This window comes from Zalophus californianus, chromosome 10, assembly GCF_009762305.2.
Source record: "Zalophus californianus isolate mZalCal1 chromosome 10, mZalCal1.pri.v2, whole genome shotgun sequence".
In the NCBI taxonomy this organism is placed as follows: Eukaryota; Metazoa; Chordata; class Mammalia; order Carnivora; family Otariidae; genus Zalophus; species Zalophus californianus.
The window spans coordinates 41,233,103-41,521,460 of record NC_045604.1 but is presented as its reverse complement, the minus strand read 5'-3'; the positions used below and the strand labels follow the sequence as shown (position 1 = coordinate 41,521,460).

The following is a 288,358-nucleotide window of genomic DNA, read 5'->3' as shown; positions in this document are numbered from 1 at the left end:
GATATCCAGGGTGGGGGATCCTCTGTAAATTGGCTTAGGATTTTTGCTAAAACTGGGGGATGCAGTCTTGACAAGGACAGACACTGAAGCCCAAGGTCAAAGCCTAGTGGAGAAGAAACCTTAGGAGACTGACCAGAGTTTGGTCAAGGAGACAGTCTTCACATGCAAATTTTTGACTGTTTCCCGGGGAACCTGACCGATGACACTAACATAGAATCATCAATCAACTCTATTTTTCTGGGCAAGCACACGTGCATACTCTCTCTCTCTCTTTCTCTCTCTCTCTCTCACACACACACACACACACACTCTTCTATTCTTCTTAGCATTTTATTATTTTTTAAAAGATCATTTAATTCCCACAAAGAAAGAAGCATAGACTCAGAATTAAAAATGCTTTGAATTAAGCAAGTTTAGTTAAATTAAGAAACAAAACCCCTAGTTAGACAAAGATTTCTTAGGACACGAAAAGCATGAACCATAAGAGAAAAAAATTGGTGGACTAGACTTCATCAAAATTTGAAACTCTGCTTTTTAAATGCCACTAAAAGACAGGCACAGATTAGGAGAAAATATTTGCCAAAAACATATCTAACATATCTAAAGGGACTTGTTTCCAGAAACTCTCCCAACGCAATAAGAGCACAAACAACTCAATTTTTAATATGGATAAAAGCTCTCCTAATTAAAGAAAGAGAGATAGATGGCAAATAAGCCCATGAAGATACTCAACATCATTATCAGGGAAATATAAAGTAAAACCATAATGAAATATCACTATACACCCATTAGAATGGCAAGAACAAGCAAACAAACAAACCAAAAAAACAAACCCTAATAATACCAGGTACTGACAAAGAGTGTTGAGTAACTTGAACTCTCATACCTTGCTGGTAAGAATGCAAAATGGTGCAGCCATTTTGGAAAACAGTGTGGCAGTTTTTCATAAAGTTAAACATACATTTATCATATGACCCAGCAATCTTCCTCCTAGATACTTGCCCAAGAGACATAAAAACACATGTTCTCACAAAGACCTATATACAAATGTTTACAGCAGCTTATTCATAATTATCAAAAATGGAAAACAATCTCTGTGTCCATCAACTGAGAAGTGGGTAAACAAATTATGGTACCACCATAAAATGGAATACTACTTAGCTATTAAAAGGATGAACTAATGAAACACACAATAACATGAATGAATCTCAAAATAATTATACCAAGTGAAAGAAGGCAGACACAAAAGGCTAAGTATGTATGATTCCATTTATATAACATTCTGGAAAAGAAAATTATAGGGATAGAAGTTAGATCAGTCTTTGTCAGGTCCTAGGGGAAAGTTTTGGGGTTGATAAATACTCTATTTTGACTATCATGGTAGCTTCACAACTGTTTATATTACTCAATATTCATAGAACTGTGTATGTGAAAAGGGTAAATTTTGCTGTATTAAATTTAACCTCAAGGGGCGCCTGGGTGGCTCAGTTTTAGGTTAAGTGGTGACTCTTGGTTTCAGCTCAGGTCATGATCCCAGAGTCCTGGGATTGAGCCCCACATCAGGCTCCCTGCTCAGCGGAGAGTCTGCTTCTCCCTCTGCCTCTGCCCCTTCCCCTGCTTACATTCTGCATTCTCTCTCACTCTCTCAAATAAATAAATAAACCTTTTAAATTGTACCTCCATAAACCTAACTGAACACAAAACCTCACTGAATTATTCTTATTACTACTGTTTTTGTTTGTTTTGCCACAGACTAATGAAAACTTTGTCACCTACCAACACTGACCTGTGGTTATGAAGAGAAGCAGGGACAGGAGGAATTGGCTATAGAATCAAAAAAGAGTTTTTCTAGACAAGTGGAATCTGGAGCATGTGTATAGATTGAGGGAAAGAGTTCGTTTTGAGGGGGAGAGACCAAAGTTACTAGAGGGGGGAGTGAGCTGATGGTTGGAGTAAGAAGACTAATCAGAATTCTTAAGGGCAAACAACAGCAACCCAATTCAAGCAACCTTAAGCAAAAAGAAAAGATTTGGCTCTCATAACTGAAAATTCCAAAAATTTAAAAACAATGTTGCCAGTACTTATCTTAGCTCAGGCTGCTATAACAAAATACCATAATCTGGGTGGCTTAAACAACAGACACTTATTTCTCACTGTTCTGGAGGCTGAGAAATCTGAGATCAGGATACCAGCCTGGTCATGTTCTGGTGAGAACTCTCTTCCTGGCTTGCAGATGGTCCCTTCTTGCTATAACCTTACATGTCAGGGACAGAGAGCAGGCTCTCTGGTCTCTTCATAGAAGGCATTAATTCCAGCATGAAAACCTTCCCTTCATGAGCTCGTCTAAACTTAATTACCTCCCTAAGGTTACACCTCCAATTACTATCATCACATAGGGGTTAGGGCTTTATCACATGAATTTGGGGGTTGGGGACACAAACATTCAGTCCATAACAGTACTCAAGCTCTGTATTTCTTGGCGCCTTTTGCCTCTCCTCAGCCTTGTTCTTGGGCAGGCTCACTCTATGTAACATGGCCAGGCTTACGCTGGTCTTATAACTGGCAATCCCAGAGAAAAGAATGCAACTAAATAGCCTCCAGCGCCTCTATCCATCCTTGAAACAGACTCCAAATGGCCTTATTTGGGTCATGGGCCCACCTTGTGCTAGGGAAAGCCAGAGTCCCATTATTGACAGCCTAAAGCACATGGAAAGAGAAGGGGAGTTAAAGAAGGAAGGAATGCAGGGCAGACAGAAAAACACCATGGAAGATGGTTATCATGGACTCACATATTTGGGACGGGATGGAATTCACAAGACAAATGAAGAAGTCATTTTGCTAGGGGATTCCTTCCTTTGAGACAGCTGGGAATGAAATGTGGATGAAATGTAGAAAGGGTGGGTGGTTTTTATTGGGGAGAGGGAAATGTGGTCAGGAAAATAAAGTCACTCATAGCTGTCAGCGCCTCTTTTGAGCCCGCTTGAGAAAAAGGCTAAGCAGAGGCAAACAATGGCAGGAAATTCAAAGCTAGACTCTTGTCAGTGTTTGAACGTTTGAATGCCCCCCTGCGAGCCCTAAACTCCAATGAGATAGTATTTAGAGGTGGGGCCTTTGAGAGGTAATTAAGTGTAGATGAGCTCATGATGGTAGGGTCCTTATGATGAAGTTAGTGCCCATATAAGAAGAGACCAGAGAGCTTACTCATTCTTTCTTTTTCTGTCTCCGTCTTTCTTACTGTTGCATGAAGTAAGAAGTGAGGTCCTTTGCTGAGAGTGAATGAGTGGAGGAGTAGAGGTAGAGGACTTGAGAAGAGTGGTAAAAGGTTTGGAAGAACTGCTAGGGGCATTGGGGGCCATATAAAGACAAACACAGCATTGCTAGATGGCACGGAGGTTGGAAAGAAACAGTCCTACCCATTCCACAAGGCTTGGTTAAAATAGGTTCTCCATAAAATCATGCCCCCGTTGGAAGGTATCTCACACTCCTCCAAGCTTCATGGCACTCAGGGCCATTCTTAGAGTCCTTTTCTTGTTTACACAGTACTAAGTCTTCTGCCAGCCACCTCCATCAGGCTCCTGAGTCTGGAGACTGGCAGTTTGGATGCTGGGTTCAGATACCAATTACCTGAGGCTCTTCAGTTTGGGTAAGTGAGGAGTAAAAGTTTGGATGGGGATGAGTTTATTTAAAAACATATCTGAGGGACGCCTGGGTGGATCAGTCGTTAAGTGTCTACCTTCGGCTCAGGTCATGACCCCAGAGTCCTGGGATCGAGCCCAGCATCCGGCTCCCTGCTCAGCGGGAAGCCTGCTTCTCCCTCTCCCACCCCCCCTGCTTGCGTTCCCTCTCTCCTGAGTCTCTGTCAAATAAATAAATAACATCTTTAAAAAATAAATAAAAAATAAAATAAAATGTATCTGAATCTATTCAGTTTTTGAATTTGGATAGCAAAAGTTCCAAAAAAGAGTTTGAATAGTGAGGCCAATACAGTTTGCGCGTGCGTGCGTGTGCGTGCACGCATGAGTGCACGTGCGCGTGCGTGTGTGCATGTGTGCGTGCGTGCCTGTTAACTCGCCTACTGTACTGTACTCTCTTGAAGGCAGAACTCCTGTGTGAGGAATTTTCATGTTTCTGCAGGTCCTCATGTGGCGGGTGCTCAATATTTGTTAAGTTAATAAATAAAAACTCCCAGCTTTCCTTTCGATTTTCTTTGTTCCTAGGAAAACTTACTGCTCCATTAAGATATTTTAAGGTGAATCTAAAGGAACTACTTTAAAGAACTGCTCTTGTGATTGGGACTGCTTCCAACTGCAATTAGAAGCACGTGCCTGTCTCTTTCTTTAACCCCACCCCCCATCAGACAAAACCTGAATCAATTTCAGGAGATGGATTTTTGCTGCTTGTGTGAAATTTTCTGGCTTCTAGTCAAATGGACATTGCAGGAGTATGTAAAAATGGCTTTGTTCTCCACACAAATGAATTCATTTAAGCAGCACACAGTTTCGATTTCTTATTACCTTTCGGAAGGGTAAAGCATTAGGGAATTTTAAGGTATCATTATTGTCTGAAACTGCTGAATAAGGAATACCTGTGTGGTAAACAACTCGCTGAACCGCCTTAATGCTTCTGAGATAAGGGAGCACATTGTTTATTGTGCCAGAAACCTGTTTCCAATACAAGGATTGTACAAGCCTTGGTTAAGGAGGAACAATAATGACATGTAACCTTGAACATAGAGTACAGCTCTGCTGCTTGTTCTTCATTTGTAACTGTATCCTTAGATAAGGCTGAATCTCGGAGACTCCCAACAAAGAGATGAAAAGATTCTGATAATAGTTGAAACATCTTTGTTTCTGTATGTTCGTGTGAATGAGGCTAGCATCAACACAGAGTTGGCGTTTAATAAATATTCATCGAAGGAGGGGATGAGTAAAGAAACACAGACTCCATTGCTAGAGATCAAAGCTTTATAAAGGCATTTCCCCAGGAGAAGACAAAAGAAACAAAGTACCTAGGGTGCCTGGGTGGCTCAGATGGTTAAGCGTCTGCCTTCGGCTCAGGTCATGATCCCGGGGTCCTGGGATCGAGTCCCTCATCGGGCTCCCTGCTCCTTGGGAGCCTGCTTCTCCCTCTGCTTCTCTCTCTCTCTCTCCCTGTCTCTCATGAATAAATAAATAAAATCTTTAAAAAAAAAAAAGAAACAAAGTACCTATACTATGTTTTGTAAGTACCCTAGAACTGTGCTTAGGGACTAGGGAATGTGAGGAAAGAGAAGGAGTACATGTTTCTGATGGTGGACTCGGGATAGAGGTTAACTAACCAACACCAAAGTGGGTGCATATATCAATTCATAACAGCCACAAATGCTATTTGTCTAAATAGGAGCAAACAGGGAGGCACAAGGGTGGATTTTATTTCCATCTGCCCTTCTAACTAATACTGTGGCCTTTGACAAGTCATACAATTCTCCTGTGCCTCAGTTTCCCTATTTTTTAAAAAAGATTGTATTTATTTATTTGACAGAGAGAGACACAGCGAGAGAGGGAACACAAGCAGGGGGAGTGGGAGAGGGAGAAGCAGGCTCCCCACTGAGCGGGGAGCCTGATGCAGGACTCGATCCCAGGACCCTGGGATCATGACCTGAGCCGAAGGCAGATGCTTAACCGACTGAGCCACCCAGGCGTCCCTCAGTTTCCCTATTTGTAAAACGGATATAGCTCATGTTGGTTTATGGGAATAGAATACTATATATAAACATGTGTAAGATTGAGCCTGGCATATTTATTCACTCAACAACTATTTATGTGCCAGGCACTAGGGACGTGAAGGCAAAAAAGACAAGATCTCATCCCTTGAAGAGATTTTAGTCTTGTGGGCAAGATAAACAAATAAACAAGTATTGAGATCATGACAGATGATGCACGGTGGAAGCAAGAAGAAGAATGTCTAAATCAGATTGGGGAAAGTAGGAACACCTCCTGGGGCGGCAGTGCTGGAGCTGAGTTTTGAAGAAGTAGGAGTTACACAGACAAAAATGAGAAGGTCATTCCACACAGAGTGGGTAGCATGTGCAAAAGCTGAGTGGCATGAAACTCCTGAAAGTTTAGGGAACTACAGATAGTTCAGTACAACTGGAGCAAAGGGGGTGGGGTCGGGGCAGGCAGCAGATGGGGTGAGAGAGGCAGGCCAAGTCCAGATCATGAAGAGCCGTGGGCGTCATGCTTAAAGAGAGTGAACTTTGCCACCAAAAATACGGTCAACCACTGCAAAATTTTATGGAGAGGTGAATCAAAACTAGGTTTATGTTTAGAAAGAGCACACTGGGTATAACGTGGGGAAAGAATTGTAGAGACACAGCCTGGAGGCAGTGGGTTCCATTTGAGATCCCTATAGTAATCCGGACTAGAGAAAAATGAGAGTCTGAAGTAAGGGAATGAGGAGGGGGAGGAGGTGGATACAAGAGCCATTTAGGAGGTAGAGCTTGCAGGGTGGGATAGAGGGCAGGCAGTAAAGGAAATGAAACACTCTAAGATGATTCCCAACCAGGTAGGTAGGTGACAGTGCCTTCCATTGGGATGGAGAACACAGGAGAAGATGCAGGTTATAGATGGGAGTTGAGTGGGTAAACATGATGCCTTTTGTGTAGGATACATTCAGTCTTACTGTCTGTGATTCATCTCAGTAGAGATGTCCAGGAGACAGTTGAATATATGGATCTGGATTATAAATACAAATTGGAAAGAATGACCAAGACTACTAGTTATTCTCCAATATTTATTGCCTCTTATTCTTTGGTACTAGAATTCCCTCCCCCCTCTTTTTAGCTGAGTAGGTGGACACCTAGAATAAAAGCTACATTTCCCAACTTCTTTTGCAACTGCGTATGGTCATAGGACTAAGATCTTGACGATGAAATGTAAGTGAAATGTCATGTGAGAAGTTCTTGAAAACCTTACCTCAGATTCAGCCCATATATACCCTGTGTCCTCCTTTTGCCCCTGTCCCTTCCTCCATTTTCCTGCCTAGAAAAAAAATGTCGCCACCCCGGACAAAAAGGTTGAGACCACTTAAAGGAGAACAACAAGAGAGAGGGATCCTGGGCCGGGGCCATCCCCTTGTGCTACTCCACAAGAGATCATTCATGCTGTACATGTGAATAACACTCTCTGGAGTTGCACAGTGCACAGCCTGTGCAAATGGAGCCCCAGAGCCTGGGTCCCTGACATCATGGAGCCTCATAACAGCTCTGGGCTATTTACTCAGACTTTTATGTGAGAAGGAAAAAACTCCAGAACTTCTCTTTCGTTCAAGTGTATAAACTAGCCTTATTTTACTTTTCTTTCAGTTGCCGCAAAATCTAATCCTAAATCGCACAAGGAGTCACCCACCCTGGGAGAGAGTTGAAGATACAGATATGGATCCAGTCACCCGGGGACTGTGTGTGGAGTGAGAGGAGCTGAGGACAACCCCAGGGCCTGGGAGGCAGGAGCTTGAGGTGCCCCTCACACCCTTTCCTCCATTCCTTCTAAAACGACCTTCACCCCTTCACCGTTTCTTCTCCCCCCCCACCCCCCGCCTCCGGGATGCGCTTGCGTCTTCTCTACTCACGCAGCACCCTTCTGTCACAGGTGTCCTGCTCCAACCAGGTGGCACGAGGAAAGCAGCAGCAGCGACTGTAACAGCTTTATTGAGATACAATTTACATGCCACATAATTCAGCCATTTAAAGTGTACAGTTGGGTGTTTTTGTACTGTTTTCACAGGGTTAGTCGGCCATCGCCACCATTTAATTTGAGGATGTTTCTCTGCCACAGAAAGAAATGGGGTGCAGTGTCCATTAGCAGCTGCTCCCAATTCCACAGCGATGATTTCTGACTGTGTCCTCGGTGATCCCCTTTAAAGCTGACGCCAACCCCGTGGTGAGAGCAATGCCTTAGGCAGAGAAAGGCAGAGAACGAGAACGCGGAGGACACGGAGGGGCAGAGGGGTTGTTACCTGCGCAAGGGGACCCAGACAGCGGCAGAACCAGGTCTTCGGCTTTCCGGCCAGTGGCCTTTCACTTCCCTGAAAAATGCGGTAAGCATTCCGTAAGGACTCTGAATCGAGTGATAAGGTACCATGAAAGAATAATGACCTTTCTTTTCTCTAGAAATCATTTCAAACTTACAAAAATGTTGTAAGAATACCGCAAAGAATTCCCATAGGCCCTTCACCCAAATTCCTCAATTGCTAACATTTCCCACACGTGTCTTCCATTCTCTCTGCCTGTTTACGGACTGTTTTTTTCTGAACAATTTGAGAGAAAGTTGCAGACCTAGTGCCTCATTAGCCCTTAATACTTTGTTATGCCTTTCCTAAAAACAAGGACAACTACAGTGCACACTGATACAATGTTACCATCTAATCCACAAACAACTTTCGAATTTTACCATCTGTCCCGATGATATCCTTTAGGGGTCTCGAATCCAATCAAGGATTATGCGTTGCATTTTTTTGTCAGATCTCTTTGGTCTCCTTTAGTTTGGACGAATTCCTCAGCCTTTCCTTGTCCTACATGTTGTTGACATTTGCAGAGAGTACAGCCAGTCATTTTGTAGAATATTCCTCAGTTTGATTTTGTCTGATATTTTCTCCTGATTAACTTTAGGTCATGCACTCTTGGCAGGGCTACCACAGAGTAATGCTTTGTTCTTTTCAGTGTATTAGGAATACATGATGTCTGTTTACCCAATTACTGGCACGGTTAAATTTGGTCACTTTGTTAAGCCCGTTTTTGCCAAATTTCTCTAATAGTTAAGTTCATTAATAAGTATTTTGTACTAAAACAGACTCTTAAATACAGAGAACAAACTGGTGGTTGCCAGAGGGGAGGTGGTGGGGGGATGGGTGAAAGAGGTAAAGGGGATTAAGAATATACTTACCATGATGAGGACTGAGTAGTGTATAGAATTGTTGAATCACTATATTGTACACCTGAAACTAATATAACAGTGCATGTTAGCTATACTTCATTTTAGAAAGTTTTCTCAAAAAATAAGTATTTTGTACTTATTTTTTTCTTTTTTTTTTAAAGATTTTATTTATTTATTTGACAGAGACTCACAGAGAGAGGGAACACAAGCAGGGGGAGTGGGAGAGGGAGAAGCAGGCTCCCTGCTGAGCAGGTAGCCCTATGCAGGGCTCGATCCCAGGACCCCGAGATCATGACCTGAGCCGAAGGGAGACGCTTAACGACTGAGCCACCCAGGCGCCCCTATTTTTTATTTTTCTAAAGATTTTATTTATTTATTTGACAGAGAGAGAGAGTGAGAGAGCACAAACAGGGGGAGAGGCAGAGGGAGAAGCAAGCTCCCTGCTGAGCAGAGAGCCTGACATGGGGCTCGATTCCACGACCCTGGGATCATGACCTGAACCGAAGGCAGACACTCACTGACTGAGCCACCCAGGCGCCCTACATTTTGTATTTATTAATAAGGGATTAATAAATATTTTATTGGAAGATCCTATGAGATGATATAAATGTTCTCTTTCTCATCAAATTTTCATTCACTAGTTTTATTTTAGTTTTGTTCATCCACTTGTTTTAGTATCCACTGATGCTTCTTGCCTAAATCCATTTTTATTATGAGGGTTGCCAAACGATGATTTCCTAATTCCATCATTCTTTCTATATTTATTAGTTGGCATTGCACTGTGAGGTAGAGTTTTCTTTCACTTATTTATTTACACAATTTTAGACTCACGAACTCCTATTTTATTTATAATAGATTAATATATTTGGCTTGATATTTATTTTTATTCTCAATTTTTATTTATTTTGATTCATAATTGTCCTCAAGTTGGCCAATGGGAGACCCTTCAAACTGGGTCCTCACCATTCCTGAGCATTACCTTGCTTTCCGGCACAAGATGTTCTGGGTTCCTCTCATACATTCACTGTCCTAGTGCCCATATTAGTTCCTATGACAGCTGTAACAAATTATCTATAACAAATTGGGGCTTAAAAGAACAGAAATTTATTCTCTCACAAGTTTGGAAGCTGAAAGTCTGAAATCAGTATCACTGGGCTAAAATCTAAATATCAGCAGGGCCATGCTCCCTCGGAGGCTCTAGGAAAGAATCCATCCCTTGTCTCCTCCATAACTTCCAGTGGCTGCCAGCATCCCTTGACTCTTGGCCACATCACTCTAGTCTCTGCCCCTTTGGTGACATCGTTTCCTCCTCTTCTGCCTGTAATCTCTTTCTGCCTCTCTCTCATAAGTACGCTTGTATTGGCATTTAGGGCCCATCCGGATAATACAGGGATAATCTCATTTTGAAGAGAAACTCAATCACATCTGCAAGATCCTTTTTCCAAATAAGATAACATTTACAGGTTTCAGGGATTAGGATGTGCATGGATAGTACTCGGTGGACTATTTTTCAGCTTACCATGCCCTGGAATCTGTCATTTCTCGAAGATACACTGGTTCCTTTTTTTTTTTTTCCTTAAGATTTTATTTATTTATTTGACAGAGACTCACAGAGAGAGGGAACACAAGCAGGGGGAGTGGGAGAGGGAGAAGCAGGCTCCCTGCGCTGAGCAGGGAGCCTGATGCAGGGCTCCATCCCAGGACCCTGGGATCATGACCTGAGCTGAAGGCAGACGCTTAACGACTGAGCCACCTAGACGCCCCACACTGGTTCCTTTTAACAGATCTGATATCTTCTAATGATATTTAGAAGCTAAGACGTGGGTGCCAGGTATGCTCATTGCTATTTGAATGGTTTTTTTTTTTTTTAAGAGTTTATTTATTTGGTTGACAGAGAGAGAGAGAACACAAGCAGGGGGAGTGGCAGAGGGAGAGGGAGAGGGAGAAGCAGATTCCCTGCCGAGAAGGGAGCCTGATGCGGGGCTCGATCCCAGGACCCCAGGACCATGACCTGAGCTGAAGGCAGATGCTTAACCAACTAAGCCACCCAGGCGCCCCACTACTTGGATGTTTTCCTTCCAGACACTGTGCAGAGAGAGATAGGAAATTACACAAACAGACAAAAAAAAAAATAGAATAGGATAGAATAAAATAGAATAGACTAATAGGTCAGGATATATGTCTATATATATGTATGACGATGGAAGTATATATCTACACATACACACACATAAATACACATAAATCTAATTGTCTATTTACATTAAAAACCAGGAGTTCACACAGATACCTTCAATTCCAATCCAGCACCACAGAGTTTACTCTAGCCTTCTTCCTTTCTATATTTGTAACTCAGATACAGAGCTGTCCAAGAGTGAGAGACCTGGCTCCCATTATCCTCAGTATGCTGACTTATTTGCTCAGTTCCCCTGTAACCAATCTCCTGACCATGCCGGCTACATCTATACAACCCTTTTGTTGTCAACCACACTGACTCCGGGGGACGAATCCCATCAGCCCTAGAGAAGGGGATGGGTAGATAGGACCATCTAATGAAAAGAGGCAAGAGAAGTGGAATTGTATATGTCAAACATACATCTCCCACTGGGGTCAAAGCACCTTATTTGTGATCTTGCATTTGTTATGCTCAAAGAGATGTCTTCAAGTTCCAGAAATGAGAGAATGATTTTTACAATCTGACACTCTCAAGAGCTTCCATCCTAAAAGCTTCAAGATGACAGCGAAGGGTTCAGAAGTTCCCCTACACAGCATACATATTCACATTTAGTGCTGCATTTTCTCATCCTTTAAAAGAAAATGTGAATTGCCAGACATGCTGAATCTTAAATTGCTTACAGACATAACATTTTTTTTTCAGTTGGATGAACACCTTCGTATTTAAAAAAACCCCAGAAGGCCCTGGGGAAAACAATTTTAAAATCCACTCAGAGACACTAATAGATGATTTTGCCCCTCACTAACTCGCTTTCTGATGTTGTTAATGGGAGGAAGGGTGGTGTTCAGCAGGGCCATTTCCATTCCACACAAACATCGGATTTATAGTTCTATTGTGTAATATCATTGTCTAACACCTAAAGAGGCTTTCCTATCAGGAAATAGAGATTGGGTGGTGGTGGGTGGCAATAAGAGGGAAATTAGTGGATTATAATGCATTTGGATGATTCTTCCAAAGTTCTTCAGGCATAATTTTGCTCTTTGCTCTCTGGATTTAAAAAAAAAAAGAAAGAAAGAAAGAAAAAAAAGTGCATGCGTGCATGTGTGAGAGAGAGAGAGAGAGAGACTATTTTAGTTGTCTCAATCCCTGGGCTGCTTATGCATTAATAACATTCCAAAAATGCAACAGATTTTGTTTTTTCTGCTATCCCGTATGCCAGGCATCTGGGGTGAGACAAGGAAAATGGAAACCTGAAAGCCTCCTGAAACTGTGGAGTGACAGTAGCTTTGATAGCAGGAGCTTGGGTCTAATTTTCCTTTTCAGTCACAAAGCTTCAGAAATTAAAGGGAGAACATTTAAAAGCGGGGGGGGGGGGCGGACTCTGGTTACTACACATCACAGTTTAAAAAAAGGAAGATATATGTCAGGACATAGAGGAAATGACAAGGCAGATCTGCAATAATTAAGGCTTTTTTACAGGGTCTAGCTATGTGGTGTGACTATAAAGCAAAGAGAATTTCTTTAACACCGTGCAACTTACTCGGACGTTCAAATGAGTTGTATCCGCTTCAAAATGGCCACCCAGGGAGACCGCGCACAATTCTGAGGAGAGTGTGTGGTCTTGCCAAACATTTTGGAAACATCTTTTGGAGTTGACTTCAAAGCCACTTAAAGAACAACATAAAATTTTAGGCTCCTGACTATAATAGCAAATATGTTTTTCCCACCAAAACTAGAATTTCCAGCCATTTATTACTCGTTTTTGTATTTCTAAATTGACTTTAAAGACTTGGAATTTTCCAGAAAATCACTGGGAAGGGTGTTTTAATACAATTCAAAAGAACATGTCATTAGTGATAATTATGATGTTAATAACTACTTATTGGGCTACGTACATTTTTTGCGCCCTTTTTCTCATCATACCAATGAGGAAACTGAGACTCTAAGAGAGGTTAAGCAACTTGATCAAGGTCAGAGTTCAAAAGTGGCAGAACTTGATTTGCTGCCAAGTCACCTGCCTCCAAAGCTCCTGCTTTTTGCCCTGTGCCATACCAAAATGAGCACAGCACAGATCTTCGGAGCAGTGGCATTAGCTCTAAAAACATGTTGACCTCCAAGGTGGCTATTTCAAAAGCACAATGCTCATTGGGGTGTATACATTCCTACTGACTTGTTGAAAGCCTGTCTCATTATTTTATCGGCGACATCTCCTATTTTATGTCACAGAGAAAATGTACAGCTGAACAGGGTAATGGGACGTTACCCTCAAATGAAGACGGAAAATGTTATATTACCATTTAGAACAATGAGTCTTCGGAACTGGAGGGAGGAGGAGGGAGTTCAGACTCCCACGTGCTGCCCACCCGAATCTGGAGGGGGCTTGGTTTGGAAACAAAGCAGTGCTTTGTTCCAGTGCTTTTGTTCCTCTCGAGATTTATGTTGAATTTCAGAAAATGAAAGAAGAGCATGTGATGTTTTAAAGTTTATCAAAAGGGGTTTTAAAGTGCAAGTGTTCTAAATAAGTGTGGAAAATATTGTCAAAAAGAAAACAGTCTGCTTCCATGTTACAAATATCTGCGCCTCGGTACCAGAGAACACTGCCTGGTAGAAGCCAGGGGTAAGGAGGTCAAAGAAAACACGTTTTCGATGCCTATTGTTTAATAATTCAATGCAAACCCTCCTTATTATGCCTCTAAAATCATTGCTGTTCCTCAGAAGGGAGCTGGGGAGAGGAGCAGGACCTTCTGGGCACAGACAAAGACAGGAGCATGTCAAGTTCCAGGAGCTGCAGACATTCAAACCCCCTCCCTCCTCCTCCTCTTGACTGAAAGGCTCTTGAGCATCTGTTGAGCAGACAGCTGTGAATGGTGGGGATTCTTTTTCCACAAATTTGTAGTGGCTGTGTAAATAGTTGGGTCTAAGATATAGCTCCCTTCACCCTAGCCTATTGTTTGATTAAGGAATTTGAGTGTGTGGCCTTGAACCTCCAAGGAGGTCAGGGCGGCGTGGTTGTCCCCTGCGTGAGGGGCTGCATTGAAAAAGCACTGTGTGTGTGCATCTCTGTCTTTCTGCTCCACTATTTCCCTACTAGTTTTCCCCCATGCTCTTCAGATTTTCAAGTATTTGTAACTAGATGGTAAGAGTCATAGGCTCCAGGTACCATAACTGTTTTATTTACCAGTATACACTCAGCGTATAGCAGAGTATTTGGCACACAGTAGGTACTCAATAAATAATCCAAAGCTCCTGCTGTATCCTGCTCAGGGCTTTGGGCTGGTCACTGCCCCAAGCTCATTTGACTTCATTGGGTCAAATTTCAAAGAAAGCAGGAGAGTCAATTTTCAAGGATGCCTAGGCAGAATGCATTGCCAGGCTTTTCCTGCTATCATTATTTTTTAAGATTTTATTTATTTATTTATTTATTTATTTATTTATTTATTTATTTATTTATTTATTTGGCAGAGAGAGAGAGTGCACACAAGTAGGCAGAGCGGCAGGCAGAGGGAGAGGGAGAAGCAGGCTCCTCGCTGAGCAGGGAGCCCGATGCAGGGCTCGATCCCAGGACACTGGGATCATGACCTGAGCTGAAGGCAGACGCTTAACTGACTAAGGCACCCAGGTGCCCCTCTGCTATCATTTGGAAAGCAAACCACCGCTTACCTGGCCAGCCTGTCAGAAGGAAATTGGCACTTTGACACACCACCCTTGTGGGGTCCACCAATCCCTGTTCTGGAATGCACAGTCCAGATTTTCTCTATCCTGTAAGCCTGAGGGTTGCTCCCCCAACCAGGAGGCAGAAACCAGGGAGGGGTGGAGCCCTGAACAGCAATCAGTCATCATGGCCTGCAGGGACTGTTTTCCAGAGGGGGTCCTTGGCAAGGCAAAGAGGCCAGCCATTGGATGGGCCGGAGAAGGGGAGACCAGCTGCAAACTGGGAATCGATGTGTTGTGAGCAGAGAAGAATGAGACAGGGGAGGCCAAAGCTGAAGAGAGGCAGAAGCAGGTGGGAGGCCTGGACAGCGCCAGGAGTCAGCCCAAGACAAGGTACCACAAGGACAAGAAACCCTTCTGGTCAATCCCACCTGTGCCACCATTCTGACATGGAACATGGGTTCTAGTCATGTCTTCTGGCCTCCAAATTAGCCAATACTACCAAGACAGTATTCAAAGGAGGGAAATCAAATAACCGTAACAGGAGGCCATGGGCTTCAGAGTGAGGACATAGGACAATGGTTCTCATTAGAACATTAAAATCACCTGGGGAGGGCGCCTGGGTGGCTCAGTTGGTTAAACGACTGCCTTCAGCTCAGGTCATGATCCTGGAGTCCCGGGATCGAGTCCCACATCGGGCTTCCTGCTCAGCGGGGAGTCTGCTTCTCCCTCTGACCCTCTTCCCTCTCGTGCTTTCTATCTCTCGTTCTCTCTCTCTCTCAAATAAATAAATAAAAATCTTAAAAAATAAAATAAATAAAATCACCTGGGGAGCTTTTGAAGTCCATGGAAGCCGGGCCCTACCCCTAGAGATGGAGAAGTGATCGGAAGTTGGGCCCAGACATTACTGGGTTTTTAAAGCTCCCGAAGTGATTCTAACGTATGTGAGCCTAGATTAAGCAAAAGTGAGCAGAAAGCAGGGCAAATGTGCTGATCCCCTCAGCTTCTTGTCCCCCAGCTGGCCCAGTTCACCTCAGGGAACTCGACCGAGTCCCAGACTATTCCTGGTCCAGGGAAATTTTTTTTTTAAGATTTTATTTATTTATTTGAGAGAGAGAGAATGAGAGATAGGGAGCATGAGAGGGAAGAGGGTCAGAGGGAGAAGCAGACTCCCTGCTGAGCAGGGAGCCCGACTCGGGGCTCGATCCCAGGACTCCAGGATCATGACCTAAGTTAAAGTCAGTCTCTTAATGGACTGAGCCACCCAGGCGCCCCTGGCATTCCCACTTTAGACTCTAATCCTACTTTGACTTCAAGAGCATGACTAGCTTTTAATAGTAAAATTGAAAGGACCGGGTCACCGTGTATATGTTGAGTAGGTATAGGCCTCGATGAGCTGGAGATGTCCAGCAGAAGTAATAGGCCCCCTTTCACTCTTAAAGGTGTCCAATTGGAATGATAAATTATGTGGTCATCCCATGCATGGTGACCCAGGCTGAGAATGTCTGGCCATACTCAGTAACATGAGGATTGTACCTGGTTAGTTCCATAAAAGAGATGGTCTCTGGTTTTCTTTCTGGTGGCCTGGGGTAATACAGCATGAACTCTCTCCGTGCTGCTCCTGGGAAAGCTGTGTACCTTGCTGTCTCCCTGTGGCCCTCCTCTGACTGGGGGAGGTGGACCCAGGCTGTCTGGGGGCCTGCAGGAGGCTGGGATGGCAAATCCCCTCTGCCGCCAGCATGCTCCGCACCTTGCCAGGAGGGGCAAGAGCCGCAAACCGCACTCTCCCCTGCGCTGGGGGTCTCGTCATACTTGCCCACCAGATCTGGAGGCTGAGAGGTAGCAGTAAGCCACTTTTGTATTTACCTTTAGTTGGTGTCTTTATCTGCCTTTAAAAACCGCTTGTCAGAAGAAAAAGCACATGTTCTCAGTTTCACCTTTGGAACTAGGAAATTAGTCTTTAACCAGATGAAAACAGCACTGACGGACTGCTGTTTGTTCTGTTCTGTTCCTCTGTCTGCGTCTCTCTAACTATAGTGGCCTGAGCTGACATCACTCTTCAGGCAGCTCCACAGGACCAGCCCCGGGCCATGGCCCTGATTCAGATACTCGTCAGCCTGCCTCCCTACATGGGCACCCCATCCCTTACTGAATAGCACGGAGTCCCAGAGTGCCGCAGCCTCATGCTCAGGGCCCGGCCGTTGGCCTCAGGTTTGCCTCCTGGCTTTGATCGCCAAACTCGCCTCTCGGGTTTGTCAGACTTGCCCCTCCCTCCATCTGTCCGCCTGCTTGACTTAAGGCTTTATAGATCCCTGAATTAAAGCATTCTTAAAGCTGGAAGACGTAGGGGTGCCTGGGTGGTTAAACGTTGGTTAAACGTCCGACTTAATTTTGGCTCAGATGGTGGGATCTCAGGGTCGTGGGATCGAGCCCTGTGTGGAGCCCTGTGATGAGTGTGGAGCCTGCGTAGGATTCTCCCTCTCCTGCTCCCTCTGCCCCTCCCCCACTTCTCTCTCTCTAAAAACAGAGGGGAAAAATGCATAAGAGATACACCTTCTTTCATCTTTGGTCTCATGGGACCCCTCAGGAGATTACACCTGAGCCCCTCAAATAACCTAATCCCTACCCGTCGTCTAATGGCGAGAGCAACGTTCTGTCTGGGTGATAGCATTCACAGCACACACATACCACTCCTTGTTGCAGACAAGACCTTACCGGCCTGGGCCAACCACATACAGTCATTTTTTCTCACCTGGAATAGCAACCAGCTTTGTCTTTTCTCCACTTCCTCTACCTCTCCCCAAATATTGCCCAAAATGTCTGGATTGCTTTCCAGGTGCATGCATCAGCCTCCTTATAGCTGCCTCCTGAAAATAAAGGATTCTGATGAATCCTTGCTAGCCAAACTCCACACCCACTGAACTGCTCGGACAGCCTTGCCACAGTGGCTAATGTGGATGGCTGGTCTCCCTGCGGACACCTGGACAGGCTAAGAGGGCCAAAGGGAAAAAAAGAACCCTAACTTAAAAAATCATTTTAATTATTCAGTTCCTACTTAGTTGCTGATCTTTGACTTGCTGAACCAACTTGATGTGGTATTACCCTCCCACGGAGCTGTTATGGGCACTTACATTTTCTCACAGATCAGGATAGACAATGACAGGGAAAGTCCTCCCAGGCAAACCCCAGTCCTGGCTGAGTACCCAACTATTTCATATGGCCCCAGGCAAAGCGCCTGCTCCGGGCTGCCAGGCGACCCAATGCTGAGAGCGTCTGCACGTCTGGATATCCATGGATCTCATGTTCCCCAAATCCCTGCTGTGTACTCCACCCACCTCCGCAATGCCACCTGTTAGCCCAGCTGGATTGTCCTGACGGCTAATGCCTGGTACCCTGTGCGCAGCTCACCCTCTGTGCTCATGGAGATTCCCCTGCTTGGCCCCACTTCTTGCCATACACGTAGCTTGGCTGCCACTAAGCACCTGGTCACTACTGTGGTTTAGATTTGGCCTTTCCAAATAACCTTCAGCCAAGTAGGTTGGCTGTAGCTCAAAATGCCAAGTATCTCTAAATGTAACTTCTAGAGTATCTTTTGTTATTAAGACATCTTAGGAGGAATATCTTCTCACATGAGCAATATGCTTCCATTCCAATAGCATGGCGGGGGGAGCGGTAAAAAAGGCAGATGGAAAAGAGGAGAATGCTCAGGCAAGAGCAACCACTGAAGAGGTGCCAGGGGAGTGCAGAGCAGGCAGATGAGATAACCCGGCTTCCTGATAACCTTTCTGTGCCTTTCTCCCATATCTCTAATTCATTGGGGCTGGAACGTGGTGACTCAAACCCAATGGTGGAACTGAAAATAGAAAGGCTAGTACAGATGTTTCCCTACCCTAAGATGACTTGTAATATGAAGCCTTAAAAAAATTTAAGCATAGTGTGTGCCTGGGTGGCTCAGATGGTTAGGCGTCTGCCTTCGGCTCAGGTCATGATCCCAGGGTCCTGGGATCGAGTCCCGCTTTGGGCTCCCTGTTCAGTGGGGAGTCTGCTTCTCCCTCTGCCTCTCTCTCTCTGTCTCTTATGAATAAATAAATAAAATCTTTTAAAAAATTTAAACATAGTGTTCTTTGATATTCCTAAAGAATCAATCAGTTGGATTAAGCAGATATTTAAGACACAATTTAATTTACCAAAAACTTTAATTTATACACTTTTTAAAAAAGAGCTTGACTTCCGTGTAAGGCTGTATACTAACCTAACTCGTTGAAGGGCAAATTTACAACTTTTTTTATCTAAAGATTTATTTATTTATTTGAGAGAGAGAGAGAGAGAGAGAGCGTGCAGGGCGGGGTGGGACAGAGGAGAAGAAGGGAGAAAATTAAGCAGACTCCACACCTAGCATGGAGCCTGACTCGGGACTCGATCTCACGACCCTGAGATCACCTGAGCCAAAACCAAGAGTTGGACACCTAACTGACTACGCCACCCAGGCACCCCTGACAACTTCTTGTAAAGTAAGTAAATGCTACTGAACACTTAGCAACAGGAATGTTCTTTGCGTTAACTTAGCCAGCAAAGGCATAGGTTATACAAAGTCATTTCTGATGTATATCGACCATGTAGAATTATAACAGAAAACAGTTCAGTAATTGTTGGACCAGAGAAGAAACATTTCTTTATTTTTTAGGGATTCTAAGATGTAGCTCAAAATGCCAGGTATCTCTAAATGTAACTTCTAGAGTGTCTTTTGTTATTAAGACATCTTAGGAGGAATATCTTCTCACATGAGCAATACGGTAATGTCACACTGCTCCATGTGCACTCTGGACTTGTCTAAAACAGGTTCTATGACCTATGACTTTAGATTCTACCTTAGCTCCTGCCTGGCACAGTGTTTCCCAGGAACTGCTCCTGACCTGGTAAGATTCCCATAGTTCTTACATGTCTAGTGCTTGTGAACTCCATTTCCTGAGTCACCTGCTTCATCTCTCTACCCCATTCCATTCTTTTGATCTCTTTTACATCTAGCTTGGCTGCCCTTATATTATTGTGTTTTGCTCCTTCAGTTCACCTCTTAAAGAGACAAAACAGCATTGTGATTCCAAGTCTGCCACTTACTAATTCTTGGTAACTTGCTCAACCCTCACATTTCTCATCTGTAAAATAATAATGAACTTTCTGAGATGGTTACTATGAAGTTCAAAGCATGGAAAGTGCTTGGAAAAGTGCCTTGCACATAGTAAGAATTCAATAAATGTTAGCTATTCTTTTTTTTTTAAGATTTTATTTATTTATTTGAGAGAGAGAATGAGATAGAGAGAGAGCATGGGGGGGGAGGGTCCAAGGGAGAAGCAGACTCCCCACTGAGCAGGGAGTCCGATGCAGGACTCGATCCTGGGACTCCAGGATCATGACCTGAGCCGAAGGCAGTCACTTAACCAACTGAGCCACTCAGGCACCCAAATGTTAGCTATTCTTATTACCATTTAGCTTTCCCGGGATGGCCATGGTCTCAGCCATTCATTACGTCTCTTTTGTTTGCCTGGACACATTTATGGATTGCTTTGATAGAATCCTCTCCAGGGCAACCTAGCAACTTCCATACCTTTTTATACCCCGTCTTTGTAGGTGAGGCCAGACACAGGGTTCTTTATAGTAACAGGAGCAACCAGAACATGTTCTTGTAAGTTCTCATCTACATGTGGAAGGAAGCAGTAGAGGGCAATCTAACAAAATCATCTTGTTATCACAAATGCCAGATTTTATTAAAGCAAGAAGCACATTTTGAGGGGTGCCTGGTTGCCTCAGTCAGAAGAGCACGCAACTCTTTATCTCGGGGTTGAGTTCAAGTCCCATGTTGGGTGTAGAAATTACTTAAAAAAAAGCACATTTTATTTATTTATTTATTTTTAAGATTTTATTTATTTTATTTGAGAGAGAGAATGAGAGAGAGAGAGCACATGGGGGGGGGATCAGAGGGAGAAGCAGACTCCCTGCCGAGCAGGGAGCCCGATGCGGGACTCGATTCCGGAACTCCAGGATCATGACCTGAGCCGAAGGCAGTCGCCCAACCAACTGAGCCACCCAGGCACCCAAGAAGCACATTTTAAGAACTTTTTATCATAAGTGTCAAACTCAAGATGATCTAATCTTGATCTTACCAAGAATATCATCTAAGACATTCTCAAAATGGGTGCACTGAAACACTTTTCTTCCTTTCTTTTTTTTTTTAGAGAGGGATGGGGGAGAGGCAGAGGGAGAGGGAGAGGGAGAGAGAGAATCTTAAGCACCTGATGCAGGGCTCGATCTCACAACCCTGAGTCATGACCTGAGCCAAAATCAAGAGTTGGACGCTTAACTGACTGAGCCACCCAGGCGCCCCTGAAACACTTTTGTGGGCAGTTATCTTCATTCCATTTATGAAATTTAAATCTGAATAATAACCCATAGAACTGGAGAGAGGTATGCTTTCTATAATCCTTCATGGTAGTTGGGAGAAAGCTTATAATGACTTGGGTCTGAGTATCACAACTTTTCTCTTTGGAAACTAGCCTCCAGAACTCCAAGGGGCAGAACCAAAAGTCATACTTCCTTCTTTTTGGCAGGGGATGCAAGATGCAGGAATTTACATTTTACTCTTGATTTCACTGACTTTAACTATTCTTTTCCTGCTTCCTCCATAATAGAAAAGGTCTAATGTAATTAATCTGCTACCAGATGGCCAGGTGGCTGGAAGGTCCAGGTGGCTGGCGGGTCCAGGTAGCTGGTGTGTCCCCCTGCCCCCTGCCCAGGAACTCTGTGTAGGTTTTTACTGTTGGCAGGTTAGGCTCTCAACAGTGGCAGTGGCCATACCAACCTCAGTGGGAGGAAGTCTATATTGTCGATCCCATGAGTTGCTTCTATCCCTGTTGCCATGACTACTTTGAAGCTTTATTTTTTTAAGATTTTATTTATTTATTATTTGAGAGAGAGAGAATGAGAGATAGAGAGCATGAGAGGGAAGAGGGTCAGATGGAGAAGCAGACTCCCTGCTGAGCAGGGAGCCCGATGTGGGACTCGATCCTGGGACTCCAGGATCATGACCTGGAGTCTGAAGGCAGTCGCTTAACCAACTGAGCCACCCAGGCGCCCGCCATGACTACTTTGGATATGAATTCATTAAGCACTGGAGTGTCTGGCTGAGATCCACAGAATAGGTCAACTTATCATCTTGAGTTTTTTTTTTTTTTTTAAACCAGACGTTTATTATGTGACTAATCGTTGACATCCTTAAGATGAACTGGATGCTGCAACAGCTGCCCTCTTGGGCTTAGGTGTTGTTCCTTCATGGAATCCATGCCTGAATCTGCGGTGTACAGTTTTTAGGTGCCTCATTCGACCAGTCCCAGTGGTGTTTCGTCTGTTAGCCTTGGCACTCCAGTTATACTTTCTCTTGCGCTTGGCAGGATAGCCTCATTTGCCACAGGTGGACTTCTGAAGGTGGTAGGCCTTCGAGCCACAGCGGCGGCACAACGTGTGCGTCTTATTGTGACACTTTCCAAACGATGACGTCCCCTTCGTCATCTTGTTTCCACGGCAGACCCCAAAGACTCGTCTTGAGTTTTTGATAGCCTTCTGTGCAGTGAGCCTATACAAGCAAAACAGATATCTTTACTGTGTGCCCACTTCAAGACATCCATCTTTATACCATTTCCAGTTCTTCTGTCACCAATCTTCCCTTCCTGTCCTTTCCAGTTCCCTGACCATCCATCCACTGTCCATTAATCAGTGCCTATTTTTAGTCCTGACAGAGTGGATGATCAAATGTACTTCTTTCGTTTTGCCCATTGGAAGGATTTCCCTTCACTACCGTCTTAACATGCTTCTGATTGGGGTTATTATGCTGCAGCCCGCCACTGGTTAATAGCATGTGGAACCACTTATAACCTGATCTGAGTTTTTCCTCCTCAGTCAGCTGATCATAATGAACTCTTGCTGACATCATAGGTATATATTGAGGGAGAGGGGGCATAGGAATAGGTGCTGTGGGAGTCTAAGGCATTGCTTATGCAAATTACTTGTGTCTTTAGAATCTTCTTGAGTCCTATGTCTTATATATTATTTTTACTTGATGATCAATTGTTGGTGAGCATACTCTCAACTTGTAAGTTGCTGGACCAGATATCACCTGGTTCATGATGAGCAGCTCAATTTGTATTGTCACTTGATGTCCCAGATGTTTCTGTCAGCACCCTGTTGCCCTGTTTCTTTAAGAAAAAAAAAGAATTATTATCTGAAGGAGAGAGCATAGCTTTGTCCCCAAACACCAGGGGTATGCATTATGATTCTCCTATTAGAACTTGCCAGAAATTAGCATCCCTCTTTGCCACTGATACTTTGAATATGGCTGGATCTGTTGGGTCATATAGCCAAAAATTGCTGTAGAACCTTCTCTTGCTTTGGGCACTATTCAAAATTGGCAGCTTTGGGATTATTCAGTAGATGGGTTGTAGTAGCATGTCAAAATTGGTGATATTGCTTCTAAGACCAAAAAAGCCCCTGCATTTCCTTAAGGTTTATCTCATACTCTGTGGCATGCATGTGTGTAAGTAAGGTATCCGTGGTGCTTGCTACTTTCTGCTCCTCAGGTCCAATTAGCATGCTATCAATTAATGGAGCATCATAATTTATGTGGAATGTTAAGATGACCTAAGATATCTTTAGCCTAGATTATGGCAGAAAGCAAGAAAGTTGATGCAGCCCTAAGGCAAACCCTTGCCAGTTGAAAGCAAATGGCTGCTGGTGGGTCTTGTAAATTGATATAGAGAAAAAAGCATTTACTGGATCAATAGCTGTAGATTAAGAGTCAGGGTCTGAGACGATTTGCTCCAATATATATACCAAATTGGAAAAACTACTTCAAAAAGTGCCTGACCTGATTAATGATAATCTAGAATCATTCTCCAAAGTTTACCTACCTTCCTCACAGTCCAAAAAGGTGTGTTAAATGACAGTGTGAAAGGAATCACTGCCTTGGGATCTTTTGAGTCTGTGATGGTGTCACTAGAGTTGACAATTCCCCTGAGGATGCAATATTGGTTTTCGTTTACTATTCTCATTAGGACAGGAAGCTCCAGGAGGCTTTACTTAGCTATTCCTGCTGTAACGGCCATCACTCCATGGGCCCTGAAGGCAATGTACTGATTGTGTCAGTTGTCTAGCACACCTATTCCTATTATACACTCAGGAACTTGGGTAATAACCACATAATGGGTCCATGGAACTGTTGGGCTCACTATGGGGTGGACTTGGGCCCAAACCGTCATATTTCCTGTCCTCTATACACCCCTGGTAGCCTGGTGGACTACAGTGAGTTTGGGAGTTCTCAGGAATTAGCATCAGGTTAGAAGGCTGTGTTAGTTTCCTACACATGCCATAATAAATTATCACAAACGTGGTGTCTTCAAACAACAGAAATGTATTCTCTCATAGTTCTGGAGACCAGAAGTCAGAAATTAAGGTGTTGGTAGGGCTAATGTCCCTCTGAAGGCTCTAGGGGAGGATCTTTCCTCATCTCTTCGAGGTTCTGGTGGCTCCCATTGGCTCCATGCGTCTTTTGGCTTGTGGCTCATAACTCCAATCTCTGCTTCTATCTTAACATGACCTACTTTCCCATGTCTCTGTCTCTTGTAAGGTCATTTTAATTGGATTTAGGGGCCCATTTGAGCCTAGTATGATCCCTATAATTACATCTGCAAAGACACTATTTCCAAATAAGATCACATTCTGAGGTTCCAGGTGAACATGAATTTTAGGGGTCATTATTCAACCCACTACAGAGCCAGCATCTAGTAATTCCATAAAAGTATACAGGTTTTTCCCTTTTCTCTGTATACATCTAGTATAGCAAATGAATGCTATATTAGATATGGGAACTGGCTGATAAAGCATATCAAATTAATTCTGGGTGTACCAAACACTACATTACTACTGCCTACATCTAAATCCCTTTCCCTGAAGGAATTTATTTATTTATTTATTTATTTATTTATTTATTTTTAAAGATTTTATTTATTTATTCGACAGAGAGAGAGACAGCACAAGCAGGCAGAGTGGCAGACAGAGGGAGAGGGAGAAGCAGGCTCTCCGCCGAGCAGGGAGACAGACGTGGGGCTCGATCCCAGGACCCTGGGATCATGACCTGAGCCGCAGGCAGCCGCTTAACCGACTGAGCCACCCAGGCGCCCCTGAAGGAATTTTTTTAAAAACTAACATTAGGTTGCAGAATTTTCCAGTAGACTTAACAGTGGTCATGTAACTGGCTATTTTGATACTTAAAGGTTATAGCCAAAAAAGGAGTTTCTTAGTTAAAAAACATAATTAAACAATGACAAAAAGCAATGAAAAACAACAGAAACAGAAAATAAGGCAATAGCTCATAGTCTACCAGGCTTTATGATACTCTACCACCCTGAGCTTCTAATTACTTATTCTTTTATCCCGATCAAAATCTGGATTAAGGAGTATGCCAGCTGAGTAGATGTCCAGGGCACCAATTAATAAGTAAGCAGTAAAAAAAAAAAAATCAATGGAATACATTGGCTAAATGGTGTAAATTAATACAGATCTTCACAGGAGAATTTTTATATAACTGGTGAAAATGTAATTTGGTCATACTCTCACCAAACTAGACATTAATCTCAAATGGAATTTTAAAAATATTTCTGTCCCAGGAAAGAAATATTGAACAAATATCCAAAGAGTATTGGCTTGAAGAGGGGCTAAATCATTAGACTTCCTGAGAGAGCCATTCTGAAGAGCCAGCTATTCTGCCTTTATATTTGTCTTTGTCCACATCATAGTCTATTCCATGTCTCAGATGTGACCCAAACTCCTCTGAGTTAACCTCTTTTCCATTTGGTGTCTCTTCCAGTTCATAAATAATCTCAGAGAATTTAAAATAGCAACTCTTAAAATGTGGAATGACTGAACTGAATTTGCTAGTTTTCCCTCTTTCTCCAGGGGAAGGTGGCAACCCTTTCAGAAGGTAACATTTGGTTAAATTAAAGAAGCACTGGTTAAATTATTCCCCATTGTCTTATGGGACTCAGGCAATATGCGTATGAAGAGGAGAAGTTTAGAAAAAGATAACAGGTGGGGTTGTGGGTATGGTGGCTTTCCCGAAGCTTTCAGTGATGTCTTAAAAGAAGCAAACTTCTTTATACAGTGGAATACTATTCAGTCATAAAATACTAATACTAGTCAGCCATTTAGGAAGGAAAGAGGGAAATCCTGCCATTTTTGATAACAAGGATGAAACTTGAGGCATTTGCTAAGTGAAATAAATCAGAGAATGACAACTACTGTATGATTTCACTTATATGTGGAATCTAAAAAAAAAAAAAAAACACAAAAAACCCAAAACAAAACTCATAGAAAAAGAGATCGGATTTGTGGTTACCAGAGGGTCACAAGTAGGGGGTAAGGGAATTGGATGAAGGTGGTCAAAATGTACAAACTTCCAGTTATAAGGTAAGTAAGAACTAGGGATGTAATGTACACCATGATGACTATCGTTAACATGCTATATGGTATATTTGAAACTTGCTGAGAGAGTAGATCCTAAAAGTTCTCATCACAAGGGAAAAAAAAATTTTTGTAACTATATGAGGTAATGGATATTAGCTAAAACTTATTGTGGTAATGATTTCACAATATCTGTGTGTCAAGTTATTGTGCCATATACCTTAAACCTATACAGTGCTATATGCCAATTATATCTTAATAAAACGAAAAAAAAATTTTTCTATTTTACCTGGCCCATCTGAAAAAAAGAGGGAAGTAAAAAATAGCTTTAGTAAAGAGAGGTCCTTTCTCTTAAAAAAAAGATTTTATTTATTTATTTGAGAGAGAGAGAGAGAGAGAGAGAGAGAAAGAGAGAGCAGGAACAGGGGGGAGGGGCAGAAGGAGAGGGAGAAGCAGGCTCCCAGGACCTGGGATCATGACCTGAGCTGAAGGCAGAGACTTCACCGACTGAGCCACCCAGGTACCCCAAATAGAGGCCTTTTCTGAAAGGCCAAAAAATCATGTATCTTGCAGAATTGTCAAAGCGCAATTTCCTGATCCAATCTACCTTTCCCAGAGGAAAGGTAAGACTAAGGCCTGGGTGCAGCCAGAGTAATGAGAGGAGCATTGTCCCCAGGCCACTACTAGATAGACATGAGCAACTATGTAACATTGTGCCCAGGCTGTGTTAAAACATATGGTAGGGTGGTGGAAGCAGCTCACCCCAGGTGCAGACAATAAAGGGGTGCATTGTCTGTAGAGAATTTAAAACATTGTACTGGTTGGGCACCAGGAGCTCATTCTGCTGAAATTCACATTTTTAACCCTGTGGAACTACATATTCCTGCCTTTAAAAAGTGCATTTTGGGGCACCTGGGTGGCTCAGCCGTTTAGCGTCTGCCTTCATCTCAGGGCATGATCCTAGGGTCCTGGGAACAAGCCCCACATCGGGCTCCCTGCTCGCCGGGAAGCCTGCTTCTCCCTCTCCCACTCGCCCTGCTTGTCTTCCCTCTCTCGCTATGTCCCTCTGTCATATAAATAAATAAAATCTTAAAAAACAATAAAAAAATGAAAAGTGGATTTGAATAGTGATCGCACAAGTCAAAGAAAAAGAACTTGAGTTACTCCAATTCAATTATTCTATGTGATAGAATAAATATAATCTTTTCTTTTTTTAAGATTTTATTTATTTGACAGCGAGAGACACAGCGAGAGAGGGAACACAAGCAAGGGGAGTGGGAGAGGGAGAAGCAGGCTTCCCGCGGAGCAGAGAGCCTGACGATGTGGGGTTCGATCCTTGGATGCTGGGGTCATGACCTGAGCCGAAGGCAGTCGCTTAACAACTGAGCCACTCAGGTGCCGTTATTTTCCTTTCTTGATTGTTATTTTATTTTTTTAAAAGATTTTATTTATTTGACAGAGAGAGAGAGACAGCAAGAGAGGGAACACAAGCAGGGGGAATGGGAGAGGGAGAAGCAGGCTTCCCGCTGAGCAGGGAGCTGGATACGGGGCTCGATCCCAGGATTCTGGGATCATGACCCCAGCAGAAGGCAGACTTTTAACGACTGAGCCACCCAGGCGCCCCTTGATTGTTATTTTAAAACTGAAGAATGGATCAAGAAAATACAATACTACGTTTGTGTTATGTTTTAAAGGTTGCCTAAATGGAACCTTTTATAAACATTTCCATTTTATTAATATTCACTTATTAGTTACCGGACAATTATGTATACAAAATATTATTATATCAGACTGTATCCAAAGGATCGAAGTTCAGACTGCTAAGTAGATATAAACACTATTGAATAAATATTATGCCTTTTTCTTTTTTAGTACTGTATTATTTATGTTATTTTTATTTTATCGTTTCTGCTGCCATGATTATGTGATTATGAAGTTCAGTAAAAGAAAATTCACTGCCTGCAATTCTGGCCATTATTGTTATTTGCTTCATTTCATAAATATTGTCAAAAATAATTTTGTTGTTTAAAGGAGCAAGGTGTTTAAAATGATCTCTTCTCAGCATCAAATGAGTTGATAATATGGAAACTCAGTGATGACTACATGGGGGTTGAGTATACTATCTCCTCTCTCTGTCTCTGTCTCTTTCTGTCTTTCTCTGTCTCTCTATCCCCACCTATCCATCTGTATTAAGTGTTCCATAATAAAAGTTAAAAAAATTATGGGATCCAAATGCAAATTGTCAAGGGTTGTATCTGGAGGGATTAGAGGGTCAAGGTTATAAAGGTAACCATTGTGGGATGAAACAGTAAATGGAAATTGGACCTGAGTAATTCCTGGCATCATTCAATGTGCCTGCTTAAGTATAAAGGTAGCTATATTCAAAGGTTCAGGAAGGCAACAGACTCAGATTCAAATTCTGTACTCAGATTCAAATTCATGATTGCCACAACTTTTAAAATGACAAAAGTAATCTTTAAAAAATAGGGGGTGTGCCTGGGTGGCTCAGTCGGTTAAGTGTCCAACTCTTGATTTTGGATCAGGCCGTGATCTCAGGGTCGTGAGATGGAGCCCCACATCCGGCTGGGTGCTCAGCGGGGAATCTGCTTGAGATTCTCTCTCTCCCTCTCCCTCTGCCTCTCTCTCCAAAATAAATAAATAAATCTTCAAAAAATACAATAAAATGACAAAATAGGGCACCTGGGTGGCTCAGCTGGTTAAGCAGCTGCCTTCGGCTCAGGTCATGATCTCAGGGTCCTGGGATCGAGTTCCGCATGGGGCTCCCTGCTCAGCGGGGAGCCTGCTTCTCCCTCTGCTTCTACTGCCCCCCCTGCCTGTGCTCTCTCATTCTCTCTGTCAAATAAATAAATAAAATCTTTAAAAAAAAAATGACAAAAATAGCTCTCAGATTTTTGTTACTATTGTGCATATTCCTCGGGATTCTGGGGACCCCAGAATGAAAGAATCTAGGTTAGATAATATATTCTTATTTTCCTTTGTGGTCTGAACCCAAGAAGTAGCAAGAATTTGGGTACCCAAATTCAAGTACCCAAGAATTTGGGTAAATGCAGTAGCAGTAATTGAGGCTCACCAGTGAAATAACATCAGGAACTAAAGAGTGCTGGTGGTAAATGATACTCCTCTGGAGCCTGCTTCCATTAATAAGATCCCTAATAATCACAGAGGTTATCAGATCCCAGTGAAGTAGAATTCTTGGAGCCCTAAAATGAGGAACAATAGACCCAGGACTGTAGAGCCCGAAGTGGAAGCCAGTGTAAGTGACAGGGATGATTTCTGCTTCCTTGTCTCCTCCCCACGCAGCCATGCCACGTGTTATAACTTCCATGAACTTGCATGTGTAGGGCTGTTCGCTAATTCAGGGTTTCCCAAGGGTTTCCCACTGAGATCTGTACAAGTGCAGTTGTTCCATTGTGTTGAGAAAATGAGTTATTTGTAAATGGAGTTCAGTTTAATGGATTTCTGGATTGCTTTTTTAGAATCAACTTTTTAATGTTCCCCTTTTATGTTCCGTTCATGACTTCGTGGTAGACTTTCCTCTGTATCACCCCTGGCTGTTGAGTATCACTTTGACTGGAAGTGAGGGTGATGATGCGGGAGAAGTGAAATCCCATCATAGTCCAGCAAACTCCTTCGAACGGAATGGCAGCTATTTGTTTTGTTTTGTTTTAAGATTTTATTTATTTATTTGTCAGAGAGAGCGAGAGAGAGCACAAGCTGGGGGAGCGGCGGCAGGCAGAGGGAGAAGCAGGCTCCCTGGTGAGCAAGGAGCCGGATGTGGGACTTGATCCCAGAACCCTGGGATCATGACCTGAGTCCAAGGCGGATGCTTAACTGACTGAGCCACCAGGTGCCCCCAGGTGTTTGTGTTATCAGGGTGGTTGGTCAGCCCTTCTCATGAGGCTCTGGTCCTGGCCACCTTTTCTCTACAGGACACTGGCTTCCACCACAGTGCCTCCTTTGCCCTGCATCTCTTTATCTTTTCCCTCTTTCCTGTATTCCCCACCACTTAGCCCTCGTGCACTGAATCAGAAAACTTCTGAGGCTAGCAGAGCTCTACCGCTAATTGAATCCAACCCTCTTATTGAACAGACGAGGAAACGGAAGTCCCAGAGGTTGGGCAATTTGCCTGTGATATCTCAGCCAGGCTAGGGCAGAGCTTCACCTAAAAATGAGGTTTGCCTTCTCATCTAGGACTCTAAACTCCAAATGACGCTGTTGCCATGGTTCTGAAGCTAGAAAGTCAGACAATTTGAGGTACTTATGGATGGATGAATGCACGGCATCAAACAATAGCTCTCTCGATAAAAAGAAAACCTGGCTGGTAATTGAAACCTCTGAACCACAAGCCGAGAAAGAAGGAAAAGGCTCTGCAGCCTGCTGCCCTGCCTGAGGGCGGGCCGGTGCAGGAGATGTGGAGAGTGGGTAGGCAGAGACTTGGGTGAGGCCCTGGCTCCACTGTGTCCCAGATGGATCCGGCGGGAAGCCCTTCGGTTGCATGACACTGTTGTAGGCACCCCGTGGATTTTACATCACCCAAAGCTATAAATGGTTTTGCATTAAAAAAAAAAAAATTACAGGTCTCCCACAGCCCACAAAAATATGCTCCACCCAAAAAGAAGCCCATAATTTGGCTGCATCCAGCTGGTTAAATAAAATCGGAGCCAAGGTTGCTCTGTATTGTCCTGAGAGGCGGCCTAGCATTAGCAGGAATGAAAAAAATGTAAAATTACTCACAATGGGCTAGATTTTTCCCCATAAGGAAAGCTCTAATAGTTACTCAGCAAGACCTTGGCGTCAGCCAGGTAAGGTCTACTAGCTGCATGAAAATCACTTCCAAGCTATTATTTATAATTTCATAGCATCTCACATTTGCAAATTGCCTAGTGATGAATCGAGGCAATTTCTTTTAACAATCCTGAGTGGGAGGTTGAGGATTTTAACTCTTCTTTTACTAAGACACAAAGATATTGAGACAAATATATGCATCAACCACAAAAATACCTGGACAGTATATTTCTTTTGGCCATGGCCTGTGGTCTGTGACTTGACCCACTTTAGGATGAACAAATGTTCCAGTCTGCCTGGGATGGAGAGGTTTCCTGGGATGTGGGACTTTCAGTGCTAAAACTGGGACAGCCGTGGGCAAACCAAGACAGTTGGTCACTCTATCCTACCGAATGGGGTTGTCTGTTCATGGTGCTAATGCCTGGCCATTTCATTCTGCGTATCTTAAATGAATAGGGCTCTATTTCTTTTTAATCCTAATCTGCTTTACTTGCTGTAAATAAATAAAAATAATCTTGGGGCTTCTGGGTGCTCAGTCGGTTAAGTGGCTGCCTTCGACCTGGGTCACAATCCCAGGGTCCTGGGATTGAGCCAGCAAGTCAGGCTCCCTGATCGGAGGGGAGTTTGCTTCTCCCTCTGCCCGCCCCCCCCGTCCCCTGCTCGTGTTCTCTCTCTCTCTCTTTTTTTCTCTCTCTCTCGCTCTCTCTCAAATAAATAAAAATAAAATCTTAAAAAAAAAACTAAGTGATCTGACTTGGACACCATTCTCTGTCTCCTTACACACAAAGGTCACACTTTACACCTGGGATATTTTCTTTGACAGGAGAATATTTGAACTTCTAAAATTCAGACGGCCACCGGGATAGATATAAAGAAACAGTTCACCTCTGGCTAAGGAACACTCGAGTCAAAATCAGTCCCAACTAGAATCACAGACTATTTCATCACTGGTCAAGAGGATAAGGGCCATGTATGCCAACATCTTTATTAGTAGGATGTCATAAATTGGATAAAGCTTTCATTAGCATTACAAGATTAAAAATCCAGAAAGGTCTAAGTGAGGCAATATAACCACTGGCAGGGCTTATTGTAGTGAGGCCTCAGGAGACAGGTCAGAGGGGAAGCAGGCCCCGAACAAATTGCAACTAAGAGTCACAACTGCAGATGAGCCTTTCTCTGCAGAGTTCTGTTACTAATACATTCCACTGCCCCTTGGTGGAAGCCAGCACGACCTATTTAAAGAAGGTTGGGGAAGCATAGAGGATGCAGAGAAGGAATCACGCAGATTCAGAACTGGATTGAGGGTCAGGCCAGACAGACGGCCGCCTTAGGTGCCAATTTCTAAAGAGTACTTTCAAAAATAAAGTAGAAATGTGGTGCCAAATAAGCTCGACACAAGACTCCGCATATAACCGGTAAAATGTCAAAGTGGCCTCACGTCAGCACAGTAGACCATGTCTTCCAGTGAAAATAAAATGGCACTCTTCCCCCTTGTCACTCCCTCACCACCACTCAGTCAATTTGAAAGGCACTCGGTTCTTAACCCATCTGGGATTCCTATTTCTTGGTCTGCCCTCGAGAAAAGCCTATTTTTCATGCCAACTACCGCTGGACCAGGTTGTTTCTGGAGAAACTATTCTTCTCTGAAGCATGCAGGTGCAAATGGTAGGGATTAACACTGTGGAACTGAAGGTAGGTACTTTAAAAAGTGATGACAGCCTATCCTCTGTCTAGAGGTGACCTCAGATCACCTTGAGGCATCTTTTGTCTTTCTTGCATGGGTCCTGCCTGATTAGCCAAGAGTAGATGTGTGCAGGCATCCATTACCTTGGGGAAAAGGGTAAATTGGGTCTTTTTGGGATCTGCCAAAGCCCATCAAGATGCTACCTAGCTTTAAGGATCTTTAGGTCTTGGCACAGAGCCCAGAACATCAGCCCCAAATCCTCCTTTTGTTTTGGTGAGTTTCCCTTTTGGGACACGGTGTCCTTAGGCGAATTGGTTCATCCTTACCTCAGCAGCTCCAAAAGTATTGTCTGAAGTCTGGTTTTGACACACCACAGGAGCTTCCATTGCCTTGGAAACTTGACTATGCTTTAGTTAGCATATGACCCAGGCCGAAAGGCCCTCAGGTTTTAGCTACTCTGGCTGGGTCCTGAGAGTATGAACTGACCTCAGAGCCAGGGATCCACTGTACCAGCGATCCAAACTAGCAAGGACATGAGTGAAGAGTAGACCAGCTCTGTTGCCTGTTTGGCCCACTTGGGTTATTTGCCTACCTCTAAATTAATGACAATGGTTGGAATGATGATCTACCTGGACTGGTCAACTTGGTTGGGCGTATTCTCCAGTGAAGCTGGAAGAGGGATGGGGCACTGTGATGGACAGCCTCACTAGGACTTGATGGGGTAGGGAGGCATAAGCCCCCAAAGAAATAAAGAACTATGTTATAAAGACAAAAGGAGAACTGCCATTTTTGGGCGAAGTTCTTTTTTTTTCAATATTCTCTCATGGCTTACATAGTACCAGTGTTTTACCAAGATTCCTACTTTTGGCAGGGAATGGAAGATTGACAAAGAGATTATCTCTCTCTCCTTGCTCCAGGTAAAAGTTTAACATGATTTTACTACGACCCACTTCAAACATTATTAAACTGCAGGTGGGAATACAACCCAGCTTTTCTTTAAAAATGTAGTTGAGTCAGAAAATAATATAATGAACTAAAATAGAAAGGACACTAAATTCCTCTATACTTCTCCAAATCAGGCGATTTAATGGAAAAGACCTCTGAACAAAATGGTGGCATTCCCTCACATGCAAAACTTTCTCCAGGGGGCCAGGTGCAGGTGCCACGTCTTTAATTCTTATCGAACCTCAGAGTGGGAAGAAGCAAATAGGGAAGTATGGTATCCTCTCCCTCTCTCCCTGTCTCTCCATTTCAGAAATTCAAGAACCAAGACTTGAAAAGAAAAGGGATTAGGCCGGGGTGGCATGCAAGGAGTGTTCTTGGTAGCTGTGGATCTTCTTGGCATCTGACATTTTTTCTGAACGGAGCCCGGGAGAGAAGGGACTCCACTGATGCCTGAGTCATGAATGGAAGCCTAGATTCTCTTGCACCGTCTCCTTTAGCCTCCATTGGAGTGTTTTCTGAGAGTGGGCCTGGGCCGCACACTCCATCCACTTCCGTTTGTCCAGGGGATTTAAGTAAACGGTGCTCAGCAACATTGTAAAGCCTGCAGTTGAAGTTTGTCTTCATTCTCCCAGTGACCGGGGCTGCTGCAGTCTGCAGCTTTTCACCAGCAAGGGAGGGAAGGATGTGATCTTGGTCCTCTTGCAGTAGGGTGAATGAGCTGTAGTCATAACCAAAGAATGAGTGTGCTGCAAACCCGGCTCTAAATAAGAAAGACCTTGCCCCTTTAAATTAGAATTTTAGGAAAAGAGAAACAGAGACAGCCTTCCCCAGCCTCCCAGAATTACACCATGACTGTTGCTGCAAGATTGTTAATAGATTCTTGACATTTGGGGGCATGTGGGTGCTGAGGAAAGTGGTAATTTTTTTCTTTTCTTTCTTTCTTTCTTTCTTTTTTTTTTTTCACTCCCTACAAGTTTTCTGTGTCTAGTAGAAAGAATAGCCAGGGACCACTTTAATCTTGCTGTGTTGGATATAGGCTGTCTTGTTCCAAGGAGGGGCTGGGAGCAAAAGGGCCTGGAAGCCACCGCACAAACAGAGGTGGTGCCCTGCAGTCACTCTGTTGGAACTCTCTCCTCTTTTCCCAGTCCTCACCACAGGTCTCACCTTACTATGCTTCTTTCTCCCAAGGCTCCCGGGGCCCAGAATCAAGCTCACCCAAATCTCTGACCACTCCCCACTCCTACTCCCCCAACCCCCCAACCCCCCGCTCCCAGGACTTTCCCCTCTGGTCCAGGTTTCAACCCTCCCTCATTGCAGCCATTACAATCAGCTGTTTGATCGGTGGTTATTTGCTGAAGTACTTTTTAATTAATTAATTAATTTTTATTTATTTATTTATTTGACAGAGAGAGACACAGCGAGAGAGGGAACACAAGCAGGGGGAGTGGGAGAGGGAGAAGCAGGCTTCCTGCCCAGCAGGGAGCCCGATGCGGGGCTCGATCCCAGGACCCTGGGATCATGACCTGAGCCAAAGGCAGACGCTTAATGACTGAGCCACCCAGTCACCCCTAATTTATTTATTTTTAATTAATCTCTATACCCAACATGGGGCTTAAACTCACCACCCCAAGATCAAGAGTCACATGCTCTGCTGACTGAGCCAGCCAGGTGCCTCTATTTGTCAAAGTACTTTAAAGCAAATACCAGACATCATATTATTTCACCTCTGGATCTCTCAAAATATTGACTTAAAAAAAACCAAAACAAAACACCATAACCACAATGCCATTCTCACACCTACCAAAATTAACAACACTACTTCGGTATCATGCCTACCCGGTCTGTAATTAAGGTTCCCTTATTGTCTCCAGTGTCTTTTTACAGCCGGTTTATTTGAATCAGGACCTAAACAAGGTCTCCATATTACATTGGCTTATCATTTCAGCATTTAAAATTAATTTCCACATCCCTGAGTAGTTTTGTTTTGAGCTTATTTTTAAGAAGCCACCGAAATAGCACACCTTGGCCTGTCTAATTATAATGCTTAGGGTTGTTTTTTTTTGCTATTGTTGTTTGGTTTCTTTGTTTTCAGGGAGATGAGACCTGGCATATGCATGGTGGGGGCCTTGGGGTGGGGGGCGTTAAGATACTGGCATCTGAAGAGGCAAATGGCACAGGATGCATCTGCAGACCAGAGACAAAAATAGTAATTAGAGCGAGCACATATTCAATGCCTACTCTGCGTCAGCCATTGTTCAAAGTGCTTTACATGTAGTGATCTCATTTTAAAAAGATACGCCCATTAGGCGATTTTGAGGTGCTGGTGACACAGGAAGAGAGCGCTGCCTTGCTTGGTGGGGGGACGCTTATCTCAGTGCCTCACGGAGCTTGTGAGTGTGTCAGGTGAGGGAGTGTAGGTGGGTGCAGAATACTCTAAAGAAGCTGAGTGTTCTTCTCTGCCTCCAAATATAAAATCATGTCAAAGGAAAGTTTCTGCAGCCACAAACATCTTAGGGGGTCTCAGGAGGGGAGTAGAGTACTCATGACCCTTCAGTCCCTGGTCCTGGATGGGTCCATTTCTTTCTCTCTCCCATCCCCATCCTGTGTCTTAAGTCATAGCGCATGGTCACCAAATGCTACATCCCTGGCGGCAGCCTCCGCAACTGATCACCAGTAATGGTGGCAGATCACCTTACAGTAAGGCCGGCTGGGATTACTCAGCCCAGGGAGGCTTTCCCAATGCTCCTGTGAGCGAGTGGCACTAGTATTCATTGTCTGTAACAATTTTCGTTCTTATTCCTGAAATGGGACCACAGGCCATATTGCAAAACTTAGAGGGCCCTGTGTTGTTAAAGACTCCTTTCTACACTTCAGGAACTCCAGAGTCTGACTTTGAAAAAATGAGGATAAAGTGTAGGTAGAGCTGCTCCTAAGAACTCTGGGTAGAAACACCATGGGAGGGCCTCAGCAGAGAGAAACCTCTGGGCTTGAGGTGCGTCAGGGTCAGGGAGTCACAAGGGACACTGTGAAGATGAACTCAGGGGCAGGCCAAGTTTGGTGCTAGACACTAGAATCTAGTCCATGAAACCAAAGTAGAGATGAGGCAGTCCAAGTGGGTCCCTGCTTAGATGAGAATCCCAGGGTCTATTTGAAAATGAAGCTGGCAGATGTTAAGGCCTAAAACCAGGGTGGCACCCATCAACACAGGATAATTCCTCTGAGTAGAATTCTCTTCCATCGGGTCCTCGGTGGAAGGCCAGAGGACCTGATGCCAACAGCAGGCCTATGTCTGCCATTCAAAGCACCGTTCTCTGAACCTCGTGTTTTCCCCATAGGACAGCCTCGTGGGCAGGCAATCCTGGCCCTTTCCCAGCCCACCACCTCTTGCCGTAAGCGTCCACATAGAGCTGAACATTGCTTTGTGGCAGGTGGGTAAATAAAAGGGAAGAATTGCTTCTCTTGGGCAGTCCCTGGTCATTTTTATGAACTGGAAAATGAAGCAAGGAGTCATTTTGGCAAAATATTTGGGTGTAATTTCCACCGTGTATTGCAGCCCTAGTCACTCTATCCATGTGAACCTTTGAGAAAATACATGTTTAAGACCCATAAATGTCATTATCTCATTTTCTGCCTTAGGGACACAAATCTATATAGAGATCCACAACCAAAATAAATAGGAATTTAAATCAAATGGGCTTGCACACCTAATGACCCCCTTCAGTGGTGAAAATGTTTAATGATAGTTTAGTTTATGGAAACCCCAGCAACCAGGTTCCAAACAGTCTCAGCTGGGAAACCCAAGTCTTTTTCTTTTGGAAATTCTCAATGATATGTTTTCAAAGCAGCTGATAAAACAGTTAATTATAGTGAGGTGTTTATAACATACACTTTCTCCTAGTCTATGATTGGAGCTTCTGGTCATGTACCCTGAGCTAATGCTACCATATATTTTTTTCCCTTGGGGGGAGAACCTCTCTAAATTACCACATAGGTCGGACTTCAGATAAAAAGACAAAATCTAGCATGAGGACATTCCATTGATTTTCACCAAAAGTCCGGAGACCTAAGTACCCCACTGCCTCCATTTCTCCAAAACCAGGACCTTCTTTCTGTGGCGGAAGTCTCTGGAACTGAGCCCAGAGAGCTTTCAGCTGGTTGAGAAAAGAAATCTCTCTTTGGGATATGTGGACTATAAAGAAATAAGTAGTAAAAAGACTAAGAACTCTGACATCACTCTGGATTTGAAATGAGCAGAATCAGTTCCTCATGGTGTTGGTGGAAATTGGTTCTTCACATAACTCAGCATGATGACAAGTTGATTCAATTCAATGCCAGCTCATATATCCAACTACGCACTCAACATCTCCTTTTGGAGGTTGAATGGACAGCTCAGACATGTCCCAAACTGAATTTCTTATTCCACCCCACCTCCCTACTTCTCATCACACACCTGCTTTCCCTGCACCTTCCCCCATCTCATTGATGGCAACTCAACTTTCCAGTGGCTCAGGCCAGGCACATCTCCAATATCTTTCTCTCTTTTTCATTCCCTATAGCCACTCTGTCAGAAAATCCCTTGACTCTACCTTCAAAATATATTCAGACTCCCCTTCTTCTCCCCGTCTTTACTACTACCATCTTAATCCAATCCACCATTCGTTCTCTTTTGCCTGCATTCCTGGGAAACATTCTTCCACATTCGCCCCTCTACAATCTATTCTTAACAGGAGTCAGAATGATACTTTCAAAACAGACTGTGTCACGGCTAGTCATAGTCCTGAAATGTCTCCACATTTCACTCAGAGTGAAAACCCAAGTCCTTACAATGGCTAACAAGACTTCACAAGCTCTCTCCCGTTCTTTTTTTTTTTTTAAGATTTTATTTATTCATTCATTTGAGAAAGAGCAGGAGTGGGGGAGGGAGGGGCAGAGGGAGAGGGAGAAGTAGACTCCCCCGCTGAGCAGGGAGCCCGATGCGGGGCTCGATCCCAGGACCCTGGGACCATGACCTGAGCGGAAGGCAGACGCTTACCCGACTGAGCCACCCCGGTGCCCCGGGATCTCTCCCGTTCTGACCCCCACCTCACCGCGCTGTTCTCTCTCCAGACATCACCTGCTATTTACTTCTCTCTCCCTCTTTCTCACTCCGCTCTAGCCATGCTGGCCTGGCACAAGACTGGCACAAGCTTGGCACAAGCCCACTAGACCTTGATTCTATAACTCAGTGACTCTCAAATTTTAGGGAACATCAGAGTCCCCTGGAGGGTGGATTGCTGGGCTGCACCAGAGTTTCCGATGGGGCCTGAAAATGTGTGTTTTTAGTAAGTTCCCAGATAATGTTAATGTTTGTGACACGGGTGGGGACCACGCTCTGAGAACCACTGCTGTAACAGTTAACTGCTTCTTCTGCCGGAAGCTCTTTCCCCCTGTATCTCCTTGACTTAACTCCACCTCCTTCAAGCCTGTGCTCAAGCATTACCTTCTCCATGAACCCTAGTCTGATCACTCTACTTTCTGCTGCTACCCACGACCTCACCCCTGTCACTCTTGATCCCCCACCCCCCCACTGCTCCGCTCTGGTTTTTCTGTCATGCTCATCAATTAACATTCTGTATAATTTATTTATTTATTTTATTTATTCTGTCTCACCCACTAGAATATCAGCTCCTCAAGGGAGTTACCTTTTAATTTGTTCGCTGCTGTATCCCCAACACTTAGAAAAATGCCTGGCACATAACAGGTGCTCAAGAAATATTTGCTGCATGAATGATTCAATACTTAATATTCTTATTAGTTTAATAAATCTTAATAAATCTTAAGCTTAATTAATCTTTTTTTTTTTAAGTTTTTATTTATTTGACAGAGAGAGACACAGCGAGAGAGGGAACATAAGCAGGGGGATTGGGAGAGGGAGAAGCAGGCTTCCTGCCGAGCAGGGAGCCCGATGCGGGGCTCAATCCCAGGACCCTGGGATCATGACCTGAGCCGAAGGCAGACGCCTAACGACTGAGCCACTCAGGCCCCCCAAGCTTAATAAATCTTAAGAGCTTAATAAATCTTAGGCTTTCTGAGGGCGCCTGGCTGGCTTAGTTTGGTAGAACATGCAACTCTTGATCTTGGGGTTGTGAATTTGAGATCCACATTGGGTGTAGAGAGTACTTAAAAATAAAATCTTAAAAAAAAATCTTAAGCTTTATGTCCCTAAATCTTAAACTACAATCCGGTGATATATTGTTTATTCCCATTTACTGATGAAGTAACAGACCCTGAAAGTTTAAGTAACTTGCACAAAGTTTCACAGCTAGCAAGTGATGGAGCTTGAATTTGAAATCAGCTCCCAAATCATGATTTTCCCACTCGGGTAGAGCATGGTGTCTCTTTGATGGCTTGGAACTCAGGTCTTTTGACTCAGAGTTCAGGGTTCTTGTGTGTATACCAAACACTAATTGTTATGCTGCCCTGTACTAATTGTTAAACTGTTAATTTTAACTAAATTTTATAAACTTCTGGATAAAAATTAAATTCTACAAAAAATATTTTTAAATAAATATTAATACAGATTCTCTTGATTCAACTACAGGGCAGTGAATCTTAATGACTCATGCCTTTTTTTTTTTTTTTTTCCTTTGGGTTTTACATAGAAAGTTAAAGTTGGAAAGGACCTTAGAAATCATGGGTCTTCCTCTTTTGGTTTGCAAATATGAAAACCAAGTCTTGCCCCAAATCAAAGATAGGGACCAAGTGAAACCAAGGTGTGTTTTGCTCTGTGCAGAACTTTCTTTGGTAGAGAGCCTTTTTGGAGGCTTTTGTGACAAGCCGAAGGGACATGTGGGGGCCGGTTTGTACATAAGGCTGTGGCCGACAATGCTGGTGTAGCCTTGAGGCAACTGAGGCACTCTTGAGAGGCTTGCCCTCCTTTAGTGGCAGCTCCCGCTTCTTCAGTCTCCTGCTATCATCCTTGCATGCTGGCAGGTAGAGCCAGATCGGCATCACGTGGCAGAATTCATTTGTGGAAAAATGATAGAAACAGTGCAGCAGTGCAGTACCTAGCTCGGAGGACCAGGAGGAACAGGGGATAACCTGAACACCAGCTGAGTGCCTGACCAGCTCCTGTCTGCAAGAAGAGGCTGATGTTCTACTATTGGTGTGTGCAGAATGTGAGATCACAGGCACAAGCCTTCAGTCTCCAAAAGACATTTTCACAGAAGGGAGATCCTAAGACCTTTTAAAATGTGCATGAAGGGATTGCTGCTGCCTTTTGCCGAGAGCGGACAGGGACAAGGAATCCACAGCCACAGTGCTGAGATCATTTCTGTTAAGCAGGTCACACCATGCTATGTTTGAAGCCCATATTTGTAGAGACATGGAAATGCAGGTAGTGGGAGGCCTCTCTGAACACGTGCTGGTTCTGGGAACAGGGCCGATGCCTGACTGGCCTAAAGTCTGAGATGGGCCTTTGCCCCTTCTGCCCACTCCTTAAAAAAAAAAAAAAATCCTGGAAAGGCTTCCAGCAAATTCTTTGAAATGTTTTCTAGTTGATTCAAATTTTTCACATGACCACAATCTGGAGGTAATTATAAAAGTAATCTTCTTCTGCACTTCTGTACAATATTGACCATGCCAATGAAATGGGCTTCAAAACCTGGTTCTTTGCACAGTAACGTATCAATATACACCCCCACTGCACAGAGTACAAACTCAATATATTTGTTATATAACTTCTTGAAAAGCTATATCCACATCTGAACAGAAAGCTTATCAAAGGCATGGACTTTTTTTTTTTTTTAATATACCTTTTAAAAGTTGGTCTCCTGGGTTCACTTACGCAAAACTCTTTGCCCAGGGCTGAGCAAGCAATAGATATTGAGTACACGTTGGATGGCTAGAGGAAGGGATTAGAGGAGCAGAGAAGCAAGAATGATTTACCGCTTGGTTCTCTGGGTTTCTCTCTATTCCCTTGCTGTGTCCTCCCCTTCCCCCAGCCCCTCAGGACCTCGCACCATCACCCACACAGTCAACGCCCACCCTCTGCCATCCACCCTGGCCCTGGTGCCAGAGAGGGCCACCTGAGCACTTTTCTATGCGGATCGACGAGGCTAGAGCCCTGCCAAACAATTACTTTCCAGGAAACCATACGACTCTCTTCTGCTTCTGTCATGCAGCCAGAGTGGTGTGCCAACGAACTGTGCAAGGATGGATCGTTCATGCTACTCTATCAGAAAAATCCACCATTGGGCTGTTTGCCCATTAATTAAATTGCCTCGTGTGGATGGAAGGGTGGGGAAAGGAGCTGGGCAAGCTGTCTACTCTGTGTTTAAATGAATTTATACTCAACTTTGAAAAGGGATTGCAATTTTCTTTTTTTCTTCCTTGAGATTGAAATCATCTTACAAGTAAATACTGGAAAAGAAATGTGATTATATGATTTTCTTTTTCTATTGTATTATTCTTATTATTGTTTATTGTTTTGATGTCTTCATTAAAAGATGATTTCTGGGGCGCCTGGGTGGCTCAGTCCTTAAGCGTCTGCCTTTGGCTCGGGTCGTGATCCCAGGGTCCTGGGATCGAGCCCCGCATCGGGCTCCCTGCTCAGCGGGAGGCCTGCTTCTCCCTCTCTCACTCCCCCTGCTTGTGTTCCCTCTCTCACTGTGTCTCTCTGTCAAATAAATAAATAAAATCTTTAAATAAATAAATAAAGCTTAAAAAAAGATGATCTTCCTTTTTTTTTTAAGATTTTATTTATTTATTTGAGAGAGAGAGAATGAGAGATAGAGAGCATGAGAGGGAAGAGGGTCAGAGGGAGAAGCAGACTCCCCGCCGAGCAGGGAGCCCGACGCGGGACCCGATCCCGGGACTCCAGGATCATGACCTGAGCCGAAGGCAGTTGCCCAACCAACTGAGCCACCCAGGCGCCCAAAGATGATCTTCCTTCAAAATAAGGCTGGATCTTAGGTCAGAAGGATTGCAGGAAAGAGCCTTGGCCAAGGAATCAGAGAACCTGCTGCTTCAGAACCACTCAAGGTTTAACATGGACTCCACCTCTGTAAGCCAAGGCGTTGGTTCTAAAGGAACAGATTAATATCTGCCCTGCCTATCTGAGGAGATTCTTTTGCAGGATAGTCCTCCTAAATAAATGCTCCTTGAAAAACTACATAATGTGTTATTTTTCAATATATTAAGAATGTGGTCCTTTGTTTCTTTTTAAGAAACTGCTGGGGTTGGTAATGATCATTATGTTAGAAGAGGCCCTAGAAACAGGGTTAACCCTGTGGAAAGAAGGGGTGGGCAATGGCCATGGGAAGGGAAGGAGGCGGTAGAGAGCCCCCACATGGCAACTTGGGCGTGAGGCTGGGGAGGCGGTGGGAGGGGCGGACCCTTCCAGTGTGACCTGTGGTAAAAAAGGAAACAGTCCTAGAAGTCAGCCTCATCTCTCATAGGAACATTTGAATACCATAAAAAAAAAAAAGAAAAATAATGTATTTCATGCAAATTGTGCTCCAAGTCACTGGCCTCCCTTTTAGGGTCTGCTGCCACTTTACATTCAATTCGCTGCTCTGGTGAACACAATGAAGTGTTTAGATTCCATTAAGAAAACTTAAAAAAAAAAACCAACCTTGGGCCTTTTGAGTTATCAGGAAAGCTCTTTAAAAGCTTCTCACAAGCTATTATTTGTGCATTCAGAAAACCATTAGTACTTCCTCCTTTGGAAATCTGTGTGATTTTTTTTTTAGCTTCTGATTTTAAACATCAGTATTTTCTTACCTTGACCCTTATCCTGATAGTACAATGAATTTCTGAGCTTCTTGGATGCGGACTGGGTTTATAACAGTAAAGTGACCTTTCTGAGGGGAAGAAGATTGGAATTAGAAGGAGTTGGAGGAGTGGAAAAGTGGGTGCATAAGCATCCTGAACACTTGGAAATGCTGTGGGATTCACGGGGGGTTCTGGGCAAGCCTCCTGCCTAAGAAGGATACTTTCCGGTTGGTGATGGAGAAACCAGGGGACCAGACTGAATCACAGTAGAAAACATCTCCTCTTCCCTCCTGATGCTCTCAAGAAATGGGGACTAAGACAGACACCCTGAGAGGCATCCTGCAGTAGCTGACAGAAGTGTACAAACTCTGGGGCAAGCTCTTAGCCTGAATCCCCAGCTCTGTCACTAGCTGCTGAGCTTGGGCAGTCAGAGATGTCTTCAGTAGCCCTGAGAGCAACATCCCAAGTAATTCATATTAAATTCCACAACCTTCCATTTAACAAGACCAATATGCCCTTCTCTACGCAGCAAACCCAGTTTCACCAAATAATGAATTGGAAGGGCCTTCCCAGTTCTTGCAAAGGAGAAAGTAAGAATGTATGTGTAGATATAAAGAGCGTAGGCTTTGAAGCCACATTGCCAGGATTCAGATATTGGCCCCTCCACCTACTAGCTAGGTGGCCTCTTATTGTCTCATTCAGCCTCAGTTTCTTCATCTGTAAACTGGGAATAATAATTTCCATCTCAGAAGGTAGTTGTGAGGATTAAATGCAACCATACATGTAAATTTCTTAACACACTGCTGGACACAGAGTGAGCACTCAGTAAATAGTAACTATAGTAATAATATTTTTCATCTTTGATATTTGAGACATGATATTACAGTGCCTGGTCAAGTTGAGGAATTGGAATGTCAAAGACATCGCCTGTGTAAAGGTTTAAGTCCTTTAAATACATCAGTGAACTAATATTTTTATTTTATCTGACCATAAAAGCTTTATTCTCAGTAATATTTTCCCATGTTACTTCCCTTGTGGTCTTGGTCAGATGACCTAGGAAGCAGAGGAATTAGTTAGCTTAAGAAACTAATTTTAGAAGAGGCAGTCAGTGGTGTCCAGGTTATATTTATAGAAAGCAACCTTTGAAACTTTCAATAAACATCATCAATGAACTCCTTCCTCCCCTTCAAGCTTTACCAGAGGCTGGCTCATCAAATACAGGGACCCACTGACACGAGGCGAGATGCAGCAATAGGTCATAATCTCACTCATATCCCATTGTTAGACAAAATCCCAGTCACGGGGCGCCTGGGTGGCTCAGGTGATGAAGCATCTGCCTTCGGCTCAGGTCATGATCTCGGGGTCCTGGGATCAAGCCCTGCATCAGGCTCCCTGCTCAGCGGGAAGTCTGCTTCTCCCTCTCCCACTCCCCTGCTTGTGTTCCTTCTCTTGCTGTGTCTCTCTGTCAAATAAATAAAATAAAAATCTTAAAAAAAAAAATCCCAGTCACATAAAAACTTCCTTCTCCACTGCCTAATAGGATCTGTCTCAGCTATCACTGAGGTCACTAGCAGTGACAAAGAACCAGGACTGGGGACGGGTGGCGGACAGGAGACCCCAGTGGCTGGACACGAGAGAGGGTGATGGGTAGAGAAGGTGGCGCTTGGGTAAAACACTCTCCTCCTGGTTCTACCTTGCCACGTGGCATTTCCTTCACGAAACCGGGTGGGGAGGGAATTCCTGGGGTTACAGTACCCAGGCCCATCAGGAGGGCAGCGAATGAGCCCCCATCTCTATGTGAGGAGGCACCGAGGGCTCCTATAGGCCATGGGCAGGGCTGCTTGAACTTGCATTTCCTGCAGGTGGATAAAGGCAACTGTTCAGTGTAGAGGCCGTGTTTAGACAACAGGTTTGAGCAATGGAAACTCGATCAAGGCAGAAGGGCCCAAAGTGGCCCCAACCCCCTGGCTGAACTCAGACAGGCCCAACAGGTGACCCACCCCAAAATATCCATAGCCCCTAACTAACCAATACTTATGACCAGGCACAGTTACCAAAAAAGGGAAATTCTATATGTTGCCATACCTCCTTACCTTCCCTCTTTATTTTTTTTTTAAGAGTTTATTTATTTATTTGAGAGACAAAGCAAGAGAGAGCATGGGGGGGGTAGAGGGAGAGGGAGAAGCTGGCTCCCCACTGAGCAGGGAGCCCGATGCAGGGCTCGATCCCAGGACCAGGACCTAGGGATCATGATCTGAGCTGAAGGCAGATGCCCAGCTGACTGACCCAGGTACCCCTCACCTTCCTTCTTTACAAACAGCCTCCACGCACTGCCTGGCTGCAGATAGCTTCTCGTCTGCTCTCCTGCCCGCAGCTCCCTTGTGGGGGGTTCAGTAAACTTCTATCTCCTTTGTTCTGCCTTGGGTGAATCCTTTCACACCCGAGCCACCGGCTTCAAGCTGACCATTGTCCCACATTTGTGGGACTCCATCTGATTGGACAGACACCACATTAAGTAATATTGAAAAATAGTTGAGAAATGATGTGCCCTTTTGTAAGGGTGGGGTCACCTTTGCCAGTGTATTAGGATCACTTCCCCTGATAATTTTACCTCAGATGAAAATGAGGGAGGAGTCAAGTTCTTTGGGGATAAGATCTAAGTGGGGACAGTGATCAGGCTTCAGGCAGCAAAACCAGTCATTGGGAGACTGGTGTATGACTTTGCCTGGACGGGCTCTCTCTTTTCTTGAAAGACAGATCATGGTCCTCTTAGAAAAGTGCTCTGCCATGTTCTTGCTGATCAGCTTTCAGAAAACAGAGCAGTGGGGAAGACAGGAGGGGCCAGCTGAAGCCCAGACAGCTTGACAGGCAGATGGGGACTTGCTGAAATGCTCCCTTCATTCAGGAGCCGTCTCGTTTATGGAATCTCAATGCTGAAGATCTCCTGCATGGTTGCCTGATACTTCTCCTGGTCGGCTCTCCTCAATATTCTTTTCTCCTCCTTCTTTTACACTTTCCACCCAACACCTCCCTCCATATGACTTGCTGGAACACCCTCCATTTCCTTACTTCATTTGAAAAAAATGTATTATATTGTCAAATAAATCACTGTTCAACTGGTGTACTTGATAATAGTGGAAAAAGTCTTTTGTCTCTGGACAGAAGACACTTAGAAAAATCTCACCCCATTATCCTCCAGGTAATGGAAGAAAATTACAAATGACAGTGAAAAAAGAAATGGTTCATTTAGAAGACACAGCGATGGTATAACAGCATTTTCTTAGGGTATTAATTAATGAACCTGTAATTGCTAAATTTAAATCACATAAGATGGAAGATATTAAATCATTTTTTGAAAAGAAGCTTGGCACATATCTTATTTTCCCCAAATAGCCACCTCTCTGATTCCTTTAATTGTTGTAGAAAACCCCTGCCATTTACAAAATGCTTTTGCTCATATTTTCTCATTTTGGTCAATATGTGTTAAGGCACAATGGGCAGTCCTCCTCATTTTCTGAATGCAGATTCCCAGACAGGTTAGGTGACTTGTTCAAGGTCACCCAGCTCCCTGCTGCTCAGGGTGGCTCACTGCTGGTTCTCTGGGTGTTCCCAACTCTGTGCTGCCTTCTGTTGTTTAAAACAAAATGGAAAACAACGTATTACTCTTGGCACTATCTTGGCTAGGTTATACTTGGCTTAGCTTTGCACCTAGGCACCCTTTGAAATGTGATTCTGAGCTGGGAAAAGGGCTATTTTAATACCCCCGGGTGAGGCTTAGTTGAATTTTTCCTAGTATGTGCCTATGACTAAGAGAACACAATGTCTCAAGTGGTTGTTCCTTCAGCCCTCTGGTAACATTTGTTTTGCTAAAATCATGAAGTGACAATTAATTTACCTTCTAAATACACTGGAAATGTATAGTAACCATTTCGGAAAGGCAGGTGGGTTACAGATTATTTTTAAAGGATGATACATAAAGGAGAACTTTCCATAAGTTTTAAGTTAGAGGCAGCTGATATTCCTCAATAGAAAATACTGGAAAAACAAAAACATCTTCAATAGAAAATACCAGAAAAGCAAAACATCTTCCTGCTTCTGTCTTGGGGGTGGAATTGCCCCACCACCTTTAATACATACCCGGAAATTCCAAAATGCAGGCGGGCACTCATCCGAAAGAGCATTCTAATCCTCAGGAAATGCACCTTAAAACACCCACCAGCCCCACAACAACTGCTGATGTAACATCACAAAGACATTCGTGTAGGTAATGTTACCAGGATTAGTTTCCTCAGAGACATTTCCTGGCTCCAAAGAGCTTTAAAGGGTTTTAAAACAGAAAGGTTGGTGATCAATTGTGACAGAGTCAGCGTGAGGGCTGACACTGTGCTGAGTAACCGAGGTAAGGCTTGACCAGGTTATTTTCAGGATTTCCAAAGAACAAACTCCTCTCCTGCACAACAGCATTAAATAAATGGACTTTCCAGCAAACAAGGGTGAGAATTTTGTCAGGGTTCAAGTTCATACGGGGCTCAGGAAATCTCACCTCCTCGGTGTCGCTGGGCACTGACATCACAGGCATATTTTCTAAATTGAGAATTTGGGTCTCGCTTTCTTTTTGCAGTTTTTAAGAAAAGAAAACGAAATAATAACCTGTTATGTGCCCACTATTATGTGGCAGCTGTAAAGAAAGCCGAGGGGATGACTCATTGTCCCCTGAACACATCATGCGCATTCCGGCCCCCGCACCTCTGCTCCTGTCCTTCTCACAATGCCCTCGCCCCTTCCGGCCTGCCCGAGGGACGCTCCGTGCCCGCGAGCCTCAGCTCTGGCCTGGCCACTTGTCGGCCATGCCCAGGTAGGTCAGTGCCGTCGGCCTCCGCTGAGCTCTTGTAGCCCTCGCTGTCTGCACGACACACCCACAGCGTCCCCTCTCTCACGTGGATGGTTCTCTTTTAGTTCCTATCTCTGGAAATAGGCCTTAAATTCCATCAGGGAGGGGTACGTTTACTTCCTTCCTTTCTTTTCTTTTCTTTTTCTTTTTTTAAGATTTTATTTATTTGACAGAGAGAGATAGCGAGAGCAGGAGCACAAGCAGGGGGAGTGGGAGAGGGAGAAGCAGGCTTCCCGTGGAGCGGGGAGCCCGATGTGGGACTCGATCCCAGGACCCTGGGATCATGACCTGAGCCGAAAGGCAGACGCTTAACGACTGAGCCACCCAGGCGCCCCCTTTCTTTTCTTGAAGACAAACTTCCCTGAGAGCATGCCTCATGCCAAACAGGTACTCAGAGTAGTCTTTTGTTTGGTTCGTGAATCTTCATCTCGGTGCTTGGAGAAGGACTGTATCTGAGTTTGGGCAACAGAGCTGTTGTTTCTCACCATTCCCTGGTTAAAGGTCTCTGCTGGACTGTGGCTTCCTGTTGTTATAGTCTTTCAGAGCAAGGTCGGGGCCGGGGAGGGGGGCACAGTGTTGACATGAGCACTCCATTGGAAGATGCGCGCTCTCTCTCCTCTCTGTGGCTGTTATCCCAACCAGTGGCAAGGATGTCACTAAGAATTCTGAAGTTTCAGGGGGAGCTGAGTGTCCTGGCTTCATGGAGGGCCAAGCTCAACTCCAAAAAGGCCCAGGAGATAAGAGGAAGAAGATAGAACTTCAGGTTAAGGAGAGTGCCTCCATCTCTCCCACGGCCACGGGGGAAAACAGCTGAGAGATTCTGTGTAAGAGTTAAACATCCTCGTGTTGCCTTTTCCGTGGGGCCAGGTTCACCTGTTTCAAGAAGGAAGTGGGGCAAATGGATCCTTGCTCCCGGTGTTCAATGAGGCTTTTCTGGAGAAGAGCTGACAACACAGAGAAATCGGGAGGAGGGGAGCTGAGACAGCAGAAAGTTACCTAGGAGAGCCAGGGAGGAGGAAGAGCTCAGTGGCAAGGAGATCAGAGTGGATATGAAAATTACCTCAGGAGAGGGAGTACTGTGTTTGAGAGAGAGATCCTGGGGGAAAGGATTCCATGGCATGGAAGCAAATGTTAGGGACATTTTTACCTGACTCCACAGAAAGCTTTGCTGAGTTGAGGGGTGAGTAACAGGTTTGAATTCTGATGACCTAAGGATATGTGAACAATCGGGCTGTGCCAGGGGGCAGCAGATGCAGCAGTGAAGAGCATGGGCTTGGAGTAGATGGGGCTGTGTTCAAATCTCAGCCAGGCTGTGTCCCTGGCCAAGTTATCGTTCCGAGTCTCAGTTTCTTCATCTGTAATATAGGTGTGTCTACCACAGTGTTGTTGAGAGGATTAAATGAGATAATAAAAGCAGTCAGCGAAGTCCCTGGTATTTAATAAGTGGTAGTTCCATCTACATAAGGGAGGGAGCAGAAGGATGGGGTATTTCTTGATCTCTTTTTAAGCAACTCTGGCTTTGGGGCACCCTGAGCATGCCAAGGAGGGACACGGAGAGGAATTCCTCGTGGAGGGAATGGTCGAAGTAATCCTAGGAACAATGATGTCTAATTGGCATTTGAAATGATTTCCTGTCCCAGGCTCTAATAGCTCTGTCCTCATTAGCCACAGCATCTTCAGAAAACTCTGTTATGTGCAACTGCTTTGTGTTAGTGGTGTTTGGCAGCAGAAAGGAGACAGGTCACGTCTGCTGTAGCTATGTCCAGGGGGAAGGTGGGGAGCAAGCGGCAAGGACCGAGCAGGAAGCTGGATTTCAGAGCCAGAGGTGCTGGATGCTTGAAGGAGCCCAGTCATTCCACACTGAACATCAAAGGCAGGAGCGGCCTCCGAAGGGAAGTGGACTTAGTGACATCCAGTTTACACTAACATATGCATAACTGTCACTAGAAGAAATCAGGAAATACCTCTGGCTATTGAACTAACCAAACCAGAGCCAAGAGTTGATAGGAAGCTTTCTTGGGCCGTCTGCCCAGCAGCTGTTTATCACTTACTGATTAAGTTAGGTCAAGCTGACTCACCTGGAGTAGCTCTAGCACATTCTAATCAATCTGTGCCCCCCATGTTTACAAGGCCAGCATCTCTGAGTGTCAGCTGTGACTCCAGGTACTCATTCTTCTCCTCTGTGTGACGGGAAGTTTTCCCCCAGGTCACCGGCCTCAGGGATAGACAGGATGCAAATGAGTAATGGCACAGAAATGATTCGGCTCCAAATGGAAATGGATTTCTGGGATGGCTCGTCACTGCTGTCGCGTTGTGTCCCTGGCTGCAGTGACAAGCTCCCTGAGAGGGCTGCTCCAGCGCCACTGGTGAAAAATGCCTGGAGGCCCTCAGACAATGCACCAGCCACCAGAGGGCACAACCCTCACCACCGGCTGGCCTCTGGCTCTAGGGCAGGGCCCTTACACACACACACACACACACACACACACACACACACACACACACACGTCCCTCTCTTTGGGCCACGAGCGGCGCTCCCTCTTCTATTCAGGCAGGAGCCGGTTCCTGCTACTCTTCAGCTCTTACTCCTCGCAGTACCCTTGAGCCCCCGCCCCCCACCTTGCCTGTGACGTCTTCTTGACCGTAAGCAGCCCTGTCTAGGGCAAGAGCTGAACTGCTGCCATTCATCATTTCCTATCTCTTTATTTTTTTTAAGATTTGATTTATTCATTTGACAGAGAGAGACACAGCGAGAGAGGGAACACAAGCAGGGGGAGTGGGAGAGGGAGAAGCAGGCTTCCCGCTGAGCAAGAAGCCTGATGGAGGGCTCGATCCCAGGACCCTGGGACCATGACCCGAGCAGAAGGCAGACGCCCGACGACTGAGCCACCCAGGCGCCCCGCATCATTTCCTATCTTTTTAAATAAACCCAGTTCACCCACACAAGTGGCTTGACGGCCCTTTGCAAGCCTCTGTTGTAAGTTTCCAGCATTTCTCCAGACCATCCAGCCCCCATTTTGCTCCCTTTGCTACTCATTTGTTATTCTTAGCTTTCCTATCAGTGGCCACACACCTTCTAGCAGCTTCCTTGGCCCCAGTCTGGGGCTACACCCGAGCTTCTGTCCATGTTGGAATTGACTGTGCCCAGTTTGGGACAGAAGCCCAGCATTCCTCTACCTCAAACACCTACAGCTTCATGAAAGCCTTGAAAACTCCAAGCCATGGGGAAATATAGAAACTATAATGTTAAAATTATAAACCATAAAATAAATATAAACTCTGACAAACTAGAGGACTATTAAAAAGGTTGCTTTGAACTGTCATATGCTCTTCCTGCCCAAATATTTTGGAGGCCCGATTTGCTGGTTCGCTTAGTCTGCCTGATGGGGGAGCGCACCTGCCCCCTGGCCTCCCCCCCCCATTCCCACCCCACAGCTGGTGGGCTCACCCCATACCTTGCTTCTAGCTCCCTCCCCCCTAAAGTGGCCTCTTCTGCTCCGCTGCCCCGCGATCCTCCTCCGACTGGAGATCCTCCATCCCAGTGTGTGTATCTGTTTGTCTCTTTAATTCATTCTCACTGAATTGATTGCTACTTTGTTGTTTTTTCAACAAAGATGACTGAGATGCCAAGTGATAAGCAGCACACTGGAGGTATGTGTCGGCTCTATGTGACAGTTACTGCCTCCTGTAGCCAAGCCCAGGAGCGGCCAACAGGGACAGGGAGCACATTTAAAGCAACAGACTGTGGAAATGGTTCTAACTCCGAGCAAATTTACATGGGTCACCAGAACATCCATCATTTCTCACTGCCAGTGTTGTTTAATGCCAGTAGAGATGGTTATGCATATTTTATTATCTCATTGACTTGACCAAAAGGCTGTGAGGGAAATAACAAGCGTATTCTGAAGCCCCCGCCTCCCTTCCTCCCTTCCTTCCTTCCTCCCTCTCTTTCTTTTTCTCTTTTTCTTTCTTTCTTTCTTTCTTTCTTTCTTTCTTTCTTTCTTTCTTTCTTTCTTTCTTTCTTTCTTTCTTTCTTTCTTTCTTTCTTTCTTTCTTTCTTTCTTTCTTTCTTTCTCTCTCTCTCTTTCTCTTTCTTTCTTTCTTTCTTTCTTTCTTTCTTCCTCTTTCATTCGTCCTTCCTTCCTCCCCCTTTTTCTTTCTTTTTTATTTTCTATCAAAAGTGCATTCAAAATGGGTTTGTTCTTTTTAACTCAAAATCTTTATCTCATGACCTCATTCTTTGTGGCACAACCCCTCCTAAACTCCTTCTCAGACTTTGTCTGAATCGAGTGGAACTCCTGGGCCATATACAGCTCTGCCCGTATTTATTTCGATTGCAAGCAGCGTTGTCAGCAAGGTATCATTAGCGAGGAGGAAGCCTCTTTGCCAAGGAACCTGGAATGGTGTCTGCTCACCTAGGCAGTGCAGCCCTTGGAACCTTCACTCTGCTTTTCAAAATATTGTGTGTACAAGTTTTTTTTTTTTAAGATTTTATTTTTTGACAGAGAGAGAGACAGCGAGAGAGGGAACACAAGCAGGGGGAGTGGGAGAGGGAGAAGCAGGCTTCCCGCTGAGCAGGGAGCCCGATGCGGGGCTTGATCCCAGGACCCTGGGATCACGACCTGAGCCGAAGGCAGACGCTTAACGGCTGAGCCACCCAGGCACCCCTGTTGTGTGTACAAGCTTTTTGTATTACTGGCCTCCCCCCTGTTTTCCTCCCAGGTCTCAAAGACCAATATGCTTTCTCCTGAATTTACTCATTTATTTCACTCATTTTACTTGTCCTCACCTTGATACTTTCAGAGCAGTCTCCAAAATATTCTGCTTGTTCCTCACTGTCTACTGCACATTAGACAGATGCTCCAGGAGGTGAGGGGAGCCAGCCAATCTAATATTTTGCAGATAATTTCGAGATTTTACCCAAGAAGAGATACTGAGGAAGGTCTCGAGATGGACCATGTGGGTAAAGACCAGATAGAAGAAACAGAGCACATGGCCATGGCGGGTATATTCATTTCCTAGGGATTGCAGTAACAAAACACCACAAACTGGTGACTTAAAACAACAGAAATGTATTGCCTCAGTTCTGGAGGCTACAAGTCCAGAGTCAAGTTAGTAGGGCCCTGCTCTCTCTGAAACCTGCAGGGGAGGACCTTCCTTGCCTCTTCCAGCTTGCGCTGGTTTGCAGGCAGTATTCGGCATTCCTTGGCTAGCTGTCCCATCTGCCTTCCTTCATTGTCACACCATATTCTATTTGTGTGTCTCTGTGTCCACGTGGCCATCTTACAAGGACACCAGTCATATTGGAGTAGGGGCCAGCCTTACTGCAGTCTGACCTCATCTTAACCAGTGACATCTGCCACAACCCTAATTCCAAATCAGATCACATTCTGGGGTACTGGGGGCTAGGATCTCGACATATCTTTTGGGGGGGACATAATTCAACAAGGAGCAGGACCATTCGGAGAAAAGTCGGTGGCTCAGTTTGGCTGAGAAGCTGACTATGATTAGGGAGTAGTGGGAGATGAAAACAGTCTAGCAACTAAAATAATTGAAGAGAAAAAGTAGGGACCTGTTAGCTTAGTTTAACACAGAGAAGTTCTCTCTATCTCTCATTCCAGTCCAGCACTTTAAAATTTTTGCCTTTGGTCAAAAGAATCATAGAGAACTACCGTGCAGGTATGCCAATAATGTCTTCTCTATCCATTGGTCATGCCTTCATTTAGTAATCCAGTAGTATTTATTGGGCACCATGCACCAGGGGCCATCCCAGGCAATGGAGATTCAGTGGCTACCAAGACAAACTTAACTTCTGCTCTTCTGGAAAAACAACTCAAAGCGTGATCTCACTAGTCTTCACCTATGACCTTTTTGATCAAAATGTAACCACGTTTCAAAGGAATTCCAAGGTAGAGAAATTAAAAACAGGCAGGTGGCAAAATGCAAACCAAAATAAGAAATCACTTAAAAAGCAAAAAATAAGTAAACATAGCCAAGATAGGTTAGCAAGCATGTGCAAAGCTCTTTCTATGCCAAGGCCAATGCCCTTAACATACTATGAGGTATCAGATAACTAATTCCACCAAACTGCTAAGGCATGCTTGTCATTCCCACACTGAAAACAGAAAACCTTCAACTGACCCTCCTGGAAGGTGACGGTATAACACATTGCCCAATACTCAGCCAGCTACTGAAATTTAAGAGGCACAGTGGGAAATACACAGCTATTTCTTCTATGCATTAGGGATAATTGGGCCATGCCCTGACAAGCACAATGAGTTGGAAGCAAGCCTTCAATTCTAACCTGGCAGCACACTTGTTGATAAATTACAAAATGTCTCCTGGTTTCCATGGAAAAAAGGAAGATACTGCAGACACGTGATTCAGTGCAATTATGTTCACTACAGTTAATATTTTCCATAAACTACAGATGGTCTCTGAATTGGGCAATATTTGCAGAAATTATATTCTAATACTGTAAAAGACTACATAGAATGAACTTTCAAAGGTATAATGTGCATGAGCAGCACATCTCTTATTCAGCAAGTGACCCTACTCTGGCAAGAGTTTTTCATTAAATAATACGTTTTCCCAAAAAGGAGGGAAGAAGAGAGGGAAAAAAAAAAGAGTAAGATAGTGAATGTCATTTGGGATGTTCATGAACAGTCCGGCATTCACCTGTTTCCAAGAACATAGTAGGATTGTACTTCCCTGCCCCCTTTGAAGTTAGGTTATGACCATGTAACTTACTTTGGCTGGTGAAATGCGTGTAGAAGGGACTTGTCACTCCTGAGTGAAATCTTTCAGAACCAGTGCACAATCTGTTACATTCTCCTTTATTGCTGCTTTAAAGATTGTGGAAGCAGGTGTCAAGATGGGTCCTGTCAGGATGGATCTCTGACGACTCTGCTAAGCAGAGAAACAGAGTGTGGGTAGAATCACAGATTTATGGGATTAAGTCACTGAAGCTTAGGGGGTTTTGTTATGGCCATATAACCTATCCTGTTCTGATTGATGTCAGCGGTAAATTCTTCATGTCCAATCCTACTAACCGACTAGCCAACGCCTTTAGTGTTAATGGGGCAGAGTTCTCTGATGGGTGAATGGTGCCCCCTAAGGGGAATTCTTTTGGGTGTGCACCTGCCAGGGTAGATCTGTCAGGGAGGCCAAGATTGGGCTCCAGAGAGATTATAAAGGCTTTAGTAGGACGCTACAAAAATACATTTATTTTAATTACTCAGTTGTAATAGATGTTTTTGATAACTATTCAACACTTCAATATGTTTTAGGTTAATATGATTTTATCCTAGTCAATAGTCAGCAGTGAAGTCCCAAGAATATTATGATGAATAAAGGGAAAAGGAAGGAAAAAGATGGAAAACCGTGGTCAACAGAATGCCACGTTAATAGATGGATTGTAGCCATTGACTTAATGTCAAATTCATCTATTTCTCTCTATTCTTAACTCCCTTCATTAGGCCAATCTAATCACCCATTTTCAATTCAGAATTCCACTCCTACACTTCTATAATGATTGTCATAGCTACCTAAAATTACTTCTGAGGCAAAGTGGGGTGCAAATGGAAGAACAGACTATTTCTTTATCCTAGGGAACTGTGAGGTCTGCTTTACCATGGCTTTATCACTTCACCCCTCACTTTCTTTTTCACTCCCTGCTTCCCAATCAATTTCCTTTACCCCAAACCACTCTTTTGCAAGTGTGCTATGATGGCTTTTCTCGCATGGTTTCACTCACCTGCAAAGCCCTTCTCGTTCCCTTTTTCCTATTCAAATCTGACCATCCCTTAAGGCTCAACTCCCAACTCCAGGAAGCTCTGGAACCTCCTGATGTCTTTACTGACCTTCCTCTTTTCTAAATTCCTGCAGCAGTAACAGTCCTCAGTATATCATTTAGTGCTTGATTATATAATGCTTTACCCCTCTTTTTTTTTTTAAGATTTTATTTATTTATTTGAGAGGGAGAGAATGAGAGATAGAGAGCACGAGAGGGAAGAGGGTCAGAGGGAGAAGCAGACTCCCTGCCGAGCAGGGAGCCCGATGTGGGACTCAATCCCGGGACTCCAGGATCATGACCTGAGCCGAAGGCAGTTGCTTAACCAACTGAGCCACTCAGGCGCCCCGCTTTACCCCTCTTTTGTGTGCACCTGTCTTGTCCCCCAGTCACTGTTTGGGGCTGTGTGCAACTCAAGACTTCTCTCTTTCATCCCTCCTTTCTCCGTCTTATGTCTCTTCATAAACAACTTACCCTGTATCATGCACAGAAAGACAAAATGAAACAGACCTTACTATTAAAAGCAAAAGAGCATGACAACTTAATGTAACCAAAATAATTCAAATATTATCTTTACTTATGATTGATAACATGCCCTTGCCAAAAATGATGGTCTATGTAAGATGACTATTACATGAAAGCTATTTTACTGTTTAGAGGTTAGAAAAGAACAAATTACATATTTAGGATAAAATATCACAAATAGAGTTCATTTTTACCTTGATATTTTATATGAAATTGAGGTTCTTTGAATCATTTATAAAAACATGTCAATTAAAGAGAAATTGCAGGAACCTTCCACTGATATGTTATGCTTTTGGTTATACTAAGCACAAATGTAGGCTCAATGCCTTTGATGCTTCTATATACCCATAAACTCAGAGACTCAGAAATGGTAATTAGCATGTGATCAATTGTCAATAAATTCTTGCTGATTGTTCACCTTCACTGTAAAGTGCTCTGATTTTTTTGACCAAGCCTTTTAGACCTGAGCTCTGGCTTGCATATGCTAATACACGCATAATACATATATATCCATGTATTTTTTTAATAAGGTTTTATTTATTTATTTGAGAGAGAGAGAGAGAGAGAGCATGAGCGGGGGGAGGAGGGAGGGCAGAGGAAGAGGGAGAAGCAGACTCCCCACTGAGCAAGGAGCCCGATTCAGGATTCAATCCCAGGACCCTGAGATCGTGACCTGGCTGAAGGCAGACACTTAACTGACTGAGCCACCCAGGTGCCCCATGTATTTTAGTTTTAAGTAATTTGAGTATATGTGTGCTTAAAGCCTTTTTGGAACAAACTAGGAAATTTTGAATACAAAGATCTACATGATAGTTGATATTTGTTAGTTTTCTTAACTATGATAATGGCATTAGGGTTTTATAAAACAATTTTCTTATTTTTAGAAGATACATACTATAGTATTTAGGTTTTGAAGTACCATGATGTCTGTAACTTATTTTCAAATGGTTCATCAAAAAATTATAGATAGATAGATAGATAAATAGATAAAGCAAATATGGAAAACTTTTAACAATTGTTGAATCCAGGGGATAGAAAGTTGGGTGATTATTTACTATTCTTTCAATTTTTCTGTACCTTTGAAAATGTTAATAATAAACAATTGATTTAAAAAACCCTTCCCATCATGAAACAAAATCAGAAGCAGGAACATCAATATTCAGACCGATTATAATAGCCAGTGACATGTATGTGCATACACAAGTGTGTGATGGAATCTCTGTTAGGTTTACAGTGCTATTATTTCTGAGCAACACGGATGCACTCTAATAAATAAAAGTTGCTATTTGCTTGACTCATTTGGGGGATCAGGAAGAGAGGTTTAATTCTACAGTCAAAATAATGGCCTAAAGTTATACACGGTCATTTGACATTTTAAGAACTAGTAGTTAAAAACTTACAATCATGGAGCATCTGGGTGGCTCAGTCAGTTAAGCGTCTGACTCTCAACTTTGGCTCAGGCCATGACCTCAGGGTCGTGGGATCAATGCTGAGTTGGAGCATAGAGTCTGCTTGAGATTCTCTCTCCCTCTCCCTCAGTCCCTTCCCCCCTCCAAATAAATAAAAAAAAATTGTAAAAAAAAAACCAAAAAAATCCTACTTGAATGTTATTCTCTATTTTTAAGGTAATATAAACAAAACTGTTTAATGTGATTGTGTCTGCCTGACCAGATTTTCTTGATGATGAAAACCATTCCTGTTTTTTTTGTTGTTGTTGTTTTGTTTTGTTTTGTTTTGTTTTGCATTTATTCTGCAGAATTTACTCCCGGGCCATAAGTTTTTGTTTCTTCAGTTTCTTCTGGGATATCTTTTTCTTCTGTGCAACCTCCTCTTCTGGTTTAGGAACAATCTGCTCTTTTTCAGTAAGGATCATCTCATTGTGGCAGGGAGAGCTCATGTATGGGTTAATCCGACCATGAGCCCTGTACGTTCTATGCCGCATCTTGGGGGCTTTGTTCACCTGGATGTGCTCAATGACCAGAGAATCAACATCTAAACCCTTAAGTTCAGCATTACTCTCTGCATTTTTAAGCATGTGCAGTAAAAATTCAGCACTCTTCTTGGGCCACCGACCCTGTGTCCAGCCCCACTGTTTGGCCTGGGCACACCTACCAACTCCACCACTGTAGCGACGGAATGGCACACACTGCTTCTGTAAAGTGACGTCTTTCAGATACTTGGTGGCTTTTCGGATATGCATACCCTTGATGGCCTGGGCAGTTTCATGTGTGTTCTTAAAGTGAACACGAAGATTTGAACCTCTTGATTTACATGATTTCGTAGGGTTTTCTGGGTCAAGCGAATAGTGAACCATTTTCAGAGGTCACCTCAGGCTGCTTAGGGGGAAGAGCCATTCCTGGTTTTTGATTACTAATGTCTGATCAACTCTTGCAAAGCCCAAATGCCACAAAATTCATCACAGTCATGGTTTCTTCCAAGATGATGTTCAGCTGTGGACATTAAGATCAACAACAATGGGATATATTTTTTTTAAGATTTTATTTATTTATTTGACAGAGAGACCAACGAGAGAGGGAACACAAGCAGGGGGAGTGGGAGAGGAAGAAGCAGGCTTCCCGTGGAACAGGGAGCCCGATGCGGGGCTTGATCCCAGGACCCTGAGATCATGACCCTAGCCGAAGGCAGACGCTTAATGACTGAGCCATCCAGGCGCCCCAACAATGGGATATTTTGATGAATGCAAACTTAAAGAAAATGTGGTATATGAAAATTATAATTTTGGTACATTTTCACTTCCTAAGTCTTTTAAACTTTAATAAATATATGTCAAGATATACATACTAAATATCTTTTATTGTGTATTTTAGAATGTCAGTTTTTTTTAAAGGAGTTTGGCCGTTTTTATTTTTTAAAATTTTTTAGAGAGAGAGAGCACAAGGGGGAGGCAGAGAGAAAGGGAGAGTGAGAATTTTTTTTTTAGATTTTTAAAAAATTTATTTATTTGACACAGAGAGATACAGCGAGAGAGGGAACACAAGCAGGGGGAGTGGGAGAGGGAGAAGCAGGCTTCCCGCAGAGTGGGGAGCCCGATGTGGGGCTCAATCCCAGGACCTTGGGATCATGACCTGAGCCAAAGGCTGACCTTAACGACTGAGCCACCCAGGTGTCCCAGGGAGATTGAGAATCTTAAGCAGGCTCCACAGCCAGTGCAGAGCCCAATATGGAGCTCAATCTCAAGTCCCTGAGATCATGACCTGAGCTGAAATCAAGAGTCCCATGCTTAACCGACTGAACTTCCCAGGTGCCCCTAGAATGTCAATTTTAAACTTAAAGTTCCCCCAAATATTTGGAAGAACAGGGTGAGGTACAAGACCTTTTTTTTCAAGAAAAGAAAATCCAACAAAAGCAAAACCAACAACCAATGACAATCAAGAGGGGGTAATGACGTAGATTCAGAGCTAAGTTTATCTTCCTTTACACTGTAAAGCCTTTATTTCTTATTGTGACATTCAGAATAGCAAGTGCACTTGTTAGAACTTTTTTTTTTTTTAACCAAGCACATCTTAACAAAGCCTGTTTTCACTCTCAGTTCTTGAGTTCTAAGTCTAAAGAAGAAACAAGATTAGGATTTGGCTTCTGTTTAAAATAAAGATATAATTACATAAACAATTGTTTCATTCCTTGGGCAAGGTCCATGTCTTTCCTAAGTACAAAAGACCCAAAGGACAAAGATAATCCAGCGAATTTGTCACACTGGCAGAAAACAAACCTGGCTCTATATTGCCATCATGTGGTCAATATGTATATTACATCTCCACTCCACCGGTGCCCTTCAAGATGACCACCACCTGGAATCTTACACCACCCAGAGGGTGGTTTAAGTGGTTCAAACCCCTGGGCCTCATCTTTCTTTGCCTGCCTTCCTTCCTTCCTCCCTCCCTCCCTCCCTCTCTCTCTCTCTTTCTTTCTCTTTCTTTCCCCACAGGGCTCATCTCTTTCTTTCTTTCTTTCTTTTCTTTCTTTTCTTTCTTTCTTTCCCTTCCTTCCTTCCTCTCTCTCTTTCTTTCTCTCTCTCTCTCTCTCTTTCTTTCTTTCTTTTTTTTTTTTTACCAGTCATCTTTTATTGGATGTTAATTCTGAATTAGAATATGAAAGGATTCAAGGGTGCCAGGCAAAGGTCATGGTCAGGAATGCCGAAAGTGCCTCCATACTGGGCCCTCTTCAGTGGTACTTGCGGAGCCGCTCGTGTTTGAGTTCCTTGTAACAAGGACAGTAGTTGAAAAGCACATAAGCTGCCAGCACCATAGAAATCCCAGCAACGCCCCCTTTCTTCACATTGACATACTTGTTGTAATACCGGTAGTAATCTCTTTGAAATGCTCCAGCAATGCCCTTAGGGGTGAAATCCCGCATCAGTATCCAGCTGGGCAGCTCTCCTAGTTTCACATCCATGAGCTTCTTCTCCTTCAGTGGTACGACTGACGCCATCTTGGAGTCCCGGGTGTCCGCTCTCTCTCTCTTTCTTTCTTATATACTTATTTATTTTAGAGAGAGATCATGGTGTGGGAGTGGGGGGAGGAGCAGAGGGAGAGAGAAACTTAAGCAGATTTTGCAGTGAGCATGGAACCCGACTTGGGCTCCATCCCATGACCCTGAGATCAGGACCTAATCTGAAACCAAGAGTCAGAGACTTAACCCACTGCGCCACCCAGGGCCCCCAGGCCTCATTTTTCATATAAAGAAGTTACATTTTATGAAGGCACAGTGTGTTAGTTATGTTTTTATTTTCTGGACTCTTTATTCTTCAAACCAGTAACTGTACCCAGAAAAAGATTACAGAGATGGATAAGAAAATTTTCAGTTTCTTGGTTTCAAGTTCGGTGATCCTTTCCCTAAAGATTTTACTTTTAATGTGCCCACAAATAGTGCAAATTAGTTTCTGCCGATTGACTAATAGCTCCCTTCTCATTTAATGACTACTGAGCACCGTGTGTTTAGTAGATAGAAAAGCCCCAGACTACAGCACTGTGTGTCAACTATACTTTAATAAAAATAGGTAATACATATGTATGCACATACATACATATGCATTAGGAGACCTGTGTGTTAGATCCACTTGGACACCCACCTGAATACATGAGGTCTCATGAAAGTCATTCAATGTTTAAAAGGCTTCTTCTGAAAAATAACAGAGCTCAACTGAGAACTTTTATGGGGAGGAAATCTAACTAAAAACTCCTATCATTATTTCACTTCATTGTGCACCACAAGATTTAGTACTTAATTTTATTGTGTTATTTAACTTTCTAATTTTTCTCACCAGTCCTAATCTTGTTTCTCCAACTAAAATTTAAATTATTTGATGGCAAGAATGATAGCAGACAGGGGCGCCTGCGTGGCTCAATCATTAAACATCTGCCTTCGGCTCGGGTCATGGTCCCAGGGTCCTGGGATCGAGCCCCGCATTGGGCTCCCTGCTCCGCGGGAAGCCTGCTTCTCCCTCTCCCACTGCCCCTGCTTGTGTTCCCTCTCTCGCTGTGTGTCTCTCTCTGTGTCAAATAAATAAATAAAATTTTAAAATAAATAAAAGAATGATAGCAGACTCCTTGGTCTGTGGACTTTTTATTGTATTATATTACCTAAAAGGTTAATAAGTCAGCATTTAATAATTCATTGTTGATTAATTTTCAACAAGTCAAAATAACAATATGAAATTTTAAAACTTCTTCACATTTACTAATATATAATATGCAACACTATTAATGTACTCGCTAATAAATTAACAACAACCACCAAAATGTTTCAAATGTGGGGCAGAAGTGAGCCATCACTTATCCACTTACTTGAGTCCACTGATTTTCTGTACTGGTCTGCGGTTCATTTTATCAAACACAGTGGAAACTCTTCAGGACTGATAACTAAGAGTATACTAGGCTTTTATTATTTAATCTTATTTTGCTTTATGGCATGTGATTTGACCTTGTATTTGAATCCATGTAATGATAAGCAGCATTACACAAGATTCTACCATTAAGTCAGTTTCTAAACCCACAAACATGTCCCCCAGAAATCTGTTAACTTATATAGAGTTAAGCCCATCCATTATCACCAAAGAGACTCTACTAAGGCCGGGGTGGGAGGTGTCTCAAAATTAATCACATTTTTTTCTTAATTTTTGGTAGGAAATATCTAACTTCCTAAGAACTTGAGGATGTGTTTTTCTTTTTCATTAAATTTTATTCATTATACAGATTTCATAAAGACTCCAAAGTCAGGGCTCTGATTTCCCTGTTGTGAGTCCTTCTTTTTTTGTGTATGTTTATTTATTTATTTATTTTTAAAGATTTTATTTATTTATTTGACAGAGAGAGACACAACGAGAGAGGGAACACAAGCAGGGGGAGTGGGAGAGGGAGAAGCAGGCTTCCCGCTGAGCAGGGAGCCCAATGTGGGGCTCGATCTCAGGACCCTGAGATCATAACCTGAGCCGAAGGCAGACGCTTAATGACTGAGCCACCCAGGCACCCCTTTGTGTGTGTTTAGTATAATTCTTCTAGTTACTGTATTTGAAGGTAGTCCAATGAACTTCAAGATTATGCAAATTAGATAATATAGTCTAATATCTTTCTCTCTACCTGCTTATCTGCCCACGTGCAGCATCCCACTAATGTGCTTAAAGAGTTGGATTAAAGGCCATAGGTTGCCTAGAAGATTATGTCCCAGGTAAATACCACCAATTTGATTAGTGACATACAAATAAGCCACTGACCTATAAGAACTCTATTCTTTTAAATATTTGTAAAATAGTGCAGTCTTTGTTAAGCAAGGTATTGCTCTCAGGAGTAAGTTAACATATGCTCCAATTTTTAGCTTGTGTTGGTGAGAGAAAAACAGCTAATTACACTTCTGCTGTTTGTTTATTGAACCTTTGTTATGATCAAGTGAAAACAAGCAATATTGCCTGTTATTTTTATACCTCTGTGCCTTTACTCATGCTACTTCTGTCTGGCATGCCCTTTCCATATCACTTGAAATGTGTTATTGCCCTTATTCATTTACTATCCTGAACCCTTAAAGAACAATGACTAGGTCTTTTATACATTCACTCACTTATCTATTCAATAAAGATTTCGCTATGTGCCAGCTCTGGTGAATACAGCGGTGATAAAAACAGACAAAAATCCCTGCCTTCCTGGGACTTACATAGAAATGATAGAACAGGGGCGCCTGGGTGGCTCAGTTGTTAAGCGTCTGCCTTCAGCTCAGGTCATGATCCCAGGGTCCTGGGATGGAGCACCGCATCGGGCTCCCTGCTCGGCGGGAAGCTTGCTTCTCCCTCTCCCACTCCCCCTGCTTGTGTTCCCTCTCTCGCTGTGTCTCTCTCTGTCAAATAGATAAATAAAATCTTTAAAAAAAATGAAATGATAGAAAAAATGAGTAAAATATATTGTTAGTTAGCAATATGCGCTAAAGAAGTGGGGTAGAGAGTGTTGGGAGGATGGAGTTACAATTTTTGATAAGGCGGCCAAGGAAAGTTTGGCTAATGCAACGATTGAGCAAACACCTGAAAGAGGTGAGGGCAAACCGCATAGAAATCTGGGGATAGAGTGTTCCAGAGAGAGGGACTAGTAAGCACGAAGCACTAAAATAGGAGGATGCTGGATTATGCCTGGTTTGAAGAAGAGTCGCAAGGGGGTCCATGAGGCTGGAGTAGAGTAAGAGGAATGATAATCTTGTTTATCCATAGGGCTGAACACTGTGTCTGAAACATATCAGGACTTAATATTTTTGATGAATTAATGAATATTTTGATGGTAATGTAAAAAAAGGCCAATATTTCACAAAACCTGAATTGTGCTAAATCCAGTTACTTTATTAACAAAAATATTTTCTTTGCTTGTCCTGACTTTAGTTTTGCCATTGAAATAAGTATGACTTTCATTAATTCAGGTTTTAGGTCAGTTCAGGATGTCATGTTGCAGTATATTACAATCTTCTCTTTGCACTTCTTTTTGTTAAAGTACCTTCAAAGGACTGTAACACTAGAATATAAACACTAGAAAATACCAGCAAACATTGCTGGGTAGTATTCTCATAACTTTCAGATCTCTTAGCAAAGGTAGCGGTACTACTTAGAATCACGTGAATTGCCAGTTTAAGGACTTATGCTGCTTCCAAAACTTATTTCTCAGAACATCACTCATAGAATTTGTGTAAAGTGTACTATGCATATAATCTTATTACTCTTTATTTTATTTGCAAGAATGATTCACCATTAGCAGCAGGTGGGGCCATGAACCCATGTACACCAAGGCAACTGCCAGCCAGCAAGACTGATTAGCTCTTGACAACTTTTCTCCTGACTGCTCCTTCCCTGGCTCACTTTGGACTCCAGGTGTTAGCATTCCTGGTATTGCTTTTGACTTGTCAGTGGATCCCTTTGAATCAGTAACCTCTCCATATTCGCTGTTAATTTTTAACACTGATTGTTATACTTTCATTCTAATTATAATATTTTCTGTCTTCCTGATTTCTTGGCTGATTTTTTCTTGAGGTTCAGGAAAACATATTCAGTTCCCTACAGTTCCCAAGAAATGTTTGAATGGAAACACCAATTGTAAAAGATTTATTCCCTGAAAGTTGCCAGATCCTGATAGTTTTGGAGTTTTAATAGAATCTTCAAGAAATCAAACCTTCTCAAGTATCAACGCCCTTCAGCTGGAGACCTCCAGGAAATCAGCTGTAGTAAATCCAGTTGTATTTGTTTCTTGTTGCAGCAAGGAAAAATACATACCACAGGGAACCATGGGCTGCCTCAGTAAGAAGGCGTTCAGAAAGAACCTGTTACAGGATTTGGGCTTTGGTTGGTGCTTCAAGGAGAGTCTAAGGTATCAGGGATCTGTTCTCAATTGGGTGCTGTCAGAAAGCCAGGGCAATTCCATGACTGGGCATCTCAATAAATCTTATCTACAGGGAGAGAAGACTAATATGAGAATAAAGCTGTAATTTGTAAAGAAGAAGTAACCATTCATTTTGGCCAAGAGAAAGGGTGTTTGGTATTTTGTGGGACAGAGTGATCTTGTCTGTGTTTAGACAAATTCATGAAGTGCTTTGCCTTATTTTATCATGCTTTTACAATGACCTTGTCTGAGGTTAGGATTTCACGAGATTATTTCTGTCTAATAGGACAATAATATGGCTTAGCTGTGAGTGCCAGGCCAGCTTCGGAATGTCAGGGGCTCTTCTTGTTTTTCTTTTTCATGTGTTATTTTTAATCTTTTCATCCAAATATAATGTACATACAGAAAAGTATAATTTTTTAAAAGATTTTATTTATTTATTTGACAAAGAGAGACACAGTGAGAGAGAGAACACAAGCAGGGGGAGAGGGAGAGGGAGAAGCAGGCTTCCTGTGGAGCAGGGAGCCTGATGTAGGGCTCGATCCCAGGACCCTGGGATCATGGCCTGAGCCGGAGTCAGACGCTTAGCGACTGAGCCACCCAGGCGCCCCTGGAAAAGTGTAATTTTTAAAAAAGATTTTGTTTACTTATTTGAGAGAGAAAGGGAGATTGAGAAAGCACAAGCAGGGTGGTGGTGGTGGTGGGGAAGCAGGCTCCCTGCTGAGCACGCTGAGCAGGAAGCCCAACGCGGGGCTCGATCCCAGGACCCCAGAACATTCTAGAATCTCAAGTAATGTTTGTTGAATCCTGACCCAAGCTTTCACACTTCCCGCCTTTCTTCTCTCCCCTGTCTACCTGCCCTTCTACCCTGTCCACCTGTATAAGGTCTAACCCCACACGGTCAGTAACCACTCTTTAGAACACTTTCTTCATACCAATCTGATGGTGCTTATTACATTGTTTTGAGCACTAAATGAACATAGTGTTTGTGTTTTTGTTTTACAACACTTGGGACATAATAACCGCTAAGTGAAAATTAATTGTAACAATCATGTTACAGTTTCTGTGTAGTTCTGTGTAAATCCCTTTAGGGCAGAACCGTATAGTACTTTTTGGTTTCACTTTAGTGTCTTCAAAATACAATGGCAAAGGTCCTGTCAGAGGAGACTCGTGCTACCTGCGGGGGGGCACGGGCGCGTCCCCGCACAGCCCTGAGACGTGGAGGGCGGTTCCACAGGCGAGCAAAGTGAGACAGGGAGACGAGCGGTTCCACCAATCACACGGCTTGGGCGGTGAAGGCCCCACCTCCCAAATTTTCACCCATTATTCAAGTTAAAGCCAAGCTCTCAAGCAGCAGATGCGCATGCAGGGATCCGAAGCCAGTTTGGGGGCGCTCGGGACACACCATCCGCGGAGGGGGCTCAGGCGGAACCTTCGTCCTCAGCTCGGTGTTTCCCGCGACTCCGCTCCTATCGCTACACTACCCAATAGACTGCCTCCTTCCCCGCCCCGAAGGCCTATTCCGAGAACAATTTCCAGACTTCGGGATTAATAATTTCAGCGAAACGATGAATGGACATCCAACGAGTGAGGACAGTCTCTCCGACCAGCATCTCCCTAGCGCGGCCCCACGACTTCTCTTAGGGGAGGGCGCCCCACGTACGGCCGCCCACACTTGTCCGACCCAGGGGAGAGCCCGCCGCGCCTCGCACCGCGCGCGTGCTCGGACGCGTACTCAGGCGCACACACCGCCGCGCCCCGCCCCCGCCGCGCGTGCACGCCGCCTCCAACAGGCCCCGCGTGCACGCCGCCTCCGCCCCGCCCCGCGTGCACACCGCCCCCTCCCCGTCCCGCCCCGCCCCGCCAGCCAGTGCTGCCTGCCGCCCTCCCTTCCGGAAGTCTAAGCTGCGCCTCCCCGAGACCCGCTCGCAGGTGGAGGGAGCCGGGTCGAGCCCGGGCGCTCTGTTAGCCAGAGGCAGGCGGAGGAGAGCGGGTCGGCCGGGGCGAGCCGCCGAAGAGTAGCGGAGCCCGCCCTGCACGCCCGGGAGAGAAGTGGGAGGGAGGCAGAGTTACGTGAGGCAGCGCGGAGTAAGTGAGCTTGGGTCCGACTCGAGGTCGGGCTTAGGACCGAGACTGGTGGGCCAGGCCTCCGAGCCGGCGTTACACCCGCTCCGAGGAGCACTGAGCGGACACATGGCCTCGCCATTCCTGCCCGCGGGGGCCACCACGGGCGACAGCGGCGGAGAGCTGAGCTCGGGGGACGACTCCGGTGATGTGGAATCCCTCCAGAGCCCCGAGACCGAGACGTCCGGGAGCCTGACCGAGCTCTTTGAGAAGGCTGCAGCGCACCTCCAAGGCCTGGTTCAAGTGGCTAGCAGGGAGCAGCTCTTGTACCTGTATGCCAGGTACAAGCAGGTAAAGTCCTGGGGAAGGGGTGGATGCGGGAGAGCGACAAGAGGCCTTCTCTGTCCTCCAAAATCTAATAGTAAACGTGCTTGGTTGATGGCTAGGTGTAATGAAGTTTGCGTGTGTGTATGTATAATCATCCACTAAGGATTAGCATCCTTCTGAATATGGAGAGGGCCTCTCTGCTCTCCTGGGAGTGTTATTTGCTGGACACCGAATGACAGTTTTCCATGTCTTCTCTGACTTGCACAGTGACCTTGCACTTAATGCTTTTACCAGCTTCAGAACCTTTACAAATGAGGATGATAAAATAAGATTTATCATTCACTCTTGCTGAAGGGTCATATGGAGGTAATTATGGAAGTATTATGGTCACATGGAAGTAATGTTAAAAAAATTCTGAGCTCCAAGAAAATTATATGATCGTAATAAAAGGATGATGCAATACAAAATAAAGTATTATACTTTTGTTATTGTATTTTTAAAATCCTAAATATGTTAGACTTATGTTTTGGCTGAATGGGCTTCTGATTTTTAGATAAAATTATAAACACTTTAGGGCTAGTAAACACCAGGCGAAATAATCCCCTTCTTTTGCTGGAAAGGAAAGGGAAGCCCAAAGAGTACATAACTTGCCTAGGGTCATACAGACAGATCAGTCAGAACTAGAACTAGATTGTAGCTCCTGACTCTAAGGCTCCGAACTTTACCTGGAAATAAAAATCGTAATGTCCTATAAGACATGTTTGATTTATCATTCAAAGAGTCAAAGGTACCAGAAGGAGAAATAATCGCTTTATTATAATCAACCAATACTTGTATAACATCTTTTATGTGCAAAACACTTGGGTGTTATACCTGCAGGGAGTGCAAAGAAGAAAAAGCATGATGGTATTTGCCTTCAAGAGACTTAGAAAGTTACTTGAGGAGTCTAGATTTATTTTATTTTTATTTTTATTTTTTTTAAAGATTTATTTATTTGAGAGAGAGAGAATGAGAGAGAGAGAGCGCGAGAGGGAAGAGGGTCAGAGGGAGAAGCCGACTCCCTGCTGAGCAGGGAGCCCGATGTGGCACTCGATCCCGGGACTCCAGGATCATGACCTGAGCCGAAGGCAGTCGCTTAACCAACTGAGCCACCCAGGCGCCCTAGGAGTCTAGATTTAAACACGGGAAAAATTGCTAACAAGAGTTAAATAACATTTTAGGAAAACTCCAGCTCTTTGGAACACTGGAAGCAATGACGTTCTGGGGAATAGCCCATTTTATTTTATAAAAAATTTTAACCTTTCTTTTGCTTCTTGGTATCTATTTCCTCCTGTATTCTTTTAAGAAAAAAAAATAGTTGTAGGGTCCCTCTGTATTCTTCAACTGAATGTACTGAATAGAGATGAATCTTCTTTTGAAGACTGATGAACTTTAGTTATGAATACCGGTTAAAGTGACTTGAGACACATAGCCGTAGATACATATGGTATAAATTACAGTGTTGAATGAAAATTGCCCCTGAATTGGCCTTGGAATTTGCTTTCTTGCAGAAGTTCTGGGTATCTTTTTTCTCTCTGGTTATTTATCCTGTCCCAATAACATTAAAATCAGACTTTCAATTATTAAACAAGAAGAGTTTATTGAATGTTGTGCTAGGACCTTCAACATGTCTGACTAGTAATTCTCTGGGCAGCATAAGACTGCTTTTCTCCAAATTCCCTAGAGAACATTCTTTTTCTTTCTAGGACATAACTTTATTTACTGTTATTAGTATCATCATTATTAATATCTGATTTCTGAGTTATCAGTGAACTATAGTCACCTGTCAACTGGTAACCATTCTGTCTCATGTATCCTCACTTCATCCAGGTATTCTGGAGGAGGTGTGTCCCTCACCCTTTCAAGAACTTGATGTTAAGGTGTTTAGAAATATTCTGTATCTGGCAATAAAATTCTTTGTTATTAGAGAATAAGATTATGCTTACTTAGATATGACATTGGAACGATTTTCATCAATCTCTTCTAAATTTTTTTTTTTTTGAGAGGGAGAGAAAATCTTAAGCAGGCTCTTTGCCCACTGTGGAGCCTGAGGCGGGGCTCCATCTCGTGACCCCGAGATCATAACCTGAGCTGAAATTGAGTCAGATACTTAACTGAGATACCCAGGCCCTCCTAAATATTTTATTTTATTATTATTTTTTTAAAGATTTTATTTATTTATTTGACAGACACAAATGCTTAGCCAACTGAGCCACCCAGGTGCCCCCAAAGATGCTATTTTTAACACTATTTCAGAATTCTGTTAAAAATAAAATATTTAGGGCACCTGGGTGGCTCAGTCGTTAAGTGTCTGCCTTCGGCTCAGGTCATGGTCCCAGGGTCCTGGGATTGAGCCCTGCATCGGGCTCCCTGCTCTGCAGGTAGCCTGCTTCTCCTTCTCCCTCTGCCAGAGCTTCCCCTGCTTGTGTGTCCTCTCTCTCTCTTTCTGTCAAATAAATAAAATAAAAAAAAATTAGCATCTTTGATAGCATAATAAAGTTGAAATTCCAATATAATTGATGCATGGACCAGAATTTCTCATGAAACAATTACATTTTGTATTCAGAGTAGCACTGCATTTTGGAGGCCGAATGAAATAAAGTTGTCCCCAGGAAGATAACAGAAATAAGCTGAGCTGTGAACCTTCTTTTCAGAACCCTAAACTTACCTAACATCGTAACTCTTTTAGTCTCAGATAAGCCTGTGGCTCCAAAATCATCTTTTAGTGAGGTTTCAAAAAGATCACACCAATGAACAGTTTTTTGGTCCTCTGCATTAGCCTACACTTTCCCAGCAAAAGATAACTAATTGACACCTGTGAAAACTCTATAGGATAATGAAAATTTCAAACCCCTGTTAGCTTCATTTCACCAGAGCCTTCAGCACCAGCACACTGAGGATACCCAGCATGTTCTCCTACTTTAACCTGGCCACACATGATTCACTGGCATTTGCCATTAGCCCCTTTTGTTAAAACATTCTGTTTTATCATATATACATCAGAACAGAGTTTAGGTGTTTTGTTAAAATGGCACATTTTATAACTCTGCTCTATAGCTAATGATTTATTATTCAATGATTTGGAAACTGTTGCGCATCATGTCCTAAAATCCCGTAGTTTTATTTACCCAGTCTTTTCTGATCCAGAACTATTGTTTGAATTTGGGAATGCAAAAGCTTATGTGTCAGTTAGAATATAGGGTCAGCTGCTGAGCTTTTATTTTCATCACGCATAATGGTCTGGAGGTAGGTGACCTAGGGCTAGTATGGTGATTCTGCTTCATGAGATCATCTGGGGGATTAGTCTTTTTCTGTTCTGTAGTTCAGCCATTCCCCCAAGGCAGCAGTTCTCAAATTGTGGTCTAGAGACCACTGAGAATCGCTGAGACTTTCTCAGTAGATCGATAAGATACAAAACTATTTTGTTAATAATACTAAGACATTATTTGCCTTTTTTCTCTTTGATAAAACTGCCGATGCATCAGCATGAATCAAGGCAGTGACAGCAAATTGTACTAGTAGTCATATATTTTACCACCATGTACTCAGAGTAAAAAAAAAAAAAAAGGCCAATTTCACTTAAAAATGTCTTTGATAGGGGCGCCTGGGTGGCTCAGTTGTTAAGCGTCTGCCTTCGGCTCAGGTCATGATCCCAGGGTCCTGGGATCGAGCCCCGCATCGGGCTCCCTGCTCCGCGGGAAGCCTACTTCTCCCTCTGCCACTCCCCCCGCTTGTGTTCCCTCTCGTGTTCCCTTTTTAATATTGTGTGTGATGAAATGGGGAGTACATGCAAGGCAGTTCTGCACACAGTTATGTTGGCCATTTCGAGGAAAAGCACTTGTGTAGTTTTTGAGTTGCAAGCTGCGCTGTCCACATTTTTCATGAAACATCATTTTTCCTTAATAAAACAACTCACAGATTAACTCTGCTTATTCAAATTTCAGTATTCGGCAGATGGTTTCTTCAAAGTGAATGAAGTGAGCCTGTCACTTTAAGGAAAACAGCTGACAGTGTTTGTTGCCAGTGGTCACATTTGAGCCTTCAAATGAAAATTAGAGGTTTGGAAAATCTGTGTCTGTCACATGAACTTGACAGCTTCCTGATACTTAAGAACTTTTTCGATGAGATTAATGGTGATTCTAATGATTGTAACTTCTGCTCTTGTATAATATGTCAACATTTGGAAGGAATGCATAACTCAGTGAACCGTATTTTCCAAATATTGCATGGAATGTTACAAATTATGTGTGAGTAAAAGATCCATTCAAAGTGCAAGTCAGACCAATGGATTTTAATGTAGCAGAAGGAAAAATTCATTGATACAGCATCAGAATCCACATTGCATCCAATCTTGAAGAAACTGCCATTTGTTGAGTTTTGGTGTGGTATCAAAGAAAAAATATCCACAATTATCTGAAAAGGCTACTAAAATACTTTTTTCTTTTGTAACAGTGTATCTGTGTGAGCTTTTTCTTCATATACTTCAACCAAAGCAACATATTGCAGTATATTGAATAGATAAGTAGATATGAGAATACAACTGCCTTCTATTAAGGCAGACCTTAAAGAGATGTGCAGAATGTACAACAGTGTTACTTTTCTCACTAAGTTTTTTGTGCTTTAGAATATACAGTTATTTTTCATAAAATTTTGTTATTTAAATATGTTAATGTGTTTATTATTTTTAAATTAGTTAATACACATTTTTACAATCTTAATTTTTAATATGTTAAATATTGAGAGATATAACCCACTTATGTGATGGTTAGCTGGATGACTACACGTGCGTCTGGCTGAGACTTCTATTACTGTGGGAGAAATGGAGAATAGATAGAAATTGGTATTTGTTTCTACCACTGGCTGGTGTCTGGATAAAAAACAAAAATAGTAATGACTGCTGTTTTTATGATGTGTCATAGTTTCTCTCATGTTTCTAACAATCCAGTAGTTGAAGTGATTTGGAGATGCCTAGATTTGATGTGGCATGTAAAACAGAGTGCTATAGAAAAGGAATATTGGACTTTGGAGTCAAATAGTCCTAAATTCACATCCTGACTACTAATTCAGGATTTGCTAATGTGTGAACTCTGCATCCCTCCTTAGAGTCTCTGTACTCATTTATAAAATGAGTTTGTAATGGCAAACCTAACAGGATTGTTGCATGGCTCATTTGCCATTACATATATGAAGCTTTTGGTTTGTGGTGATCAAGAAATGCTCTCTCACTGTTTTTGCTCTCTCACTGTTTCTTCCTTCTGTCCCCTTATAATAGGGCTGCTCCTTTGTAAGTGGACATTTTAATATTCATCAGAGGGCCTTGTGATTAATTGCTAAGCAAATGATGGAGATGATACTTGTTACGAATTCAGAGATGGATAAGATCATTGTAGACTGAAAGAGTTCTTATAATCTGAACCTTGAGTGGGACTGAAAGGTGTGAAAAGCTGACGGAAGAGGAGAAGGCATTTTAGGCGAGGGCAGTAACATGAGCGAAACTCAATAAAAATCCTTAAAGCAGTGAGTAGATCAGTCTGTTAGTGAGTAGACCATCAGTTTGATTTTAGTAAAATTCAAGTGTATAAAAGTAATAGTAGATGACGAGAAGGTCTCTGAGAAGTACTTGGGGGTTGGATTGTGGTATTAGGAAAAAATAGGTATTTGGTTGAACACATGCCTGACATACTCATTCCATTCAACAAACATTTTTTACTACCATAGGTTAGGCACTATATAAGGTGCAATGAGTGAGTTAAGAATGGTTTCCTAGAGACTGTGTTCTGATAGAAAGATGAGATTTTACCCAAAACTTTCTAACACCAGGTAAAAGTGGAAAGTGCTGCTGTCAGAAGTATGCGGAGTAAATGCTGTGAGAGTTCGTCAGAGATTACTTTTGGCAGTGGGAATATGGGCTGTATAGTGAATTCTGCACTTGTGTGAATTTCATTTATGTTTATTCACAATGAAAATAACGTATAATTTCACCACAAATGTTATTTGAGGATTACAAATAAGTATTGGCCACAAACAAGATGAGCTTATTATGGAGTAGATAGAATTTATATTGTTGCTGGAAAACCCTTGAAAGTTTTTTGCAAGGCTGTCAGCATCCATATTTGTATCAATTAGTTTCATAATAGGATACTTTACAAATAGTATTCTTTATCCTGGAATTGGGGAGAGATAAAATGCTGATAGTGTAATGAGAATCAGCATAAATAAACAATATTGTGAATTCTGATAAACTGTACTTCACAGCTTGTTTATTGCACATTTAAAAATTCTATATGATAAATGATAATAAGGATCACATCTGTATTTATAATTTGCCTTGTATATATAATTTGTCTACTAGTTTAGGAATGCAAGTGTTTGTGACTCATATTTTTTTATGTATCACAGTATTAGACAACAGTGGTTTTATGCAGTAAGCCAAAGCGGCCTGTGTTTTAAAATTTGTTTTTTGGGGGGCGCCTGGGTGGCTCAGATGGTTAAGCGTCTGCCTTCGGCTCGGGTGATCCCGGGGTCCTGGGATCAAGTCCCGCGTCGGGCTCCCTGGTCCTTGGGAGCCTGCTTCTCCCTCTGCCTCTCTCTCTCTCTCTCTCTCTCTCTCTCTCTCTCTCTCTCTCTCTGTCTTTCATGAATAAATAAATAAAATCTTTAAAAAAAATTTTGTTTTTTTGTTTGCTTTTACAAAGAATGTTAAATTTTGTTATTCTATATAGATGCAAATATTTTCTAACCTATAGTTACTGAGTATACATGATAAATTTGAAAATAAAAAGTTTCTCTGGCATTTCTTTGAAAAATAAGTTCTTTATTTTTTTCCCTCCCTTCAATTAGGTCAAAGTTGGAAATTGTAATACTCCTAAACCAAGCTTCTTTGATTTTGAAGGAAAGCAAAAATGGTAAGAAATTCTTGGAATCTAATGAGGTTGTTGGAAATGGTTTAGGTGTTTAGGAATTAGAAAGTAGTGAGCAGATTAAAGAATTATTTTTATATTAATCTCTCTGCTGTAGACTGTGCTAACAACAGGCAATTGGGAGAGAGATTAAAAGAATCCGCTTTTAGCTAAGTCTCCTAAAGGATTCTCATGCCGTGATGTTGGTATACACATAGTTCACGACAGACATACACTCCTTACATACAGATAGCTTCTTAGAGAGTGATGGTAAGAGCTATTGCTTGAGATTTTCCTGTCCTGTCATACAGCCCCTAATGGATCACCTCTTCTGCCCTGTGTAGGAATCTTTGAATGGACAGGAAGATGGGAAGGGAGAAGAACAGGATAAGTCCCCATTTTTATTCTTCTCCCCTGCCCCAATTTTATCTTCTTATCTCTAGTGCTCTTCTGTACCTTGCCCCACCCACACCACAGTGAAGTGCTTATAATAACTGGTTGGGAAGAAAGGGGGGAAAAAAGATACTGAATCCACTTCTTTCCTAAATCTATAAAAAGATTATCCCCGTCCCAGTTTTTTTACTTCTCATTCAGAGGTTCCTCCTTATCTTATGAGGTCTTATTTACTCTTACCTTGTCTAAGTGAAAAAAAAGAGAAATTGCATGCAATAGGGACCCTTAGTTTTAGGAGGAAGAACTTTGGAAGCGTCAGCCCTGGAATTAAAAGTATAAAGGATAGGGTTTAAAAAAGAAATGAAATATGGTTGAAGAGAGAAGAGTGCTAAAAATGGATTCTAACTTTACATTCTAGAGCAGTGCTACTCAAAATGTGGTCCCTTGACAGGTTGCCTGTCTGCGAACTATTTGTTACCCAGCTGTAAAGTCATGCAAAGCTTGAACTTGAATGTAAATCAGTTATGTCATTAGGCCCATGTTTAGTTCTGCTGACTTTGTTTGTGTAGGACATTCTCAGTGAAGGAAGCAGTGCTTTGATTTCCGTTCTAGCAGAAGCTTTCTTTGCTGATGATAACAAATAGTTCTCTGACACTTTATTACTGTTGTGGAGAATACCTGATGCAACTTTTATTGTGAGTTTTTTGTTTTAATTTCTGAAATTTCATAACTTCAGCATTATTTTTTTTCCCCTCTGCTTGCCTGGTTTTTCATTGTTTTTAGCAATTTTGAGAAGTTTTGATTTTACAACCACTATAATAATTCAGGCAAGAATCGTCAATGGATGCTGAAACCATTAGATGAAAAACTACTGAGGAACATTTACACAATCTGACCCTCAGTTTACTTTTTAATTACAAGGAAGACAACAGGAGATACTGCTTCTACCAAGTCCTTAATCTTATCTGTGATGATGGGAGGGACAAACTGATGTCATGTGCCCCTGATGTGATACATTGTGAAGGACATGTCACCTATATATTGCTTTTGCCAAAACCTAATTCTAATCATGATTATTCATTTTTGGCAAGAATACCACGAAGGTGAGGAAACAATCAGACAAACCCAAATTGAGAGAGATTTTATAAAACAACTGGTTTGGACTCAAAAAATATCAATATCATGGAAGATAATTAAGAGGCTAAAGATACACAAAACTCAGTGCTATGTGTGAATCTTGATTGGCTCCTGGTCTGGGAGAAGAAATCTATAAAGGACATTATTGGGAAATCAGGGAAATCTGAAGGTAGTCTATGTTTATATAATAGTATTAATGTTAAGTTTCCTGTTTGATATATGCTGATATACTTAGGGGTAGAGTGTTGGGATGTATACAGGTAACTCTCAACAGGGTCAGGAAAAATAAATTTGGAAAACCTCAGAAAGATGTTATATTCATTGTGGGAGCAGGAAGGTAGTGAAAAAACTGTGGCACTGAATTGTGTTTTACAGTGAATCAGTGGATCTCCTTCCTGGGTGGAAGTAATAAGAATTGGCAGGGCAAGACCAAGAAGGAGCCTGTCTTGGCAGCTTACAGGAAAAAGAAGAAAAGGATGACTCAGAAGGGGGCACAGGACTAAAATATTACTCTTGATATTTATACTGCAAGTGGTCCCTACCTTCTTACTCATTAAAATTCGTACCTCTGTCTTTACCACCCCTCACTTTTTGAAGTCCTTGCATCAGGATCCACTACCAGCAGCTTATAGCTGAGATAACAGCAAAAGGGGAAGGTGTATTTCTCACAGCTTAAATACAAAGTTCAAAACATTTTTCTAGGGAATATTGTTTTGTGTGATGATTATTCCCACGTTACCAAAATGCTATATAAGGTGGAAACTACTTTTATTGGTCTGTAGATCATACATTCTCAATAGGGATGAAAGGTGGGTTTTGGGGAGTTATAAAATCTTGGATATTACAATTGTTTGTGGTCTTCTAAAATTCATTCGATATGCAATATATCTGTGTTACAAAAATTCATGGGGGAGGGTGATTAGGAAAAAAAATGTCTAAAGAGGCTCCTTAGGTGGTGGGGCGTAAGGTGTGTGTTGGTATAGACCATTGTGAATGCAAAAAGATATATAAGCCACTCATTTGTGGCTTATATATATATCTCACATCCTTAAAATGTGCATGCCAGTTTTTTAACACTAAAAAGGAATGTGTCATTTGTGTTACTTCCATAGATAATGATAGATCATTTTGGGTATTCTTTACTGTAGGGAAGCATGGAAAGCACTTGGTGATTCAAGCCCCAATCAAGCGATGCAGGAGTATATCGCAGTGGTTAAGAAATTAGATCCAGGTTGGAATCCTCAGGTAGGATTTGATGATTGTAAATAATACTTTCCAAAAACATATCATCTTCCTCTCACATAAAGGTTTAAAACCAAGCCTAAGCTAAGTAGCATTCTTTTTTTTTATTAATTATTTTTTAGTGCTGTTGTATTTCGTTTCTTTTTTTTTTTTAAAGATTTTATTTATTTATTTGAGAGAGAGAATGAGATAGAGAGAGAGCATGAGACGAGGGAGGGTCAGAGGGAGAAGCAGACTCCCTGCTGAGCAGGGAGCCCGATGTGGGACTCGGTCCTGGGACTCCAGGATCATGACCTGAGCCGAAGGCAGTTGCTTAACCAACTGAGCCACCCAGGCGCCCCTCTTTTTTTTTTTTTAAAGATTTTATTTATTTGAGAGAGAAAGAGAGCATGAGTGGGGCAGATGGAGGGTGGGGAGGGGCTGAGGGAGAGGGAGTAGACTCCCTGCTGAGCAGGGAGCTGGACTCAGGGCTGGATCCCAGGACCCTGAGATCATGACCTGAGCCGAAAGCAGAGGTGACTGAACCACCCAGGTGCCCCTTAAGTAACATTCTTAAAAGTTTTATTTTCTTAGATTATAGAGTTATTGTAATATTTATCTACTTCAAAATACTATTGCTTGAATATTAACCAGTTAGTGATATTGAGAACTTATCTGAATTGTAGAGAATTTTTTAAAAAAGATTTTTAAAAATTTACTTATTTGAGAGAGAGAGCAAGTGAGCAGGGGGGAGGGGCAGAAGGAGAGGGAGATAGAGAGTCCCCTGCAGACTCCATGCTAATCACGGAGCCCAATGTGGGCTCAATCTCATTACCCTGAGAGCATGACCTGGGCTGAAACCAAGAGTCAGTCGCTTAACTGACTAAGCCGCCCAGGTGCCCTGGAATTGTAGAGAATTTTTAAAAGCATAATAATAATTTCAATTTTGTAAAAACTCAGTTCATTTCAGAATTTGAAAGAGTTTAACGTGAGATCATCATTATCTTGAGAAATGGTAGGTTTCTCTTAGATTTTTTTTTTTAATGAGCACTTCTGTGCAAGTACAAAATGCTTTTTGATGTGGATAAAATATGAATAAGGTATGCTTTCTGCCATTACATAATTTAAAGTATATTAGTGAAGATAAAATACACAAAATATAGTGGTAATGCAAGTGCTAGGGAATCCAGTGGAAAGAGAGATTACTTTGGACCTTGGAGGTATTGGGTATTGTTCACTTAAATGTACCCTCTTTTTCTGGTATACTTATCTAGAAAGACTTTAATAAAGGTGGGGGTTGGTAGTTTATTTCAAAAATTTTTCTGAAACATTGGTAACAGGTGTTTTAGTGGGATAAAGGCATCAGTACCATGTTGAAAATGCAAATGTGTATTACTTTTCATTAAAAATATTTAGGCCAAACATTTCAGTGATGAATGAATATAGCAACTTTCAGATTTTTTGGTAACAATTATTTCATTGGTACACATGTTTTACCAGTTTGAAGGAATTTTGTTCAATAATCATGGAATCTTAAAGTTGTGGGCGCCTGGGTGGCTCAGATGGTTAAGCGTCTGCCTTCGGCTCAGGTCATGATCCCAGAGTCCTGGGATTGAGTCCCGCATTGGGCTCCCTGCTCCTTGGGAGCCTGCTTCTCCCTCTGCCTCTCTCTCTCTCTCTCTCTCTCTGTCTCTCATGAATAAATAAAATCTTTAAAAAAAAATTCAGAGTTGTAAGGTACCTTAAAGATTATATATTATGATGTACAAAAGTATATCTTAATTGTGAATACAAAGAGGGAGAGATAACCAGCTTAGGGTATCTTTAAAGATACAGCTGCCTTTTTGAAGTCATTGAAACTTTCCTGATGTTTTGATGTGCATGAATATTTTCAGAAATATTCCATTTTGTTAGTATCTTTTATGAAACATCAAGTTTGCATACAAATGTATATCATAGAGGTCCTAAGGACTTAGTAAATTAAGTGGTGTAAACAGGTGCCCCTCTGAGCTGAACTCAGCCTGAATGCATATGCCGCAGTGTTTAAAAAACAAAACAAAACTTGAGTTTGCGTTTTGGTGAGTACTTTACTTTTCAGTCTCTGTGGTCTTAGTTCTTCCCTATTGATTTTACATGACTGTCTCTGATGCCTGGCCTATGTAGGCGTTTGAGTTTATAAGTTCTGACAAATGACAGAATTTATTATTTCTTACCTTCAGTACCTTAATTACTAAATACAATTCTGCTAACTAGGACTCTTTTTTTTTTTTAAAGATTTATTTATTTATTCTAGAGAGAGAACGTGCTCATGTGCAGGAGCGAGGGGAGGGGCAGAGGGAGAGGATCTTCAAGCAGACTCCCTGCGGAGCCTGGAGCCCAGCCTCGGGCTCGATCTCACAACCACCCGTGAGATCATGACCTGAGCTAAAACCAAGAGTGGATGCTGAACTGACTGAGCCACCCAGGCGCTGTTGTTAACTATAACTCTTAAAAATGGTTGCAGAGTTCATGTGGTTAGGTAGTTCTTCCTTTTTTTTTTTTTTAAGATTTTATTTATTGATTCATTTGAGAGAGAGAATGAGAGAGAGAGAGCATGAGTGGGGGAGGGTCAGAGGGAGAAGCAGATTCCCCACTGAGCAGGGAGCCCGATGTGGGACTCGATCCTGGGACTCCAGGATCATGACCTGAGCCGAAGGCAGTCGCTTAACCAACTGAGCCACCCAGGCGCCCAGGTAGTTCTTCCTTATGGAAATTTAAACAGGCAGTAAGGATGCTTTTTAAAAATATGTAAATTTCACCTATTGAACATAAATTTGAGTAAACTAAGCAGAATCAAAGGCACTTTCAAATAAAGATCATTCTCTCAGGGTCATGAGATCAAGCCCCCTGTGGGGCTCCGTGCTGGGTGTGGAGCCTGCTTAAGATTCTCTCTCCCTCTGCTACCCCCCACCCCGTCTCCCACATGTGCATTTGCTCTCTCTCTTTCTCTTAAAAAAAAAATCGAAGATCATCCTTTAATACATTGTTCTCAAAATGTTTTGACATCTGTAATCTAGTTGTAAAGAGGAATTTTATGTTTTGTTTACATTTTTGCTTAATTTAAACATTCTGATCTGGTTCCCTTTGACTCAGCTTTTGTTCCCTTTCTTTCTGACTGGTATGAAGTAGTTCGTAACTGCAATCTCAAGACATTTGATATTTCATTTATTATCTTTTAGGTTAGAGAATCATTTTCTTTTGATACTAGTTTCTGAAGCCAATGAAATAATAACTCTCATTGCTGAATGTGCTAAGCTCTTTACATGTGTTGTCCTTTGAAATCTTCACAAGAATCTTAAGATTTTTATTTTTAAGTAGTCTCTACAGCCAATGTGGGGCTCAATTCATGACCCCAAAATCAAGAGTTGCATGCCCTACTGACTGTGCCAGCCAAGTGCCCCCACCAGAATCTTAATTAGATTAGAAACTATTATTGGCAGGGCGCCTGGGTGGCTCAGTTGTTAAGCGTCTGCCTTTGGCTCAGGTCATGGTCCCAGGGTCCTGGGATCGAGCCCCGCATCAGGCTCCCTGCTCAGCGGGGAGTCTGCTTCTCCCTCTCCCATTCCCCCTGCTTGTGTTCCCTCTCTCGCTGTGTCTCTGCCAAATAAATAAGTAAATAAAATCTTAAAAAAAAAAAACTATTACTGTCTGCATTTTAAAAATGAGGAAATTCAGGCATAGAGTGGTTTATATCTTGCCCAAGATTAGCCAGCTAATAAATGATGGTGCTGGGAAATGGACTTATCTGTATAGGAGTTCAGAGCCCCACTCTTAATCCCTCTGCTATCTTTTCTGCACCTAGCATTTTATATTTACATGTATTTACACACATATACATTTGTGTATATATAACATACGTATAGCATCCATCTAAACTTACGGGTGTGTATATGTATAAAAAATTCAAGTAAAGGTAGTTAACTGTTTTAATCAAAGCTCCATGGAGTATAAAGTGAAGTATAAAATGAAGTATAAAATGAACAATACCTTAAAATGTAAACCCTTGACTGTGTTTTCTGTTATGTTTCATCTTATCTCAAGAATGTGCTGTTGAATATCTAATCAAGGTAATTCTTCTGCCTTATTTGTTTTTTTGCCAGGGGGAAGAGGGTAAGTTTTTATTTTGGTATAACTTCTATTTTTGACAAATAAAAATTGTATGTGTTTAAGATGTACAACATGATGTTTTTCTTTTTGGTATATGTATACATTGTGAAATGATTCTCACAATCAGACTAATTAACATTTTCATTACCTCTCATGGTTACCATTCTTTTGGTGCTGAGAACCCTTGATATCTACTCTCTTAGCAGATTTCAAATATACAATATTATATATTACACATAATTATTAAATATAATATTAACTAATGTATTAATAATAACTGATGGTGCATTATTAACTAATATATACTTGATATAATTTTTTTTAAGTTTCAGAAGTAGTGCAAGGAACTTCTGGATAGTCTTTATTTAGATATACCAATTGTTTATGTTTGCTTTCGCATTCTCCCTATTTATACACACACTCAAATTTTTTCTGAACCATTTTACATAAGTTGCAGACATCATGTCCCTTAATCACTAAATACTTCATTATTTCTTAGAATAAGGACTTTATCATTATACCATCATTATAAAAATTAGAACTTTTTTTGGTCATGAGTTCTTTTGAAATTTCTTTTTTTAGACACTTTAGGCTCAGAGTTCCTGCAGGGCATTCTATACACACAGACATCAATTGTATGTATTTAAGGTATACACCATAATTAGACATATATATATATAGTGAAATGGTTACTATAGTCAAACTAATTAATATACCTTCTTCTCATATAGTTATCTTTTTTTGTGTGTGTGGTGAGATTACCTGATATTTACTCTCTCAGCATATTTTCAGTATTCAACACAGCATTATTTATTGTAGTCATCATGCCTGCATATTATTTTTTATTTTTTATTATTTTTTTTAAAGTAAGCTCCACGCCCAGTTTGGGGCTCGAACTTATGATCTGAAGATCAAGAGTCATGTGCTCTACCAACTGAGCCAGACAGGTGCCCCTATCATGCCTGTATATTAGATCTCTAGATTTATTCATCTTACGCAACTGCAGTTTTATACCTTTTTTTTTTTTAAAGATTTATTTATTATTTATTTTGAGAGAGTGAGAATGAGAGAGAGAGTACATGAGAGGGGGGAGGGTCAGAGGGAGAAGCAGACTCCCTGCTGAGCAGGGAGCCCGATGCGGGACTCGATCCCCGGACTCCAGGATCATGACCTGAGCCGAAGGCAGTCGCTTAACCAACTGAGCCACCCAGGCGCCCAGTTTTATACCCTTTGACCAGCATCTCCCTATCTCCCATTCCCCACCAGTCCCTGGTAACCACCTGTTTTGTTTGCTGCTGCTGTGAGTTTGACTTTTTAATTTCATTAAATTCTACATATAAATGAGATCATAGAATATTTGTTTTTGTCTGGTTTATTTCACTTAGCATAATGTCCTCCAGGTTCATCTATGTTGTCACAAATGGCAGGATTTTCTTTTTTCTCATGGCTGAATAATATTCCATTGTTTATATATATACACCACATCTTTTTTTTTTTTTTAAAGATTTTATTTATTTGATAGAGACACAGCAAGAGAGGTAACACAAGCAGGGGGAGTGGGTGAGGGAGAAGCAGACTTCCTGCGGAGCAGGGAGTCCAATGCGGGACTCGATCCCAGGACCCTGGGATCATAACCTGAGCTCGAAGGCAGACGCTTAATGACTGAGCCACCCAGGTGCCCCTATACTACATCTTCTTTATCCATTCATCCATAGAAAGACAGATTGTTTCCATATCTTGGTTATTGTGACTAATGCTGCGGTGAACATGGGAGTGCAGATACCTCTTTAAGATCCTGATTTCATTTCCTTTAGATGTATACCCAGAACTGGATCATATGAGAGTTCTATTTTTAATTTTTTTTGAAAGATTTTATGTATTTATTTGAGAGAGAGAAAGGGAGTTCGTGCATGGGTGTATGCCCACACGTGGGGGGAGGGGCAGAGAGAGAAAGGGAGAAGCAGACTCCCTGCTGAGCACAGAGCCTGATGCAGGGCTGGATCCCATGACCCTGAGATCATGACCTGAGCCGAAGTCGCACGCTTAAGTGACTGAGCCCCCCACGTGTCCCCTATTTTTAATTTTTTGAGGAACCTCCATGCTATTTCCCATAATGGCTGTACCAATTTATATTCCAGTCAACAGTGAGCAGTAGTTCTTTTTTCTTAAAATCAGGAATTGTAACATTGATTCAATATTGTTGAATCCATGATCCATATTCAAGTTTATCATTTATTTTAAAAATCTCCTTCATAGTTCTTTGAAACATTCTGATTCATCGTCCAATCCAGGATCATGCACTGTATTTATTTGTTGTCTCTTTAGTCTCCTGTAGTCTGGAACAGTTACTTAGCCTTTTTTTTTTCTTTCTTGACTATGATAGTTTTGAAGAATATAGGCCAGCTCTTTTGTAGAATGTCCCAGTTTGGGCTTGTCTGATGTTTCCTCATAATTAGATTCAGATTATACATTTTTAGGAGAAATACAAAGGAATTGTGTCCTTCTCAGTGCATTATACCAGGAGATACAGGATGTCTATTTGTCCCAGTGTTGGTTATGTTAACTTTGATCACTTGCTTAACATGGTGTTTACCAGATTTCTCTACTGTAAAATTCCTATTTTTCCCTTTGTAATTAGTAATTTGTGGGGAGATACTTTAAGACTATGTAAATATCCTTTTCCTCATCAGATTTCACCCACTAGTTTTAATATCCATTAATGATTTTCCAACTCCATTATTTCTTCTACATTTATTATTTGGCATTCTATAAAAATGGGCTTTCCCTTCTCCCCTGTTTATTTATTTATTCACTGTCAAGAACTATGAAAGATCTAGGATTGTGCCCTACTTGCAAGCTAATGAGTTAGCCTGTTACTGTTTCTTAGATGCTGGCAGAGGTACAAGACTCCTGGGTTTGAGCCAAAGGACTTTATTATTCATGGTACTTCAAAGTGCATGAGATTCATTTGATTTGCATTGGTTTCTCGAATCCCCCAAGTCCCACAGGGATAATGCAGGTGGGCCTAGATGGATTCCTGCATATGCAGTGGATTGTGCTACAGCAAAGGAGCACTGAGCTTTGGGGATTTACCCCTCTTATAGCAGGTGGAAGCAAGCCTGCTCTTTGTCAGGGGTGGGAAGACATTACCTCATCCCTGAGGGTTGCTTGCTGTACACACAACCCTGAGAAATGGCCCAGGTAAAGAGTAGTTAGAGCCTGGCATGCCGGAGGAGAAGGTGTAGAGATGTTCAGGGCCCATGGCTGATTGCTTCTCCCAACATTCATGTATTTATATCTGTACTGTATATACTCATGGATTTCTATTCAGTGGGTTACAGTCCATTACTATATTTATTTGGTCACTGGGAACTCCTTCAGGATGGCTCCTGTCTCCTTTTGATATGTCCCCATCAGTCTTTCAGCCGTTTCTTACTTTTTGTCACAAAATGTTACAGGCTGTATTAATTTCCTAGAATTGCCATAGCAAAGTACCACAGACTGGTACTTTGTAGTTTAAAACAATAGAAATTTATTCTCTCACAGTTTTGGAGGCTAGAGGTCCAAAAATCAAGTGTTAGCAGAGCCATGCGCTCTTTGAAGGCTGTAGGGAAGAATCCTCCCTTGCCTCTACCAGCTTCTGGTGGCCCCCAGGGTTCTTTGACTTGTGTCAGTGTAACTCCAGTCTCTGCCTCTGTCTTTACATAGCCTTCTTCCCAGCATGTCTGTATCCAAATCTCCCTTTCCTTTTTCTTACATAGACACTAGTCATTGGATTTGGGGCCCACCTCAGACCTCATTTTATCTCTCCCCCACTCTGATTTATTGAGATATAATTGACATAGAATATCATGTAAATTTAAGATATAAAACGTGTTGGCAGATGTTGGGAAGATGGTGGCAGAGTACAAGGACCCTAGGTACGCCTCCTCCCACTAATACAACTAGATAACTATCACATCATCCAAAATACCCCAGAACTAACCTGAAGACTGGCAGAACAACTCCACAACTAAAGGCAGAGAAGAGGGCACATCCAAGAAGATAGGAAGCACAGAGACTCGTTTTGGGAGAGAAACAGAATTTGGCTGCTGTAATGGGGAGGAAGCCGTGGTTGTGGAGAGAGGCGAGATACAGACTAGCACACGGGGGAGCACATGGGGAAAACCAATCCCCAAAGCAACTGGCTTGGAAAGGGCTTCAAGAGGGGCTGAATTTCATGAACTTTAGCAACTAGCAGGGCTTAAACCCTGGACTTTTAAAGGTCAGTGGGCTTGGCTCAGGAGAGCCCATAGGCATTGAGGCTGCTATTGGAGAGAAGGAAAGACAAACAGCCTGCAGACATATAGTGTAGATACAATGATCTGAAGAGCGCCTGGGTCATACAGTGGGAAGGTTATTTGCTCATCTCCTAGTGTATCCCAGAGAGGCAGAGTTCATGGAGAGATCCCTCTAGGAACAAGGGAACTGGCGTGTGCCATTTCCCTCCCTTGCACCACAGCATGAGCACAGAGCCATCTGTGGGAACCAGTAGTGCCAACACTTGCTACCTAACTTGCTTACACCAAGCCCTGCCCCCTATGCTCTGGTGGAGTCGCCCTTCCCAGTCAGACTTGCCTCAGTCCCAGCATGGCAGGGCCCCTCCCCTAGAAGACCAGCCCAAACCCCTGTCTGCACCATGTCTCCGGACTGGGAGTTTTGCAGGGCCTCGGTTCTGGTGGCGGTGGTGACAGGTGTCATTTCACAAGCAGACCAGAGCACACCTACTTAATATTCACCGCATTCAGGCCAGGGACCAAACACTGCCCACAACAGGCAAAGAGAGCCTCTGTAGACAACTGGCCTGAAGGATAAAGTGGCCAGAACACAACAGCAGAGCATATGCAGCATGCTTTAAGTCACTCCCTATAGCACCGGGTCCTGGGAAACACACTGGGGAACTATACTGCAGGGCACTACAGGACCTCTTCCTCATAAGGCCAATCCATGGAACAGCAGACATAGCTGACTTTTTTTTTTAAAAGACACATTTATTCAGCATCATGATCAGACTATTACATTTAGCAATCAACAGCATGGGTGCAAAAAAAAACCCCAAACATTAAAACCCTTTGTTGGAATGCTTTACACTTTCCACAGAACAGAAACTAAAATAACTTGTTATACAATTAGTCACAAATACAGTCCTCGAGTTTTTTGCCCATACACATGAGTATTGTCTAAAACATGTCTTCTTTGTAGCAGCTAGGGCCTGCCACCACTGTGCTTGGCTGAGTTCATAAATCTGTTGTAACCTGTAGCTTCCCTGTCACTTCTCTGGCTCTCCTCTCCTGCTAAGCTTTGTTTCCTGGCAGTAATTAAAACCTTCTGCCACTGCCATAGCTACTGCTCCTGCTGGAACCACCATAGCCACCTTGGTTTTGTGGTTTGGCAAAGTATTGGCCTCCACCACCAGGGGGGCCAGAGCTTCTGCCTCCAAAATTTCCTCCTTTCATGGGTCCAAAATTTGAGGATTGATTGTTGTAATTGACAAAATCATTATAGCTTCCGCCACCACCAAAGTTGCTTCCATCATTACCAAATCCATTATAGCCATCCCCACTGCCACCATATCCACCACCACCTCAACTGCCACCAAAGCCACCTCGGCCACTGAAGTTCCCTCCACAACCAAAGTTGTCATTCCCACCAAAAACACCTCTACGACCACCATCAAAGTTTCCAGAACCACTTCGACATCTTTGGCTGGAGGAAGCACTAGCCATCTCTTGCTTAGATAGGGCTTTCCTTACTTCACAGTTGTGGCCATTCACAGTATGGTATTTTTGAATGACAATCTTGTCTACAGAGTCATGGTCATCAAATGTTACAAAAGCAAAATCTCTCTTTTTGCCGCTGCTTCTGTCAGTCATGATCCTGATCACTTCAGTTTTCCCATACTGTTCAAAATAATCTCTTAGATGATGTTTTTCATTGTCTTCTTTAATGCCACCAACAAAAATCTTTCTCACAGTTAAGTGGGCACCAGGTCTTTGAGAATCTTCTCTTGAGACAGCCCTCTTTGGTCCCACAACTTTTCCATCCACCTCGTGTGGCCTTGCATTCATGGCTGCATCCACCTCCTCCACAGTGGCATATGTGACAAACCCAAAGCCTCTGGAGTGCTTGGTGTTTGGATCTCATTACCACACAGTCCGTAAGCATACCCCATTGCTCAAAATGGCTCTTCAGACGCTCGTCGGTTGTTTCAAAGCTCAAACCTCCGATGAAGAGTTTCCTCAGCTGTTCAGGCTCTTTGGGAGACTCTGACTTAGACATGGCGGCAGTGGGAGGGGAGACTTTAACGATGCTTACTCAGCAGTGTCCAGGGGCAGAAAGCCATAGCTGACTTTCTTAACACACAGAAACAGGCACAAAAACTTAGACAAGATGAGATGACAGAGGAATTTGTCCCAAATGAAAGAACAGGACAAGACCATGGCCAGAGATCTAAGTGAAACTGATAAAAATAACATGGCTGCTAGACAGTTTAAAATCATGATCATAAAGATATTCATTGAACTTGAGAAAAGAGTGGAAGACATGAGTGAGACCCTTAACACGGAGATAAGGAGTAACATAGAGATAAAAGTGAATAAATGAAAGGAGCAACATGCTTGATGGAATGAACAGCAGGCTGTAAGAAATAGAGGAATGAATTAATGACCTTAGAAGACAGAGTAATGGAAAGTAATCAAGGTGTACAAAAAAGAGAAAAGAGAATTATGCGGAAGGAGAATAGACTTAGGGAACTCAGTGACTCCATCAAACACAATAACATTCCTATTACAGGGATCCCAGAAGAAGAGAGAGAAAAGGGGGTAGAAAACTTATTTGAAGAAATAATAGCTAAAAACTTCCCTGGGGAAGTTTTTATCTGGGGAAAGAAACAGATATCCAGATCCAGGAGGCACATAGAACCTCCAACAGAATCAACAAAAGCAGATCCACACCAAGACATAATTAAGATGGCAAAATGTAGTGATAAAGAAAAAAATTTAAAAGTAGACAAAAGAAGACAGTTACATATAAGGGAAACCACATTAGGCTAACAGGGGACTTTTAAATTTAATTTTTATTTATTTATTTGACAGAAGCATGAGCGCACAAGCAGGGAGAGGGAGAGGGAGAAGCAGGCTCCCCATAGAGCAGAGAGACTGATGTAGAGCTCCATCCCAGGACTCTGGGATCATGACCTGAGCCGAAGGCAGATGCTTAACCAACTGAGCCACCCAGGTGGAGCCACCTCTGTTAGAGGACTTTTAAAGCAGAAACCTTGCAAGCCAGAAGGGAGTGGCATGATACATTCAAAGTGCCGAATAGGAAAAATCTGCAGCTAAGGATACTCTATCCAGGAAGGCTATCATTCATAATAGAAGGAGAGATAAAGGGTTTCCCAGACAAAAACTAAAGGAGTTCATGGCCACTACATCAGCCCTGCAAGAAATATTAAAGGGGACTCAGAGGAAAGGAGAGACCAAAAGTGACAGTATGAAAGGAGGAAGCACAAAAGCAATAAAAATAAATGTTTCTATATAAAAGCAGTCAAGGAAATCACCAAAATATGACATCATATACCTAAAATGTGGGGAAGAGAGGACTAAAGAATGGGTTCAAACTTAAATGACCATCAACTTAATATATAGACTGTTATATACAGAAGATATTATATACAAACTTAGTGGAAACCACAAATCAAAACCACTAATAGATATGCAAAGAACAAAGAGAATGAAAGTCAAATATATCACTAAAGAAAACCAGCAAACCATGAAAGAGAAAGAGAAGAAAGAATCAGAGAAAAACTTCAGAAACAACCACAAAACAAGTAACAAAATGGCAATAAATACATATTTGTCGATAACTACTTTGAATGTAAAAGGACAAAATACCGTAATCAAAAGACATAGGTGACAGAGTGGATTAAAAACAACCCATCTATATGCTGCCTACAAGAGACTCATTTCAGACACTGCAGATTGAAAGTGAGGGGATGGAGAAACATTTTCCATTCAAATGGATATTAAAGCTGGAGTAACAATACTTACAACACACAAAATAAACTTTAAAACAAAGTCTGTAAAAAGAGAAAAAGAAGGACACCTTATAATAGTAAAGGAGACAATCCAACAAGAAGATACAACAATTATATGTGCACCCAACATGGGAGCACTCAAATGCATAAAACAGTTAATAACAAACATAAAAGAACTAATTGATAGTAATACAATGATAGTAGGGGACTTTAATACCCCACTTACATCAAAGGACAGATCATCCAAACAGGAAATCAGTAAGAAAACAGTGGCTTTGATTGATGCACTGAACCAGATGGATTTAACAGATATATTCAGAACATTCCATGCTAAATCAGCAGAGTACACATTCTTTTCAAGTGCATATAGAACATTCTCCAGAACAGATAACCTATTAGGCCACCAAACAAGTCTCAAAAAATTCAAAAAGATTGAAGTCATATCATGCATCTTTTCTGACCACAATGCTATGAAATTAGAAATCAACCACAAGAAAAAACTAGAAAGACCATAAATACATGGAAGTTAAATAACATGTTCCTAAACAGTGGATCAATCAAGAAATCAAAGGAAAAATAAAAAAGTACTAGGAAACAAATGAAAATGAAAACACAACAATCCAAAACTTTTGGGATGCACCAAAGTAGGTCCAAGAGGGAAATTTATAGCAATACAGGCCTATCTCAAGAAGCAAGATAAAGCTCAAATAAATAGCCTAATTTTACACCAAAAGGAGTTAGAAAAAGCAACAAAGCCCAAAATACTGAAGGAAGCCCTTCTACTGAAGGAAGGAAATAATAAAGATTAGAGCAGAAATAAGTGATATAGGAACTAAACAGACAAATGAAACCAGGAGCTGGTTCTTTGAAAAGATAAAACTCATAAACCTCTAGCCAGACTCATCAAAAAACAAAGAAATATATAAAATTACAAATGGAAGGGGAGAAACAACAACCCACACCACAGAAATACAGTTGTAGGAGAATATTATGAAAAACTATATGCCAACAAATTGGACAACTTGGAATGGATAAATTCCTAGAAACATAACCTACCAAAACTGAAGCAGGAAGAAATGGAAAATTTGAGTAGATCGATTACCAGCAAGGAGATTGAATCAGTATGCAAAAAAAAAACTCCCAATGAACAGGTCAGGACCAGATGACTTCATGGGCAAATTCTATCAAACATTTATTTATTTATTTAAATATTTTATTTATTTGAGAGAATGCACGCACATGAGTGGAATGAGAGGGGCAGAGGGAGAAGCAGGCTCCCCTCTGAGCAGGGAACCCAACATGGGGCTTGATTCCAGAAGCCTGGGATCATGATCTGAGCTGAAGGCAGACACTTAATTGACTGAGCCACCCAGGTGCCCCTCTATCAAACATTTAAAGAGGGATTACTACCTATTTTTCTCAAACTGTTCAAAAGAATAGAAGAAGGAAGTTCCAAATTCTGTGAGTTTACCAAAACTGATAAAGACACCACAAAAAAAGAATTACAAGCCAGTATTTTTGATGAATATAGATGCAAAAATCCTCAAGAAAATACTAGCAAAAAAGAGAATCCAACAATACATTTAAATCATTCACCATGATCAAGTGGGATTTTTTTCCAGTATGCAAGGGTGGTTCCATATTTGCACATCAGTCAACATGATACATCACATCAGTAAGAGAAAGGGTAAAAACCCTGTGATCATTTCGGGAGACACAGAAAAAGCATTTGACAAAGTACATGATAAAAGCCCTCAACAAAGGTTTAGAGGGAATATACTTCAACATTATTAAGGCTGTATTTAAAAAACCCACAGTGAATATCCTACATAATGGGGAAAAACAGAGCTTTTCTTCTAAGAGCAGAAACAAGACAAGGATGTCTACTCTCACCACTTTTATTCAACATAGTACTGAAAGTCCTAGCCATAGCAATTAGGCAACAGAAAGAAATAAAAGGCATCCAAATTGGTAAGGAAGAAGCAAAACTTACATTATTTGCAGATCACATGATACTCTATATCGAAAACCCTAAAGACTCCACAAAAAAACTTGAACTGAGAACTAAAAGGTTAAATCAGTAAAGTCACAGGATACAAAAATCGATGTGCAAAAACCTGTTGCATTTCTGTACACTAATAACAAGTATCAGAAAGAGAAATTAGGAAAACAGTCTCATTTACAATTGCCCCCAAAATAAGATACCTAGGAATAAACCTAACCAAAGAGGTGAAAGACCTGTACTCTGAAAACTATAAAACACTGGTGAAAGAAATTGAAGACACTAGGAAATGTATAGACATTCCATGCTAATGGATTGGAAGAACAAATATTGTTAAAATGTCTATACTACCCAAAGCAATCTATACATTTAATGCAGTCCCCATCAAAATACCAACAGCATTTTTTGCAGAACTAGAACCAAAAAATCCTACAATTTATGTGGAACCACAAAAGACCCCAAATTGCCAAAGCAGTTTTGAAAATGAAAGGCAAAGCTGGAGGTATTACAATTCCAGATTTCAAGTTACATTACAAAGCTATAGTAATCAAAACAGTATGGTACCAGCATAAAAATAGACACATCAATGGGAACAGAATAAAACCCCCAGAAATCCACAATTATATGATCAATTAATCTTTGACAAAGCAGGGAAGAATATCCAATGGGAAAAAGACAGTTACTTCAATAAATTGGGAAAACTGGACAGCTACATGCAAAAGAATGAAACTGAATCATTTTCTTGCACCATACCCAAAAATAAATTCAGAATGGATTAAAGACCTAAATGTGAGACTTGAAACCATAAAAATACTACAAGAGAACATAAGCAGTAATTTCTCTGACATTGAGAGCAGCAGCATTTTTTTAGATAGGTCTCCTGAGGAAAAGGAAATAAAAGCAAAAATAAACTATTGGGATTATATCAAAATAAAAAGCTTCTATAGAGCGAAGGACAATCAACAAAACTAAAAAGCTACAGAATGAGAGAAGATATTTGCAAATGACATCCTGTAAATTGTTAGTATCTAAAACATATGAAGAACTTATACAACTCAACACCCAAAAAAACAATCCAATTAAAAAATGGGCAGAAGAAATGAACAGGCATTTTCTCCAAAGAAGACATCGAGATGTCCAGACACATGAAAAGATTCTCAACATCACTCATCATCAGGGAAGTGCAAATCAAAACTACCGTACCTCATGTGTCAGAATGGCTAAAATAAAAAACACAAGGAACAACAAGTATTAACAAGAATGTGGAGAAAAAGGAACCCTCTTGTACTCTTGGTGGGAATTCAAACTTTGTAGCCATTGTGGAAATGGTATGGAGCTTCCTCAAAAAATTAATAATAGAACTACCCTCTAATCCAGTAATTACACTACTGGGTATTTACCCAAAAAATACAAAAACAGTGATTCAGAAGGATACATGCACCCCTATATTTATAGCAACATTATTTATAATAGCCAAGATATGGAAGCAGCCCAAGTGTCCATCAATGGATGAAAAGATGAAGAAGATATGTATACACAACAGAATATTATTCAACCATACAAAGAATGAAATCTCGCCATTTGCAATGACATGAATGGAGCTATAGAGTATAATGCTAGTGAAATAAGTCAGAGAAAGACAAATACAAAGACAAATGATTTCACTTGTGGAATTTGAGAAACAAGATAAATGAGCAAAGGAATAAAAAAGTGAGAGACAAACCAAGACAAACTATAAACTGATGGTTATCAAAGGAGGGAGGATGGAGGGATGGGTGAAATAGATGATGGGGATTAAGGAGTGCACTTGTCATAGTGAGCACTGGGTGATGTATGGAATCACTGAATCACTGTATTGTACACCTGAAACTAATATAATACTGTATGTTAACTACACTGAAATTTTTTTAGAAATATAAAAATTTTTTTTTAAGATTGTATTTATTTGACAGAGAGAGACACAGCAAGAGAGGGAACACAAGCAGGGGGAATGGGAGAGGGAGAAGCAGGCTTCCCGCAGAGTGGGGAGCCCGATGTGGGGCTCAATCCCAGGACTCCGGGATCATGACTTGAGCCGAAGGCAGACGCTTAATGACTGAGCCACCCAGGTGCCCCCCAAAATGTAAAATGTGTTAATTTGATTTGATACACTTGCATTTTGAAAATGATTACCACCATAGCTAACACCTTCATCACATCACATAATTACTATTTCTTTTTGTGGTGAAAATAGTAAGATCTACTCTCTTAGCAACCTTCAAGTATATAATGTGATATTATTATCTTTTCTTATTAGAGAGAGAAGGGCAGAGGGAGAGAGAGAGAGAGAATCTCAAGTAGGCTCCACGGCCCAGTGCAGAGGCTGACAAGGGGCTTGATCCCACAATCCTGAGATCATGACCTGAGCTGAAATGAAAAGTTGGACACTTAACTGACTTGAGTTACTCAGGCACCCCAGTATGATATTAACTATAATCACCATGCTGTACATTAGATCCCCAAAACTTACTTGTCTTTTAACTGAAGGTTTGTACCCTTTGACCAACATTTTCCCATCCGCCCCTCAACCCCCAAGTTCCTAGGAAACCCCATTCTACTCTGCTTCTGTGAGTTTGGCTTTCTTTGATTTCACATATAAGTGATATTTGTCTTCTTTCCCTGACTTTTTTTACTTAGCATAATGCTCTCAAGGTCCATTCATGTTGTTGCAAGTGGCAGGATTTCCTTTCTCATCACTGAATAATATTCCATTGTGTACGTATATCACATCTTTTTTTATCTATTCATCTATTGACAGACACTTAGGTTGTTTCCGTATCTTGGCTGTTGTGAATAATTCTTCCATGAACATGGGAATGCAGATATCTCTTCAAGATTCTGTTTTCATTTTTTTTTAAGATTTTATTTTTTTATTTATTTGACAGAGAGATAGAGCAGGAACATAACCAGGGGGAGTGGGAGAGGGAGAAGCAGGCTTCCTGCCAAGCAGGGAGCCTGATGTGGTGCTTGATCCCAGGACCCTGAGATCATGACCTGAGCCAAAGGCAAAGGCTTAGTGGCTGAGCCACCCAGACGCCCCCTGTTTTCATTTTCTTTGGATGTAAAACTAGATGTGGGATCGCTGGATCATATGGGAGTTCTGTTTTTAGTTTTTGAGGAACCTTTAAACTGTTTTCCACAGTGACCAGTTTACATTCCCACCAACAGTGCACAAGGGTTCCCTTTTTTCTACATTCTTGCCAATGCTTGCCATCTGTCTTTTAGATAACTATTCTAACAGGTGTGAGAGGATACCTCATTATGGTTGTGATTTACATTTCCCTGATGATTAGTGATGTCAAGAACCTTTTTGTATACTTGTTGGCTATTTGTAAGTCTTCTCTGGAAAAATGTTTAGTTTTGCTGCCCATTTTTAAATTGGCTTGTTTGGGGGTTTTGTTATTGAGTTGTGTGAATTCTGTATATATTTTAGATAATCAACCCTTTGTCAGAAATATGATCTGCAAATAATTCCTGTCCTGTAGGTTGTCTTTTCATTTTGAGCTGTTTTTGCTGTGTGTAAACTTTTTAATGTAGTTCTACATTAATTTTTGCTTTTGTTGCTTGTGCTTTTGGTGTCAGATCCAAAAAAATCATGGCCAGGACCAATGTCAAGGAGCTTTTATCCTATGGTTTCTTCTAGGAGTTCTGCAGTTTACTTTTTTTTTTTTTTTAAGATTTTATCTATTTATTTGCCAGAGAGAGAGAGAGTGTGTGCGCGCATGTGCACAAGCAGGGGGAGCGGTAGGTAGAGGGAGAAGCAGGCTCCCCTCTGAGCAGGGAGCCTGATGCGGAACTCAATCCCAAGACTCTGGGATCATGACCTGCGCTGAAGGCAGACGCTTAACCGACTGAGCCAGCCAGGTATCCCAAGAGTTTTACAGTTTCAAGTCTTATGCTTAAATCCTTACTCCTTTTCAAGTTAATTTTTGTTACTAGTGTAAGTTAAGATAGAGGTCCAATTTCATTCTTTTGCATGTGGTTATCCAGTTTCCTCAGCACCATTTATTGAAGAGACTATTCTTTCTCCATTGACGGCTTTCTTGTTAAATGTTAGTTGACCATCTAGCTCATTGTAACTTGATTATATCTGCAAAAACCGTATTTCCAAGTAAGGTCTCATTCTTAGGGACCTGGGGTTAGGACTTGGACTGTCTTTTGGGGGGACACAATTTAATCCACTACACAGGCTCATCTTTTTTTTTTTTTTAAAGTAAGCTGTATGTCCAAATGGGGCTCAAACTCCAGACCCTGCGATCAAGAGTCATATGCTTGGGGTGCCCGGGTGGCTCAGTCAGTTAGGCATCTGCTTTTGGCTCGGGGTCCTGGGATCGAGCCCCTCATCAGGCTCCCTGCTCAGCGGGGAGTCTGCTTCTCCCTCTTCCTCTGCTCCTCCCTGGCTCATGCTCACTCTCTCTCTCTCTCTCTCTCTCTCTCATAAATAAATAAAATCTTAAAAAAAACAAACAAACTGCAAGGAGGACTGAATGGGCATATGGCAATGGGGGGGTGCAGAGAAACAGGAAGAAGTAGAGTGGGGCACATGGGATAGCCTATTATAATGGTTATGGGTTTTACTCTGAATAAGGGGAATAGACTCATTGATTAAAACTTATTAAAAAATTAGGTATTTTTCCTGTATTGTCCAGAAAATAATGTATATATATTTTTGTTTAAATTCAATTAGGCAACATTTACTACATCGTTGGTTTCAGATGTAGTGTTCAACAGTTTATCAGTTCCATATAATACCCAGTGCTCATCACATCATATGCCCTCCTTAATGCCCATCATCCAATTATCCCATCCCCCCACCTCCCAAAATAATATATATTTTTAAAGATTTGTTTATTTATTTTATTTTATTTTTTAAAAGATTTTATTTATTTGACAGAGAGAGACAGAGAGAGAGGGAACACAAGCAGGGGGAGTGGGAGAGGGAGAAGCAGGCTTCCCGCTGAGCAGGGAGCCTGATGTGGGACTGGATCCCAGGACCCTGGGATCATGACCTGAGCTAAAGGCAGATGTTTAACGACTGAGCCACCCAGGAGCCCCTGTTTATTTTAGAGAGAGAGCGCACACACATGAGTGGTGGAGGGGAGAGGGAGAGAGAGAGAATCTCAAGCAAACTACCCGTTGAGTGTGGAGCCCCACTGGGACTGAATCCGAGGACCCTGAGGTCGTGACCTGAGTCTAAATCAGAAGCTGGGCGCTTAACCAACTGAGCCACCAAGGCTCAATATTTGAATGAAAGTAATATAGGCATATGGAAATAAAAATTCAAATGGTATGGAAGACTCTAAAATGAAACTCTATACAAAGTTCTTTGCCCACATGTCATATACTCGTTCAGTTATATTTCCCAGCAGTATCTATCCACTTGTGACTGTGTAATTATGTATGACTACCTTCATAACACTAAATCCTAAATTCTTTCTTTTAAAAAAGTGGTCTTCGTAAATTGAACATTAATTTGTCTGACATACAGATGAAGGTTAGTCTGGATAGTTCCTGCAGTTCTATTTCTGTTTGCCCTCTACCTCCACGTCTACTTTAGCAAAACCTCTTGTGGCCACCAGAGGGAGCAAAGTTCATTATAAATAAGATGGCGATTTTACTCTTAGAAATTTCTAAGGCTTTCAGTATGTTTCAGTGGTAATGTTAATACCTTGGTTCTTCCTGACCATCTAGTCTCTTGCCTTTTTTTTTTTTTTGAATCCTTAGATTTTTGAAACTTTTATGTTTACTTGGGATCTTAATAATAACCGTATTTCTCTTCACTTTACTAGTCTGATGACTTTTGGATTAGCATCTGTTATATTTGTGTATTGTCCAAGAGGATAAATTGCATAGGTGGGAGAACTGACACTCTCTTTTGTTTTGATAGGCAAATAAGTGGTTATCTAGCTGTCCAGTAATCATCTAGCCTTTTGTAAAACTTGCTTCTATTCATCTGTGGTTTTTATAGCATTGTCCTACTTCTCAAGTCATTGAAGGTTAGAGTACATAAATTCATATGTGTAAGTATACTTACCTGTAAGGGTACTCTTAACTTTTGAAATTTATATTTAAAAAAATTACTGAGCAGATATGTTTATTTTGCCAAAAACTTATCTTCTTTCATCTTGTTTCAGATTTAATTTTTGTTGACTGTCAGTTACTGGTATTGAATTGGATTTCCTTTCTTTAGCGGCCTTATGCTAGATAATCATGCTTTAAGCTACAGTTTCTCATATATTAAAACTCTCATCTTAGAACCTCATCTAACCTTTATACTTGATAATAGTACATCAAAGCCTGGGACTGTATTGGGTTCATCTTTGTATCCTGGCCATACTGCGTACAGGGTGATGCCACAGAAGGAACCTAGTAAATAGTTTTTAGATTATTTTAATCTCCTTCTCAAATAACACTAATCTCTTTACATTTGTCTTTTAGGATATATTTCTAACCCTTTTCTGGCTCATCTCTCATTTCTTCAATACTCAGTATTGGGGGATTGCTTTATTTATTTATTTATTTTTATTTTTTAAAAGATTTTATTTGAGAGAGAGGGAGAGAGTGCACACGAGTTGGGGGAGAGGGAGAAGCAGGCTCCCCACTGAGCAGGGAGCCCAACACTGGGCTTGATCCCAGGACCCTGAGATCATGACCTGAGTGAAGGCAGACACTTAACCCACTGAGCCACCCAGGTGGCCTGGGGGATTACTTTATTCAATTCAGCAGCATTTATAGAGCATCAGATATGCATATTGTTATTTTAACTCCTGAAAAAAAAAACTACATGGAAATAAATAGAAAACTCAGAGTTTATGGTTAAGGACTAATAATGTTCCTGAAGAGATTAAAATATGCACACACAGGGAAAGTGAATGTTTTTAAAGATTTTATTCATTTATTTGAGAGCACATGAGCATGGGGAGGAGCAGAGGGAGAGGGAGAAGCAGACTCCCCACTGAGTAGGGAGCCTGACTCGGGCCTGGGATTGTGATCTGAGTTGAAGGCATACACCTAACCAACTGAGCCACCCTGGTACCCCAGGGAACGTGAATTTTGAATTAAGGCGTGAATGTGGTAAAGGCCACTTTTGAGTTGATAGGAATATCATAAAGCACAAAATCTGCATGATTAAATATTGTTTTGCCCAAGGATTCAGCTTATGTTGATGTTTCTCCCTACTGTTCTTGCAGTTTTTAACTATAACCTATGTTGATTATAAATTTATTTTTTAGCCCTAATCTTTTCTGTGATCCTGATTAGAGCTTTTTAGACACAGGTCATAAAAAAGAAAAAAGAAAAACGCCTACAGAGACAATGCCATTAACATAGAAGAATGAAGTGGGTTGGGATTTATACATAGTTGTGGATTGTGGTTTACAGAGGTGTGCAGGCCTTATTTAAACAGGGGAATTGGACCTTAGCTCCATCCAGTTTTTGCTGTGAGTGCCAGATAGGGTATGAAATCTAGGTTTTTATGTGACATCTCTTGATTTTTAAATAAGGCTTAAAAAAAAGTAAGCACAATGTGAACCAAATCAAACAGATCTACAGGCCACATTTCCACTTGAGGGGCTCTACCTTTCTTACTTTATTTTAATTTCACATGTTGAAATTCTTGCTGAGCATTTCTACTTTTGTGTTGCAGTAGGGCTTCAAACTCATTGACTCCAAGGTAGAACTCATTAACTAGCCCCTCACCTGCCTTCAACTGTTTTCTTCAGTTTTATTCCCTATCTTACTTAATTAATGGTATTGCCATATACCTAGTTAATTCATGTGAAAAACCTAGGAGTAACCCTGCATCTTTCCTTACTACTTCTTAGTGGCCCATTATCAAGTCTCGCTAATTTTACCTTCTGAGTAGTTCTAAATAATTCACATCTAGCGTTCTCTTTCTTAGTTTATGCTCATCCTTTAAGACTAAGTTCAATGTATTTTCACCTCTAGGAATCTTTTCCTCATTCCTTGAACCTTACTGAGATAAGCAAAGTCCCTGTTCTTTGTGGCCCACACTTTCATTGTACTTAGCTCTTTGCATTTAAATTTTCTTTCTCTTATATGGTACTGTAAATTTACCCAAAATTAAGATTATATTTTACTTATATTTATATTCCCTGTACCAGGACAGTATCTGAAACAGAAGAGGATCAGCAGATGTTGAGCTGAGATGATCTGGCAGTTGTGTCCCTTGTGGTGCCAGGGAAGGGTTATTTTTGCTTCATAAAGCTTTCCTGGTTATAATGTGCCAAGTCAATAGGAAATCGAGTTAAGGCCTTGTATACATTGAATTCTGAATGCAGTGTCTTTATTGCTCTTTTGTACAGCTTATGTCCATATTTTCTCAGATATGTTATATATGGATTAATTGGGTTAGATCTTTTTTTTTATAAGTAAGTAAGTCAAAATATATTTTAATATATTATTTTACAATGACTAAATTCTTTTTTTCTTTATGTTTTTTATTTTAATTTTTCTATTGTTATGTTAATCACCATATATTACATCATTAGTTTTTGATGCAGTGTTCCATGATTCATTGTTTGTTCATAACACCCAGTGCTCCATGCAGAACGTGCCCTCCTCAATACCCATCACCAGGCTAACCCATCCCTCTACCCTCCTCCCCTCTAGAACCCTCAGTTTGTTTTTCAGAGTCCATCATCTCTCATGGTTCGTCTCCCCCTCTGACTTACTCCCCTTCATTCTTCCTCTCCTGCTATCTTCTTCTTTTTCTTTTTTCTTAAAATATGTTGCGTTATTTGTTTCAGAAGTACAGATCTGTGATTCAGCAGTCTTGCACAATTCACAGTGCTCACCGTAGCACATACCCTCTCCAATGTCTATCACCCAGCCACCCCATCCCTCCCACCCCCAACCACTCCAGTAACACTCAGTTTGTTTCCTGAGATTAAGAATTCCTCATATCAGTGAGGTCATATGATACATGTCTTTCTCTGATTGACTTATTTCACTAAGCATAACACCCTCCAGTTCCATCCACGTCGTTGCAAATGGCAAGATCTCATTCCTTTTGATGGCTGCATAATATTCCATTGTGTATATAGACCACATCTTCTTTATCCATTCATCTGTCGATGGACATCTTGGCTCTTTCCACAGTTTGGTTACTGTGGACATTGCTGCTATAAACATTGGGGTGCACGTACCCCTTCGGATCCCTACATTTGTATCTTTGTGGTAAATACCCAGTAGTGCAGTTGCTGGATCGAATGGTAGCTCTAATTTCAACTGTTTGAGGAACCTCCATACTGTTTTCCAGAGGGGTTGCACCAGCTTGCATTCCCACCAACAGTGTAGGAGGGTTCCCGTTTCTCCATATCCCCGCCAACATCTGTCGTTCCCTGACTTGTTAATTTTAGCCATTCTGACTGGTGTGAGGTGGTATCTCATTGAGGTTTTGATTTGGATTTCCCTGATGCCGAGCGATGTTGAGCACTTTTTCATGTGCCTGTTGGCCATTAGGATGTCTTCTTTGGAAAAATGTCTGTTCATGTCTTCTGCCCATTTCTTGATTGGATTATTTGTTCTTTGGGTGTTGAGTTTGATAAGTTCTTTATAGATTTTGGATACTAGCCCTTTATCTGATATGTCATTTGCAAATATCTTCTCCCATTCTGTCGGTTGTCTTTTGGTTTTGTGGACTGTTTCTTTTGCTGTGCAAAAGCTTTTTATCTTGATGAAATCCCAATAGTTCATTTTTGCCCTGGCTTCCCGTGCCTTTGGTGATGTTTCTAGGAAGAAGTTGCTGCGGCTGAGGTCGAAGAGGTTGCTGCCTGTGTTCTCCTTTAGGATTTTGATGGACTCCTGTCTCACGTTTAGGTCTTTCAACCATTTGGAGTCTATTTTTGTGTGTGGTGTAAGGAAATGGTCCAGTTTCATTCTTCTGCATGTGGCTGCCCAATTTTCCCCACACCATTTGTTGAAGAGACTGTCTTTTTTCCATTGGACATTCTTTCCTGCTTTGTCAAAGATAAGTTGACCATAGAGTTGAGGGTCCATTTCTGGGCTCTCAATTCTGTTCCATTGATCTATGTGTCTGTTTTTGTGCCAGTACCATACTGTCTTGATGATGACAGCTTTGTAATAGAGCTGGAAGTCCGGAATTGTGATGCCGCCGGCTTTGCTTTTCTTTTTCAAGATTCCTCTGGCTATTCGGGGTCTCTTCTGGTTCCATACAAATTTTAGGATTATTTGTTCCATTTCTTTGAAAAAAGTGGATGGTATTTTGATGGGGATTGCATTGAATGTGTAGATTGCTCTAGGTAGCATTGACATCTTCACAATGTTGGTTCTCCCAATCCATGAGCATGGAACGTTTTTCCATTTCTTTGTGTCTTCTTCAGTTTCTTTCATGAGTATTTTATAGTTTTCTGAGTACAGATCCTTTGCCTCTTTGGTTAAATTTATTCCTAGATATCTAATGGTTTTGGGTGCAATTGTAAATGGGATCGACACCTTGATTTGTCGCTCTTCTGTCTTGTTGGTGTAGAGGAATGCCACTGATTTCTGTGCATTGATTTTATATCCTGCCACTTTACTGAATTTCTGTATGAGTTCTAGCAGTTTTGGGGTGGAGTCTTTTGGGTTTTCCACATACAGTATCATATCATCTCCAAAGAGTGAGGGTTTGACTTCCTCTTTGCCGATTTGGATGCCTTTGATTTCTTTTTGTTGTCTGATTGCTGTGGCTAGGACTTCTAATACTATGTTGAATAGCAGTGGTGAGAGTGGACATCCCTGCCGCGTTCCTGACCTTAGGGGAAAAGCTCTCAGCCTTTCCCCATTGAGAAGGATATTCGCTGTAGGTTTTTCATAGATGGCTTTTATGATATTGAGGTATGTACCCTCTAACCCTTTACTCTGAAGAGTTTTGATCAAGAAAGGATGCTGTACTTTGTCAAATGCTTTTTCTGCATCTATTGAGAGGATCATATAATTCTTGTTCTTTCTTTTGTTAATGTATTGTATCACGTTGATTGATTTGCGGATGTTGAACCAACCGTGCAGCCCAGGGATAAATCCCACTTGGTCGTGGTGAATAATCCTTTTAATGTACTGTTGGATCCTATTGGCTAGTATTTTGGTGAGAATTTTTTCATCCATGTTCATCAAGGATATTGGTCTGTAATTCTCCTTTTGATGGGGGTCTTTGTCTGGTTTTGGGATCAAGGTAATGCTGGCCTCATAAAATGAGTTCGGAAGTTTTCCTTCCATTTCTATTTTTTGGAACAGTTTCAGGAGAATAGGTATTAATTCTTCTTTAAATGTCTGATAGAATTCCCCTGGGAAGCCATCTGGCCCTGGGCTTTTGTTTCTGGGAGATTTTTGGTGACTGCTTCAATTTCCTTAGTGGTTATAGGTCTGTTCAGGTTTTCTATTTCTTCCTGGTTCAATTTTGGTAGTTGATACATCTCTAGGAATGCACCCATTTCTTCCAGGTTATCTAATTTGCTGCCATAGAGTTGCTCATAATACGTTCTTATAATTGTTTGTATTTCTTTGGTGTTGCTTGTGATCTCTCCTCTTTCATTCATGATTTTGTTGATTTGGGTCATTTCTCTTTTCTTTTTGATCAGTCTGGGCAGGGGTTTATCAATCTTGTTAATTCTTTCAAAGAACCAGCTCCTAGTTTCGTTGATCTGTTCTACTGTTCTTTTGGTTTCTAGTTCATTGATTTCTGCTCTGATCTTTATTATTTCTCCTCTCCTGCTGGGTTTAGGCTTTATTTGCTGTTCTTTCTCCAGCTCCTTTAGGTATAGGGTTAGGTTGTGTATTTGAGACCTTTCTTGTTTCTTGAGAAAGGCTTGTATTTCTATATACTTTCCTCTTAGGACTGCCTTTGCTCTATCCCAAAGATTTTGAACAGTTGTGTTTTCATTTTCATTGGTTTCCATGAATTTTTTTAATTCTTCTTTAATTTCCTGGTTGACCCATTCATTCTTTAGTAGGATGCTCTTTAGCCTCCATGTATTTGAGTTCTTTCCGACTTTCCTCTTGTGATTGAGTTCTAGTTTCAAAGCATTGTGGTCTGAACATATGCAGGGAATGATCCCAATCTTTTGGTACCCGGTTGAGACCTGATTTGTGACCTAGGATGTGATCAATTCTGGAGAATGTTCCATGGGCACTAGAGAAGAATGTGTATTCCGTTGCTTTGGGATGGAATGTTCTGAATATGTCTGTGAATTCCATTTGGTCCAGTGTGTCATTTAAAGTCTTTATTTCCTTGTTGATCTTTTGCTTAGATGATCTGTCCATTTCAGTGAGGGGGGTGTTAAAGTCCCCCACTATTACTGTATTGTTGTCGATGTGTTTCTTTGCTTTTGTTATTAATTGGCTTATATAATTGGCTGCTCCCATGTTCGGGGCATAGATATTTACAATTGTTAGATCTTCTTGTTGGATAGACCCTTTAAGTAGGATATATAGTGTCCTTCCTCATCTCTTATTACAGGCTTTGTTTTAAAATCTAGTTTGTCTGATATAAGGATTGCCACTGCAGCTTTCTTTTGGTGTCCATTAGCATGGTAAATGGTCTTCCACCACCTCACTTTCAATCTGGGGGTGTTTTTGGGTCTAAAATGAGTCTCTTGCAGACAGCATATGGATGGGTCTTGTTTTTTAATCCAATCTGATAGCCTGTGTCTTTTGATTGGGGCATTGAGCCCATTTACATTCAGGGTAACTATTGAAAGGTATGAATTTAGTGCCATTGTATTGCCTGTAAGGTGACTGTTAACTGTATGTTGTCTGTGTTCCTTTCCGATCTTTGCTGCTTTTAGGCTCTCTCTTTGCTTAGAGGACCCCTTTCAATATTTCTTGGAGGGCTGGTTTCGTGTTTGCAAATTCCTTTAGTTTTTGTTTGTTCTGGAAGCTTTTTATCTCTCCTTCTATTTTCAATGACAGCCTAGCTGGATATAGTATTCTTGGCTGCATATTTTTCTCGTTTAGTGCTCTGAAGATATCTTGCCAGTCCTTTCTGGCCTGCCAGGTCTCTGTGGATAGGTCTTTTGCCAATCTAATGTTTCTACCATTGTAGGTTACATATCTCTTCTCCCGAGCTGCTTTCAGGATTTTCTCTTTGTCTCTGAGACTCGTAAGTTTTACTGTTAGATGTCGGGGTGTTGACCTATTTTTATTGATTTTGAGAGGGGTTCTGTGTGCCTCCTGGATTTTGATGCCTGTTTCCTTCTTCACCTTAGGGAAGTTCTCTGCTATTATTTGCTCCAATATACCTTCTGCCCCTCTCTCTCTCTTCTTCTTCTTCTGGGATCCCAATTATTCTAATGTTGTTTCGTCTTATCGTATCACTTATCTCTCGAATTCTGCCCTCGTGATCCTGTAGTTGTTTCTCTCTCTTCTTCTCAGCCTCTTTATTTTCCATCATTTGGTCTTCTATATCACTGATTCTCTCTTCTGCCTCATTTATCCTAGCATTCAGTGCCCCCATTTTTGATTGCACCTCATCAATAGGCTTTTTGATTTCGACTTGGTAGATTTAGTTCTTTTATTTCTCCAGAAAGGTTTCTCTAATAACTTCCACGCTTTTTTTCAAGCCCAGCTAGTTCTTTAAAGTCATGATTCCTGAACTCTAGATCCGACATCGTACTAATGTCCATATTGAGTAGGTCCCTGGCTGACGGTATTACCTCTTGTTCTTTTTGCTGAGGTGATATTTTTCGTCTTGTCATTTTGTCCAGAGGAGAACAGATGAATGAGAGAACAAAATGCTAACAGGTTTACAACGTCCCCAGCAAATATACTGTATACAAATCAGAAAAGACCTGAAACCAGGGGAAAAGAAAGGGAAAGAAAGAAAAAAGAAAGAGAAAAAAAAAGATAAAAACAAAAACAGAACAATACAAAAAAAGCAGAATATGACCGCACACTAGATTTTGGGCGTATTTGGTCTGTTAGAAAAAAGTGCCTCCTAAAATTTTAAAGGAAGAAAGACATATATGTACAAAATAAGGGTTGATACAATGAAGGGATGGAAGATGACTGTAAAGATGAAAATTATAAAGATTTTATAAAAGGACTTGATAAGATAAGAAGTTGTTTGAAAAAAGAAGAAGATTTAAGAAAAAAAAAGGAAAAAGGGAGAGAATGTGATCAGGCAGGAGACTAGAACAAAGCCATACACTAGTGATTTAGGGTATATTTTGATCTGTTAGAAGAAACTGTATCTCAAATTTTAAAGAGAGAACAACTTATATATATATATGCCAAAAATAAGGGTAACTACTATGAAGGGATAAAATATGATTCTACAAATGAAAAATAAAAAGTTTTTTTTTAAAAAAAGGGATTGATGTTGGTTGAAAAAGGGGAAAAATAAAAATAAAATAAAAAACACAGTCAACAAAAATTAACTTTGATGAACTAATGAATCATGGTAAAAAAAAAGCCATGAATTCTATGTGCAGTATTCCGTAGCGCTGGAGTTCTCCGTTCCTCCTTGATCGGTAAACTTGGTCTTGGTTTGCTGGCTGTTCGTGCTGATCATCTGGGGGGGAGGGGCCTGTTGCTGTGGTTTCCAAATGTCTTTGCCGGAGGCTGAATTGCCCCGCCCTTGTTGGTCCGGGCTAAGGAAGCTGCTCCGGTTTGCTCTCAGGAGCTTTTGTTCCCTGCAAGCTCTCGGTACAGCTTTGGAGGACAAGGGCAAAAATGGTGGCCTCCCAATCTCCACCCGGAGGAGCTGAGAACTCGGGGCCCCGCTCCTCAGTGCGCCCCAGGGAAAAGCAGACACTCCCGTCTCCCTGGTCTCTGGCCGCACTCCGTGCTCATCCGGCCTGTGGACCCAGCGTTGCTATCTGTGGCACCCGACCCCGTGTGGAGTCTCCAAATTGGGTTAGATCTTAATTGGGTTAAGTACTGTATTCTTTATGCAGGAACATGAAAGAGTTAATGCTTAATTAACCGCACATGGAGTTTTGGGTGAGCCAGAGAGGAGGAGAAACCTGAAGAGTTTGAAATATATTTGAAATAGGCATTTATCTAGGATATGCCTGTTTTTTAAAAGAGCGTTATGTAGTGCAGGAGAATCTTGCTTCAAAAACAAGGCAGAGACGGACATCTGGGAGCTCAGCCAGTTAAGCGTCTGTCGGCCTTTGGCTCAGGTCATGATCCCAGGGCTCCTTGCTCAGCTGGGAGCCTGCTTCTTCTGCCTGCCACTCTCAGCTTGTGCATTCTTTTTTTTTTTTTTTAAGATTTTATTTATTTATTTGACACAGAGAGAGGGAACACAAGCAGGGGGTGTGGGAGAGGGAGAAGCAGGCTTCCCGCCGAGCAGGGAGCCCAATGCCGGGCTCCATTCCAGGACCCTGAGATCATGACCTGAGCTGAAGGCAGTCGCTTAACCAACTGAGCCACCCAGGTGCCCCTCCGCTTGTGCATTCTCTCTGCCTCTCTCTCCCTGACAAATAAATAAAATCTTAAAAAAAAGGCGGGGGGAACAGAGAAATCCAAAATTCCTTGGCTGACTATATTGTGATTTAGAGAAATTGAATTGTCTCTTAATTCAGTGGACTGTAGAGGGCAGTGTTTGACAGTTTAAAGTTTCAGTGATTTCCTGTGAAGGTAAATACACTGACATTGTGCTTATTTTGTGTTTTTCTCTTATAGAAACACATTACAGTAACTGTGGAGTTAGAAATTTAAAAAAATTTTAGCTGTATTTAATATATCAAAATGTAATGTTTTCATGAAAAGTAAAGATATAGTTTCAATAAAGAACATCTTATCTTTACATCCAAAAATGTAACCTTGGAATAAGAGATGAGAACTAAAAATGAGAAAAGATTTTGTTGTCCTGTTTAATTCATGAAAGAAAAATAAGCAATATAAATTTCATTTGGTAATCTAAATTTATTAGAAAATTAGTATGTTGTGTAACTAAACTTTTCTTTTATAGAAGAATTCTTAAGACTTTCCTCTTTGTGCACTTGAATAGGGTATATTTCTTTGTGAGTAAAGCAGTTACACATTTGAGTAGACTAATTCAATTATGATATTAAAGACTTAGAAGAAATAGTCTAGGAATAGTTCCATTTGGAGTGAGTTATTATTTCACATTTATTTTAATTAAAAAGCAACTTATGTGTATTAATTAGGAATTAGTAATTGAAACTGCACTTTATCTAGTTTCTAGATTATAAAGAGATTTTATTTATTTATTTGACAGAGAGAGACACAGCGAGAGCAGGAACACGAACAGGGGGAATGGGAGAGGGAGAAGCAGGCTTCGCGCCGAGCAGGGAGCCCGATGCGGGGCTCGATCCCAGGACCCTGGGATCATGACCTGAGCCGAAAGCAGATGCTTAATGACTGAGCCACCCAGGCGCCCCAAGAGATTAATTTTTCTACTGAAAAACCATTTGTTCTAAAAGAAGAACCCTATTATAACATGTTTTGTTATTAGGAACAGATATTGAATATATTTTGGGTCAGATTTATTAGTTTCCATATACAGGTAATTTCTGATACAGAAAAGCATGGTGTATTAGTAAAAACAAAATGATCTACCCTGGGGCGCCTGGGTGGTTCAGTTGTTAAGCGTCTGCCTTCCGCTCAGATCATGGTCCCAGGGTCCTGGAATTGAGCCCCGCTTCGGGCTCCCTGCTTGGGGGGAAGCCTGCTTCTCCCTCTCCCACTCCCCCTTCTGTGTTCCCGCTCTCGCTGTGTCTCTCTGTCAAATAAATAAATAAAAATCTTAAAAAAAAATTGGTCTACCCTCCTGACTTTATAAAGGGTTGCACAGTATGGAACTATAGAATTCTAAACGCTTGTGTGCGTGTGTGTATGTGTGTGTGGGTTTGCATTTTCCAGTTTAATCTAGTGGTCCCTATTTGTGGTTAAAAAATGTATAATGTTTTGGTTAGTTTCAGGGGAATTGACAAATAGGATAATCATGTCCTAATCATGCCCGCAATGTATTCATTGGGTATTTTCACATTGCTTCACGCATTTACTTGTCCTCTGCTATTATATTTGCCAATTGAAGAAAGGAGGCAGTATGTATCTATATGCCTATATGTGTGTATGCAGAAACTTTGAGTGACACCTTCATTCTTCATTAAAAAAATAATTTAGTGGTATAACTTAAACAAAACATGTGAATACTTTTAGGACTCACATTCTATCTTTAAATAGCAATGTAGTTTTGCATCATAGATCTCATTTGAAATTACCTTGGGATAAACTTCTAATGTTTTCATTGATATTAGTGGGATTATATTGCATTGGAACCAGATTCTGAAATATAATGGGTATTAGTTTTGGTATTTCTTCTTGCAGTACCTGGACATAATAAATAAGTGTTGTCATCCTCTACAGTTTTCCAATTTCTCCTTAGGTTGAATATTTCATATATTTGAAAAAAACTTTAGTGTAATTCCTAGTCATTTATAATTTTAAATTAAATAAAACGGAAATATTAGGGAAGAGAAGTTTTGGGGATTTTTTTTTTAATGAGATATGTCCCACTTACTCTTTTTAACATATAATTAAGTTTTACCATAGCATTTTCCCATCATATAGTAGTTAGGACACTGGGCTGTTTTAAATTTAGGGCTTGAAAAATCTGTTAATTTGGTTTTGAAACCCAGAAGGAAGATAATTTTTTCTTCCCCATTTATTTTAAAAATAAAATGACACAAAAGTCAGTGAAATTATATCCCACAAACTTAACGAATGTTTTATTACAACCCTAATATATTCTATACCAAAGCAGTATATATCTTTCATACAAATTTATTCACATATACATACATGTACATAAGATTAAAAGATTCTGTTAGTCTCAGTCCTTTTATTTTTAAAAAGTTCTGTAGGGTAGGTATTATTCCCCTCTCACAGACAAGGAATCTAAGGCTCACAGAGTTTAAGTAATATAGACATTAACCAGCTGATAGCTAGAAAGTACAAAAGCAAGAGTTTCAGGGCTAGGCTTGCTTAACTTAGATATATGGTATGCATTATTTTGTCTATACACCATATTGCTCTTTTTAGAAGATTTTGACTTTTTGTGGATGTATTTTGTTCCATGTTGTCTTTTCCTTAAATATTCATCAAATATTTGACCCTGTTATATTGGAGCCTGATATTCTTTTCTAGGGCTGTCTACCCTTTTAAAAACAAATGTAGATTTCAGCTGTATTTTAAGCCAGTTTAATAACTTCATATTTTATAACTTTAAAAGAGAAATATACACCAGATTTGTTTCAAGATGCCTTTATAGCTTTGTACTCTTTCTTTCTTTAAGATTTTATTTATTTGACAGAGAGAGACACAGTGAGAGAGGGAACACAAGCAGGGGGAGTGGGAGAAGCAGGCTTCCCGCGGAGGGGGAGCCCGATGCAGGGCTCGATCTCAGTGCGGGGCTCGATCCCAGGACCCTGGGATCATGACCTGAACCAAAGGCAGGCGCTTAACGACTGAGCCACCCAGGCGCCCTGGGCTTTGTACTCTTTCCTGACAATGTAGTGTTACTTCTTGTATTTCACACTGGATATAAGTGAATATGAACAGAATCATTAGTAAATTGGAAATTGTAAAATAATTGAAAAGTGATCTTTTTCTTTGTTCTGAAACTGAAAGCTCTATAATGTTTTTGGTAACAACTTACAGTGTTTGAAAGTATTTAGAAGTATTCTATGTTAGATTTACAGTGAGGAGAAATCTTAACATGGACTGAATATTACAGTTTCAGAGTTTTAACCTTATGTGTTAGAGCAATTGTATATGTGCATATAAACTGATAGCAATGTAGACATAATACAGGTATAAGATTATAAATATTTTGATCAAGTGAATCTAGAACTTCTGTTTTGGTAGTGATGGTTTGTTGTGTGTGTGTATACATGTCTTATATGTGTGTATTTAAATTTCCTTCATACTACCTGCTGTCATTTAGCATTCAATATCAGTAATTATAGCAAAAGAGTTTGATGGTATTACTAAGAAATGAGATACGTTAAAGCCTCAAAAATAGCAACATTGTGTTTACGTATGGTGTTAACATTGCATCCCAAATAACTATTTGTATTGCTTACTTAAAAAAAAAAAAACAACGCTTGGAACTGTCCCCTATTTAAAGTTTTTTAAAAATTCTGAACATTGTTTTGGATATTAAAATTTTTTAAAACTAGAAGGATAATCTTTTTAAATTTAATTTTAATTCCAGTGCAGTTAACATATAGTAGTTTGTTAGTTTCAGGTGTACAATGTAGTGATTCAGCAGTTCCATATATTACTCAGTGCTCATCAAGATAAGTGTACCCCTGATCCCCTCCACCTACTTCATGCATCCCCTCTGGTAACCTAGATGGATAAATTTTAAGGTTGATTTACCTTCCCATCTCCCCAAATATGCATCATGTGGAGAAGTTTTGTATATTGAGAGATTGAATTTTTAAAATGTCTAATATTTGTACAATAGCTAAGTCATTTCTATCACTATTTTAATCTTTGTGTTCTTTCTACATATTTTTATGGTTCACAGAGGGTTTCTTTTGTATATCTTTTGTTCTATGGAATTATTATTCTGGAATAATTACTTTGGTACTGTACTAGATTTCTATACTTCCAAGTGCTATAGTCTTTGTTTTCTTTTCAGATCTATTTGTGTTGTAAAACTAGGGGTGACTATGTTAATTTGTCCTTTGAGATTCAGTTTAGCTAAGATTTATTGAGCCTTTTCAGGCTGCATTACTTAGCATAAACTAATGCTGTAATCCTGCTGAAATCTTATAATAATAATGATTAATTATATGTCATCTGAAATTTTTAAAGAATTGATGCACTTTGGAATGTTATTTTTCTCAGTAAACTCAAGATCATTTGCTTTTTACCTCCTCCCTCTAGCATTTCTGTAATCAATGTAAAATCACAAAATCATCTAAATTAGAAGATTTTATGATTTTTACAATTATTGATTACACACACACACACACACACACACACACACACACCCATACATATACACACACACCTTTGTGTTTATAGCATCTCCCGGGGAAATTTAAATAGGGATGTTCCCTGTTGGACCAACAACTAACCTCTTTTGGCTTTATCCAGAGTTTCCAGGGATGCTTGATGGGGTGCTTCAGCTGAGTCTGCACTAAGTCATGATGCTGTCGCCCTCTGACACTGAGTCATTCTTGTCTGTCAGTAAGGTGTGAGCATTCTTTCCTAGCGTAGCTTTTTGCCAGATGTCACCTTACCATATGAATCAACCCTGAATAATGAAGTAATGGAAGAGTTAACATATTTTGTACACAAACAACCCCAGCAGAGGATATGTTAACTTACAGGAAGGGTTTGACACTAGTTGGAACCCCTCAGATCAATCCTTGTCCTATTTTTATATAACCTCCTAAAATTTCAGCACATCAGATTATATCTGATATAATTAGGTGCATACATAACTTTAGTGCTTGGAGATATAAACATTTTTCTGTGTTTACAGGTGTGTGTGTGTGTGTGTGCATGTGTGAAGGAAAATTGGTATGAACCTCTGCTGAGGCTGAAAACCATATATCTTGAATAATTTGCTATACCAACCACACTGCTTTTTCCTTTGATCATTTTTATGCTTAGAAAAAATCTTCAGCCTTTTAATTACCTTATGCTGGTTGGAAAAGAATAAAGTGTCAATTATCTTTTTCCTTCCAGGATGACAGATTAACTTTTTTTTTTTTTAAAGATTTTATTTATTTATTTGACAGAGAGAGAGAGACAGCGAGAGCAGGAACACAAGCAGGGGAGAGGGTCAGAGGGAGAAGCAGGCTTCCCGCTGAGCAGGGAGCCCGATGTGGGACTCGATCCCAGGACTCTGGGATCATGACCTGAGCTGAAGGCAGACACTTAAACGACTGAGCCACCCAGGTGCCCGACAGATTAACTTTTAATTATTTGTATCATTTAAGAACAAGAAAATATCAGTTGCAAAATGAGCAGAACAGTAATTCTTAAGTTGCAGATTTCTGTTTAAGTTATTTTCACAGGTTAATGCAAAGAGCTCTGAAATTTGGGAAAACTTAGAATATGCTTCTATTCAGATAACAATTTTAAGAAATGGGTTTAACAAAAAATTGGAATAGTTAAGTATTTTTATCCGTCTCCATACAATGACAGTTGGTTTTTCTTTTCTTTTTTTTTTTTTAAATTTTATTTATTTGTCAGAGAGAGAGCAAGAACAATCAGGGGGAGCAGCAGGCAGAGGGAGAAGTAGGCTCCCCGCTGAGCAAGGAGCCCGATGTGGGACTTGATCCCAGGACTCTGGGATCATGACCTGAGCCCAAGGCAGATGCTTAACCGACTGAGCCACTCACGCATCCCAGCAGTTGGTTTTAAATGCTACTTCAGTCGGGGCACCTGGGTGGCTCAGTTGGTTAAGCAACTGCCTTGGGCTCAGGTCATGATCCTGGAGTCCCTGGATCGAGTCCCGCATCGGGCTCCCTGCTCAGCAGGGAGTCTGCTTCTCCCTCTGACCCTCCCCCCCTCATGTGCTCTCTCTCTCTCGCTCGCTTGCTCTCTCTCTCAAATAAATAAAAAAAAATAAATGCTACTTCAATCATGTACTTAAAAATCAATTCAACTTAACTTTATATATTCTTATAAGTATACTTTATAGTGAGCACAAGGAACATGGCCTCTTAATGCCTGGATATGGTAAGATGTTATAGATGTAGCATTTGTTTGTATGAAAATAGTAGAAGCTGTGTTTCTGCCTTTTCTAGGCCTTTTTATTTTTTTTTAATTTCTGTATACTGGTGTTCTTCATCAGCTATGTAAATATAGAATCATAGGAGGTTTGAGATCTTCTAGGTATTTAAAATATTGTAATATATAGTAATATAGTTTAAGTGTATGCTGTTTTACAGATAGCCCTCATTTCAGGGAGAGTCCTATATTTAAATAATTCATATCATTGCTATTCTAAGAAGTGCTTCTGCAGTCAAACATCTGAAAGGTGATTGACTTTTTTCCCGTAGCTCCATAATTTATAAGAAAACATAAAATGAAAAGACTAGACCAAGATGATTTTGGTGCATGGTTATAATTTTAATATTAGTACAGAGAATAAAGACTAAGTCTGTTCTGAATAGACTAGTTAACTAACTGAACAACCTGAATTTTATATAACTCCTTTTCATTGTTTGTGTTTTTGCATTTAATTTGTAGGTGTTAGGTGTCTTTGATTTTATGTCTTTTGAGAAATTTATGATTGGGTACTTTATTTATGACATTGTAGTCTCAGCTTAGGCAATTGATTGAAATACAATACAGGGAAATTTAGTATTTTTTAAAAGCTTAAATTGGGAAAATGAACAACAGTGCTAATGTGGAGTTGTTTTGGAGCAAGGTAAGAAGGGAATGGTGGGTTAATTTCTTTATACTTCTATTCCTCTTTTATTGTTAAGATCTTATTTATAATATTTGATATGATTTACTTTTGGAGCTTTGTAGTATATTGTCATGTTTTAAAGTTGTGAAGGAAGATGATAATTCATTGAGATTATATATGTAGAAAAGTGTAAACCCTAGAGTGTAATGCAAATATAAATTATTATTTATACCAACTATATTTAACAGAGATAAGAATTATATTAGTATTCTACCAAAAAATAAATGTGATGCAGTGTTAGTGTTGCTGGGTAAATTAGTGAAAATGTAGCACACGTTGTAGGCTATGTTGAATAGATGACTGGGTTGAAATTATGGAGGAATTATTCAGATGGAAAAGTTAATTCATTTCTTTTTATGGCTGCAAACTTTGAATCATATAGGACTGAGTTAGTTACGTCTAAGTCATATTCCTTTTATGCGGAATTGGAAAATACAGTTTCTCCATATATATCCAATCTATCAGCTGTGTGATTAAATTTTATTAACTAAGTTGAAAATAAATACCTTCATTTTAAAGAAAATATTACAAAGACAAAAAATGTGTGTGATCTGAAGAGAAACAATAGATAATGAATAAGGAAGATAAGGTGTGTATGTACACACACACACACACACACACACACACACAACACAATGAAATACTACTCAGCCTTGAAAAAGAATAAGATCATCCCATTTGCAACAATGTGAATGGATCTAGAAGGTATCAAGTGAAATAAGTTAGAGAAAGACAAGTACCATTTGATTTTACTTATATGGGGAATCTAAAAAACAAGATGAACAAACAAAACAGAAGCAAACTCATACAGAGAACAAATTGGTGGTTGCCAGAGAGGAAGGCAGTGGGGGATGGGTGGAAAGAGGTGAAGGAGGGACTAAGAGGTACAAAATTCCAGTTTATACAGTAAATAAGTCATGGCAATAGAAAGTACAGCATAAGGAATATAGTAATATTGTATATGTCTGGTGACATTATGGTGACTACACTTACCCTGAGCATTGAGTAATGTATAGGATTATCAATAGATTATGTTGTACATCTGAAACTAATATAACATTATATGTCAACTATAGTTTAAAAAAAAGAAAATATTACAAAGGCTTGGATTTGAAATATTGCCTGAAAACCACATTGTTTCATTCTCACTACAGAGCAGCCTTCTTCTAGAGACAGTGCTGTTTAATCACATCGCAGTGCATGAGAAGTAAGACTTCCAGCTGTTTGACATAACTTCTAACTCGAGAGCGAAAATATTACTAACTTTCAGGTTTATAGTCAAACTACCATAGCTTTGTTGGTATTTCAATTTTAGGGGTATGGCAGAGATTAAAAGGGAGAGAGTGGGGGTGATGGTTTGACCCTTGGATACAATGTGGGAAGTAAATAAAAAAAACCAATCAGGATAGTTCTTGAAAGGGAAAATGATCATAAGAGGAAACAGATGTTATCACAAATTGGGGTCTGAATTTCTTGGTATCTGCTCGTATGGAAAAAGTTTCTATATCGGAGATGGTTATCTTATGGTCAGAACCCTACAGTGATAAAAGGAAAATTTGAACTGGACACTGACAATGAAGTTTGGTTGAGAAACAGTGATGATAGCAAGCTGGGGTCGTTGTCCTGACTGGTAACTGAAGCATTCTGGTCATAGGACAAGCTCAAGGACATATGGAAACTGGATGGAAATGCAAGCTTTTCTTATATGCCAAGGTTTCCCTAAATGGTGTCAAAATGTAATTATGGAAACTGGGGATAAGGAAGTTGTGTTCTTGCCTGTCGTCTTCTGTTATAGCTATGGACAGAATAACCACAAAGATTTTTTTATGGTACTGTATTTAAGCTAGCTGATAGTCTAGCTGCAGTCTTCAGTGTCTGATTTATAGGTAATCTGAAGTAATTTTAGGAATAGGGTAGCACTGAGAGTAACAGAATCCTGCAGTCTAATTATAGTCTCATAATGGAAGGGTGAGGAAATGGCACCTGAAATTTATAAGAATAAGCCATCCCCAGAAGAAATTACAAATGTCAATAAATAGTGAAAGATGCTCAATCTCACTAATAATCAAGGAATGTAAGATAAAACAGTGCATGCTACTTTTCTTTGATAGATTGAATTAGAAGGCACTTTGGCAGGGCATGAGGCAGTCGGCATAGGCATGCAACATTTAGTGAGTGTAAATTGGCAGCAGTCTTCTAGGAGATGGTTTCTTCGCCTCCTAAAACCACCTGCCTGCCTACTTACCTTCTTTGGTATGAGGACCACCTGATTCAGCAGGACCTCCTACCAACCAGACTCAAAGAGGCTTTGATTCCTTCTCCTTCTTCTGGATGCAGGTGATAAGGGTAGGGTATGTGTGGCAGAAGAACTCTTATCCCCAGCAGCTGTTTGGAGGGTTATGTAGCAAGTCAAGAAGTTCAGGGGGCAAAATTTGACCAAGTAGAGGACAGGAAATGGGAAGAGCTGACAGTTAAATTGCTTTTCCTTTCTCCCTTCTTTTTTGCCTGTTCCAAGATAGGATGTCCATTTAGCCTGACAAGAAGACATCCTCTCTTACCTAGGTCAGTGAAGCCAGCTCAGTAACAGTATCATGTTTTTATTGCTTTTCTTCCTTACCTGTCCTCACCCTCCTTTTCCTTCTCATTCTTCATACCCTGGGATTTTACCTCCTAAGTATTCCTTAGTTTGGAAGCTTTGCCTCAGGTTGTGTTCTTTAGGGAATACAGGCCAAGAAGCTAACAATCCACTTCTGAGACTCAATTTCATAAAAATATCTACAGTTTCTAGAAGATACAAGTTGTGGATGTACATTGCAGGATTGTTTGCCTTACTGAAAAGTTGGAAACAATATAAATGGTCATCAATACGGAAATGGTTAAATAATGATATATAATGGGATGCTATCCAGCAATAAAAAGAATGATATGGAAGGTTGTCCATCATATATGAGATAAAGTGCAGGTCACTATGTTCAGTTTGATCCCATTTGGGAAAATTAAGCCACCAAATGATTCAGGCACAGGCATAATATTGAAAGAAATGATGTCAGATTGGGGAAGAAAGTAAGGAAAAAGAAGGATTTTAACTTTTCCTTTATATACTTATACAAAACTGAATTTTTTCCACATGGAACATGTAATAAAACACTGGAAGAAGAATTTGCCACTTCAATTATTTAGACACTGGCATAATTATTAAAAATGGAGAACAAATGTTTAGGAGATAGAAAACATCAGTGCTTAGTTCATCCAATATTAATGTTTGGGGATCATGTAGAAACTAACTTCTAAAATTTATTATGTAGGGGTATGTATATATGTGTGTGTGTGTTTGCTTAATATAAACTGGGACACTTTTCTAAATGCTTTGTAGATATTATCTTACGGGTCACAACAACTCTATGAGGTAGGTGCTAATATTACTTCTGTTTTACAGATGAAGAATCCAAGGTGTAGAAAGCTTAAAAAAGACCCCACAAAAACAGAACCTTGATTGCCGTTAAATAGATTTAACTGTGGTGGTTAGGAAATTAATCCAGTTTTGCCTGACTCCAGAGTCTGATATTTTAATTATGTTGTTTCTGTCTAATTCAGTCCAGTAGCACCAAGTTATCACAACCCATATATGATCCGATTGTAAAGTTGCCTACAAACTACCTGACATAGATAGCCAGGTTTTATTGTCTTTGGTGGTTATGAGCAGATTTTTTTTTAATCAAAGTGGAAACAGGGGGCACCTGGGTGGCTCAGTCGTTAAGCGTCTGCCTTCGGCTCCGGTCATGATCCCGGGGTCCTGGGATCGAGCCCCTGCATTGGGCTCCCTGCTTGGCGGGAAGCCTGCTTCTCCCTCTCCCACTCTTCCTGCTTGTGTTCCTATGCTTGCTTTGTCTCTCTCTGTCAAATAAATAAATAAATCTTAAAAAAATTAAAGTGGAAATAGCTTTATTTTTTGATTGTAAAAAATTTTACAGAAACTTGGAGACAATACAGAAGTTTTTGGATGAAAATAAGAATTGTCTTAAAGATACATTGTTAATATATGGCATTTGTGTTTGTGGGAAATTTTTATATGTCCATTCACATACACATATAGTTAGATTTTAAAAATTTTTATTTTTTCCAAATGGGATCATACACTCAGATGAGTTTAAAAAATCTACTTTACTTGCCAGTTATCATAGTCATCTTTCCTTGTGTGTGTGTGTATAAATTTCTAATGCCTGCATAGTATTGTATGGATAAATCCTAATTAATTTAGCCAATAATCTATGATTCTGTGTTTGACTCTTCAGCTGTTTTCTTTTTCTTTTTCTTTTTCTTTCTTTCTTTCTTTCTTTCTTTCTACTCTTATAGGTAATGCTGCAATAAACATTTTTCTACTTATATTTTTGTACACTTATCTAATTATTTCTTTAGAATGAATTCCTAGACCTCAGTAGCCAAGTTTTATAGTTTCAGTTCTTGATTAATGTCTTAGATTCATTGAGCAATGCGTTATTTGTCTAGAAAGAAATACAGTCTCATGTTTTAGTCACTTGTGACTTTTCATTAATGGTTAATAATTATTGAGTACTCACCATGCATTTTGAGTACCCACTGTAAACATGGTACCACATTACTAGGTGTTATTTTCAGAATTTTCCTCTGGGGAAATCTGTGACTACAAACTGTGAAGCAGAGCTGCTTAAGAGTAAAGAATGGAAGCAATTTATGAGAATATTATTCCATAGGATTTGGAGGAAAAAGAGTGAGATATAACTTTAAAATCTGTGTAGATTATACTTTTCCTTTACTAGCATATATCTACTTACATTATAATTGACTGTTAATACTTGTCTCTTCCATTCTCTAAACTTTAAGCTCCAAGAGGTAAAGAAAACATTTATCTGTTTAGGTCACCATTGTGCTGCCAGTTAGGAGTAACAAGACACTTAATGCAGTGAAGTATGACATCTATTTCCTAGGTTATTTGTAGAATTGTAGCTACCAAGCTTTTTGGACATATATTATGATGTTACTAAATACAATGTTTTAAAGCTGTATAGGTGAAACCAGCATTCTCAATTCATTTAATTAAACCATTCCATTTTATATGTCCATACCCTTTCATAAAGTGAGATGGTGAACCACCATTCTGTATCCACATTATGCAGCCTAATTATAAACTCAGGGTCAGACCAATACTGGGAGGCAGCAGACTAATAAATCACTATTACAAATGATATGCCCCAAAGGAGTGTTTACTGGTTACTTTAGCCAACTTATAAATGAATAGCTTAAGACCACAAGTAATTAGATAGGGTCTAGAGTAAAGAATCCCTATAAATTGAATGGCAGGTTTCTTGTATTTGAGAGTTTACCTCCTTTATGCTGATTTTTGTTCTAAGTTATCACGGGTATTCTCTATATAGGTTTTTCAACTCTCACTTAAAAATAGTGAAAGCTAGATAATCTTTATTATAACTACTAGAAAATAGTAAATCACTTAGAAGCAGCAAGTTTTCTAGACAAATTAGTATTCTTTTTTTTTTAAAAGATTTTATTTATTCATTTGAGACACGGATACAGAGAGAGCGCGCATGAGCGGGGGAGAGGCAGAGGGACTGGGAGTAGCAGGCTCCCCGCTGAGCCAGGAGCCTGATGTGGGGCTCGATCCCAGGGTCCTGGGATCATGACCTGAGCTGAAGGCAGACGCTTAACCATCTGAGCCACCCAGGCGCCCTCCAATTAGTATTTCTTTTTTTTTTTAAGATTTTATTTATTTGACGGAAAGAGACAGTGAGAGAGGGAACACAAGCAGGGGGAGTGGGAGAGGGAGAAACAGGCTTCCTGCTGAGCAGGGAGCCCGAAGCGGGGCTCGATCCCAGGACCCTGAGATCATGACCTGAGCTGAAAGCAGACGCTTAACGATTGAGCCACCCAGGCAACCCCCAGTTAGTATTTCTTAAGAGCTTTTGGCATTCAGTCTGTTGTTTTTGTGAATAGGCAAACTACTAATTAAGGGTAAATTTTAATGAATATTCATCATAATCATTTTAATAATTAAAACAAAGTATTTTATTTACATTTAAATATGCCCAATAATATTATCATTTCTTTTTTTTTTTAAGATCTTATTTATTTATTTGACAGAGAGAGAGAGCACAAGCAGGGGGAGCTACAGAGGGAGAAGGAGAAGCAGGTTCCCCACTGAGCAAGGAGCCAGAGCTGGGGCTCGATCCCAGAAGCCTGGGATCATGACCCGAGCCAAAGGCAGACACTTAACCGACTGCACTGCCCAGGCGCCTCTTAATTTCTATTTTAACAAGTCGAGAAAGCCAACAAGTGTTGGGGAAGTGTCAGGCTCTTGTTGAATGAGCGTTATAATCAAACAGCCAACCTACAGATCACTTTATACATTGCCAGTAACTGCCAAAAGCCTATGAACCTTAAAAAATTTTGATTTAGAAAATTTAAAATAACTGTCTATATTAATTTAAATTAGGTAGTAAAACTGTCATCTGTGACTAGACTTAGATAAAAGAGTACTTAGGAAAATTAGGTATTTTTGTTACTGTATAAAATAAAATGATGCATCAACTTTGAAAAGTTTGAAAATGGCTCAGTTGGTCAAGCATTCGGCTCTTGGTTTCAGCTCAGGTCATGATCTCATGGTTCTGAGATCAAGCCCTGCGTGGAGTCCGCCTGGGATTCTTTCCTTCTTCCTCTCCCTCCCCCTTTGCCCGTTCGTGTGTGTGTGTGTGTGTGTGTGTGTGTGTGTGTGTGTGTGTGTGTGTGTGTGTGTGTGTGTGTGTGTGTGTGTGTGTGTGTGTGTGTGTGTGTGTGTGTTGTGTGTGTGTGTGTGTGTGTGTGTGTGTGTGTGTGTGTGTGTGTGTGTGGTGTGTGTGTGTGTGTGTGTGTGTGTGTGTGTGTGTGTGTGTGTGTGTGTGTGCTTCCGCCCCAAATAAATGAATAAATAAAATCTTTAAAAAAATGAAATGTTTGAAAATGGTTAAATGTAAAGACATGGTTTAAACTGTGTTTAAAGTAAATCATTGTTTCACTTTTATTCTTCATTATATGAATAGTTTATGTTTTTTTTCTAAATGTTCTAAATCGTGAGATTATTTAATTCAGTGGATTTCCTGATTTAGACTACATAGGAAAATTATAGAGCAATATATGGGTCTAAGATCCTTAAAATTTTTTCGAATTCTGAATGTGATATGTGAATAACATTCTGATATACACTCTTATAGTAACAGTGTAAGTAAAAATGCATTCTTAAATAATCATAAAATATTTAGAATGTTTATTTTTATCCCACTGGTTTTAGTATACTTATCAAGATATAAAAATAGAAACAATTCTAAGGATGTTTTCCCTTTTAAACTTGTAATTTCAACTGTGTTATTTTTGTTTTACCAGTATCTGAAGGATTCTCATTCCTAAACTTTTGGCATCCAGTACAGTCTGTTGCCTCAGCTCTATTGTGAGATAGACCTTACTTACTAGATTCTGCTAGAGCTTATATTAACCAGGGTAGAATGTCAGAAGGAACAAGTATCACTGAAGTGATACGAACAATTGTTGGCAAATTCAGGGAAAAGGAGAACCCACTTAGGTGAAGATATTCTGGAGTACTTGGCACTTTAGTTTACCAGTTTTGTCTTAAGTGTTGAGTGTTGACTATACTAGACAAAATTCTTTCAAATTAGTGGGGTTTTTTGTTTTTAGGATTGTAGAACTCTTGGACATTATTTGCTATAGCCTAGAAGTATCCTTCCTTCTGACAGTTTTGGAAGTGATAAAATAGACCCAGATTACGCTTGTCATTAATAATTTAAGAAGTAACCTAATGAGTTGCCTTTTGCAATTGTGATGTTTTGGCCAATGCAGTTTAAAAATCACTATCTTATACTATAATGCTTATTATTTATATTTAACTACATTCTCTATGGAAGTTTTTTTTAGATCATAAAGTAATATAGGTGCTTTGAAAATAAATGACTCCAGATTTATTAATTGCTATGGTGGTTACAACCCCATTGTGAGAGACTGCTTCCAAATCACATGTGTAGTAAATATTTTTATAGAAATATGGTCATAAATAGTCCCAGGAAATCCCTCTTGAGTATGCTATATTTACATTTCAATTTTATGTTATTGGTTATTTTAAAATTGAATATAATTAGAATAAATGACATGCTAATGGCTTCATTTTACATTTTGAGTCAAAGCTTTCTAAATTAAACCTTTACCTCCAAAATAGCATTTTGAATAAACACATGCAGTTTACCACGTTTGAATGTTTTCTTGAGATCACATGTGTTTGATTTTTTCCTTTTAAAATTAAGAGTGTTATATAAATACAACTAGATGTGTAGCAATCTTTTCCTTGTACAAGCATCCCTCATTTAATAGAATTCTGAAGAAGAGCAATTCATGAATTAAATAACAAATTGTCTTAAATTTTTCCTTTTCCCCATGGAACTTGAGGATCTTAGCATTGCATATGTATTATCAGATGGAGTGTCAAAGTCCTCTTACTGTGTATGTTATAGTTAAGCTAAAATGAATGAATGAGAACACTTTTTTAAATGCACTGACAGCTATTAGTGGGATCCTAGTCTGTGGTGAAAAACCTTTATAGTGGGAATGGAATAGTCACAAAGGACCAGTCTTCTCATTTGCCTATCATCGTCAGGATATTTGGTGCTAAACTGTTCATCAGCTGTGAGTCCTAGCTAATTCAAGCTGAGTCTCCTTAGCTAAACGAGGATTGAACATTTTAATCTCTGGCTTTATGAGCTGCCACTTCCTCACAGCCAGGGATATCCTTAACAAACTGTGTGGTTATAATTGGGGCAAAATGTTAGGAAATGGAACAGTAAGTTATAGTTATAATGGAGAAAGTACAAATAAATTATTGACCATGGTTTCAAAATTAGAAATGTTTAAGGCAGGGGCGCCTGGGTGGCTCAGTTGGTTGAACACGGACTCTTGGTTTCAGCTCAGGTAATGATCTCAGGGTCCTGAGAGCCCCAAGTCAGGCTCCGTGCTCCGCGGGAAGTCTGCTTCTCTTCTCTTCCTCTCCCTCCACGTGCCACTTCCCCCACCCCCTGCCCTTGCTCTCTCTCAAATAAATAAATAAAGCTTGAAAAAAAAAAAAAGGAATGTTTAAGGCAAACTTGAGCCAAATTGCTGAAATACTGGAGATTTCTCTTGAATAACTGGAATATTTTAAGCTCTCTCTTATACTACCAAATTGTTGGATGAGGTTGTCCCTTTCAGTATACTAATACTATAATAATTTTAGGGTTTATAATATGAATTATTTTTAGTGATTTATACAACTGAGGTCCTGAAAAAACCATTATCTTTATTTGAATATTTGACTGTATGTTTTAAAACTTGGTGTGTTCTAGATGTGATTGTATAGCATGTGGAGAAGAACAGTTTTATACTGGAACATATGTTCCTCTTTATAATGAAGGTTAACAGGAAAATGACAAAAACTTGTTTTATACTAAAATTCTGAGGGACCATTAACTCAAATATAAGTTATTAATTCTTACTTTCAAGTCCTCTTTAACCTATCCCTGGCATTGTGAATCCAGCCTTTTCTCTAACTTTAATGTAAATTGGACTCTCATCTGACATGCCTCCTCATCGTCCCGCACATATAGTTCATTTAGTATGCCTTTCTTTACTCATACTATTTTCTGAAATGCCTTCTGTACTGTTTCTACATATGTTTGTTTTTTTTTTTTAGCCCTGATCATTAAGTACTTTTTAGCCTTCCACACGCCTCTAGTCCACACTAATTGTCCCCTTTCTGTAAATGTTATATTTATTGTTATAGTGTACATTTTAATATTTTGATCTTATTTGTCTTATGTTGATTCTTATATGTGGCAGCATATCGGCTTCTTATGGGGCAATGTATCCTAAATCCTTGGTAATACTAAATGTCCTGAAAGCAGGTACCTTGATTAATATACCTTTCATTGATAAGCTAAGTTTTTAAGAGAGCAGCTGCTTGAAAGTACTTATTGTGCTGTAGAAGAGATATTTAAACTAGAATGTATATTATCAACATTGAAAAAAGTTAATGTTTACAGTAGACTTTTATGGAATAATACATTTAGTGTTCATGTGTGTCTGTATGTAACATTTTATTGTATGAAAGTTCTCTTTATTCCCTTAATTTTGCCTCCCTCAAAAGAAGCTACTCATTCTAATTCATCTTAGCCTCTTTCTCTTCTTAAATGATTGTAATTTTTCTCTGACTACAGATTGTAGGTTTCTATAGCACCTGTCTGATTATTGAGGTCTTCTGAGCAATAATAGACTGGCAGGCAAAGGCAGCTGTATCTTTTTTCAAGTCTGGTGGGCCAGTGAGCTAACAACCTCTGATCTCTCACTGAGATGAAGTGAAATGGAGTAATTGAGACCTTTTTTCTGGCAGGACTCTACAGGTGAATGCTGAAAATAGGTAGGTCCTTCCTGAGCAAAGGTATTGAGGACAGTTCAGCCTACCAGGATATTTAGGACTTCTAGAGTAAGCATGTATAGGACCATACATAGCATGTGGTGGGTATGACCCCTTTCTATTTGCTAAGAGAATCTATTTTTATCAAGTGGTTGGGCCCCTGAACATTCAGGTTTTACTGCCAAATTACATTTCTACTCCAGCTTTTACCCCCTGCACCCTCTTCCTTTAGGTGCATCCATAATTTCTTCCAAGTTTGTTTAGTTGTTGAGTTGCTCCAGTGTGTTATATGGAGGGAGAGGGAGCCAAGAATATGTGTTTAGTCTACCATCTTCCTATTATTTTTCAGATAAGTTTGCTGTTCCTGCTGTCCTTCTAGAGTTTCCAGAATTCCAAGGCTCTCTATTCAATATAATTTCCAAATACTGAGTCAGCTTTTGCTATAGTGTGATGTTATGAAAGAATTTATCTGGACTGTGCTAAAGATCAACTTTTAGTCCTACTCATTGTGTGTATTTTTCTGGTAAAGATATAGGTAGAAATATCTTTCAGAATTGCATGTTCCTATTTCATGCTTTATCAGGTGCTTATCAAAGGAATGTTCTGCACACCTGCTGTGCCTATAACCAGTGTATTCATACTCTTCATGTGCTTTCTTAGGGTGGAATTCCTGGACCAAATGTAGCCAAGGTGAAGTTTGCCATGAATTTCCTTTGAGCTGACCCTCAGTAGTAACAGAAAATACCAGAGCAATTACTGCACACACATTAATGGTCTTCTAATCTCCAACCTTGCATGTAATTGCTGCTGTCAGATACAATTACCGTCTGCCCAGGTTTCTTCCCCTGGGGCAGTCTGGCTGTGCCTTGATACAGAGTTAGAAAATGAGAACAGAGTTTCTGAAACTTTTTGAAGATTTTGCTTATAAACCTGTCTACTTTGAAATTTTAGAACTATAAAATTACCTTCTTTTTAAAAATTTTTTATTTTGGGCGCCTGGGTGGCTCAGTTGGTTAAGCGACTGCCTTCGGCTCAGGTCATGATCCTGGAGTCCCGGGATCGAGTCCCGCATCGGGCTTCCTGCTCAGCAGGGAGTCTGCTTCTCCCTCTGACCCTCTTCCCTCTCGTGCTTTCTATCTCTCATTCTCTCTCTCTCTCAAATAAATAAATAAAATCTTTAAAAAAAAAAATTTTTTTTATTTTGACTTGAATAAGTCTGACAGGAATAAGAGAATAACAAAAGAAGATTTGAAGGTTCATTGAGTGTAATTATATTTCTGAAGAATTAATTATGAATACATTTCCTTTATGGATTAGTACCGTGTTGGCCACAGTTCAGGAAATGTAATTCTAAACTGGTGTTACTTTTTTTTTAACAGTATATATACTAGCTAAATCCCTACATAATCTAGAATTACTTGATTTTGTGATTGTAGCAGTAGGACAAGATCATAATGTAGTAGTTCTAGATTAGAGATTGCCTCCCTGATTGTAGATCTGGGGAATGAACTATCCTACACGAGTGAATTTTTTAGCTAACTAAATGTATTCTTTTAAATAGCTGAGCTTTTTTATTTTCAGGTGAAGATTCTTTTCATGTGATTGTAAGTTTCTTTAATCATAGTTCACTAAACACTTTTTATCACTTTCCTTACCTCCCAGGGTTATCATTATGTTTACTAATCATTGTGATAATTAATGTGATGAGCTTGTAGGCTAGTTAGGATATAGATTGTTTATCCCTTCACCTACTATTTCAGAACTTTATGCTCTTTTGGGTACTTTTTTTTTTTTATTGAGGCACCATAATTCACACACTATACAGTTCATCCATTTGAAGTGTTCAATTCAGTGATTTTTAGTATGCTCATAAAGTTGTATAGCCATTACCAGTCAGGTATGAACATGCTAAAAACCCAAATGTCCATTAATAGATGAGCAGATACACAAAATGTGGTATATCCATACAACAGAATATTATTTGGCTGTAAAAAAGAATGCAGTACTGATAACATGCTATAATTTGGAAGAATCCTTGTTTTTCCATGCTAAACTATGCTAAATGAAAGAAGCCATTCACAAAAGACCACATATGTTATGACTCCATCTATTTGAAGTATCCAGAATAGACAAATCTATTGAGACTCAGATTAGTGGTTGCTTGGGGCTGGGGGAAATAAAGAGATTGAAACTCATAGCTGAAGAGTATGGAGTTTCTTTTTGAGGTTTTGAAATAACCCTTTAGCTGTCAATTTCAGTCTCCCCATTTTATTACCAAATAATGTTCTGTTGTATGGATATACCATTTTGTATATCCATTCATCCATTGATGGACATTCATCCATTGATGGACATCCATTGATGGGCATTTGTGTATCCATTCATCCTTTGATGGACATTGGTGGACATTTGTTCCACCTTTTGGCTATTACAAATAATGCTGCTAAGAACAGTGGTGTGCAAAGTTTTGTGTGGACATATATCTTCATTTCTCAAGGGTATATGCCTTAGAGTGGAATTGCTGGGTCAAATAGTAACTATTTTTAACTTTTTGAGGAACTGCCAGACTATTTTCCAAAGTGGGTACAACCTTCTGCATTCCCATCAACAGTGTATGAGGGTTCTGATTTCTCTACATCTTTGCCAACACTTGTTATTTTCTGATTTTATGATTATAGTCATCCTAGTGAGTATGAAGTTGCATCTTATTGTGGTTTTGATTTACATTTCCCGGATATGTAATGATGTTAAGCATTTTTTTCTTGTGCTTATTGGCCATTTATATGTCTTTTTAAAAAATCATTTCTTGTAGGGCTGTAATCTTGTATTTAGAACTTTAGTGGTTGTCTAGACTGATTTTCTGTCTCCAGCTTATTCCAACATAGACTTTTAGCTTCTGTTGGAGGACTCCTAGTGATGGAAATATACAATTTGTGAAGTTAACCCAATTTTTTACTCTGGTTATTAGAAGCTTCTTTCTATATTAGGTCAAAATCTACTTCACTGTTTTATTTTTATTGTTGTTGTTTTCTCATATGTTCTATTTTTAGCCTTCTAAGCCCAAGTCCCAATTCTTCATCTACACAAGAATCCTTTATTGTTTTAAGACAGCTTTTAAGTTTCCTCTTCTTCAGGTTAGGTATCCGTAATTTCTAAAATTGTTCTCCATCCCCATCGCCGTCAAGCCCCACCACCATCCCAATCATTCTGGTTTGAACAAGTTTCAGTTTCTTAGCACCTCTTACAGTATGGCTTTTGGAATTGAACAGACTATTTGAGACATAGTGTGACCACTGTAGAATAGAACTTTTCTCTCATTTGAGTTCTGTGCTCTGTGATGTAGCTTAAAATTTCTCTAACTTTTTGGCAGCCACATTAAAATGTTACTTTTTTTTACACTTTCAGAGAACTACAATCCCAAGTCTTTTTTACAGATTCTGTTATGCATTGTCTGTTGTGTACTATGTTCAGTACTTTACAAGTCCTCATATTAAATTACATTTATTTGATTCATTACATTATTCCAACATTAGGATTTTTTTTTGGATCATGAGTGTGTCATCTATTTATGATGTCTTTTTCATTGATCCTGTCATCAGGAAATTTGATTAGCATGCTTTTTGTATCTTGAGTCAACTATTGATGAAGGTGGTATAGGGTCAAAGACTGACTTTGCCTGTAGAAACTTAACTAGAGATTGATATTGATCCAGTTATACATGGTTAAGACACTCATTAGTCATAAAAATAATAATTAGCTATATTTACTGAGCTCTTTCTGTGTGCCATGAATTATGCTAAATGCTTTAGATATTTTATTTTTATTTTAAAAACTTTTTAAAGAAGATTTTATTTATTTAGAGAGAGAGGGAGAGAGTGCATGTGAGTGGAAGGAGGGGCAGAGGAAGGGGGAGAGAGAGAGAGAATCCCAAGCTGACTCCACGCTAAGCCCGGAGCCTAACGTAGGACTTGATGCCATGACCCTGGGACCATGACCTGAACCAAAATCAAGGGTTGGGTGCCCAACCAACTGAGCCACCCAGGCACCCTACTTCAGATATTTTATTTAGTTTTCATCACAACCCTATAAAGCAAACACTATTATTTGCATTTTCTGGAAGAAAGATCCCTGAAACTTAGGAAAGTTAGGAAAGTTAATTTTTCCTGAAGTTACATAACTAATAAGTGGCAGAGTAGTATTTCAACACTGTATGTCTCATTCTAAAATTAATATATAACTAAAATTCACTCTCATGTAAAAATCCACCTTATTTGAAGCTGTGCCTTATTTTTCTTATCCATTTATTCATATATTCAGCAAATATTTATTAAGTGCCTTCTGTGTACTGGGCACTGTTCTAAGTTCCTAGGATACATCAGTAAAAAAAATAGACAAAAACCTTTATCCTTGTGGGGCTTAAATTCTACACAGGAAGAGAAGAGGGATTGGAGTATAATATAGAGAGAGCATTGGGTGGGTTATAGCTCTAAATAGGGTGGTAGGGGTAAGATGTATGGAGAAGGGCAATATTTGAATAAGGACTTTAAACTGGTAAGGTAGTGAAGTACTTAGGTAACTGGTAGAAAAGATTCCTGCTCATTTCCTTGAAGTTATGCTGCAATATAGTAGGACCAAAGACAGTTACTTAAGATGCTTTTTGATTATTCTGGAGGATCTAAAATACATACTCTCTGGGTAAATGCTTCTGGAAGTGCTTCTTTATTAATCTTTCTGTGCCCCAGGTATTGCAGTTCTACCTATTTGTCTGTTTTTAGCTTGTATCTAAATAAGAGGAAGGGCCTTATAGAGGCCAAGGAAATTTTTATTTTGAGCCTTTTCTTTCCATTCATCAGTTTGCTCTTTGATAAAACAAGAACACATTTCTCCTTTTTTTTTTTTTTTTTCAAGTGGGAAGCCAGAGAATCCACTAAAAGTTAAGAATATTTCTGGATATTTATCCTCAATAAGTTTCTTTGAATGAATTATAATTCCCAAGAGGACATAATGCTTTAAGTTTGCATTTCTTTTTTTCTTTTTTTAAAGATTTTATTTATTTATTTGACAGAGACACAGTGAGAGAGGGAACACAAGCAGGGGGAGCGGGAGCAGGAGAGGGAGAAGCAGGCTTCCCGCAGAGCAGGGAGCCCTATGCGGGGCTCGATCCCAGGACCTTGGGACCATGACCTGAGCCGAAGGCAGACGCTTAACGACTGAGCCACCCAGGTGCCCCTTAAGTTTGCATTTCAAGAAGCTACAGAAAGAATAAAAAATCAAATTTTACAAAATAGATAAGCGGAAAAACCAATAAAATAGAAAACAGATATGTACTGGAGAAAAATCAGCAAAGCCAAGAGTTGGTTCTTTGAAAAGATTAATAAAACCCTAGTAAGAATGATCGAGAAAGAAGAGAAAAAAGACAAATGGTCAATGTCAGGAATGCAGAAGGGACACCACCACATATGTTAAGGAATCAAAAAATTAATAAGTGGATCTTATGAACAACTTTAGGCAAATGAATTGATTATTTAGAAAAAATGGACAAATTTTTTAAAACACCCCAAATAAACCATTAACTTACCAAAGCTGACTAAATAAGAAATGGAAGATCTGAATAGTTCCATGTCTATTAAGAAATGGAAAAACATTCTATGCTCATGAAATGGAAGGACAAATATTGTTAAGGAAAGTGACTCTTAAAAGAACTTGCTGCAAAGAAGACCTCTGGCTCATATAGCTTCACTGGTACATTCTTCCAATTGTTTAAGGAAGAAATACTGCCAATCTTACACAAACTTATTTGGGAAATAGAAAAAGGGAAAACACTTCTCATTTCATTTTTTAAGACCAGAATAACCTTGACACTTAAGCCTGGCGAGAATGATACAAAAAAGGAACAATACAAATCAATTATTCACATTAACATGGGTGAAAAATTAAAAAAAATATATATTAGCAAATCAAACCCAGCAACAAATAAAAAGAATAAGACAGCATGATGAAGTAGAGTTAATTCTAGGAATATAAGAGTGGTTTAACTTTTGAAAAGCAGTGTAATATGTCATGTTAGCAGAAAAAAAGAAAAATTCATACGATCATCTTGACAGAGGGGAAAAAAAAGATTCAACAAAATTTAATACCCATTCAGGATAAAAACCATTAATAGCTGTTAATAGAAGGGAGTTTTCTTTTTTTCTTTTTAAGATTTTATTTATTTATTTGACAGAGAGATAGAAAGCACAAGTAGACAGAGCGGTAGGCAGAGGGAGATGGAAAAGCAGGCTCCCTGCTGAGCAGGGAGCCCAATGTGGGGCTCGATCCCAGGACCCTGGGATCACAACTGGAGCCGAAGGCAGCCGCTTAACCAACTGAGCCACCCAGGCACCCCAGAAGGGAACTTTCTTAATCTGATAAAGGATATTTATAAAAGCCAATAGCAAACATCAAACTCAAATACCTCTGATGTTTGCATATTTGTTAGAGGTTTTCAGTCCATAAGTTTGCACATCTGATGAGTTCATAAATATGTATTTTAAAAGTAGCAATCACAAAACAATAGATGCCATATTTCAGGAGAGCTATCCATCCATAAGGTAACATTGATTTCTACTTGTGAATTTCCTGATGACATTAATTTTCTCCTGTGTACTTAAAATTAAAATGTGAATTAATATAAGTTGATTTAATTACTTGACTTCTGCTTGTATCAAACATACTTTTGTTGATGGGATCATATCAACTAGATTTTGAGCTGTGAATCAAGAAGTATGGTTTGCGGCAGATCACTGACCTGTAGCTCCATTTTATATCCAGCTGGCTTGTTTGTGCATCTGAGTGGTGGAAACTAGGTCATAGGCCTGCATATGGTTGCTACAAGGTAGTCTTGAGAAATGAGGTTTTGAGGATTCTGCTTTGGAAAGTTGAGATCCACAATATGGAAAGTTACTAAAATGTTGAGATAGTGTTCAAAAGACTTTGGTAAGCCACAAATAACAGATGTTCACTAAACTGGTCTTGCCTTGGGGTGCCTGGCTGACTCAGTTAGTAGAGCACCTGAGTCTTGATCTTGGGGTTATTAGTTCAAGACCCACATTGGGGATAGAGTTTACTTAAAAATAAATAAAATAAACTGGTTTTGCCTTATCAATCTCTGTACCTCTCTTTCATGAAATCATCCATTCATCCTATTAAGATAGTTGGTTGAGTGGAGGCAAAAGTAATGGAAAAGAGAATGGGATAGAAATACACCCAGTTTAAACTTTAAAAAAAAGGGAAATACACCTACTTTAGCACTAGTAATCTGTTTGTGTATCCCAGGCATGCATTCCATCAGAAATAACTTCTGGTTATTGGAATCCTGGGAAGATGGCAGTGGCTGTAGCATAGTTTTTGAATATTCCTGAATGCTTCTTTAACAGAATAACCAGGATAGCATAACCAAAAGCTCTTAAGCAATATCTCTGTAAAAACTCATTGATTAGTTAAAATTGGAACAAGCCATCACGATTAATATAGCATTGGGATCTCCATAGGAGGAAGCAATAGGGCGTCTGACCTGAGAATGGCATGATCCTAAAATTGCCAACAGGTAGTTTATTTTACTTTTTTGCCAACAGGTAGTTTAGAGGATTTTGTACACTTCATGTCTGAGTTTAAAGGGTTCATGGGAAGGTTCTTTAGAGCTGTCTGGGCTATGTTCCAAAATTAACCAGCCAAATTTCCCTTCCAGTATAAAACCTTACGCTGAGAGGAATCTACTGGGAATTGAATCACAACCAAGCAGGACAATGATAATAAAGACAAAAGGAAAAAAAACATAAAAGGGGGAAAGGGGACCAGAGCCAAGCAATCTTGAAAGTATCTCAACGGCCAGATTTTTAAATACTTTATGAAAATTACAGAAAAGGAAGGTATAGACCCCAAAATCTATCCCAATCCACATTTCAGTCTTAAAAATTCAAGAACATTAGTTTCAAGTAAAGATGAGTAACAGAAAGGATTGTGGTTGAATTCTACCAATCCTACAAAATTAATATATTTATTCTTAAATTATATTACAGAGTGGTAAAAGAAGAACTTATTTTTTGTTTTGCTATACAGTGATGAAATTTAATTGGTGATTTATAAGGATTCTCTAAGAGGTCTTTTGACCATATTAATTATCTGGAAAAATTATCTCATATATTTTGGTGATTAAAAAAACTTGGTTAAAAAAGTGTATTTTTAAGTTTTTTTTTTATATTTTAAAATCTGCATCACTTTTTAAGCTATTGTGTATATAGTATATATGCAAAAAATAGGGAATGCCAAAATTTGGAGGTTTGGATAAAATACCTACTTGCACATATTTCTGCTTTCTTTTCTTTGATCTAAAAATTATTGTCCAATTGTAGTTTAAGCATTTATGTAATATTTCTAGATAATTGACATCCTTATTAAATGTCCATTGTAGTTAAGGGTTTAGGAGTTGTTTTTTTTTTTTTTTTTACTATTGCTGTTTGTAGTTTTAAGAGAACTAAGGTTAAAATACATAGATTTATGGAGTTTATCTTTCTTGTGAAAATTTTTGAAGTAATTTATTTATTTTTAAAAAGAGATTTACTTGTTATTTTAGAGAGAGAGCATAAGCACTATTGGGAGGGGCAGAGGGGAGAAGGAGAGAGAATCTCCAGCAGACTCCATGCTGAGCATAGAGCCCGACACAGGGCTTGATCTCACCACCCTGAGATCATGACCTGAGCCAAAACCAAGAGTCAGACACTTAACCAACTGCACCACCCTGGAACCCTCTTGTGAAATTTTAGAAGTAGTACTGTTATAAATAGCATTTTCATGGTAGGTTTTTTTTTCTAAAGATTTTATTTATTTATTTGAGAGAGAGAGAGAGTACAAGCAGGGGAAGGGAGAGGGACAAGCAGACTCAGCACTGAGTTTGGAGCCTGATGCAAGGTTCCATCTTACCACTCGGAGACCATGACCTGAATTGAAATCGAAAGGTGTATGCTCAACTGACTGAGCCACCCAGGAGCCCCTAGGTTTTTGTTGTTGTTGTTTTTAATGCTCATGACAGATAATAGCTGAGATGAGATTAATATTCTTACTTTGTATGTGGAAATGAATATTCATGTTTCAGGAAAAAAACAGTGAAATATTTGTGAAGGATGATTAGGAAAGTATTCTTTTTTAAGTCTGTGGTATTAGTCTGTGTAATTGATTAAATTGTGCATAATTTATCAGAAATCAGCCTCAAAAATTCAGAGTTATATGTTTAATCTTAAAGTTTCCTTTTGAACTAAGTACTTAATTTTTTTAAAATTATACTTAAGAAACTGAACAAAAATTTTAATTCAAAATATTGTCAATATGTAATAATGGTTTCTAAAGTAGCTTGGAGAAGTAGCATAGTTTAACAGAGCACAGGCTTTGGACATCAGAAGATCTTGGTTTAAATCTTGATTTTGCCACTTACTCTGTGGCACTGGATACTTCATTTCTCTTATCTCCAGCTTTCTAACCTGTAAAATGGAGATATATTTCATCAAATATAAGGCAGTTATTAAGTTCTTGACATTTTAAAAAATTCTGGATGTGTCTTAAATTGATGGTGTATTATATTAATTGTGTTTTTTCTTCTTAGCATTACAGAAAATAATGGTACTTCTTATAATCGATGTCTTACTGTGAAATGCAGTAAAAATGACAACTTTCTAGAATTGTTTTGAAGTTGGAATTGGATAATATATGTAAAGGGCAGAGCACATGGAAGACACTCCTTAAGTCTTACTTTTATTTTCTTTTTTCTTAATGACAGTTACGTTAAGTTTCTTGTTTGTTTGGTTTTGGGGTGGTTGCTTTAGCAGGAGATTCTGAAGTTAAGTGTCTTTAGATAAGACTCATGGTTCAGTATTATAAGTGTCCACATCAAAGCATCTTGTTATCTGTATTACTGAGGCACTTTTGCTTTGGAGAAATGGCTGTATTTTTGGCTAATAATTATTATATTTGCTAACACTTATATAGTATCCTCTTTGGGCTGGGCCCTGTTCTATTTTACATTCATATTTTATACCTTGAAACATCCATATAGGATGGGTAATAATATTCCTGTTTTTACAAATAAGGAAACTGGGGCAGAGAGGTTAATTTACCCAAATTTCTACAGCTAGACCTATAAACAAATTAAGCAAACAAAACCAATAAAGGTAGCACATGAAGCAAGAAACCCCCTCCTTGCATATATTAGCCTGATAATCTTTGGAATAGTTATTTTTCAGCTGGAAGAGAATGCTTCACAGGTTTTAAATCTTGACGGTGCAGCTGAGTAAGGTGGAATTTGAATCAAGTGATAAAGATTCAGCCAACAACTTAATCTTTCCCCTTTGAGTGAAGGAGCATTTCACTGTCGCAAATTAATACAGTCTGAGGCAATGTAAGAATTGGCAAATTTTATCCTATTGCTGCCAAATTGGAGTCTCTTTCTTTAACTGCTGATGTAACATAAAAATAAGTTAATGGATTTGAGTAGAGAGAAATGAAATAAACTTCTTAGGCCTCTATGAGAAACACTCATTGGAGTGGAAGTAGGAGGGTAAGGTAGCCAAAGTTTACCCCTTCTTGTAGATGGAGAGCAAAACTAATGCGTTTTTGGCAGCTTTATTCTGAATTCAATCTGATAATGGCAGATTATTTTTTAAATATTATTTCTCCTTAAGATATAATCTCTCCCCTCCCCCACCAAAAAGGTTGTTACAGCATTCTACCGTGCACAAAGCTTCAGAAAGAGAAATTAATCCCAGGAAGAAAAAAATATACTTTAAATATACTATAATTAGATTATGGAGTCATTTTTTTCTTAAAGATTTTAATTAAAACTATAGTATGCTTTATATACAAAGATATTCATCATTTTTGTTTATGAGTGAAAAATGAAAAAAAACCTAGACAACTATCAGATAATGGTTAAGTAAATTTTGCGTGGAATATTATGCTTGTTTTTTTTTTTTTTAAAGATTTTATTCATTTGACAGAGAGAGAGAGACACACCAGCGAGAGAGGGAACACAAGCAGAGGGAGTGGGAGAGGGAGAAGCAGGCCTCCCGCTGAGCAGGGAGCCTGATGTGGGGCTCGATCCCAGGACCCTAGGATCATGACTTGAGCCGAAGAGAGATGCCTAATGACTGAGCCACCCAGGCGTCCCATATTATGCTAGTTTTTAAATTAATGTTTGCAAGACTTCTCCAGGGCATTGTGGAGTAATGGGGGTGAGATTTATCATTTTGCCGAAAACTGGAAGAAAACTGGACATAATGGATGAAAAATAGTGATTTTTCAGACATAATAAAAGTAGTATACAACTAGTAAAGAAGGGAAACAAAAGGAGCTCTATAATTGCCTCAGCCTTATGGCCTGGAAATAATTTCCAGGCTACAGTGCAGGGAAGAGGAACCCAAAAGAGTCTGGCTCTCTCACTAATTTGAGCTGGAAAATGGAAGCTGATTACTAGGGAGCAACTTCTTGCACAGAAAGAGAGAGAGTTCCAAAGATGTGCAGAGGGATCCCTTTGAATACTGATCTCTCTATGTGAGAGAGGAAACTAACAAGCTGAGGAAAGAAATACAAGAAAGCAGTAGGCCAAACATTCCTGGAGTTGACATAGGACTGAGAATATTTCATTTCCTACTAGTCAGAGTGGGAAGAAAATGTAGTATATGGAACATAAAATTGTAGAGACCTCAGAAGGATTTTACTTTAGCAGTGAGGCTAAATGAAGCTCTAGATTAAAGGCTGCTCTGCCCCTGCCTTAACAGAACTTTAAAAGTCAGTCTTGAAAGGATCAAATTGATTCCACATAACTGAATTCATGCCAAAACAAAGTCTAACATAACTTAAAGAGTACAAAATCAAGCAAACTATAGTAAAATTCAGTGTCTGCCTTACAGTAAAAGTCTTCCATGCATGCAAAGATAGCAGCAAAATATGACCCATAACCAGGAGGAAAACCTGTCAATGAAAGTAGATGCAGAAATGATAGAGATGAAACAGCTATTATAAATATATTCTGTATATTCAAGAAAGTCAAGGAAAGGGGCACCTGGGTGGCTAAGTTGGTTAAGCGTCTGCCTTAGGCTCAGGTGATGATCCCGGAGTACTAGGATTGAGTCCTGCATCGGGCTCCCTGCTCAGCAGGAAGCCTGCTTCTCTCTCTCCCTCTGCCTGCTGCTCCCCCTGCTTGTGCTCTCTCTTTCTCTCTCTGTCAAATAAATAAATAAAAATCTATTTAAAAAAAATTTTTAAAGAATAGTGTCTTCTGACCAAGAAAAAAAAAAGTCGAGGAAAACATATGAACATAATGGAAATGGAGAGAGAAATGGAAGATTCAGAAAGACCCAAATGGAACTTCTAGAGATGGAGGAAAATAATATCTAAAATGAAAAATATACTGAATGGGATTAATAGCAGATCAGACATTATATAAGAAAAGATCAGTGAACTTGAAGATGTGGCAAGTGAGCCTAATAAAAATGAAGCACAGAGCATAAAAAGACTGAATAAAAAATAAACAGAGCCCCAGTGAACTGTGGGGAAATATCAAACAATGTAGCATGTATATAATTGGAGTCCCAGAAAGAAGAGAAAAAGCAAGAGACAGAGGAAAAGATAGAAAAAAATAATAAATATTGGCTGAAATTTTAAACATTTGATGAAAACTATAAACCAAAGTTTTCAGCCTTTGCACCATTGACATTTAGGGCTGGGTAATTCTTTGTTGTAGAGGGCTGTCCTGTGCATTGTAAGATGTCTAACAGCATTTCTGGACTCTACTCACTAGATGCCAATTGGACCACCCACTTCAGACTAGCAGAAATTGCCCCAGACGGTTGCCAGATACCTTCAAGCAAGGATGGGAGGTGGAAAACATCTCCCCTAATTGAGAATCACTGCCATAAATTCATAGATCCAAGAAGTTCAATGAATCCTAAGCAGCATAAACAAAGAAAACCATACCAAGACATAATTGTAATCAAATTGTTGAAAGCCAGGGAAAAAAAGAAAATATTAAAGTATCCAGGCCAAAAAAACATGATACAGAGGAACAAAGGTAAGAACTACGGTAGACTTTTCAGAAGTCTGAAGCCAATAGGGACAACATCAAAAGGAAAAAATCTATCAAATTTTAATTCTGTACCAGTTAAAATAGCTTTCAAAAATGAAGGTGAAATTTACTTACCATGATAATGGGCATTAATAAAAACCCACAGGTAACATTACATTTAATTGTAAAAGACAAAAAGCTTTCTTCTTCAGATGAAGAATAAGATAAGGATGTTTGTTGTTACCACTGCTACTCAGCATTGTACTGTAAATTCTAGCCAGAGCAATTAGACAAGAAAAAGAAATGAGTAGTATCCAAATTGGAAAGGAAAAAGGAAAACTATTTCTGTTGACAGACAACATGATTCTATATATAGAAAATTTAAAGAATTCACAAAAAGCCTGCTAGAGTTATTAGACAAATTCAGCAAAGTTGCAAGATACAAGAGCGACATACACCAGCAATGAACACACCAAAATAGAAACTAAGGAAACAATTCCATTTATAATAGCATCCAAAAGAATAAATACCTGGGAATAATTTTAACCAAGGAGGGGAAAGATTTTACACTGAAAACCAAAAACCATTGCTGAAACAAATTAGCAAAGACCTACATAAATGGAGAGGTATCCCATGTTCACAACTTGTAAATATTACAGTGTTAAGATGGCAGTACTACCCAAAGTGACCTACAGAATCAGTGCAGTCTTTATAAAAATTCTAACTTCCATTTTTGCAGAAATGAAAGAGCTGATTCTCAAATTCATATGCAATTGCAGAGAGCTCCAAATGAACAAAATAGTATTGAAAAAGAACAGAATTGGAGAATTCACACTTGAATTTCAAAACTTGCTACAAAGCTACAGTAATTAAAACAGTGTGGTATTGGCATAGGATAAACATAGGGAGCAGTGGAATAGAATTGAGTGTATAAATAAACCCTCATATTTATGATCAATTGATTTTTAACAAGGATTCCAAGACCATTCAATGGAGAAGGAATAATCTCTTAAACAAATGATGCCTGAGGCAACTGGATATCCACATGCAAAAGCATGAAGGTTCCCTTTCTCACACTATATACAAAAATTAACTCAAAAGGGATCAATGATCTAAGTAATGAGTTATTATTAAAATTCTTTAAACATAGTGATATATCTTCATGATTTTGGATTTGCCCATGGGTTCTTAGATATGACAGCAAAAACACAACCAAAGAAAAAATAGATAAGTAGAACTTGATCAATATTTAAAACTTTACTGCTGCAGAAGTACTCAACAACCTGAAAAGACATCCTGCAGAATGGGAGAAAATAATTGTAAATCATATATCTGATAAAGATCTAGTATCCAGAATACATAAATAACTTTTACAACTCAACAAAAAAGATAACAACTAATAAATGGGCAAAGGATTTGAATAGACATTTCTCCAAAAAGAAGAGCCCACAATCACATGAAATTAGTTATTAGGGAAATGCACATCAAAACAATGAGATTACTACTTCACATATACTAAGATGACTGTAATTAAAAGACAGATAATAGTGTTGGAAAGTATGTGGAGATACTGGAAACATCTTACATTGCTAGTGGGAATGTAAAATAGTGCAGCTGCTGTGGAAAATAGTTTTGATAGTTTCTCAAAAATTTAAACATAGAATTACCATATGACCCAGCAGTTCTGTTCTTGGGTATGTACCCAGAAGAAGTGAAAACAGGAACTCAACTATCTGTACACAGATGTTCATAGCAATATAATAGCCAAAAGGTACACAACATCCAGATAACCATCAACTAGAGAATGGGTAAACAAAGGTTATTTAGATACAGTAGAATATTACTCAACCATAAAAAGGAATGAAGTGCATGATACATGAATGATATTCACTAAAATGTAGATGAACCTCAAAAACATGCTAAGTGAAGGAAGCCAGACACCAAAGCTCACATAATGAATAATTCCACTTGTATGAAATATCCAGAATGGGTGAATCCATGGAAACTGAAAACAGATTGGTGGTTGCCAGGGTTTCGGGGAGAAGGAACAGTGGAGTGACTGCATTGGGTTTAGATTTTCTTTTGGGATGATGAAAATGGGACTAAATAGAGGTAGTAGTTGTACAACATTGTGAATGTACTAAATGCCACTCACTTGTACACTTTAAAAATGGTTAATTTTGTTATGTGAATCTAATGTTAATACAAAAAAAAGTGAGGGTAAAATAAACACTTTCACACAAATAAAAGCAGAGATAATTCATTGCTGACTGATCTGCACTATAATAAATATTAAAGGAACTTCTTTAGGTAAAAGGAAAAATAGATGGAAATTTGGACCTACATAAGAGTGAAGAGAAACTGGAAGTGCTAAATATATATGGGTAAATATAAAAGACTTTTTTCATTCTATTTTTTTTTTTTAAGATTTTTTTATTCATTTGAGAGAGAGAGACACGGCGAGAGAGGAAACACAAGCAGGGGGAGTGGGAGAGGGAGAAGCTGGCTTCCTGCCGAGCAGGGAGCCTGATGTGGCGCTCGACACCAGGATCATGACCTGAGCCGAAGGCAGACGCTTAACGACTCTGAGCCACCCAGCCGCCCCGACTTTTTTCATTTTAAACTATCTTTAAAAGATAATCAAACTTCCAGTTTTAGCTCTAAATATAAAGAACATGGAAGTCATCACTCCTGTCCTCAACAGTAACAAAAATCTGACCAAACTGAAAATCAAGAACTATTCTTAGATCCTTCTGAGATTTGAGGTTGTAGGGAAATTACCACTTCTCAAACTGGATAGACAGGTGAATACAGAGAATCACACCTGAGATCAGCTTACTGGAAGCAGAAGTTGCTTGAGCCATAAACTGGCTTAAATGATAATAGATGAATTGCTGGAGGCCGAGTGGACAGGCTTGAGAGTTAAAAACTCCTGGGGGCCCCGTCTTAGGAGAGCCCCCTATTTCTATTTGTTTTGCCTCGCAGAGCCCCACCATACTCTTATGATGAAGACTGGAGAAAATCTTGTGTTTTGAGCCAGGGGAGGTTGAATATAATTAACACTACTGAACAATATACTTAAAATGGTTACAGTGGTAAAGTAAGTGTGTCTGTGTGTGTGTGTGTGTGTGTGTGTGTGTATTTATAACGGCGCCTGGGTGGCTCAGATGGTTGAGCGTCTGCCTTAGGCTCAGGTCATGATCCCAGGGTCCTGGGATTGGGTCCCGCATCGGGCTCCCTGCTCCTTGGGAGCCTGCTTCTCCCTCTGCCTCTCTTTCTCTCTCTCTGTCTCTCATGAATAAATAAATTAAAAAAAGTTAAAAAAAAAACAATTAAAAATTTAAAAAAGAAATGAGCTATCAAGCCAAGAAAAGACATGGAGGAACCTTATATACATATTGCTAAGTGAAAGAAACCAATCTGAAAGGCTATCTACTGTATGATTCAACTATATGATATTCTGGAAAAGATAAAATTATGGAGACCGTGGAAAGATCAGTATTTGCCAGGGTTTCAGTGGGAGTGAGGGATGACTAGGTGAAGTACCAGATTTTTAGGGCAGTGAAACTATTCTAAATGATACTGTAATGGTGGATACGTGTTGTTATACATTTGTCAAAATGCATATACAACACAAAGAGTGAACCCTACTATAAACTATGGACTTCAATTAATAACATGTACCACAGTAACCACAGTAATGCAAGATGTTAATAATAGGGGAATATTTGGGGGAGGTAAGCATATGGGAACTTTCTGTAGTTTCCACTCAGTTTTCTATAAACTGAAACTGCTCTAAAAAATAAAGGCTATTAGGGGTGCCTGGGTGGCTCAGTCATTAAGCATCTGCCTTCGGCTCAGGTCATGATCCCAGGGTCCTGGGATTGAGCCCCGCATCGGGCTCCCTGCTCAACCAGAAGCCTGCTTCTCTGTCTCCCACTCCCCCTGCTTATGTCCCCTCTCTTGCTCTCTCTCTGTCAAATAAATAAATAAAATCTTAAAAAAATAAATAAAAAATAAAGGCTATTAATTAAATAAGAAAGAAAAAGAACTGTATTCATCCCTTTCCAAAGTACATATAACTCTGAATTACTAGTTTGTGTTTTCACAGCAAATAATTGCCAGCAGATCACAGGTATTTCTTCTAAATTGCCTCTTTCACTCACATTAAGAGTGTGACTGATCTGCACTATAATAAATATTAAAGGAACTTCTTTAGGTAAAAGCGTAAATATAAAAGGCTTTTTTCATATTATTTATTTATTTTTAAGATTTTTTTTTTTATTCATTTGACAGAGAGAGACACAGTGAGAGAGGGAACACAAGCAGGGGGAGTTTCAGTGAATGACACCAACAGAAACTTGTCTCATGAACAGCTTTGTGTTCTTGCCTCTAGTCTTGCCCCCTAAAATGTATTAATTAGCCTTCAGAAAAGAACACTTAAGTTTTCTAACATTCTAAGCATACCCTCACCATAGGGCCTTTGTACTAGCTGTTTCCTATATATCAGACAATCTCCCCCAGATATTTGCAAGGCTCACTTTTTTACTTCCTTTATGTCTTTATTCAAATGACCTTCCCTGGGAGGCCCTAAAATTGCAATTCTCTTCCCCACATTTTTTCCATAACACTGATCACTTTTTAATATTAGAAAACCTACTTATTTCTGTCTCTCTCAGACATTACATATTTCAGTGTATTAATACAGCAACTTTGCTGTATTTGTTCATTAGTTCTGTCAGTTTCTTGTATGTCTATGTTTGTGTATGTAGAGGGGATCTTTAGGTATAAGATCATGTCATCTGTTAATGGAGATCATTTTACCTCTTCCTTTCCAATTTGGATACCTTTTTTTTTTTTTTTTTGCCTAATTGCTCTGGCTACTTCCAATACTCTGTTGAATAGAAGTGTTAGGAGTAGGCATCCTTGCCTTGTTCCTGATCTTCAAAGAAAAGCTTTCAGTTTTTTTACAGTTGAGTATGAGGTTAGCTGTGGGCCTTTCATATTTAGCCTTTATTATGTTGAACTAGTTTCCTTCTATTTCTAGTTTATTGAGTGGGTTTTTTTTTTTTATCATGAAAGCGCGTTGAATTTTGTCAAATACTTTTTTCTGTACCAGTTGAGATGATCACATAGTTTTTCTTCATTTTGTTAATGTGGTGTATTCCACTGATCAACTTTCATGTGTTGAACCATACCATCCTTAAGTTCACAGGAATAAATCCCACTTGGTCATGGTATATAATCCTTTTCATGTACTGCTGTACTCAATTTGGTAGTATTTAGTTGAGGATTTTTTCATCAGTATTCCTCAGATGTTGTTCTATAGTTTTCCTCTAGTTTCTGTGTCTGCCTTTGGTATCAAGGTAATGCTGACCTCATAAAATGAGGTTAGGCATGTTGCCTCCTCTTCAGTTTTTTGGAAGAGTTTAAGAAGGATTGGTGTTAATTCTTTAAATGTTCGGTAAAATTCTTTGGTGAAGTCTTGTGGTCCTGGACTTTTCTTTGTTGGGAGATTTTAAATGTCTCATTCAATCTCTTTAATGGTTATAGGTCTCTTCAGATTTTTTATTCTTATTCTAAGCATAAGAATTTTATCATGGTAGGTTATATATGTCTAGGAATTTTTGCATTTCTTCTAGGTTATCCAACTTGTTATATAACGTAGGTGTATAATTGTTCATAGTCGTCTCTTAAAATCCTTTTTTAATTCTGTGGTATCAGTTGTAAAGTCTCCTTTTTAATTAATGATTTTAGTCATTTACTGTCATTTGTCTTAATATAGAACAGCTCATTTCTTTTTATCAGAGAATAATATTCTATTGTATAGATGTTCCACAGTTTGTTTATTTGTTCACCTATTGAAGGACATCTTGGTTGCTTCTAGGTTTTGCCAGTTATAAAAACAACAACACTGCTTTAAACATTGATGTTTTGTGGATATGAATTTTCAAGTTTGGGGGATAAATACCTAGAAACAAGATTGCTGGATCATGTATATGTAAGATGATGTTTAGTTTAGTTTTAGAAGAACTGCCAAACCATCTTCCAAAATAGCTGTTCCATTTTGCATTTCCTCCAGCAATGAATGAGAGTTCCTGGTGGTTTCACATTTTTACCAGCATTGGGTGTTATCAGTCTTTTGTATTTAGCCATTCTGAGAGGTGTGTAGTAATATATCATCATTGTTTTAATTTGCACTTCCCTAACAATGTATGATATTGGACATCTTTTCATTTGCTTATTTGCCATCTGTGTATCTTCTTTGGTAAAGTATCTATTCACATCTTTTGCTAATCTTAATTTTCTGCTTTTTGAGAATATTGAGGGTCAGGGCCTATTGAATATTTGATTTTGGAAAGTCTTCCAGTAACAGTTTGCTTCTTTTTTCATTTATTTTAGATCATAACCTCCTTTCCTCTCTCTTCCACCTTCTCTCCTTCCTTCTTGCCACCTAAAAATATTTATTTTTATTTTCCATTTATTTATTTATCTAACTTATTTTTCTTTATGGTTGAGTTTGAAGTTTTACTACAGTTTAGTTTTTTTATTTGGAAACTTTAATTTTGCTAACTAGATATGATTTTCATGATCACATTTACATCTGATATTTATAGGTCATATTTCATTTTCATTTTTCTACATTGAGCATCAATATTTTCCACAGTCAACAAAGCTGACATCTTATAATCAGCTAAGGGAATGGTGGACTTTAAGTGGCTCAAGAGCACAGTAGTGAAATGACCTTGGTTTGCTTGTGGGTACTCATTCCATTAGTCTGATGACCTGAGGGTCATCTTGCCTTTTGGATACCATCTTGAAATTGTTACTAAGGCCTCAGAAAAATGGTGGACCTCAAATCTTTAGTATTACTTAGCAAGGTAGTATTTTGTGACTATTTTAAATACACACTGCCTTAATGCATGTGTCTTTTTTTCACCTTCTTTCCTCCTACAGTCACCAGAGAAGAAAGGAAAAGAAGCAAATACTGGTTTTGGTGGGCCTGTTGTTAGTTCTCTGTATCATGAAGAAATCATCAGGTAATTTCTCTTCTGGTTTTTGATAATAGAGATACATACATCTAAATGTGTGTATACATGTATGTGTGTGTATATATTTTTAATTCTGAAAACTTCCATCTGTGAAGAATTCTTCTTAATATGAAACTAATTTGGTGGTATCTCTAGTAGTATAATAAATAGGAAAGAATTTTTTAGGTGTATTATCTTTGAAATCACTAAGTGTTTGAGTCAGTACCAGTAGTAACTTTTCCCACCACATAAGTAGTTGGTAGGGCAAGGTTTTGTGTCTCACACAATCTAAAGCTGTGGGGTTTTGTTGTTGGTGTTAGTTTTCCTCAGAATACCTTATTTCTTTGTGTGTGTGAGTGTGTGTGTATTTGTGTTAGGTTTATTCACAATACTGATAAAAATGCCATTATCCTTTTTTTTTTCTTTTTTTAGTATGGCTCCAGTCTGAACTGAAGTATGTAAGGGAAGGTGTTGATTTAGTCCCATGAAGCTTATACAGTTTCTAAAAATGTTTATGTTCTTTTTTAGAAAAAAAAAGTTTTAAATTTTTTGTTGTCATTGTGAAATTAGCATTATTTCTTTTAAAGATTAAAAATCACATTGAGTATAAAATGGTACACTAAAGAGAATATTGTGGCGAATTCTCAAAAAGTTAAAGAATTAGTATATGATCCAGCAATTCAGCTTCTGGTTTTATATCCAAAAGAATTGAAAACAGGATCTCAGAGACCTATTTGCACACCCGTGTTCATAGCAGCACTATTCATAATAGCAAAGAGGTGGAAGCCACCCAAATGTCCATCGACAGAAGAATGGATAAACAAAATGTGGTATATATACATATAGTAGAATCTTATTCAGCCTCAAAAAGGAAGGAAATTCTGACACAGGCTATAGAACATGGATGAACCTTAAGGACATTATGCTAAGTGAAATAAGCCATTCATAAAAAGATAAATACAGTATGATTCCTCTTATATGGAGATAACAAGAGTAGTCAAATTCATAGAAACAAAAAGTAGAATGGCAGTTGTCAGGAACTGGGGGAAGTGGGAAATGGGGAGTTGTTATTTAATGGGTGTAGAGTTTCAATTTTGCAAGATAAAAATTTCTGGGGATTGGTTGTGCAACAATGTGAATATACTTAACATTACTGAACTGTGCACTTAGAAATGGTTAAGATGGTAAATTTTATGTGGGGATTTTTTTAACCACAATTTTAAAAATTCTTAATGGTCATCTTGTATTATTTAACAAGGATCTTACGTTTTATAGGTTATGTATAAAATTTCTTTGATAATATTTCTTTCAGCACTATGTGAAAATCAGGAAAAGGATTTTGCCCTGCTTTAAAGTCATGTGACACATTCTTCTAAGATTTTTTTGTCTTGGCCTTGTTTTTTTAAGTCATCTAAATTTTAGTCTTATATATTCTGGAACATATTATTAAGATATGAAACAGTAGGAAACATGAATGTGGACCACTGAAAGACTTTTAAGTATTACAAACATTAATTTTGCCATTATTAACAGCAAATCAGAAATCACAGCACTTAGTCATTTTCTTATATTCAAGAAATCATTTTGTAATTAAACTGAATTCCATTATAATAAACTAGATCATGATAAAAATTAAACTGAAATGTTGGGTTATTTCAGTAAAGGATCAGATGTGATCCCTATTGTTTCTGAAGTATTAGAATGCAGTTACAACAATGAATATAGGCTATTTGTTAAAGTTTATGTAATCAAATTTTGCTTGTACTTAGGTGAAATATACCTGGTGTTTTATTTTTTCAAGAGGAAGTTGTGCTTTAACTGATGTTAATTGCAGTTTCTTGGCAGAATTAAGTTCAGCTGAGGTGAAAGTGACAGGTTTTAGAGCTTTAGAAATGTTAAATTGTAAACTTAGGTGAAAGGAAAAGTTCTGTAGAACCAATGTTTTTAAAAAGAACACTAAAAAATATTTTGTATTTATTTCCTTACTTACTTTAGAGAGAGGGGGAGAGAGAGCATGAGTAGGAAGGGCAGAAGGAAAGGGAGAGAATCCCAAGCAGATTCCACATGCTCAGCATGGAGCCTGACCGGGACTTGATCTCATGACCCTGAGATCATGACCTGAGCTGAAATCAAGAGTCGGATGCTTAACCGACTGTGCCTCCCAGGAGCCCCTAAAAAAGTATATTGAAGTTCTGTTTTGGGTATTTTAATACATATAGTCTTGTAAATTTTTTTAATTTTTAAAGATCAGGAAAATCAGTATCTAATAAACTCATTTAATAAGGCTTGGGCTCCATTGTTCTGGCAGCTTTCCTGACTAATGTGCATTGTAGGTGATAAGTTAAGGCCCATTTTTGTTTTATTATACATGTGCTTGAGCCAAGGGCCACTGGGGCCAATTCTGAGCCTGTTTTGGTTCGGACCCTTATTTCTACTCTGTCACAGAAAGTGACAATATAATGTCATAGGTACAGATCTCTGTGTTAATATTCTAGAGCCCTGACACCAATTTTTTTAAAGATTTTATTTATTTTAGAGAGGAGGGGAGGGACAGGAGACGGACAAGCCAACTCCGTGATAAGCGCAGAGCCCAACGTGGGGCTTGATGCGGGGCTGGATCTTACAACCCTGAGATCATGACCTGAGCCGAAATGAGGAGTCGGTTGCTTAACTGACTGAGCCACCCCAGTACCCCCTGACACTGATTTTTCATTATGAAGCTGGTTAATTGTTCTGTGGTGTAATAGAGGAGATATAGTGTGAGGCTAATTAAATATAAAATACTATGAAGCCAAACTGCCGGCGTTCAAATGTTGGTTCCACCACTTACTAGCTCTGTGACCTTAGACAAGTTACTTTATTTGCAAAATGGGGGTAATTATATTACCTTTCTTATATGACACTTAGGTGGATTATATGAATAGTATGCACAGGCATCCTAGAATAATATCTGGCACAAAATAAGTTACTATGTAACTGTGAACTTTTACTAGTATTGTTATTCAACACAGAACTCCCACAGCAAGGACCCAGAACACAGGACTTATGTTAGGAGCTAAAATCCCATGTTGGTCTGGTTCTAGAATTAAGTACAGGTTTTTTGCTTTTGCAAGAGAAAATGGAAAATAAGAAAGGAAGAGCCAATACTATTAGAATCTATGTTTGGAACTATAGAAACAAGAGAGTGACAAATCTTTGAACTCACAGACAGTTGCTCTAATCTTAAGAGCAGATGTGTTTCATTTATACTGCAGATGGGCAGAAAAAGCTCTGATTAATAAGCATAGGGCTTTGCAAAGAGTCAAATGCTTCTGCACTACATATACTGACTCAACAAGAAATCACTTTTGGTGACTTGTATGCTTAGAAGGTTTTATCTAGAAGTTGACACATAAACTGAGAAATTAGGGCAAGAATTAAAAATAAATGAAGCATGTACAGTGTCCAATCTACCCTGCAATAAGATTTGGTCGTCCCTGTTATATTTTGTAGTTTGATGCTATGTAATCTATCAGAATTTTATTAATCCCACTTAGACAGGCAGCCATCTGGACCTTCTCTAAGCAAGACCAGACCAGCATACAACTAAGATGATTGATGGGCTCTGGAATTGATTAGTTGTTCTGTGAGACAAATGAACTGTTTTGGCAGAAAATACCAGAGGTCACTGCTGTGGTCAGACACAAAAGCCTGTAGAATTTTAAAGAGATGCTTTCATCATTGACTTACAAAGTTAAAAATTTTTAAACAACATTGGATTTTGAAAATATTTTATAAATATCTTTTGATTGGCTGCTCTTTAGTTCTGATTATAAAGTGGCATAATATAATAAACTACAGTGAAAGTGATTATGCTTTAATTTTGTATTTTTGGTAAAAATATGAACTGGAATGAAAGCGTAAAAGCTTATCCCTTGCACATAAATTGTACTCTAAAATTTTCCTGAAAGAGGTGTAATTGGAGAAAAAGCTACAACATATATTGTTTTATTAAGTGATTTATAAAATCAGATGGTATAAAATTCCATTGTTATTTATTCAAAGCTTCACATTGTTAGATAGCAGTCTGTTTGGACAAATCAATGTAAGACTCCAAAGTTTCAAGAGTATGTGTTATACATATTTTAATTTTAAAATTTGAATATTTGGATTTTTTTGCTTTCAGTTGGCTAAGTCGTTCTGGGACACTGCTGTACCATTGATACCGCTTTTCTCAGCACCAGAAAGATTATCCTGCTTCCCTACATCTGTTTGGCTGGTAGTAGTGAAATCCTTTCCTGTTGCACTGTGTTGCCCATGATCAACATTGTGTTAACACTTTGGTGATAGGTGATAAATTGGATGACATATGTCTTGTTACATTCTGGTTATTCTTTGAGGACTACACAAGTGTGTATAGGCAAGTGGGCAACTCCCCCTTGAGAATCTGACTGCTCAGAATGAACTTGAGTTATGGATTTATTCAGCCTGTAAAACCTCAGCTGGCATAAATAATTGAGAAAGCAAAGGTTTTTCTGTGGTGCATACCTCAGGGACTCATGGCTCCCTTCCTCCTCTCTACCTCCCTTTCTTATGAAAATGATCCCAGTTGCACTCCTAGATAATAACACACCAAGCAATTAAAAGCCATGGGTGGCTGGAGAGAGGAGAAAAGGTTTAGTTAATGAGCTTTTCCTCTTCCAGTGCCCAGGAGAGCCTTAGGAATGACAAGGCGATTAAAGCGAAGAGATAATTATAGATTATGTGAAAATGGGTCCCTTGGGACAAGCAGGTCTTGCCATAAACAGTAACTGTTGTAAGAGTCTCCTGGCTCTCATATTCACCCTTTTCTTACGTGCTTTATTTAGCTCCTGTGTGCTCAGTGTCATGATGCCAACCAAGCATATAGGTAGATCCACCTGTTTGTAGATCAACAGCCCTTTCTGAACAAGGGGTCATTCCTCAACAAAAACCATACTCTCCTCCTCTCTCCTTTTTTTCTTTCTTTTTTCTTCCCCACCTTGTTGTCTCTTTTCTGTCTGCCTCTCTAATCTTATCCTTATCATTATGTAGTATCTGAAATGCTAAACACTTAGACTCATTTACAGAGTTTTTAGTGTATGTGTGTGTGTGCACATATAAAGATACATAAAGTTATGGTACACTATCCATTATAATAAAAGGTATATATATTACACATAATATAAATAAATGTTTTCTTCTGTTAAAATGCTTTACAGACATATTTAAAAGAAGATATTTTAAAAGTGTAGCAAAGATGCTAGAATTGTAAGTCATCTTCTTAACTCTCATTTAATTATTATCAGCTGTTCTCTCAATACTGAAAGCAAGCAATTTTGGTTCATTTCATTGCCTTTCAATTTATGAGAATTTTGCTGATTGCATTGTATATGGTAATAAATGCTTGGTGTTTGTCGAAGTTGGGATTCTGTGTGAAAAAGGCATTATAACATTAATTACATGGTTTTATTTATAAATTTTACCCAGTATAAAATGTTATGTATGTATGTATTAGATAAGTATTTTACCGGTATTTTATGTAAAGTATGTTGTTCCTGGGTCTCTTACGTCACATTGGTCTACTCTCTCTCTCCCCCTCATTCCTAATGTATCAGAAATTCTGTTTCTTCATGTTCCAAAATAATCCAGATTCATCTAGTTTTCATTATCACCACTATCATGCCTTTGGCAATACTGTCACTACTCTTAAACAGTCATCATCTCTTGGCCAGGACAGTACACAATGGATTCCTTCTTCCTTTGCTGTTTCCTCCGGATTTATAACTCATATCATCAGATCACTCTCCTGCTTGAAGCTCTTTAGTGGTTTCTCATAGCACTTAGGATAAAATCTAAAATTCTTAGCATGTCTTACAGGGCCCCTCATCATCTTATCTAATGCCATTTTCCCCTCACCCCCCCTTATTGACGCCGTTCCATCCACATTGGCTTATTTTTATTTCCTTAGAGGTCTAATTAATAGTTGTTAGATGAATTAATTGATAGTGTTATATAAGGGTATATGAGAAAGGACCCAGCATACAACATATGTTGAAATCTTAAGGTAGTAATACCAACTAACATTTATTGACCGTAATTATATGCTAGTTACCATACTACATGTGTTATATTATTTCACTTAATCTTCAGAATGATCCTATGAGATGTAGGTATTAATATCCCTATTTTACAGATGAGGAAACTGAGACTCAGAGAGGTGAGGTTACTTGCCCGGGGTCACATGATTAGTACTCTGCTGTTGCTATACTATACTGCTCCTGAGGTGGTTGAGGAATCCTTGTGTTCTGCAACTAGTGAAAGTAATTTCAGTAGTTGTTACTACATGAACATATGCATATCTTCCGTTTAAACTTTTAAATCCCTTTTCCATTTAGTGTTTTTTAAAATTTGCTTTACTGGTAAAATTAGAAACTATAGTCTTTCATTTATCAGTATACTGATGATGATGCTTCTTTTGGATTAATTGAATTTATTGATTTTAGACTTACCTTAATGTTTGAGAATGTAACTCAGCTCTATAGAGCCTGTTAGCCAAGAGATTCTATAAATTTTTCTGATGTGGCCACTGGTTTTCCAGGGATTGATCAAATTGAAATACATTTTTTCATACAGGTATTTAAAGTATCAGAAATTTTCAATCAACTATTTTAGAGTTAAGCAGGTTTTAAGAGGTGAAAATGCATTTTTAGTAACTACTGTCTATAAATCATGGCTAGATAACTTTTCCAGAATAACAAGTTATATACAAGAAGTACTTGGGACATTGATCTTTCGTCATTGCTTCCTTGCAAAAATGTGAGAAAAATACATTAACAGCATATTAACAACATAAATAAGAAATAAAACTTTTTATTTGAGGCTTTTAAGAATTTTTTAGGGGTGCCTGGGTGGCTCAGTCAGTTGAGTGTCTGACTTTGGCTCAGGTCATGATCTCAGGGTCCTGGGATCGAGCCCTGCATCAGGCTCCCTGCTCAGCAGGGAGTTGGCTTCTCCCTTTGCCCTTCCACTCCCCACTCATTTTTCTCTCAAATAAGTAAAATCTTAAAAATAAATAAATAAATAAATACATTTTCTAGACATAGAATTAAGTACACTGTATATATAACCTAGTCGAATATAGTTACAATTTGGTGGAGAAGACATTGCCATTACTGCATAACAGGAAGAGGGAAAACTAACTGGTTGAAACCAATTGCAGATATAGTAGCACTCTGAGTGGGAGGATTATGATTCAGTATATATAAATTCTTGCAGTCATTCACCTGTCCATTTGGCACTGTGTATTTTGAACCTACTTTATTTCTTCATTGACTCTAAAACACCCCTGGTTTTAGAATACCGTTATTTAAATACCGTTAAGAAAAAAATGCTGCTAGTTAATTGTAAGGTGTTACAGATGATAAGATTCATCAGAAATGTTAAAATATGAAAAAATTTGTGTTTTAGAATCAAGGAAATATGGTAACTTAATGAATAATTTCTAAAGGTCTTTTTTGCCATTTAGGATTTCAGGAATTATTTTAAGAACAACACTACAAATAGCAACAACAACAACAACAAAAGCACTTTCTTAAGTGCCTTGATCTGAATGCTAGGTTTCTTGAGCATAGTTACTGGCCCAGCATTGTTTGCCTTCTCAAGGGCATATGACCAAGGTATCTCAGAAAAGAGGTACTATTTACAAGATTTTACCTGGAGGATCATAGTATAGATTCTCACTTATGGTCTTTGTAAGATTGAGACTCGAAAACAGTGTTTTACAAGGTGAAATTTAATATCCAAAATTTTAATTAGATATTAATTAAAAGTGGGGATTTTTGATGTGCTAGGTATGACAGCTCTATTTAATTCTTAAGTTAGGAGCTGACTTTACCTATTTCCTTCTCCCAAATAAACCTTACACCAGCTTTGCCAAAAACTTTTGAGTAAGAACAAATTTTTCCTGTTCAGGAGAAAGGCAACTGTAAGCAAAATTAAAATATGCTTGTATATATTTTTTATATTTGTAAGTTAAAACATGCTTTTTTAAAAAAATAGAATATCTTAATTTCTATGTAGACATTTTATCTCAGCTCCTAAAGTATTGATAGTTTAGTCATATCAAAGGTTATATATAGATACATATAAAATAAAGATTATACATTTACATATAAAATATACATAAAGGTATAAAAAATCAGCATTAGACTTTGGGCTTTGTATTTGTCATACAATGATAGAATGTTGGTAATCTAGTCAAAATGAGATCAGTGAGATGACATCATTATTTCCTGACATTGTGTTTGGACAGAATAACAAGTCTTTACCTTTCAGATAGACAACTTTTTTTTTAAGATTTATTTATTTATTTTAGAGAGGGGGAGAGAGAGAGCTTGGGAGGGAGAGGCAGAGGAAGAGGGAGAGAATCTTAAGCAGACTCCACACAGAGTGTAGAGCCCAACGTGGGGCTCAATCTTACGGCCCTGAAATCATGACCTGAGCTGAAACCAAGAGTTGGATGCGTAACTGACTGCTCCACCCGGGCGCCCCTCAGATTAACAACTTCTGACCATACATTTGTCAAATAAATTAGGAACTTAAATTCCTGCAAAGAAGTAGTATTCAGCAACAGTACTCCTGAGTTTTGTAAGACAGCCAGCAGGCTTTCATTTTAGAAAGACTGGCTCCTAAAGAGCTTCACAGTGTCTTTTCTGTGAATTTATGTTCATTCTTCAGTCTCAAAGATCTAGAAAAAGATACATACTCCAGGGACAGAGTAGCAATAATAGAACTCATTTGAATCTAAGGTGTAAACTAAAATACCAAAGGCTGTATCCTTGTAGTGAGACAAGTGCTTAGGTACCCTGCATACCACCCTCGGTCTAAGTATTGAGGAACCCAGACAGATTGATAGTTAGATGACTGTTTGTGAATATGTAAATAGAAGGTGAACCATTTTCTGAGAGTTGATTTAGCCAAGGTCCTAATTGAGGCCTCTTGGACAAACTGTCTCCCAGTAGAGAGATAGCTCAGAATGCTTTTTTTTTTTAAAGATTTTATTTATTTATTTGAGAGAGAGAGAATGAGAGATAGCACGAGAGGGGAGAAGGTCAGAGGGAGAAGCAGACTCCCCGCTGAGCAGGGAGCCCAATGTGGGACTCGATCCTGGGACTCCAGGATCATGACCTGAGCCGAAGGCAGTCGCTTAACCAACTGAGCCACCCAGGCGCCCCCCCCCCCCTTTTTTTTTCTCAAATTAATTGTTTCTTTTGGTCAGAGTTCATAATTGGCCTCACTGACTTTTCCCCCTACTATGGTTCATTGCTAATCATACCTCCTACTTGAGGATAGTTGCCTTTTCAGGGTTTTTTGTTTGTTTTAGATATGCTGAGGTTAGTATCTGAATCAAGTAGCTCTTTGGATCTGTATCTGGTATTCTCTCTAATTTATTTCCCAACACCCTACCATAGCTAGGTCCCTTGAGCACTTCTTTTTGTTGATGCTTTTCCTTTTCTTTCTATTCTTTGGAATATTCTTCGTTCTATTCTTCAGTAATCCAGCTGGGTGGTCAATTCATTCTTCAAAGCTAGCTCTTCTGTAGTGCTTTTATTTGACCATCCTTAGTTGATTAGCCCACTCCTTATTTTGGGCCTCTACTTTATAGAATATTGGGCTAGTTTGACACTCAAAGCAACTTTTTGCTAGTGTAGTCCCTAAGAGAATTTTGGAAGACTATGTTCTTCTTTAGAATCTTATGATAACATCTAAAATTCTTATTTAAAAGTTTAAGTATATTACAAAGAGCATAATTTCTGGTATTTTATAAATAATGATATTTAAATCTTTTAGATGAATCTAAATACTCTCAATGATAATCCATTTTTTAAAAGATTTTATTTATTTATTTGAGAGAGAGAATGAGAGATAGAGAGCACTAGAGGGAAGAGGGTCAGAGGGAGAAGCAGACTCCCTGATGAGCAGGGAGCCCGATGTGGGACTCAATCCCGGGACTCCAGGATCATGACCTGAGCTGAAGGCAGTCGCTTAACCAACTGAGCCACCCAGGCACCCAATAATCCATTTTTTAAAATACATGATTATACTACCATTGAGAGAAACTGGGAAAATGGTACACAAGATCTCTGTATTATTTCTTATAGTTGTATGTGAATCTTTAGTTGTCTCAAAATAAAAAGTTTAACTAAAATAAAATTCTTATCTTGATTTAAAAATACAGGAACAAAGGGTTCCTGGTATAGTCAGTTAAGCATCTGACTCTTGGTTTCTGCTCAGGTTGTGATCCCAGGGTCATGAGATTGAACCCCTTGTCAGTCTTCGCCCAGCACAACGTCTGCTTGAGTTTCTCTCCCCCTCTGCCCCTCCCCCACTCACGGTCTCTAAATAAATAAATCTTTTTTTTTAAAGATTTTATTTATTTATTTGAAAGAGAGAATGAGAGACAGAGAGCACGAGAGGGAAGAGGGTTACAGGGAGAAGCAAACCCCCCGCTGAGCAGGGAGCCCAATGTGGGACTCGATCCCGGGACTCCAGGATCATGACCTGAGCCGAAGGCAGTCGCTTAACCAACTGAGCCACCCAGGCGCCCTAAATAAATAAATCTTAAAAAAAAATACATGAACAAGGTCTTTAACAGAAATTTTACATCATTCCTTTTTCTTCTTTTATTCTTCTCCCACACAGTTTTATTTTAAAGTAATATATTTTGTGTAATCTTATCATACAATCATAATTCTCTGTAACAAAAACACATATGTAAGTTGGACTTTTTAAAATTTAATTTTCTATAACCCAAAACTTTATGCATTAAATCTTTTCCCATTTGAGTTATCATTGTAATTATTTCTATACAGCTGATCAACATCCATCATAAATATTGTTAAATAATTATTAAACATAAGTAAAATTTAATTGAAAATGTATCTTAATGAGATGAATGAGGCTTTTAGAAATAGTTTAACAGATGAACATTTTTTTTTATTAAAATGAGACCGAGTAGAGTATCAAGTCTGTTTTGTGTTTTATTTCAGCTCTTCCATCCTCTAACCTTAGCTCTAGAATGTTTCCCAACACCAGTTTTTAATGAGAATTGTCCCTTTATTTGGTACCAAGGAAGGTCTATCTTGGGATAGTCAACCTAGGATTGATTTTTTCCCCCCAAACCTTTCCTAGTATATTAGTTAAACGGAGCATTTCTAAGCAAAAGAGTAACAGATTTAATTGAGTCATTTGCTAAGTCTTAGCAAAGTCTTTTTTTTTTATATTTCCTAGAAGTATAGCATAATAAGGAGAGAGGCATATGCCTTTCTGATATAACCTAGGGAGGGGAGTGATCAGAACAGAGGAAAATTTGAAAATTTGAAAAGGACAATGGTGATGAGATAGTTACCACAGGAGTCTCTCCAGGTAGATCAGTTAAGGGAAAAAGATGCATTTATTTACAAGTTGAGCTGAAAGTTGATTCACTTAAAATTTTAATTTTTTTTCTAGCTCAAGTTTTTCATACCTGCATATCCCTTTAAAGGTCTTTGTGTACTTCCACAGAGCACAAAGGTACACATTTCTTAATTTGAGGAATTAATGGCATGTGTTTATATTTGTGTAAGAATTGGCTTACTCTACTTTGTATTTTCCTTCATTCAGTAAAGAATTTTTCATTGTCTATTTACTGGCATACTATTTTTTTTCTGATTGAGAGTTTAATAAATATATAAATTGAAATATTTATTGCATGTATCTCTCTGAGCTAGTCCCATAAAAGCGTTTTTTTAATTCTACAAAAGAGGTGAAATAGTAGCTAATGGACTCTAGGTGGCTTGCTGTGAAGCTTGTTTAAAATACTCTTTTTTTTTTTTTTTTTTTAAAGATTTTATTTATTTGAGAGAGAGAGAATGAGAGATAGAGAGCACGAGAGGGAAGAGGGTCAGAGGGAGAAACAGACTCCCTGCCGAGGAGGGAGCCCGATGTGGGACTCGATCCCGGGACTCCAGGATCATGACCTGAGCCGAAGGCAGTCGCTTAACCAACTGAGCCACCCAGGCGCCCTAAAATACTCTTTTGATAGGAAAATACAATCTTCATTGAAAGTGGTACAGATAACATTTTTAGGATTATGCAAGGATCTGTTCTTCCTGTGATTGATGAATGACAGCCATACTTAAACACCACTCCTCTCTTCCATAAGGGTGTGTCCTCATATTTTAAAAGAATTTCAAAGAAAACCAGTGGGGTTTTTTTCCCCTTCAGATATACAATTGTATTTTCTGTCGATTTCAGAAAATTTGGAGTAGAGAGAGAGACTTTCTGTCTTTTGCTAGGGATACTGTGGGATATCTTTGAAGATAGTATCTTGGCCATAACTCTTGCTTATCCATAGAGAATGGATATGGTAATTTTATCACTCAAATTCAGCAAAGAGAGGGAGAGAGATAACTGGCTAAGAATTGTAAGAGAAAGGAAGATAAAGTGAGAAGATGTGAAAGAGCACTGACATTTGTTTAAGCTCTACTGTATTTGGTAATGGTTGAATTCATTTGCACATGTTTTATTTAAGGTAAGTATGGGGGTTATAGAGGGAATGTTTCCTACAGAATGCTGTATTAACAGGGGAATGTAGACAGGAAAAGAGAATTAGATTTGTAAATTGTACATAATCTTGGAGGCAAGAGATGTGGAAAGATGTTGCTCCAGATGTTTCTCCATTTTGGACACTAGGTGGTGACATTGTATAAAGACAGCTTGGTTGCTGGCAGTACTAGAGTCAATCTTGGAGTGGGGATAACTTAGCAACTAAACCTAAGAGTATCACTTATTTTTCTTTTTTGTTTTAGTCACTTAGCTTGTGGCACATTTGTGGTGATTTTACTGAATTTCTTTTTTATATTTAATTTACACTGTATATTGTACCCATAAGCATTTTGTAAGTCCTCTATGTGCCTGACATATTTAGTGGTGATAAACAACAGATGATGAACTGTTGTTCGGATGAAAAAAATGCCCCTGCCCTCCACAACAAGAAGAGAGACAAATTAAGGAGTCGATCCCATTTACAATTGCACCCAAAACCATAAGATACCTAGGAATAAATCTAACCAAAGAGGCAAAGGGTCTGTACTCAGAAAACTCTAAAATACTCATGAAAGAAATTGAGGAAGACACAAAGAAATGGAAAAGTGTTCCATGCTCATGGATTGGAAGAACAAACATTGTGAAGATGTCAATGCTACCCAGAGCAGTCTACACATTGAATGCAATCCCCACCAAAATACCATCCACTTTTTTCAAAGAAATGGAACAAATAATCCTAAAATTTGTATGGAACCAGAAGAGACCCCAAATAGCCAGAGGAATGTTGAAAAAGAAAAGCAAAGCCGGCGGCATCACAATTCCAGACTTCCAGCTCTATTACAAAGCTGTCATCATCAAGACAGTATGGTACTGGCACAAAAACAGACACATAGATCAATGGAACAGAATAGAGAGCCCAGAAATGGACCCTCAACTCCATGGTCAACTAATCTTTGACAAAGCAGGAAAGACTGTCCAATGGAAAAAAGACAGTCTCTTCAACAAATGGTGTTGGGATAATTGGACAGCCACATGCAGAAGAATGAAACTGGACCATTTCCTTACACCACACACAAAAATAGACTCCAAATGGTTGAAAGGCCTCAACATGAGACAGGAGTCCATCAAAAGTCCATCAAAAAAGGCAGCAACCTTTTTGACCTCAGCCACAGCAACTTTTTCCTAGAAACATCGCCAAAGGCAAGGGAAGCAAGGGCAAAAATGAACTATCGGGATTTCATCAAGATAAAAGGCAAGGGCAAGCAAGGGCAAAATGAACTATCGGGATTTCATCAAGATAAAAAGCTTTTGCACAGCAAAAGAAACATCCACAAAACCAAAAGACAACCGATAGAATGGGAGAAAATATTTGCAAATGACATATCAGATAAAGGGCTAGTATCCAAAATCTATAAAGAACTTATCAAACTCAACACCCAAAGAACAAATGATCCAATCAAGAAATGGGCAGAAGACATGAACAGTTTTCCAAAGAGGACATCCAAATGGCCAAAAGACACATGAAAAAGTGCTCAACATCGCTCGGCATCAGTGAAATCCACATCAAAACCTCAATGAGATACCACTTCACACCAGTCAGAATGGCTAAAATTAACAAGTCAGGAAACAACAGATGTCGGCGGGGATGTGGAGAAAGGGGAACCCTCCTACACTGTTGGTGGGAATGCAAGCTGGTGCAACCACTCTGGAAAACAGTATGGAGGTTCCTCAAAAAGTTGAGAATAGAGCTACCATACGATCCAGCAATTGCACTACTAGGTATTTACCACAAAGATACAAATGTAGGGATCCGAAGGGGTATGTGCACCCCAATGTTTATAGCAGCAATGTCCACAATAGCCAAACCGTGGAAAGAGCCAAGATATCATGGATAAAGAAGATGTGGTATGTATACACAATTGAATATTATGCAGCCATCAAAAGGAATGAGATCTTGCCGTTTGCAGCCACGTGGATGGAACTGGAGGGTGTTATGCTGAGTGAAATAAGTCAGTCAGAAAGACATGTATTATATGACCTCACTGATATGAGGAATTCTTAATCTCAGGAAACAAACTGAGGGTTGCTGGAGTGGTGGCGGTGGGAGGGATGGGGTGTCTGGGTGATAGACATTGGGGAGGGTATGTGCTATGGTGAGTGCTGTGAATTGTGCAAGACTGTTGAATCACAGATCTGTACCTCTGAAACAATTAATGCAATATGTGTTAAAAAAAAAAAAAGGAGAAAATAGCAGGAGGGGAAGAATGAAGGGGAGTAAATCAGAGGGGGAGATGAACCGTGAGAGACGATGGACTCTGAAAAACAAACTGAGGGGTCTAGCGGGGAGGGGGTGGGGGGATGGGTTAGCCTGTTGATGGGTATTAAAGAGGGCACGTTCTGCATGGAGCACTGGGTGTTATGCACAAACAATGAATCATGGAACACTACATCAAAAACTAATGATGTAATGTATGGTGATTAACATAACAATAAAAAAATTTAAAGAAAAAAATGCCCCTGCCCTCCAAAACATTCATATGCCCAAATAAAAATAATTTATATAAATGATGCATAATACACATTGAAAATATGAAATATATTAAATAAAAATTTAAGTAAGTTTGTATTGTAGTTACTCTTTCACTGGTTAAGGCCTAAGTATACATACACATTTAGGATTCAGGAAGAAAGACCTCATAGATTGAGAAGGGTCCTCCCCATCTATGAATAACCCTTACGCGTTACTAGGTATGGGTAACCCAGATCCAGGGGATCCTCCTTACCTTCCTTTCTGTGCCCCACCACCAATTGTCCATTGTTTTCAAGTTCAAAACAACTGGGGAATAGTGCATTTTTTGTTATAATTCAAAATGATACAGTCCTTTCTCTTGCAGTTAGTTGCTGCCTCTTAAATTAGAGGGGCCTTTCTTACTGGATTGGATGAAAATAAAGGGTCCCTATTATTCCCAAGTCAGAATTTTTAATACACTTTCACAGAAACAGTGTTTTTTGTGAGAGTTAGGTATATAGCTAAAGTGATATTACATACAGCCTTAATTTTAAAAGTCATACTTGTCCATTCTCAGACTTCTCTGTTTTCTTTCAGAGTAAGTGATCTGGAAGAGCATTTTCTCCTCCGCAAAATGGACCTTTTCATATTCCTTTTAAACCTGTTTCTTCTTGGAGGTCTACCTCATTTTTTTCCAGCTGAGCTCTGTACTCTTATAGGCCTTTTTAAAGATCCATCTTTACTTTATGTTAATCATGTATTGATTTTTCTCATCCCAACTGTACTCTACATGTATTGAACATAAAGTTTCTTGTTTATCCTACGTCATCAACAGAATCTTGCCCAGTGTCTTGCATGTGTAGGTGCTCAATTAAATACATCACGTGCATAAGGAAAGCTTAGATGGTTAATGCCAAAATGGGGTGTTTTAAGTTAATTACCTCTGAGTGAAAATAGCTTTTTTTATAAGGTATAAGGTATTTAAATTGGCTTTTAAGATAGAAGGACTCCTAAGGCCAATAGCTTTCATTTCTGATGAATGGAAGCTATGGCCCGGCAGGTTATAAAACATACTAGTATAATTTTTAGAACTCAAATTGCATTCTTTTATGCCTGTCCAGAAAATGTAGTCCACATATAGAAGTTTCTTTGATAATATTCCAAATTACTGATCTTTTTGGGAATTACTGATTTTTTGAGACTCTTCATTGAAGCTCCCATACTCCCACATACATGCAACACACTCAGAAAAATGCACACACATTTACACAATTCTGTATACTATTTTTGAGAACTCATAGACCTCATGTTAAGAACTTCTGCATTAGATTCTAGAATAGACTAGCTGACTAGTCAAGATGTGGCTTGATATGATAGAAAAATGTACTATATACAAAATCAGTTGATCTGAGTGAGTTCTAGCTCTTGTTCTACCTGTGATAAATGTGATGCCATTTGGCAGGTCATATAATCTCTCTTTACCTGTTTCTTTGTGAAGTTGTTGGGAAAGCGTGAATGAATGTAGTCCACCAATATACTTAGAATACTGTGCTGGGTATAATATGCTTCCCAGTTTTTGTTCCTGGTCTTTGTTTCTAATATTTCATGAAAGATTTCTGAATTTTGTGATGCTCTGTCTTTCCCTTAAGAAAATTGCTTTCTGTATTTAAGAAAATTACATTAGTGTATATGTGTATGTATGTATATATGTGTGTACACACACACACACACACACACACACACACTATTTTAAACTTGGGTAGCAATCAACTTACTATGTTACCCTGTAAGACAAGCAGTAAGCTGTGCCCTGATCTTTTGAGACCTCTGTATTGACAATAGCAAATAACCTCGTTATTGCAGTGCTGCTATTGAGAATTCTGAGTCAGGACATCTGTGCCTGTCAGTGTGTAAAAGGAACTGGGGAGAGGAAGAGGGCTGAGAAGATCAACTCAAGGTGTTATGTCAGTGTACTAGTGAAACTTAAAGCAGGTGAAGCTTTTCCCTATTATAGTTGCTAAGAACTTTAGTCTTTAGAGATTGGATATATTATGTCTTATGGAAAATCCATTATTGTTCATGTAAAATGCTTTATGAAAACAAATTCCATTGATGTTTGTTAACAGTAAACAGATTGTGTTAAAAATATGTAACTTTTATGCATTATCTATAGTAAGACAAACACTTTTTATTTTTACTCTAATTAGGGAAGAAGACAAAAACATATTTGATTACTGCAGGGAAAACAACATTGACCATGTAACCAAAGTCATCAAATCGAAAAATGTGGATGTGAATATGAAAGATGAAGAGGTATGGAAGACATGCCTTGTTAATTATTTTCTTATGCTTTGTTATTCTGCCCCAGTGCTTTTTTTCAAAATGGCCTATGAACTACAGCTCAAAGTGTAGTATGGTTAAGATTGTATCAGAATATCTATATGAGATAGTGTTACCCAGTTAAGATACTTTCTATGTATGTATCCATCCATCTGTTGATTTTGTGTAAGTTACTAGCTGAAACTTGCTGCAGTGGAATAACTTCTGTTTCTTCACAATAAAGGGAGAGACTGTTAACCTAATAAGTGAAATCTATAGGTAATATAAAAATATTTATAAATAGTTTGTGTCTTCTTTCATTATACTTTAAACAGGTATATTGTCCTTTGCTCAGTAAATATATTTCTAGAAAACAATGTGTCAGAATTTTGATAAATCCATTCTTTTTCTTTTTTTTAAGATAGGAAGAGAGAGAGATGGGGTGGGGGTGGGAGGGGCAGAGGGGGAGACTCTCAAGCAAGCTCCACACCCAGCACGGAGCCTGATGTGGGGCTAGATCTCACAACCCTGAGGTCATGACCTGAGCTGAAATTAAGAGTTGTCCCAACTGAGCCACCCAGGCTCCCTGGTAAATCCACTCATTTAAACGTGGGCCTGCTATGTAAAGGGATTCTATACTAAATTATTTTGTAAAATATATTACTTTTTATTTTATTTGTTTTGTGAATAAAACTGTTCACATTTTGAGCTTAAACTGTCCCTGAATTAATAGTTGTTAAATAGGGAGCAAAATTTACTATTCAGTTTTACTCATTTTACTCATTCTTTGATAATGCAGTGAAAGATGATCCAAATGACTGAAAGGTGGCAGTTGTTAGGAAGAAGACATGCAGTTATCATAGATAATGTGTGGAGTAGATAAATAATCAGTGTACATACTGATAGCTCTTTATACAGGTTAGCCCTTAATATTATCTGATTGTTAGCTAGTGTCTTTCCTGTAGTACATTGTCAATGACATCTGGAAAGACTATAATTCTGTAGTATAGGGGGACCAGTAATAGTGTTTGTTCTCCCCTAACTAATGAAACAAACAGCTAAGAAAGATGTAGCTAGAGAAGAGTAGAAGCCAGATTGGGAAATAATAAAACCAGGTATTTTGATCCAACTAGCGTGTTTTTTGCCTTTCAGGATTAGAATACACTTTTTTCCCCTAGTAAATCAGGTGTTACTGCTTCCCTTGATTTTATTGTTGTTTTTTATTTTTGTACTTGGGAGTTAAGATTTTTATAAAATTAATACACGTAAGTAGTTCAACAAAAATCAGTACTATAAGTCTTCTAACAAAAAAGTATTCCCTTACCTGTACCCTTCTCATATTGATTCTAGCTCCCTTGAGGCAAAAACTTTCAATTCTTCTCATTGTTTCTTTTGCAATTTACCTGCATATTTCTTTTTTTTTTTTTTTTTTTTTAGATTTTATTTATTTATTTGACAGAGAGACACAGCGAGAGAGAGGGAACACAAGCAGGGGGAGTGGGAGAGGGAGAAGCAGGCTTCCCACGGAGCAGGGAGCCCAATGCGGGGCTCCATCCCAGGACCCCGGGACCATGACCTGAGCCGAAGGCAGACGCTTAACAGCTGAGCGACCCAGGCGCCCCCTACCTGCATATTTCTAAATAACATATATGTATCTCTTGATTTTTCAACTTTAGCCATTATTGATTTTCTTTTCTGCTATATTAGGATTTAGCTGTTTTACTCATACTTCCCTCTCCTCTTCCCACCCTCCTAACAGTTATGTCACATTTGGTTTCATTTTCTGATTGAATCTCTACAGAATCAATGTTAAAATATCATTATTATTTTATAATTAATTATAGTATAGGTGTAGAGTAATTATATTATTATTTCTATGTAAATTATACTCACTTCTGAGCTTTAGGTGGTACTGGGTGTCCTAGTCAGTTTTTGCTGTTAGCCACATTTCAGTGGTTAATAACTACATTTATTTCTTGCTCATATTTCAAAAGGGTTTGCATCAGTCCGGCTCTGCTATGTTAGCTAGCCTTGTTTGGGCTCAGTTTATCTCAATTTCATGTATCTTCTCATTCTCATTCTGAGATCTCAGTGGATAGACACTGTCTGGGGCAGAACTAAGGGCAGACTGAATCAGACCCCACAAATACATTTAAAGCTTTTGCTTAGATGTAGCATGTGTCAACATCTACTCACATTCCTTTGGTCAAAACAAGTCACGAGACCAAACTCCAGGTCTGGATGGTAGGAAACCTTTTCTGACAACAGGGAAGTAATGCACAGGTGGGAAGGAAATGAATAATTATATAATTATGAATAATATAATCTACATGCCATGGTACAACATTCTGTTTTTCTGAAGGCTAATCATTGCTTTTTTTTTTTGTTTTCATGTTATATCTTCTATGTTTCTATCATTACTTCTTTCCTCAAATTGCCCAGCAGAGATCTTCTGTGTGCAGACACACACATCAGGTCATCAATCCTGTACTGAGTGATGTCCCTTCTGGAGCTCTCCTTTCTTTTTCTCTAATCTCACCTGGGTGCCCTCTGGGCCTGTTGTGTAGATGTCATCCTGGGATTACGCTTTACCGCTGTCTTGGGAATTCCCTTCCCTTCTCTCCCTGTTTTCTGGATCCCAGGTCTTTTATTATTTATTTCCTTGTTTAGATGAAGTGTCTCCTCCAGGAGCTTCCTTTTTTATTTATTTCCCAGTTTTGATGGAGCATTTCCTCTAGTAGCTTCCTGAGAAAGGTAAATGTTTTGAGATCTTCCGTGTTGAGAACGTCTCAGTTAAGAGTTTTGGGCATATTCCATATGCTCAATAAATATTTGATGAACTAATGAATGATTAAATAAATAAATAAGTAGGAGCAGTATATTATAGGGTTGCCTGGGTGGCACAGTTGGTTGAGTGTCTGACTCTTGGTTTCAGGTCAGGTCATGATCTTGGGGTCATGAGATCAAGCCCCATGTTGGGCTCCATGCTTAGTGCAGAGTCTGCTTGAAATTCTCTCTCTCCCTTTCCCTGCTCCTCCCACTTGTGCGTGCCCTCTCTTTCTCTTGCTCTCCGATATAAATAAATAAATCTTTAAAAAGAAAAAGAGAACCAGTATATTATAATTGTGGTGAGCTAGACTACATAGGTTCAAATCTTAGCACTGTCACTTCCTAGCTATATGACCTTTGTCAAGTTTATTCTGTGTCTGTTTCCTTATGTATAAAATGGAGATTATCATAGTACTGTGTCAGCATTGTTTTGAGGATTAAATCAGTTAATATATATAAAGCACTTAAATGATACCTGACACACACATAACAAGCACTCAATAAATTTTAGCTATCTTGATTATTTTTAATGAATAATATGAATGAAAAGTAATAATATAATGAAGAAATGAATGAAGATCACTTAACTTTTTTTTTTAAGATTTCACTCATCCATTTATTTTAGAGAAAGAGAGAGTACGTGTGTGTGCAGGGAGAGGGGCAGTGGGGGAGGGAGAGGGATAGGCAAACTCCTCACTGGGAGCCCAGTGTGGGGCTCAATCCCACAACCCCAAGATCGTGACCCCAGCTGAAACCAAGAGTCAGACGCCCAACTGATTAAGCTACCCAGGCGCCCTGACTCTATTTTTTTAAAGGCTTAATTTTTTTTTAGAGAAGTTTTAGGTTTACAATAAAATAAAATGCAGAGACTTCCCATATACTCCCTGTCCCCTGCATGTGTCTAGCCAACCCCATTATTAACATCACTCACCAGAACTGTACATTTTTTACCAAGGATGAACCTACATTGATACATCACAATCACCCAAAGTCCGTAGTTTACCTTAGGGTTGACTCTGGGTGTGGGTTTGGACAAATGTATAATGATATCTATCCATCATTTTAATATCATACAGAATATTTTCACTGCCCTTAAAATTCTATGTGCTCTGCCTGGTTATACTCCCTGCCCTGCTCCAACCATTGATCTTTTTATTATCTTTTTATTAGCATGGTATATTTTCCCCCAAACATTTACTTTTACTGTATATGTGTGATTATATTTAAAGTGGGTTTCTTATAGACACAGTATAATGGGGTCATGTTTTTGATCCACTGAGACAATCTGTCTTTTAACTGGTGTATTTAGACGATTGACATTCAAAGTAATTTTGGTATAGTTGGATTAGTGTCTATCATTTTTGTTACTGTTTTCTATTTGTTACACTCATTCTTTGTTCCTATTTTTATCTTCTCTTTTTCTACTTTTTGTGGTTTTAATTGAGGATTTAATTGATTCCATTTTCTCTCCTTTCTTAGCTTATCAGTTAGGCCTCTTTTTTTTTTTTTAACCTTTTTCTAGTGGTTGCTCTGGAGTTTGCAATATACATTTACAACTAATCCAGGTCTATTATCATGATAACATGATACCATTTCATGGATAGTGTATCTTATAATAAGATAATAACAATAAAATAATCTTAATTTGTCCCTCTAGTCCCTTGTATCATTGCTGTCACTCATTTCACTTATATGTAAGCATATATATATGTATATGTATATATAAGCATACATAATTGAGCACAACGTTGCTGGTATTTTGAACAAACTGTTATCTGTTAGATCAGTGAAAAATAAGAAAAAAGTTTTTATTTTGCCTTCACTTATTCCTTCTTCTCTGTTCTTCTTTTCTTTATGTAGATCCAAGTTTCTGACTGTATTATTTTCCTTCTCTCTAGAGAACTTTTAATATTTTTTGCAAGGTCTACTGGCAACAAATTCCCTCAATTTTTGTTTGTCTGAGAAAGTCTTTATTTCTCCTTTATTTCTGAAGGAGAATTTCTCAGGGTACATAATTGTAGGTTGGTGTTTTTTTCAAAACTACTCTCTTGCTTTCATGGTTTCATTCTTTTTTTTTTTTTAAGATTTTATTTATTTAGAGTGCAAGTGTGGGGGAGGGGTAGAGGGAGAGGGAGACAGTCAGCAGACTCCACACTGAGCGCATGGAGCCCTACGGAGGGCTCATTCTCACCACGCTAGATCATGACCTGAGCTGAAATCAAGAGTCGGACGCTCAACTGACTGAGCCACCCAGGCGCCCCTCTTGCACGGTTTCTGAGGAGAAGTCAGATGTAATTCTTATCTTTGTTCCTCTATAAGTAAGATTTTTTTTCTCCAGTTTCTTTCAAGATTTTTCTTTGTCTTTGACTTTCTGTAGTTTGAAAAGAATATGGCTAGGTGTAGTGTGTGTGTGTTTTGGTGTTTATCTTGCTTGGTGTTTTCTGAGCTTCCTGGATCTGTGGCTTCGTGTATAGCATTAATTTGGGGAAATCCAGTCATTGTTTCACATACTTCTTCTGTACCTTCTGGTTCTTCTGTTTCTGGTGTCCCCATTATGCATATGTCACACCTTTTGTTTTCCCACAGTTCTTGGATATTCTTTTCTGGTTTTTTTCAGTCTTTGTTCTCTTTGATTTTCAGTTTTCATGGATTCTATTAGGTATCTCCTCTAGCTCAAAGATTATTTCCTTAGTCATATCCAGGCCACTAATAAGCCCATCAAAGGCATTATTTGTTATTAGCACCACACTCTAACCAACTGAGCTAACCGGCCACTCTTCAAAGGCATTATTTGTTTCTATTACAGGTTTGTTTTTTTTTTTCAATCTCTAGCATTTCTTTTTGGTTTTCCTTAGAATTTCTATGTCTTTGCTTACATGGTCCATCTGTTCTTACACACTGTCGATTTTATCTCTTAGAGGCTTTGGCATATTAATCATAGTTGTTACAAATTCTTGGCCTGATGATGGCAATGTCCTTGCCATATTTGGATCTGATAATTGCTCTTTCTCTTCAGATTGTGTCTTTTATCCTTTGGTGTGCCTTGTAATTTTTACTAGTAGCTACACATCATATACTGGGTAAAAGGAACTGCTATGAATAGTTCTTTAGTAATGTGGTGGTGAGGTGTGGAAGAGGGGAAGGGCTCTATGGTCCTATGATTAGGTCGCAGTGTCAGTCTATGCCTCTGGTCTGTGAATCTCACAAGTGGTTCTGTCTTTTTTCCTCCCTGTTTAGGTGGAACAGGATGGCTAGAGTGGGCTGGAGTTGGGTATTTCCCTTTCCCCAGGTCAGTTGGCTCTGATAATACCCTAGCAGGTTAGGCACCGGTTAACTAGTTTTCCTCAAAGGCAGGCCTTATTAATAACAGAGTACTCTGATTTATTTCAAAAAGATTCATTTCCCGCTCCAGAATTAGGAGGGGATTTTTCTCTGATAGTTACTTTGGGAGCCTGGCCAAACTCCTGGAGGTAAATCTCACAGTGTCGGGTAGCCTCCCCACCATGGAGTAGATTCCCCTGGAGTTTTTACTTTTAGAGTTGTTCACACTGAGCTTTCAGCAGTTTGTCAGTTTTGTCAGTTGTAGTATGGTTTTTCTGCTTGGCAGTTCCTGGGGTGGTTTTCACTTATGAAGCTCTGCTTCAGAAAGTTGAGTTCACCTGTCCGCCTCTCTAGTCTTGGGGGCAGTGGTTTACCCTGTGTCCTCCCCTCTCTCTCTCTCTCTCTCTCTTTTTTTTTTTTTCAAAAATTTTATTTATTTGAGAGGGTTCACAAGCGAGAGAGAGAGTGAGCATGAGTTGGGGGAAGGGGCAGAGGGAGAAGCAGGCTTCTCCCCTTCCCTGCTGAGCAGGGAGCCTGATGCAGGACTGGAACCCAGGACCCCTGGGATCATGACCTGACCTGAAGGCAGACGCTTAACCTGCTGAGCCACCCAGGCACCCCTGTGTCTTCCCCTCTCTTATGGATCCAACAAGAATAGTTGATTTTTCAACCTGTTCAGCATTTTGCTTGTTGTTAGGAAAGAGTGGCAACTTCCAAGCCCCTTATATATGGAATTGGAAACTGGAAGTCCACTTAACTTTTCAAGGTCACTTTCCCCCTGGAACGTATTGTGCATGTACTAGATGTTCCCTATTAGAATTTTCCATCTTTCAAATAATAATACTTTATATGGTGTGTGTTTTAGTTTACAGAGTACTTTCACTTATTATCTTCCCAACAACACTATAAGATAGATACTATCCTCATTTTACAGACAGGAACTAATTCAGAGATATACATATCACTACTCAAATACATATAAGTGCTAAGAAATGCAGGTTTGAGAGAGTGTTCTTTTTGCCACAGGATTTAAGAAGGATATGTGATTTCCAATTGGCCCTGCTAGTGTTATTCTCTGATTTTCAACAATTTCTTTTATTTTTTTTTAAGATTTTATTTATTAATTTGACAGAGAGAGACACAGTGAGAGCAGGGAACACAAGCAGGGGGAGTGGGAGAGGGAGAAGCAGGCTTCTCGCCGAGCAGGGAGCCCAAAGTGGGGCTCGATCCCAGGACCCTGGGATCATGCCCTGAGCCAAAGGCAGACGCTTATCGACTGAGCCACCCAGGCGCCCCAACAATTTCTTTTATGAAATAGTACTAAAAGGCAAATCTACCGCACGACCTTTGCAAAGATCACTGGACAGCATTGATGGGAATAAAACGTCTAGAACACAAATAGCTTACACTAACACAATTTTTTTTTTAAAGATAAAAGAAACTTGTAAAATGTAGTGCTTCTGTCATTCAGTTACTTTGATGTAGTATGGTTTCCAGGTCTTCCAGTTTGTTACCCATGCAGCTACCTTTACCCCCAGCCTGCCAGAACATTGTGTTTCCAGGAACAGATGAAGTGCTTACACATTCATAGACTGAGACGCCAAGAATTCAGTTGGGTTCTCTCATTGCTCCAAGCAGATTTCTGCCCTCTCAGCCATGACATCTCAGGCTGGGCCTTGAATACTGATGGCAAGCCTTTTATTATTAATCAGGGATTTGTATGAATTAATTTAAGAACATGAGGGAAATGAGAGCTTAAAATTAGAATCAAAGTTAACATCCTAAATAAAATAAATGGTATTGCTTCATGACTTTTAAAGCTCTAGCAAATAAAACAACAACTTGGTAAGCCTTGATGATGGCCTAAAAATATGAAATGTCAGAATTAAATTGCTAGCTAAATACTCTTAACCCCTTTATAAAAAAAGACATTTCCCTACTATAATAAGTTGGGTGACAATTAATTTTGAAAGGACATCCAGTTCTTTGTGTCCATCTATCTGATATTTGAGCTTGAGAGATTCATTACTGATTACCTAGGATTCTTTGGGATGGTATCTGACTTTATTTAAAATGTTCATCCAGCAAGTTCAACCCAATTTCAGTCTTGCCTTAGATGACAAAAATTACATTTATTGCACTAAAAATTTGCTGTAAGCACATAAATTTAATTATAGTCATAAAATAAGTCATAGTCATAGAAATTTAATTTATAGTCATAAATGATATGCTTGCTTTTCCACATATTGAAATAAACACAATCATATATTGCTGGAAATGTATATATTTGGATCTATAACTGTCATGGCACATGAACATATATATAAAATGCTTTTAAATAATTCGTATTTCATAATGAAGTTATTATGAATAAGTATAGTTCCTGGTATATATCTTTTTTTTATTCAAGCTGTAATTGCTAATATAGTAAGGCACGTATTTCTAATTGGAGAAAATTACATGGTGTTTCCAGCTGATACTGTAAATAGGACATTGTATTTCACATAACAGAAAAAAGTTTTATAAAAAAAAAGAAACAAGTTTTGTAGTTAATACTTACTATACCATTCTCCATATGTCTGTTGGTTCTTTCAAATGCTTTGAAGGAAGTTACTTTTCTCTCCATCCCTTTCCCTTCTTGCTTTGCTTTAAATTTGTAGCCCATGTCAGAGTACAATTTACATGTTTTTGCCTTGAGAAACTGCTGCAAAATTTCGTGAAACTGATAGTCTTAACATTATTAACAAAAGGTTTAAGAAGCAGAGTCAGTATATTGAGGCTAAATTTATGCTTTTATTTAAGATTTGAGAAAGGAAAAAAAATGTATGTCCCTAAATAACTTTCTACATTTCAGTATATGTTATTTTGATTGTATATTTGATTAAAATAGTAATTTGAAGGCATTTGTTCATTCACACTAATAATTGAGAAATGCATTCTAAACTGTCACATTCTCATTTGCATTAGTGCAGGCAGCACCATTTCAAAATCAAGCCTAACTTTATATCAGAAGCTCATATTTAGTACAAAATCAGAAGGTAGTAAAAGTAGGTTAAATCTTATGAGCTTTGGCAACTTATTTTTTATTGTGGTAAAATACACATAACATAAAATTTACCATTTTAGCCATTTTACTGTGGCACTAAATACATTCACTTGCACTATCACCACCATCCATCTATAGAATTTTTTCATCTTCCCCAACCAAAAGTCTGTACTCATTAAACACTAACTCCTCATTCCCTCCCCTATCTCCACCCACCCACCCCCCCAGCAACCACCATTCTGCCTTCTATCTCCATGAATGTAACTACTTTAGGTATCTCATGGAAATGGAATCACAAGTATTTGTCCTTTGTGACTGACTTATTCCACTTAGCATAACGTCTTCAGGTTCATCTATGTTATAACATGTGTCAGAATTTCCTTGCTTTTTAAAACTAAATAATATTGCATTGTATGTCTATACCACATTTCGTTTATCTGTCTTTGGACACTTGAGTTGCTTTCATATTTTGGCTATTATGAATAATGTTGCTATGAATGTGGGTGTACAAATTTTTGTTTCATTTTTTTCCAACACTTTACTATGAAAAATTTTAAGCATACAGCAAAGTTGAAAGAAATTTACAGTGAACATCTATATCCCTACCACCTAGATTCTACCACTAATATTTTACTGTGCTGGCTTTATCAATATCTATCCATCTTTCTGTCCATCAGTCAATCTTATTTTAGATGCATTTCAGAGTATTTTGCAGACAACACATTACCTTCTAAATGCTTCAGCATCATATCACTTACTAGAATTCAGTATTTTTTCTTTTGAGATAGCATTTACATACGGTGAAATGCACAAATCTTAACTGCACATTCAGTTAATATACCTATGTAAGTGAAACTCCTGTCAAGATATAGAACATTACTATCACCTCAGAAAGTTCCATCATGCCCCTTCCCAGCTGGTTCGTTCTTCTAATTCCACAGATGTAACCATTGTTCTTATAATTTTTCTACCATAGATTGGTTTTGTAAGTTTTAGAACTTTATGTAAATGGAATCATAATATGTACTTTCTGTGTAAGTTTTCTTTCATTTAGCATTATGTTTTGAGATTCAGTCACTTTGTTCTGTAAATCAGTTCTTTCTTGTACTACTGAGTAATATTCCATCATACAAATATATCATTATCCATTGCCTTGTGATGGACATCTGGGCTGTTTTCTTTTTTTTTAAGATTTTATTTATTTATTTGACAGAGAGAGACACAGCGAGAGAGGGAACACAAACAGGGGGGAGTGGGAGAGGGAGAAGCAGGCCTCCCACCGAGCAGGGAGCCCGATGTGGGGCTCAATCCCAGGACCCCGGGATCATGGCCTGAGCCAAAGGCAGACGCTTAATGACTGAGCCACCCCGGTGCCCCACCTGGGCTGTTTTCATGGCAACTTATTATTACTTATTTTATACAGGATAAAGTAATAACTCCCTTGCTTATTTCTTCATCCTTAAGTCACTAACGTTATGGCTTAGTAACTCCGTGTGAAGAGATTTTTTAAAGTAGTAAATTTAAAATACTTCTCAATTCCCTGTTAACTCAGCAACAGCATTTCTCTTTACCTTAGATCTTAGCCAGTGAAAGAGATCCAGTAGTTGCTGATTTAAATATGTATCACACATACTGGTATGTGGTATTCTCTCTAAGGCTGGTAAATGAAGTATCCTATGAGGAGCCACTGCCTTCCCTGCTAGGCGCATCTTGGCACCTTACACTGCCTCCTGATCCTAATCCTGTCTTTACGTTTTTGAAACAACACTGTTGGGTCACTGTTGAGAGGGAGGGGTAAGTGGGAGGCCTTGTGTAGTTCGTGGTGCCGCAGGTAGCCAGCTGCTCTAGCAGCCATAGCAGCAAAGGTAGACGATAGGGATGACAGAGGGGACAGAGACACGGAAGGTTGTCGGTAGCCGCAGTCAGTCTCCACCACAATTGTCAGTTTAAACCCAGTGTTTTTGCAGAGAGAAGTTCAAGTCAGTCTGTTTGCAGTATTTCTTTTGCACAGAATAACAAGATAACTCTCACAAATTTAAATATACTAACTTTGCTATGTTTCTGTCTACTGTACTTATGGTGTACGTTTTGTATGTGTTCTCAAAATACCATAAGAACATCAAGACTCATTTTATAATGCATTCATTTTTCATTTAATTTGTGGTATCAGGAGAAAATCTAGTTTTAAAAAGATTCTACAGGTATAAGGACAAGTAACTAAGGATATCAAAGAAGCATTTAAAATATTAAGACCCGCTCTGTATTTTCCATAAGATATGAAAGTAATACCACTTAATAGGTTAGCTGCCACCCTGCACTTTCAAAGCACTTAAGAGTCATTCATCTGTCTGAGGTAGGACAGTATTTGCACTCGTGGTTAACAGATGAGAACTCTTTTTTACCCCCTGTGTTTTACTGTATTCGAATTCCAGAATTTATCCAGAGCTCTACAAATAGTGCTTCTTAGTCTTCTTGTGGCCAAAACTTCCTTTAAATAATGACTTTCCCCCAATCTCCTAAATACTTGTAGGATATTTTTTCAGGAGACTTGTTAAAACTAGAAACAAAGAATTGTCAGCTTTTGTGGTATAGTAAAAGTACATTTAACTTGAAAATTTGTAGGAGATTGTATCATTCATAGAAAATAAAGCAATTATATAAAAAATAGGTGAACTACTTTATGAATTGGGATAGTCTTTAAGAAACTTGTCACTTTGATATGTATCTACTTCATGGTTTTTCTCTTAGAGGAGAGATTATGAAATCCTGTATCTGAAATAATTTAATAATTGCATTGTATTTGTCGAGATATGTGTGTGGTTACCAAAGAGAAAAGGAAGAAAACACAGGTGTTTGCTTCCTGATTTTGTCCCGAATGGTTATGAGGATAACATCTCTGCAAATTACTGGTTATATTATTCCTTGAATTAATAATCTTAGAGCATGTTCACAGGAACTTTATAATTTGAAGTAAAAGGGGAAAGATTTATGCGATCTGAAGAGATCACATTCAGACACCTGGTTGTGCTGGTCTTTCTTCATTTAAGTATAGAACATTTTGAAGGTAAAATTCCAAAGCCTGATTTATTTTATCTTTGTTTATTTACAGGTATGTTTAATCTTGCTCTTGTTTTGGGCTTCTTAATACTGTGTAAAAATATTAATCATTAGGTGGTCTTAATGTAGATATCTTCAGCACTTCTACAGAAAGTCATTGTCAGAGAATTCATTCTAATTCAAGGTTAATTAGTGTACCATTAAAATAATGTGTTACAAAAATTAATTACATCATGGGTCAAAAAACGTATTAAAAAGCGTAGTGTAAATGTCTGAGAGCACATCATCCTCCTTAAAACATTGCTAGACTAGTGCTACCGTTCTGGAAAATATATCTAAAGTGGAAATCACTACTGGGGTCCAGTCATAGGTGTTTCCCCTAAAGTAAATTTTTGGCACCACATATGGGAAATTTAAAATATAACTCCCATTAACAGTAAAATGTGTTGCTTGTCTGCTTTCCCGTCACAATGGCTAAGGATTTATATTTTAGCGTTAGTCGATATAACCCTATTGGGTTAAACCTGAGGAGAAAGCAGGAACCTAGTTGAGAAGTAGAAATTATCTGTACAGTTTGAAGTAAAAGTCCTAGATATATTAATATTATGTTTTCTTACTTAACTATTAGGTACTTTGGTAGGTGCCCCATGTAAGTATATCACACGTCATTTTAACTGTGCAGTAATTCTTGTTAATAGTTTAACTTAATAGCCATAAAATATACACTTAGAATTAGAGACTTTGAAATCCTGATTCTCTTAATGTAAAATCTGTGAAACAGTTAAATAGAACTATAGAATATTTTATACATTGGTATTTTTCCCAAGAGTCTTATTACAGTATCTGATTGTCCCTATGAAGGGTTTTGGAATTTGTGCCTTAGTAACACCAGGTTAATACATATTAGAGCTACAGAAATTTTAACATGGGAAACTCTTTTTCTCTACTAGACAATACATTTTTTACTTGGCTTTTAGAACTGTCTCCATTAAAAGATATTCTTAGTGGGCTCTGAACAAAATAGTTTTGCTGCTATAACAAATTGTGAAGAATTTGCCCACATTTAAAAATTTTTCTGCTTTCCTTCCTCTTTGGATTTTGTGTAAGCCTGTAGGAAAACATATTCACAAGTAAATAAATTGAGCAAATGGAAGAAAAGGAGAAGAATAATTTGAAGGGAAGAAGTTGTCTTTGTTTTTTTCTTGTTTTCTTCAAGAATAAATCCTGGTTTAATTAGTCGAACTACTAGGTGCATGAAGAGAGTCTGAAAGATAAAGAGTATAAAGTGGGTTTAGAAAAGCTTTCTTGAAAAGTGCTTTTTACTTTAAAACCATCTTTGTCCCTGCTTATATCTTCTTAAATCTTTTCTAAAATGACATAAAGTAGGGATTTCAACTTAATGTAGAAAAACATTACATTCTTTAAAAATGACAACATCACTTCTACCCTCAAAGAGTAGGTTTAAACTATATACCACTCATTTCTTCAGAAAAGCCCTTAGCTTCTGGGTTTTTTTTTTTTTTTTTTTGGACCAAGTGAGCTGCTTTAATTAACTAAATCAAGATTTTCTGAAAGTGGAGAATAGAAGTAACATGTTGATAGTAACTGTGAGTCTTTGGTAGACAGTGGTTAAATGTTTCATATTTAGTACTTTGTCTCCTAACAGTCATCTATTCTGTTTTGCAAGTGCAACATTTGAAGATAGACACTAGCAGACTGTATTAGTGGGTTTTTTTAGATATTTCACAGTGTAAATTTGGGATATTAATGGGCAGTGCTTAGTTTCAAACTGACTAAATTTTCTTACATTGTAAGGAATATATGAGTTAATTTAGATATACTGATTGTAATTTCTACCTAAGTTTAAGTACTCATATTTTATCCATAAGATTTCTTTCACCAGAAGAAGTGAACATAATAATTTAAGAAAACTATTTTACATTTATAAAGTACTTTAAAATTAACAACGCATTATCTTATAGTTCATTCATTCAACAAGTACTAATCGGTGTTACTGGTGTTAGTATTATCCTTTTCTTTACTCTGTGGGTGAGGAAATGGATCAGGCTGAAGTAAGTCATTGGGCTCGTGCATAATGGATTCCAGAAGTAGAACTCAGGATTTCCAGTTGATTTAGAAAAGCCTATTGCCTTTCCCATGGAGGATTTTCTATCAACTATTCTTAGAATAATTAACCTGCAGTTTTACATATTACTTTGTCTTTCTTAAAACATTGTATCTTTTAGGACATATTTATTAATAATTACTTGAATGGCCTAAATGCTACAATCAAAAGATACAGGGTGGCGGAATGGATAAAAAAGACCCATCTATATGCTGCCTTCAGGAGACTCACCTCTGATCTAAAGACACATAGACTGAAAATGAAGAGATGGAAAAACATTTACCATGCAAATGGAAGCAAGAAACAAGCTGGGGTAGCAATACTTACATCAGACAAAATAGACTTTAAAACAAACACTGTAGGAGCGCCTGGATGGCTCAGACGTTTGAGCATCTGCCTTTGGATCAGGTCATGATCTCCAGGTCCTGGAATCGAGCCCCATGTTGGGGTTCCAGCTCAGCGGGGAATCTGCTTCTCCCTCTCCCTCTGCCTCTCCCCCTGCTTGTGCTCTCTCTGTCTCTGTCTCTGACTCTCAAATGAATAAATAAAATCTTAAAAAAAAGAAACACTGTAGCAAGAGACAAAGAAGGGCATTACATAATGATAAAGGGATCAATCCAACAAGAAGTTATAAGAATTGTAAATATCTTGCACCTAACATTGGAGCACCTAAATACATAAAGCAAATATTAATGGACATAAAGAGAGAAATTGATGGTAATACAGTAATAGTAGGGAATTTAACAACCCACTTACATCAATGGATAGATTTAGGCAGAAAATCCATAAAGAAACAGTATCGTTGAATGAGACATTATAACAGATGGTTATAACATATTTATAGAAAGTTCCATCCAAAAACAACAGAATACACATTCTTTTCAAGTGCTCATGGAACATTCTCCAGAATAATCACATGTTAGGCCACAAAACAGGTCTCAAATATTTTAAGAATGTGAAATCGCACCATGCGTTTTTTTCTGATCACAACAGTATGAAACTAGAAATCAATTACAAGAAAAAAACTGGAAAAAACACAAACGTGGAGGCTAAACAACATGCTACTAAACAACGAGTGGGTCAGTGAAGAAGTCAAAGAAGAAATAAAAAACATGGAGACAAATGAAAATGAAAACACAAAGATCCAAAATCTTTGGGGTGCAGCAAAAGCAGTTCTTAGAAGGAAATGTATAGCAATACAGGCCTGCCTCAAGAAACAAGAAAAAGCTCAAATAAACAATCTAACCTTACACCTTAAAAGAACAAAACCCAAGGTGAGTGGAAGAAAGGAAATAATAAAGATCAGAGCATAAAGAAATGACATAAAGACTAAAAAAAAAAATCAGTGAAATCAGTAGGAGGTTCTTTGAGAAGATAAAATTGATAACCCTTAGCCATACTCATGGGGGGGGGGGGCAAAAAAGGACCCAAATAAAGTCAGAAACAAAGGAGAAGTAACATCTGACACCACAGAAATACAAAGCATTTTAAGAGACTAATAGGAAAAATTATATGCCAACAAATTGGACAACCTAGAAAAAATGGATAAATTCCTAGAAACATATAGTCATCTATAACTAAATCAGGAAGAAATAGAAAATCTGAAAATCCTAGTAACAAAATTGAATTGGTAATCAAAAAACTACCAAAAAATAAACATCTAGGTAAATTCTAGATCCACAGGTAAATTCTATCAAACATTTAAAGAAGAGTTAATACCTATTGTCCTTAAACTATTCCAAAAAATAGAAGAGGAAGGAAAGCTTTAAAATACATTCTACGAAGCCGGCATTACCCTGATACCAAAATTGTGCACGGACACCACCAAAAAAGAAAACCACAGGTCAATATCCCTGATGAACATAGATGCAAAAATCCTCAACAAAATATTAGCAAGCCACATTCACAGTACATTAAAAGGATCATTCAGGGGCACCTGGGTGGCTAAGCTGTTAAGTGTCTGCCTTCGGCTCAGGTCATGATCCCTGGGTTCTGGGATCGAGCCCCGCATCGGGCTCCCTGCTCCGCGGGAAGCCTGCTTCTCCCTTTCCCACTCCCCCTGCTTGTGTTCCTTCTCTCGCTGTGTCTCGCTCTGTCAAATAAATAAAATCTTAAAAAAAAGTTAAAAAATTAAAAAAATAAAAGGATCATTCACCCCCACCAAGTGGGATTTTTTTCTGGGGATCCAAGGATGGTTCAGTAGTCACAAGCCAATCAACGTGATACACCACATCAATAAAATGAAGGATGAAAATCATGTGATCATCTCAGTAGATGCAGAAAAAGCATTTGACAAAATTTGACATCTGTTCATGATAGGAACTCAACAAATTAGAGGGGAAAATACCTCAACATAATAAGAGCCATATATGAAACACCCATAGCTAACACCATACTCAATGGTGAAAAACTGAGGGCTTTTTCTCTAAGATCAGGAACAAGACAAAGATGTCCACTCTCACCACTTAATTCAGTATAGTGCTGGAAGTCCTAGCAATAGCAATTATAAAAGAGAAAGAAATACAAGGCATCCATATTGGTAAGGAAGAGGTTAAACTGTCCCTCTTTGCAGATGACATGATACTATACATGGAAAACCCTAAAGGCTCCACCAGAAAACTACTAGAACTGATAAATGAATTCAGTGAAGTTGTAAGATACAAAATTAATACCCAGAAATCAGCATTTCTGTATACTAATAACAAAATAACAGAGAAATTAAGAAAAAATTTCATTTACAATTGCACCAAAAATAGTAAAATAAAATACCTAGGACTAAACTTAACCAAAGAGGTGAAAGACCTGTTCTCTAAAAACTATAAAACATTGATGAAAGAAATTAAAGACAACACAAACAAATGGAAAGATAGTCCCTGCTCATGGATTGAAAGAACCAATATTGTTAAAATGTTCATACCCAAAGCAATCAACAGATTCAGTGCAATCTCTATCAAAATACCAACAGCATTTTTCACAGAACAAGAACAAATAATCCTAAAATTTGGATGGAACCACAAAAGAGGCTGAATATCCAAAGCAATCTTGAGAAAGAAAAAACTGCAGGTATCATAATTCCAGATTTCAAGGTAAGACTACAAAGCTGTAGTCATCAAAGCAGTATGGTGTTTGCACAAAGTAGGCACATAGATGAATGGAACAGAGTAGGGAACCCAAGTACAAACTCATGCTCATATGGTCAATTCATCTATGACAAAGACAAAAACATACAATAGGGAAAAAATAGTTTCTTCAATAAATGGTGTTGAGAAAAGTAGACAGGTACCTGTAAAAGAATGAAACTGGATCACTTTCTCACACCATCCACAAAAATAAACTCAAAATGGATTAAAGACCTAAATGTAAGACCTGAAACCATAAAAATCCTAGAATGGAGCACAGGTAGTAATTTCTCTGGCATAGGCCATAGCAACATTTTTCTTGGTAAGTCTCCTAAGGCAAAAGCAAAAATAAACTATTGGGACTCTATCAAAATAAAAAGCTTTTGCACAACCAAGGAAATCATCAGCAAAACAAAAAGGCAACCTACTGAATGGGAAAAGATATTTCCAAGTGATATGTCCAATGAGGGGTTAATATCCAAACTATATGAAGAGTTTGTGTGCCTCAACACCAAAAAAATAACACAATTAAAAAGTGGGCAGAGGATCTGAATAGACATTTTTCCAAAGACATACAGATGGCCAATAGACACATGAAAAGATGCTCAACATAGTAATCATCAGCAAAATGCAGAAAAAAACCACAAAGAGATATTACCTCATATCTGTCAGAATGGCTAAAATCAAAAACAAAAGAAATAATAAGTGTTGTAGAGGATGTGGAGAAAAAGGAGCCCTCCTGCATTGTTGGTGGGAACGTGAATTGGTGTAGCCACTGTGGAAAACAGTATGGAGGTTCCTCAAAATAATAAAAATAGAAATACCAGCGGTGCCTGGGTAGCTCATTCAGTTGAGTGTCTGCCTTTGGCTCAGGTCATGATCCTGGGGTCCTGGGATTGAGCCCCACATCGGGCTCCCTGCTCAGCAGGGGAGTCTGCTTTTCTCTCTTCCTCTGCCCCTCTCCCTGCTCATGCACGTGCTCTCTCTCTCTCAAATAAACAAATAAATAACATCTTTAAAAAAATAGAAATATGATCCCCCCCAAAAAATACTGTATGATCCAATAATTTCACTACTGGGTATTTACCCAAAGAAAACAAAAACACTAATTTGAAAAGATAAATGCACTCCTATGTCTATTGCAGAATTACATACAGTAGCCAAGATGTGGAAGCAGCCTAAGTGTCCATTGATAGAAAAATGGATAAAGAAGTTGTGATATATCGATATGTGTACACAACACACACATGCATACAAATATTATGCTCTTGTAAAAAAGGATGAGAATGGCAAGCAATATGGATGGACCTAAAGGATGTTATGCTAAGTGAAATAAATCAGACTAATAAAGACAAATACCATATGATTTCACTTGTGGAATCTAAAAAACAAAACATGAATAAACAAAAAGCAGAATCAGATCTATAAATACACAGAACAAACTGATGATTGTCGGAAGGGGGCTGGGGACATGGGAAAAATGGGTGAAGGGGAGTGGGAGATACAGACTTTTAGTTGTGTAATGAATAAATCACAGGAATAAGAGGCACAGCATAGGGAATACGGTCACTGATACTATAATAGAATTGTATGGTGACAGATGGTAGTTACACTTGCGGTGAGAATAGCATAACATATAGAGAAGTTGAATCACTGTGTTGTACACCTGAAACTAGTGTAACATTGTGTGTCAACTATACTCAGATAAATATAATAATGAAATATATACACGATTCTCAAAGAAAAAAAGTATGTTTTACCTGGCCTCATAACTGGAACAACAAATTCATTTCTTTTTTTGTGTGTTTTTAGGGAAGAGCTCTACTCCATTGGGCATGTGATCGAGGACATAAAGAACTAGTTACAGTCCTGCTACAATATAGAGCTGATATTAACTGTCAGGTAAGACTGATGAAGAGGGAGCTTTTTTAAAAAATCGAGGTAAAATTTGCACAACATAAAATTCACCATATTAACCACTTTAAAGTGTAAAGTTCATTGGCATTCATACACTTAACAGTATTGTGTGACTGTTGCTACTTTCTTGTTTCACATTTTCTTTACCCCAAAAGGAAACCTTGTACTTGCTAAGCAGTCACTCCCTATTTCCCCCTCATCACAGACCGTGGCAACAACTAATCTGCTTTCTGTTTCAACGGATTTGCCTATTCTGGGTATTTCATGTAAATAGAATCATAATCAGTGGCTTCTTTAACTTGTCATATGTTTTCAAGGTTCATCATGTAGCATGTAACAGTACTTCATTCTTTTTTTATGGCTAAATATTATACCGTTGTACGGGTATACCACATGTTGTTTTATCATTTCTTCAGTTGAGGGACAGTTGGGTAATTTCCATTTTTTGGCAGTTGTGAATAATTGCTGTGAGCAATTCATGTATGTGTTTTTGAACGCTTCTTTTCAGTTCTTTGGTTCTGTACCTAAGAGTAGAATTTCAGAGTTGTATGGTAATTTGATGTTATTGGGGAACCTCAAAACTATTTCCACAGGAATCACACCATTTTACATTTCTACTGGCAATGCATGAGGGTTCTAATTTCTCCACTGCTTTGCCAACACTTATTTTCTTTTTAGTAACCATTATACTGGGGGCAAAGCGATATCACATCTTGCTTGATTTTGATTTGTATTTCTTTAACAACTGATGTTGATATCTTTTCATGTACTTGTTAAAAAAGTCTGAATCTCCTTTGGAGAAATGTCTGTTTAAGTCCTTCACCCCTTTTTAAATTGAGTTGTTTGTCTTTTTGTTGTTAAGATTTGAGAGTTCTTTATATATTCTGGGTAGTAGACCACTGTCAGATACATGATTTGCAGGTATCTTCTTCCTTTCTGTGGGTTCTTTTCACTTTTTGATAGTATCGTTTGGTGCACAGGTTTTAAGTTTGATGTAAGTCCAGTTTATCTATTTTTTTTTCAGTTGTGCTCTTGGTGTCATACTTAAGAAACCATTGCCAAATATAAGATCATTAAGATTTACCCTTATGTTTTCTTTCTTTTTTGTTTTTACTGTAGCAAAATATACATAACATAAAATTTACCATTTTAACCATTTTGAAGTGTGCAGTTCTGTGGCATTAAGTACATTCACATTGTTCAACCATCACCACCATTCATCTCTAGAACTTTTTCTTCTTCCCCAACTGAAATTCTGAATTCTTAACTAACTCCCCATTTCCCTAGCTCCTAGCAACCACAATTCTACTTTCTACCTTCATGAATTTGACTATTCGAAGTATCTCCTATAAGTGGAATTTTATAATATTTGTCCTTTTATGACTGACTCATTTCACTTAACATAATATTTTCAAGGATCCTCCATGTTGGTAGCATGTGTCAGAATTTCCTTACTTTTTAGGGGCGCCTGGGTGGCTCATTCGGTTAAGCGTCTGCTTTTGGCAGAGTCTGATCTCGGGGTCCCGGAATCGAGCCCCATGTCCAGCTCCATGCTCAGCGGGGAGTCTGCTTCTCCCTCTCCCTTGGCTCCTCCCCTGCTGTTGCTCTCTCTCGCTTACTCCTCTCTCTCAAATAAATTAAAAATTAAAAAAATAAAAAGAATTTCCTTGCTTTTTAAAACTAGTTATCAGTATATGTATATACTGCATTTTGTTTATCCAAATATCCATCTACGGACACTTGGGTTGCTTTCCCCTTTTCATTATTGTGATGACTCCTCCTATGAGCATAGGAAACAAATGTTTATTTGAGTCCTTGCTTTCATTTCTTTTGAGTATGTACCCAGAAGTGGAATTGCTTGATCATATGGTAATTCTTTGTTGAATATTTTGAGGAATCACCATAGCATTTTCCACAGTGGCTACACCATTATACGTCCCCATCAGCCATACACAAGTGTTCCAGTTTCTTCACATCTTTACCAACATTTGTTATTTTCTGTATTTGTGATAATAGGGATCTTACTGAGTGTGAAGTGGTATCTCATTGTGGTTTTAATACGCATTTCCCTAATGATTTGTGATGTTGAACATCTTTTCATTTGATTATCGGTCCTTTATATATCTTCTTTGTTTGTGTCCTTTGCCCATTTTTAAATTGAATTGTTTGTATTTTTAAGTTGTAGGAATTCATTATATATTCTGGATGTCAATCCCTTGTCAGATACATGATTTGCAAATATTTTCTCCCATTCTGTGAACTGTCTTTCACTCTATTGATAGTGTCCTTTGATGCACAACAGTGTTAAATTTTGATGAAGTCCGCCTGACTTATTTTTTCTTTTGTTGCCTGTGCTTTTAGTATCATATGCAAGAAGTCATTGCCAAATTCAATATTTTGAAGCTTTTTCCCCATGTTTAAGAGTTTTATAATTTTAGGTCATATGTCTAGGTCTTTGACCCATTTTGAGTTAGTTTTTGTATATGGCCTAAGGTAGGGGTCCAACTTCATTTTTTTGCATGTGGATAGTCTGTTTTCTCAGCATCATTTGTTGAAATGTCTTTTCCCCACTGAATGGTCTTGGAATCCTTGTCAAAAATCATTTGATCATATATATGAGGGTTTAGGCTTTATATCTTATTCCATTGGTCTATATTTCTGTCTTTGTGCCATTATCACACTGGTTTGATTACTGTAGCTTTGTAGCAAAATTTGAAACCAGGAACTGTGAGACCTCCAACTTTCTTTGTCTTTTTTTAATTTAATTAAATTAATTAATTTATTTAAGTAATGTCTACACCCAATGTGGGGCTCAAACTCACAACCCCAAGATTAAGAGTCACATTCTCCTCCGACTGAGCCAGCCAGATGCCATACAATTTTGTTTTACTTTTTCAAGATTGTTTTGGCTATTCTGGGTTGCTTAATAAGATGGAATTTTTTTTTTTATTTTTGCAAAAAATGTCATTGGGATTTTGATAGGGATTTCGTTGAATCTCTAGATCACTTAGGGGGGTATTGGCATCTTAACAATGTTAAATCTTCCAGTCTATGGGTTGTTTTTCCATTTATTGGTTTCTCTAATTTCCTTAGGCAGCATTTTGTGGTTTTCAGGGTATAGTTCTTTCACCTCCTTGGTTAAGTTTATTCCTAAGTATTTTATTCTTTTTGATGCTATTGTAAATGAAATTGTTTTCTGAATTTCCTTTTTGGATTGTTCATTGTTAGTGTTCAGAAAGACAGCTGATTTTTGCATGTTGATTCTGTATCCTACAACTTTGCTGAATTCGTTTATTAGTTCTTACAGCTTTTGTGGAATCTTTGGGTTTTTTTTTACATATAAGATCATGTTTGTTGTCTATAAACAGATAATTTTCCTTCTTCCTTTACAATTTGGATTCCTTCTCTCTTCCTTTTTTTTTTTTTTTAAGTAATCTGTACACCCAGTGTGAGACTCAAACTCATGACCCCAAATCAAGAGTCACATGCTCTACCGACTGAGCCAGTCAGATGCCCCAGGATTCCTTTTATTTTTCTTGCTTGCTTAATCTGACTAGGCTTTCTAGTACTATGTCAAATAGAAGTAATGTAAATGGGTATCCTTGTCTTGTTCTAGGTGTTTACTTTTTAATTTAGTATATTAGATATAAAATGCTTTTCTTTACATAACATTGATTGCCATATATATCCATTCCAGTCTAGCCCTTTAGGCCTTTGGGATCATCCTGGCTCTTTTCATTAAGCCTAAAGTTTTTAGTTCTAACTACACTCTCCACTTCACTCTAAATTTCTTATTTGACCTAAAAGAAATCTCTAGTTTCCTTACTGATCTACCTTCTCCCATTTCATCCATTCTCATGCTATTATAGTCATCCTCATCTCTGTTCTCTCTGTTTTTCAACTGGTAAAGCCACATGGGAAAAGCCTAATTCTGATTAATGCAATTACCTGCCTTTTACACATGTACACCTAGTCTCTGGGTAAAGCTAGAAAAAATTTATACAACTCTGATATTATCATAAGTTATGGTATCCATCTTTAATTTTGCCTGAAAAGTCTTATAGTCCTTTTCATTCTCAGATTCTCTCTCATTTCACAGAGAATAAGAGAAAGCTTTATCACCAACCCAGATCTCAGCCAGTAGGTCTAAAAACATATATCTCTTCTTGGCTCTCCCTCAGACACTTCAGAGTCACAACATCCTACACTGGACCTACCATCTCTCAACAACTGCCACTACCCCTCACCGTGGTTGGCACCATCATCCAACCAGGTTTCCAGGATCATCCTTGATTCTTCTCTCATTTTCATACCCATTCAAGTCCGGTAGGTTCTGCCTTCTAAGTATATCTCCACATCTACCCATTTCTCTCTCTTTTTTGAAGAGATTTTATTTATTTATTTGACAGAGAGAGACAGTGAGAGAGGGAACACAAGCAGGGGGAGTGGGAGAGGGAGAAGCAGGCTTCTCGCGAAGCAAGGAGCCGGATGCGGGGCTCCATCCCAGGACCCTGGGATCATGACCTGAGCCGAAGGCAGACGCTTAACAACTGAGCCACCCAGGCACCCCTGTACTCATTCTCTATTTCAACATTTCTAGTACACTAGTTCAGGCTTCTTAAATTATTTCAGCAGCTCTGAATTATATTTCTGCTTCTAATCTTAATATCCTTCAGTATGTTTTCCATTTTTCATCTGGAGAATCTTTCTAAGATGCTGATTTGCAACTGTTTTCTTGTTTACTTTTATTTTTCTAAGGCAGAATCTAAATTTCATGTGCCCTGGAAAACCCTTCATGATTTTACATCTCCACTTATTTCTCAGCATGCTCCTTGCTTATGCCCATCCCTGGTGTGCTAAGCTTCATTTCTTTGAAGGACTTGACATGCTGCTCACCTCTTGGCCTTTATATATGCTATTTTCTCTCTCCTTCATTCTCCTTCCTCTGCCTCAGCCTACACATTACTTCCTCCAGGAAGCCTTCCTTCACTCAGCCACTTAGACACACCCAGTAGTTTATAGCTCCCTGTTCTTAAGCTCATCAAAGAGATAGTACAGTACAATCACTTTGTATTGTAATTGGCTGATTACATGTCTGTATTGTCAACACTACCATATACAGGTACTAGAGTCTGGTTATATCACCAGTGCCTTGTATAATAGCTGACATACAGTAGATGCTCAGTAATTATTGAATAAAGTAATATTGGCTTATAAAGAAGTTGATAAAATGTTAGAAAAATAGAACATGAGTACCAGAAAGGACCTAAGCATTTACCAGAACTTTTTGGGTGTCTTCGTTGCTTTATCAGAGGAAATACTTCTTTCCCATTGGACATGTGTGCATTCTTCTTGGGCCAGTTCCCTAGCTTTGAGCCTGCTGCCATAATTTGCCTTGAAATATATATGTATATATATATATATATATTTTTTAGTAGGTACTATGTATATTTTAAAAAAAACCTCGGGCCACCTGGGTGGCTCAGTCAGTTAAGCGTCTGCCTTTGGTTCAAGTCATGATCCTGGGCTCCTGGGATCGAGCCCTGCATTGGGCTCCCTGCTCAGCGGGGAGCCTGCTTCTCCCTCTCCCTTTCCCTTTGCCTGCCGCTCCCACTGCTTGTGCTCTCTCTCTCTCTGTCAAATAAATAAATAAAATCTTAAAAAAAAACCCTCAAAAAACACAAAAGACTCATTTTTAAAACTCTTCCTCCCATCATTGTTTCCCAGCCACCCAGTTCCCTTCTGGAGACAGATCTATTACTAGTTTTATATATATCCATGCAGGATATGTTATATATATATATAAGCATGTATGTAGCAAACTACACACACTATTCTATAACTTGCTTTCTTTATCTTGGAGATTGTTCTATATCAGTATTGATAGTGCTGCCTTACTTTTTTTAATGTCTGCTTAATATTCCTTTATAGAGGTGTACCATAATTTATTTAACTGGTACCATATAAATGGACCAATGTGTTGAGCATCCTTTCCTGTAACCAAGAACCATTTGTATTTCATTTTCTGTGAAATATCTGCTCATATGTTTTGGATATGGATCTGTTTCCCGTTGGATTGATGTTTTCTTCTTAATTTAGAGGAACTTTTTATATATTAAGGAAAATTTAGCACTTTGTGATAAAAATTTTAAAATTTTTCCCCATGTTTCCCTCTCGTACTTTCATCATTTCATGATTTCTTTGATCCATCCAAAATTAATTTGTGTCACATGTATGTAATAGAGATTTTATTTTTGTCCAGATGGTGCCAATTTTATTTTTGTGTGGATGATTAATCATTTGTTCGGTGATGTTTATTGAATAATCTTTCCTTTACTGATTTGAAGTATCTTTTTTTCCATATTCTGACTTCCTCTATATTATTTCAGTGTATTTCTGGGGCTGTTTCCTATCCCATTGCTCTGTTTTTCCGTTCATGTACTTGTGCTATGATGTTTTAAGGATTATAGCTTCAAAATATTTTTTAATATCTTGTAGGATAGGTTCCTTCACTACTTATTGAGAAATTTTCCTGTGATTTTTACTTGTTTATTTTTCTTTATGAACTTTTAAATCATGTTTCCATCCCTTGCTTCCCTTATCCACTACCATAAAGTTAAGTAAATTAAAAAACAAAACAACAAAGTATTGGTGCAATTATGTCTTTTATTTGGTTTGCATTGTTAGGGGGTATTTTGGAGGGAAATGTTCCCAAGTTAGGAATAGCCTGAGGTTTTTGTCTATGTTTTTCTTGTATTATGTTTGGTTAATATAAGACAGACAATTCAAAAACTGCGTATGTGGCCTTATGGAATACTCTTTACAGAATACCAGTTTTAATGCAAAGTAAAAGTTCCATGTAGGTTTTTGGATGGATAATTTAGGACTATGTGCAGCCAGTTTTTTCCTTGACATCTTTGTATTCACAGGACTACTTTATATTGCCCCTAGCCTCGATTTTCCTTTGTTATTGAGAATCCTAATCCATACAATTTGGCTTCAGTTAAGGGAATGCTCTTGACTTTGATAGTTTGGATTGCTAACATGCTTCCAAGTCACAGGGCTTTTGGAGATTAGCTCTCAAAATAGCTTTCCCCTTGTAATTTCTTCTTTGGTTTCGTTATTGAAAACTCTTTTCAAATATAGACAATACAAACATAATAAATGGAAGGAAGGGTTCATCTCCCTCATGATTCAATCTTTCTTAAACAACATTATTATTGACTGGCCTATTGGTTGCCAAAAAGGAAAATCAATTTTATTAGAAGTATTTGCTTGGCCACAGATCGTGGTACTAACCCAGCAGAGACAGGCTGATGTTATCAACTATCTGAAGACTAATTTTTACCATTAGCCTGAAACGGAGTCATAATTAGGGATATGTCAAAGTCTCCTCTGTGTTTTTCTGTAATTTTTACCCGTCAGTATATCTCATATGTACTTTTATTGCAGTTTCTATATTCTGTGACTGATGGAATTGGAACTTTTTATTTTATTTCTAAGAAAGATCCTTTATAGATTTCATTTGTTATCTGGCAGTATTATGGACACAGTTTTGTCTCTTCCACTGCTTGGTATTGATTTTTAGTTCAACTCTGGAACATAGGTTCTTAACCATATTTGAAATTAGGATATAGGTTAAATATACACACATATACCCCACAGACCTCTTGAGTAATTTTGATCTTTCAAACCCTGGAGAAAGATTAAAACTACTCCCAAAGCACACTGGAGGTATTTGAATGCTGAAGATTTATTACTAGGTTTTCTAAGATTTACTGTAAAGTAATAATTAGGAACTCAGCAGGGCTGAGGGGGAAGTGGGAGCATCTGTGGTGTTAGGTGGTTACACTGTGTAGTAGGTGTTAATGCAGTTCAAGTGGAAAATATCTTGTTTGGTACTGAAATATTTAAGACTTGGTGATTTGTAAATTACATAAACTTATGGTTTACATAATGGCAGAGAGCACCATGCCCTCTCTGTGAATCCCTTGGTGTCTATGTGTTGTAAAAGATTTCAAAAACATGAGATGTTAACTAAACTTACTGTGGTGATCATTTCACAGTATATATAAATATTGAATCATTATGTTGTATACCTGAAACTAATATAATGTTGAATGTCAGTTACATCTCAGTTTAAAAAAAAGGATACGTGGAATGAACGAATAAATGAATGAATCTGAAAAAAAAGAAATTCTATCTCTGTATGTAGGTTTATGAAATAAATAGAAAATGTATTTTTTTTAAAGTATAGGAATAATTGACAAGTCTAGATTTCACCAGGGTGTTGTGGGGCTTAACTTAATGACCTCTCTACCTCAAGCTGTCTTGCTGCTCCTGACCAAGTCTACTTCTCCTCCCCAAGTCCACCAAAAATATTGCTGCCAACAGAGACTTCTTGAGACTGCTGTTATTATGTCACTGACCTGGTCAAAACTCTCTAAGACTGCACTGCCCATAGGACAAATTCCAAACTCTCCAGATTTGAATTCAGAGTTCCTCATTATCTGAAAAAAGACAAAAAACAAACAAAGTCATGAGAAAAGTATAAAACAGTAAGTAAAACCATCTATAATTATGTGTGTAGGTTGGAGGAGGTGTAAGATATAAAACAGTTTTTTAGTGTTTACTGTGTACCAAGCATTTTATATATATTATCTCTTTTAGTTATCACATCAGTGCTATAATGTAGGTGTATTGTTATCTGGATTTTATTGGTGAAGAAACAGGAGGTTGGGAAGTCCTGGAGCTAGTAAGTGATAAAGTTTAGATTTGAACATGTCATTCTGACTCTAAATAAAGCCCAAACTCTTAACTGCTCCACTGTAAAACTTGAGTACATTTTATTCTCTTTATTTTCTCTACTTACACATATATAACATATTTTAAAGATATTTGGTATAGGGGTGCCTGGCTGGCTCAGTGGTAGACCATGCAATTCTTGATCTCGGGGTTGTGAGTTTGAGCCTCACGTTGGGTGTAAAAATTACTTAAAAAAATAAAAAATAAATAAAAATTGAAATAAAAAAAGATGTTTGGTATGAAAGTACTAGAGTAGTTTTTCTTTATTATTTAAAAGAATTGACATATAAAATATATTTAGTGAGATACATATAGTACAAAAATCTTAAGGACACAACTTAATACACACATGCACACCTATGCAACTATCATCTATATTAAAGTAGAACATTTCCAAAACCCCAGTAGGTTTATTTCCTTAAGCAACTTCCCATCAGTATCGATCCTCCCACACCCACTCTGAGGGAACTATTATTCTTTTTTTTTTTTAATTATGTTATGTTAATCACCATACATTACATCATTAGTTTTTGATGTAGTGTTCCACGATTCATTGTTTGCGTATAACACCCAGTGCTCCATGCAGAACGTGCCCTCTTCAATACCCATCACCAGGCTAACCCATCCCTCCGCCCCCCTCCCCTCTAGAAACCTCAGTTTGTTTTTCAGAGTCCACAGTCTCTCATGGTTCTTCTCCCCCTCCGATTTCCCCCTCTTCATTCTTCGCCTCCTGCTATCTTCTCCTTTTTTTTTTTTTAACATGTAATGTATTATTTGTTTCAGAGGTACAGGTCTGTGATTCAACAGTCTTACACAATTCACAGCGCTCACCATAGCACATACCCTCCCCAATGTCTATCACCCAGACACCCCATCCCTCCCACCCCCTACCACTCCAGCAACCCTCAGTTTGTTTCCTGAGATTAAGAATTCCTCATATCAGTGAGGTCATATGATACATGTCTTTCTCCGATTGACTTATTTTGCTCAGCATAACACTCTCCATTTCCATCCACGTCGTTGCAAATGGCAAGATTTCATTCCTTTTGATGGCTGCATAATATTCCATTGTATGTATATACCACCTCTTCTTTATCCATTCATCTGTCGATGGACATCTTGGCTCTTTCCACAGTTTGGCTGTTGTGGACATTGCTGCTATAAACATTGGGGTGCACGTACCCTTCGCATCCCTATATTTGTATCTTTGTGGTAAATACCCAGTAGTGCAATTGCTGGATTGTAGGGTAGCTCTATTTTCAACTTTTTGAGGAACCTCCATACTGTTTTCCAGAGTGGCTGCACCAGCTTGCATTCCCACCAACAGTGGAGGAGGGTTCCCCTTTCTCCGCATCCCTGCCAACATCTGTCGTTTCCTGACTTGCTAATTTTAGCCATTCTGACGGGTGTGAGGTGATACCTTATTGAGGTTTTGATTTGGATTTCTCTGATGCTGAGCGATGTTGAGCACTTTTTCATGTGTCTGTTGGCCCCATTTGGATGCCTTCTTTGGAAAAATGTCTGTTATGTCTTCTGCCCATTTCTTGATTGGATCCTTTGTTCTTTGGGTGTTGACTTTGAGAAGTTCTTTATAGATTTTGGATACTAGCCCTTTATCTGATATGTCATTTGCAAATATCTTCTCCCATTCTGTCAGTTGTCTTTTGGTTTTGTGGACTGTTTCTTTTGCTGTGCAAAAGCTTTTTATCTTGAACTCCCAGTAGTTCATTTTTTCCCTTGCTTCCCTTGCCTTTGGCGACATTTTGAAGGAAGAAGTTGCTGCGGCTGAGGTTGAAGAGGTTGCTGCCTGTGTTCTCCTTTAGGATTTTGATGGACTCCTGTCTCACGTTTAGGTCTTTCAACCATTTTGAGTCTATTTTTGTGTGTGGTGTAAGGAAATGGTCCAGTTTCATTCTTCTGCATGTGGCTGCCCAATTTTCCCAACACCATTTGTTGAAGAGACTGTCTTTTTTCCAGTGGACATTCTTTCCTGCTTTGTCGAAGATTACTTGACCATAGCATTGAGGGTCCATTTCTGGGCTCTCGATTCTGTTCCATTGATCTATGTGTCTGTTTTTGTGCCAGTACCATACTGTCTTGATGATTACAGCTTTGTAATAGAGCTTGAAATCCAGAATTGTGATGCCGCCAGCTTTGCTTTTCTTTTTCAACATTCCTCTGGCTATTCGGCTTTTCTGGTTCCATACAAATTTTAAGATTATTTGTTCCATTTCTTTGAAAAAAAGCAGATGGTATTTTGATGGGGATTGCATTGAACGTGTAGATTGCTCTAGGTAGCATTGACATCTTCACAATGTTTGTTCTTCCAATCCATGAGCATGGAACGTTTTTCCATTTCTTTGTGTCTTCCTCAATTTCTTTCATGAGTATTTTATAGTTTTCTGAATACAGATCTTTTGCCTCTTTGGTTAGATTTATTCCTAGGTATCTTATGGTTTTGGGTGCAATTGTAAATGGGATCGACTCCTTAATTTCTCTCTCTTCTGTCTTGTTGTTGGTGTATAGGAATGCCACTGATTTCTGTGCATTGATTTTATATCCTGCCACTTTACTGAATTCTTGTATGAGTTCTAGCAGTTTTGGGGTGGAGTCTTTTGGGTTTTCCACATACAGTATCATATCATCTGCAAAGAGTGAGAGTTTGACCTCTTTGCCGATTTGGATGCCTTTTATTTCTTGTTGTTGTCTGATTGCTGTGGCTAGGACTTCTAATACTATGTTGAATGGCAGTGGTGATAGTGGATATTCCTGTCATGTTCCTGACCTTAGTGGGAAAGCTCTCAGTTTTTCCCCATTGAGAATGATATTTGCTGTGGGTTTTTCATAGATGGCTTTTATGATATTGAGGTATGTACCTTCTATCCCTATACTCTGAAGAGTTTTGATCAAGAAAGGATGCTGTACTCTGTCAAATGCTTTTTCTGCATCTGTTGAGAGGATCATATGGTTCTTGTTCTTTCTTTTGTTAATGTATTGTATCACATCGATTGATTTGCAGATATTGAACCAACCTTGCAGCCCAGGGATAAATCCCACTTGTTCGTGGTGAATAATCCTTTTAATGTACTGTTGGATCCTATTGGCTAGTATTTTGGTGAGAATTTTTTCATCCATGTTCATCAAGGATATTGGTCTGTAATTCTCCTTTTTGATGGGGTCTTTGTCTGGTTTGGGGATCAAGGTAATGGTGGCCTCATAAAGTGAGTTTGGAAATTTTCCTTCCATTTGTGTTTTTTGGAACAGTTTCAGAAGAATAGGTATTAATTCTTCTTGAAATGTTTGGTAGAATTCCCCTGGGAAGCCATCTGGCCCTGGGCTCTTCTTTGTTGGGAGATTTTTGATGACTGCTTCCATTTCCTTAGTGGTTATAGGTCTGTTCAGGTTTTCTATTTCTTCCTGGTTCAGTTTTGGTAGTTGAAACATCTCTAGGAATGCATCCATTTCTTCCAGATTATCTAATTTGCTGGCCTATAGTTGCTCGTAATATGTTCTTTTAATTGTTTGTATTTCTTTGGTGTTGGTTGTGATCTCTCCTCTTTCATTCATGATTTTATTTATTTGGGTCATTTCTCTTTTCTTTTTGATTAAGTCTGGCCAGGGATTTATCAATCTTGTTAATTCTTTCAAAGAACCAGCTTCTAGTTTTGTTGTTCTGTTCCACTGTTCTTTTGGTTTCTATTTCATTGATTTCTGCTCTGATCTTTATTATTTCTCTTCTCCTTTAGGCTTTATTTGCTGTTCTTTCTCCAGCTCCTTTAGGTGTAGGGTTAGGTTGTGTATTTGAGACCTTTCTTGTTTCTTGAGAAAGGCTTATATTGCTATATACTTTCCTCTTAGGACCGCCTTTGCTGCATCCCAAAGATTTTGAACAGTTGTGTTTTCATTTTCATTGGTTTCCATGAATTTTTTTAAATCTTCTTTAATTTCCTGGTTGACTGATTCATTCTTTAGTAGGATGATCTTTAGCCTCCATGTATTTGAGTTCTTTCCGACTTTCCTCTTGTGATTGAGTTCTAGTTTCAAAGCATTGTGGTCCGAAAATATGCAGGGAATGATCCCAGTCTTTTGGTACTGGTTGAGACCTGATTTGTGACCTAGGATGTGATCTATTCTGGAGAATGTTCCATGGGCACTAGAGAAGAATGTGTATTCTGTTGCTTTGGGATGGAATGTTTTGAATATACCTGTGAAGTCCATTTGGTCCATTGTGTCATTTAAAGTCTTTATTTCCTTGTTGATCTTTTGCTTAGATGATCTGTCCATTTCAGTGAGGGGGGTGTTAAAGTCCCCCACTATTATTGTATTGTTGTCGATGTGTTTCTTTGCTTTTGTTATTAATTGGCTTATATAATTGGCTGCTCCCATGTTAGGGGCATAGATATTTACAAATGTTAGATCTTCTTGTTGGATAGACCCTTTAAGTAGGATATAGTGTCCTTCCTCATCTCTTATTACAGTCTTTGGTTTAAAACCTAATTTGTCTGATATAAGGATTGCCACCCCAGCTTTCTTTTGGTGTCCATTAGCATGGTAAATGGTTTTCCACCCCCTCACTTTCAATCTGGAGGTATCTTTGGGTCTAAAATGAGTCTCTTGCAGACAGCATATTGATGGGTCTTGTTTTTTTATCCAGTCTGATAGCCTGTGTCTTTTGATTGGGGCATTTAGCCCATTTACATTCAGGGTAACTATTGAAAGATACGAATTTAGTGCCATTGTATTGCCTATAAGGTGACTGTGACTGTATATTGTCTGTGTTCCTTTCTGGTCTATGTTGCTTTTAGGCGCTCTCTTTGCTTAGAGGACCCCTTTCAATATTTCTTGGAGGGCTGGTTTCGTGTTTGCAAATTCCTTTAGTTTTTGTTTGTCCTGGAAGTTTTTTATCTCTCCTTCTATTTTTCAGTGACAGCCTAGCTGGATATAGTATTCTTGGCTGCATATTTTTCTCATTTAGTGCTCTGAATATATCATGCCAGTCCTTTCTGGCCTGCCAGGTCTCTGTGGATAGGTCTGTTGCCAATCTAATATTTCTACCATTGTAGGTTACAGACCTCTTCTCCCGAGCTGCTTTCAGGATTTTCTCTTTGTCTCTGAGACTCATAAGTTTTACTATTAGATGTCGGGGTGTTAACCTATTTTTATTGATTTTGAGAGGGGTTCTCTGTGCCTTCTGGATTTTGATGCCTGTTTCCTTCCCCAAATTAGGGAAGTTCTCTGCTATATATTGCTCCAGTATACCTTCTTCCCCTCTCTCTCTTTCTTCTTCTTCTGATATCCCAATTATTCTAATGTTGTTTCATCTTATCATATTACTTATCTCTCAGATTCTGCCCTCGTGGATCCAGTAGTTGTTTAACTCTCTTTTTCTCAGCTTCTTTATTTTCCGTCATGTGGTCTTCTGTATCACTAATTCCCTCTTCTGCCTCATTTATCCTAGCAGTTAGAGCTTCCATTTTTGATTGCACCTCATTAATACCCTTTATTATTCTGGCTTTTATTGCCATCAATTAATTCTACCTCCTCTTGAAATTCAAATATTTGTAACATATATATTATTTTGGATCAGGTTTATTATGCTCAATATAACATATGCTTACTATAACATATATCCATCTTGTTACATATATCATTTGTTCCTTTATTTGCTGTATGTTTTTTTTTTATTCTATGCATGCGTGTACCACAACTTATCTATTCTCCTGTTGATGGACATTTAGTTTTTTGATTTTTTGCTCTTCAGTTTAATGAATATTGGTTGTTATGAATAAAGTGGCTATAAACATTTTACATGGGCATATACACATATATTTTCATTTCTCTTGGATATATACATAGGAGTAGAATTGCTGGATCATATGGTAACTCTCGGTTGAACCTTTTGAGGAACTACTTACAGTTTTTCAAAGAGGCTGCCCCATTTTACATTCCCACCAGCAATGTGTGAGAGTTCCAGTTTTTCCACATCTTTGTCAACATAGCCATTTTGCATATTTCATTGTGGTTTTGATTTTCATTGTCCTAATTGTTAATGATGTTGAGGATCTTTTCCTGTGCTTATTGGCCACTTTTGCATGTTCTTTGAAAGGTAAATGTCTTTTCAGATCCTGGGCCCACTTTTTTTTAATTGGGTGGGAAAAAAAAAGGCCGCAGAATGCATAATAAGATTTTTTGGAAGCAAAACCTATTGAGGGATATAATGGACTCAGGGCCAGCCTTTTTGAGGTAAATCATCATTTGTGTCTCTTATTGCCATCCTCTCTTCTGTCTGAGATATTAATCTGGGTGAAATCAGCTTTGAAAGGACCGATAGTGGTGACCTCAAAGGGAAAATATGTCATAACAGAAGCCTGACGGGTGTGGGTACAAGGGAGTAGGTTGGGGACTTTGCTTAGGTGATGGTATTAGTAGTGGGATAAATGAAGTAATTGCCTGAATCAGACCCTTTATTTTATTTTTGGCACTTTTCTTTTAATCTCCCTAAATTCTCTAGCCATCATTCAGAGGGACCCCCCAAAGAAAAGGGACTAGGTTAGTTTTGTGGATTCACCTAATTCTGTAGGTGGTCTCTATACCTCAAACAGCTAGAACAGATTAATATTAACTATGTCTAGGGGAAGGCAAGAGAGGGAAAACTGGGAAGAAATCAGAGAGGGAGACAAACTATGAGAGACTCTTGACTTTGGGAAACAAACAGGGTTGCGGAAGGGGAGGTTGGGTGGGGAGATGGGCTAACTGGGTGGTGGACGCAAAGGAGGGCACATGACGTGATGAGCACTGGGTGTTACACACAACTGATGAATCATTGAACACTACGTCTGAAACAAATGATGTAGTATATTTTGGCTAATTGAATTTAAATTTTAAAAATCCATATGGAAAAAAAACATGTCTGTCCCCATTTTAAGAATTTGGTTGTCTTTTTATTATTGAGTTGTGAGATTTATTATGTATTATGAATACAAGCCCCTTATCAGGTATGATTTGCACATATGTTCTTCCATTCAATGGATTGTCTTTTTACTGGCATAATAGTATCCTTTGAAACATAAAAAGTTTTAATTTTGGTGAAGCCCAATATATCTAGTTTTTATTTTGTTTGTGTTTTTGATGTCATTTCTAAGAAACTGTTGTTTAATCAGAGATCATAGCCTTTTTTTTTTTTTTTGAAGGTTTTACTTATTTATTTGACAGAGAGAGACAGCGAGAGAGGGAACACAAGCAGGGGGAGTGGGAGAGGGAGAAACAGGCCTCCCATGGAGCAGGGAGCCCGATGCAGGGCTTGATCCCAGGACCCTGGGATCATGACCTGAGCTGAAGGCAGACGCTTAACGACTGAGCCACCCAGGTGCCCTAAGCCTTTTTCTTCTAAGAGTGTTACATAATGTTCTCTCTTACATTTAGGTTTTTGATTAAATTTGAGAGGTATATGATGTGAGGTAGAGGTCCAACTTTATTCTTTTACATGTGGATATTGTTTCAGTGTCATTGGTTGAAAAGACCATTCCTTTCCCCCCATTGAATTGTAGGACCCTTACCAAAAATCATTTGACCGTAAATGTGGGGTTGATTTCAAAAGAATTCTCAATTCTTTTCCATTGATTGATTTGTCTACCCTTATGCCAATACACATCTTTTGTTAAATTTATTCCTTTGCTGAGATTTTCTGTTCTTATTTATTTCAAGAATGCTCATAACTCCCAGAGGCACTGTGTGCAGGAGGCGGGCCGGGTCTCGTGCCAGGTCAGGTGTGCACGCAGGCTTGGGGTGCTTTGCGACTCGTGCGGGTGGGGCCTGCGTCTGGGTAAGCACGTTCGGTGCCGTGTTTCCTGTTCTCTCCCCTGCGTGTCTGCAGCTTGGGTCTTGCCCAATCTGCCCGACCATGGCTTCAGCTTTGGAAGAGCTACAGAAAGATTTAGAAGAGGTGAAGGTGCTGCTGGAAAAGGCCACTAGAAAGTACGTGATGCCCTTATAGCTGAAAAATCCAAGATTGAGACAGAAATCAAGAACAAGATGCAGCAGAAATCAGAAAAAAGCAGAACTTCTTGACAGTGAAAAGCCGGCTGCTGTGGTTTCTCCCATTACAACAGGATATACAGTGAAAATCAGTAATTACGGATGGGATCAGTCAGATAAGTTTGTGAAAATCTACATTACCTTAACTGGAGTAACTCATCAGGTCCCCACCAAGAATGTGCAGGTGCATTTTACAGAGAGGTCATTTGATCTTTTTGGTAAAGAATCTAAATGGGAAGAGTTACTCCATGATTGTGAACAATCTCTTAAAACCCATCTCTGTGGAAGGCAGTTCAAAAAAAGTCAAGACAGATACAGTTCTTATCTTATGTAGAAAGAAAGCAGAAAAGGTAGTCCCACGCAGTGGGACTACCTGACTCAGGTTGAAAAAGAATGTAAAGGGAAAGAAAAGCCCTCCTATGACACTGAAACAGATCCTAGTGAGGGATTGATGAATGTTCTAAAGAAAATTTATGAAGATGGAGATGATGACATGAAGTGAACCATATAATAAAGCCTGGGTGGAATCAAGAGAGAAGCAAGCCAAAGGAGACACAGAATTTTAAGACTTTAAAATCATTTTGGGAACTGCGATGTGGAAATATTGATGTTTCCAATGAGGAAATGTTGGTAAGCTGCACAGATAAATTTGACAGATAACTGCTTACATAGCCTTCTAAGTAAAGGCAGTGAATGTTCCCATTTCCTCCTGGAGGATTTATTTACATAAAACATGCTTATTAAACACTTCCTCCAAAATGGTTTCCCTAGTAATCTAGGCATTTTGTTCAAAAAAGGATAATATTGTATTCTTGTGTGAAATGTAAAAAAGCAAGTCTTGCCTAATGGTAATGCCACATTGTGCGTATTTTTGTTCAGCTAAGTGATAGAAAACAAAAGTTGTTTGCCTATAAGTTCCTGATATTTGCCTATAAGTTCCTGATACCAACTCCCACCATTGTAAGAATAAGTAAAAATAAAACCTGAATTTTTGCATAACAAAAAAGAATGCTCATAACTCATTGAAATATTTTATGACTACTACTTTAAAATCCTTGTCAGATAATTCTAACATCTGAGTCACCTTGGTGTTTGGTGTATATTGATTGCCTTTGCTCATTCAAGTTCTGATTTTCTTGGTTCTTGATTACTATGACTTTGTAGTATGTTTTGAAACTGAGAAGTGTGAACTCTCTGACTTTGTTCTTTTTTTTTCAAGGTCATTTTTGCTATTCTGGGCCCTTAGATTTCCACCTAAATTTTAGAATCAGTTTACTTATTTCTGCAAAACAAAAGGCAGCTGAGATTTTTATAGGGATTGCATTGAATCTGTAGATCAATTTGGGAGGTGGTGCCATTTTAAAATATTAAGTCATGTCATCCATGAAATGTCCTTTCATTTATTTAGGGCTTGTTTAATTTCTTTCAGTGATGTTTTGTAGTTTTCAGTGTATAAGTCTTACACTTCTTTTTTAAAATTTATTCCTAAGCAAAAGAATAGAAGATATAAAAAAGAACTAAATGAAAATTACAGAACTGAAGACACAATAACCGAAATAAAAATTCACTGGATGAGCTCAATACCAAAATGGAGATGACAGAGAAAAGAATCTGTGAACTTGAAGTCAGATTAGTAGAAATTACCTATTTTGAAAAACTAAGAGAAGGTAGATGGAACAGAAATCAACAGAGCTTCCAGGACCTGTGTGACAATTACCGATTTAGTTTTTTGTCATCTGAGTCCCAGAAGGAGGAGAAAAACAGTGTGAAGCTGAAAAATATTCAAAGAAATAATGCGGAAAACTTCCCAATTTGATGAATGGCATTATAGATTAAAGAAGCCGAACAAACCCAAAACAGATAAATCTGAAAAATTCTATGCTGAATATGTCAAAATCAGACTTTCAAAAATTAAAGAGAAAACATTGAAAGCAGCTAGTAGGAAAGAATACATTATTTCTATAGGGAAACAATGATTCAGATGGTTTTTCATGGAGGTCAGAAGGAAGTGGCACCACATTTTTCAGGTGCTGAAAGAAAAGCTGTCAACTCTTAATTCTATAGCCAGTGAAAATACCTTTCAGGAATAAAGGTGAAATAAAGACGTTCTCAAATGAAAAAAAATGCAGGGCATTTGTCACCCACAGATCTACTCTAAAAGAATGGCTAAATGGAAGTTCGTTAAAGAGAAAGGAAATGATAACAGGAGGGAACTTGTGACATAAAGAAGAAAGAGAAACAACAGTAGAATGGATGAAAATAGGGGTAAAAATAATATACTGTCTTTTACTCGATTTTTTAAAATTACACTTGAAAACCAAATCAAAAATTTTATATCATCTGATGTTAAATATCCTACTGATCCATAAGAAATATTTAAGACAATTACATTGGGAGGGGGGAGCATTTCTAGTTTCAGCTCCAAAATTAAAGAACATAGAAATATCAGTCCTTATAATAACAAAAATAATAGTGGAACACATTGACAAGACCAGTGCTAAGGAGCTTAACCCCCATGTTTTCTAATAGTTTTGTGGTTTCAGGTCATTAACCTATTTTGAACTGATTTTTGTGTGTGGTATAAGATAGGGGTTTCAGTTACTAAGAGAATTGTCTTAAAATCTCCAATTATAATTTATTTATTTTTTCTTCTAGTTATGTTCCTTTTTATAGACCTTCAAACTATGTTATTAGATACAGATCTAAGATCTTGTTGAATTGACCCTTTTATCACTGAGAAATGGCTATTTTAAAATTATTAATTTTAGTGCCTTAAAATGTACTTTGTTCAGTGTTATATAGTTACATCAGTTTTTCTTTTTTTTTTAAGATTTTATTTATTTATTTGACAGAGAGAGATAGCGGGAGAGGGAACACAAGCAGGGGGAGTGGGAGAGTGAGAAGCAGCCTTCCCGCTGAGCAGGGAGCCTGATGTGGGGCTCGATCCCAGGACCCTGGAATCATGACCCTAGCCGAAGGCAGACGCTTAATGACTGAGCCACCCAGGTGCCCCACATCAGTTTTTCTTTGGATAGTGTTTGCCTCATATATTTTTTTCTATCCTTTAAATTTTACCCTATTTCTGTATTAGTCTGCTTGGGCTGCCATGACAAAATACCACAGATGGAATGGCTTAAACAGCAGACATTTTCTCACAGCTCTGGAGGCTTCAAGTCTAAGAGCAGAGGGCTGACAGGGTCGGTTTCTGGTGGGACCTCTTGTAGTGGCTTGCAGACAGCTGCCTTCTCACTTGTCCTCACATGGCCTTTCTTCTGTGTGCTCACAGAGAGGTCTCTGGTGTCTCCTCTGCTTCTAATAGGACAACAGCCCTGTTGGATCAAGGCCCTACTCCAATGACGTCATTTAACCTTAATTACCACCTTAAAAGCCTTGCCTCCAAGTACAGTCACACTGGGAGTAAGGGCTTCAACTTAACGAATTTGAGGGGAACATAATTCAGTCTATTAACACTATGTCTTTATATTTAAAGTGTGTTTCTTGTAAGTAGCATGTAGTTAGGTCTTGGTTTTTATTTGGATCTTTATCTTTTAATGACAAAGTTTAATTTATTTACATTTAATGTAATTAGTGGTATTATTCCATTTAATTTTGCCATCTTTCTCTGTTTTCTGTTTCACCTGCTTTTTGTTTTTCTGCTTTTACTTTCCCAATTTTTTCTGTATTTATCAAGTATTTTTTTATTATTTCATTTTGCCTTCTTTAATGGGTATTGGCTATTCTTTTTATGATCATTCTTTTAGTGGTTGTGATAGGAGTTACAAAATAGTACCTTATTACAGTCTGCTTTAAATTAATGCTTTTGTCTCCTCCTGAACTATGTAAAATTCTTAAAATGGTACAATTCTGTTTATTTTTCTTTCTGCTTATGTTACTGTAACTGTGATATATTTTTACTTCTGTATTTGCTACATACCTCACAGGATACTGTTTTGGCATTGAACAGTCAATAGTTTTTTATCTTTATGCATATAAATGATGCTTTTTTATTCCTTCTTGCAGTTTCCTGATTTCATCTGGTATCATTTTTCTTTTGCCTGAAGTACTTACTTCAGTATTTCTTATAATATTGACTTCTAATGGTGGGTAACCTCAACTTTAGTTCTCTGAGTATGTCTGTTTCACTTATTGTTTAAAAAGATAATTTTGCTTGATAGAGAATTCTGTGCTGGCCACTTTATTCTTTCTGCCCTTTAGAGCTGTCATTCCGTCTTCTAGCTCTCATATTTTCTTCTTAGAAGTTAGCTGTAAGTCTTACTGTTCTTGCCCTGAGGATGATGTCTTTTGGTCCGACAACATTTAAGATTTTCCCAATATATATCATTTTCCAGGAGTGACTAAGTGGGTGTTGTTGTTTAACTCTTCTTGGAGTCCACTGAACCTTTTAACATACCTTTTCTTGATTTTGCAAAATTTTTCACTGTGATGTCTTCAGATATTGCTTCTCCTCCATTCTCTTATCTGGAAGTACAGTTTCTCATATTTTAGACCATTTGGCATGTATTCTAAAAATCATATATTTTTTATTGTTTTTGTTTTATATTATTTATATATTTATATTCTCTAAGTGCTCCAGTTTGGATAATTTTTGTTGACCCATCTTTGCCTTTGATAAATTTATCTTCTTCTGTTAAATTCTTAATTGCATTGAGTTCTTAATTACAAACATTGTAATTTTTCAGTTCTAGAATGACCATTTAATTAACTTTACCTAATCCCTTTTTATGTTGAAATTTTTCATCTTTTGTTCTATTTTCTTTCATGTATTTGCAGTAATCATTTTATTTATTTATTTTTAAAGATTTTATTTATTTATTCATAAGAGACAGAGAGAGAGAGAGACAGAGGGAGAAGCAGGGAGCTTCTCGGCAGGGAACCCAATGCAGGACTCGATCCCAGGACCCTGGGATCGTGACCTGAGCCGAAGGCAGACGCTTAACCGACTGAACCACCCAGGTGTCCTTGCAGTAATCATTTTAAAGTTCTTTTTTCTTAATTTAAATAGCTGAATCATCTTTGAGGCTGCTGCTTTTGGCTCTTTCTTCTTTATTGTTTATGGATCACAATTTCCCGCTTGTCCACATATTTCAATAAATTTTTTTTAATTTGAAAACAATCTAAACTTATACAAACAACAAGAGTGTGTTTAAACCTTAAACCTTGAACTAGAAGAGTATTTTGCCAGCATTATGCCCTATCACCCCTATACAAACAAGGACATTCTACTATATAACCACAATTCACCTATCCCAATCAGGATATTATCACTGTATATTACTGTCATCTAATCTTTATACATCACTCAAATTTTGCCAGTTGGCCCTTGAGGGTCTTTTTTTTAATTTTTTTTTATTTTTATTCATTCTATTTTAGAGAGCACAAGCATGGGGAGGGGCAGAGAGAGAGGGAGACAAGCACACTCCCAGTGAGCATGGAAACTGACTCGGGGCTTGATCCCAGGATCCTGAGATTATGACCTGAGCCAAAACCAAGAGTCAGAGGCTCAACCAACTAAGCCACCCACATGTCCCCCTAGAGGGTCTTTTATAACAAAAGGCTTCAGTTTAGAATCACACATTGCATTTAACTATCATGTTGAAAAGAGCCTAAAGATTTCCTTTAGTCTGGAACAATTACACAGTTTCTCCTTGACCTTTATGAATTTGATATCTTTAAAAATTACAGACCAATTACTTTCTAGACTGTTTCTCATTTAGAGTTTGTCTGATGTTTCCTCCTGATTATGTTTATGTTACGCATCTCTAGAGGGATGTTGTAGAAGTGATACTATGTTCTTATTGGAACCTATCTGATAGCACATACTTTCAATTTGCCCCACTACTGATGTTTATTTTGGTCACTTGGTTAGGGTGGTGTCTGCCAAGATTCTTCATAGTAAAATTACTTTTGTCCCTTTGTAATTCATTACTGTTTTGTTGGAAAGATACTTGGAGATATAAAAATATCCTGTCCTCGTCAAAACTTCAATTCATGCTTTTATTTACATCAGTTTGGATTCATAGTTCCCTATTTTATTTAATATTATAATATACTGTTATCATTATTTAAATTTATGGTCAAATTATTCCAGGTTTGTCCAGTGGGAGCCCTTCAGTCTGGCTCCTGTGTCTTTTTGACATATGCCCATAATTCTTTGAGAATTTTCGCACTTCTGGCATAACAAGAACTCCAGCTCATCTTGAACCTTTCCCTTTCCCAGCCATGGAAACAGCAGTTTCTCCAGAGAGCTGTGGTTCATTTTAGTAGAGAATGGTATTTAGAAACCAAGATCTGAGTAATAGGTATGTTCATTGCTGTTGGGCTGTCACTCTTCCCAGATCCCCTGACATATACACATACACACATTAATATCTGTGTTCCTTTTTCTTTGTGTGCTGTGTGTATGTTTACCATAAGTTCACACCAGTACCTCTACTTCCGGGTGAATACCACAAGATTCATTCAATTTTTCTATATTTGTAACTCTTTTTCTCTGACAGAGAGAAGCCTGGCTCTTATTATCATATTTACTTATTTGATCAGTCTCCCAATGTGTAACCAGTCTCTCACTGCTGTTGTCACCCCCTCTCCTGCATGGATACCTTCATCATACTGAAGTTCTGACAGTTTGCTCAGACCACTTTCCTGGAGGATGCCATCCTCACACCTCTTGGCCGCTGACTCTCTGAGATGGGTCACTTTCCCATGGGAGTGCCTTCCTCAGGCGGCTTAGGCTTCAACATCCAATACCTTGCCAACCTTTTGTAGGGATAGCTTCTTCACTCTACTTGGACTCTGATACTTTGCACCAGACCATCTTTCTGTCTGGACATCTTCCTCATCCTGTATGGGCCCTGACACCTCACATTAGGCTGCTACCACTCCCAGTGGACACCCTCTTCATCCTAGTTAGTCTCTAATACCTTGCTCTATACCATGACTCCTCCCCTCTTCTCTTCCCTTCCACTCACATGGATACCTACTTCATTCAGCCTTACCTATGGTTTTAAAACTGAACTATTCAATAAAAGACGAGGAAGAGCTATATCTCATGATTTTTTTATGATATGTTGCACATTATGTATAAAGAAGAATAGAGACTGAAGTCAGTGCTGTTTTCCCCCAAGAGAGGGCAGCCCTGATCCTCGGTCAGATATATTGATTGAGGGGCTGATCAGCTCAGGGCAATGAGGAATTAAGCTAGGTTGGTGCTGTGTTGTAGCTCTAGTTATACTTCTGCTTTCCTGCGTATCTGGGGGAGGCTTTTTAGGGCTTTAGCTTGTGAGCCTATGGGTGGGTCTCTGCCTCCCTGCCGTGAAAGACTGATGAACACTCAATCTGGTTCTTTCTGCTCTGAGCTTTTTTTCTCCAGCTTCCTATCTCACACGGCTTCCAAATTTTGGCATTATGTATTTACACTGAGACTTGTTGTTTGAGGTAGGCCTCTTCCTCAAGCAGGACTGTCTCTCTCAAATATTGCAAGGTAACAGATTCCTGTGTGTTCTTTTAGAAACTCTGATTTCCCACACGACCCCTGATTCAGAAATTAAACCATGTGGGAAAATAGCACTTTGTATTTGGGACTTCTGAAATTTTTCAGTTGTTGAGCCAACCCCAGACAACCTCCAAAAGTTTTGCTGATTTTATTTTCCCCAGTGTCATCATTTTATTTCCTTAGACTTTACACAGAATCAGCAGATACCCTGAGGTAAGGAAGCATCAGGAGAGAGCTTGTTCTCTCTTTCTTTTAATTTTTTTTTTTTGAGAACGTGTTCTCTGAATAGCTCTCTGATTTAGTTCATTCAGTCCTTTTTGCTTCCATGACTCTTTATAAATACAACTTTTCAATTTACCTAACTTTTTTTAATTGTTGCATTAAGAAAATTATTATATCTTCTTACATCTTACTGAGAACCAAAAAACAGCCATACATGTGGTTTCTGTACTTCTTTTTCAGTTAATATTATATATAGTGGGCATTTTTCCATATCATTCTATTGTTTTAAAGTTTTTTATTGTTTTTTTTAATAGCTTATCAAACTGAGGGCCTTATATCCCTGGCAACAGTGGAATACATGGTATATGCAAGAATACATGAGAAACCAGAGTGCCTGGGTGGCTTAGTTGGTTAAGTGTCTGACTCCGGTTCAGGTCATGAATTCGGGGTCCTGGGATTGAGCCCTGAGTCAGGCTCCATGCTCAGCGGAGAGTCTGCTCCTCCCTCTACCTCTCTCTCTCTACCTTTCCCTCTGTAATCCTGTTCATCCTCTCTCTCTCTCTCTCTCTCTCTCAAATAAATAAATCTTTAAGAAAGTAAAAAAAAAATAAAAATTTAATAAAAAAGAATATATGAGAAACCATAAGATGAATATGGTGCATCTTTCCAGAGTATCCATTTTCCTTGAAGATTTGGGGAATACAAATAATTTAACTTGGAAGTAGCTCTAAAAATCATTTTATAGGTAAAGAAACATATAATTGTAGAATAGGATATAAAATGTACACACATTACTTAGATAAAACAAGATTTCAAGGAAATTTCTTGTTTTCAGTAAGGCTGTATAGTCACTTAAGATATTCTTTCTTTTTTTTTGGACAAGAAGGCAGCTGGGGCGGACAAGGTCACCAAGTCTGGCAAGAAAGCTCAGAAGGCTAAATGAATATTATCCCCAATACCTGCCACCCCAGTCTTAATCAGTGGTGGAAGAACGGTCTCAGAACTGTTTGTGTCAATTGGCCATTTAAGTTTAATAGTAAAAGACTGGTTAATGATAACAATGCATCGTAAAACTTTCAGAAGGAAAGAAGAATGTTTTTTGGACCATTGAGGTTTTTGTGTTTGTATGGCAGTTTTAAGTTATTAGTTTTTAAAATCAGTACTTTTTAATGGAAACAACTTGACCAAAAAACTATCACAGAATTTTGAGGCCCATTTAAACAAAACTTTAATGAGGAAAAAAAAAGATACTCTTTCAGTTTTTCAAAAATTTTTCTCTCAAGGGGAAGTAGTTTGGATTTATCTTACCTCCCTCTCTTTCAGTATTCAAATATGTAACTATCACTGAGTATCTCATTTTCTAATTTTAGAAGACATGTATTAATCTTTTCTTTTTTTGTTTGCCTTTAAAAAGTCCTCCCCAGAAAATGGGGAAAAAAAGGCTTGCCTTCTCCCTTTTACTACCTTTATTTTATATGTAAACACTATTCCTGGACAATCAGTATTAAAGTAAATATTTAAATTAGACTGAAAAATTGAGATGTTTAAGCAAAAATAGAGTATACTAGTAAATGACATAGGTATATCTTTTCGTAAATTTACTAAAAATATTTATTTTTCAAATTCTTAAATTCTTTTATACATTTGTAAACCCATTTACAAATAAATAAATATATATATGTGTGTATATATATATATATATATACATATATAGTTGACATGTATCTAGAGGTTATAAATCATAAGAACTAAAATTTGAATCTCAGAATTATTATAGTGACCAAGTACCTTGAAGCCATGGCATTGTTGTTGGAATGACATTGAACTAACTAGTTACATCACATTAAGTCAATTCTAAGATGACTTTTTTAACATTTTGAAATTGAGACATGTCTTAAAATCACTGTTAATCATTAAATAATGTAATTGTCATTGCCTGTATTTGAATAGAGGTAGGCTTTAGTTATTTTTTTTTTTTTTAAAGATTTTATTTATTTATTTGAGAGAGAGAGAGTGAGAGAGAGTACACGAGAGGGGGTAGGGTCAGAGGGAGAAGCAGACTCCCCACTGAGCAGGGAGTCCGATGCGGGACTCGATCCCGGGACTCCAGGATCATGACCCGAGCCGAAGGCAGTCGCTCAACCAACTGAGCCACCCAGGCGCCCGGCTTTAGTTATTAATGTTGTCTCTTCAGTTGAGTTACAGTCATTGTATGATATGAGTATGTTGCAGATTTTCCCCCCGTTTTTTCAGTTTTCTTTTAACTGTTTTTATGGTATCTTTTGCGATATAAAATTTAATTTTCTTTTAAGATTTTATTTATTTATTTGACAGAGAGAGACACAGCAAGAGAGGGAACACAAGCAGGGGGAGAGGCAGAGGGAGAGGGAGAAACAGGCTTCCCACCGAGCAGGGAGCCTGATGCAGGGCTCAATCCCAGGACCCTGGGATCATGACCTGAGCCGAAGGCAGACGCTTAACGACTGAGCCACCCAGGCACCCTAAAATTTAATTTTTATGTAGTCAAATTTATCAGCCTTTTTATTGCCTCTGGAGTTTTAGTCATGGTAAGCTTTTTCTTAACACCAAGGTTAAAGAGGAATTCACCTGTGTTGTCTCCTGGTACGTGTATGGTTTCATGTTTTACATTCAGATCCCTACATGTATGGTGTGAGATATGAGCCCAATTTTGTCTTTTCCCAAATGGCTTCCCAGTTGTGTTAGCATCATTTATTTACAAGGCCATCCCCCAGTGACCCGAGGTGCCACCTTTGTCCTGTACAAAATTTCCATATGTTTGAGTCTGATTCTGGGTCTTATCATCTGTTCATCTAGTCTCTTTGTCTATTCACTTACCAAAACTACGTGATTTGATAAAGAGGCCTCATAGTAGGTATTGATGTCTGGAACAGCTATTCCTCATAGTTTTTCTTTTTAAATGTTTTCCTGGCTATTCTACATATTCGTTTGTTTTTTATGAACTTTAATACCAGTTTATGTAACTTCATAAAATAGCTGGTTGGTGTTTTTAATGAGATTATATTGAATTTATAAATTAGGGAGACCTGATGTATTCATAATATTGAGTCATCCTGTTCAGGTATAGGAGATATCTTTCCATTTGATCGAGTCTACTTTTGCATCTTTCCAGGAATATTTAAAATTTTTCCTTACATAGGATTTGAGCATTTCTTGCTAAATTTATTCTTAAATATTTAATCTTTTCTGTTGCTATAATCTGTCTAGCATTTATGTTTTTCAAATAATGTTTGAGATTTTTAGATTTCTGATTACTTTAATGTAGCTCCTATACTATTTTTATGATGTTAAGTCATTGTCTACATTTCAAATATTTCAACTGTAAGGGAAGTTGTAAATATGTTAAATTTTCCTGATTTCCCTCACATATTGTCCTTGTGACCCTAATTAAGGGTCATTTGAAAAGTCTGGGCTAATGTGTTAAATCACCTGTATGATTTGCTAGAGAATTGCTCTAATCCCACTTAAGAATATGCAACTTAATGAAAGTCAGGTGTGAAAACAGACGCTCTTTGCCAAAGCACAATACATTTTGTCATTTGATCTTTTCCTGCTGGGTGGCTCATTATGAAAATAGCCTTAGCTCTCAAATTATTTCTTTTATCCTTGATTCTCTCACACATTGTAAAAAGTCCAGTCCTCGTGCCAGTTTTGCTTTCTTACTACATTACTGATATGTTTTGGGTGCTGAAGAAGAAATGTTTGCTAGTGCTTGAGTTTAGAACCTTTCCATGGGAAAATAGAAAATTCTTCTCTAAAATGAATGAAGTTTCACATAATCTATAGAACCCAAGTGAGTGCGTATGTGGTAGTGAGAGGGAAGAGGGGGAATGGATATTAAATCCAGTAACTGTACTTTGAAAAAATACAGTTGTTTGATTTTTCATTGCAGCACTTTCATGTGTGCCTATTTCTTTCCTACAAGATTATTTGATAAGAACACTTCTATTACTAACGCTTGATAAATCACTGACTTACAATGTTATATATGGCATATCCTTTTGTCCTCAGAATACACCTTCCAAATATACATGGAATTCTCAGCATTTTGAGGGCAGAGTTTGTGCTATAATTTTGTATTGCTTTTAATACTGAAATTGCTACTAGACTTAGACATTCTAATTAAATCTTTCTTTTATGTTTCCTCAAGCTAATCAAAACTCAAAATTTCAGTAATCAAAGAAGTAATAAAAGGGTTTTTGCTATGTCAAAACCATCAATTGAAAACGTATAGAGTTTTTAGGATTCCCTTTATGTGTTCTAAAAATCTTACAGTTTCAGTATCAAATACCAAATATTCATCCCAGAATGTGAACATTCTTATATAATATTATTTACATTTTAAAATAATTTTTTATGTTTAGGTGGTAAATCATGAAGTTAGAACAGTATATTTAGCAAATCCTGATCCCACTGATTATTGTTGATATCAACATGATTTAAAGTTCTCATTGGCCACTATGTACTCTGTCCCAGTGGATTATGGATTAAAAACAAATGTATTTGTACTTTCTTATTCTTTGCAACTTTGGATATTGCCTTCTTGGTGACATTCTGATTTGTCTGCTTTTATTGCTTTAACCAGCTGTAGGAAAAGTGCATTTAGCTAAAGACTAGTACTTTTCTTAGATGATGGAATGTTTTTTTCCTTGATGCTCTGAGATTATAAATGTTTTTAAGTTACGTTCTTGCAAATGATTGCTTTGATGAGTTACTCTCTAATGAAACCCTAAAATAGCACCAAAGTGCTAAAATGGCAAGTACTTTGACTTTTAAATGCAAAGAACATGTTTAGAAAGCTGAAATAAAAGGGGAAACGCCAATGAATGAAAAGAAATAAAAAGTAAATGAGGTAATCAAAGTCAGAGAAATTGATATTGGCAGGTTCTGAATGATGTTCCTAGATGAGCAATCTTTCAAAATACTTCTTGTACATTGCTGCTATTCTTTTATTTATTATTAAAATAACATGATCCATGAGGAGCTTGGGGTGACTCTCGGCCTAGCTAATTCTAATTAATCCAGTCAGGGAGAGCAGTAGGGTAAGTGGAGCAGTCTATCGGATTGAAATTCATAACTTAATTGAGGTCAAAGTCCCGGTCTGGGAGAACAAAAGTCTTTTGCTAGGACCAGGCAGATCAATAGCAATAAATATCTGGCTTGGATACAAGTAGCTTATAGTGACAGATTATCTGACAGTGGCCAGAGGTCTTGGTTCTGTTAAGGGCAAAGTCTTGAGCATGCCATGGTTCTTGCTGATGTTCAATCCACACCCATGACCCTTGGAAAGCAGTGATACTCAAGAACTCTTGAAAGTCTTCTGGAAGCACTATGTGTGAAACTCCAAGTGACTTCTCTTTGTTAATATCAAATGAACATTCCTTAATGACACATTTTTTTAAACAAAAAGAGTTTCTATCACATTGCCGGTTAAGGTCCAGAGGATTTGCGAAGTCTATTTATCTAACTTTTCCATCAGTAATTCAAAAAGAGTGTATAGATTGTTTTGGGGAAGGAATGTAACACAAGCCCATGTTGTCTTGATTTGTATATAACTGTAAAAGTTAAGAGGACCATGTTACATTAACATTAATGAGTTAATATTAACCATTTTAAATGTGATAATTGTATTTTGGGTGTGTAGGATTTTTCCTTATGTTTTTAGGTGCACACTGATATATTTAGGGACAAGATGTCATGTCATCCATATTTCTTTAACCTACGTCAACAAAAAAGAAAAATATGGCAGAATGTTAACAGCTTTAAATATGAATAATAGGTTTCTGTTTTTCTATATATATGTTATTTTCATAATAAAAAGTAACCACCAAAAAGAACCATGCGTAATAAAACCATTAAGCTAGTGTGTTACTAGAAAAGGTTTCTCTCTGTCCCATTCTGCTCATACTTTTAATTTCTACTTAGTTGTCAAACCTTGGCTTCTTTATGCATTATATTATTGTTTATCCATAGTAATAATAATTGCTTAATTAGTATAAACCTTTGGCATTCCACTCATTGTTTAATAATATTATTGCCACTCAGGCTTAACTACCATCTGACTGTGGGAAGGTGAGCTCTTGAGATCTACAGTTGTTGCCTGTGTAAGGTATGGAGAGCTATATAGTATAAATTTCATTTCCATTGACAATCGTATGGTCTGAATTACCATTCCTTCATGAGTGTATTATTGTGGCAACTTATTAAAGGGACTTTTTGATCCTCTATAAAATTGATACATTAGTCTTCCTTAAATATCATTATCTAAATGCTACTTCAGTATCAAAATGATTCTATGATCAAGAACTTCTGGTGGTTTCTTATCTATGAATCAATCCTCGACTTTAATGATTGACTCTCAAAGCCCCACCTCTCTGACCATACTGTTCTATCCAGCGTTCCTTGCTTTATGAAGTTGCTGAGTTCATTTTGTATATCCCAGAAGTTCCCAAACCTGGATCACTAGAATCAACTATAGATCTTTTTAAAAATAAACCTCAATTCCAGAAATTACGACTTAGTAGGTGAGTTGGGGATGACGCGTATTGGGAAGATGAGAATCTCAAATTTATAAAATGTCTGCATGTAATTCTGTAGTGCCAGGCTTGTCTATATTCACCTGCCAGTTTTGTGGTGCCATCTAGCCATCTATCTTAAGTAGGAGTTAGGATAAAATCATCAGATTAAACTAATTAATTGCTATGATGAATAACAACTGTTTAGAATTCCTAGATTTTTAAAGGACGGATGTAAATTTAGATATAATCCTATGGGCTGAGCACTTGTGATTTTTTTAGATTATTGTGCAAGCTATGTCTACATATTTGGTCTTTTTTTTTCTTATAATCCTTAAAAAGAATTTTTTCCACATAATAATCCAGTCAGACAGCTACAACATCAAGAGTCAAATCCAAGTTTTCCACTAACAAATGATCCTGACTGGTAAAATTTCAGTTACTTTATCAAAACAAAGTGAAGACATCAAAGCTTTTTAGAAAAGATATATATATATATATAACGTATATATATATATATATATATATATTAAGAATTTATTTGAGAGAGAGAGAGCGCAAAGGGGAAGGGAGATGGAGGGGGAAAGGATCTTCAGCAGACTCCCTGCTGAGCATGGAGCCCAATTTGGGGCTCAATCTCACAACCCTGAGATCATGACCTGAGCTGAAACCAAGAGTTGGATGCTTAACCAAGGGTGCTACCCAGGCACCCCTAGAGAATATATTTTTAAACAGAATAAACAAGGCTGATTTGCAATGACGTGGATGGAACTAGAGGGTATTATGCTAAGCGAAATAAGTCAGTCAGAGGAAGATAAGTATCATATGATCTCACTGATATGAGGATTTTGAGAAACAAGGCAGAGGATCATAGAGGAATGGGGGCAGAAAGTGAAATAAGACAAAACCAGAGAGGGAGACAAACTGTAAGAGACTCTTAATTTCAGGAAACTGAGGGTTGCTGGAGTGGAGAGGGGTGGGAGGGATGAGGTGGCTGGGTGATGGACATTGGGGAGGGTATGTACTGTGGTGAGTGCTGTGAATTGTGTAAGACTGATGAGTCACAGCCCTTTACCCCTGAAACAAATAATACATTATATGTGTTAATAAAAAAATTTTTTTTAAAATAATAAGGCTATCCAACATGAGGTCATTTTTCAGTGTGTTTCTGTAGTTTCTGCCCTTTGTTCATTTTGGAATTCGCATATTTTCCATAAGTTCATGTACGTACAGAATAATAAAGCAACAACTTGGGGAACAAGGTTGTGTTTTTTTAATGGGTCATTTGGAAGGCAAATACAGTCAGAGACTATCTACCCTGACTGAGGTCAAGACAGCATCATAGAAAAATTCCCTAACCAAGGAAGATAAAATTAAAGAAAACTCTACTATATATATATAGGGTATTCTCCAGTTGTTTTATTTAACTGCTGTGATTGCCTTAATTGTATTTACTTTATTATTCACCTTCATTGTCTCTCCAGGATGGTAAGTTTGAGGGCAAGGATCATGTTTTCTGTTTCTGTAGTATTCCTGGTGGTCTCTTACATAATGTTCGATATACAGCACACATTCAGTAAATATTATAAAATATTAAAAAAATTATTGTTCATTTGTAGGTAAATACTCCGCCAGCCGGGAACACACACACACGTGTGCGCACATACATGCTCACAAAGTCCTTCTGCCTACACTTTCTTCATTTCCGCACCACTTCTTTTCCTCCAACCACAACCTCCTCTTATACCCCCTCTTTTTCACTCCTGTAATATACTTCACTTACATCTGTGATAGAGTTTATCATTCTTTATTATAATTATCTCCATTTTTAAGACTCCAGGCTTCTTGAGAGTAGGAACTTGGATATTTTTCTACTCCTGAGTGTAGACACATTACCTGACATATCACTTAGTATGTGTTTGAAATAAACACACATTTATATGTGTATAAATGTGTTTATATATGTATAATTTATATACACATTTATATATGTTATATATGTATGTTTATATATGTGTATAAATGTGTGTTTATATATGTATATGTCACATTACCTGACGTATCACTTAGTATGTGTTTGAAATAAACAATGAGCAAAGATTTAGAATAGAAATAATAATGCCTCAAAGAAACAGTATCTTTTAGAAAATTGTGGAAAGAAAAAAAAAGAAAAATTAGAGTAGGAAAACTTGATCTTAACAAGGTTATTTGAATCCTTCATGACTTTCTTGACACATTCGGTCAATATGCATATTCTGTAGAGTACTGTCTGCGTGTGGCAGGCCTAAACAAATATGCTTTAACACATACATCAGGTAGACATTCTTGAGCAGTAGATGCTAAAGACTGCTCTGAAGACAAATTAGATGTACTCGTAATGAAGGGTATGCATTATGAGACCACAGTACCCATGTTGAAGTGACTTAATGCTCTTGACAGATATCTTGGCAGTGGATTGGTTTTGTTTCATGTGGCTATTATTTATCTTTTTCAAACAGTTTTTTATTTTTTTAGAACTGCAGTGTTTAATTTTAACATACTTTTTAAAACATGAATGGATTGAAAGAAATGTAGAGAATCTCTTAAAACTGTGGTTGAATGTATTAGTTTATGACTAGAATAGAAAGAAGAAACAGCTGAGGTGTAAGACAGTCATGTCTCTTATTTATCCCTTCCCAAAATGTAAAATTTATATTTGCTTTGTACCTTCAAGTCACATCTTGCACCAGAAATACAACTGGCTTTTATGGAGACCAGTGGCCATGGCCCAGTTCATTCTCAGGACCCAATCCAAGGGCAGATCTTGCTGCTAGCATGCACCCCTAGGCCTGAAGGATGGGCACGGGGTAAGTGAATGGAGGTGGAGAGATGAACTGAGCTTCGACATGGTCGCTGAGGTTTCTCTACTCATGCATGTGAAGCCCTTTGTGACGTAGGATGGAGCCAGGAGTTGGAAAGGAAGGGGTTCTAGAGATCTCCATTTGTAATCTTGCCCTAGGCACACACAAATGTTGGGAGGCTTACCTACCAGCTTGATGGTTTTCAGAGTGTTCTGTAAATCCCCACAGAGGTACCTAGAAGTTTCCTTCCCTACCTCAATTTTTATCTATTTTAAGAATATCCTGCTGAATATGATTTTATTTCAAAAAAGAGGTCCCTTATAATAGATTATGAAGGTAGAGATCAAGTCTAGTCCTCCCTGTGTACCAAGCCTTTAGTATTAAGTCCTGGGAGCTTTGGAGGCTTTTTGTAAATACTTGTTGAATAAAACAAATGTATCATCCTCTTGTGCAAAGAAACCTGTATATCTCCAAAAAATGAAGGCAGTTTTCTGGGTCAACAGAGAAAGACATGTCACTGCAAAAGAAATCTGAAAATTGTGAACAAAGATGATGTAATCTTTCTTTGATTGAAAGATCAAATATTTGTATCATTTTTTCCATTTTACAAAATGTATTTATATATATTAGCTCATTTTATCCTTACAAGAGCCCTGTGTGGCATTGTCCTCATTTCACAGTTGAGAAAACTAAAGCTCAAAGACATTATGTGAATTGCTTGAGAACACAAAGCTAGTAAGTAGGATAACCAGAGTTCACACTTCGTATTTTAACTGCAGATTCCATGCTGTTTTCCTGCATTGTGCTGTCATCATTCTCTATCACACTGACTCAGTGCTTTTAGAATTCACAGCCGTCTAATGTGTTTTGTGAGGATTGTAGTAATAAGTTCTTCGTGTCCTTAATATTTCCTTATTTATACTGAAATTCTTATATGTAGACATCATTTCGTTCACCCGGTATTCCCCTTCAGTGTGACTTTTAATCCATGTTCCTATTTTCACAGCTCACAATTTTCTTTAATAAGTTTTTTTTCTGTCATTTTTATACTGAATAATCACTTCTTTTGCTAAGTTTGTACCTAAGAATGAGCAACTGGCTCCCAGTACAGTGTGAATCAAGTTCAAATTACTTTGAGTTCAGAGAACACCCAGTGTCATCTTATTTTTACATCTAACTGAATTATAGGACACTGTCAAAGTGTTATGACCTGGTATAGTAAATTGCTCCTTCTTAATGGTTCCCTGGCTACATGCTCTCTTGCTATTGCTGTAAACCAGAAATTGTTGACATCTTACACTGTTGTAAGCTTGAAAACAAAAGAATGGGTTTTTATCCCCAGGCAATCCACCTTCTTCATCATAAAGATTTCTGAACATCTTAGCTACCTACAGTTGAATCACAGCATTTTGACACTTTAAAGTTGATTGTGCCCTCAGAACTGGGCTAATTCTGTACTTCTGTAACTTTTTAAAAAGTCAAGCAGTTTTTCCTCATTGAACTCAAGAAATGGATGAGTCATCTGCCTTAAAAGAACTAATTTGTTTGAATGTTGAATGGTGGCTCATTGATGATTTCTGAGATTTATTACTTAGATGTATGCATGTTATAAAATTTATTTGGCTGTGCGTGGTGTTGCTGAGTCTGAAATGGTCTTCTAAATGTCACATTAAGAGGGCAAATTAAAGATGAAGGAATTACACAAAGTAACAGGATGCTCCCAAATGAGGCAACAGAATGATGCCTGAAAGATGGGAATCAAAACTTTTTGATGATCAAACTGATACACTCATAGAGTGGTTAATAATGCCTGAAAGATGGGAATAAGATAATTCAAGAAAAAAATGACGCCTCAAAGAAATGGTGATTTGTCTAAAAGTGTTTTTAGAGTATTTATGGACACATATCCATATACATATGTAGAGAGATTGATTGTGCACAAATATCATCTGTAGAAAATTTGATGGTTGTTTTGGACCATACGTGAATATTGAGATTGCATTGTAGTGCTGTTCTTGCAAAAGCCAACTTAATGCTGACACTTAATAGTAACAGGAATATAATCTATAAAAGCCAGAGCAAATTACTATTATATACATAGCAGACTATAATTAATATAAAGCACAAATTTTAGGTTTTTGTATTTCAAAAAGAGTGTTGATAAGTTTGAAGAATCTAGAGAGGGGTTTTTAAAGATCAGTAATTGGATGTGGGGTTTTTGCAGAAAGTCTCTTGGTCACAAACTGGCATGGGTCATACATACCCCAAAGATCAATTTTTGTTTAGCACTGATAGTGTACCCACAGTTTATTTACAACTAACTGCCAATAACTGCCAATTAATTTCACATAAAAATAGAGAGTTTAGGATTCTCTTGAAAAATCTAAAAATATGGCAGTCCGGGGCTCCTTCCTATAGAGCAGCAATCAGCTAGAGCTGAGTAGCTACTGCCCTCTGTTGATAGGCCTTGAGCTCTCCAGTTCCTCATCACCCCACTGTTGCTTCCCTGACCCAATTAACCTCACTCTTCTGTTTATTGTCTGAAGACTTTTGAAGGCTTATAACCCTTCAAAACCTTATGTTTAGAAAGACCTTAAGCTTGAAGTCAGGTTACCTAGATTCTAGTTTCTATTCTACCATTGACTATACTATGTGACCCTGAATAAAGCCTAATTGTGAAATCTTAAAGGTAGAAAGGAATTTAAAAATCATCTGGTTCAACTTCCTACCCAATGCAAGAATTCTCTCTGCTAAATTTCCAAAAGGTTAAGCCAGGTAGCCTCTGCTAGAACATTTCTGTTTACTTCACATAGTAGACTATTCCAATTTCAAAAGCTCTAATTAGAAATTTCTCCTTCATATTGAATCTTTGTCTGCCTACATGTAATATTAAAACTGTATATTATATAAGGTATCTTCTCATTAGTACAGAACAGAATGGAACTATAATCACTTAATAGGTGTGACATGAAAGACAAGGTATCTACCTTCCTACTTCCTTGTATTCAAAAGTATAGTTTGTGGTAAAATATGCTAGGCTATCAAATGAGTGTGTGATTTTATAGCAAAGCAGTATACAGATGTAAAAATTAATAAAATATTAGTCAGATTTTAGCCAGATCAGTTAAATTGTAGACTTAGTAACCAGTCTTTATGATATAGGTGTTATAAGTATTTGCCATCTCTTAAAAAAAAAAAAAAAGGAGAGAAGATCTAAAGGTATCTTGTATTCTTGTTGGTAATAATGGCATTTATCAGTGTGTTCATACTTTTTAATTTTCCAGAACTTCCTGACTTAATCCCATGAGCTCACTTCTAATATCAGTAAAGGGTATGAGCTGTCCATGTGGTTCAAGCTGCCACTTGAGGGTTTCTCCTTCCTATGGAGCTTTCTAATGGAATTCAAGGTTCTCTTTAAGGGTAAGCATTATGAAGCCTTCGCAGGCTGCTTGAGAGGAGGAAGTGCACCAGAGGTTCAAGGACACACACAAAGTTTAATGTGCACAAACATGCTCCTGCTCCTTCTCTTGCTTACTCTGATTGGCAAGGTTAACTCTGAGAGCCTCAGCTTTTTACACTGATTTGATTAGACCCACCACTTTATTCCTTTCCCTTCTCCCCCCTCCCCTTCAAGCATCAAACCACCACCTTCTTTGTCTTTGTGGTCTTTGCTTTGCCAGTTACCTTTTCTCTCTCCTGTTTTCCTTATTTTGTGTCAAGTTTTGGCATATTTGAGAAAGAAAATAAAGAATTGTAAAAGTAAGGTAACTTGTATCATTGAAAGTTTTGGTGTGAAAGATTTCCATATTTATGGTCTCTACACTTACGTTTTCTAAGATTCCAAATCCCTTACCTTCACTTTGACTTGTGACATAAGGAAAGATAAAACTATCACTTACTTTGGCAATTCACTCAGATTGATTGGTAGAATTCCACAGTCCCCTCTCAAGAAGTGGTTTGTATATAATGAATTCCTTTCACAGCAGTGAAAAGAAAAATAATCTTTAATTATAAAAACTTCAACCACATGCAAAATTAGAGGGACTAGTATGACAAACTTCCACGTACTCATTCCCGGTTTCAGCAATTACCAATTCATGGCCAGTCTGGTTTAATCCGTTTGGCTACCCCACAACAGTGCTCTTTAACATTTTTAGGAAGAATATTAGGAAAGCTGTGAACACCAGAGAGAAAGGACATGCATGTAGAATTTTACAAACAATTTTAATAGGTTCATACACTTGTTGAAGCCCTTTCACAGATATCCTGTGAACCTGAGAATCCAGAATAAGAATCCCTGCATTCCAGCAAAGAGAACACTAAATTTCTCAACATTTCTATTCACCTGAATGTCAAGTTTTGGGATTAGTGTAGGTTCTCCTATGAAAACAGTAGTAAAGTTAAGCCAATAGTAGGATCTTTTGATGATTAAAAATTCATTATAGACTCTCTGAATATATTCCCTTATTCCATGGTCAGCTTCTTTTCTCTTTGGTTGCTTATTTGTCTTTTTATAATTGATAGTTCTTTTATCAGTGTTGACAGATTTGGAAGACTTTCAACAACTCACCTTTCAAGGCCTGACAACTTAGAATTTCATCTAGAGCTTCTGAGTTGTTATTGCTAACAGCTAAAAAGGGAAAACTACCTTTGTCTTCATGTAAAGAATAGAGTGACTAATACCGAAATGTATTAACTTGTTAGGAACTTAAGTAATAAAGCTAGAGTTCCCATAAAAAGAAGATGCTAACTTTTAAATACTAAGTTTAATTAATAATTAAAGCAGATTAATTGAAAGTGTAGGAATAGCTGATTATACATGACACAAATGTAATCTTTCTGCTTCACATTCTTCTTTTGTCAGCTTGCACTTCACTCAGCCTCCCTCTGGAACAGCTGTGGTTACAGGGTGGACTCAAAACACCAGCAGTTCAAGTGGCTCCAGCAGCCTGTAGGACTGCCCTACTGAACGGTCTTATTGTTGAACCCCACGTCCTCTGGTCCTGATGTGACCTAAATGTATATTCTAGAAGCAGGGAATAAAAAGAGGGATAGTGACATAATTTCACTATTAATCATTATATTTAGAAGAACTAGCTATTTTATCTTTGGCATAGTTTCTTACCCTCTTCCTCCCTTGTGCTCTTTCTTGGAAATAGAGTAAGATGCTCTGTTCAAGCATTTCAGCATGGTTAAAAATAGTTCTGCTAAGATGATGATTCAGGAAAGGAACCATATTCATTTGTAGGTAATCATTTTTTTTTTTAAACTCCTCTGTTCTGGTATTCCCTTGGTAACATTTTGTTTTGTGTTTTTAAGTACTTTTAATATTTTGTTGAAGAGGGAAAAAATCAACCAGAAAACCCTCGTAACATTTAATGGTTAGATCTGTTTAAAAAATACACCAAAATATATGATCATAGAAGCTAAATATAGACCATTTCATTATTATGTTTCTAGAGATATATGTAATCCATATATATATCAACTATTTTTTTTAAAACCTCAGTACTGCTTGTGCTATGCCTTTTTTTTTTTTTAAAGATTTTATTTATTTTAGACAGAGAAGAGGAGGGGGAGAGGGAGAGGGAAAAGCAGACTCCCTGCTGAGCGAGGAGCCTGAGGTGGGGCTTGATCCCAGGACCTTGGGATCATGACCTGAGCCAAAGGCAGACACTCAACCGACTGAGCCACCCAGGCGCCTCTCAACTATTTTTTTTTTATTATTAGTTGGTATGTCTATAGCATTTTGAAAGTTGTAAAAGGTGGGGTTTTACCCTGTTACAGGTTGGGAATACAGTGTCACTCTTTGCTGTGTAGTCCCTCTTTCTTTTGGAAGACTGTTGAATACCTAATCTCCATGCTGTCCTTTGGGTTTGGCTTTCTTTGTTCAAGGCCACATTCTTTAAGAAATTTTTCAAGAAGCTCAACACAAAAATATTACATATCAAAAAATTTACCATCATTTTCAAAACATTTTAAAATACTTCCTTTTTGGGGCGGCTGCGTGGCTCAGCCGTTAAGTGTCTGCCTTCGGCTCAGGTCATGATCCCAGGGTCCTGGGATCGAGCCCCACATTGGGCTCCCTGCTCGGCAGGAAGCCTGCTTCTCCCTCTCCCATTCCCCCTGCTTGTGTTCCCTCTCTCACTGTGTCTCTCTCTGTCAAATAAATCTTTAAAAAAATTTTTTTTTCTTTTTTTAAAATATCCTTATAATTTATTTCAAATATTTTACCGATTCCATTATGATTCATTTGTTTGCTATCTGGACTGAAGTTGAGTTCTCTGCTGGATGAGGTGGTGCCCCGACCTCTCTCTATAGAGAAACCTAAGCATGTCTAAGCACTTGTTTAAAAAAAAAAGTTGCCTGTAACAAAAACTATCCCCACCTACAATTTATTAAACCTTGACATACTGCATTACTTAAGAGTTCTCAGAGAAAATTAAAACCCTTTTGACTGGGTTTTGCAATGCAGGGAAATTTTTAGTGACATTTAAAAGGTTTCTCTTGTGTTCCTCTAATGGGATAAATAAAAAAGGCTTGTTTTAGCCCAGCAAATGGGGGGACAATCCAATTTCCTTGATTCCATCAAGACACTCTTAAAGCATTAGCCTGTGCTGTAAAAAAAATTCAGCTGACCCCCTTTTGCCTGATGGCTTTGAAAAGTGTCCTGATGTGTAGGTATTTGCCCACCACAGCATACTTGGTTATTGCTCTTCCAACACATCCGTTGATGGAAAAATCTTATGTGAAGCTCCAATAAATGTCAGTTTATGTTATAGAACTTATAAAAACAGTGCACCAGACTATAATGGTATCTCTGATGGACAGCCTTTCACTGGAAGATGAAAAGAAATCCTGTCAAGTATGTTTAAATTCAAATAATTAAGGAAAAGATAAATCATTTAAAATAATATTTTAATAAACTTTTTATTGCATTTAATTATTTCACTATGGTTGATAGTTACTTCTATTCGTCCAAAAGATGGTGCTCATTTACAGAGAATATATTGGACTAGCGTAGGGCCGTGGTCCTCAAATGTTGGCTAACATTAGAATCACCAGGGGCTTGTTAAAACAGATTGGTTGGGCCCCCAAAGTTTCTGGTCTAGTAGGTCTGGGTAGGAGCCTAATAATTTGCATTTTTAATGAGTTTTCCAGTGAAACTCATACCACAGACTTGGAGCCCATACTTGGAGAACCACTGGGCTAGGTGATCGGTGAAAAAGAGGTGCTCACCTCTGGATCAGTGGTTCAAAATTTGAATCCAGTCATTTATTCTGAAAGTCATTACCATCTGAGAGCACTCTGAAGTTGAAAAATGTGTTGATGGATATCAATATAGTCTTGACTGGACAGGTGTATATTTGACATTTGGCCTCCTTCTTGGCACTCTTTAAAACCCATTCTTAAGGGGGGAAAAACATAAAGACAGAGCTTTCATTTTAAAGACATACAGAAGAGAAAAGTGTGGGTACCTGTGTGATTTAAAAGAATAGAAACTGAACATGTTTTTTATGACCCGTTGCATAATAATAGAATGAGGCTGTCTTCTATTATGTCTTAATGTCTGAAATTTTCTTTTTAACAAGAACTCTGCCTTTTAACCATATAAAAACCCAAAACACCTTCTTACTCATTTAAAAAAAAGTAAATTTGATATTCTAGTTCTTTGAAAATTGGTCATATTTGTGTAAGAAATGCAGTAATTATGTTATCCAGAATATTTCCTTCTAGCATATCAACAGAATTTTCTTTGAAATACTTCGAATTGATGCAGTAGCCCACTTTTACTCTAGAGTCAGAGAGTTAGATACTATCTATTCACTCGTCCTTCAAATGCACCTGTGAGGTAAATAGGATACTAAAAAAATAAAAAATTTTAAAAGATCACCTTTTTGACAAGAAGAAATTATAGCAGAGATTTGTTGGTATCCAAAAATCAGAGAAGCAAACTTAGAATAAAAGAGGCTTAGGAACATTGGATAGACCCTATTTAAAGAAGGTGGTCCAGCACCAGGTCTCAATTTATCCTGGTTGAAGAATAGATCTGATAATAACATGTGTATCTGTTCTTACAATGTTTGAACACTTAGAGTGCTTCATAATATTCTTCTGTTTCATAATCCTATTTTCTTCTATCAGTCCAAGTAAATTCTATCTGAAATCCTTCTCATAAAATATTTATATAGTATTTGCATAGCACCTTATATTTTTAAAAGGACTTCTACGTACATTGATTTCATGTCATCTTCAAAGCTATTGTTTGTCTGGATTTTAATGGTTTCCTTTTTAAGTCATGGAAGTAGCATATAATAGAGATACAGAGGGGGCCCCCCAAATTTATCTGACTGAAGGAATGCTGTTTATGATAAATATTCTTGTTGTATTCATTGGCACTGTCACCTTTAAAAATATTTTTTTAATTTGTGGCTACTTTGAAACAAATATGTTTTTAAAGAGTTATCAGTTGCTTTGTGCTTCCTTTGGGAGTAAGGGTACTATCTGCATTACTTAAAACTCAGTCTGAAAATAATTAAAGGTGACTTTGAAATTGCCACGGGTTAAATGAATGGAATCAGGTAATCAGCACTTTTCCAGAGCCCTCCTGCATTTCCCTAGAGTCCTCTGCGCCCTCCGTTTTTTGATTCCCTTCCGGCACCAACTTTCTTATTTTGGTTTGTTTTGTTCCCTCAGCTAAAGATAGGTAATCAAGCCAAAATGATAATGCCCCACATTGTACCAGGTACCGAGTGCTGCAGTGAGTACTGCAGATGGAGTCCAGAGAAGAGTGTGCGGAGGGTCAGAGCAGAAGTGGTGGCAGTTAATCTCTGCTGCGCTGATATCCGACAGCTGGTCTCACGCGGGCCTGCAGCAGTGTCTTTACAGGCTTTGTGGCTGAGATTATTTAAAGGAGATTAATCTCTCTAAACCCCTTATATTTTAATTATTTCTGTATGTATTTATAAGACCTGCAGTCTGCTTGTTTCAGGGCACAACTGTCCAAGCCCTTGTCTTTAACCTGGTTTCCACAGTCAGACAAGTCTATCTCTGTTACCACAGAGGATACACCATTGATTGGATTGTCCTTGTTATTAAAATTGGGGGTTGTTTGGTTTTTGTTTTTGTTGGTTGGTTTTTGCTTCTACTTGATATTGTTAACATTTCTGATTTTTGAAAGGAGAACTGAAAATATGGCTTATTTTAGAATATCTGCTAAAATGCTGTTTTGTATTACATGATAGGAATCTGAAGTTGTAGACATGAAAATATGGAAAGCTCTGGGCCTTTCAGGATATTATTAAAACAGTAGGCCTTTCAGGATATTCTTTTTTAAAGATGGGTTAGTAGACATGCCTACCATTTCCAGCCTTGTCAGCTAAACTTTATACTTGACCAGGGAATCCAGAGCAAAGACTTCTACCTCCCTAATTTATGTGAGTGAGGGCTATAAAAATTTCCTCTGAATTTAAGAACTCACACAGTATGAAGGAACAAAAATCACAAGAGCTTATGAGCTATTAGTATCCATGGCATTAAGCGTCATGTCTCCAGCCACCATGGAAGTGCTCCTAAGTGTTTAACACTCAGGGAAGCAGTTCTGCTTCCTCATGCAGTCTTTTGCCCCTCCTTCCAGATAAGTGGGGAAAGAAATTCTTTGGAGGTCATCCTCCTAGGTATCTTCCAGCTTCTAGGGAACCTCTAATAGGACCTGTCTTGATTCAGAATGTGTTCATGATATTTGTACCTTCTAAACACTTGTTTTAGATTGTTTTATTTTACGGGAGCCCGGGTGGCTCAGTAGGTTAAGCATCTGCCTTCCACTCAGGTCATGATCCCGGGGTCCTGGAATCGAGTAGAGTGCGACAACAACATCGGCTCCCTGCTCCCTGCTCAGCAGGGAGTCTGCTTCTTCCTCTGCCCCTCCCCACCACTTATGTGCGCGAGTGCGCTCTCTCTCACTCTCTATCGCAAAAATAAATAAAATCTTTAAAAAATAGATTGTTTTGTTTTAGTATAAGGTTATTTTTAGTTACTGAGACTCTCCTTTCTCCTCTTTGTTGGATTTCTTCATGCTTAACTGAATGAACATTGACAACATATTTGGAGATGGTGGGAGGGATCTTGGCCAAAATATTAGTAGCTAATGTTTTATTATTCAGATTCAGTAATAACTGTTACTTGTGGTCTAAAAGTGGGAATTAGACGTTGAAATTCCCAAACTTGCCATTTCTTTACTAATTCCATTTGTGTAGAGGACATAAGTTTAAGTCTTAATTCTGTTGTTTGACTTACTATATCACTTTGGGCAAGTCGTTTAACCCTGCTGAACTTTAATTTCCTCATTTATAAAATGGAGCTACTAATGCTTATCCTACTTACTTCAGGATATTACTTTCAAATAAGTTGGTCTATATGAAAGTGTTCTGTAAAATAATACTACTGTAAATTTTTGTTTTCTTGAGAGAAAAGCATATCTGAATTAAGAAAGCTTTGTTGGAGCCTAGGTAGTATGAAGATCTTTCACACCATCATATTTTGTGAATGTTTTTTTATTGGCGTTAGTTGAGCTTTTTCCTTGTCTCTTTCCAAAAAATATATTCTCTTCCCTGTACTTTTTATTTTTCCAAAAGTGTCCTTTAGCCTAATGGCTATTAAGGGAACATGTATTACCATAAAGAATTAGGTTATAATCTAATGTAATATTATAATACTAATAATATAAACAATCTTTATTCATTATATAATTTGTTCTCATATTTGCACTGATCTAAACTTCCTTCATATACAAGGTTAATTTTTAAAACCATGACAATATGCCAAATTCTGTTCAGAGCTAGGGAAATCCTTAGAAATTTTTATCTGACTTGAAGACAATTAGAATATGTTTCAAAGTTTTAAATAGAAGAATAACATGCTTAGGACAGTGCTTGCAAAGGGACAGGAGACCAGATAAATTATGAGGGAAGCGCTTGTAGGAGTTAGTGGATTAGGAGGTTAGGACCTGGATAGGATCCATTACTGTGGAGAAAGAAAGAATCAGAGATACAGTGCAGAGGAGAATTCAGTCAACCTCACTTGATGAAAGACAATATGAGAGATAAAGAAAAAAGATAGACGTTGAATATGACTCCAAAACCATGGGCAAAAAAGATTTCTGTTTTGACATGGCTAATTTTAGGTGGCTATTATGAAATGCTTGAAAAAATGCCCTAAAGGAAAAGAAAAGCCAATAGAGGACATTTGTACACATAGAGATGTTTTCCCAAAAGAATGATAACAGATTCTAAGCGATGGCTGAATCTTAATTTTAACACCTCAGACTCCATATAAATATGAAGACATACAGAGAAATCCATAAAAATCTCAGTAGTGTTTAAGAGCATAAGCTTTGGAGCCAGAGATTTAATTTTAAAGTTCTGGCTCTGCCACTAACAAATCATGTGACCTCAGACAAAGTTACTTAACCTAAGCTTTAGTTTCTTCATTTGTGAAATGAGATAATTTAATACCTACTTCATAAGGTTGGGTGGATTAAATAAGAGAACACATGTAAATTGCTTAGTACAGTAAACAGATTAGCCACTACCATCGTTTTTATTCTCAACTGTTACACAGTGTTGTAATAGATGAAGTCTTTTGTTCTTATTTTTAATAAACCTGTATTAGAAATAAGACCTTTTTATTCGATTCTTTGTTGTACAGTCATACACAAAAATTAAATTACAGTAAGGGCTGGGAGGTAGAGGTTGAGTAGGAGAATAAACTAAAGCTAACATTTAAGAGCTCTATTCCCCTTAATGCAATCATTCATTCCCCTTAATAAAATCAGTCGCATATTCCAGAAAAATAGCTCAAAATAGTTTTATCTTTGAATGTATGGGTTTTGTTACTTTTCTTCTCATATGCTATGTCCTATTTTATGAAGTCCCCAAAGAAAGCAGTTTATTATTTCCTTAGGAAACCCAAGAAAGAATTTAGGCAGCAGGACTAATGTGGGCAGTGAAACTGAAGGAAAACTCCATGCTTTTAAACATTTTCTAAAACTACCCTACATGAGGATGAAAGTATGTGGTTGGTGATAAAACCACCATTTGATGATGTTCATTGGCAAATAGTTCTGAAGAAATTATAGTACTAAAAACTGAGACTGTTGCTTCAGGGCAAATAGAGGGTTAAACCTCTGAGCTGTAGAAGCAGATTGTGTTTTCCTTTTGTGATCTGGGCTGACAAGACATCAGTATTCTATTCATCTGTTGGGAATTAGGCTGTTAATCCAATCAATGACTCTTGAGTGAGCTGTGGCCTACCTCCCCCACTGGGGAACAATCGGATCAAACTGCAGATTGTTTAAGAGCACAGTGCTGTCCTCATGTCAGGTGGAATTCTCAAATGTTCCCTGGTGAATTGGGGATAAGGAAAGCTGTCTTGGCCCATTTATCCTGCTCCTTAAATAACCAGGTATCTGCCTCATCCATAGGAAAGCTTTTGGCAATAGTGACAACAGGAATGCAATAGAAATCCATTAACTTTAACTCACAAAAGTGTGGGTGAAAGGAAGGAATGTTTTCAAACACCCCACAAAACAACTTATATAAAAGTTTTTTTCACTTTATTCATATTTTTTGCTACTCCTTAAACCCTAAATCATTTTTTCTGCTGGGCCTTTTTTTTTTTCTGGTTGTTTTATGTCATTGAATTTTGTCAACTGCCATGAGCTCTTTCTGTATATTTACCCTGCCCTGCCTATATTTTTATAAGTCAGCAAGGTACAAATAAATTTTAATATAGATTATGGGAACACTAATTAAATAAAATTCTAATTTTAAAATATCTGTCTCTGAGGAATGCTAATTAAATAAAATTTTAATTTTAAAATATCTTAGTCTGAGCATACATAATTTTGATATCTTTTGCAGCGTAGCAAAATTTGATTTCTAATTACTGATTTAATAGTCCATTAAGTACATTTGGAAATTATTATTGAACTGATTAGATAGATGTTGTGAGTTGCAGTTATCTTCTATGAAATGCTGTCCCAAATTTTTCCATTTAAACAGCAAGGTGACTGAGCTATCATAAAGCAAAATATCCAAAATGGCCAAGAGAGATTCTCAAAGAAGGTACTTACTATCCCAGTCTTAATGACGACAATCTTTAAAGGATAATTTTATTGTTTCCTATCTACATTACATAAGAGTGTTCCCCCCAAAATTCTTAAATCTGCCAAATTTATCCATCCATTCTGTGAACATCTAGTGTGCATCTTTTATAGGCCCAGACCTCTCCTAAGCATTGCTTAGGTCAGGCACTGCTTGACCAAGAGCAGATTACTTATATGTATACTCTTCTCCAGGCCAGTGGATTTCAGGCCTGGCAAAGCATCTGAATTTCCTTAGGAACTTTGGGGAAATAAAGATATCTGAGCTTGTATCTCCAGAAATGCTGATTTAGCAGGTCTGACGGGGATGGGACCTGTGTATACAGTGCCGTGACAGTATTGACAACCTACCTCCAACGGGTGTAGATAGTTTCTTCCCTTGAACACATCACTTACTTACCTATTTCCTCTATGCCTTTGCTCATGTTTTCATACCTATAATGTCCAGTCCTACCCTGTCACACATGCATCCATTCCCATCCTCTCAAATACCATTTGCTCTTCAAGATCCCTTTTCGGTAGGAAGCATGGAATACTAATTGTGAAGTATTCTTACCAAAAAATGTTGAACCCAAATCTCATAAAACCTAATTAAAAAATGTATGTGATAATGACATGATGGCATCAAGAGAAAGGAAATTGGCAAATCTATAAACTGTGGGACATTCTACTGAACAACTAAACTCTGTTACAAGTCAGTGGCACTTAAAAAAAAATGAGGTCAGCTCTAGGTGGAAAATTATTTAAGAGATCTAACAATCAAATGTAGCCATGTAACCTTGTTTGGATCCTCATTCCAACAAGTCAACTGTAAAAACACAGTTTTAAAACAATCAGGAAACTTTGCTATTGTGGTTATAGGAGTACATTCCCATGTTTTTTAAGAGTTTCGTATTGAGATATGCGGGGGAAATGACATATCTGGAACTTCTTTAAATTATTTCAGAAAGAAAAAAGGAATAAATGAAACAAACAGTAAAATCATTGTGGTTGTTGAATATGGAAGATGGGTACATGGAAGTTCATATTTTCTATTTTTATATATGTGTGCAGTTTTTCAAATAAAAATGTTTAAAGGGCATGCAATCTTTATGTTTATCTGAAGGGGGCATGAATATTTCAAGATTGAGAAATATAGTACTGCACCATTTTGCCTTACCAAACTGATAAAGGATACTTAGTCATACTATAAAAAGATACTGCTGTCACTTCTCAGCCTTTTGGCTAAGATCAAGTGTAAAAAGATACTGCTCAAAAGGATTTATCAACAAGTGCCATAATTCCCCATTGCATTTAGGGTATGATTTGATGTGCTTCTGACTTTTCAGGAATAAATCTTTTGCATAAAATGAGGCAAACCTCTAATTCCCAGGACACTATTTGACAGTTTTAAATGCTGTGCTCCATTGAAGGAAGTCTTTGCTTAATCATTAGGATTTTTCTAGCACATAGAATATTCACATTTTTAGAAAAATACTGATTATCTGGCCTCCAAATACAGTGAAGTTTAAAGCAACTTTTACCTTAAAGTTTAGTAGAACAGAGAAAGGTGGGTGTGTGGAGGGTGAGGATCAATCCAAGTTCTCTAAGGAAAAAGTTTTGGCCTGCTAGAAGCTCTAGAAATACAATAGCTACTGCACTGTTAAATATAAATAATTTAAAATGGAAATTTACATAGTATTATATTTGTAATAAAATCGTTAGGGTTCAATAAATCTGGGCTCTATTATATATGTATTATATATAAGTGTATATGCATATGTGAGGGAAAAGGACAGTGGCATTCTGGTAGAATTAGTAAGGCCAGTGAATGTAATTATGTCACAGCAGTAATACTCTTATTTTTACAGTGACTTGTTTCTTGTTAAAGAATCTTTTCCCTTGCTCAACCAGTCAGCATCCAATATTACTTTGCAATATTTAGCACTTCTATCTAGCATTTAAAACTACAGGTAAAATAGGGCAATCCTGGCCATGAGGGTCAGAACCAGGAATCCAGCTAAGCAGAAGAGTTTCTGTCAGGTAGATGACACTTAGGAAGGCTAAGAAGTTAGCTAAAGCAGAGCCTCACATCCAGGAATTTGGACTGTCAGCCGGAGTCTTCTCTTCTGATCCTAAAGCAGGTACTCCACTTTCTGTCCTGTTTGGTACTATATCCTAGGTTTAAGTAGCCTTGGGCTCATTGAGTCAGTTAGCATTTCAGCATTTGGCTCTAGTAGGCTCTGATCTATACCCAGTAGGTAGTTATATGACTGAACCCTTCCTGTAGTGTAACTGCACCTCAGTCTGGAATGATGGGCACACGTAATGATACAGTGGGATTGACTGCCCCCATAGAAATGCATATAAAGGGATGTGGCTACCATACCAGAGAAAACCATTTGTCCCTGCCTCTTGCTTCTCAGAGGAGATGATATTTGGCATACCTACTGGACCTTTTTATATTACTGGCCACTCTTTCCTTAACACTCTCTTGTCTTGGCTTCAGGTTTGATTCTTCACCCACTTTTTTGGATCATTCCTTATCAGGCTCATTTTCTTCCTTCTCTTTTTTAAACAACAGTTTTGACTTTCACCCCACCTTTCACTCTATACTTTGTCTAGACTATCCCATTAACACCTGTGATTTCAGTTATTCCCTCTGGCCTGATGTTTTTCAAATCTTTATCTGTAGTTCAGACCTCGGATCTGTATTTCCTGTTAGCCTATTGGACGTTTCCATGTGAGTTTTGGGGTAGTAAGATGCAGATTCAATTAGGATTGTACTGCTTACATATTGTGTGTCTTAGGCAAATTACAGAACCTCTCTGATTCTCATTTCCCCTTTTGTAAAATTTGGATAATAACCTACTTAATAGTTTTTGTGAGGATTAAATTATATATGTGAAAATGCCTAGCACAGTTTCTGCCACACAAAAAAGGTATAGAAATACAAGTTTTTCGGGGCACCTGGGTGGCTCAGTTGGTTAAGCGACTGCCTTCGGCTCAGGTCATGATCCTGGAGTCCCGGGATCGAGTCCCACATTGGGCTCCCTGCTCAGCAGGGAGTCTGCTTCTCCCTCTGACCCTCTTCCCTCTCGTGCTCTCTATCTCTCATTCTCTCTCTCTCAAATAAATAAAATCTTAAAAAAAATAAAAAAAAGAAATACAAATTTTTCTTTTTAATTTTTTTATCAGTTCCTGTGTTGTAAATATAAGTAAACAATAACAAATACACATACAAATATATGGTGGTTTATTGAATAGAATTTAAAAATTTAAAGCCCTTTTACCAAGACTTTGCTGCTAGTACTGTTGGACTAAAGGCACAGACCACTTTAAAGCCAGAAAGTCACAAAAGTGCCTCTAGTAAAAGTAATGGAATTGTAGAATAGCTTCACAGTACAGGTGTACTTCATTTTATTGCCCTTTGTGTTATTGCACTTTGCAGATACTGTGTTTCTTACAAATTGAAGGTTTGTGGCATTGAACAAGTCTGTCCACACCATTTTTCCAACAGCATTTACTCACCTCATGTCTCTGTGTCATGTTTTGGTAATTCTTGCAGTATTTCAAACTTTTCATTATTATTATATTCATTATGATGATCTGTGATCAGTGATCTTTGATGTTACTCATAATTGTTTAAGCGCTCCATGAACCACGCCCAGATACAGCAGGAAACTTAATAAATGTTGTCTGTGTTCTGACTGGCCCACTGACTGGCTGTTCTATCTCTCCCCCTTTCCTCAGGCCTCCCTATTCCTTGAGACCCAACAGTATTGAAATTAAGCCAATTAATACCCCTACAGTGGCCCCTAAATGTTCACATGACAGGAATAGTCACACATCACTTTATTTTTTTAACGATTTATTTATTTGACAGTGAGAGAGAGAGAGAGAGAGAGTACAAGCAGGGGAGAGGGAGAAGGAGAAGCAGGCTCCCCGTTGAGCAGAGAGCCTGACGTGGGGCTCCATCCCAGGACCCTGGGATCATGTCCTGAGCCGAAGGCAGACGCTTAACAACTGAGCCACCCAGGTGCCCCGAGTCACATCACTTCAAATCAAAAGCTAGAGGGCGCCTGGGTGGCTCAGATGGTTAAGCGTCTGCCTTCGGCTCAGGTCATGATCCCAGGGTCCTAGGATCGAGTCCCACATCAGGCTCCCTGTTCAGCGGGGAGCCTGCTTCTCCCTCTGCCTCTCTCTCTCTGTCTCTTATGAATAAATAAAATCTTCAATCAATCAATCAAAAGCTAGAAATGATTAAGCTTAGTGAGGAAGGCATATGCTGAAAGTTGAGATAGACTGAAAGTTAGGCCTCTTGTGCCAAACAGTTAGCCGGGTTGTGAGTGTTCTTGAAGGAAATTAAAGGTGCTGCTCCACTGAACACACAAATGATAAGAAATCAGAACAGCCCTATTGCCAATACAGAGAAACCTTGAGTGGTCTAGAGAGAGCAAACCAGACGCAACCTTCCCTTAAGCCCAATCCAGAACAAGGCCCTAAATCTCTTCAATTCTGTGCAGGCCGAGAGAGGTGAGGAAGCAGCAAAAGAAAAGTCTGAAGCCAGGAGAGGTTGGTTCCTGAGGTTTAAGGAGAGAAGCCATCTCCATAACATAACAGTGCAAGGTGAAGCAGCAAGTGCTGCTGGGGAAGCTGTGGCAAGTCATCCAGAAGATCTAGCAAAGAGAGTGAAGGTAGCTACACTAATCAGATTTTCAGAGTAGATACAATAGCTTTGTATTGGAAGAAGATGCCATCTAGGACATGCAGAGCTAGAGATGAGAAGACCGTGCCTGGCTTCAAAGCTTCAAAGTACAGCCTGACTTTCTTGTTAGGGTCTAATGCATCTGGTGACTTTAAGTTCAAGCCATTGCTCACTGACCATTCCAAAAATCCTAAGGCCCTTAAGAATGATGCTAAATCACTTTGTGCTCTATAAATGGAACAACAAAGCCTAGAGGACAGCATATCTATTTATAACATGGTTTACTGGATATTTTAAGCCCACTGTTGAGACCTACTGCTCAGAAAAAGATTCCTTTCAAAATATTACTGCTCATTGACAATGCACCTGGTCACTCAAGAACTCTTGATGGAGATGTACAAGATTAATGTTGTTGTCATCTTCTGATAACACAACATCCATTCTGCAGCCCATGGATCAAGGAGTAATTTCAACTTTCAAGTCTTATTATTTAAGAAATACATTTCATAAGGCTGTAGCTGCCATAGATAGTGATTCCTCTGATGGATGTGAGCAAAGTAAGTTGAAAACCTTCTGGAAAAGATTCACCATTCTAGATGCCATTGAGAACATTCATAATTCATGGGAAGAGGTCCATATATGAATATTAACAGGAGTTTGGAAGAAGTGATTCCCACTCTCATGGATGACTTTGAGGGGTTCAAGACCTCAGTGAAGGAAGTAACTGAAGACATGGTGGAAATAGCAAGAGGACTAGAATTAGAAGTGGAGCCTGAAGATGTGACAGAATTGCTGCCATCTCATGGTCAAACTTAGACAGATGAGGAGTTGTTTCTTATGGATGAGCAAAGAGCATGGTTTCTTGAGATGGAATCTACTTCTGATGAAGATGTGAAGATTGTTGAAATGACAAGCAAGTATTTAGAATATTACATAAATTTAGTTGATAAAGCAATGGCAGGGTTGGAGAGGATTGACTCCCAATTTTGAGAGAAGTTCTGTGGGTTAAACACCATCAAAGAGCATCTCATGCTACAGAGAAATCATTCATGAAAGGAAGAGTCAATCAGTGTGGCCGACTTCATTGTTGTCTTATTTTAAGCAATTACCAGAGTCACCACAACCTGCAGCAACCACCACCCTGATCAGTCAGCAGACATCAACATCAAGGCAAGACCCTCCACCAGCAAAAAAGATTACAACTCACTGAGGGCTCAGATGATGGTTAGCATTCTTTAGCAGTCAAGTGTTTTTTAATTAAGGTATGTACATTCTTTTTTTTTAGACAATGCAATTGCACACTTAATAGACTACAGTGTAAACATAACTTTTATGTGCACTGAGACACTAAATTCATTTTACTCACTTTACTGCAATATTCACTTTATTGCTGTGGTCTGGAATTGAACCTTCAATGTCTCCAAGGATATGTGTATTTGAAAAAAACAAACCTGAAGTCAATTACTAAAAATTAGAGTGCAGCTTATTCCCAAGCATCTTAAAGTATTTCCCTGTGTAGCAAAAGACAGCAAGGCCACTGGAGTTTCATTCCACTTGTATTTGTATAGACATTTCAGAACTAAGTCAAATTTGAGAGAAAGCTTAAATTCATAAAAATGGCTCTTCAAAATAAAAAGTAAAAAAGAATAAAGTAAACAGAGAGAAAGGAATAAAAAGTTAGGTGTGCCCTACAAATTTAACACATCATCAGAATTTTGGGGCTTTGTGGGTTTTTTAAATATCTATTACCAGGAAAAAATTTGATTAGCGAAATATACATAGCATAAAATAACCATTTTAGCCATTTTTAGTAAACAGTTCAGTAGCATTAAGTTTATTCAAGTTGTTGTGCCTTCATCACCACCATCCATCTCCAGAAATTTTTCCACTTCCCCAGCTGAAATTCTGTACCCATTAAACATTAACTCCCCATACTCTCCTCCCCCCAGCCCCTGGCAGACCATTACTCTACTTTCTGTCTTATACGAATCTGACTACTATTGATACCTCATGTAAATGGAATTATACCATATCTGTCCTTCTGTGCTGGTTCATTTCATTTAGCATAATGTCTTCAAGGTTAATCTATGATATAGCATGTGTCAGAATTTCATTTTGTTTTAAGGCTGAATAGTATTCCATTGAACGTATAGATCACATTTTGTTTATCCAGTCATCTGTTGATGGGCATTTAGGTTGTTTTTGCTTTTGGGCTATTGCGAATAATGCTGCTATGAACATTGGTGTACAAATAACCAATTTAAGCACTTGCTTTCATTTCTTTGGGGCATATACCCAGAAGTGGCATAGCTGGATCAAATGGTAATTCTGTTTAATTTTATGAGGAATTGCCATACTGTTTTCTACAGCAGCTGCACCATTTTTTATTCCCACCAGCAGGGCACAGGGTTTCCAATTTCTCTACATCCTTGCCAACACTTGTTATTTTCTGTTTTTGACAACAGCCGTCTTAATGGGTATGAAGTGATATCTCATTGCATTGTCAGGAAATTTTAATACTTGGCAGATAACTGACAGAATACCTAGATTAAAGGAATGCCTGACAAATAATGTAAGCCATAGAATGATACAGAGATGTCTAGATGGATAATAAACCTATTATTTTCAATTTTATATGAGAATAGATATCTACAAGTCATCTATATTAAATGTCATAGAATTGTTTATCATGATTAAGAGAGTAATTACTAGAAATTTAGCACACAGACTACCATAGGAATAAAATCAGCAATACAAACATAAGAAAACTGCTGAGATTATTAAGCTTAACTCAGATATTTTTATTAAATACTTACTCCATGGCCTGATGCTACAAAACATTAGAGAACACAAAAGGTATAAGCCATGGTCCCAGCCCTCAGGTTGCTTACTGGTGAGACAATAAAAGCTCATTAAATAACAAGAACAGTGATAATCCAGAATATAATGAAGTGCCATAATGAGAGAGACTCTGAAAGTACTTTTTGGAGAGGTAATAGGGGAGAAAGGGGAGATTGGTAAGAGCCACAGTAGTCAGAGACCTCTGCAAGAGGGAGCTGTGGCCTGTCATGAACTGTAAATGCTAGGTGATATTTGATGGCCACAGAGGTGGGGACAGAGAGAGGTAGCAGAAATCTAGATCTGTGTTTGTAATGAAGAATAATTGGATAAAGTGGAGTCAGACCACGGATTAGGGAATTTGTGTGTGTGTATTTAAAAGGAGTGACAACAGGGTTTTTTTAGAATGATTAATCTAGTGACGGTGTACTGTGACTAGGGAGAAAGTCAATTAGGAGGGCCACCAGTGAAGATGCCACTGTATTAATTCAGATATGAATTGATTTGTGTTTGGGTAACAACAGCAGAAGATATGAATAAATTTCCCAGATAGCCAAAGGAAAACTTGAACCTAGGGTCCCTTGACAGATTGGGTTAAGGAGTGCTGGGAGGAAACATTAAAACTGGGTGTCACTGAAGAGGGTTAAAACATCTTTAGTTGCACTGTTATTATCGTATAGCCTGGTTGATCATATCAGACTTACACATTTGTTGGGGAAAGGGAATGGGGAGTGAGGACAATGCAAGTAGAAAAATATTTGATAATGATTTTATGATAGCTAAAAGACTTGACTTCAAAAGTAAAAATCTGCTTTACAGTGACATTCAGAGGCAAAGCTGAAGACAATCTGAAATATTTTTTTAAGATTATTTATTTGGGGGGGGAAGAGCAGAGGGAGAGAGATAGACAGTCGAAAGCAGACTCCATGCTGAGTGCAGAGCTGGAGGCGGGGCTCAGTCTCACGACCCTGAGATCATGACCTGAACCGAAACTAAGTGTCAGATGCTTAAACGACTGAGCCACCCAGGCGCCCCAACAATTTGAAGTATTAATAAAACTTTGTGAGGGATAAAAGGGGGAGCTAAAAAGAATAAAATGTGGTTTTATTTCAGGGGAAAATGAGGTGAAAGAGAGGCCCACTAATAAATGAGAGGGTATGAACCCAAAAAAGCCTCATCATTAACTGAAGAATTAAACCCCTTTTTAAAAGCTGACTTCACATAAGAAATGAATTAGCTAAAATTAGATAAAAAGTATAAAATAATTTGTTAAGTAGCATTGCTCTAGCAATGTCCTAAAGCAAATAAAAAACTCAAGAAACATTGTGCCTTTTAACCTATAAATGATATTTAAAAAACAGCCTTCTTAATAAAGGTAATTTTCAAGTATATTTTTGAGTCCTAATATATTTTGTTCCATTAACTTGAGAGTCAAAAAAAAAAAAAAGGAAAAGAAAAATTACAAGAGCAAAAAGAAAGCATATTTGGATTTTATTTGTTGATATATTGTCCGATAAGTCTGTCATAAGTTTTTAGTAAAAGCAATGGAATAAATGTAGAAAGTAAATGTTTTGAAGGCTATGGACTACAGAGCTGACAAGAAATAAGCAATATTTATATATCAAAATATATATACTATTTAGAAATTAATAGCTTTTGGACTGAAGTTTTTAATTAATGGAAAGGGTAAGAATATGTCACAGTTTCTCCCTTCATTCTATCCCATGTGGCTTTATTCAGGCACTTCAGTGTTCATGCTGAAACCTACCAGTCTTGGTCTCAGTTTGTGAAACCTCTCAGCCACACACATCTCGGATCATGCTTCCTTTTAAGACTTCAAGTTCTGAAATTTCCCTAGATCATTCATTCTTAACATTCCCCATTTCTCCCTGCACTTCCTGCCTTAACATGCCTCCCAGCTCAACCTGAAGCCCTGCAGTAATCATTTCAGTTCATCTCATGGACCAAGAGGGTGGGAGGGTGGTACCAGGACTAAAACTGGATTTTTTTTTTTTTTTAAGATTTTATTTATTTATTTGACAGAGAGAGACACAGCGAGAGAGGGAACACAAGCAGGGGAAGTGGGAGAGGGAGAAGCAGGCTTCCCGCCGAGCAGGGAGCCCGATGTGGGGCTCGATCCCAGGACCCTGGGACCATGACCTGAGCCGAAGGCAGATGCTAAACAACTGAGCCACCCAGGCGCCCCCTAAAACTGGATCTTGAGCACACAGTTGGAGCTCCTTCAGTTTCCCTGTGTGGTCCTATTTGCTACAGAAAGACACCATTCTTTCTTCCAGAGATAGCTACTCCCTCACTATCATCAAGGTTTTATTTTTATTTTATTTTATTTTTTTAATATATTTTTTAAGATTTTATTTATTTATTTGAGAGAGAGAGAATGAGAGATAGAGAGCACAAGAGGGAAGAGGGTCAGAGGGAGAAACAGACTCCCCGCTGAGCAGGGAGCCCGATGTGGGACTCGATCCCGGGACTCCAGGATCATGACCTGAGCCGAAGGCAGTCGCTTAACCAACTGAGCCACCCAGGCACCCAAGGTTTTATTTTTAATTTACCCTCCCCCCCGACACACAAATTGAAAGGTAACTAAGCCTTAACCATATTAATATCTCTATCTCTTTCCTTCATTAGTTGTTTGTGCATTTATTCATTCATCAAATGTTTACTGTCTGCCTATAACATTACCAGGCAGGAAATTTTTGTACTCTAATAGAAAGTACCTCTTTATTTGGGCGCCTGGGAGGCTCAGTCGTTAAGCATCTGCCTTCGGTTCAGGTCATGATCCCGGGGTCGTGGGATCGAGCCCCACATTGAGCTCCCTGCTCAGCAGGAAGCCTGCTTCTCCCTCTCTCACTCCCCCTGCTTGTGTTCCCTCTCTCGCTGTGTCTCTCTCTGTCAAATAAATAAATAAAATCTTTTTTTAAAAAAAGTACCTCTTTATTCACATACAGTATTTAAAAAGGCAAATGTCTAAGAAAGAGGCAGTCTTTAGGTTACTAATCAGACCATCTAGAAATGCCTAGATTTTCCCTATACTAGGCCTCCTACTCAGTCAGCTTTCTAAGCTTGAAACTTCTTGGGATAAGGAACGCAGGGACTGTTAAAGCAGTTGTTCAGGGGCACCTAGGTGGCTCAGTGGTTGAGCGTCTGCCTTCAGCTCAGGTCATGATCTCAGGGTCCTGGGATCGAGCCCCGAGTCAGCTCCCTGTTCAGCAGGGAGTCTGCTTCTCTCTCTGTCCTTAACCCCTGCTCATACTCACTCTCTTTCAAATAAATAAATTTTAAAAATCTTAAAAAAAAAAAAAACAGTTGTTTTATGTTTGGAAACATCTTTCTATTAGAAAATTAAGTATCTGACTCCCTGGAATTTTCTCATATTCTTCCAAGTTCTGCGGTATAGCCATGTAGAAGCAAACTTAATTCCTCTGTTTTCAGACATTTTCTCTTTCATGCCTAACATAATATAATTTAAAATTACTGTATCATCCAACTGAAACCTTTCTCAAGCTCTTTATATATGCCCTTCACAACATTTTTCACCCAGATTCCATACTACTAACACTGTAGGAATCATCCAACCCAAACAGAATAGCGCTGTATGTTATTTATTTTATTTTTATTTATTTATTTTTTGCTGTATAACATATTACCACAAATTCAGTAGCCTGAACCAGTACATGTTTATTATCTCACGGGCTCCATGGGTCAGGAGTTGGGGCATGGTTTATTTGGGTCTTCTGCTCAGGGTCCCTCAAGGCTGTATTCAGAGTGCCAGCCATGATGTGTTTTCATCTGGAACTTGGTGTTGTCTTCCAGATTCATTCAGATTATGGCCAGAATTCAGTTCCTTGTGGTTGTAGGACTGAGGCCCTCCCTCAGCTGGAGGCCATCCCTCTGCATAGGCAGTTTACAACCTGGTCAGTGTGGCTGTTTGTTTTAAGCCGCGCCCTTTCCAGGCCATTTCTGCCCTCCATTACGGAAGTAGTCTTCCCTCATATTCACAGGTCCTAGTCATGCCCAAGGGGAAAGGGATTATACAAGGGCATGGGTCATTGGGGATCATGCCAAAATTCCACCTGCCACGGGTACTATCACTTTCCTCATTTTAACATTGTCCAACTATACATTTTTTAAATTATTATTATGTTAATCACCATACATTACATCATTAGTTTTTGATGTAGTGTTCCATGATTCATTGTTTGCATATAACACCCAGTGCTCCATTCAATACACGCCCTCTTTAATACCCATCACCAGGCTAACCCATCCCCCCACCCACCTCCCCTCTAGAACCCTCAGTTTGTTTCTCAGAGTCTGTAGTCTCTCTTGGTTTGTCTCCCCCTCTGATTTCCCCCTCTTCATTCTTCCCTTCCTGCTATCTTTTTTTTTTTTAACATATAATGTATTATTTGTTTCAGAGGTACAGGTCTGTGATTCAACAGTCTTACACGATTCACAGCGCTCACCGTAGCACATACCCTCCCCAGTAACTATCACCCAGCCACCCCATCCCTCCCACCCCCCACCACTCCAGCAACCCTCAGTTTGTTTCCTGAGATTAAGAATTCCTCATATCAGTGAGGTCATATGATACATGTCTTTCTCTGATTGACTTATTTCACTCAGCATAATACCCTCCAGTTCCATCCATGTCGTTGCAAATGGCAAGATTTCATTCCTTTTGATGGCTGCATAATATTCCATTGTATGTATATACCACCTCTTCTTTATCCATTCATCTGTCGATGGACATCTTGGCTCTTTCCATAGTTTGGCTGTTGTGGACATTGCTGCTATAAGCATCGGGGTGCACGTACCCCTTCGGATCCCTATATTTGTATCTTTGGGGTAAATACCCAGTAGTGCAATTGCTGGGTCGTATGGTAGCTCTATTTTCAACTTTTTGAGGAAGCTCCGTACTGTTATCCAGAGTGGCTGCACCAGCTTGCATTCCCACCAACAGTGTAGGAGGGTTCCCCTTTCTCCGCATCCCCGCCAACATCTGTCGTTTCCTGACTTGTTAATTTTTGCCACCTCGAATGGATTTCTAAAACGTTAGCTTCAGAATTCTAAATTTCCAGCAAATACTGCTGGTTTTCAGGGAGCTGCTACAGGCCGGACTTTGCTATATTGTAAAATAATGTAACTTTGAAAAATTCAAGGCATTTTGTTTTTCCATTATAATGATAGTACCTGCTCATAGAATATATAGAAAAATAAAACAAAAACACTTCATAGACATATATCTACTATTTACAATGTAGATTTTTTAAAAATATGTTTTCAGTATACCATATTTTCTTGTTTCACATATTTGAGATCTTACTGTAAAAATGTTTTTTATTTTTCCATTTTACACTGATAATATTGTGATGATTTTCTAAGTTATAAATACTTTATGACCATCATTTGAAATTGCTGAATAACAATATGCTCAACAAATGTATTATTAACTTTTCCTATATTTGGGGGCATTAAATTATTAAACTGTTCCCACTTTCTTGCTATTCTAGATAATACTAGAATAAACTCTTTTTTTCACAAAGCTTTTAAACTATTTGAAGTATTTTTTAAGTTAGATTCTAGAAATGCTAAACCAGAGGCAATGAACATTTTCTGAGTGTCATACTTATTTATGCTCTTACCAACAACAAATAAAGTGCCTATTTCATAGCACCTTATATGGAAAGGGAACTGTTCTGTGGACTTAGCAGTCTATTAAAATTTTCATTGTGAAAGTAGTGAGTAAGTATGAACAGAAATAATCATTTCTGGGATTTCTCTGTTATATGTCTGATTATTTACCATACAAGGGGTTTAGAATAGAGCGGATTGAGGTATATTGAGTTTTTACCGTATAGTATTAAAGAAACAGTAATGCAGTAAGCAAAACACCTTTCAGAAAAAGCAGCTTGGCTCTGATATCTTATGTACCTTATGTATGCTAGATCAGCTTAGAAAGTTAATTTTTTTTTAAAGATTTTATTTATTTATTAGAGAGAGAGAATGAGAGATAGAGAGCACAAGAGGGAAGAGGGTCAGAGGGAGAAGCAGACTCCCCGCCGAGCAGGGAGCCCGATGTGGGACTCGATCCCGGGACTCCAGGATCATGACCTGAGCCGAAGGCAGTCGCTTAACCAACTGAGCCACCCAGGCGCCCTAGAAAGTTAATTTTTTAAAATAAGCTACAGCTTCGCAAAATATGCAGACTTGAAAAAGTACAGCAATCAACTGAGGAGAAGTAAAGATGAGTGTATAGTGCTGAGGCGGAAGATGGCTCACTCTCTGAATGTGATATACAGTATGGTTAATAGGAATCCCACGAGCATGCTGTATGTGAGGCTGTAACCTCGGTTACCTATTGTCTTTAACCCGCGAAAGGAAAAAAATGTAACCACTCTTCTCCTTACTTGTATTTATTTGTGTTGATTCCCCTTTTTCCTTTTCAGTATATTTGAGAAAACATGGATTTTGATGTCAGAAGAGCCTGGGGACCTTGGGCAAGTTATATATCATCTCTCTGAGCCTTATTTTACTGAGCTTGGAAATGGGAATAACAACGTGTATGTAATACGGTTGTTGTGAGGGACTGAAAGAAATGTTTGTAAAACTTTCAGCGTACAATAGGTATTGTATTGTTTGTTCCTTTTTCTTTCCTTTCTCTACTAACCCACAACTGTCTAGCACACATAACTATCTAGCACCCTTTGGAAAGTTAAACGTTTTAGATTAGTATTGGTTTCAAAAAGCTGGACAGTTACATTCTGCTTTTTATTTTTTTTAACTGGTTTTCTAGAACATCTTTTTTCAAACGTATTCTGTACTTCATTGCCTCCTTCTTAAATCGTTGTACTATACCATGGGTATTTATAGATAGTGTGAAGTATAGGGCTAAAAAGGTTCTCTTTCTCTCTTGAGATTGCTAAAATCTACTGGTTGGCACGCAGCCCAGCCCACTTTATGGCTGGCTGTTCTCTGTGGTCTAGAATGTCTGCAACTTGCCACCTCTGTCACAGCTTCTCATTTCTCCTCACCGCTACTCCTGCTGCCCCCATTCTTTCTCCTAATTACCATTAGGCTCTGAGGGCCCTCTTACCATTCTCTTCTCTACTCCTTGTTCTCCTTCACTTTTCACTTTCCAGGTCTCTTACTCTTCGTGTTGCATCTCATAGTTTGTGGGCAAATTGGCCTTTCATTGCTTTCTCAAACTAGGTAGAAGAATCCTTCTGTCCAGGGAGCCAGCTGGTCACAACATGTTTAATGTGGCCCTTACTGGCGTTTTTCCTCCATACTGTGGGCCCTATTCCAGGTACTTGAGAATGCTAAAAAGCAAGTCCTTAGATTATGAGGTATAACTATATTTGGTTTTCTTGCAAGTCATTTATTTTTCTTTAGTCTTATTTAACTTTAATTTTATGCAGTTTTGTGCTAGATACAAGGGATGATGGTAATAGGGGTCTCATAAGTTAAAGTATGCCATGGTCCTTACCTTCGAAAGAGCAGGGGAACACATATTCACAAATAATACAAGGTAAAGGGGGGATGAGAGAGACAGTTTTAGTTAAGGATTAGGAAGGCTCAGGGTTCTAGCAAAAATTCTAACGAAGAGTGGCTGCCTTGGAGGCCAGCCTCAGAGTGGTGGGTGATAGTTTCAAGTCCCTTCAAGAGTCAGAACAGAGGGGCGCCTGGGTGGCTCAGTCGTTAAGCGGCTGCCTTCGGCTCAGGTCATGATCCCAGAGTACTGGGATCACGCCCTGCATCGGGCTCCCTGCTCCGCGGGAAGCCTGCTTTTCCCTCTCCCACTCCCCCTGTTTGTGTTCCCTCTCTCTCTGTGTCTCTCTCTGTCAAATAAATAAAATCTTAAAAAAAAAAAAAAGAGAGAACAGAGAAACAGTCCAGATGGAGGGGAGCTTTCATGATTCTCTCCCACTTTAAAAGTAATGGTAGAGAATCACTTAATGGGAACATGGGCACATTTTTCCTTTTCTTATTTGAGAGTCTGGGTCTTTAGATTTCTTGTATTATTTTGCCATTCATTTGTATTCCTTATGAATTTTTATTATGGATTTGGAAACAGAAAGGACGTGGGGTATAGTGGAGGGGTTGCACATTGCTATGCTTTTGTAGTCTGGGTTTTACAAAAAAAGCATGGCTGAATTTTTCTGTACTCTAACTTTACTAAGTGAGTTTGTTTATTTTAATTCAACTGAGTATTTTTCTTTTACCCTAATGTATAATGCCTTACAAAGATTTCAGATGTATAACCAATTTTAATTTATTGGAATTGTTTTTGCTACTGTTTATAACAACTACGTATTTATTAAATTTGAACATTTCTTTTAAGCTAAAACAGAAAGGAAAGGCATAAATAACCATGACAAACAACCCTTTTCTGGTGTGGCCATTTGAAATGAAACAACCAAAAAATTTAATCAACTTAAATTTTAAAAAATTAGCTGATATAAGTTGTAAACCAGATGAGTAAAAGCTTTCACTTACTCATTCTTGACATTCAATTCCATTTATTCTTTGTAATATATTTTAAAACAGAATGTTTATAAAGACTAAGGTTTGGTTTCCTATATCCTTTTTGAAGTTACCAAGAAAAAAATGTTTGGAGTCATATTCTTGCTATACAAATTCCACTTAAACACACAAAGAGGAATAGTAGAGGTAAAGATTTTATAAATATAAGATAATGTGTTTTATTAAAGCATCATAATCATAGTAGAGTATTATAGTAGTTGATTTAAAATAATTATTAACTATGACTAAAAACTGAATAGCCTTTATATTAGTCATTCATTACCATCGAGTTCATTGATTGAACATTTCTTAAGTGCTTCTAATGTACTAGGCATACAAAAGATGAATAAAAGAAGAATTTTCATTTGGGTCCCTAAAGACTGTTATTTGATTAGCAAGTAATTTAAAATAATCGTCTTTGTTTTCAGCCAGAAACCTATTCTATAGACATATCAAGGTACTTAGACATACAAACAACTCAGAATTGAGGAAAACTCTTGATGTCTTTTTAAAGCCTATTCCTTTCTCTAGTACTCTTGGAAGACAGGAAAGGTAATAGAATTAGAAGACAAGCTGGTTGTCCTCCTGTCTTTCTATTCCCAACTTGCCAATCAGTTCTGTGATTGGAGTCATGGTTCTTATGTTCATGTCCCTGCTTTAATTGATTTCTGGGTGGACATGCTCTATGTCAAAAGATCAAAAATCTCAACATTTTACATTAAACACTGGAACACTTCAGCCCACAGCATGTGAACTCAAAAGCCCCGAATTAGACATGGTGATCTGAGGAACATAGCAAACCAGAAATAGATGGGAGAGAACCCTACCATGCTTGTAATTGTGAAGAGCCATTTACAAGTAGCTATGATTTTAATTGTTTTGATCAGGTTTTTTTTTTTTTTAAGATTTTATTTATTTATTTGAGAGAGACAGAGAGCCTGAGCAGGGCAGGAGGCAGAGGGAGAAGCAAGCTCTTGGTGAGCAGGGAGCCTGACGCGGGGCTCAAATCTCAGAACCCCGAGATCATGACCCCAGCCAAAGGCAGACACTTAACTGACTGAGCCTCCCAGGCGCCCCTGGTTTGATCAGTTTTTATAAGAGCTAAGTAATAATTATCACTGAAAAATGTTTGTAAACATAGACAGTATTCAGGTTCAGAGAAAATACAAATGAATAGTAACATTTTCTGGACTCTGAGAAACAAACTGAGGGTTCTAGAGGGGAGGGGGCTGGGGGTATGGGTTAGCCTGGTGATGGGTATTAAAGAGGGCACGTTCTGCATGGAGCACTGGGTGTTATACGCAAACAATGAATCATGGAATGCTACATCAAAAACTAATGATGTAATGTATGGTGATTAACATAACATAATAAAAAGTTAATAGATATAAGACATTTTGTAAAGATGCAAATAAGTATAAAGAAAAAGATTTTAGTCATCTTTAATTTCAACCTTGAGATAACCCCTTATCACTTTTGATGTTTTCTTATCTTTTTTCCTATAGGTAGATAACACATTTTAAAAATAAACATGGGATCATCCTGTCCATAGTAGTTTTTTTTTTTTTAAAGATTTTATTTATTTGACAGAGAGAGACACAGCGAGAGAGGGAACACAAGCAGGGGGAGTGGGAGAGGGAGAAGCAGGCTTCCCGCCAAGCAGGGAGCCTGATGCGGGGCTCGATCCCAGGACCCTGGGACCATGACCTGAGCCGAAGGCAGATGCTTAATGACTGAGCCACCCAGGCGCCCCTCATCCTGTCCATAGTTTTTAACCTACTTTATTTATCATGACTATCTTCTCTTACCCATAGATAGTCTTTAACATAATTGCTGATGTCTGCCTAGTATCCTGTCATGCAGGTATATCATACTGTACCCATGCCACTGGTAAGATGCTTGGGTTATTCTCTTTTGCAATATATTAGCAAGAATGCAAACTCCATGAGCACAGAGACTAGAACTAGTTTATGTATCATTGTGGCCCTCATATGGAGGCTTTCAGAAAATAGGTGTTTAATTCTCATACCCTTCCTTGTCTGTACATGTGCAGCTAAACATGCCAGGAGAAAAATACACAACTGTGCTCACTTTAGTTATGACCATTAATCTCAAGTGCTGCCCAGCATTCACACTACATGTCCTTACTTCATTAACTCTTCCATTCTGTTAGATAACTCTCATTAACTCTTCTCTCCTTAAAATCCAAACATCTCCTTCCTCATCCTCACTTTCTGCTGATGACCTTTCTTCCCATTTAACTGAGGAAACATGCATCATTTAAAAAAAAAAAAAACTTCCACAAGTTCCCACTGTCATATCTACCCACCTCCCTGCATCTGTGCTTATGTAGACCTCCTTCTGTCCTATGAGCATGTATGAACTTACAGACCTCCATCCCTCCTGTGAGTATGTATGAACTATCTGTGCTCCAAAAGCGAGGCCCTCTCTTAGGTACGATCCCATCCTACTCAAGGATCTTACTCCACATGTCCTTTTTTGCACTATCAGTCTTCCCTCTTTTCTGTATAAATTCCATGAGCGTGTTACAGATATGCTACTATCTCTGCCCCATTTAAGTGTCCATGTACCACCCCATTTCATTCTTTATGGCAAAATTCCATGAAAGAGTTGTTTATGCTCTTAACTCCTCCTTTCCCATTATCTCTTGGACCCACTTGAAGTAGATGTTCACTTCCACCCTTCTTCTAGTTCTTATCAGGAAAACCCACTAACTTCCACTTTGTTAAATCCAATGATCACTTTTCAGTTCTTACCATACCTGACCTATCAGCAGCATTTGGCACAATTGATTACTCCTTCTCAAAATACGTTATATTCTCTTATGTTTCAGGACATTACACTCATCTGCTTTTCTTACTACCTTACTGGCCTTCTCAGTTCCTTTGGCTCATTCCTCTCAGTAGTTCCTTTTCAGTTCCTTTGGTTGCCTCTTTTCCTCTCTTGTTTTGGGAGGCCCTAGAGCTCAAACTTTGTATCTCTTTTTCTCTCTGTACCCAATTCTTTGGTGATCTTATCCAGTCTCTGGGCTTTAAGTATATGCTCACAACTCTCAAACTTACATGTCCAGCCCATACCTCTCTCCTTCAGATGTATCTCTAACTGCCTACATGACATCTCTCTTAGATGTCTGATAGACATCCCACACTTAATGTGTCCAAAACCAGACTCCTGATCTTACCCATGAAACCTCCTTTGCCCCAAGTCTTTCCCATCTTAGTTAATGGCAATTACGTCCTTGTTGCTCAGGCCAAATTCTTGGTGAAATTCTTACCTTCTCTCTTCTTGCATTAACACCCAATCTGTCAGCAAATCCTATCCCTTCTGTCTTCATAATATGACCAGAATCTGACCACTTCTCACCTTGCCTTCTGCTAACATTTTGGCCCAAGTGCCCCTCATTTCTTACCCAGATGGTTAAAATAAGCTTCCTGTCTGGTCTTCCCACTTCCCTTCAGTCTATTCTCAACCTAGCGCCAGGGTAATCCTCTTAGCTCATAAGTGAAGTCAAGTTACTCCTCTGCTTAAAACCCTCCAGTGACCTCTTACTGAATTCACAATAAAAGCTAGAATCCTTAAAATGGCCTACAAGGCCCTATGCCATCTGGCCCTCTGTTACCTCTCACACCTCATTTACTGTTACTGATCTAACTTGCTCCCTCTGCTGCTGTCACACATTGGCACCGTTTTAGTTCCTGAAACATGCCAGCACAGGACCATTTCAGGGCCTTTGTACTTGCTCATCTTGCTCCCTCTATTGTTTTCCCCCCAGATATTCATACAGCTTGTTCTTTCACCATTTTCACGTTTTTCACCACCACCCCCCATAATTTTTCCAGTAAGGCCTGTGTTTTCCAGTAAGACCTTATTTTAAATTGAAATCCATTCTACCCTGCCTTCAGCATCCCCTATCTTTTCCTGCTTTATTTTTCTCTACATCATGTATTATCATCTAACATATTGTGTATTTTCCTTCCTTAGTTTATTTTCTCTATCCCCTCTTCCAAAACTAGGATGGAGATTTTTGTCTGTTTTTATTTCCTGCATTTAGAACAGTGCCTGGCACTTAATAGGTTCTCAGTAAATATCTGTTAATGAATGAATGTAAGCAGCAACATCCTTGGCAGATAAATATTTGTACAGATCCATGATTGATTTATTCATTCACTCAGTAAAGTGTTTACGTCCTTACTGTGTGCCAGATTCTGTCCTAGGTACTAGGACATAAGTCAGAAAGTCAGACAGGGGTCCTATCCCTATAGAGCTCATAATCCAGTGAAGAGACAGATAAATGTGTTTTTAAACTATAAATTGTAATAAGTGCTATGAAAGAAACAACCAGGGAATTGAACTGAAGAATAACACCAGCAGTGAAGGAAGACTTTCTCTACGTGGATGAAAGAGAGGCTGGGACTTGAAGGATGAGGAAGGATCCAGCCACGTGGAGAGCAGGAAGAACGGCATTTATGAGGTCAGATTAGAAAGTTAGGCAGGACTAAATTATGCAGGGTTTCCTAGGCCCAGGGGTTCTCAGAGTAGGGAATGGGAACCCCTGGGAGTCCTGATCTTTTCAAAACTATATTCATAACAACGGTAAGACAGTATTTGACCTGTTTACAGTCACTCACTCATGAGCATGCAGTGGCATTTTCCAGAGGCCCCGTGACATGGTATCATTGTAGACTGAATGCTGAATGAGATATGAATGTCCAGTTATTTTCTATTTAGCCAGGCATTAAGGAGACTTGCAAAAATGTAAAACACTGTCACTCTTCTCACTGTGTTTTCTTCTTTTTCAGAAAATATATTTTCACTTAAAAAATTAAGTTACTTCTGGGGCACCCAGGTGTCTCAGTCAGTTAAGCGTCCAACTCCCAATTTCAGCCCAGGCCATGATCTCAGGGTCTTGAGAGTCTCTCTCTCCCTCTGCACCTCCCCCCACCTGCTCGTATTCTCTCTCTAAAAATTAAAAATAAATAAAATAAAAATAAAAAATTTAGTTACTTCTAGTAAAAGGTAATGATTTTTAAATTTCTCAGTGTTAATTTCTAATATGGTAAATATTGACAGATTTAAACCACATAAACAAAAAAGTCTTTAAAGTCCTCAGTAATTTTGAAGGCTTACTATACAAGGGCCTTGAGACCAGAAAAATTTTTTTAATTTTTTATTGTTATGTTAATCACCATACATTACATCATTAGTTCTTGATGTAGTGTTCCATGATTCATTGTTTGTGCATAACACCCGGTGCTCCACGCAGAACGTGCCCTCCTCAATACCCATCACCAGGCTAACCCATCCCCCCACCCCCCTCCCCTCTAGAACCCTCAGTTTGTTTTTCAGAGTCCATCGTTGAGACCAGAAAGTTTAAGAAATAGGTCATGGTAACCGAGTTTTTTACTTTATTCTAAGAGCAATAGAAAACTACTGAAGGATATTAAACCAAGGTGGTGATGAGAGCTAATTTAACTTTTGAAAAGGTCACTCTCTCTGCTGTGTGAGGAATAGACCGCAGTGGGTCAGCAGTGGGAGGAGGCAGGAGCACAAATCTGAAGGCCCTGCATTAGTCCCAGTAAGAAGTGATGGAGGCCTGGACGGAAGTGGAGCATTGGTGTGCTAGGATTGCCATAACAAAGTGCTACAAACTAGGTGGCTTAAAAAATAGGAACTTATTGTTAGTAGGGCCATTCTTCTTCTGCAACCTCTAGGGGAGAATCCTTCCTTGCCTCTTCAAGCTTCTAGTGTTTGCCAGCAATCCTTGGCATTCCTTGGTGTATAGATGCATAACTCCAGCCTTTTTTTGAATAAGAGCACAGTCTGGGGCACTGGGAACTGGGACTTTAACATATGATGGGGGGTGGGTAGGCCATGGGGATGAAGAGAAATGAAGATGTGTATTTTGGAAGTAGAACCAGAAGGAGTTGCTGATTGATTAGATATATAAAGATAAGGAAAAGAGAAGGCAAGGATGGACCTCACATTTCTGGCTTGAGAAGCTAGATAAACAGTAGACCCAAATGACATGTCGTTTATTAACATGAACACTTGCGGATGGGACCATGTTTCTCGAGATAAATTTCCAGAAGTAGAGTTGCTAGGCCCCCATTTTCTTAAGTATGCTCATGCATTTGTTCTTTCAGATATGCTTTAGCATTACTAGTATTGTTTTAGCATTATTTAGTATTATCCTGTCAGATGCTCCTGATTTAAACACCAGATATAGTAAAATTGTAGCCCAATCCACCTAGGTATTCAAAGAATTTAGGCAAAAAGAAAATAAAAATAGGAAGGGAGAACACATGCCCTGAAAGAAGTTCTCATGGTCAAAGTGACATAGTAAGAGTTGACCAAGTCCTTTGAGATCCAAAAAGTATTTCAAATTAAACTTCTCGAAGGGAACTCTGGCTATATTTAGTACCATATGGTGATGTTTACTACAGTTTCCCCTGCTGGATGAAAAGCTGGCCTCAGGTAAAAATGTCTAAGTTCCCTAAGGAACCTGATGAGGTGAAAGATGTCACGTTCTATTGCTAGGCAACATCACATATAAAAATGACCTTCTGACTGGTAAATTACATCTGGGCTGGGAGGAACTGCAAAGGAGTGATAAATATTTGATGGGGGCACTGCACTTTGGACTGTCCTGAGTTTCATGTAATTGGCGTATCCATTGTGGAACCCTAGAAGCTGTTGTTACAAGATACAGTGCCTCCTATAAAACAGCAGGGCTTCTAAGTCCGGTTAGACTCCACATCCACTTGTATGGATTTCTTCTCGTCTCACCTGAGCTGCATCTCCTAGAGAAAAGATAACTCCTGGATGGCTAGGCAAGCTGTCACATGAATTACTGCGAGGCCTCCATCTGACAACTGCCCTGCTGGCAAGTTCTGAATGGTTTCTGTCTGCAGTCCTGAATAAACTGATGCCAAGTGTACTCAGCGGTAGCTTTAGGAGTCTGAATCTTAGGTGAACCTAAGAGGACCATCTTGTGGACGCGGCAGATACATTATCCATTCCCTAGTTTCAGCCGCTCACTCACACTGTGCCTCTCTTACTCCAGTCCCTCTCTCTAGCACTTTCCCTAACATTCTGAAGTTAGTGCAGTCATCTCAGCTTCAGTTCCGAAAACAGACATGTTCTCGAGAACATTTGCATAGAGGTGAGTCCTCACGTTTGCCTTAAGAGGGATGAGTAATCGGTACACTCTGCCTTTGATTGCTCTCCTCTCAGTCATTTTCTTGTCACATTCCACGATTTTGTGGAGGATTAGACAAGTGTCCAGAGACAGAAAGAAAGCAAGTGAAACAGTGACATCCGACTTCTTCAGAGGCTCGTTAACCCATCATCCTCAGGTCTCTAGGAAGTGACTTTCAAGCCCCACACGTGGGGGCGCCTTCTGGTGACAGTGCTGGCAACTGGTGCCAAGTGTTCAGGGGCTCCAAGTTGGTCCCCTTCTCAGCCAGAGCTTTCTGTTTGCCTCAATTACTTGCCACTCCAGATTCCCTGCGAACAAACTTTCCAGAGTGTAAAAAATACACCTACAGTGAAAATCACTGACCAAGAGAATGAAGCCCAGCACTCAAGGTAAAATAAACAGATCTGTGACAAAGCTTACTACAGATCATGTTGTAAGACCATCCCAGTCCATCACTCAGACTGTTTTGTAATTTTAGACACCACTTGAAGAACTTACTGATCTGATTACCAGCCCTCAGCAGAAGTAGACAATGTTAGGAGTTTAGGCACGTTGTCAGTAATAAAGAATATTTGATGATCTTGTGACGAGAAAAAGCTGTAAAAAAAAAAAAAACTAAAGTAAAAATCAACGAAAAGCAAACGTAGTCTGGGGTCATTTAATGGAAGACAAATAACTTTCTATATCTTCATGTCCTATGAAGGCATCATTTATATTATAGCATGTATAATAAATGATGTTTTTTCACTAATTTGAAAAGATAGTGTGCACCCCTTTGTTTACTGCAGCATTATTTACAATAGCTGTGATAGGGAAACAACTTAAGTGTCCATCGATACATACATAGATAAAGAAGATGTGGTATATATGTGTAGTGGAATATTATTCACCCATGAGAAAGAAGGAAATCCTGCCAAATGCAACAACAGGGATGGACCTAGAGGACATTACACTACGTGAAATAAGTCAGACAGAGAAAGATAAATACCATATGATTTCACTCATGTGTGGAATCTAAAAACACAAGTAAAGAAATAAAACAAACAGATGTATAGATACAGAGAACAAGCTGATGGTTGCCAGAGGGGAGAGAGGTTGGGGAGAATGAGTGAACTAGGTAAAGGGGATTAAGAGGTACAGACTTCTGGTTTTATTTTTTAATTTTTTTTTTTTTTTGAGAATGATGATTCAAAGGCAGACTTGTAGGGAAATCATATTTAGGAGAAAGAAGGCAGATGCAGCCTCTGAAGGGAACTGTTCTAATTATTACCTTAAAAAGTAAAGTTTTTTAACTAAATTCAAGGACATAAGACAAAGCACTACTTTAAAATCACAATGACTGAACAGTTAGGTGAAAAACATAGCTGAAATAGGAAAGGGGAATGGACTTCAGAATAATCTTAAATTGGGACAATGATTCTTCAGTCCTAGATGTTTCTGTTATCTGAATGTCCTGAATCATACCATTTCCTTTTTTACCTCCCACAAGGTCTTCACTGAAGTCGCAAAGCAGTATTCTCACAGAACTAAATAATAGTTGTCATTTTGTTAGGATTCAAAATTTCAATCCAGTAGCCATCGGGATCTTGGATAAATGCCAGGCCTTTCGTTTTACCATCGTCAGGTTTCTTCACAAATTTGACTCCCAGCTCTTCAGATCTTTTACAAGCACCATGTACATCAGGAACAGCGATTCCAATGTGACCAAATCCTCGAGGGTCTGAGTTGCCACTGTGGTAACTCTGGGTCTCATCATCTTCCGTGCCCCAGTTGTGTGTCAGTTCAAGGGTAGCTTTCTGGGGAATACCCATGCTACTTTTTCATCTTTATCTTTTGGGATGTCATTTTTTCCCTCATAAGCCAAGAAATACAGTGAGAATTTCATGATGGGAAAATCTAATTTTTGGAGTAGCGTCATTCCAAGAACTCTAGTATAAAAATCCAGTGACTTCTTAGGATCCTTAATTCGTAGCATGGTCTGCTGCAACAGAAAATCCTTAGTGCTGGGATCCAGGTCGGAGCAGCAACCGAGGGCAGCCTCGTCGGTGAGGCCGCTGGATGCGGGCTGTGGTTCTGCCATGGCCGCACTGTTGTTTCACAGACTACAGTACGGAGAACACCGCAACCACCCACACTCCTCCCGGCCCGGGTCCAGACTTCTGGTTTTAAAATAAATAAGTCACAGGGATGAAAAGTGCAGCATGAAGAATAGTCAATTATATTGTAATAGCATTGTGTGGCGACTGCACTTCATTTGTGATAAACATTCATAATGTATATAAATATCGAATCACTATTCTGTACACCTGAAACTGATGTTATGTATTGACTATGCTTAAGTTTCTTAAAAAACAGGATGTTTTTGTTTACTCGTATTCCCAGATGTTTACTTGCTGCCAGACATCAAGGGCCATCATCCATTTATAATGATAACTCTGATTCAAGAGAAGGTTAACTTACTTCCATGTTCTCCGTGCAAAGTGATAAGGAGAAGTAAGATATTTTAGAAGGTTTATAGGAGTGGTGTTTTTATTTTTATTTTTTTTATTTTTTTTAAATTCAATTAACTAACATATATTATTGGTTTCAGAGGTACAGGTCTGTGATTCATCAGTCTTACATAACACCCAGTGCTCATTACATCACATGTCCTCCCCAGTGCCCATAACCCAGTTACCCCATCCCCCTACCCCCTCCCCTACAGCAGCCCTCAGTTTGTTTCCTATGGTTAAAAGTCTCTCACGGTTTTTCTTCCTCTCTGATTTCATCTTGTTTTATTTTTTCCTCTCTTCTAGGGGTGGTGGTTTTAATGTTTGTATGCTCAAAGGGTAATATTCCAATTATTTGAAAAACCTCCTGACAGGTTTTACACTCTGTAAAGATACCAGTTACATGAAGTATTATTGTACCTACTTTTTTCCCCCCAAGGAAGAAAAGAGTATGCCTATAACCTTCAAGTGAAGGTTTAATTCATGTATCTAGAAAAATTCTTAGAAAAATAATCATAAAATACATTTTCAAAATTCTAAATTGTGAGCTTACTTTTAATCATATTCTGTTACAGAGTCACAGATCTCATAAGGAGAGGCAGTACATTCCAGGCTTAGAAATAATATAAAAATTACCCAAAATTAAATTACTAATTCATAATTTTTATCACTACTTCTAATTTTTCACAGTTAATTTTCTTGTGTGCCTCCCTTATCATGCATTCACTTGAAATACTATTTTTAAAATAAAATTCATATTTTAAATATCAAATTACTGGGTAAGAACAAAATCTCTCATTAGCCACATGGGAAAATCCATCCCCTCTATGTAGCTCTGTTATTATGATTTTAATGGTTCGTGCTGCCTTACTACAGTATCTTTAGAACTAATATTGGTAGAGATGATAGATCGAGTCTGAATTGAATTAGAGTATCAATATCACTATGGTCACAAAAATAGAAATCCAGTAATACTCAGAATTTTCTGCTCACAGAGAACATCTAGGAAGCATGTTATTTCTGTGCCTGTAAATTTACATCTTTTTTTTATCGCATTCCCTATGCTGTACTTTTCATCTCCATGATGTATTTTTTTTATAACTGGAAGTTTATACCCCTTAATCTTCCTTATCTATTTCACATGTTCCCCACCCATCTCCCTTCTGACAACCATCAGTTCTCTGTATTTAAGAGTCTGGTTTTTTGTTTGTTTCTTTGCTTGCTTGTTTGTTTTGTTTTTTAGATTCCACATATAAGTGAAATCATATTGTATCTGTCTTTCTTTGATTTATTTCACTTAGCATAATACCCTCTAGGTCCATCCATGTTGTCACAAATGGCAAGATCTCATTCTTTGTATGGCTGAGTAATATTCCCTAGTATGTATGTATGCATCTATGTATGTATGTATATACTGTATCTTCTTTATTCATTCATCTGTCAGTGGACACATGAGTTGCTTCCCTATCTTGGCTTCTATAAATAATGTTGCAAAAACACCGGGGTGCATATATCTTTTCAAACTAGTGTTTTCATTTTCTTTGGGTAAATACCTAGTAGTGGTATTACTGGATCATATGGTATTTCTATTTTTAATTTTTTGAGGAACCTCCATATTGTTTTCCACAGTGGCCACACCAATTTACATTCCCACCAACAGTGCATGAGGGTTCCTTTTTCTCCACATCTTTGTCAACACTTGTTATTTCTTGTCTTTTTTATGCTAGCCATTCTGACAGGTGTAAGGTGATATCTTATTGTGGGGTTTAAAATTTTTCTTTAATTTATTTTTATTTTTTGTTTTATATTTTTTAGAGAGAGAGAGAGAGAGAGATTATGAGCGGGGGCAGAGGGAGAGGGAGAAAATCTTAAGCAGACTCTGTGCTGAGTGCAGAACCCGATATGGGGCTTGATCTCACAACCCTGAGATCATGACCTGAGCCAGAATCAAGAGTTGGACATTTAACCTACTGAGCCACCCAGACACCCATTATTGTGGTTTTTGATTTGCATTTTCCTGATGATCAGTGATGTTGAGCATCTTTTTCATGTGTCTGTTGGCCATCTGTATGTCTTTTCCAAAGGTCCTCTGTTCATTTTAATTGGATTATTTGTTTTCAGGGGATTGAGTTGTATAAGTTCTTTAAAAAAAAAAAACAACTACTCTTTTATTTTCCAACAAAGGGTTGGGGGTTTTTTGTTTTTGAGTACAGTTGACACACAATGTTACATTAGTTTCAGGTGTACAAGATAGTGATTCAACTTCTCTATATGTTATTCTATGCTTACCACAAGTGTAGCTGCCATCTATCTGTCACCTACAATGATATAACAATGTCATTGACTATATTCCCTATACTGTACCTTTTATTCCTGTCGTATTCATTCCATAACTTTGTTTTTCAGATATTAATCCCTTGTTGGATATATCATTTACAAATATCTTCTCCTATTCAGTAGGTTGCCACTTTATTTTGTAGATGGTTTCCTTTCCTGTGTAGAAGCTTTTTATTTTGATGTAGTCCCAGTAGTTTGTTTTTGCCTTTGTTTCCCTTGCCTCAGGAGACCTATCTAGAGAAATATTGCTAAGGCTGATGTCAGAGAAATTACTGCCTGTGTTTTCCTCTGGGAGTTTTATGCTTTCAGGTCTCACATTTAGTTGTTTAGCCCATTTTGTTTATTTTTATTTATGGTGTAAGAAAGTGGTCCAGTTTCATTCGTTTGCATGTAGCTGTCCAGTTTTCCCAGCACCATTTATCAAAGACTATTGTATATTCTTGCCTTCTTTGTCATAGATTAATTGACCATATAAGCATGAGTTTATGTCTGGGCTCTCTATTCTGTTCCTCTGATCTATGTGTCTGTTTTTGTGCCAGTCCCATACTGTTTTGGTTACTATAGCTTTGTGGTATATCTTGAAATCTGGGATTATGACTTCAGCTTTGTTCTTCTTTCTCAAGATTGCTTTGGCTCTTCAGACTTTTTTGTAGTTCCATACAAATTTTAGGATTATTTGTTCTCATTCTGTAAAAAAAAAAAAAAAAAAAAATGCTGTTAGTATTTTGATAAGGATTGCATTGAATCTGTAGATTGCTTTGAGTAGTATAGACATTTTAACGATATTGGTTCTTCCAGTCCATGAACATGGAATATCTTTTGATTTGTTTGTGTTGTCCTCAATTTCTTTCATCAGTGTTTTATGGTTTTCAGAGTATAGATCTTTCACCTCCTTGGTTAAGTTTATTCCTAGGTATTTTATCCTTTTGGTACAATTATTAATGGGATTGCTTTCTTAATTTCTCTTTGTGCTGCTTCATTATTAGTGTATAGAAATGCAACAGATTTATGTATATTAATTTTGTATCCTGCAATTTTACTGAATTCATTTATCAGTTCTAATAGTTTTTGGTAGAGTCTTTATGTTTTTCTCTATATAGTGTTGTATCATCTGCAAATAGTGACAGTTTCATTTTTTCCTTACCAGTTTGGATGCTTTTTATTTCTCTTGTCCAATTGCTGCAGCTAGGACTTCTAGTACTATGTTGAATAAAATGGTGAACATGGACCTCTTTGTCTTATTCCAAATCTTAGAGGAAAAGCTCTCAGTTTTTCACCATTGAATATGATGTTAGCTGTAAATATGATAGAAATATGGCTCTTAATTCAATTTGATAAACTGCTTTTAACAGTAGGAAAAAAATCAACTTGGCTATAGAGTTTTATGCACAGGAAACAGTAGTATTATCAGTGGTTTAATGTTAAAGGGATAAAATAAAGTTTCCTGTATATCAGTTCTGAACAAAATATTTAATATTTTCATTAATACTTCATTTGGTAAAATTAAATATATTTCTTATGTTTGATAGGGTACCCAATCTGGAGATAGAAGAAAACTAAGTCTTTAAACAAATAATTAATAAAATGGAGACATGATCAAAATAAAGTAAGAAAAGATTAGTGCAGAATACATGTGGGGAGAGAAATAATCTGTATAAATTCAAGAGAGACCAATTTGCTGTGTGCACGTATAGAAGAAAAAGAATCTAGAAATCAAACTGAATATAGTAGTCATTTAGCACTTAGTTAACTGTAAACTGAGTCTCCTGTTCATTGTTTAGTCCCTTATTGCATTACAATACTGATGTTATACTTTACACTATAGGAATTACATGGAGATTTTTTTTTAATTCAGGTAAAAGAAAAAAGGTAGGTCAAGAAATTAAAGAATAAACGAATGAGTAAAGATGAAAGTAATACTTTCATTCTCTCATTTCATGAACATTTATTGAGCATACACTATATGCAAGATACTGTGATAGGCACTGGGTAAAAGACATAGTACTTGCCTGCAAGAAGTTCACCGTCTTAGTGGAAGAGACAGGTAAGTACATATAGTATGCTCTGCCCAGTAGTAGAAAAAGGGGCACCTAACCCCACCTGAGAAGTTGGGGAAGTTTCCTGAAGAAGCTGAATTGTGTCTTAAAGGTTAAGGGATTTCCTTTTCCTACAAGATTCCAGACTAAATACTCTGAAAATTCTGCCACCACAAAACACCCAGCAACGCAAAATAAAATATAACAAGCATCCCTTTAAATACATAGCAGAGCTTTTAAAAAAGCAAGGTAATTCTCCAACGGCTCAAACAAACACAGCCAAGAAACAAAATTGTAAGTCTTATAACTTTAAAAAACCCAAAGCTTTAAAAAGAAGGTGATAAGTTTAAACCAACACTAGGCTGCCCTGAAAGGATTTGCCAGTCTCAATACCAATGAGATAGAGATCTGAAAGAACACCAACAACCATCAGGGAAAAGGTAGACTAAAATAATCTGCCCACCAATGCAAAGTTAACGTGAAGAGTTTGTCTTGGCCTGAGTTCCAGGCCCAGGGGTGGGAGAAAGGTTTGCCCTTTTAAAATTTACACCAACTTGGGGTGCCTGGGTGGCTCAGTCGTTAAGTATCTGCCTTCGGCTCAGGTCATGATCCCAGGGTCCCGGGATCGAGCCCCGCATCGGGCTCCCTGCTCTGCAGGAAGCCTGCTTCTCCCTCTCCCACTCCCCCTGCTTGTGTTCCCTCTTTCACTGTGTCTCTCTCTGTCAAATAAATAAATAAAAATCTTAAAAAAAAATTTACACCAACTAATTGTTCAAAATCCTCAAGCTAAGAAATCAACATAGAGACTGATAGTATCTCTGTGGTACCCAGCAGAAACAAAAGCAAGATCATTCTGGAGGGACAGACCCTCAATCCAGTGAACACAGCACAGAATTTTTCGTACTTAAAACCCCACTCAGAAAAAGAAAATCGAAGCTGTTAGCATCACAATTCTGGATTTCAAGCTATATTACAAAGCTGTAAACATCAAGACAGTATGGTACTGGCACAAAAACAGACACATGGATCAGTGGAACAGAATAGAGAACCCAGAAATGGACCCTCAACTCTGTGGTCAACTAATCTTGGACAAAGCAGGAAAGAATGTCCAGTGGAAAAAAGACAGTTGGTTCAACAAATGGTGTTGAGAAAATTGGACAGCCACATGCAGAAGAATGAAACCAGACCATTTCCTTACACCATATACAAAAATAGACTCAAAATGGATGAAAGACCTAAGTGTGAGACAGGAATCCATCAAAATCCTAGAGAAGAACACAGGCAGCAACCTCTTTGACCTCGGCCGCAACAACTTCTTGCTAAACATGTCTCCAAAGGCAAGGAAAATAAAAGTGAAAATGAACTATTGGGACTTTGTCAAGATAAAAAGCTTTTGCACAGCAAAGGAAACCGTCAACAAAACCAAAAGACAACCTACAGAATGGGAGAAGATATTTGCAAATGTCTTATCACATAAAGGGCTAGTATCCAAGATCTATAAAGAACTTACCAGACTCATCCCCCAAAAAACAAATAATCCAGTCAAAAATGGGCAGAAGACATGAACAGACATGTCTCCAAAGAAGACATACAAATGGCCAACAGACACATGAAAAAATGCTCCACATCACTCGGCATCAGGGAAATACAAATTAAAACCACGAGATACCACCTCACACCAGTCAGAATGGCTAAAATTAACAAGTCAGGAAACAACATATGTTGGCGAGGATGCAGAGAAAGGGGAACCCTCCTCCACTGTTGGTGGGAATGCAAGCTGGTGCAGCCACTCTGGAAAACAGTATGGAGGTTCCTCAAAAAGTTGAAAATAGAGCTACTCTATGACCCAGCAATTAGACTACTAGGTATTTACCCAAAAGATTCAAACAGTGATCTGAAGGGGCACCTGTACCCCAATGTTTATAGCAGCGGTGTCCACAGTAGCCAAACTATGGAAAAAGCCCAGATGTCCATTGACAGATGAACGGATAAAGAAGAGGTGGGGTGTATATATATAAATATACACAATGGGATGTTACTAAGCCATCAGAAAAAAATGAAATCTTTTTTTTTAAGTATTTTTTATTTATTCATTTGAGACATTTGAGAGAGCAGGAGCAGTGGAGAGAGGCAGAGGAAGAGGGAGAAGCAGACTCCTGCTGAGCAGGGAGTCCTATATGGGGCTCGATCCCAGGACCTGGAGATCATGACCTGAGCCAAAGGCAGACACTTAACCATCTGAGCCACCCAGGCGCCCCAGAAAAAAATGAAATCTTACCATTTGCAACGACATGGATGGAACTAGAGGGTATTATGCTAAGCAAATTAAGTCAGTCAGTGAAAGACAATTACCATGTGATTTCACACATATGTGGAATATAAGAAACAAAACAGAGGATGAGAGGAGAAGGGAGGGAAAAAAAAATAAGACGAAATCAGAGAGGGAGACAAACCATTAGAGATTCTTAACTATAGGAAACAAACAGGGTTGTTGGAGGGGAGATGGGTGGGGGGATGGGGTAACTGGGTGATGGGCATTGAGGAGGGCTCGTGATGTGATGAGCACTGGGTGTTATATGCAACTGATGAATCACTGAACTCTACCTCTAAAACTAATAACATACTATATCATAATTAATTGAATTTAAATAAAATTAAATTTAAAAAATAAATGAAAAAGAAAGAAAATGCCACCCAGAGTCCCCCCAAAAACCCACTTAAAATAAACTTACAGTCCAAAATTATAAAGTACACAGGAATCAATCAACATTAAGCAGATCTCAGGCAGCACAACAAACATCACATGTAGCCATCACCCATCTCTTCCCTGATCTCAAATGAAAGAAATATAGGGACTATAAAATAAGTCTATTTAAAATGCTCAAATATGTCAAAGTTGCATTTTAAAACACGAGAAAAGAGCAAGATAGTATCTATCTATAAAAGATCAGAAGATGGTTTTCAAGCAGAGGGAAGAGCATTTACAGTTGTGGAAGTCCAGACAGATCTTCTTATTGGGAACTGCAGTCACCAAAATGGGAGGAGGAATTGGGAGGAAGACTCAGGTCATAAATCGCTTTGCATTCTGTATTAGGACTCTTATTTGCAAGTGACAAAAAGATCAACATTCGTCTAGGGAGTATTTTGTTGTTGGCTCACCTAACCAAGAAGGGCAAGGATATAGTTGGAATGATAGGAATCAGAGACTCATTTTCTCTCCATCTCTGACCACTACATTTCTTTGTGAATACTTCATTCTTTTCTTTTTTAATTTTTTAAAATTTTTTAAAAAGATTTTATTTATTTGAGAGAGAGAGAATGAGAGACAGAGAGCACGAGAGGGAAGAGGGTCAGAGGGAGAAGCAGACCCCCCTGCTGAGCAGGGAGCCCGATGTGGGACTCGATGCTGGGACTCCAGGATCATGACCTGAGCCAAAGGCAGTCGTTTAACCAACTGAGCCACCCAGGCACCCTACTTCATTCTTTTCTACTGCAGACGTTTTCTCCGAGAGGTGGAGAATGTTGCCATTTGCAGTTTTGGCTCACATCGTTTGCTTGTGCTTTTTTTTTTTTAATTGTGGTAAAATACAATAGAAAATTAATCATTTTAACCAAGTGTATAGTGCAGTGGCATAAACACATTCACATTGTGCAACCATGACCACTATCCACCTCCAGAACTTTTTCACCATCCCAAACCGTAACTCTGTCCCCATTAACAAAGCTCCCCATTCCTTCCTTCCTCGAGCCCCTGGTAACCACTTTTCTGTTTTTCTGTCTTTGTGAATTTGACTACTCTAAGTACTTCATGTAAGTGAAAGAATACAATATTTGTCCATCTGTGTCTGTCTTATTTTGATTATAGAGGCAAGAACCTTCTCTGTACGCATGCTTCCATCCCCCTAGTTTCCATATTTCAGAATCCTGAGCAAAAACTCTGATTGGCTTGGCTTGGCTTTTCAGACCAGGACGATGATGGATGCTGTGGTTTGCTCAGCTTGGGTTACATGGCTACCCTAGAATCTTCCCCAGTTCTCTGTGTAAACATACCTTCTCACAGAGTCCTTCTTTGTCCTCTCTATCTAAAACAGTACCCCACATCACTCTAGACCCTTATTCTGCTTTGTTGGTTTTTTTTCAGAGCATATCACTGCCTGTTATTAAATATATTAATTTGCTTATTACTTCCCCTACCAGTGGAATGTAAGATTTATAACATAAGGGACCTTTTCTCTCTTACATCTGTGTTTCCAGTCCCTAGAATAGTAACTGGGACATAATAGGAGCTCAGTAAATATTTTTAATTAACTAGAAATTGGGCTGGAGATACAAATTTAGTATTCATTGGTAAAAGTGATTAAAAGAAATTGTTTCTAGGGATGCCTGGGTGGCTCAGTTGGTTAAGCATCTGCCGTCAGCTCAGGTTATGATCCTGGAGTCCTGGGATCAAGTCCCGCATTGGGCTCCTTGCTCAGTGGGGAACCTGCTTCTCCTTCTGCCTACCTCCCCCCCCCCCGCTTGTGCTCTCTCTCTCTCTCTCTCTCTGATAAATAAATAAAATCTTTAAAAAAATTGTTTCCACCTCCCTAATGAAGATAAACAGATAGAAATTAAAAGGGGCACCTGGTGTCTCAGTCCGTTAAACATCTGGACTCTTGATCTCAGCTCAGGTCTTGATCTCAGGGTCGTGGGTTTAAGCCCTGCATTGGGCTCCATGCTGGGTGTGGAGCCTGCTTTAAAAAAAGGAGGGAGGGAGGGAAGGAAGGAAGGAAGGAAGGAAGAAAGGAAGGACGGATGGTAGGTTGGTTGAAAGAAACTGAACTTCGAATATATATATATATATATATAAATAGGGTGATTAAACAAGAAAGTTATGCACAAATAGGAAGAGAACTACACTTCCTAAAGATAGATAATTGTGGAAAATACAGCTTTGCATGATGGATACGTAAGTCCAAAATTGCAGTAGATTAAGCCCTTTCTGAAATTGCTTTCTATTGCTGAACATTTAAACCATAAGCATGAATGTATAAACTGATCACGTGCATGCATGTGAATGTATAAGAACATATAGACACACTACATAAACTTTTTCTGATTAACATTGGAAATGGGCAAAGTAGATATGAGTCTAAAGCTGTAATGGGCACTTCTTGTTCTTTCTAAATTGTTTTTGGTTGTAGCCAGGCAAGTCAGAATACTCTGGAGTGCAACTTCCCATTGTTGTTCTGCCTACCATAAACGTCACTTGGAACCTGTTTACTGTGTAGCTGCCTCTGTTCCATTCTCCTACCTGTCCTTAACCTCAAGAGCAGGGCAAGGCAAAGGGGAGCGGGGAGCAAGGCGGGGGCTATATTAAAAAAGACAAAAAAGAAACGGGCATTTTGTAATGTATATGATTGTTGAATCACTAAGTAGTACACTTGAAACTAATACATTGTATGTCAACTATACTTCAATTAAAATTTTTTTTAAAGGAGGCAAAAATATTTTGCTATCTTCCTGACTTCTTAGTATTCCTTTCCATCTTTTACTTCCCTTAGAGTTTATTATCCTAATGATCTTCGATGGGCATCCCACACTTAACCACTGTACACTTCAGCCAAGTCTTCCCGACTCCCAAGGTCCCTCAGAATTACTTATTTCAGATCTCCACTCACTTCCTCACACCTCACCCCCAAATCCAACAAGAATTCCTATTCTCTGGTAGCAAAACAGTTTAATTAAGCTATATTGCCTCAAGGTTGTCTCTCTTCCCCCCCAAATGTCACCCCTGCAAACTTTCTCTAGGTGTTAAAAAGCCCTTAAGGAATGACTTTTTCTTACTACTTGTCTGAACCAGAAAAGAAGTTTCCTGCCATAGGAAATTAAATAGAACCATAGCCAAAAGTTCTGGGAATCAACCCAGGGATTAAATAGAACCATAGCCAAAAGTTCTGGAAATCATCCCAGGGATTAAATAGAACCATAGCCAAAAGTTCTGGGAATCAACCCTCACATTCAACTTCTAAGAAGTGAGGAAAGTAGATATGGTGTGCCCAGGAATAGTTGATTAGGTCATAATATCACTCTTTCCCACTTATTCACAATAATTAAGCATTTATTCTTAATTACCAGGGGCACAATAGTGGCTATGCATATTACTAAGTGAATATCAAATTAACTACTAAATTCTACTTCTTACTTGTACTTAATCCTGATTTGTTACTTATTAATATGATCACCTGCTCTCAACTTAAGAGGTAGCATTGCTAAAAGGTACTTATGTGTGCTACAATTAGTATATATAGTTAGAATATCTTGGTTTTAAAAGAATAAAAAAATTAACTGAGCTATTGCAGTTACCTGTGGGAACTTTTGACTTTCTTAACTTCTAGGACTTTGTGTGCTTTGAAATCATGTTTCTTTATGATATTTGATCTGATAATATTTGATAATATCATGAGCCTGGAATTTGTGACTATTTGAAAGGGGATTAAAAAGCTAACTTTTTTTTAGATTTTATTTATGAGACAGAGAGAACATGAGCATAAGTGGAGGGAGGGGCAGAAGCAGAGGCAGAGGGAGAGGGAGAGGGAGAAGCAGACTCCCCACTGAGCAGGGAGCCTGATGTGGGGCTCCATCCCAGGACGCTGGGATCATGACCTGAGCCGAAGGCAGATGCTTAACTGACTGAGCCACCCAGGGGCCCCAAAAGCTATTAACTTCTATGAAAAATCACAGACTTCTTAGATAAATTTGGCTATAAACTTAGAAAGAACATTATAATACTAACCAAGATAAAGGATATACAGTGTCAGGGTTTTTTTTTTGCCTCTAATTGGGTAATCAGACTGCCACATGTTAAGAGGTTCCCTTTGGTTTAGTACCTGCACGCTGGTTTTCCTGGGACTCTGCTGTAGCATCTGCGTACACAAGTTGCCATTCAGCAGCCTCTGTTCTCCTCAGTAGAGCTTGCTCAGACGTTACTGGAGGCTCAAAGAACTGTTTCTGATAAACCTGTAGAGCTTTGGGGGCGCTTGGGTGGCTCAGTCGTTAAGCGTCTGCCTTCGGCTCAGGTCATGATCCCAGGGTCTTGGGATCGAGCCCCACATCGGGCTCCCTGCTCTGCGGGAAGCCTGCTTCGCTTCTCCCTCTCCCACTCCTCCTGCTTGTGTTCCCTCTCTCACTGTGTTTCTGTCAAATAAATAAATAAAATCTTAAAAAAAAAAAAAAAACCTGTAGAGCTTTGGTGTACCAGATATATTTGCTATAGCTTATGTACTTTCATACTTTTGCAATAATGTAGACTTCTAAAATGTGTTACTTGTTTCTTTTACAGGATAATGAAGGTCAGACAGCTCTACATTATGGTAAGATGTTTCGAAATTATTAGTAATCATATTAGAAAGTTTTCTCTATTTGTTTATTTCAACTTTGTCCAACCCTGTGTACTGCTTAGAAAAATGCCTGGTCAGTTGGTGCAGCCACTGTAGAAAACAGTATGGAGGTTCCTCAAAAAATTAAAAATAGAATTACCATTTGATCCAGTAATTCCACTACTGTATATTTACCCAAAGAAAGCAAAAACACTAATTCAAAAAAATATGCACCCCTATGTATATTGCAGCATTATTTATAATCACCAAGATATGGAAGCAACCCAAGTGTCCATTGATAGATGAATGGATGAAGAAGATGAATGGATAAAGTAGACATATATACACATATACACTAGGAAATACTACTCAGTCACAAAAGAAGAATGAAATCTTGCTATTTGCAGCAACATGGATGAACCTAAAGGGTATAATGCTAAGTGAAATAAGTCAGTCAGAGAAAGACAAATGCCACATGATTTCACTCATTTAAGGAATTAAGAATTTAGGAAACAAATGAACAAAGGGAAAAAGAGACAGACTCTTGTACAGGGAACCAGAGGCACCTGGGTGCCTCAGTCGGTTGTGTCCGACTCTTGATCTCAGCTCAGGTCTTGATCTCAGGGTTGTGAGTTCAAGCCCCATGTTGGGCTCCATGCTAGGCTTAGAGCCTGCTTTAAAAAAAAAAAAAACAGAGAACAAACTGGTGGTTGCCAGAGGGGAGGTGGATGGAGGCATGGGGGTTGGTGAAATGGGTAAAGGAGATTAAGGCTATACTTATCTTGATGAACATTTGAGAAATATATAGTATTATTGAACCATTATATTGTATATCTGAAACTAGTATAACACTGTTAATTATACTTGAATTTTAAGAAATAATATAAAAACAAATTTAAAAAGGAAAATGGTCACTAGCAGAAATACAGTCATTTTTGTTTAAAAATAGATTAATAACCTCTATAGTTGGAGATATATTAAAATTCTTATGGGAGCATTCATAGTAAATTGAGCCTTTCAGTACCATCAGCAGAAATGGAGGCTCCTCCAGTCCCCCTTTGAAAATTCATTATTTCATTCTTGGTACTGTCAGTGACAACTGAGATGCTAATCATCGTCACTGTAGGAGCTCCAGTCTCTTCTACAGGAAATACTTTCTTGATGTAATTGAAGGGAAGAAAAATAGGTTTGATTTTTTAACTCATTTCACTTACTAACTGATTAGCTTAGTTGAGTAATCTTCACTTAACTAGTCTATAAAATAGAGGATAATCTGTAAGATGGACATAGTGTGGCTCTTAAAGAATACTGGATAAATTCAGTGAGATAAAAATACTGAAGTATTTTGTAAATAAAGCACTTAGTAAAGTATCCTTACTTTTATTCTATTTGGGTGTGAATATGGTTGAGTAAAAGACAACCATCAATATTTAAATCAGATTAAGGATCAACTACCTTCAGACTTTGGGAGACAGGTTACATTAAGCTCTTTTGCTAGTTTTGGCCATCCTTGACCACCAGTCAGTAATAAATGACCCAGATGCCCCAGATGTCCACTGCTTATTAGCATTGGCTTGGATGTCAGAAACCTCTCTAAGTTGTCCAGGAATCTAAACTATTGAGCTAGCTGTTGATGCTAACTATGTTTATCAGCCCAATAATGAAGATTAAATATCACCAAATGCATGCCCCAACTCATCTATGAGTTTAGCTAGTATAATGCAGGTGCCAAAACCAGCAAAAAAAGGAAAATTGTGAGTCAGTCTCACTTTTGAACATATATGTAAAAATCCTAAGTAAAATATTAGCAAATGAAATCTATCAATGTATTTTTTATAAAGATGTGATTTAAGTTGAATTTATTCTAGAAATTCAAAGGATTTAACAGTTTAAACATTTATTAATGTAGTTTGCCACATTAGTAAGTTAGTTGAAAAACCATTTGGACAAATCAGATGTAGAAAAAGCAATTGAGGAAATTCAATACAGAATGCAATATAAAGAAGTAATACAGAAAAGTAGTTAAGACCCCAGGCTCTTAAGCCAGACTTCTGGGTTCAAATTCTAGTTCTACTACTGAACTTGGACAGATTATTTAACTTCAATGAACCTGTTTACTTATGGTGAGATAGGAATAATAATAACCTCAGAGACATGTTATAAACATATAATAGGCTAATCTATGTAAAGTGCTTAGGACAATGTCCAACACCTTGTAGGTACTCAGTAAATGTTAGCTAATATGATTGTTTATGATAAAAACTCTTAATAAACTAGATACGCAAGGAAACTTCTGTGGCCTGATTAAATTATATATCAAAAACCTAGTGCAAATATTACTAAAGGTGAAACGTTTGAAGCATTTCCTTTAGAAACAGGAATGAGAAAAGGATGCCTCCCAAAACTAAGTTTCTTTAATATTATATTGGAATCCTAGACTACACAGAAAGAAAAGCAAAAGAACTAAAAAGTACATGGGATGGATAAAAAGAAACAAAATCATTATTAATCTCAAACAAAATAAGTAGCTACATAGAAATTCAAGAGACTCTACAGTCAAATTATTAAAACTAATACAGTTTAGCAAAGATGCTGAATACATCAGTTTTTTAAAATTCCATTCTTAAACATTAGTATAAAAGGTAGAAAATAAATATAAAGACCTAAGTCCTAGGCAAGTGCAGTCAAGAGATGGAGGCAGCCACCCATGAAATGGAGGCTTGGATGTGGTACTCTGACATTGCTGAAGCCCTGATCACCCTTGCCCTGGCTTGCAGGGTAGTGGCTCCATGCCAGGAGAGGCAAACCAGGCTCCCCCCGCACTGCCACCAAGCACCAACTCCTAGAGCAGGGAGAGGAAGGGTGTCACTCAAAGAGAAGCTTGCTGTTGTCCACACTCCCGGCTCCAGAATCTGGCTCAGAGATTTTGCCTGTGGGGAGAAGCAGACTCTAAAACAGCTCCTAATCTCTTCCCAAAGGAACTGACCTCATTTGCAGCAGAGCCTGGAGAAGTTCAAGGCTAAGGGTACTCTCAAGAATAGTGGGGAGGATGGGAGAATACTACATGTGGGAGGAGCCTTCATGAGTAAGAACAAATATCAAACACTGACCTTTAAAGAAGCCACAATTTGGGTTGGTTTGTAGGACAATTTATGCCCCAGTTGAGTGGTTTCCTTTGAGCACTTTCAGTGTTATCCCACCGTGTTCTGACCTTGAATATCTATTTATAGAAATAAGGAATCTATATCTGGCAAAGCTGTCTTTCAAAAATGAAGATGGAATAAAGTCTTTTCCAGATAACAAAGACTGAGAGAATTTGTTGCTAGCAGACTGACAAGAAGTACTAAAAGAAAAGATTCAGACTAAAAGCAAATGACCCAAAAAGTAATTCAAATCCATATGAAAAAACAAAAGAGCACCCATAAATACAATTATATACTTATAAAAGACAGTATGAATGCATACTTTTTTCTCCTTTCTTTCCTTAACTGATTTTAAAAAGTAATGTCTAAAATAATATGTATATAATGTATTATTGGGCCCATAACATATAGAAGTATAATATATTTGCCAATAACAGCCCAAAGGAGATGGATGAGAACAAAGTTATAATGGGTTAAGGAAGTGACTACAGATGTTAAAGTAATTGTAATAATGTCTTGTTGGATTTGTAACATTAATAGATGTAACAGATATAACAATACTGCCACCAAAAGAGGGAAAATGCAATAGAAATATAAGGGAGTAATGTTTCTGCATATCACTGGAATTAAGCTGAGTATAAATCTGAAGCTGAAGGTAAAACGCTTATGTGATAAACCCAAGAGCAACCACTTAAGAAAAAACTCAAAATAGACAATTCAAAAATAATAGTTGGAAATTCCAGCACCCCACTTTCAGTAATGGGTAGGACAGCTAAACAGAAGGCAAACAAGGAAATGGAAGACCTGAACAACACTATAAACCAACAAGATCTAACAGACATCTATGAAACACTCCATCCAAGACAACAGAATATACATAATTTTCAAGTGCACATAGAGCATTCTTCAGGATACACAATATGAAGTCCATGAAACAACCTCAATAAATTTAAAAGAATAGAAATAATACAGTGTATGTTCACCAACCACAGTGGAATGAAATTAGATATCAAGACTTGAAAACTCAAAAGTATTAGGAAACTAATAAGCTTACTATTAAATAACAAGTGGGTCAAGGAGGAGGAAATTAAAAGAGAAATCAGAAAATACTTTGCGATGAATGAAAATGAAGATAACACGTGCCAAAGCTTATGGAGTGCGGCTAACGTAGTGCTTACAGAGAAATTTATAGCTGTAAATGCTTTCGTTCAGAAAGAAGAAAAACCTCAAATCAGTAACTAACTTAATCTTCCACTTTAAGACACTGGAGAAAGAAGAGCAAACAAAGCCTAAAGAAAACAAAGAATAATAGAGATTAGAGTAGAAAAAAGTGAAATAGAGAATAGAAAAACAATAGAGAAAATCAACAAACTAAAAATTAGTTCTTTGAAGGAAAAGAACCAGCTGGTCAACCCACAGGATCATGAAAAATAATACATTGTTGTATTTAAGCCACTAGATTTTGAGTGGTTTGTTATACAACAGTAGATAACCAAATAATGCACCCCATACACATAAATCAATTTTAACTGAATCAAATGCACATATAAAGAAAAGCAAAATTACAAACTTTTAGATGAATAGGGTAAGGAAGGGTTTCTTAAGAAAACACTCAAAAATACAAATCATAATTTAAATTATAAGTACATTAAAAATTTTAAACTTCTATTAAACAAAAGATAGTGTAAGCAAAGTAAAAATACAAGGCACAGACTGGGAGAAGATATTTAAAATGCAAATAACCTGCATAAGATCATTATTCAGACTATATCAAGAACATCTCCCCAGCCAATAAGGAAGACAATCAAATAGAAAAATAGACCCCCAAAAATGGATAGTTCACAGATGGGAAGAGCCAAATATCAAATAAACAGCAAGAAAAGATGCTCAACCCCACTCATAACTGTCAAGAACTATGAGTAATCTGGGATTATACCCTGCTTAGAGACTAACAAGTTAGCCTAACACAGTTTCATGGATTCTGGCAAAAAACACAAGACTGTTACAGCACAGCAAGCAGATGAGCTTTATGTTTGTGTCATTTCCTTTTGAGTCCTATAGGAGCTAAGCAGAGAAGTCCAGGTAGATACTACACACATAGTGTATCATATCTTAGGAATCCTAAGCTTAGGGGCGCCTGGGTGGCTCTGTCGGTTAAGCATCTGTCTACCTTCCGCTCAGGGTCCCAGGGTCATGGGATTGAGCCCCACATCGGGCTCCCTGCTCAGTGGGGTGTCTGCTTCTCCCTCTCTCTCTTCACTCCCCCCCCCGACTCATGCTCGAGCTTGCTCTCTCTCAAATAAATAAAATCTTTAAAAAAAAGGAATCCTAAGCATAAGGAGCACTAGTCTTTTATAATGAGCTGCAAGCAAACCTGCCCAGCTGTGGCCCAGGAGAACATGTTATCTTTATTATACTGGACAGTAAAGAAACCTACCCTCTGCTCTGGAAGGAAACACTACCTCTGTTGTCCAAGGCTGTTCACTATACACACATCCTTGAAAAGAGTCTGAAACAGAAGCTGTCATTACCTTTGTTCTCAAGAGGTACAGAATCATGAAGAGTCCCTTGGAGAACTGTCTCCCAACAATAATCAGAGAATGCAGATTATAACATTTAGATATAACTTGACACTGGTCAGTTTGGCAACAAGTAAACATCTACAAATAATTAGTATTAGGATGTGGAGCAAGAACAGTCATACTTTGCTGATGGGAGTATCAACTGTCACAACCACTTTGGAGATCACTTTGGCAAAATCTAGTGAAACTGAAGGTACACATACCCTACAACCCAACAATTCCACTTCTGTTTATATAACCAAGAAATACTCCTGGACATATATGTAATGAGACATGATTAAGAACATTTATTGCAGCATTATTTGTGATAGCCAAAAATTTGTTTTATTAGCATTTATATTCCTCTACCATACTTAAAATATTTGTTGATTAAAATTACATATATATATATACACACCTATATATATATATATATACATACATACATATTTTATGTTATCAAATGCCTTTGAAAGGTGTACCATTAAAAATGTACATACACAATGCAGTATACAAGGAAGGTAATCTCTAGGCTCCATCTATAAGCAGCCCTCTAAAATAGGGCTTGGGCGCCTGGGTGGCTCAGTTGGTTAAGCGACTGCCTTCGGCTCAGGTCATGATCCTGGAGTCCTGGGATTGAGTCCCGCATCGGGCTCCCTGCTCGGCAGGGAGTCTGCTTCTCCCTCTGACCCTCTCCCCTCTCATGCTCTCTCTCTCTCTCATTCTCTCTCTCAAATAAATAAATAAAATCTTTAAAAAAAAAAAAGATTCTTTTATTTATTCATTTGACAGAGAGAGACACAGTGAGAGAGGGAACACAAGCAGGGGGAGCGGGAGAGGGAGAAGCAGGCTCCCCGCCGAGCAGGGAGCCCCATGCGGGGCTCGATCCCAGGACCCCTGGGATCACGACCTGAGCTAAGGGCAGACGCTTAACGACTGAGTCACTCAGGCTCCCTAATGATCTGATTGTGGATCTATGTGCTCGTTAGTTATAGGAATAATTTCATCTTAAGAAAATTTGTCCTCTTCAGTATTTAATTTATATGTACTCTAATAAAACGTTTACACACAAAAAAACCTCCAAACCCGGATAGATATAAGGTGGTGGTGGTACTGTTTTCATATACATAATCTCTTAACCTTTCCAACAGATGTCTGAGCTAGGCCTTGTTTTCTACATTTGCAAATGAAAAGCTGAAGTCTGGCGGGGCCAAGTGACCTTGACAGGGTAATACAGGTTGTCTTGTAGCAGAGCCAAGACACTTGTTCAGGTCTCCTGATTGCACTTCCAGTCCTGTTTTCATAATTTCATAAATAATTACAGCCCTGGTATCCTTTTAAAGCAGACATTATTTTCTGCAAGATAATCTTTTATAGAAATAAAATAAATTAAAATCCTTTATCATTGGTCACCTTAGAGAGTCAAGGCTGTTTTTCAAAACTGTACTTTATCCATATCTGTGTTCCTCCATGTGCTTTTGTATTCTTATTTCTGTTCACTGAGAGTTTTGACATTAATAAAAATTATCTCTGATTCAGGAATCCTGCCCAAAATTGATCTAGTAAAACAACTTCTATTTCTGTCTCTCAGATTATATTATTCATTGCAGAAAGAACAAAACAAATACCATGTATATTATAATCAAGATAATTAAACACTAAAATAATACCATTAGTTAAGAGGTTTTGACATTACAAATATATAAAACTAAAATATTCTGACAACTCAGGAATATTTCATGAAATTAAGATTTTAAGTTTAATTAATAATCAGTTATAGGAGTGATTTTTTTTTAGGAGTGATTTATTTTTAATTAAGATTTTTTACTAGGTCACTAGACTTCTGCCAGTTTTTAAGGTCATCAAAGCAGAGTTGGGCATGTAATAATAATAATAACCATTTATTAAACACTGTGCTAGGGAATCTCCTGGACGTATTTTACCCATTTAGTCACTTAGTATTGTTTAACCTTTTTTATTTACTAGGTACTCCGTAGCTATTTTTTTATTTGATTTTAGGACCCTTAACCTATTTTTGTAACTTGAATAAAACTCTTAGTTAAATCCAGTAAGTACAGACAATGTTGGGGATATCTTAGGGGCTTAGCTCTTATATTTTATGAATTACAGTTTGGCTTGACAGCTGTCCTTGTGTTGACAGCTCTTCTGATTATAGCAGTTGTCAAACTCCATCCTTAAGCAGGTTGTAAATCCTGGCTTCTTCCGATTAAAACTGGGTCAGAGCCAATGGCAGGTTAACTAGAGGCCAGTGTTCTACTCCTGTATGTCTTCACTAGTTCATTCTAAATGGGCTTTGCATAGCAGCCTACTAAAACCCTTACTTGCCTCCATTTCACTTTGGTGTTTTTTCATCTTCAGATTTCGGTCTTCCTGTTTTGTGATTAAACCCAGTTCTTGCTGAAGAGTATATTAGTGTAAGTGTGGTCTTCCTTGTAAATGGCCTGTTAGCCGTCCCCTCCTCTCCCTCCGCTGGGAATACTAACATCCTTGCATCTGTGTCTCCCGGGGGAAATCAAGGCTTTGCCTTGCACGTGCAGTCATGTGATTGCAGAGTGGGCAGGCTTTGTATCCTCATGAGCCCTCGGGCTTCCACGTAAAGGACCATCTGTTCTGTTCCTTCCACGCTGTTAGGGCAGTGGGAGGAGGCATTAGAGTGAAAATAAATAAAATAAAAAAAAGAAAGAAATTCATCATCAAAACCCTGAGGATTAATGGAGTCAGAAGGCTCACTGCTCTGAATGAAAATTCATCTTCACCTGTGCCAGTGTCAGGGCTGCCTCTGTGGCACTTGACAAATAGAGGTTCCCAGGGTACCATAAATTCAGCAACTGTTCTAATCCCTGTAGACTTCCTCAAGCTTTTCCGAGACAGGCTTATGACTGGTTTTGTATTTCCCAGCACATTGTGGGCACCAATATATTCCCTCATTAATTTGGCAAAATGTTAGTACCCTTCTCATCCCACTCTCATCTTCTTTGCCTTTGTCCGTTTTGAGGGGATGGGCAGCTCACACATTTCTGAAAGATGGCTCTGCCTTGTGAATTGTGCTTTACTGAAGATGCCAAAGGCGGAGAAATCAATTAACTAATGAATTTTGAGCAAATACTAAGTTCCCAGCACTATGCTAGATGGAGAGGAGAATATAACAAAGTGCATAATCAAGTAGCTCACCATCTAAGTGGGGGTACAAAGCATATATTTTTTTCAAAAACCATTTGTTGGGCACCTATCTTTGCCCGTTGGCTCTGTGCTAAACAAACATAATTGATGCCTTCCTCATACCAGGATGAGATTGACCTGTGTAGTGTCCTCCTGTCCTTTAAATTAGTCTTCCTCTTCTCTCTTTCTCTCTCTGTTACAACTTCCTGATTGCCTGGTGCTCATAACGGTCTTTGCGTAAATCCCAGGCATTTGTTAATAAAACTCCTTTTCCTTATGGACAACCTATCCTTCACTCTGAAGTACTGTTCTACAACCCTGAATTTGCTAATTTATTCTTTCTTTCTCTCTTTCTTTCTTTCTTTTCTTTCTTTCTTTCTTTTCTTTCTTTCTCTTTCTTTCTCTCTTTCTTTCTGTCGTTCTCTTTCTTTCTTTCTTTCTTTCTTTTTCTTTTCTTTTCTTTCTTTCTTTCTTTTCTTTCTTTCTCTTTCTCTCTTTCTTTCTTTCTCTCTTTCTTTCTTTCTCTCTTTCTCTCTTTCTTTTCTTTTCTTTTCTTTTCTTTCTTTCTTTCTTTTCTTTCTTTCTCTTTCTTTCTCTCTTTCTTTCTTTCTTTCTTTCTCTCTTTCTTTTCTTTTCTTTTCTTTTCTTTTCTTTCTTTCTTTCTTTCTTTCTCTCTTTCTTTCTTTCTTTCTTTCTTTCTTTCTTTCTTTTCTTTTCTTTCTTTCTTTCTTTCTCTCTTTCTTTCTTTCTCTCTTTCTTTCTTTCTCTCTTTCTCTCTTTCTTTTCTTTTCTTTTCTTTTCTTTTCTTTTCTTTTCTTTCTTTCTTTCTCTCTTTCTTTCTTTCTTTCTTTCTTTCTTTCTTTCTTTCTTTTCTTTTCTTTTCTTTCTTTCTTTCTTTTCTTTCTTTCTCTTTCTTTCTTTTTTAAGTAGGCTCCACGCCCAACATGGGGCTTGAACTCACGACCCCGAAACCAAGAGTCACATGCTCTATCGACTGAGCCAGCCAGGTGCCCCCTGAACTTCCTAATTTAAACCTCACTGTATAGTTAGTCTTGAGCTAAAATTTCATTCACATTTGTTAGGTTAGGGGATTATTAGATAGCCTCCATAGCCTTTTCTCAGCTGGTTGGCTGTGGTCCTCTAGATGTGGAACTTAAAAATGTAAGCTCTATTCCTGAGTTAGTAGTCATACGTTCTATCATATCTCACTGTTGGGAAAAGTCACTTCACTATATGGCCTATGTGACATTAATGCTGCTTTGTCTGAGATGGCTGGCTTAATGTCTTCAGCTGTAGCACACGTCCGTTTAGCCTTGCTCTTCATGCTCAGGATCCTCAAGTGTTGGGTTAGATTTGAGAAGTGTGATCTGACAGTGGTAGTTATTATCCTGTATTACAGATTTATACACTGGGAAATTTATTTCTCTGATACTGCTTTAAAAGTTCCAATTTTAAAACCTAACCAAGTGTTTCTTACAATAAGTTGAGACTGATAGTTGTGGCAAAAAGGTTAACTGATTATTTCTCAAAATATAAATGTCACGGAGCTAGTTCTATGCAGGATAAATATCTTCTCACAAGTACTTGATACTAGGCAATGTGTCTTTAACTTTGTTATATTTTATAAAAGACTGCCTTCCATTGGAATCTAATTTGGTGTACAGTGATTCATGGTAAAACCTTTCAGAAATGTAAAATTAAAATGCCCATTATATTATTTGGGGGCGATTATTTTAAATTCTTTAAGGGATATTATAATCTTACATAATTTCTGTTGAATCCTGGGCCTTGGTAAAGATATTCTGTCTCCGCCATCCTCCTGTCTGTGACCTACCGAAGCAAAATATGACCTTAGCCCATTAACACCTGCCCCAGGACTGGAATAGGCAATTCTTGCCTTTTCCTACCTTTTCTCCTACTCTCTGTTTATTTCTTCATTCATTCATCAGATGCTAATTTAACACTGACAATCCTGGTAGCCTTCCCAGAAATCCCACACCACTGGAGACACAGATAGCATTCTCAAATGGTCTGACTTAAGCTCAGAGTAAAATTCTGCCCTCCGCCTCTAGTCACTTAGAACTACCTCTGAGCCCGGGCTATTATGGAGTAGAGTTTGGTGCCTAAGTCTGTCACGGTGGGTAATATAAAGGACCGCCAAAGCTGTCCCAAGTTTATAACTCATCACAACCTGATTTTGGCTGCTGGCTTTATGCCATTGAATAGCATATAGCAGGGGACCCAGAGTGGGAAGCAGCCACCAGCAGAATAAAGGGTCAAGGGAGCCAGTGAAACTATCCTTATCTGAGTAACAACAAAGAGCAAAAGAAGAAATATCACTACTAAATCATCTAAAACCGAACTCCCAGGGCACCTGGGTGACTCATTCAGTTAAGCATCCTCCTCTTGGTTTCAGCTCAGGCCATGGTCTTGCAGTTGTGGAATTGAGCCCCACGTTGGGCTCCATGCTCAGTGCCGAGTCTGCTTGAGATTCTTTCTCCCTCCCGCTCTGCCCCTTCCCACTCGTGCTCTCTCTCTTTCTCTCTCTCAAATAAATAAAATCTTAAAAAAAAAATAAAACTAAACCCCCATAGAGTTCTACTTCCACTTGAAATGTAGAAAAGTGCAAGAGAACAGTGCTCCCATACTAACAAGAAGAAAAGGACAGATAATCTACAAGATCATTAATTTCTTGAACCCGGCAGATAGCAGAGGTTGCATGCCAGCAAAGTAAACTGATTCCAAAGGATAACAAGCCCCTACAAGACACACAGACTGTTTCACCTTTGGTAGAGCACCCAAGGACGAGGCAGCCACCACGTTAGACCATATTCTAGGCCGTAAAACAAATTTCAACAAATATTTTAAAAATCAGACAAAGTTTGCCCTGATAACCTAGGTAGCCTTCTATCTATAAAAGACATTGAATTTGTAGCTAAAAACTTTTCCACAATAAAATCTCCAGGCCCTGATTGCTTCACTGGTAAATTCTACTAAATGTTTAAGGAAGAAATAAAACTAAGTCTACACATCAACTCTTTCAGAAAATAAAAGATGCTGTCCAACTCATTCTGTGAGGCTGACATTATCCTAATACCAAAACCAGGAAAAGACTCTGGAGGAAAAGAAAACTTCAGGCCAATGTCTCCCACAAATATAGATGCAAACATCTTTTTTTTAATTAATTAATTAATTTGAGAGAGAGAGAACATGAGTAGTGGGGAGAGGCAGAGGGAGAGAGAGAATCTCAAGCAGATTCCCTCCTGAGCATGGAGCCCAACACCAGGCTCCATCTCATGACCCTGGACTTGAAACCAAGAGTTGGACACTCAACTAACTAAGCCACCCAGGTGCCCCAGTGCAAACATCTTTAATAAAATGTTAGCAAAGTCAACCCAGCAATATACAAAAAGAATAACAAATAATACTCAAATATCTTTATCCCAGGAATGTAAGGTTGGTTCAGTACTTGAAAATCATTGTATTTCACCATGTCAGCAGATCAAAACCGAAACAAAACACATGATCATCTCCATCTATGTAGAAAAAACAGTTGACAAAATTCACCTTCCCTTCATGATTAAAAAAAATAAAAATGCAGCAAAATAGGAATAGAAAGAAACTTCCTCAGTCTGAAGTAATTGTTGGCTAACATCATTTTTTTTAAAGATTTCATTTATTTATTCATGAGAGACTGAGAGAGAGGCAGAGGGAGAAGCAGGTTCCCCGAGGAGCAGAGAGCCCAATGTGGGGCTCAATCCCAGGACCCCAGGATCATGACCTGAGCTGAAGGCAGACGCTTAACTGACTGAGCCACCCAGGTGCCCCATAGCTAACATCATTCTTTTTTTTTTTTTTTTTAAAGATTTTATTTATTTATTTGACAGAGACACAGCGAGAGAGGGAACACAAGCAGGAGAAGTGGGAGAGGGAGAAGCAGGCTTCCCACTGAGCAGGGAGCCTGATATGGGGCTCGATCCCAGGACCCTGGGATCATGACCTGAGCCGAAGGCAGACGCTTAAGGACTGAGCCACCCAGGCGCCCTAGCTAACATCATTCTTAATGGTGAAAGGCTGAATGCTTTCCTTCTGACTGGGAAAAAGGCAGAGATGTCCACTCTCTCCCCTTTGATTCAACATCATACTAGAAGTTCTAGCCAGTGCTTTAAGGCAAAAGAAAGAAGTAAAAGGCAGTTGGATTTAGAAGGAAGAAATAAAATTTCCTTTATTCACAGATGACATGACACCTATGTAGAAGACCCCAAAGAATCTATTTTTTAAAAAGCTATTAGAATTAATAAGTTGAGTTCAGCAAGTTTGCAGGATAAATCAATTTACAAAAATCAAAAAGCTCCTATACACTGGTAAGGAACAATTGGAAATTGAAAGTTAAAAACACGGGCACCTGGGTGGCTCAGTTGGTTAAGCGACTGCCTTCGGCTCAGGTCATGATCCTGGAGTCCCAGGATCGAGTCCTGCATCGGGCTCCCTGCTCAGCAGGGAGTCTGCTTCTCCCTCTGACCCTCTTCCCTCTCGTGCTGTCTGTCTCTCATTCTCTCTTTCTCAAATAAATAAACAAAATCTTTAAAAACAAAAGAAAAAAAAGAAAGTTAAAAACACAAGGTCAGTATACAGATATCAGTTGTTTTCCGTTATACTTGCAATGAACCAATTAGATATTGAAATTTTTTAAAATACCATTTATAATAGCCTCAGAAAAATTAAAATCCTAAGGCTAAATCAAAATAAATGCACAATTTGTATGCTGAAAATTCCCAAACAATGCTGAGAGAAATTAAGGGCAATTTGAGTAAATGGACAGAGATACTGTTGCTCATGGGTCAAAAGACTTAATGTTATGTTGTTAAGCTCTCCATTCTCCCCAAATTGATCTATACACACTCCCAATCAAAATTCCAACGGGACGTTTGGAAAAAATTTACAAGCTTATTCTAAAAGTTATATGGAAAAGGAAAGGACCCAGATGGAGGACACACCCTTACTTCAGGACTTATTATAAAGTTACAAACATCAAGACAGTGTGGTATTAGTATAAGGATAGGTGTGTAAATCCATGAAACATGATAGATAACACAGAAATAGACCCAATTACAAGTGCTTTGTTGGTGGGTTAAGACTTTTAGAGCAGTTGTAGGTTCACAGCAAAATTGAGGGAAAGATACAGAGATTTTCCATATACCCCTCACCCCATGATAGCCTCCCTCTAAAGAACAGACGCTTGCTGTGTGTGTCTCCTTTACTCTCACGCTACCCCCACACTTCACTTCACCTCTCTGGTCACCGTGTGTGTGTTTTTTTCCTCACAACAAGCAATTCTCTGCAACACCAGCTGGGTGTTCTTCCACTTAATTCAACTCAGACACTGTCTACCTTCCCCCCAGTCCCACAAGACTACACCTCTGCCTTCAGATGCCAATCACAAGTCCCAGGTTGTCACCAGCACTTCTGACTGACCTTCTACAATGTCGGGTTTCCATGACCCCTTCCTGGGTTCGATAATTTGCTAGAATGGCTCACAGAAATCAAGGACACACTTAGGTTTACTGGCTTAATTTAAAAGGATATGGTGATACAGAGGAACATCTAGCTAGAAGAGATGCATTGGACGAGATATGGGGGGAGGGGAGCAGAGCTTCCGTGCTATCATCAGTACCACCTTTTAAGTACTTCCATGTGTTCAGTAACCCAGAAGTTCTCTAAAACCGTACTTTGAGGGGTTTTATGGAGGCTTCATTACATAGGCATGATTGATCATTAATTCAATCTCCAGCCTCTCTCCCCTTCGAGGAGGATGGGAGTTGGGGCTGAAAGTTACAAGCTTCTAATCATGGTTGGGTCTTTTTGGGGACCAGCCCCCTCCCTGAAGCAATCCAGGAGCCCACCAAGAGTCACCTCATTAGAACAAAAGATACGCCTGTCACCTGGGAAATTCCAAGTGATTGAGGAGCTCTGTCAGGAACCAGGGTCAAAGACTAAGCGTTAGAACAAAAGATGCCTCTAGTGCTCCTGCACTTAGGAAAGGCCGGGGGTTTTAGGAGCTCTGTGCCAGGAACTGGGGACAGAGACCAATGTATATTTTTTCTGTCGTTTCACACTTTCATTGTCAACATCCCTCATCAGAGTGGTACGTTTGTTACAGTTGATGAAGCTACATACCATAAAATTATTATGTCAAAATATGTCATAATCACCCAAAGTTTACATTATGATTCACTCTTGGCATCATGTATTCTATGGATAAATGTAAAATGATGTGTATCCGTCATTATGATATCATCCAGAGTATTTTCTCTGCCCTAAAATTCTACTGTGCTCTACCTGTTTGTCCCTCCCTCACCCCCAGCCTCTGGCAACCACTGATCTTTTTACTATTTCCAGAGTTTTGCCTTTTCCAGAATGTTCATATTGTTGGAATCATACAGTAGATAACCTTTTCAGAATGGCTTCTCTCACTTAGTAATATTTAAGGTTTCTCCATGTCCTTTGTTAGCTTGATAGCTCATTAGTGTTGAGTAGCTTATTTATCCATTCACCTACTAAAGGACATCTTGGTTGCTTCCAAGTTTTGGCAGTTATGATTTAAGCTGCTATAAACATTCATGTGTAGATTTCTGAGTGGACATAAGTTTTTAGCTCCTTTGGGTAGATACTGAGGAGCATGGTTGCCGGATCATATGGTAAGGGTATATTTAGTTTTATAAGAAACCATCACACTGTCTTCCAAATGTCTGTGTCCTTTTGCATTCCCACCAGCAATGAGTGAGTTCCTGTTGCTCCACATCCTCACCAGCATTTGGTGTTGCCAGTGTTCCACATTTTGGCCAGTCTAATAGGTGTGTAGTGGTATCTCAATGTTCTTTTAATTTGCATTTCCCTGATCATGTGATGTGGAATACCTTTTCATAAGCTTAATTGCCATATGTATATCTTCTGTGGTGAGATGTCAGTTAAGGTCTTTGGCCCAATTTTTAATCAAGTTACTTGTTTTCTTATTGTTGAGCTCTAAGAGTTATTTATATATGTTTTTTTAAGATTTTATTTATTTGAGGGGCACCTGCCTGGTTGACTCAGTCGGGTAAGCATCTGCCTTCAGCTTAGGTCATGATCTAGGGGTCCTGGGATTAACCCCTGCATAGGGCTCCCTGCTTAATGGGGAGCCTGCTTCTCCCTCTCCCGCTGCCCCTCCTGCCTGGCTCATTTTCTCTCTCTTTCTTTCAAATAAATAAATAAAATCTTTTTTTCTTGAGATTTTATTTATTTGAGAGAGAGAGACAGACAGAGCACAAGTCTCCCAGACTGAAAACGTGGGTATCATCTTTGGTTCCTGTAATACTTTTGCCCATTCTTTTTTTTTTAAGAGAGTGGGGGGAGGAGCAGAAGGAGAGGAGAGACAGAATCTTAAGGAGGCTTCACGCCCAGCGCAGACCCTGACATAGGGCTTGATCTCACAACCCTGAGATCATGAGCTGACCCAAAATCAAGACTCAGGCGCTTAACCAGCTAAGCCACCCAGGCACCCCTGCCCATTGTTCTTTTGGATTGATTTGTTAATGCTTTTTAGATATTAAGGGTATTAGCTCTTGTATGTGTTTATGCTCCAGTTTATGATTTACCTTTATATATCATATTTTGTTTGTGTGTGGTATAGCTGTTTTACAAATTTTTATGTGTTCATATTTATCAATTTTAGGTTTCTTTTTTTTTTAAGATTTTATTTATTTGACAGATAGAAGAGTATAAGTAGGCAGAGAGGCAGGCAGAGGGGGAGGGAGAAGCAGGCTCTCCGCTGAGCAGGGAGCCCGATGAGGGGCTCAATCCCAGGACCCTGGGATCATGACCTGAGCCGAAGGCAGCCACTTAACCGACTGAGCCACCCAGGCACCCCTCAATTTTAGGTTTCTATGTATTCAGATTTATGAGTAATTTTCTTTATGGTGTCTGGGTTTCATATCAAGTATAGAAAAACTCGGGCCATTTTATTCAGTGAACATTGTGATCACAAGTGGGGGGCCTGTGAGCTTTTCAAAAACCTCTAAAAATATTTGAAACCTGAAATAAAATATTTTTGTTCCAAAAAACAAAAAGAAAATTGCAAAATATAAATAATTAAATGTTTAACTGTAAATATATTATATCAGCTTCATTAATTATTAAATTTAGTGTTCACAAACAGTTTTTTTTTTAATCTATCTAGTACTTTGCTGTGTCCTAACCACATGAATTTCAGTGGCTCTTATTCAGTCCATTCTTTATATTAATGCTGACACTGGCTAATTTCAAGCCTCCTAAAATAGTCATAGTCTCCTACGTGGTCTACCTGCCACAAATTTTTAGGCTGTCCAAGTCACTCTTTTAGAATTTTCATCCTAACACGGAGGCCAAATTATGCCACTCCCTTCCTTATAAATGCAGACTTTACTAGAGCACTCGAAACCACACTTCTCAGCATGGCTTAGTATGGCTCTCACAGCCCTGCATGGTTTGACTCAAGTCCACCCTGTGTTCTTTTGACCGTCTGTATCACTTCCCAGAGCCAGCAGACGGTTGGTTCTCTCAGTACTCCCTCCATTAGTGGTGTTTTCTCTCCGCAATGCCTGTCTCCACTTACCTGGAATTTTACTCTGTCCTTCAGAGCTCAGCTTACATACCACCTACTTGCATTTTTCCTGATCCCTCGACTTCTCCACCCACCCACCCCACCTCTTTGCTTGTATGTGTGTGTGTGTGTGTGTGTGTGTGTGCGCGCGCACGCATGCGTTACAATAGTTACTGTTTTGTGTTAAGAGTGTCAGACTTCCATATTAGCCTCCCAGCTGTTAGTAAGTTCCACAGAGCAGGAATCTTAATGCGTCCTTGGTAGGACTGGTATGGCATGTACTCAATAAAATGGCCATTGAATCAAACTCCTTACTCTTCTTTCTTTCCCTGTTTTTTTTTTTTTTTTTGACCTTTTGTTGTTGCTGTTATGTTCCATCACCTATGAAAGCGTATGTAAAATGTATATGAAGAATTTAAAATATAACTTGAAAAAAATGTACCCACCACCTAGCTTAAGAAATGCAACATTGCCAATATCTCTGAAACCTCCTGGGTGTGCTTATCCATTCGCATGGCCTTCCCTCCATCCCCTCTCCCAAGATTAACGCCATCCCAAATTTTATAGTAATGATTTCCCTTATCGTTTTACTACATATTTGTCTCTCTGAACAATGGTGTTTAGTTTGGTCTATTTTTAAAATTTTGTTTAAGTGGAACCATACTGTATGTATTCTTCTGACTCGCCTCTTTCCTTCAACGTTATGTTCTGGAGGTACACTCGTGTGTAAAAGTATAGTTCATGACTTTTCAGTGTTGTATGGGATTTTATTGAAGAAGTAAACAGTTTTATTTTCACATGTTATTCTTAATGGGCATTTGGGTTGTTGACCTTTGGGGTCTATCACGAATAGGAAGAGCGCCGCTACACACATTGTTGCAAACGTCTCCTAGAGAACCACACACAAGTTTCTCTGGAGTGTGTAAGTAGGAGTGGGATGGCTGGGCGCAGGGCCCACGTGTGTGAGGTTTAACACAAGCTGTTGCCCGTAGCGACGGCACCAGCGTGCGCTCGGGCCGTCCGGAGGGGAGCGTCCCCCGCCCCAGCCCGCTCCCGTACCTTCGTACCGTCTGTTCTTAATTTCCACCTCTCTACTGGGTGTGAAATGGTATCTCCGAGTTTTAATTTTCATTTCCCTGACTACTAATGTGGTTGTTCATCTTTTCATATGTTTATTGCCATTTCTGTTTCATCTTGTATGAAATGCCTGTTTTTGCCTTTAGCCCAGTTGTTTCAGTGCATCTGAATTAATGGATCTTTGTTTCCTTGCTGATCTGCGACGCCAGTGTTGTCATAAATCAAGTTTCCATATATGTGCAAAAACATAGATAGCTCTCCATTCTAGCCCTTTGGTCTGTGTGTCCTCCTGGAGGCGATACATGCCATCTTCATAATGAGTCTCCGTATCTGTAGGTCCTTGTCCCCTCCCTGTGTCTTATGTGATTTGGGCCATTTGTTATTTTTTTAAATAAATAAAAGTTCTGTAGAGGGATGGTATGATTCCTAGGCCAGCTTTTTTTTTTTATTTGCAAATTTTAAAGTTTAGTTAGTTACCCATTTAACCCCCTCTTCAAAAACAAAACGAAATCTTTCTTTTTACATTTACATATTTTTAGCCTTTTGACATAGCCTACAAACCTATCATTATTCTGATCAAAGTAAAATACATAAACACTATTTTTGTTCTCTCCCTCATTCCATTCTTAAGAGAGTCTAAAAACCTCACAGGTTTTTTTTTTTTTAAAGATTTTATTTATTTATTTGACAAAGAGATAAGAGAGCACAGTAGGCAGAGCGGCAGGCAGAGGGAGAAGCAGCCCCCCCGCCCCCGCCTCCGCAGAGCAGGGAGCCCGACGTGGGACTCGATCCCAGGACCCCAGGATCATGACCTGAGCCAAAGGCAGACACTTAACCGACTGAACCACCCTGGCGCCCCTAAAAACCTCACAGTTTCAAAAATGTGTTTGTTTGTTTGCTTCTGGGCAACCAAAAAAGGTGAATTTGATTTTCCTAACACTTGAGAATGCACTCTCATGGCCCAGCTCTCCTCACAAGGCCCGATCACCCACCCACCAGCCGCTGGAACATTTCTCATTGTTCAGGATCCCTTACTGCTCAGCCCTTGCCTTTCCTGCTGGGGTACAGTCATTTCCCTTCGTCTCACAGTAGCCTTCTTTTCCTGTCTGTCCATTTCCCCGTCAGCTGCTGCCTGTGAGTTTTTGGACATCGTGGAGCTGCTACTCCAGTCGGGCGCCGACCCCGCTCTCCGAGACCAGGATGGCTGCCTGCCGGAAGAGGTGACAGGTTGCAAAGCTGTGTCTTCCGTGTTGCAGCAGCACACGACTGGCAAGGCTTAATCAAAAGACTGGAAAACCACACTCTGTAACATCAGAGAGCGTCAATGATGAAGGAAAACTGCAAAAATAATACTTCTTTTACCACCCGTCTTTGGTATACATTGGCTAATAAAAGTGGTTCTGAGGAACTGGGATTCTGAAGTCTCAGCAGTTCATTCTCCTTGCATCCATTCCAGCAAGTACGGTTTTGGTAATGAACGTGTGTACTGTGCATAATACAATCCAATTCTGCTGAGCGTGCGCTGAAATGTATCACTGTTCTAGAGGGTGGGGCACGGAGGAGACACATCGTATTTCACAATATTAAACATGGCTGCTCTTTAAAAAAAAAAACATACAGCAGCAAAACGTGACCGACGGTGTGCTACACTGACAATTAGGCAAAGTTGCACGAAATCCCAGGACAGTAGAGATCAAATGATCCTGTGGCATTTTGCAGGCTGGTCTGAATAGGTAGCTAAAATGTCTTTTCTTTCTGGCAGATGGATTGCGAAGATAGAGAAGAAAGAGGGGTGTTAAGAAAAAGCAAGCAAAAGAAAAAGGGTAGAATTTTGTCATAAAAGGGGTCTAGAAATCAGAGGAATAACCAGATTTACTGAAAACCTCAAAACGTTGGGCATTTTAGAGTAAGATTCAGCGACCTCACTTCAGGATCAAAGCACAGGTTCCGGAGGATTCACTGGTTAGGTCGGGGTTCCTTAAACTCACCTTCACAGAATGGGGAGGGATTTCCCCAGGGCCCTTTTAATTGGCTCTGATGTCCCCCGTCCTTGCCTTTGGCAGTAGTCTCTGGAAATGGGCTTAGACCTGAACTGTGAGGCCTGTTTGAAATGTGAAATAGCCCATTATGCCCCAGTGCTTAGTTGTGATTATAGTTATTTCTGGATACCAGGAGAGCTTTTTTTTTTTTTTCTTCATTAAAAACATAGTACACCACAGTGTTTCTTTAAAGGATAGACGAGTATGCCGCTGTTGAAACCAGCTCCCTACGTTTCCTCTTTAAGCCTCAAGAACTCCATCGGGGGAATCCCTTGACATTTCTCATTATATAAGGAAAGTAGATTGTTGCCATAGGAAGAGAAATGAAGTAAATGATTTGAGATGCAAAGATGAGTATTTAAAAGGTAATTTTTCCAATGTGTCACTATTAAGAAAAGTAATAAACTTGCTTCGTGGGAGCCCTCGACAGTGGACACAGTTTCCATTAGCTGCACCTAACCTGTCCTTCTGGAACAAGCCCCTTCAGAGGAGAAATGAGGCATGTGAATGCTGCTTATTTTGTGATTTTTCTAAGCTAATTTCTTATTTTCTGAGATGTAAACCAAATTTCTTATTTTCTGAGATGTAAACCAAAACCATTCACTAAGACTGTTCATTCTTTAAATGGTTTCTTAATTATCTGTAGAAGTGATGTGCATGTTAGTACATACTGAAATATTACTGTAATTCTGGTAGAGCTTTCTATTCATTATCTGTTCTTTTCCCATAATCCCAGCCACATTGCAACCTGCTATTAAACTAAATTCTCTCATGTTCCACATTGTGTTTTAACAAACATTATTCATTAGTTACAGTAAAAGTGACCAAGATGTTGCATGCAGCTTTCATTAATAGTGCTTTGTGCATTTTAGGACATTAGCAAATCAAAAAGTGTTTAATTCATTTCAGATTTACAGGGTAGTTATCTAAGCAGAAAGCTATCAAGGAGCTCCTTTTCTCATTTCTCTTTTGTAATTTGACCTTAAAATTTCTTTTTTTTTTTTAAGATTGATTTATTTATTTTAGAAAGAGAGAGAGAGAGCATGCAGGAGGGCAGGGGCAGAGGGAGAGAGAGAGAGAGAGAATCTCAAGCAGACTCCCCGCTGAGTGTGGAGCCTGACTCAGGGCTCCATCCCATGACCCTGAGGTCATGACCTAAGCCAAAATCAAGAGTCAGGCACTCAACTAACTCAGCCACCCAGGCTCCCCTGACCTTAAAATTTCTGAGACAAGTTTTTTAAACCTGTTTTGGCACATCTAAAACTATATAAATTGTTTTTAAGCAAAGAATATAGCTTGTTTTATATTTATTTTAAGGGTCTCACATTTACATTCAAAGCTGTCACTAAAAACAGTCATCAACTTTACATTTTCTAGTGCATTCTAAAATCATTTCCCAAAATCTCTATTCTT

The 288,358-nt window shown here is 38.7% G+C and overlaps 3 protein-coding genes, 1 long non-coding RNA gene and 4 pseudogenes across 6 annotated transcripts; 2 read left to right on the top strand and 6 right to left on the bottom strand.

Annotated features, from left to right (window-relative positions):
- Positions 1–7,701: 7,701 nt before the first annotated feature.
- Positions 7,702–12,752, bottom strand: LOC113933672. Its single transcript, XR_003523422.1, has 3 exons — positions 12,626–12,752; positions 8,919–8,976; positions 7,702–8,061 (listed from the first exon to the last, which is right to left on the bottom strand). It is a non-coding gene; the product is annotated as an uncharacterized LOC113933672 (long non-coding RNA).
- Positions 12,753–22,002: 9,250 nt separating this feature from the next.
- Positions 22,003–22,296, bottom strand: LOC113933331 (annotated as a pseudogene).
- Positions 22,297–58,372: 36,076 nt separating this feature from the next.
- Positions 58,373–58,956, bottom strand: LOC113932918 (60S ribosomal protein L17-like). Its single transcript, XM_035722403.1, has one exon. The coding sequence runs from the start codon at positions 58,946–58,948 to the stop codon at positions 58,394–58,396; it is 555 nt and encodes a 184-aa protein (XP_035578296.1). The 5' UTR covers positions 58,949–58,956; the 3' UTR covers positions 58,373–58,393.
- A 1,737-nt stretch (positions 58,957–60,693) lies between these two features.
- On the bottom strand, positions 60,694–61,101 carry LOC113932943 (ATP synthase subunit f, mitochondrial-like). The gene has a single exon (XM_035722521.1). The coding sequence runs from the start codon at positions 61,081–61,083 to the stop codon at positions 60,817–60,819; it is 267 nt and encodes an 88-aa protein (XP_035578414.1). The 5' UTR covers positions 61,084–61,101; the 3' UTR covers positions 60,694–60,816.
- Positions 61,102–67,357: 6,256 nt separating this feature from the next.
- ACBD6 (acyl-CoA binding domain containing 6) lies at positions 67,358–287,709 on the top strand. 3 transcript variants are annotated; one of them, XM_027612422.1, is made up of 9 exons: positions 67,358–67,910; positions 74,766–74,830; positions 77,503–77,599; positions 144,787–144,869; positions 162,162–162,267; positions 181,583–181,672; positions 185,869–186,013; positions 266,292–266,322; positions 286,032–286,131. In XM_027612422.1, the coding sequence occupies exons 1-8, from the start codon at positions 67,689–67,691 to the stop codon at positions 266,294–266,296; spliced, it is 813 nt and encodes a 270-aa protein (XP_027468223.1). In that variant the 5' UTR covers positions 67,358–67,688; the 3' UTR covers positions 266,297–266,322; positions 286,032–286,131. The 3 variants fall into 3 exon arrangements, with proteins under 3 accessions (XP_027468223.1, XP_027468224.1, XP_027468221.1); XM_027612420.2 differs by lacking the exon at positions 185,869–186,013 and having other exon boundaries at positions 67,359–67,910; positions 286,032–287,709; XM_027612423.1 differs by lacking the exons at positions 74,766–74,830; positions 77,503–77,599; positions 185,869–186,013 and having other exon boundaries at positions 286,032–287,709.
- On the bottom strand, positions 87,079–88,039 carry LOC113932889 (annotated as a pseudogene).
- LOC113932891 lies at positions 198,393–199,092 on the top strand (annotated as a pseudogene).
- On the bottom strand, positions 253,585–254,244 carry LOC113932892 (annotated as a pseudogene).
- Positions 287,710–288,358: the final 649 nt, after the last annotated feature.

Bases quoted from the DNA above. Each gene is read 5' to 3' on its own strand.
- LOC113932918 (XM_035722403.1), bottom strand. From the start codon at position 58,948: ATGGTTCACTATTCGCTTGACCCAGAAAACCCTACGAAATCATGTAAA.
- LOC113932943 (XM_035722521.1), bottom strand. From the start codon at position 61,083: ATGGCGTCAGTCGTACCACTGAAGGAGAAGAAGCTCATGGATGTGAAA.
- ACBD6 (XM_027612420.2), top strand. From the start codon at position 67,689: ATGGCCTCGCCATTCCTGCCCGCGGGGGCCACCACGGGCGACAGCGGC. The intron at 77,600-144,786 runs GTAGGATTTGAT...TTCCTCCTACAG, and splicing joins ATCCAGGTTGGAATCCTCAG to TCACCAGAGAAGAAAGGAAA. The intron at 162,268-181,582 runs GTATGGAAGACA...GTGTGTTTTTAG, and splicing joins TGAATATGAAAGATGAAGAG to GGAAGAGCTCTACTCCATTG.